General features: G+C 38.6%; 3 protein-coding genes and 1 pseudogene across 11 annotated transcripts in view; 2 read left to right on the top strand and 2 right to left on the bottom strand.

The window, feature by feature from the left end:
* The first annotated feature begins 6,356 nt into the window (after positions 1–6,356).
* LOC114315929 (pentatricopeptide repeat-containing protein At1g56690, mitochondrial) lies at positions 6,357–10,025 on the top strand. 2 transcript variants are annotated; one of them, XM_028262569.2, is made up of 2 exons: positions 6,357–9,368; positions 9,701–10,025. In XM_028262569.2, the coding sequence occupies exon 1, from the start codon at positions 6,539–6,541 to the stop codon at positions 8,648–8,650; it is 2,112 nt and encodes a 703-aa protein (XP_028118370.2). In that variant the 5' UTR covers positions 6,357–6,538; the 3' UTR covers positions 8,651–9,368; positions 9,701–10,025. The 2 variants fall into 2 exon arrangements, with proteins under 2 accessions (XP_028118370.2, XP_082770940.1); XM_082914814.1 differs by having other exon boundaries at positions 6,360–9,368; positions 9,849–10,025.
* Positions 10,026–59,744: 49,719 nt separating this feature from the next.
* LOC114267233 (inactive glucose-6-phosphate 1-dehydrogenase 4, chloroplastic) lies at positions 59,745–279,091 on the bottom strand. Of its 4 annotated transcripts, none has more exons than XM_082914813.1 (13): positions 278,771–279,091; positions 277,415–277,685; positions 274,367–274,695; positions 273,238–273,332; positions 272,681–272,795; positions 272,342–272,547; positions 272,154–272,262; positions 272,032–272,072; positions 271,816–271,936; positions 271,512–271,714; positions 270,250–270,450; positions 269,898–270,134; positions 59,745–59,807 (listed from the first exon to the last, which is right to left on the bottom strand). In XM_082914813.1, coding segments are annotated over exons 1-13 (2,127 nt in total). In that variant the 5' UTR covers positions 278,969–279,091; the 3' UTR covers positions 59,745–59,806. The 4 variants fall into 4 exon arrangements, with proteins under 4 accessions (XP_082770939.1, XP_028064050.2, XP_028064053.2 ...); XM_028208249.2 differs by lacking the exon at positions 59,745–59,807 and adding an exon at positions 268,002–268,252; XM_028208252.2 differs by lacking the exon at positions 59,745–59,807 and adding an exon at positions 268,002–268,252 and having other exon boundaries at positions 274,367–274,569; positions 278,771–279,082.
* On the bottom strand, positions 231,926–235,705 carry LOC114267232 (inactive glucose-6-phosphate 1-dehydrogenase 4, chloroplastic-like; annotated as a pseudogene). The gene is made up of 6 exons (XR_014361100.1): positions 235,507–235,705; positions 235,385–235,425; positions 235,171–235,289; positions 234,924–235,069; positions 232,723–232,772; positions 231,926–232,213 (listed from the first exon to the last, which is right to left on the bottom strand). The product of XR_014361100.1 is annotated as an inactive glucose-6-phosphate 1-dehydrogenase 4, chloroplastic-like (transcript).
* Positions 279,092–283,248: 4,157 nt separating the features above from the next.
* Positions 283,249–283,353, top strand: part of LOC114267236 (uncharacterized) — an 11,504-nt gene continuing 11,399 nt past the window's right edge. Inside the window, exon 1 of one of the 4 annotated variants that reach the window (XM_082914807.1) lies at positions 283,249–283,353. This exon is cut by the window's right edge and continues 74 nt beyond it. The gene's annotated coding sequence lies outside the window, so the exon portion shown is untranslated. The other 3 variants (XM_082914808.1, XM_082914809.1, XM_082914811.1) reach the window with 3 other exon arrangements.

Below are 283,353 nucleotides of genomic sequence, written 5' to 3'. Positions count from 1 at the left end.
CTTATCAATGTGAATATTAACATGTCAATGTGAATATTTGCATTATCAACGGGTCGGGCCGGGCCCGCCCAGGACAGCCCATGAGCCGCAGGCGGGTCTCAGGCCGGCCACAGGCTGCGGGCTAATTTTACACTCCTATCAATGTGAATGTTAACATGTCAATGTGAATATTCACATTGTCAACGGGCTGGGCCGGGCCCGCCCCGACCCGGGCCCGGGCTTCGGGCTGCCCACGGGTCATGGGCCAATTTTACACTCTTGTCAATGTTAATGTTAATGTTAATGTTAATATGTCAATGTGAATATTCATATTGTGAACGGGCCGGCCCGGGCCCGCCCCGGGCGACGGGCTGGTTTCGGGTCGCCTACGGGCCGCAGGCCAATTTTACACTCTTATCATTGTGAATGTTAATTTGTCAATGTGAATATTCATATTATCAACGGGTCGGGTCGAACCTATTTTTTTGGCTTGTGGGCCGGCCCGGCCCGACTCGAATTTTTCTGGGCACCCACGAGGATCGACATGAGCCGAGTCCCTACACATTGACGATATAAACATTTATATTGACGGTGTGAACATTCACATTAAGGGTATTTTGGTAATTTTGTCACCCATAGGACTTATTGAAACATAAGAAAATAATGTGAACTAAATGGAACATAAGTAGATGAAAAGGGTATTTTGGTCTTCTTATCTCAAATTGGACCTAATGGAATAGTCAAAAAGAATATGGGTTGGATGGAATAAAGCCCTTAGAAAATGGATTTATCAAAAAAGCTCCCTAATTAAAATTATAAGTTTTATAATGAATTTGTAATTACTTTTTTTAAATAGACTGAATAGTGATTTTAGGAGAATTTTTTTTTAAATTCTTGATATTAAGGTCAAGTTTGGCATCCTCAAAAAAATTCAAAAAGTCAAAAAGTTATTATCCTATTTAAGTCACATTATCTTATTTAAGTTACATCATCTCTCTATCACATCATTTCAAACCCAACCCATACCCAACCTATATTTCATAAAAAGTCAAAAAGTGCACTTATTTAGGACATCCCAAACAATCCCTTTATAAGATAAAGGACATACAATATTTTCATAGTAATTGGAGTCTTTCAACATTTTCACATAAAAAAATCAACTCAGAAAAATTTTAGTCCCAACACAGAGAAATTTTAATTTTCACAGAAAATTTTTTCTGACTTCACAGAAAAATTTTGAAATTTCTCTTATATGATAAAAAAGAAATTTCATTGAGAGCTATCTTATCTAATAAAAAAAAAAAATCTTGGACTTTTCCTATTATACAAAATTATAGAGAGATGTTTCACTAATTTTTTCTCCTTTTTTCAAAGAAAATTGTTTGAGGGCTCGAAATCCTTGGCTCGAAATTGGCTTGAAACCCAAAACGACGTTGTTTTGGGTTTTTTTTTTTTTTTTTTTTTTTTTCTTTTTCTTCATTTTCTTGGTTCGGAACACAGACCAAACACAGAGGCGAGAGAGAGAAAAGAGAGGAGAAGAGGAAGAGAGAAGAAGGAGAAAAGATGGGGAGAAGGAGGAGGAAGAGAAGAAGACGGTGGCGGTGATGGCGGAGGAGGAAGATCGATGGTGATAGCGGTGATCGGGTTGGAGTTGAATCTGAATCGGATCTGATTTTTTTTTTTAATCTGAATCTTTTTTTTTTTTTGGGTGATGATGATGAAGATGTTGTTGATATATATATATATATATATATTTTTTTTTTTCTACTGGATCTTGGTGAAAATGAAGATGTTGATGATGTTGATGAAGATGTTGGCTGTTGATGATCTGAAGATGTTGATGAAGATTTTGGCTGTTGATGAAGATGTTGGCTACTGGATCTTCTTCTTCTTCTTCTTTTTTTTCTACTTCTACTTCTGTTTTCTTTTCATCTTCGAAAGAAAAAATTCCAAAACGAAAGAAAAAAGAAAAGAAAGAAAAAAAAATTTCCAAAACGACGTCGTTTTGGATTTGGGGCAGATTCGAGCCTGAAGATTTCGAGCCCTGTAGCAGCTCTGTTTTTCAAATGTGACGGACAACTTTTAAAATTGTATCAAATAATTTTGAATTTTATGGTTTAGGAATAGCCAACAAATACTTTTAAAATCAATAAAAAAATAAAATAAAAAATTGGGTTTAAGGTATCCAAACTCACCTCTTAGATGAAAATTTTGGTATAATAGTGTTTGGTAGAACTTAAATCCAGCTTATTTCAATTTTGGGGGATGTACCAATAAATCCCAAATTAATAACTTATACACTGTTTAGTCCTAAAAGTTTTCTTATAGACTGAAAGGTCCCATTACAATGTTTCAAACATCAAATTAATGTTTCAAACATTAGATTTCAAACATCTAATGTTCATCAGATTTCAATAATGTTTGAAATTATAGGATGAATGTTTTAAACATTAGATTTCAAACATCTAATGTTCATCAGATTTTAATAAATTTTGAAATTATAGAATGAAACATCAGATTCATTTACATCATGAACATCATGATGATGTATAAATGGGACTAAATGGAGCATAAGAAAACTTTTAGGACTAAATGGTTCAACTTTTCAGAAACTAGGATTTATGGGTAAATTTTCCTTCAATTTTTAGCTTAAATTAAGTGATTTTTATGTGTTTGGTGAGCTCAAGTGATCAACTTTTAGCTTAAATTAAGTCAAAAAAGTAATTATTTTTTAAGTGGGGGAGGAGGTGGTTTTGGAATTTAGCTTAAGCGCGCAACTGAAATTTGAGGAGCAAAATGACTTCAATGTCCTTCACACTTTCAAGTTATTACAAGTGTGCCATGTATATAAACCAAACTCACTCATTTCTGTCCCTCGCCCAAACCAGAGAGGCGATTTCTGGTGAGGGAGGTGATTTCCGGCGAACCCTAGCTCTGTCTCTCTCTGTCTGTGTTCGGATTTAGATCTATGTAATAAAATCATGACTAATAAGTGATCTATCTTCGCTCCAAATCTGAAGGAAGACAATTCATTAAGAGTGACAATCACCGCCCTAGAGAGGCTCGCGGTGGCGAAGGGTGATGGAAACCTAGCTGTCGACTTGGCGGTGTCGAAATCTGAAGGAAGACAATCAACACCTGCTGGCCTCCGTCGCAACAACCTCAATCAAACCTAGCTTTCGACAACCTCGATCAACGTCGGAGAAGACAAGAAGATAAAGATCTGGCCTAGAAGATGAAGATGAAGATCTTGGCCTTCGTTGTCGTCTCCCCATCGCGATCGGCTGTGCAAGGTGATCTCAAACCCTAGCGCCGCTGTGATTGCCGGAGCTAGGGTTTCAATGTTCATTTTTTTTTGTTGAGGTTTTCAGTGTTTTTTTAATAAATAATAATAATAATAATAATTAAGTATTTTAGCCATTAATAAAATAAATTTTATATTAATTGATGCTAATTAATAATTTGTAATGAAAACAAAAATATTAATTGATACCTAATTCATTTGTAATGAAAAAATGAAAAAAATTGACACCTAATTCATTTGTAATGAAAAAATGAAAAAAATTATACTAATTGATACTATTATTAATTTTAGTATTAATTGATGGTACTTAAGCCATTAGTTGACACCTAATTCATTCATAATGAAAAAATGAAAAAAATTATACTAATTGATACTATTAATAATCTAGTATTAATTGATGGTAATTAAGCCATTACTTGACACCTAATTCATTCATAATGAAAAAATGAAAAAAATTATATTAATTGATACTATTATTAATTTTAGTATTAATTGATGGTAATTAAGCCATTAATTGACACCTAATTCATTCATAATAAAAAAATGAAAAAAATTATACTAATTGATACTATTAATAATTTTAGTATTAATTGATGGTAATTAAGCCATTAATTGACATCTAATTCATTTATAATGAAAAAATGAAAAAAAATTATACTAATTGATAATATTAATAATTTTAGTATTAATTGATGGTAATTAAGCCATTAATTGACACCTAATTCATTCATAATGAAAAAATGAAAAAAATTATACTAATTGATACTATTAATAATTTTAGTATTAATTGATGGTAATTAAGCCATTAATTGACATCTAATTCATTTATAATGAAAAAATGAAAAAAAATTATACTAATTGATAATATTAATAATTTTAGTATTAATTGATGGTAATTAAGCCATTAATTGACACCTAATTCATTCATAATGAAAAAATGAAAAAAATTATACTAATTGATACTATTAATAATTTTAGTATTAATTGATGGTAATTAAGCCATTAATTGACACTAATTAATTTGTGATGAAAAAATGAAAAAAATTATACTAATTGATGCTATTATTAATTTTAGTATTAATTGATACTAATTAAGCCATTAATTGACACCTAATTCATTTATAATGAAAAAATGAAAAAAAATTATACTAATTGATAATATTAAGAACTTTAGTATTAATTGATGGTAATTAAGCCATTAATTAACACTAATTAATTTGTAATGAAAAAATGAAAAAATTTATACTAATTGAAACTATTATTAATTAATGCTAATTATATTAACTTTTGTAATACTAATTATATTAACTTTTATTAATGAAATAATCTTTTTAAAATTAAAATTGAAAAAATGACAAAATAATTATTTTTATATCATATAAGGGCAAAATGGACAATTACACAGTAAAAATTTATTTTACAGCTTATTAACCAAACACTATTCTACTGTTTAAATCCATAATCCTACAGCTGCACCAAACAGGTTAACAGTTTATGTTCACAGTTATAAGCCATAATTGTTAAACTATAATCCATAATCACTTTTCCATAACTCTACAAACGGTCCAATATAGTATAGATAGATTGTAGTTATAAAATTAAATTTCACTAATTCTTTATTATTCATAAATCACAAAATCTCTAAGTGAACAAAAATCTTCAACGCATGATATTGTTTTGGGAGAATTAAAACAGTGTTAACTTTTCAAAAATATTTTCAAATTAGTGGTAAAGTTTATAAATGTTAATAACTAAAATTTGAAAAATTATGCTTTCCTTTTTTTTTTTTTATTTTAATGTTTGGCTATTTTTTTACTTTGGTTCTTAAAATTTATTTTTTCTCATTTTATCTCTTTATGTTTCAAGTTTTTCTTAATTTATTTCAAAAGTTAATTCATATCTATAATTAGACAGAAAATAAAACATTGACAGTTGTGTGATATAAAAATATTTTATTATATATACCTCATACCTCTAACACAAATTCAAATCCCAAATATAATATGTATTTTTATATTATATGATAAATAATGTGATATTTTTGAATAGAAGTTAATTTGAAGAATAAATTGATAATTTAAATATTAAGGGTCAAAGTGGATAAATATAACTTAAAGGGCTCAAAATTAAAAAATGTCCAAACATAAAATGGTCAAAGTGTATTCTATCCATTAAAGTTGTAAACATTTTCGTTCTTTTGGGAAGTTGGTTAAAAATTAGTTTTTTGACCTTAAAAAAAAATATATATGTAAAAAGTAAAGTGGTGATGTGACCTAAAAAATTAAAAAAACTAAATATTTTGGTAGCGTTTGATAACATTTACGTTTTTGGTTTATGTTTACAAAAATTTTATAAATTAGTTTTTGTTTATTTTTAGAAAAACATAAATTACAAACGCGTTTGGTTTGAACAAAATGTTTAAAAAAATTTAAAAACACAAACCAAAAAAACATGTTTGTCCATGTCTAAAATATTTATCAATGGGATCATACACATTATAATTGAAAAAAATTGATTGAAAAAAATTAATTAAAAAAAAATAGTAATTAAAAAAAAATTTGTTAGCCAAAATTTTAAATTTCTGTTTAAAAATCAACGTAAACTCATTTTTAAGTTTACAATTTTTTCTCAAATTTATAAACTGAGATAATCATTTATAAACTAAAAAAATTATCAAAAAAGTTTTTATGATAATTTTATAAATTTTTATAAATATAAACTGAAAATTAAAAACGAAATAATTACCAAACAGACTCTTTGTAAACATTAATTGATGTGTAATTTCTCATATTATTTTCCTGGGTTACTACTTAGATTAATAATTTTTTTTATAGAACTTAGAGTTAGTTTAGAAATTGATTATTTTAATTGTTTTTTTAAACTTTTTATAAATATATGCGTAAATTTTTTTTTTTTAAAATATAATAAAACAAGTAAGTCAAACTAATTATTTAATGAAATGATTAATTAAATTAAATTAAATTAAATTAAATTAAAATGTAAAGATTAAATTATTTAATTTCAAATAATAAAAATTAAAATAAAATGTAAGTCAAACTAATAAATGTGCAATTTACCCAAAAAAAATTTTAAAAAAAAGAAAAAATGAAGATTGTCATTTCACCCTTGTATACTAACAATTTTCCCACTAAATTTGATTGATCGGTGTCTCATAAACAAGTAGGCAAGCTATCCTTGAAAATCCGAGAAATTCGTCACCTTGTTCATCCGGGCGGTTTAGTTTCTTGTGAACCAATGCAGTTTCTGTTAATCCGAAATCGAACCTACTGTTCAAGTGTTCCCATTTCTGCCACTTCTCAGATTTCTTGGTACGCTCGTCTTGGCCAAATCGAGAATGCTCGAAGAGTGTTCGACCAAATTCCCCACAAGGGTCTTGTTTCTTGGAACTCTATAATTGCTGGCTACTTTCAAAACAACCAACCCACTCAAGCTCGGCGCCTGTTTGATAAAATGCCTGAACGAAACACTGTTTCTTGGAATGGGTTAATTTCTGGGTATGTTAAGAACAGAATGGTAAAGGAAGCTCGACAAGTGTTTGATACAATGCCTGAAAGAAATGTTGTTTCTTGGACTGCCATGGTTAGAGGGTATGTAGAGGATGGGTTGATTTCAGAAGCTGAGTCTCTTTTTTGGCAAATGCCGGAGAAGAATGTTATATCGTGGACAGTGATGTTGGGTGGCCTAATTCAGGACCGTCGGATTGATGAGGCTCGCCGGCTTTTTGATATGATGCCAATGAAGGATGTAGTTACTAGGACAAATATGATATCTGGGTATTGTCAGGAAGGTCGTTTGGATGAAGCCCGTGAGCTTTTTGATGAGATGCCGCGCAGGAATGTGATTGCTTGGACTACTATGCTTTCGGGTTATGTCCAGAACCAACAGGTGGACATTGCTAGGAAGCTTTTTGAGGTGATGCCAGAGAAGAATGAGGTCACGTGGACAGCAATGCTTATGGGTTACACTCACTGCGGACGGATTGAAGAAGCCTCGGAGCTTTTTGATGCGATGCCCATTGAGTCAGTTGTTGCTTGCAATGCAATGATTCTAGGACTTGGCCATAATGGGGAGGTTGTTAAAGCAAGGAAAGTATTTGATCAAATGAGGGAGAAGGACGATGGGACGTGGAGTGCAATGATAAAGGTTTATGAACGTAAAGGGTTTGAATTGGAAGCACTTGATTTGTTTGCTCTGATGCAAAGACAAGGAATTCCATCCAATTTTCCTTCTTTGATCAGTATTCTGTCTGTTTGTGCTAGCCTGGCAAGTCTTGATCATGGTAGACAGGTGCATGCCAAGTTGTTGAGATCTTACTTTGATTCTGATGTATATGTTTCCTCAGTGTTAATCACAATGTATATCAAATGTGGTGATCTTGTTAAGGCAAAATGGGTGTTTGATAGGTTTTCTCCTAAGGATATTGTTATGTGGAATTCTATAATTACAGGGTTTGCACAACATGGTTTGGGTGAGGAAGCTTTACAAGTATTCCATGAAATGTGCTCTTCAGGCATTGCAGCAGATGATGTTACTTTTGTTGGAGTTCTCTCAGCTTGTAGCTATACAGGAAAGGTTGAAGAAGGGCTTGAAATTTTTGAGTCCATGAAAACCAAGTATCTAGTGGACCCAAGAACCGAACATTATGCTTGCATGGTTGATCTGCTAGGTCGAGCTGGTCGTTTGAGTGAGGTTATGAATTTAATTGAAAAGATGCCAGTTGAACCAGATGCTATTATTTGGGGTTCCTTAATGGGTGCTTGTAGGACACACATGAACTTGGATTTGGCTGAAGTTGCAGCAAAAAAACTTTTACAACTCGAGCCCAAAAATTCCGGGCCGTATATTTTGCTATCAAACATATATGCATCAAGAGGTAGATGGGCTGATGTTGAAGAGCTGAGGAAAAACATGAGGTCAAGGAAGGTGAGCAAGTCACCCGGTTGTAGCTGGATTGAGGTGGAGAAGAAAGTCCATATGTTTACTGGAGGAGAAAACATGCCTCATCCTGAGCATTCAATGATCATGAGGATGTTAGAAAAACTAGGTGGGCTGTTAAGAGAAGCTGGGTATTCTCCTGATGGTAGCTTTGTGCTTCATGATGTAGACGAAGAAGAGAAGGTGCATAGCTTGGGACATCATAGTGAGAAACTCGCAGTAGCATATGGACTTTTGAAGGTGCCTGAAGGAATGCCTATTCGTGTAATGAAGAACCTTCGAGTTTGTGGAGACTGCCATTCTGCAATTAAATTAATAGCAAAGGTCACAGGGCGAGAGATCATATTGAGGGATGCCAATAGATTCCATCACTTTAAGGATGGGTTATGTTCATGCAAGGACTATTGGTGATTTCAGTTTATGGTCTTGGTGTAATGGACATGCATATGACACCAGTTAGCAAGTGGTAAATCTATTGTTCAAGAGGCCCATGATCATATTATCTGCTCTGGACTGGACTGTTCTTACCTGGAAGGAAGATGCGACAAATTGAGTTTGAACCATCTTTTCAACCATTTTGATTTACCATTCAATCAAATGGTGTGTGGAATACATGGTGCGAAGTTGCACTTCCTATTTAGTGCAACATTTGTTCAGGTAATTGAAAACTCGTGTGTGCCTACTTGAGCAATGAGAAGCCTTCAGGATTGTGGGGACTGCCATGCTGCTATGAAATTAATAACAGAAGTCAGAGGGAGGAAGATTATTTTTGAGGGCGCAGAAGTGCAGATATATGCCATCATTTTAAGGGTCGGGTGTGGTCTTACAGGGACTATTGGTGATTGCACAGTGACTAATCTTGAACAGTTTGACAAAATAATAAAAAGGACATATTAATGTTGTTATGTAAAAAATTGACATGTTCAAAGGATCATCTGCTCCAAACAGATCTTTTGTGTGAGGCGAACAAGGGTGAGATGAAGATTGGGAAAAAGACAGATGATCTTCGTCGATCCCCGATTATAAGTTCTCGTTGACCACCGAACAAGAAAAATTTCAATTATTTCAACTACATTGAATGATCTTTCGAATTGGTCAAGACTATCCAGTTTATAGCTGCCTCTCTATGGTACTAGTTGTTACTTAATTGAATTTGCTTCATTACATTATATAGGCTCACGATTCGACTTAAACAATAGCTTCTGGACATAGAGGTTCATCTCATATGCTAGAAGGACACCAGAACTTTTTATAGCCAAAAAGAAAAGAATGTACGTTGTGTTTACTTGTCTTTTGGCTGCATAGAACTCCCTTGAGTGGACCTTAGATCTATCCTCAACCTAACACCATAGACCAAGAACTTTTTTGTTGTTTCCTTCTCATCAAATACACAACTTTCCATTGTGTTACTTCTTTCTTAGGCTGCTAAAATCTGTGCCAACATGTTTTGTTCTTTTTCAGGTGATATAACAAACTGTATTTGAATATGCAATTATAAAGAGTTGATCATAATAGTTGGCATGCAAATTTTTGAAGCTTGAAGTTCATACAAACTAAGGTAACCTTTATGTGTGACTTTATTAATCCTTCATCATGTTTAATTTTGCAGCTATTGCTGTAACCAAACTGAATTTGTGATTGGGTTTTAAAGACTGAAATCTCTCTCCTATCAACTAAGGCTCTTTTTTTTTTTTTTTTTGGAAAGGAGGCAATTTTGTATTTATCATTTGTTACAATTCTAATTTGGATGCTATTTGATGAAACAATTGAATTCTGTTTCTGTCTGGTTCATTGGTTTAATTCCTTCCAAGAAATCCTCTCTTCCCTCCTTGACCCAGTTTTATTGTTCTTGTAAGGATGGCAACATAGCTTGTTGATTGAATGGTTAAGAACTTAAATATTATTCACTATTTGATGTATTTATTACGGTTTACATGTTTGTGCTTTTTTAATTTTCTTCAGTATAGATAGATTGAATGAGCATGCATTCTTGTTATCATATATAACTTTTCTGTACATAATGTTGTGGTACAATTTTCACCTTTTATGTAAAAATATGGCAGATAAGGCTACTTATTTTAATTAAAGAGAATCAGAAAGTAAAGTAGAAAATTGCTCTGAATTTATTCTTAATTTTTCAACAAGTAAAAGAGTTGGCTGAGATCAGATTGGGTTTGAATCTGAGTTAGAATATAGGTATAAAAAAATTTCCAGAAGTAAAAACATTATTACCTAACAAATCCCTTTATAATTCTGTCTCCTATTCAACTTTTTTGTTGATGGTTAGAGGCATCTCATACCTAACCGCTTTGGACATGAGTTAACGACATACACAAACCTAGTAAACTAATGCTATTGGTGTTGGATTCACAGGAAACATTGCTTCACCCATAAATTGTTAGGTTGTACTTAAATATTTAGGTGGTGTAAAGAGTTCTGTATCCCATTTTTCAACAATTGGTACCATGGAAGGAACCAAGTTCATTTTCATTAAGATGCAGGAAACATTCAAGCATACAGTTTTTCAATGCCTGTTCTTCAAAAATTCTTGACAAACATCATTGAAGAAAGGCAGGACCACACTGAAACAGATTTCCTTGCAGAACCATGTTCCAAAATTACATCCAAATTTGACATTTTGTTACTACATTCATTAATTGCTTCACTAAGCTTGTCCTTTACCTCAGATTACTGTTTGATTTCTTTAGGCATTACAAGGTAAGATTGAGATCTAACCCATTCCCTTCGTCTTCCTTCTTCCCTTCTTCTTCCTGCATGCCCTTTGTCGAAGAGTTTAAGTTGACTATTGCATGGCCTAACACATCTGTTTGAAGTAGGCATTTTTCCTTTTTAAAGCCTTGTTCCAAAAAATCCTCCCATTCAAATGAAGGAACCCAAACAGCTTCTTGGCCTTTGGCCTTCTTCAGCGAACAACTTGCCTCCTTCAATTCATGCAAACCGTTTGTGCTTTTGTGCGCATCCTGGAACCTTTTGATTATCGCAAAGAATTTTTCGATCTTTTCTTCATCGTCTATTTCTTGATTCTCTTCTTCATAGAGGGGCTGCCATTTGCTTTTGCCTCCCTCCATGTTGTTAATCAGTGTTTTCTCATGTGATGTCTAGAAGCTTTGAGGTGGTTCAGCTTATCTATATTGCTGAATGGTGACTTACTTTGATTGCATGTTTGAACCAGTCTTGATCTAGAAGGTTGAAAAAATTTCATGTAAATGGGACATATGTTAGGTTAGTAGTCTATTCAGTTCTTTCGGTGACACTTCTTTAAATGTAGTCCAGTAATAGTGAATCTCTGAAGCCCTCCCCCTTCCTTTTCTTTCTACCAAAGTCCCCTAGAAATAATTGGTGGTGTTGTCATATCATAGCATCACTCCTAAAAATCTCTCTTCTAATCCACCCTATCTGTCTGCTTCATCCATCATTACATGATTACATCACCTGCTGAATTACAACTTGAACTAAAGATGCAACTAAATTTAGTGCATCCCTACCTAACAGCCTTCTAATTAAAATGAATGTGAATTTTTAGAGATTGTTTTTTGGGTTGATATCATCTCTTGTGCAGAAATGTGATAAGAATCCCATTCTCCAATCAAGAGAAGTTGAGGATAAAAGGAAGAGAGAGAGAGAGAGAGAGAGAGAGAGAGAGAGAGAGAGAGAGAGAGAGAGAGAGAGAGAGAGCAATTAAACAAGTATCGACAGCCCCTTTCCTCTGCTTCTGTTGGGAAGAATTAGGCTAGTTATATCAGCAGGACAAAATAGGAGATTTTGAGTATTTTGTTGATCAGGAAACGCCCAGATTTGAATTGGGAAAACAGGATTTCAATCCCCTGCCTTACCAGTCTGTCATGTTGCCAAAAGGATACAAAATAGATGGAAAATCTTCCCCTTTTAGGTTGAGTTATTGTTGGAAAATGGAGATTAATTTACACAAACAAGCTTAGAGAGAGAAGTGGAGCAAGAGAATAGGAACTTTCATTCCACTTGAAACAAAATATCTAGAGTACATGGGTTTATATAGGCCTACAAAAAACATGTATCTAGCTAAGTTCATATACCCCCATTTAATGTGTACATTTCCAAGAAGACCTTTGATCTAATTCATGCATTGACCATATCCAACCATTTATCAAGTGCATCCATGACCTTTCAATTCCTATGCCTTATGTATGTAGAATCCTTGAGAAAAATCATGTTTATTCTCCAACTTTGAGGGCTTAGTGAAAATATCAACTGCTTGATCTTGTAAGTCACACATTCTCTAATGAAATGATATTTTGTGTCAATGTGCTTGTTTCAATCATGGAACACTAGATTTAACCAATGCTAGTGCTGATTCGTTGTCGATAAAAATCTCTGTTGACTCCTCTTGTGGCATATGGAGTTCCTTCATTTTCCTTCTTAACCATCTTGATTGACAAACACATGAAGTAACTGCAACATACTCGATTTCACTGGTAGATAAGAGTAACAATGGATTGTTTCTTTGAAAACCGTGTAAAAACCGCATTTCCCATAAAGAAAACAAATCCGGCAGTGCTCTTCTTATATCATCGAAATCCCAATCGCTATCACAGTAGCCTTCATGCTTAAAATAATCTGAAAATGGATAAAATAACCAAAATCAAGTGTACCTTTGATATATCGAAGAATCCTTCTAGCTACCTTCAATTGTGACATGGTAGGTGCTTCCATGTAACTAACAAGTCCAACTCCAAAAATATTGTCCAGTCTTGTGCAAGTTATGTATTTCAAACTTCCAACAAGACTTTTAAATAATGTTGGGTCCACTTTGTTTTTCAGAAAAGTGCCTTCAAATTTTTGATAACTTTGAAGACCTCCGATTTTCTTAAAGAAAATAAACCCAAGTTTTTCAGCTAAAATTATTAGTGACCAAGAGGAAGAAATTATTCTTACCAGATAAAGATGGTTTGATTGGGCCACAAACATCCATGTGAACAAGCTGTAGTAGCATCATTGCTCTTCAAATAGCCTCATTGAGAACACTTTTTCTGAATTGCTTGTCAAAGAATCATTCATAAAGTTGACTTTGGTGGTCAATGGAGGACAATCCTTTCACCATCTTCTTGGCCAACAACTCAGGTGCTACAAAATTCAAGTGCCCAAGTCTCAAGTGCCAACACCAATTTGAATCATTGAAGCAACCCTTCAAACATTTAGTAGACATTGGTTGGAGAGAAAAGAGAGAAGAGAAGAAGAGAGAATAGGTTATTGGGTCATAATGAAAAACCCTCACCCAGCATATATTTATATTAGAAACATTAATGTTACTATGACAATAATACCTCAATATAAAATAAAATAACATAATAAATCTAACATGCCCCTTCAAGCTGGAGTATAGAGGTCGAACATACCCAGCTTGGTAGACAACCACTGAAATGAAGCATGAGGTATAGAGGTCAAACATATCTAGCTTGGTGAGGATGTCGCCCAACTGGTCGTTAGAGCGAACATAAGGAGTCATCAACTGTTTCCGTAGTAACAAATCGCGAATGAAGTGACAATCAACCTCAATGTGTTTGGTACATTCATGGAACACGGGATCTATGTCACTAGAAAACACTAATACCCTAGTGAATTACGTATTGATACGCATGTTCCGAAACATGGTATACTTTCGTTCCAAAATAGTAAATTTAGTGATCCGAAGCGATCCCGAAATTTTTTCCAATATATTTCCTTAAATGTTACCTTGGGAGACAAAAATTAAATATATGAACTAAAATTTAAGGTGAGTTAAGTTTTGATAAGACAAAGATATCAAAAATGAGTCATAATTTTAATAGAAATGATTTGTTACAAAAAGAAAAAAAAAATTATTGGACACCTAATAGTTAAAAGAAAATTACTTTAGAAGTACTTTAAATTCTTAAGTATAATATATATAATTCTACTCCTATCGTACCGCATTTTGGAATATATGGTGTACCATGTTCCCGTTCCCGTTCCATGTACTGGAACAATTCACGTTCTAGGTAACATAGCACGTGATTATTGGCAATAAAAATAGTAGCTTGATTATTACAACACATGTGCATAGGAGTGGGAACGGAAACACCAAAATCATGGAGAAGGGAGCGAACCCATAACATCTCAAAAACCGTATGTCCCATGGCACGATAGTCAGCCTCGACACTAGAACATTCCACAAATTATGCTTTTTACTCTGCCAAGTAACCAGGTTATCACCAACAAAGGTACAATAGCCAGAAATAGAATAAAGGTCAGTATGACTATCAGCCCAATCAGCGTCACTAAACCCGGTGATAGTCAATGATGTAGAAGGGCAATAAAGTAGACCATGGCCCGATGCACCCTTCAGACAACGTAAAATACGACATATGGCATCAAAGTGAGGATGGCTAAGGGCATGAATAAATTAACTAACCAAACCCACAACATAAGTGATATCAGGATGAATAACAGTAAGATAAATCAACTTCCTAACTAGGCGACAGTAGTGGCCAACATCAAGAAAAAAAAAAAGTCTCCATGCTCACTATTGAAGCTTAACAAAAGAATCCATAGGGGTATCAACCGGACGAGCACCTAAGAGACTGGTCTCAGCGAAAAGATTAAGGACATACTTTCGTTGAGAGAGGAAAATACTCTAGGAGGAGCGAGCAACCTCAATGCCAGAAAATAACGAAGATGACCCAAATTCTTAGTGTGAAAATGCTAACTTAGATAGTGCTTTAAATCAGTAATCTCAGAAGAGTCACTTCCAAATAGGATAATGTTATCCACATAAACAATCAAGACAATAGTGCCAACAAAAGAATGGCGGACAAAGACGTAGTGATCGTAGGTAGAACGCTGAAAACCATAGGCTAAAACAACCGCAATAAAGCGATCAAACCAAGCACAAGGAGATTGTTTGAGACTATATGGAGCCTTCCGCAACCAATGGACAAGATGTTCACTACCAGGAACAACATAGCTAGGGGGTTGATCTATATAGACCTCATCTTGTAGATTCCCATGCAGAAAGGAATTTTTTATATCAAGCTGATAAAGGAGCCAAGAGTGACTAATAACAATAGAGAGAAGGGTCCGAACATAATTAAGATAGGCCATAGGTGAAAAAGTCTTTAGGTAATCAACACCATAAGTTTGTGTGTACCATTTGGCAATGAGACGAGCCTTAAGGTGCTTAACAGAACCATCAGGAAGATACTTAACATTAAAAATCCAACGACAACCAACAGTAGGCTTCCCAAATGGGAGAGACACAAGCTCTCAAGTCTAATTTTACTGAAGTGCACTTATTTCCTCATCCATAGCAAGTTTCCATCCAAATATTAGCAAGTTTCCATCCAAATATAGATAAGGCCTGCTGATAAGAAGATGGAATGAAAATAGAGGACAAACTACGAACAAAGGAATGTAATCAAGGAGAAACTTGAGAATAAGAGACAACGTTTTGAATAGGATGTTGGGTACAAGTGCGTTTACCTCAGCGCAAGGCAATAGACAGATCATCAGAGGATGGAGGTGGAGCTGGAGGAGGAGTAGGGACCTCTAGCGAAGAAGATGAATCAGTCAGGCCATAAGAAACAATATGTCGAGCTTGAGATCATTGATACACCTGTAAAGGAGATGAGGGAGGTGGAGGAAGAGCTACTGGAGAGGAAGAGGAAGTAGGAGAAGAGGTGGATGATGCAAGGGATAATGGAATAGTAGGAGCAAGGCAGGAGAGCACCCCTTCACGAGAAGAGATGAGGTCCGATGAGAGCTGCATACTAGAGGAAGAATAGTAAAGGGTGGACTCATAGAATGTGACATCAACACTAACAAAATAATGACGAGACTCTAGATCATAATTGAATCCTCGCTTAACCAATCATCATAAGCCTTGTTTTTAGCAGAAGGAGGAAGATCGGACAGATATTTCTGTTTCCTTTTGCCACGGAGAAACACTCTCATAGCATGTGCCCAAGCCAAATATTTGAGTCCATTCAGTTTCTTTGTAGTGATTGATTTAGATAAATCATCATCCTTAAGGACCGTAAAAGGTTTTTTCTTCAGTTATAAGAATAAACAAGAGGAACTTAAGCAAAAACAGTAGCAGCCACAAATGGAGAGCCCCAAACAAACGACCACAAAACCTCAAAATAACTTCAAGAAAGACTTTTTGAGAGTCGGCACCCACAGAGGCTAATAGAAGCAAAAAAACAAATGGGTGAACCACCCAACAGGGTGAAAAAACCCACCCAGGAGCCTCAAATCATCAAACAAATCTTAGAGAAGGCTTTCAATAGCCTAATCGGCACCCATAGGATAGATTACAGTAAAGAAAAATCATAGGGAAAGCTTCCAGAAGTAGATTGTAAAATATCGATATTTTTGAAAATACTTCAAAAAAATCAAAATAGACATCAAATGACCCCAAAAAAATTTCACAAGAATCACAAAAATTACCAGGAGGATGAGATGCATCAAACCATGTGTTTGCTTGGTCCTAACATTCGTACAGATGCTGACGTCATGCTGACATCATCGTACAGAAGATGATGTCAACACGCCTAGGTCACCATGTGAAAATTTCAGACTTTAAGAAGACAAGTTATTATAAGATCGAAGCGCTTTGATACCAAGTTAAAGTATGAAGTTCATGAAATTAGGGTTAAGGTTGGAAAGAAATGAGAGAAGAACAGAGAATATAGAGAATAGGTTATTGGGTCATAATGAAAAATCCTCACCCAACACATATTTATATTAAGTGCTCCTATTAGCATCCCATAAATTATTTTGGACCCTCAATTTTTAGCTTTTTTTTTATTTTTTTATTACAATAATAACCTCAAATAAAATTACTACAAAGGACATCATTAATTTTGGGATACCACATCTTACAATTAAACCTACACACCCACTACATCATGAATTAGGGTTTATGAGAGCACCCACCTCTACCACTATCCATTAATCTTCTCCAAATTCCACTTTCAAGACCTACCCACCCTCAAAGCCTTGAAAACCCTTTGGCGGCAGTATTCCAGCAGTAACGGTGGCAACCATTTGATTACCTGCACTTCTCCAGCAATAACAATGAGTGGAGGTTTGTCTAGCAACCACAACACCATAAGATGAGAGGAGTACAACAATAAAAGCTTAGATGAGGTTCATAGCTTTGATGTTGTTCTTAGCTCATAGGAGATTGGCTTTGTAAGAGTAAGTTTCTTAAAAAAAATGACAAAAATGATAAAACCTGTTCGTTATTTTTTCGGGACTGAACTCTCGATCATATGACTGAAATTTGGGAACACAGGCCCAAACATTATTTATTTGTTCGGGAACTGGTAACTGAACATTTATTATTTGTTCGAAAATAGGTAACCAAACATTATTCATAGGTTTGGACCTGTTTTATTGATAAAACTAAACCAATTATTATAATTTTTTTCTACAAGAGAAGAAATTATTATGAGAAAACTAAGAAATTATGTGTATATATATATATATAAAGAGAGAGAGCGAGAGCATATCAACTGTGACAATGGTGGATGAGGTAGCAGAGACAGTAATCACATTGCCTTTTCTTCTTCTTCTTCTTCTTCTTCTTCTTTGTGGGCTTTGTTAGGGTTTTTTTGAAAGTGGGGTTTTTTTGGGGTGTGGGGGGTGTGCATTCAATTGGTGAAATGTTTTCACAAGGATAATTTTGGTATTATTTGGGGAGTGAAAAGAAATTTTAAGGGTTTCAAAATTTATAAGTGGGGGTCCAAAATAATTCATAGGGTGTTAGTAGCACCACTCATTTATATTAGAAACATTAATGTTACTATGACAATAACACCCTCAATATAAAATAACATAATAAATCTAACAATTGGAATTTGAGATGAGTCTCAAAAGTGACTTTGCCACTTCCGATCCATCAAGCTCTACAAACATGCTTTTGTTTCTGCAAATATGATTGCTTGCACCAGTATCAAGATACCAAGTATTTTTTCTTCCCTTTTTCATATGCCAACAATAAAGTGGCCCCACATCTTCATTCCCCTTTTCTACATAATTGACTTTTTCTTCAAAATTGTTAACGACACTTCTTTATTCTAAAGCATAAAGCCCAAATTGTTGACAATTGAAGCATTGAGTTTGAGATTTTCCTTGGAGTGTTTCCTCTTCCACACCCTCTCATTTGAGACGAGCTTTGTCTTTTCATCTCCACTCTCTCGTGATTAAGTTTTGGCTTATTGCATCTTTGTAAGTCATGTAGTGACCACCTCTTTGATCTCCTCTACGTTGGTGTAGTCCATTTCAACGTACGCTCTTTCATTTGTGACGAGCTTTGTCTTTTTCTTCTCCAAGCCCTATCAATTGATGCAAAGTTTTGGATTCTTGTATCTTTGTAAGCTGATTTAGTGACCACCCCTTTGATCTCATATACATCGGCCTCGTCCATTGCCATGTCCTTGACCCCTTTGGGAATCTTCCATGTTTATCTTCCTTCTCCCTCAAAAAGAGCCTTGTTTGCAACACTTGCCCTAAAGGCTTTTGTTTCTTCTTTTGTAACTTTTCTTCATGAACTTGCAATGATCTCATGAGTTGACCAATGGTCATGAAGTCTAAACCTTTTGACTCCTCTATAGCAACAACAATATGATTAAACTCAAGATCTAATGAACGAAGTATTTTCCTTCAATAACCCTTGCAACATTCAAATCTTCCCCATACTTAATTGATTCATGATGGCCAAGAATGTTGAAAAATAATCAAAACTTGATTTGGAATCCTTCATTTTAAAGGCTTCAAACTCACATTGTAAATTTTGGAGATGAACCTTATTGACTTTGTCAATTCCTTTGCTTAGAAGGTTCTCCAATGCTTACTTAAAAGCACTTGCACCGCCAAACCTCTGAAGCGATATATCATCCAAACATGGATGGATGGAAGCAAGAGCCTTTTGATATTCTTTCTTAAAGCCTCTAAGTATCCTTTTGTCCTTGAGTCAAGGAATCTTCATTTTAAGGCTCCTCGTAGTCTTTGACTACAATCTCTCATGAACCTTGTCCTCCTAAATTTACTTTCATACGAATGCATCAATTATCATAGTTACCTTTTGTGAGTTGAGGCATTCGAAATTGGCCCATTCCATTTGCAAGCTTCTTGTCTCACCACAAACAAGCTTAGAGAGAGAAATAGAGATGAAGAGGATACTAGAAACTTTCATTCCTCTTGAAACAAAATGTCTAGAGTACATGGCTTCTGTTAATGCTGTTCTTCCCAGTGAATGGATCAGACAGGTCCAAGCTCCTTCAGCCCGTGTCTAAATGATCAAGCCCACCAGATGACCTGTAGACAAGTTCAACGGGGAACGGGGTAGTCCCCCAGCGAACTCTCCGACGAGCAAGTTAGGAAGAGAAGCAGAGTATATGGAAGAGGATTAGAGATAGAGAACTTAACCTTTTTCTTGTCTACAACATTTGCTTATATCCTTTTGCCATCATTTCGCTGTCCCTTCCGACCTGCTCTCCTTGCTGAAAACCTATGCTGTAGTTTACCTTGCTCAGGGTAAGGGGGTTCTGTTCCGACGGAGAGGTGTTGTCGTAATAAATGCTGTGATGGACTACATTAATGGTGATGTGTAGTGGCAATAACTTTGCAGATCTTTGTCTGCTGATGTGGCTCGTCCTTCACCCGCCGCATGTCTGAATGCTGTTGGTTCTTGGTGCCATATTGGATTCCAGCTGTTCCGGACTCCATCGGCAGGGTTATGCATTGGGCCCTGAATGATGGGCTCGGGTTATTTATAGTGGTTCATGGCCTTTGTGGGCCTGTCCATGTCAGTAGTCCCCTATTCCCGAGTGCAGCTTCAGACCAGTGAAGGGAATATGTATGAGAAAGATGAGTCCGACCGAGACGGGCGGCCGAGTTGGTGAGGCGAGCGTAGGATTGTCCGACCGTGGAGAGGATTGATCGCGCGAAGGCCGAGCGGAGGGCCTACCGGCCAAGTTAAAGGGCTGACCGTGAAGAGGGGCGATCGTGCGAGAAGGCCGACTGTTGAGGGTAGACCGACCCAAGGGGCCGACCGTGGGGACAGGCTGACCGTTGAGGACAGGCCGACCCAAGGGGGGCGACTGTGAGGACAGGCCGATCGCGTGAGAAGGCCGACCGTGAGGGCAGGCCGACCCAAGGGGCCGACCGTGAGGACAGGCCGATTGCGCGAGAAGGCCGACCGTTGAGGACAGGCCGACCCAAGGCGGCCGATTGTGAGGACAGGCCGATCGCGTGAGAAGGCCAACCGTGAGGGCAGGCCGACCGTGGGGAGGACTGATCGTGCGAAGGTCGAGCGGATTGGAGCGGGGCTCAAGGGGCGGCGTGGCAAGTGATGATTAGAAGCAGAAAAGACGGGGTAAGGGGGATGGGCAATGCATCGTGGCTGTACACGTGGCCACATCCCGTAAGGGGGAAGATTAGGCGTTGGATCAGAAATGAAACGTTAGGTCATTGTAGGTGTTGAAGAGACGGTTTGGGCGGATGATTTTGAAAAGTTTTCAAACTGGCGAAAATTAATTGGGACCCTTGGAATACGGGCAAACCGTGGGCTTTTGGCATTATTCGATTCACCTACCTGTGTACGAAAAATCAAAATATTCCAAGTGTGAATTCCTTTGTTGCTCACAATACACCTCTGCAACACCTTTTTAATTTCCTTGTTCCTGCCGCCGAAGCGATTCGTAAACATACCACAGGAATGGCCGAAGAAGGGAGTGCGATTGTCAGGGTGGACCCGCTTGGAGATGATGATGCTATGGAGCTAGCGGCGCAGTATAGGACAGAGAGGGTGGGGGAGCCGGTGGTACGATCCCATAGTTCCACCATGATAGCAGCTCTAAAGCCAATCAGCCAGGCGGAACCAGATCATTGGCACACAAAGGCTGACAAATCCACGATTACTGAGGCGGAGTTGGAGGCTATCCGCAAAAAATACCAGATCCCGGGGGAAGTGGAGTTGTTGCTACCGACATCAACGGAAAGGCCATCTGACGCCAGGCCAGGGGAGTTTTCCCTTTATGAGGAAGCTCTGAAGGGTGGATTGAGGTTGCCACTGCCGCAAGTGGTGGTGGATGTGCTTAACCGTTTGGAGGTAGCACCGGGGCAACTAATGCCTAACGCATGGAAGATCCTGCTGGCCTGTGCCAGTGCGTGGCCGAAGGCAAATAGAGGGGAGGCCATGACAGTAGACGAATTCTTTACGTGTTATAAGGCTTCGAGGCAGCAGGAGACGTGGGTCACTCTGCAGGCTGCAGTGGGGAAGGTGTTGGTGGCGGGTCTGTCGTCGTCAATCAAGGGGTGGCGGCCGCGATGGTTCTACGTGTCTGCCAATGGGGGGCTTGGAGCGTGCACCGTGTGGAAAGTGCCCATCAGGTCTGTGGAGCTGAAACTGGGGGCAGCTGCGGAGGGGAGAGTGAGGAGGGTGAAGGAGTGGAGGGAGAGAGAAAAGGCCAAATGGGACGAGCTCGTTTAACCGTCGGCATTGTTTGAGGCGGGGTTGGGGCCAAAGCCAAGTAGTGGGGACATCGACCGAGCGGAGTTAGAGGCGAGGAGAAGGGTTCAGAAGGCAGAGGATCAGGCCATTCTTGCCAAAGCCCAACAATTCAAAGAGTCCCAGGCCGACCGGCCACCAAAACCGGTTGCGAGGGAGCGAATTCGACCTCGCCCCAAACCCTTGGGAGAGAAAAACTTGGGCGATTTTGTGCCGCGGCCGCCCCCAACAGACCTTTTGAAGGAGAGGTCGTTGAAGGAGATGGAGGCATTGGGCGTGGGAAAGAAGAAGAAGAGAGTGAGTCGGAGTGAGGAAGTGCCCGCCCAGAAAAGGAGGAGGGAGATGAGTGTGAAAGAAACCAGTGCGGCCGTGGGGCCTGAAGGGGGAGAAGTGGAGGGGGCCCCAGGAAGGGTAGGTGGCCCAGAAGTGGTGGATGTTGCCTCAGAGGTCATGGAGGTGGTGCCAGTGGCGGCGGCGATCGCCGCAGGGGTCACAAAGGTCGTTCCCGAAAGGCAAGTGGAGGATGAGGCTGTTGGCCCTGGGCCAAGGAGGGAGGGACAACTCCAGGGGGGTCTTGTACCTCAAGAAGGAGGAGTCGGTGCGACCACGGCGATCTACCATGCTCGTGCGGTGGCGGGGCGGCTGGAGGGAGAAGAAGGCCCAGCCAGGGCAGGGGCAGATCGCCTTGTAGGGATTGTAGAAGAGGCAGCCCTGCGCTCGGCCTCCAGATTCAACGAGGCTGAGCTGCTAAGGGGGTTACACTCCACTCAAATGGAGGTAACCACCTTAGCAGGGGCCCTGCTGAGGAAGGCGGGGGCTGCCAAACTGAAGGCAGATGAGGCCAAGGCCCAGCTTGCAAAGTTAAAGAAGAAGAGTGCAAGTTGGGAGAGTGCCCACACTGAGCTGCAAACGGTTAAGGCGGAGCTGGAGGACATACGCCGCCAAGTTGTGTCGCTCGAGTTCCAACTTGCTGGTGAGCAGAAGAAGTTGGACGAGGCCCAAAGAGCCTGCGCCGTCGCGGTCGAGCGACATGAAGAGGCAATGAGCAATAATGAGGAGCTGGTCAGGCAAAAGGACGAGGCGGATAGCAGAGTGGGCGATCTCCAAAGGGAACTGGAGGGCGAGCGCGCCAAGGCAGAGGAGGAGAAAGGGAGGCTCCAGAGGGAGTTGGAAGCAGAGAGAGTGCAGGTGGCGGCGGAGAAGGAGAGCCTGGAGAAGGAGTTGGAGGCGGAAAAGGCGAAGGCGGCATCGGAAAGGACGGCCCTGCAGAAAGGGCTGGACGAAGAGAGGGCAAAGACAGCTTCTGAAAGGGCGGCTTATCCCGATTTGTGTGTCGCAGCAGTGGAGCAATTCAAAGGGTCTGCCGAATTTCAGACGGCGGTTGATGCCACGGTCGCGAGTAGCCTGGCTAGGCAGGAATCTGGGGGGGCGGGCCCATCGAGGACGATTGCTGGAGGCAGAACTGAAGCAGAAGTTATTGAGAGCTTCCAGTAGTCGGACTTTTATAAGCATGAAATGGCTAAGTATTGGGACAGTGGCTGGAAGATGTTCAAACGTAGAGCTGAAGATCTGTTCCCAGACTTAGACCTTAGTAGTGTAACAATTGGCGAAGACGATGTGGCACAAACCCCCCTGGATGAAGGTATTGAAGAAGAAGACCTCCTCTCCAGTGAAGAGGAGTAACTGGGGAGGAAGGAGAAAAAGATAGTTTGTTGGTTTGTTGTTTTTGTTTTGTGTGTTTTTTTTTTTGTTTTTAATTACTGTAATGAACTTTTGTACATGAATTGCTTATAATGAACTTTTGTGCAAAGTTGTGAACGAATAAAATTTCAGTTGTGTTTGTTATTTGAATATTTCTGCTTATGGATCTTAGATAAATGAGGCCTGGGCAAAGTGTTTGTAGAACTCCTCGTTAATAAGAGTGAAATTGAAGCTTGTAATAAGGACTCAATGTAGAGTGGAATTTAAAGTTTAATAAAATGATAGGCCTAAGAAAGTTAAATGTAATAAAATGATAGTGGAATTTAAAAACTGCGCAATGCAGAGTGGAATTTAAAGTGTAATAAAATGATAAGAACGTCTATGGAATTTGGACTAAGCAAAGAGTGGTGTGAAGACTGAGACCTGGAATTGTGACTAAGTGTGTTAGTGAATTCCACAGGTATGGAGTTTTGCATTGGTGGTTTTGACCGAGCTCTATATGTTAAGTCTGGACGAGTGCTTCACGCTCAGTCTGGATGGAGCATTTAGCGCGCGGTCCGGCAGGGGGTGTGAGCGGTCGGACTGCCCGAGGAGGCTCATGCTCAGTCCGGCTGAGGCTTTAAGTGCTCAGTCTGGCTGAGGCTTTAAGTGCTCAGTCTGGTTGAGGCTTTAAGTGCTCAGTCTGGCTGAGGCTTTAAATGCTCGGTCTGGATGAGGCTTTGAGTGCTGTCTGGTAGAGGCTTTTAGTGCTCAGTTTGGTTGAGGCTTTTAGTGCTCAGTCTGGCTGAGGCTTTAAGTGCTCAGTCTGGCTGAAGCTTTGAGTGCTCTGTCTGGCAGAGGCTTTGAGTGCTCTGTCTGGCAGAGGCTTTGAGTGCTCTGTCTAGCAGAGGCTTTTAGTGCTTAGTCTGGCTGAGGCTTTAAGTGCTCAGTCTGGCAGAGGCTTTTAGTGCTCAGTCTGGCTGAGGCTTTAAGTGCTCAGTCTGGCTGAGGCTTTGAGTGCTCTGTCTGGCAGAGGCTTTTAGTGCTCAGTCTGGCTGAGGCTTTAGGTGCTCAGTCTGGCAGAGGCTTTTAGTGCTCAGTCTGGCTGAGGCTTTGAGTGCTCTATCTGACAGAGGCTTTTAGTGCTCAGTCTGGCTGAGGCTTTAAGTGCTCTGTCTGGCAGAGGCTCTTAATGCTGCAAATAAGAATGTTATCGAGACAACATATAGATAACTGAGATATATAATCAAGAAGTTACATTGCGTGGGGGAATATGAAGAATGTGTGAATTTCCTGAAAAGAAAATGCAATAACTGAGCGATGCAAAAATAGGAGCTTATTGAAAGTAGTGTTTAAGGTGTTTGGCGTTCCATGGGTGGGGGAGGTCTTGACCTTCCATGTCCTGAAGTCGGTAAGTACCTGGTCGGGGTCGGGCTTTCACAATGTAGGGTCCCTCCCACTTGGCTGCCAATTTACCCTCAGTCGGATTTTTGGTAGCGAGAGTTGCTTCTCTCAAGATAAGATCCCCTACAGCGAACTCCCTTGGTCGGACTTTGCGGTTGTAGTGTGTTCTCATTTTCTGTTGGTATGAGGCCAAGCGGACACCAGTGGTCTCTCTGAGTTCTTCAATTAGGTCGAGGTCAGCCCGACGGAGTTCTTCGGTTAGTGCTGGATCTGGATGTGAAACCTTGGGAGTAGGCAAACCGACTTCTACTGGGATAACCGCCTCAGCGCCGTATGTTAAGCGGAAAGGGGTTTCCCCAGTGGGCGTCCGAGCTGTAGTTCGATAAGCCCAGAGTACATTCGGTAACTCCTCAGCCCAAAGTCCCTTAGCAGCTTCTAGCTTAGTTTTGATGATCTTCAGGAGAGAGCGGTTGGTGACCTCGACTTGGCCATTGGCCTGGGGATGACCAGGGGATGAGAAACAGGGTTGAATCCGGAGGTCGGCGCAGAACTTCCTGTACTTGGCGTTGTCAAATTGTTTACCGTTGTCGGAGATGATGGCCTGAGGAATGCCGAACCTGTAAACGATCGACTGCCAGATGAACTTGGTTGTGTTCCGCTCGGTAATGGTGGCGGGGGTTCTACCTCTACCCACTTGGTGAAGTAATCAATGGCGACGATCGCGAACTTGGTCTGGCCTCGGCCAGTAGGGAGTGGTCCGACCAAGTCGATCCCCCATTTGGCGAACGGATAAGGGCTGCAAAGTGTGATCAACTCTGTAGGGGGTGCATGGGGGATGTTGGCAAAACGCTGACACTTATCACATTTGAGCACGAAATCGGTCGCATCTCGATTAAGGGTGGGCCAGAAATAACCGATACGGAGTATCTTGTGGGCTAGAGACTTACCGCCCGAGTGATTGCTGCAGATGCTCTCATGAATTTCTTGCATCACATAAGTTGCTTGAGTCGGATTGAGTCACCGCAGATAGGGGCGTGAGAAACCACGTTTGTACAAGATGCCGTCGACGAGGATGTAATTGGACGATCGTGCCCTGACTTTGGCGGCGTGCTGGTGGTCATCCGGAAGTTCCCCCGCTGTCAGAAATCGAAGGATGTCCGACGCCCAAGGGATGAGCTCATTTTGGAGGAATTGTACTTCATTCTGGTCAGGGAAAATGGCGGGGTGGGACAGGTATTCGGGACGGACACCACTGCTGAGAGCGGATTGGTCTGCGGAAGCCAGCTGGGCCATCTCATCTGCCTTAGAATTCTCCGCCCGAGGATTGTGCTTGATCTGGAAGGTGTTGAAAGGGCGAACCAGGGGAAGTGCAAGATCCCTGTAAGTCCGCATTGTGCCTTTCTTGGCGTCGAATTCACCCGTGATCTGTCCGACGATGAGCTGAGAGTCGCTAAGCACTCGGATGTGGCTAACACCAATGTCCCTGGCTAGGCGAAGGCCTGCTATCAGTGCCTCATATTCAGCCTCGTTGTTACTGGCTTCAAACAAGAAACGGAGCGCACATTTGAAATAACCACCCTCAGGGCTGGTGAGAATGAGGCCAGCCCCGCTACCTTGCCTGCGGGATGATTCGTCGACGTTGAGAGTCCAAGAGTGAGGGTCTTCTGGCTCGATAGGAGCTGGCAGGGGTAGAGGGGCACTGGTTGGGGTAGGATTAGTGAATTCCAAGATGAAGTCGGCGATAGCCTGTCCCTTAATTGTTGTTTGAGGGCAGTAAGAGATGTCAAACTGGCTGAGTTCCACAGACCACTGCATAAGTCTGCCGGAAAGTTTTGGTTGCTGCATGACCTTCTTCAAGGGTTGGTCGGTGAGGACCACTATGGAATGGGCTTGGAAGTAAGGACAGAGTCGTCTAGAAGCGGTGACCAAGGCTAAGGATAATTTTTCTAACAGGGGGTAATTCTGCTCTGCTCCCTTGAGAGCCCGACTGATGTAATAGACTGGTGGTTGGACAGAGTCGTCTTCCCTAATAAGAGCTGCACTGACTGCGGTGCTTGAGACGGCCAAATAGAGGAAGAGGGACTCGCCTGTGATCGCTTGTGAAAGGAGGGGTGGATTGGCCATACACTGTTTTAACTGCTGGAAAGCCTTTTCAGATTCAGTTGTCCATTCAAAAGTTTGCCGAAGAACTTTGAAGAACGGTAGGCACTTATCTGTCGCGCGGGAAATGAAACGGTTGAGGGCTGCAACTCGGCCAGTGAGTCTTTGGACCTCCTTGACCGTCCTGTGAGACTGCATCTCAATCAAGGCCTTGATCTTTTTAGGGTTAGCTTTAATGCTCCGCTGACTGACCATAAAACCCAGGAACTTCCCAGATCCTACGCCGAAGGCGCATTTCTCTGGGTTGAGCTTCATTTGGTACTTGTGTAGCGTGGCGAAGGTCTCCCGTAGGTCGGTCAGGTGATCAGTGGAGAGCTTGCTCTTAACTAGCATGTCGTCGACGTATACTTCCATATTCCGACCTATTTGGTGATGGAAGATAGCATTGACCAACCGTTGGTAGGTGGCCCCAGCGTTCTTCAATCCGAATGGCATTACTTGGTAATGGTAGGTACCTCGGTCAGTGATGAAAGATGTATGTTCCCGATTGGACGGGTGCATGAGAATTTGGTTGTAGCCAGAGAAAGCATCCATGAAGCTGAGCATTTGATGACCGGTCGTGGCATCAACCAGCAGATCTATGCGGGGCAGAGGATAGCTGTCTTTGGGGCAAGCTCGGTTCAGGTCAGTGTAATCAACACAAAGTCGCCATTTGCCATTGTTCTTGCGGACGAGGACCACGTTTGACAGCCATTTAGGGTAGTCGACATTTTTGATGAATTGGGCCTCAAGGAGTTTGTCGACCTCTGCGGCTATAAGAGTATTGCGCTCCGGATGAAAGATGCGCTGCTTTTGGCGGTACGGTCGGAAATGAGGCTCAATGCTGAGGCGATGAGTTATAAAAGAAGGGTCGATGCCTGGCATATCTGAATGAGTCCAGGCGAATACATCATTGTGCTCGGTCAGAAGTGCAGTAAGGTCGGCCTTGGCTTGGGGGGATAGCTGGCTACCGATCTTAGCAGTTTTCATTGGGTTGGTGGGATAGATGGGAATCTCAACGAGCTCCTCCACCGGTTCGCCTCTGACCAGTTCATCCTCATCTCGGGCGTCAAGTCCTTCAATGATCATGGCCTCCTTCAACTTGACTTCCTTGAGTGAGGCGACATAACATTCCCTGGCGATGGTCTGCTCTCCCCGTACTGTCCCGACCCCCTGGTCGGTGGGAAACTTTATGGCGAGGTGATAGGTTGAAGTGATAGCTTGGAAAGCGTTGAGGGCGGTGCGACCGAGGATGATGTTGTAGGCAGAGGGACAGTCGACCACAAGGAATGCGAGTAACTTGGTAGTCTGCCGTGGGTATTCGCCAATAGTGATAGAGAGGTCAATGGAGCCGATGGAGGTCACCCGGTCGCCAGTGAAACCGACCAAGGGGGTTTGGAGAGGGGACAGGCTTTCCTCTCCAATTTTGAGCTGGCGGAAGCAATTGAGGAATATGATGTCAGACGAACTACCGTTGTCGATGAGAACCCGCCTGATCTTATAGTTGGAGAGAAGGGCAGAAATGACGAGGGGGTCATCATGAGGATAACGGATGCCTGTACAATCGGGGTCCGTGAAGGTGATGGGCTCTGTCCACTTCTTGGGCTGCTTGGAAGGTCGGTCTACCGTGTCCACTGCTTTGTCCGAACCTTGCCTTATTTTTCTGAGCTCTGCTTTCTGAGCGGAGCGGGACGGTCTGCCACAAGCAAGGCCACCAGAAATGACTCAGATTTCACCAACTGGCGGAGGGGGGTTACCTGGGGGCCGAGGCTGTTGTGGGAGGCGATCATGGCCTTGGGCGGGTTGGGCTGGCTGCCGAGGTGGGGTACGTTGGCGGTTGTTTCTGAGGGGCTCGGTTTGTTGCCTCTGTTGTGGGCGAGTGTCCGTGAATCGGCTGAGACGCCCTTGACGAATGAGGGTCTCGACCTGATCCTTGAGGTTGATGCAATCATCAGTGTTGTGGTCGTGGTCCTGGTGGAAGCGACAATATTTGGACTGGTCTTTTCGGTTGGAAGGGGTCCGTGAAGGCAGGGGCCATTTGAGGGGGTAATCCCGTTGGATTTGGTGGAGAACTTGTTCCATAGGGGAATTGAGGGGTGTGTATCGCTCAAACCGACCGGGGGGTCGTGCTGGTGCCGACCGGTCAGTGCGAGGAGGTCGGTCGGGATATTGGGGTGTTTGGCTGTTGTACTGGTGTTTCTTGGTTCCGAGTCTTTTCTCTTTTCTCTGGGGGGCGGGTTTTTGGATATTGGATCTTGGCGAGCGGCCAGTGAATCTTCGGCATTCATATATTTCTGAGCTTTGGATAATAGGGCTGCCATAGAGGTCGGGGGGTTTTTGGAGAGGGAGAAGAGGAAATCGGACGATCGCAGCCCGGCCATGAAAGCCGTAAGGATGACCTTATCGTCATTCTCCACTACTTGTAGGGCTTCGGTGTTGAAGCGGGTAACGAAACTACGTAGTGACTCCCCCTCGGTCTGTCGGATGTTGAGGAGTTGGGTTGCAGGACGGTGTTGGCGTTGGGCTCCAATGAAATGGCTGAGGAAGGAGTCGCTGAGATACTGGAAAGTGGAGACAGAGTCCGCTGGTAACTGGCTGAACCACAGTCGGGCTGACCCCTTCAGTGTCACGGGGAAAGCCCGACACATGATCTCGTCGGGGAAGGCATGAAGGATCATGAGTGTACGATAGGTCTCCAGATGGTCGACTGGATCTGTCGTACCATCAAAGGAGTCAATGGTGGGCATCTTGAATTTGGCGGGCAAAGGTTTGTCCTGAATGGAAGCAACAAATGGTGAATTTGCCGTAGTAGAGGGTTTATGCTGAATGTTCTGGATGACTCCTTGGAGTTGGAGCTTCATTGCTTGGAGCTCGGCGTCCCAGAGTGGAACGTGGTCCCCCTGGTCAGTCAGTAGAGGTTGGACGCTGCTGGCCTCCCCTTCAGGGGCTGGTGCTACGACCGACGGGTGTGGGGGTGGTGGTGGTGGATTTATGTGTGGGTGAGGAGGTTGCAAACCTTCCAGGTTGGGTGGATGGAGTTGGGGGGCAGTATGGCTCGGGGTTCTTTCTTGGTTGGGGGGAATATCTGGAGGTGGTGAAGGAGGAATCGGAAGGTTCCTTTGGAGTAAGGCATTTATCAAGGCCTGGTTTTGTTCGGCCATGCGGTTGATGCTGTTGGTAAACTCAATAAAGTACTGTGGTGGGTTGTTTGGATTTGGGGGGTCGTCTTGATGGTCGGTAACATTATTGTGAGAAGCCATGGATCTAGTTGTGACCATGCGCTTTGACGGGTAGGAGAGAGAGGTTGTTGGAACGGGGCCTCCGGCGACAGTGATCACAACTGGCGCGCGGAGCAAAGTGTTTCCACAAACGGCGCCAACTGTTAATGCTGTTCGTCCCAGTGAATGGATCAGACAGGTCCAAGCTCCTCCAGCCCGTGTCCAAATGATCAAGCCCACCAGATAACCTGCAGACAAGTTCAACGGGGAACGGGGTAATCCCCCAGCGAACTCTCCGACGAGCAAGTTAGGAAGAGAAGCAGAGTATATGGGAGAGGATTAGAGATAGAGAACTTAACCTTTTTCTTGTCTACAACATTTGCCTATATCCTTTTGCCATCATTTCGCTGTCCCTTTCGACCTGCTCTCCTTGCCGAAAGCCTATGCTGTAGCTTACCTTGCTCAGGGTAAGGGGGTCCTGTTCCGACGGAGAGGTGTTGTCGTAATAAATGCTGTGATGGACTGCATTAATGGTGATGTGTAGTGGCAATAACTTTGCAGATCTTTGTCTGCTGATGTGGCTCGTCCTCCACCCGCCGCGTGTCTAAATGCTGTTGGTTCTTGGTGCCATATTGGATTCCAACTGTTCCGAACTCCATCGGCAGGATTATGCATTGGGCCCGAATGATAGATTTGAGTTATTTATAGTGGTTCATGACTTCTGTGGGCTTGTCTATGTCAGGTTCATATGTATCTATTAAAGTTCTGCACCCACATTTAATGTGTATATTTCCAAGATGACCTTTGATCTAATATTAATATATTGACCATGTCTAACTATTTATAAAAGGCATGCATATCCTTTCAATTCCTATGTCTTTGTATATAGAATCCTCTAGAAAAATCAAGTTTATTCTCCAACATTTATGTTATAAATTATAATATATCATCATTATTATTACATTAAGTACGGTATAATGCCTGTTGAATGTTATTGATTAAATAATATTTTGCTTAAGTAGATATAACTTTTGGCAAAGTTAGACATGTTGTTGATTAAATAATATTTTGCTTCAGTAGATATAACTTTTGGCAAAGTTAGACCGTCCCAAGTAAAGGCAATCTTGAGCACTCCACACCTAGATGCAAGCACGAAGTTGGAACTTGCTGAAATAGTATCATCCTGAGGAGTTCTTACTATATTTTCTCTCTTATTTTTCTCTTTTTGATTACATGGCATATATATAAATAGGAAGAAGAGAAATTGAAACTCACAAATAGTAGAGAATAGACGAAAAAACGCACACCGCATAGGAAACAATTTGTCTTGACCGTAAAAGCACTTAATAGACATATTGTCTTAGAAAATTTACTTTGATATTATTAATTTCATTTCTAGTTCTTGCAGTGTGGTCTTTTTCTTTGCAATCTCATGTGAGTAAGACTGGGGACATCCTCTTTAGATTGTGAAACACCATAGTTGGTGCTAAGCTTTGTGATCAATGTGATTCACATTTTTATGCAATTCAGTTTGAATGATTTCTATTTCATTCCCGCATTGGTTAATGACTGTCAATTTTGCTACGAATACAAAAATCAATTATAAAATTGAACACAAAATACACATGAATAGATAAAATTTTATAAAATTTATTAGTAAGATCCACTTTTAAATATATTATCCGTTCATTTACATTATGTGTCCTATTTGGTGGCCAGTTTTTGTGTTTGTAAACTCATTTGTAAGCGTTTGTTTTAGCGCGAGCTTGTGAGTGGTGATTATATGATGTGTAAAGTGCAATTATGCAGCCAAAATCAAAGAGAAAGAATAACCCCTCTTTTTATCTCTGCTTTTATGTTGACGATGGGATTGAACCCATGAAACCTATGTGAATTGTGAACAGTTGGATCATTCTGAAAACATGTGAACATGCCCAAAAGTCCAGCGTTGTACATTCTTTGAATTTTGCTATTACAATGAAAGCTTGAGGTCTAACCCATCATTGTCACCTCCTTTATGATCTTGTTCTTGTTCTTTAGCTTCATCTTCTTCTCTTTTAGAAGGACCTGCTATTGCTAGTGCTAGTGCTAGTGCTAGGCTTGCCTGAGGAGGAGGAGATTTAGACGGATCACCACCACCCTCCATGAAATCCTCCGGTTGGAATGACGGGTTCCAAGCCTCCGCTGGCTTCCCTCCCTTCTTTTCTGCCTCCTGTAATTTGTCAGCACCGCTCATAACCCGTTTGCGCGCGTCTCGTGTGCTTCTTATCAAGGCGAAAAACTTCTGCATCTTCTCTTCATCATCATCATCTTCTTCATTCTCCATCTTCCTCTTCCTACTTTCTCCATCCATGGTATATCATAGAGAGAGAGAGAGAGAGAATGAGCTATATCAATTGCTTGGTATGGTGAACTAAAGTGCTCAAATAAGCTTGACTCTTATATGGAGATGGTGAGAGGAGTCATGGGGACTCGTGAAGGATGAATGATATGTATCAAATTGCTGATATGTTGAGTTAAAGTAGGACCAGTTCACGAGATTCCAATGGATAAAGGAAAATGTTTGGCATCTCACCGAGGGCGACCTCCACGACTCTGATTGATATATTGATGATTAATGTATTTAATTTTTTTTTTCTTTTTTGGAGATTGTGTTTATGAATAATTTAGATTATTTTGAGAATTATGGGAATAGTATTTTATAGAAGTCATTATTATTACTGATGAATAAAAATGACCAGTTGGCTTGACTTGCCTTGTAATAAATGATGGGACTTTTGGTAATACAATTCTCATAGCACAAAATATAAAAATATACCGTGCCTTTAGTTTTAATTTTTTGAATTTAATTTTTAAAATTTTAAAATTTTTGTTTTCATATTTTTTTTATTTAGTGAATATTTTTAAAAATTTAAGCAATTTTTTTACTTTTTTAGATGTAGCTTACGTAGATGTATCTAAATGATATATTATTTATGAAAAAATATTTTAAAAAATTAATAAATATACAAAAATACAAAAAAAAAATGTGCTGAATTTTGGTATTTTTTTTAAATTTTGGTATGTAGTGAATTTTTTTAAAATTTTTTTTACAAATATTATATTTTCTAAGTATATTTATGTTAGGGGTGTCTAAAAACTAAAAAAAAAAAAAATTACTTAAAATATTAAAAAAATTTCAGTGAAAACAAAAAAATTAGAAAAAAGAAAAAATAATTTTTTTTGAAAAGTGAAGTCTGAAAATTAAAAACAAACAAAGTGATATAGATTTTTTTTCTTAATTTTTTCTTGAAGTGACCTTATCAATAATTTTTTTAAAATCTGGTCTATTCATTTTTATTTTGTGGTCATTTTTATTTATATTCTTGGGAGAATTGTTTTGGTACAAACTTTGAAAGGACAGACAAAATCAAACAGTAGTTGAGAGAAGAATCTTAAGGATATGTTTGGTTATATTTTTATTTTTCGTGTTCTTAAAAATAAAGTAGCAATTAAACAAAGGCATGCATCAATTTTATTTTTGTATGAAAACAGATTTTAGAATTTTTTTTTTCTTGAGTCACGAGTCTATCACAGACCCACAAGGTAATTTTTTTCCCCTGGCTCTAGAATTACAAGAATTAAGACCTCCTTTTAAAAGTAATAGTTTATTTTAAAAAATCATTTAAAAAATTAATAATTTATAATTTATTTTAAAAAAATTAAAGATTCCTTTTTGTTTTTATTTTTTATCCATCTTTTTGTAAAAAATTAAAAAGTTATTCTAAACATAATTTTTTTTAATTTTATATTTTAGTCAAAAAATTAAAAAATTATTAAAATAATATGTTCCCAAACAAGTTTTAAGTTGATTCAAAATTAAATTATAGACATCATAAGTATTATTTTTTTATTATTATTATACAAAAATAAATAATTATATTTATTTATTTTTTTATTCATCATGAATCTGATGAGTCACGAACCATAACGGACTATTTTGAAAAAATGTTTATAAACAGTTTTTTTATTAAAAAATAATTATAATTAATTTTTTATAAAAGAAAAAAATGAATTATAACTTAGGAATAAAACCCACTTCCCAAAAACTCCAACGTAATGTTGTCCTTCCACCTAACAATATGTGACGACCATATGCTGACGCGACCTCTGTGGCGTCTTCCTCTTGTTGATGGCTTCGCTTTGTTTGGTGGCGAAATTCTTCTCCTCATCAACAAGTGTCCCTCTACCTACTTACCTAAACTCATTATTAAGGGTTATTTTGCGAAATTAAAATTTTAGTCAAAAAAAAAAAAATAAAAATAAAAAGTCATCGCAACGAAAATTAACATTTCTTTCTATTTTTTTTTTTAATCTTTTCATAAGTTAACAAATTAATTTCTAAAACAATCCTAAAGTTAGTTTGTCAATTGACTTTTTTAGACTCCGTTTGAGATACAAATTTGAGCTAAAATAATTATATAGGATAAAATTGACTATTTTAATCAAATAGGACAAAATATCACATCTAACTTATAATCATTTTATTTTTTTCTCACAAAAATCAAAAAAGTTAAATAATCTCCCAAACGAGACTTTTTAATCCCAAATTAAAAGACCCAAAAAGGCAACCTACATTTTAAACGAATTTTTAGTGATTTTTTAAAATTTCATGAAGCTACGTGTAAAAACAAATAAAGAGAATCAATTTTTTTTTTTATATTTAATTTTTTGACTAATTTAGAATTGGTTTGGGAACTTTCACTTTTAGTCAAAAAAATCAAAAAGTTATTATAATATGTGATTACATCATTCTCTCTACTTTTCTGTATATCTTTTTGTAAAAAGTCAAAAAATTACTAAAATAATATATTCCCAAACGAGGCCTTAGTTTGGGTTAACTTATTGACTAATTTAGTTTATTCTCAAAGGAGGTCGTGGGTGTTTTGGAGTTTACTCCTTTTTGTTTTTTGTGATTTTTTTAAAATTTATGAGAAGTATAAAAAAATAGAGAGAATGATTTGATATTTTGTAGTAACTGTTTAGCTAAAAATTCACCTTCCCAAACCGGCCTAAGTTTCACACTGTGGCCATGTTTGGAACTACTTAGAGCATCTACACTAGCCTCTTTAAATTTTTAGTCAAATTAGAGTTTAAAAATCAATTTTGCTATTTTAACTAGTCAACCACTGTATCAAACTCTTTATTCTAACTCAATCCTATTAAAATCTTATTTTGTTATTGTATTTTTTTTCTTTCTTTTTTTATTAAATTGATGAGCAGCAACCAAACAATTCCTAAAAAATGCAAAAAAAAAAAAAAAGTTGTCGTTGACCAGCCGGACATCCGGTAACACACAACCTCGCTTGTTGTAGCGATGAACAGTTGCTCGCTTCATCAGATGAGGTACTGTATCACTGGCAAAATGAATGAAAGGTATAGCGACACTGATGGATTACATATTTACAGCATTAGCTCTTTACAATAGCATCAAAGTAATTGTAGAGAGGATGATGCTGATGCTCCTATAAATTGAAAATTAGCATAAGGCCTCGTTTGACAAGTGGTGATTTTAGCCAAAAAATTAAAAAGTCACTAACAAAAAAATCAAAAAGCCAACAACTTATACCAAAAAGTTAAATATTTCATTTTTTCTCTACTTTTTGCACATTTTCATCCCAAACATACTAGTTTTTTTAAATCATATTTTAGCTAAAAAGTTAAAAAATTACTAAAAAAAAATGTTCCCAAACGAGCCCTAAGTCAAAAATATTCATCTCCTAACTTTTAAATAATTAATTTTTTTTTAAAATTTATTTAAACTAAACAAAAATTATATGACATAATTGGGCACAAAACACATAAAACAGAAAAAATATATATATAAAATAAAATAATGATTTATTGTTGGTAAGTCCACTTTTATGGTTCTATGTATATCAAATTAAGGGCTAGTTTGGCATGTACTAAATAAGCCAAAAAGTCAAAAAGTCACTATCTTATTTAAGTCACATCATCTTATTTAAATCACATCAACTCTCTAACACATCACATCAAACCCAACCCAAACCCACCAATAAGTCAAAAAGTACACTTTTTTAGGACATCCCAAACCAACCCTACTGATTGATCTGTTTTAATTTTCAGAATATGATTAATGAAATATATTGATAAAAAATATAATTTATTGTCTTAAACTTAAGAATATAATTAATAAAATATATTAGTGAAAGCATAAATCATTATTTTGAATGACATTTGTTTTTTCATTTGTATGCGTATAATTTTTTTTATCTCTATTTTCTCTCTATATTCTCACATACTATGCCCATCACTGTCGCTCGAATATTCACTTTTGCTGACAATAGAGGCAGATAGATAGGTGGACACATAGACAGATAGATTAGGATAATATGATCTTATAAATTATTGTTGTCTTTATAAATAAATAAATAAATAAATAAATAATTGGACAAATTCCTCAAAAATTTTAAATTTGGATTGTTGGTCCAATAGTCCCTATGTTTACTTTTAAGATATTATTCAATACTCTTGAAATAAATTAAAAGAGTGCTCTAAATTAATAATTATTACACTCAATATTATTTTTCTGTTACTATTCTATAACATTTTGAAGGGCACTTGGTCGATAAATCCAAACTTAAATTGTCTGGTCAAAAGTTCACGCTATAAAATACTTTGTTTATAATGACATACTTAGAAGGAAAGATCAAAATATCCTTGTGTGCATGTATACTCTTTTAACCACTGTTTGGCCATTTCGTCCATTTCTCTCTCTCTCTCTCTCTCATTCTCTCTTTTCTCATCTGTCGCTGCTATTGCTGCCGATTGACCACCATCACCTTTGTCCCACCAATCACCTCTTTTTCTCTTCTCTTTCATTCTCTCTCTTCTTCTCTTCATCCGTTTGTTTCCCTCAGATTTGAGCGAATCAGATCTGTCATCGCCGCCTTCTTCCTTCATCGGCAGTGTCGTTGTCACTAGTATGGCTCCCAGTTACTACACCGCCGTCGTCTCTCCTCTCTTGCCGGCCAAATTTGTAGATGTTAATTATAAATGAGTTCAAAAAAAAAAAATTTAACTTGATATTATTATTCAAAATTATTTTTTTGAGAATTATGATAATTTTTATTATATTTTTTCTATATTTTCCCTAGACCAAAATATACTAATATATATCATTTTTTGTACAACAAGTGACTTGTGCCCCGAGTTGTCTCGCTTGCTCCACACACCAGTTGCCTGTATATATAAAGTCAGCCATCAGCAAATGAAAAAGGCATCCTTATCACCAATTCACTTAGGCTCCGTTTGGCAAGGAGGTTTGGGGCTATTTTAGCTACGTAAGACAAAATAGGCTATTTTAGTTACAACAAACAAAATATCACATCAAACGCATAATCATTATACTCTTCTGTCACAAAAAAAAGCCAAAAAAAAATCAAAAAGCCAAAAAGCCCTTCCCAAACCAAACTTTTTAGCCCAGGCTAAAATAGCCAAAAAAGTCAAAAAGCTAAAAAGCCAACCCACTTTCCAAACGGAGGCTTACTCTTTCTCTTTGTTCTTTGGCTTTTTTATATATAAAACTTTGAGTTTGGTTTGGAGTGTTTACTGAGTCGCAGTGAACAAAAGGTAAAAGTTGAAATTAACATTAAGATGAGTTATATTATACCTTAAGTCATCATAATATATTTTACATATATTTTGGGTTTCCATAAATTATGTTACGCAATTTGTGTTTTATAAATTTTATTAATTTTTTGATTACGTTAATTATTTTCTAAACTCTATTTGCTTAAATTGAAACCCATGAATATGTTTGTTTAAATTTTATTATTTATTTGATAGTGATTTCATAAGCAATTATTTTCTGTAAGTGCCACCATGGGAGTCCCATACCTTAGGGGACTTAAATAATCATTGGTTCTCTGATTAGTCACTTTGTGACACTCTGTTTGTCATGGATCCACTGACACTCTGATTTTTGGTATGGAGCAAAGTGCTGTACGGAGCTAAGTGCTACACTATTGTGGGAGCTACCTCTAGAATTCGAACGAGCCACCTCTTGAATCATATTTTGGTGTGGAGCAAAGTGTTGTACGGAACTAATTGCTGCACTATTGTGGGAGTTACCTCTAGAGTTCGTACGAGTCACCTCTTGAGTCCATACATTTATTCTGTTATGTACTGTGGTTATCATTATTCTATTTATATGATTTATGTATTATATGTCAAATGATTTTCATATTATATATTATGTATTTTAATATCAAGCTTTGTTTAGTCAATAATTATCCATGGTGAATTTTATGCCCTTATGCTATTAGTATAATATTTTTCACTCTGCCATGTGCTTATTGCTGTTTATCAATTTTCTGGAAACAATGCAATTTAGAAATAGCTTTTGGAGAGTCTTAGACACACACAACACTTTTATAGTATTTATAATTATATTCTTCATATGTAAATATCAGCCTTTTTGATCAATAAATTTTGTTATAAAATAGAAGCTCTAATGATTATTTTGGTACACTCACTTAAATATCTTTTTTCCGCTCGTGTTTAGTAATTTGTTTAAGAATTGGGTGGAGGTAACTTCAGTTACTGGCCATCACGATGTTTAACCCTTAGGTACGGGGAGCGGGTCGTGACATTTCCTTTCAGTCTCTTTACTTGAAGTGCCTTTTCATTGTCTTCCTTGTCATCTTCAGCAACGAAGATTATTTGGGAGAGAATGATGTTGTTGTCGGAGGAAGAAGTGGTAGCAATGAAGAAAGAGTTAGGGCTAGGGTTTTGGCGATGAAGGCAGACGTAGGAGATGTGGAAGAAGGTGGAGAAGATGACGATTTCCCGAGGTGATGTCACCAATGTTCAGACCGAACGATACTTCTCAAAACTCCTTGACAAAGAGGTAATCTCTCTCTCTCTCTCTCTCTATATATATATATATATATATACACACACATATTATTGATGTATAACAAATGCTTTGTTTGTTTTTGGAATGATTTTGATTTCAATTCTGTTGATTTGTAAGCCAGATTTTGCTTGATTCTCAAGTCTCCCTATTACTGTTAGGCCATGTTTGTTTGAGCGGACTGGATTAGCATTCCCATGACTAATAGTCCTATGACTACGAATCCGTTGGATTATGTATCCTATCTTAACTAATAGTCAAATTTAAAATAATTAGTTCGTAATTCAATTGTTTAACCAAATATCAGATTAATAATTTTATTAGACTATTAGTCCAATCCCAAGCTCATGTCCACCCAAACAAACATGGCCTTAGTGTAATTTCATGATCTTCATATGAAATGTCCATAGTCTCCGATGATAGAATCATTATAACCATCACAGGTTCATTTGCCTTCAGATTCGAAGGCCTCAAATCACAATCTTGATTTTTTCTCTATAATACTTGGTTTTTTTTTTTTTTTGTTTTGTTTTGTTTTTTTTTTCCCTTCCATTTTCTAGTTACTATTGTTGATCTGTTCTTCTTGTTGTTTTTATTGATGATAAATGTTGTTGATGATGAAACAAATTTGTAATAACATTGAAATATATCTTTTATTGTTGGATCTGGTTTGTTTGGATTGTTGGATTGTTGAAAATATGACAAATAAGACCTCATGTAATGCAAATTTGTTCAAAAATGGTTCAGATCTGTTCAAAATGACACATATTTCAACAGATATTATTTTTAACAGATTCATAATTTAACAAATAGGTGCTAATTTTGACAAATAACAAAAAAAATTCAACAGATAGGTTGAGATAGGTTCAAAATTTGAACAGATAATGTCTTCAACAACAAAGATTTGGGGAAAAAAATAATAGATAATAGAAATTTGAATTGAAAAGATTAAAAAATTAAACAAATAGGGTAAAAAAATTGAACAGATAGGAAAAAATTTTAATAGATAGAAATTTTTTTGAGTAGATAGGGAAATTTTCTGAACAGATAGGAAATTTTTTTAAACAAATAGTCAACAAATAAAAAAATAACAGATAAATTAGGAGGTAAAATAAAAACAAAATATCCTTTAAAACAAATAAAAAAAACTTTTCACTAAATTATTTCACAATAGATAAATCTTTCCCTAACAAAAAATATCTACTAAACCTAATGACTTAGATAATTACTAAAGTAAACTTTTCAACAATCTTCTCCACTTTAAAATGTTATCAATTATTAATTAGCGCAACACATTCTTGTCCTCTCATAATACCTAATAATTTAACATTATCTAGTGTTTTGGTTAGGATAAACAACGTAGGCTTCGTTTGAGAAGCCATGATTTGGACTTTTTTAACTATTTTAGCTACAAAAATAAAATAGACTATTTTAGTCATAACAAACAAAACATCACATCACATCCAATCCATAATCATTACATTCTTCTCTCACAAAAAAACTCAAAAAAGCCAAAAAGTCCTTCCCAAACTAAGCTTTTAAACCCAGGCTAAAATAACTAAAAAAGTCAAAAAGTCAAAAAGTCAACCCACTTCCCAAACGAAGGCGTAATGGTTTCATTTTGATGATCAATCTTGTCCCCCACTGAAATACTCATTTTTAAATGTCTTGGTTGATGTTAGAGTAATTTTTATGTAATGAGAAAAAATATTTAAAAAAATTTACATCAAACAACAAATTTCAATTTTAAATAAAAACAAAGCATGCATGAAGAAGATAGTAATGTTGGATAAATTAATAAATTTATTTTTTAAAAAAATACTGGTTATGTTATTGTAACACATTTCATTTTAAATATTGAATTTCATGATTAACAGTAAAAATTGTTAATTTGTATAATATTGTTTAAAAATAAATAAAAGTGAGACTCATTGATTGACGAGGATTTTTCTAGATATTTTTTTCATACATATTAAAAGAGCAACGTTGCATAAACTAACAAATTTTATAAATATTTTTTAACTCATTGGTTCTTATTGTATTATTTAAGATAATTATGTTTTCAACTTCAAAATTTCAACCTTGTGTACCACATCATGTAAAAAAAATATTTTTTAAAAAATATAAAAGGATAAATTACACTCACATTCTCTAAAACTTAAAGAAAATATAATTAGTCTCACATTTTTAGCATAATTACACTAGTCTCTCTTATGATTTTAATTCACATAATACTTATATTTATTTTTTATTAGTAATTCGTTATCATATGTTTTCTACTAAAATCTATATTTATTTATTTATTTATATTTGAGTATTCACCCATCATCTGCATTAATTTTAATCACTTTAATTTTACTGAAAAAAGTTAGCATAATTATGTTAAATTTATACGACTAATTATATTTTTATCGTACTTTAAAAAAGGTGAGGGTAATTCATTCAAAATAAAATTATGAATTTATGTAGAATTTTGTTAGGTTGTAAGTGCCTTATGCTGTGTTTTAGGGATGGCAATTTGAAACCGGCCCGACGGGGATCCCCGATCCCGTCCCCGATTTAAGCTGTTTTTTCCCGAAAAATTTCCCTGACGGGGAGGTGACGGTATTTGAAAATTAATCCCTGATCTGTCACGGGCCGGGGACGGTGATCTGTGTTTGATCCCCGGCCCGGCCCGATCCCCGGCCCCGTCCCCGGCCCCGGCCCCATCCCCGAAATTCCCCGAAATGAAATTACTTTTATGCCCCTCATAATAATAATAATAATAATAATAATAATAATAATAATAATAATAATAATAAACCAAACCAGTGTATTTCCCCAAAGCTTCCCCGTGGTACTACCTGTGTATTAAAAAATCAAACCAAACCTCTTTCCTTCGTCTCTCTCACTCTCTCAACTGTCTCTCCTTCTCCCTATTACTCTCTCTCAACTCTCCTCCTCTCTGTCAACTCTCTCACTCTCAACGCCACACCGCCGTCCCTGATCTCTTCTTCTCACCGAACCAGTGTCGATCCCTCACCTCTTCCTCACCTCTAATCTCTCTTTTCCTCACATCTAATCTCTCTCTCTTTCTCACCAAACCAGTGCCGATCTGACAAAGCACCGAACCAGAGCACCGATTTGAGCAGAGCACCGACCAGAGCACCGGATCGATCTCTCTGTGCCGCGATGCCAAAGTCGATTGAGCAGATAAATCTCTCTCTCTCTCTACTTAGATCTGAGCAGATCGATCTCTCAATCTCTCTACTTAGATCTAATATAAATTGTTGTTGATGTTATTTATATAAACTGTTTGTAGATGATGTTGGTAGATGATGTTTGTTTGTTTTTATTTTTATTTTTTGGATCGGATGTTGATGATGTTGAATCTGCCGCTGCTGTTTGTTTTTTTTTTTTTTTGGTCCGGGGAATTTTCGGGATCGGGGAAACCCGATCCCCGATAGGGGGCGGGGATGGGGATGATGATTGGTTCCCCGTCGGGGATCGGGGCCGGGGAGATGTTTACCATCGGGGATCGGGGACGGGGAGTGCGATCCCCGGCCCCGCCCCGCCCCGTTGCCATTCCTACTGTGTTTGGTTGGAAAATTTAGGAATGGATTTGGAAAGAAAAAAAGAAAAGGAAAGTTGTGTGAAACTATGTGAAATATAGATATATTTTATTCACATTTCACCGACCTTTTTCATTTTCCTTTCCAAATTCCTCCTTAAATTTCTCAACCAAACACAATCTTAGAGAGTGCAAGAATTAAGATAGTTGTCGCTTCGAAAAAAAAGGGGCCAACAAAGCTTGGATTGATCCCCACCTCCCAAAAAACAGAAGCTTGGGTTTATTCAAAGAAAGAAATGTAATAATGATATGATTTTACAAAAATAGAGACCTCAAAAATTTTATTAAAAGTTCTACTAAATGTCTTATTTGAGTATGAGACCCACATAAGACTTATTGTAAAGCCCTCAAAATAATTACATTAAAACCCATCAACTTAAACATGCATTGGTATAAAAGATAAATATTCTTCTATTCATCAGAGTAGTTCCTTACAAAAGTATTACATGTTAACAACAAAAAGCAAATGCCCTACGGGCTTACAGCTTTCCAAGTTAACACTTGGTTACAAAAGAAGAGTACTAACTCAATACATATTAAGCCCTTGGCTTGAATTTACATGTAATACATCAAAAGAAAGTAAACAAAACAATCTGTCTGCCTCTAGCCTCCCAAGCTATGTCCTTGGAGGTGGCATGCTACCTGTACCTGAAAATGATGTCCCATAAAGGGTGAGCCATAGCCCAGCAGAAATACACTAAACCAGCCGTGAGCAATGACTAAAAGATTAGCAGTTAATAGATGGTCAACACAGATACATCCACTTATATCACATTCGATTCCATGACATTAAGTCCATGTTACATTTCATTTCCCATGTCCTTTCAAATTTTGATTCTTTTGAAAACAAGGCTCAACGCCTAGCCAAATAACTTAATGAGGTTTAGACTCATCTTTAAAACACTTTCAAAATTCATGAGGGATACACATTTTTATGCTGTATCAATAACACATAGAATCACTTCTATACTTTACAATTGATAACGATATACATTTTAGTGCTATATCAAATCAATTCAAACACTTCCATAAGTTTCAAATAATACACATTGTAGTGCTGTATTAATGAAATAAAAATACTTCTAATTCGCAGCCTGATACACATTGTAGTGCTGTATCACTGTCACACAAAACCCAGTTTAGAGGTCCATCCCCTATCTTCCCCTAAACCGTGGAGTACATCCCACATCTCCTCCCACACAACACATATATATAAACATAGATCATATACAATCAATCAATACACAGAATTTATGTATTATTCCACTTGCTAAATTCAATAGCATACTCAATCGATTAGTTTTAGTTTGCCTAATCATCATGCAGTGTCTACAACAATCAAGACTATCCTCCACCGATAGCCCAAAGCAGTTGTTTCTATACTGAAAATAAATGCACCAAATGGATATATAATCAACATTTCAACTATGTGAGCGATAAACGAATCTAACTACACCCTTTAATCCCATACACTTCCAATTCCAACATTCTCAACTTAATTCCTCTTTTCTTCGAATTAATTACACCAATTAATTCATCAATGTAATTAGAACATTTCTCATAATTAACATCACAACCCTAAGGTGCCATTTCCTTACCAATAGACCAATATTGATCTCATTTCTCTATACCAAACATGCATATACGTTTATATAAACAAAACCCCAACTTTTGTAAAATTACACAAAGGCCCAAACTTTCTCAAAATTACCCAACAATCCCTACTCATCAAAAATACTAAAATTCAAAGACAAAACTCATGAGAAGGAGTAGGATATCCCTACCTCGAAGTTAGAGCTCAAATAGGGAAGGAGAAGAAAGCGAAAATGCTCCAAACACCACGATTCTCGGATCAAAACGAAGCCCTTGACGATCAACACACTTTTTACAAAGGCCGGAGGATGGAGAGACACTCTAACTAGATCAAACCCTAGAGAGAAGAGAGTTTTTAGAGAGAGGAGCTCTCAAAATAACTTTTTAGAAAGTAAGAGAGAGAGAGAATGTAAAAAGTGATTTTAAAATGCCCAACTGCCAACTGATATACGACACTCCCTCTCGAGCGGAGAACACAACGCTCGAGCGTCAAGAACAAAAAACTAGGTACACTCGAGCGCAAGAAGGCCCGCTCGAGCACCAAGACACAAGAATAAAGTACATCCGCTCGAGCGCGAAAACCAGTCCGCTCGAGCGTAGATTTTTCCTTCCCAGAACTTACACCAAAAAGTACTACCCGCTCGAGCGCCAAATCACCTGCTCGAGCTCCACCGCTCGAGCGTAAAGAAACCCGCTCGAGCGTAGAAATCACACCTGCAGAAAAACTGGGAATGTGCAATCTCCGCTCGAGCGCAACAAGGCCCGCTCGAGCGGAACGACCAAAAACCTGGCGACAAGATTTTAGACCAAGGTTCAACCCACCTGTTCGAAACATGCCCAACACATCCTAGAACTCAAATAAATGGAATTAAAGGATGACAACAAGATAGATACAACTACCAACTCCACGGAACCGAGTCCGGAATACAACAGAACAGTAAAGGGACAACCGGGATCGCTATACTTATATTGTGTGGATCCCACATTCGTGTCAAATATTTGATAAAAACTTTAATAAAATTTTTAAAATCTCTAATATTACTCGTGATTTTAGGTCCAAATTTAGAACGTGATACTGATTGGGCTCCAAAAACCTCCTCAATCATTGGTATTCAAAATTAAAATATCTAACTCTTGAGGCTGCCAAACTAAAGTTTAACCCAATTTGAAGATAAAGCACGTATTAAGAGTACCCTCTTTATTTTGAGATTTTTATTGATAAATCCATTTTAGAGGTGTTATAACCCATTAGCTCCACAAAGGAATATTATAACCTCATTAGTCCCATAAACTTTTCTTTTTATTCCATAAGGTCCATTTTTCTAATTTAATATGTTTACCTGGACTATTTTGCCCCCATATATATATCTATACAGTGTTAATACATATTACGTGCCTGTTTCTTCGCTGATTTAGTTTGGCAGTTTCTATTTTACGCTTTTCATCATCATTGCAATTCGGAGGGATACGTTTCTATTTTCCATGCTCGTTCTAAGGCTTAGATGTGCTAGGGTTTCATTCTTGCTGTTGTAGTCTGGTTTTGTGAATTTCGAGTGAAGACGACGAAGAGGAAGATGTTCGGTTGTCACATTTTCTACACTATAACTAGTTCAAATCAGTTGTTTTCGAGTTTCTGGACGATTGTAGGATTGCATGATTAAGGTCAGTATCAATTTGGTTATGAATACATGTTCAGTTTATGGTTTCATTCGTATAATGGATCAGAGGCTCTGTTTTTTGATTGATATGGATCGGATGCTCTGTTTTTTGAATTATATGCATTTTACGTGGTCTTGTGGAGGGGAGTTCATTCGGATTATGTAAAGAATGTGTAGTTATCATTTTACTTTGATGTATCCATAATGAGGCTCTGTGTGGATGATATAATTCAGAATATATGTATCAATGTGAATGTTTACATTTTGTTAATGTGGAATATGTGAAGAATGTGGATGTTCTCATTTTAAATTGATGTTTGCTTAATAATGCTCTATGTATGTGACATAATTCAGAGTATATGTCTCAATGTAAATGTTGACACCTTGTTAATATTGTGTGAAGATTGTTGATGTTCTCATTTTACTTTGATGTTTGCTTAATGAGGCTCTGCGTGGGTGATATAATTCGAAGAATATGTATATGTATCAATGTGAATGTTCACATCTTCTTAATGTGAATTATGGATTTAGCACTTGAACTATACACATAGTCATCTAATTTTTGCACAATGTGAATTTTCATATCGACTTTGATTACTGTTCATTGTTCTGTTTTTGTGTTTTTACAGGAGATGGATACCTTTATGATGTTGGTGTGTACGTATGGTTGCAGTACGACTGTAATAAATGTTGCCCGCGCATTGTGCTATTCTCGTTTGATGGAGTGTTTTTGTGAAAAATAGGATGAGTTGTCTGCTGGTTATATTTTATTGTTCTGTAAACTACCTGGGATTAATAGGTGTGATTTGGGCAATGAGGAAGAATTTCAGAACATGTTACTGCTTGCTAAATCAATAGGGGTACAACATGTAGAAGTTGTGGTTGAGCTGAAAAGTGATATTGGTCAGTCAAGTGGCTTAGGATCGCTGGGTGTGGGGGTTGAGGAAGAAATTGATGCACTACGGAGATTTTGCCACCATAATGAGAAGGTGTTGTTGTCAGCCCCTTGGGCAAATGGTATTACGCATGTGGGATAACGGTTTGTTGGAGGTGCACAAGAATTTTGTGAGGTTTTATGTAAGTATGCCATCCAATGTGGGTTTCAGTTTACGTACGTCAAGAACGAGACAACAAGAGTTATTGCTATATGTGCGCTACGGGAGGAGAGAAGCTGCTTGTGGGCTATATATTGTAGAGCACAACGAGCAAATGGTTTTTTCTACATCAAGAGGTTTAGTGATGTGCATAGTTGTGGTACAGATGTTCGAACATCGAAGAATCCGCGAGTTAGTTCGGGTTTGGTGTCGAGTACCATATCTGAAATTGTGAGGGACAAGCCGTTGACTCGGCCGTGTGATGTGGTGACTATTTTGAAGAGGGATTATGGGCTAGATGTGAGTTACCATGTCGTATGGTTGGGTGTGGAGAAAGCAAAGGCTGGTATTCATGGAGATCACTCATTATCGTTTGACCAACTGCGGTGGTATTCGGATGCTGTGATGCGGTACAATCCGGGGAGTTATGTCAATGTTGACTATGATGCGAGTAGTCAACAGTTTTGTCATTTCTTTGTGTCATTCGCTGCGTGTATTTCTGGGTTCAATTCTTGTCGGCCTTTATTATTCTTGGACGGAACATTCCTCAAAGGAAAGTACAAAGGTTAGCTACTTGCAGCAACGGCGAAAGACGGAAACAATGGTTAGTATTTTTTTTAGCTGTCTATTCATGTCAATATTCACATTGAACAACATAGTCTGGACAAATGAGTGATTGAGAAATTATAAGTAATGTGAACATTGACATTAGTATGCACTGTTGTGAATGTTCACATCTGTGTTTGCTAATGACAGTAATGTGAACATTCACATTATTATACATTGATATGAATGTTCACATTAGTGTATACTACTGCCAGTTGATCCATTAACGAATAGTACTGTGAATGTTCGCATTATCAATGACTCAACAATCAACAATGAATTATTAATGGTCGTTAATGTGAATGTTCAGGTCATTGATGTTTATGAACTTGAATCCAAAAATAACAATAGTAATAGGGCAATGTAGATATAAACATTCACATGACCTGTTTCATTTATATTGTTTTCTATTCACTTCGGAATATTGTGAACAGTTGTATATTGGTGTTGTGTTGTAGGTCTGTTTCCTGTTGCATTTGCGATTGTTGATTCAGAGACCACGGCCAATTGGTCGTGGTTCTTGCATGAACTTGGGAAGGTTGTTGATGGTAAGCGCCAGATTACTTTTATTTCGGATCGTAATCTTGGTCTATTAGAAGCTATGCCAAAGGTGTTCCTATCGGCTCATCACGGTTATTGCTTACAACACTTGAAGAGCAACTTAAGAGACCGGATGAAAGGAATTGATAATGGATTCAGGGATCACCTAGTAAGTAGTTTGGGTGATTGTGCTTACGAGCCAACTGTGGCAGGGTTCCATGAAAAACTTACAAAATTAAAAGAGGAGGGTAAACAACGAGCACATAATTTTTTCAAGGACTTGGCACCTGAGCACTGGGCAAATCCATACTTCATGTAATAATAGTTTCGTAAAGTGTTCCATTTGTCAAGTTTAAAATGGTAGCGATGTGAATTTTCAGTTTAGAATGGTAACAATCTTCTAATTGTGTTTCATGTTCAATGTAAATGATGTGAATGTTCACATCTGCTAATGATGACTGATGTCAATGATGTAAATGTTCACATCTGTTAATTTGTCAAACAGTCATGCAATGTATTACAGATTTGAATGTTCACTTCTGTCATATTTTGTTGTTGTTAACATTCAAATCTATCTATCATTTAAGTTGATGTTAATGTTCACTGCGAATGATGTTAATGTTTACATTTGTCAACGTTAATGTTCAGACCTGTTAAATTCCGTATTGTAAAATGTTTGTGATATTGTGCAGGGGCATGCGTTATAGGGAGATGACATCCAATGCGGCGGAGTCATTTAATAACTGGATTAAAGAAGCACGTAATCTTCTTATCACTCAAATGGTGGACACAATTCGTACTAAGTTGATGCGGCAAATGTTTGCACGGTGTGACCAAGCAAACAAATGGAATGAACTTATTTGTCCTACATTCGAAACAAGGCTTATGGATTCGTTCAATGACAACAGGTCTTGGCAAGTTAGCAAAGCCAATGAGGATGTGTTTGAAGTTCATTCGATACCATTTGTTACAGTTGATGTTGCGAGGCGTACATGTTCTTGCTTTAAATGGCAAATTAACGAATTCCCATGTGACCAACCATGCTGTTATTGCCATTCAGAAGAGCCGTTACAATCTCAATGATTGTATGGAACATTACTTTCATGTAAAGACATATCGTGCAGCCTATTCGGGTGCCATATTTCCTATATCATCGGTGGAGAAGCCGCCTTTTGATCCCACGGACTTCACTATATACTCACCAACTGTGAAAAGACCACCCGGAAGGCCAAAAAAGAATAGGATCCCATCAAGGGGTGAGAAATTGAAGCAAATAAGGTGCGGGAGATGTGAGAAGTTGGGGAGCCATAATCGGAAATCATGCAAGGAGCCGATATAGGATGCACATTTTTCATTTCAACATTGTGTCTTACATTGAATTCTTATATTCATTTTTGAAATAAGATTGTGTTGTGTTGGCAAGCAAAATAATGGTTTGGCAAACTTAGTATTTCATTTGTGTTTTTTTTTTTTTTTTTGGGTACGAAACTGATATTTTGTTAAAGTTGTAATGATGAGTACATGATGTGGACATTCACACTTACGTAAAAGAATCATATTATGTGAAAAGTTGCACATGGGTTGAATTTTTTTACCTTATTGTTGTCAATGTTGTCATGAATATAAGCTGTGATGTGAAGTTTCACATGCATAAAGATTGACATGGTATGAACATTCACAATTGTTATGAATGAAAAGAAATGTGAATATTCACACCTCTGTATGTTATCCGTAATGATGTCATGCAAACAATGTGTACATTCCTGCACAAAGTATGTGTATTACAGAAAAATCGGGTTCCAAAAATCGCATCAATTATGCTCATCACAATACGGCATTATGAATATCATAAGTGAATATGAACGTTCACATTATTATAGTAACTGTGCACATTCACATCTGCAAAACATTAGTGCATATGAATATCATAAGTGAATGTTGACATTTGGCAGAGAAGAATAACATTTACAACTGTTATAAACAAGAACAAATGTGAATATTCACACATGAGTATGTGATCCGTAATGATGTCATATAGACATTCCTGCGGAAAATATGTGTACTATAGAACAATCGGGTTCAAACCATCGCATAAATTATGTTCATCACAACATAGCAGTATGAATATCTGAGTATGAACATTTACATCAGTGTTGCAACTGTGAACATTCACATCTGTAAAACATTAGGCCTTGTTTGGGAATAGGCTAATTTAGTAACTTTTTGGCTATTTGGCTAAAATATGAGCTAAAAAAAACTAGTATGTTTGGGATGATTTTTTAACTTTTTACGAAAAGATGTGCAAAAAGTAGAGACAAAAGAGAATCTTTGACTTTTTGGTATGGGTTGTTGGCTTTTTGGCTAATTTAATAACTTTTTGACTTTTTTACCCAAACAAGGCCTTAGTGCATATGAATATCATAAGTGAATGTTCACATTTGGCAGAATAGAATACCATTCACAACTGTTATGAATAAGAACGAATAAGAATATTCACATGTGTATGTGATCTGTAATGATGTCATGTAGACCACGTGTACACTCCTGCACAAAATCTATGTTTTATAGAACAACCGGGTTCAAACAATCACATAAATTACACTCATAACAACACAGTAGTATGGATATCGTAAGTGAATGTGAACATTCACATCTATAAAACATAACAACACCAGAGGTAGTTCAAAATTCGCAGGTGGCTTTTTCCCATTAATAGATGTTGTATCACTGTTTTACAATCAGTTGTTGTGTCAAAATGTCAAAGCATTCCACATTAACATTCATATCGAGTGTTGTTTAGTTTGTAGGTGGACACCCCCCACCTATAGGTTTTAATGAAGCTCTGATTTCTTATGATTAAAAAAACTATGTACTAACAAATCTCGTAGTCCACACCATTCTGAACTAGTGAGGCTACCCACAATTTCTTCATGGTATATGTGCGCCCGCATGATGTAGCATACTGCAAGTCCGCAGTCCACTCTGTAAAAGCGAAATGGTTTTGATTAGTAGTTGACATGTATGTTTGCATAATGGTTATGAAGGATTTGTAAAAAATGTATGTTTGCATAATGGTTATTGAGGCTTACGAGTCATCGCCTTGCTGAGGATAGACATCAACTGCTGTGATTGGTTGTGATGGATTTTGGCCTGCTAACTTAGTGCATAGCGGTGATGACTCACCAATAACGTGCACAACATGCTCGATGTACTTCCTCTGTGTAGGGAATTTCAAATTAGGCACCAACAAACATATGTGTGTGTACAGTCATTTAATGCATGAGAACAAGTCATATTTGTGTTAAAAAATAGCCACTTACAACTTCCTGTGCTTGGTCGATATGCGGGTCATGTATGCCTGTCCTTGGGCGTAATGAGTTGTAATGCCTCCACAAATTGTCTTTAGTATCATACACAACTATCGTCCAGTGGCACTCATGATGTAATGGGAATAGTAGGTATCTCTCTCCTTGGTAGTTTTTGACATGTGCATCAATGTGTTTACTCCTTTTGCGAGGATGGTACTCTCGTATCACTTTCTGTACACATTAGACAAGTAATTAATGGACTGTGAAGTTTCACATTAACATTAGAAATAATGGAATGATAGATTTTACCAAACACATGCTCGTGAAGATGAATGACGTTTCATCCGAAGTTGGGTTGACCACCTCTTGTTGTTCATGTAATAGTTCGGCATATGCATCTATGAGCTACACAAACATGGGGTCATACTATATTATTTGTGGTGGGTGAAGAATGTATGTCTGTGGCTGTAGGTGTACGTGTGTCTCTGTCCGTATATGCATGAAGAGTGAATCATGTTTGTAATGGCATACATTGCTGTGTATCGATTCCTCCTTGATAAGGTTGACAATGTCATCAAAATACACATGTGTAGCCTTTGAATCTCCTTTCCACACCAGCAGCCTGTGCATTATGAACAAACCAATGTGAATATTTACATTGCACAGATCTGAACAAACCAAAACAAATAAGCACAGTGATGAATATTGACAATTATGGAATGTGAATGTTAACATTAGGTGTTTGTACAACCACTTACTCATCACCTCCACTCTTTTATAAAGCTTGGACCTTTTGCTTGTCTTGTTTGGACATCTTGCTCCAGACTTTGAACTTGTTGGTCAAGGTTAATTTTTTTGGCTGCTTCGCTGGTGGGTGTTTCTCCACATCTTCAACCATTTCGACTGTATGGGGCTGCTTTTGGCCAGGTAAGTCTGGGTACTGGAAGTCAGGCAAGCGATGTTCTTCGATCTTTTTCCTTTATACGCTTCACCCTAGAAGGTGGGCTGATATTGTGTTGCATTGGGCTAGGGGGTTGCTTCTATGCCACAGCCTGTGTGACAATGTGGACTGACTGGTCATCGTAAAGGTCTTCAAGAATTGTTTTCTCGCATTCTAAGTCGATGACCAGCTGCGTTAAGCGTTTTATTTCTTCATCCTTCTACTCCATGCACTTTTTTATTTCGGTATTCATGTTGAGTGGTCTGGACTAGTTGAACAATTTATGTTCAAGATTAGCTATGACTCTTGCCCTTAACTCCCATGAAAATTGAAGGTGTTTGTACTTTGTTTCCCATTGCCTTATGACGCTCCAAGCCTTCCGATTTTCTTTGATAAGCACATCAATGAAATCAGGTTGTTTTGTGTTTGGTATGACAATAGCTCTGTCATCATGTGGGCTGCTGAATGAAATATGAATGTCCTCATCACTGTCCTTTAGCTGCACCCCATCCCCAGAAAAGTGGGAGTTACTGCCATTGTATTGTTCTTCCTTGATGTCAGATAGGTTGGGAGATGTTGTGGCTGGTTCATAAATTTTGGGCTCCACCTTAAATGTTTTACGCTTGAACTTTTGTAATTCTGTTGGGATTGCAAAGAGTTCACCGGCATTAACCTGAAAATTAAAAAATTATGTTACTTAACGTATATATTTGGGTGGTGTCATAATGTGAATGTTTTGATCAGTAGTTGAAGGCCCTACCTCATTAAAACCCAAATCATCCAAAGAAGTGGTTTTCATCTTCTTTTGTAAAGCAGTCAGATCCCACTTCACACAGCAAGGAAAAACATTGGGCTTGTGAGGTTGTAGGATAGTTGTGTGCTCACACAACCAATACTTCAATAAAACAACAAACACATATTGTTATTTACCATTTGCATAGTAATGTCAACATATGTGATCATTAATAACAGTGGCACTGTTGTGAACATTGCAGTAGTATATTATGAGTGAATGTGAACATTCACATCAGTGGTTCAGATGTGAACATTCACATCTGTGAAACATAAGTGCCTATGGACATTCACATCAGTGGCACTGTTGTGAACATTCACAGTAGTATATTATGAGTGAATGTGAACATTCGCATCAGTGGTTCAGACATATTCACATCTGTGAAACATAAGTGCATATGGACATTCACATCAGTGGCACTGTTGTGAACATTCACAGTACTATATTATGAGTGAATGTGAACATTCGCATCAGTGGTTCAGATGTGAACATTCACATCTGTGAAACATAAGTGCCTATGGACATTCACATCAGTGGCACTGCTGTGAATGTTCACAGTTGGCTTAGATGAACAACACTGAAGGACATGTGAATGTTATTATTTGACAACATGGGTACTTACCATCAATAACATGACTCAGCCGGTGACTTTTGCTGGCTTCTTGTCATTTTGGGAAATGGACGATGTCAACGTTGTTCTAATTTGGTTGGCCCAATCATATTCTTGCATACTTTCCAATGGGACCATATGTGCGTAGTAGCCTCATCCTATTGTCTCTCCGCTTGTTGAGAAAAAAAGCTTTTGGCAAGCATACATGCACACTAGTCGGACGACTTCTTCGTTGTCATCTTTCTTTTTGCCTTTCAATGCCTCGGTCAAAATAGTGCGTATCCATTTTGAAGTCAATCGGCTGACTGTTTTGCATCTTTTGTTTATAATGCCAGTCTTTGGTTTCGCACCATATGATATGTCCATCGGCTTGCTGCCATAGTCCACACCAAAAATCAGCTTGATGTCGCTGTTGTGTATGTTCATCTTCTTCTCCCCAATGTAGAAGGTATCTTTTGAAGCTTTGTACATTTGTAGGACATGCAAAACAACATCATCATACTTCATGCATTTGTCAAGGTCGATCTTATTGTTTCTCAATGCATCTAACAAATTCCAAAATGGTGTTTGTTGCAGGCAGCCAAGCTGTGCTCGTGTGAACTTGGTGCTTTTCATTAATTTCACTAGTCCGGTCATGTTAGATCTATAGTTCACATGACGCATGTCGACATTGGTGCTAGTATTTGTTTGTAGGTTTTCTTGCTTGACATGGTACTCATTTCTATTTTTCTTTAAGGTTTTCTTTTGTGCAACATCTGCAAAATGGAGCATTTTAAAAAAATTAAGTCATGGCTCATGTGATTAGCATAGTGGAACAGATGTGAACATTCACAGCATTGCCACTGATGTGCATGTTCACAGTTGTATGCATGGGTGTGAATGACCAGATTTTGTGTGTGGATGTGAACATTCATATCTGTACATTGATGTGTATGTTAACTGTGTCAACACAAACACAATGTACATATTATGTGAGTGTGTGAAAAATAATGTATTTTTATACAACCATGAACACTATTGAAGAACATGTGGATGTTAACACAAACATATAAAATGATGGATCAACTTATTGGATCACCATTAACAATCAATAATACCAACAAGGCAAACATTCACAATAGGGGGAAAAAAATGTAAATATCCCTACTCATTGGCCCAACATTTTCAATCCATGTGAATGTTCACAACATAGAACAACAGTATCAATAATATATGATTTTCAAAAAAATTTCAGTCAATGTGAATGTTCACATATTTCAACAACAAGAACAACAACAGAATTGACCAAACATTTTCAATCCATGTAAATGTTCACAGCATAAAACAACAACACCATTAATACCTGGTTACCCAAACATTTTCACTCAATATGAATGTTCACATCTTTTATCAACAGCAACAAACACAGAATTGGCCAAAACATTTTTCCAACCATGTGAATGTTCACAGCATTGAACAACAACCGAATAACATCTGGAAAAATTTGATTATTCAACCATTTTCAATCAATGTGAATGTTCACAGCTTTCAACAACAACAACTACAACAGAAACATTTTGGGATGTTCATAGTTGTGAACACAATGTAATGGCAACTGTAATGTTTTTGACTGAAAAAATCAATATAATTAGAGATTACGATTGAGGGGTTCAGATTAAATGTTAGGTTATGAACAATATGGACTCCTATATATTGTATGTATAGGGTTTAAATACACGAATGAGTAGAATGCTTACGTTTTTTGTCCATTTCGACGAAGAAGATGATGAGACCATGGGACGATGCGCCGAAGGAACGAAGACAGTCTTATGGGTGTAGGGACGACAAAGAAGATGATGACACGATGCGACGATGGAACGAAGACAGTCTTCGCGGCGTAGGGACGACGGAGAAGATGATGAGACGATGTGACGATGATAGTCTTCTGGGCGTTGAGGCGATGTGGAACATGAATTTTGATTTCTAGACTGTAGAGGTACTGTGCGTGATTTCCTGCGCAAGAATAGAGAGGGAAAGAGAGACGGTTATTACATTCAAAGAGAGAGAGAGCCGCGTGTTTGTTTGAGGGTTTTTATGGTCTTTTTGTATGAAATGGAACTAATGGAATATTATAAAACACTATGGGTTTTATGGGATAACACTCTTAGATAATGGATTTATTGGAAAAACACCCCTTTATTTTGTATAATTAGTTTAATTAGTATGCATTTTAATAATATTCTTTATTTTAGTTAATGGATCAAATTAATTTAACTAATTTTAAAAAAAAAAATTCTTATAAACATAAATAAAAATGTGATTTTTTTTTATGATATGTTGTCTATGCACATAGTGTTGATGTGGTTGATGATGTGGCATTTGTAAATATTTGTTTTTTAAAAATATATTATTAAATTATTTTTTAAAATAATATTTTTATACGAAAGAGAAACAAAGAGAAAGGATAGAGAAATAGAGGCATACATGTGTTCAACGGACTAGAACAGCGAAGCAATAAAGAATAGATGGAAACCTAGGAGACTCTTTACCTAGTAAATAAACACTAGTTACTTGGGAAGAGCCAAAATAAAAATTGACAAAATGCCTCTTGTGATGTAGAGTCTGTTGGAAGAAAATAAATATAATCTCACTAACAAAAATAGCTAATACAACTATTATGCCTCATTTTTTTGGAGTTGCTCTAATATCTTATAATTGTATCATCATAAAAATAAAGTTTCAAAAATTACGTAATGGTTTCACTGTTACTGTTAAGGGTGGACATATAGTAGGTTGAGATTGCACATATAAATGTCTTTCCAAATTCGGTTCGGCGCAGCCCGATATTTGGTCTAATTTGACTATTCCAAACTTAACCTTAAAACAACTTCTAAATTTCAAGCTCAGGCACCTAATCCAATAAATATGGACTATTATTATTGATATTATTATTATTATTTTGTCTTGAAAAATTATTAAGTTATTTGAATTTAAAATATTAAAGGGCGAATTATACTAACAATCCCTGTAGTTTGGGGTTTATCACTTTGGTCTCCGACCTTTCAATTGTGATACATTTAACCTTGAATTTTAAATCTCGTTCCAAATAAAGACAATTGAAGATATTGTTATTCAATTTGAAGGGCAAAATCGTCATACAACTTATTTTGTGTTGGTTAATTTATTTGTTGTTTGAAATATAATAGCTATTTTTTTAATGAATAATGTTGAAACTTTTTTGTTATAAAGTTCTGTTTAGTTTGGTTTTCAGAATCTATTTTTAAATTTTTTTCCTAAGAAACTTAAAATTAAATTGGTGAAAAAAAATTAGAAACACATTATTTTTATATAATTTTATCTTTTGGGAGGGTAGAAATAATTTTTAAAAATAATTTTTTTTGATATTTAAGTTCTTTAAATTAATTTTTATTTTTTCTCAAACATGACAACAACTTTAATATAATTATTAAATCAATCTATTAAATTCAAAAATCCAAAACTAAAAACATTTCATATATTAACATATCGATTATACATTAAAAGCCTAATAACCATTTATTACATGATAACCATAAAAAAAAAAAATCTGTTAACAACAAATACAACCATCTATTGCATGATAATCATCTAAAAATATCAACAAAAACAACCTCTCATTACATGATCATCATCCAAGCACATACAAAAAATTAATTTGGTAAAAAAAATAAAAATATAAAAATATAAAAAACTTATCATTTTTATAAAATTTTATCTTTGGTGAGTAGAAATAATTTTTAAAAATTTAAAAATATTTTTTTAACATTTATTTTTGTCAAATTAGTTTATATTTTATCAAATTGACAACTTTGTCCTTGAAATGGAATAATAATATCTTCAATTGTCCTTATTTGGAATGAGATTCAAAATTCGGGATGAAATGTATCATAATTAAAAAGTCAGTAACCAAAGCCATACAAACTCCAAACTACAAGGACCGTTAATGTAATTCGCCCAATATTAAAAAATTATTTTAATTTAAATCTTAAATCTTAATCTTTTATTAATTATTTAGTTTATTTTGTAATTACATAATATAATATTAATATTAAAACTAATATTTTATGAATGAGTAGACCAGGCCAGATTAAAACTTCTAATCCCAAATTTTGAAAATCAAATAGACTTTCGTTTAGAATATGGGTTGATTTTTTAATTTTTTTTATCTATTTTAACTTGAGACTAAAAAGTTTTGCTTGGGAAAGTTTTTTTGATTTTTTTGACTTTTGTAAGACAAAAAATAAAATAATTATGAATTGAATATGATGTTATATCTTATTTGATTAAAAAATCTATTTTATCTTTTTGTAACTAAAATAATCAAAAATTAAAAAATCTAACATGCCAAACGATGGCTTAAAATCTCAGCCAAATCTATCCGAAACCTTAAAAAGTCATCGAATCCATGATCACCCATTATAGCATCGTTAAAATAAAACATTTTGGCCATGAATATTCCACTTTTGTTTTAACCCCCTCTTTTTTTTCTGTCTTTTTTTGATGACCTAATTAATTTTGTATATAAAATCACTTTTTTTTTTTTTTAATTTTTTTTCCAAGCTATTAAAATCACATAAAAGACATGTATAAGTTATAACTTATACATAAATCTTAAATCTACATGCCACGAGTGTCCAATCTTTAAGTTCTAAAAGATTTGAATTGCTATCAAGGTTAGTTGAGCTTTTTTTTTTTGGATGAATAAGGTTAGTTGAACTTAGTTCTTTCTTTTTCTTCTTCTTCTTTTTCTTTTTCAATCATTCATTATTTTTGTTCTTTGAACAACAAATCTATTTCAATTAAGGTTAAATTTATTATCATGCTATGTACTTTAGTTACATTAGTTGGTTGACATTTTGTATGTTGAATTAATATTAAATAGCTTTTGTGATTTTTTTCCCCATAACATTAGAGAAGTAATCTATACGTAAAATTAATAAAATAAAGAAATCAAATCAACCAAAATTTATATATCCATACTGATTAAGGATTAGTGTAAAAATCACAACATGTATTGGGTCATGTTTAAAATATAAACAAAATCCATCAAAAACTATTTTGAATCTTTTGAAATAAAAACATGTGTATTAATAAGTTTTTTTTTAAAAATTTTTGCCAAGAAATAAAAGATTAACGACTCAACGACTCTAGTTGCTCCAATTGTTATGCTATACAGTTGCGTTAGCGTCGCCGTGACTCATACTTAAAACCTCATATTTTATACAAATGGAGGAAGCCATTAAACTAAAGCATTAATAAAACATCAAATAATATTTTGATACTCAAATTCAATCATGGGATTATTATTGTTTTGAATAGATAAATAGGGATAAATAGCCTAGCATGACCCCCACACAAAAACAACTGCCCTGATGGTCACATATTTTCATACAAATACATCAATATATGCTAAAATCCAATTCAAGTGGAGGCCCTCTATCCTGTGCTTTTAACAATTTTTCTTCTTATCAACTGTCCAATCCAGATACGATGATTACCAAAGTGGATTGCATTGTTCAGAAAGTAACATTAGATATTTAAGCCTTTATGTAAATGTAATATGAACTACTCACAAGCAATGTCTCCCTGCATAATATGAATTCCAAACATTCATAATATAGATGGGAATGAGTCAAATTATTTATCCTTCATAAATTTTAAACTTGAATTTAGATTAATAATTGGTATGACCTCAAAATAACAAGGATCAAGGTTAGACAGTGAGATGGTGGGGGATAAGCTTCATCATTGAAAGGGCAACAATCCGGATCACCAACTAAGGCAGCTAAATGACTGCTTAGTTATAAAGGATGTAAGGGTGTAGATCTGTGTGTTGATCCCAGTGTGACTGATCATCTAATCACTAATGCACATAGACAATATATGGAACCAACCCAGCCCATCCCTAGTTCCTGAAATGAGTAATGTTAGAGATCAAAAATTCAGACACAAAAAAGTACTAAAAAAAAATAATATGGGATCTAAATTCAATTATTACATAATTTTGCTTGATACTTTTTTATGTCTAAATTCTTAGTCTCTAACATTATTGGTTAGAAACAAAGGCAAGGGATAGCACAAACTCGTGTTTTTTTTTTTTTTTTTTTTTTTTGCTTAAAAAGGGGCCACACTAACTACAAGAGGGTGAAAGGAGAGTCGTATAGGTGAAAAAGTTGGCATCACACTGTACTCATTTGATCGACCTGTCTATTGAAAGCGAGAGGAATGGGAGCAGCTCAACCGATGGGAAATGAGGAGTGGCTATGTAGGGCGGCTAATATTTGTGGATAGAGGTACTCTATCATGATTTTTCTGTTTTTGTCACAAAAAAATTTGTCGGTAAAAATACACAATTTAACAATTTAAGTATAAAATTATAATAAAATGAATCAAAATACATTTTTTTTTTTTAAAAAACACAGGACATCATTTTCCTTCAACTTTAAACCTAGACCATTGAATTACAACAAGAAGATCAATACGGAGAGATTATCTCTTAATTTTCGTTATTTATATCTCTCGAATTTCCTCTAAAATACACACACTCCACAACACAAAGCATGCAATGTTATGTCACTTTTGAAACCTTATCAGGCAAATTTGAAATTTTGGTACAAAAGAACATAAGGAAATTGCAAAATGCCAAGTAGAAATGTTTGATTGTTATTTTGTTTTTCTTATTTTACTTCCTAAAAAACACAAACTTGTTTGCAAACTATTTCCAAAAACTTTTTTTGATTTTTCTTAAATAACTCACTTTTTAAGAGACACCAAAAGGTTGTTTCTAAATTTTCTAAAACTACTTTTGCAAAAATTGAAAACAATACGGAAAGGATGAATAATTTTTAACTTTTCAATGTTTTTTTATTATTGTGTTGGGGGATAGAAGGAGAGCACATTTCTAGTTGGATAAGTGGGCAGGTAATGTATGCTTCAAGGAGGAATTTCCAAGGTTGTTCTCCTTATCTACTAATAAGTATGGTGTGGTTAATAGCTTTTTCCAGAGAAGGGGAGTAGCTGGAAGTTGGACAGTGGGTTTTAGAAGAGCAGTGTTGGCTTGGGAGGAGCAGGAGGCTAATAGGCTGTACACCCTACTTAATTCTGCAACTCCACTTTGCAATACAAAAACAGATGAATTGATTTGGGCAGAAGGTACATCAAGGATGTTTAGTGTTTCTTCAAGTGTATAATTGGTGTGAGTCTTTTCTTGGGCCTAAGCTGGACATGGCAGGAACAATCTGGAATAATTGTGCTCCATCTAAAGTGCAGTTTTTTGGGTGGTTAGCCTGCATGGCAAGGTTAAAACTTCTAGCTTTTTGCAAAGAATTGGTATCCTTGATGGAAATGCCAATATTGTTTGTGTGTTTTGTCAAAATGAGATAGAAACCGTGGATCATATCCTTCTCTTTTGCCCTTTTGTATGGAGGCTCTGGTCAAACATTGTAAAATGGTGGGGTCTTCAGTGGGTGTTATCTGGTTCTGTAAATGGATTGTTGCAGTGGTGGTTTGGGTGTAAAATGAAAAAGTTGGAAAAGAAAATTTGGGCAGTCATTCCCTTAGCCATTCTCTGGTCTATTTGGAAGCACAGAAATGACTGTGTGTTCAGTGACATTCAACCAAATTGGGAAGAATTGTGTGATATTGTTAAGGTGAGAGTAGCAATGTGGATCAAGGCTTCTCCAATGGATGCGGTGTTCTCTGTTAATGACCTTGTGTTTAATTTGCAACAAGTACAATACTGCATTAGGAATGGTGGTTGATTATGCTCTGCTGCTACTGGTTCTGTTGGGTGGTATGCCCTGCTGTTGGTATGCTCTACTGCAGGTATTGCTTTGTGGTATATTCGACGATTGGTTTGATATGTTATGTTGTTCTGCTGGGGTGCCCTGTTGATCTGTTACTGAACTGCTGTTGATCTAAACTGCTGATGTTGATCTGTTAGGATACACTCATGCTGCTGCCCTGCTACTAATGCCAGTTGCTGTTCCTAGACATAGTTTTTGTTGATATGTTTTTTGTGCTTGTTGCTCTGTCCATGAGTGGAATGACCTGCTAACTATGGACTGTAGTGGGGTTATGCTGAACTGTCTATATGCTGAACCAATGCTCTAGCAGAGGGGTTATTGCTGAATAATGCTCCTGCTGTTTGCGTGTTTTTTTTTTGGTTTTGTTTTTGCTCTGCATGTTGGTTACTCACCAACTTGGAGCTTGGAGTCGGTGTTGGCAGATGATTTTGGTGGGCATCTAGGTACCAACCTAGTTGGGATCTGGATGTTTCACTGTGATGCTTTTTGCACCCTCCCCTTTATTGATGTACGTTATCATATTATGTATGTTTTCCATCAATAAAGATTCTTTTTTGCTGATAAAAAAAAACAAAAACACAACCAAATAGGTTTTAGTCTTCAAATGAAGGAAAGGCACATGGTCACAACTCACTATCACAAGATAGTAAATTTTATTATTGTTTCATGCAAGAACCATTGGAACTCTAATCACTAATTGTGCATTCAAATCATTCTCAAGAAACAAAACAAAGATGGGGTACAGAGCTTTACTAGTCATCAACCCACCAAACCCCATGTTTTGCCCAGAGATAGAAGGCTCCAACTGGACCCCTACCTCCCAACTCATACAGCTCTGGTGCCATATTTTTGTTATCTATCTCTTGCAGAACTGGAGATAAAATCTTCTAGGCAGCTTCAAGATCATCACTTGTCATAAATTGATGGTTGTCTCCATCAATCACATCAAGAAGAAAATGCTCGTATGAACACAATGACAGACATGTAATGGACATCAATGATAAGGTCTTAGCATTGGTAGAATTATGCATTTGAAGCGAAAGATCTTAAATATAGGAGTGAAATATTATACTTATCCTTGTAGAGCAAATTTAGGTCGGAAGCATCCAAATGCAAACTTAGTCCTGAACCTTGTTGTTAACTCTGACTAGGATGGCTTCGTCAGGCACATCTCGTAAAATCAGTTCATTAGTGGCGAGGTCAATGTTATGGCCCATGCGGTCACGGTAAGGGTTTCCGGGAACGTGACAAAACTGTATGCGTATCTCCACCCTGTGTAATAAAGCTAATATGGGTGAAGAGATTCTATTTGTTAGGAAAATAGATGTTTAAACAAATTTATTAAAATATGGGAATAAAGCAATTGCAAATGCTAGAAAAATAACAAGCTTGCAGTTTGTTCATTGATTTATTTTAGAGTTATAAGTAGGAACTGCTACTATCAGTCACTTGAGCTTTACCATAGCATTAAACAAAATATCATGCACAATTGTAACGTTTATATACATGAACTATTCCATTCCTAAAGAATTCAAATTTCAAATCATCATACAGTGTTTGGTTCATTGGAATGAATCTTTAAATTACAATATATAACAGTTTTAAAGAATAAATGTTTTGATCTTTAAAAGTGAAAATTTTGTTGTAAAAGACATTTAGAAATCAATTTCCATCGTCATGAGGATAGTCGCTAAAAGATCATCTTGAAAAGTAAAAAATAAGGTTTTTAGCAACAAAATTTTAAAAATGTCGCTAATAAATAGACTTTTAGGGACTAAATAATTTAGTCTCAAAATGGTTTAGTTTTTGAGACAAAAAATTTAGTCGAAAAGGATAATAATTCATCACTAATGTCCAATTTTTGTTGCTAAAAATATAATAACGACACTTTTCACAACAAAATTATTTTGTTTGTCGTGACCCAAACCCGCCCCTATAGGTTTAGCGTCGTAACCGGTCAGTAATTCTTAGATTACTAATGGTCTTAGAACAATTTATCACATATTAAGGGGCTGCGAAAGCAAATATATAAACATACATAGTCCATTGAGCTGTACTGAATAGATTTGAAACTTATACATATAATGTCAAACTTCCATACGTCATGCATCACCATACAAATATAGATAGTGTCATAAGGGACTTAGCTTAAAGTATAGATAGACAAAAACAAAACAAAAACATCCTTCACGTGATTCACAAAACTTGACCACATGACTTTTGAAACCTCCTCGGGAGGTACAAGGGTTGGCCGACAAAACAAGCTCCAGGCGATCATCATTGAGCCTGGTCACGCGTCTGATCACCTACATACATAAATAATACAGTGAGCGGAATCCCAATGAATAATAACAAAGTAAAGGTTTCATTGAACGTTGTCCATAACCGTTACAGAAATAGATTCAGAATCATACTCATAATCAGAATTTGCAGTTAATCATACGTGATACATCCATTAGTATTAGCGGAAACAGTTGACCCATAAAGGGACGTCCATTAAAGCATACAGTTGACTCATGAGACGTACATTTGGCCCATATATAGGACGTATACAGAAGGATTCATAATAATTGGCTCATGAGACGTACAGTTGGCCCATAATTGGGACATAACAAAACAGATAACGAATGTCATCTGAAACTAAGGATGCCACAAATACATTTCAAAAACTTAGACAATCATTCATTCATGCAGAAAATAATATTTCAGAAAACAGATCATTTCATATCATTTAGAAAATACTTATAAATTGAACATAGTTTTACAAAGTTATTACTCACAGTTGGCTCCAAAGGCAGGCAGACAGATCAAATAGCTTATGGCGCGTGACCTATATAAACAGATAACGGATGCACACTAAAACACATACTTGAAAACACTTAACTGAATTTGCCTTGCTTTTAGTGTGTTTCTAAGTCTTTGTCCTCATTACTATGTCTTAATTAAGGCCTATGAATGCCTATAATGCAATGAGGATGCCAGAATGCATTTGAAAACACTTGGTCCAATTTGCTGAAAACAGAGTCCTCGCTCGAGCGGAGATTAAAAAATGTGAGTAGTCGCTCGAGTGCAACTTCCTTCGCTCGAGCGGTCTGTCAACTCTACAAAAGTACTGGTTGCTTGATTTTTTCGCTCGACAGTCACTCGAGCGTGAGACTGAGGTACTTGCTCGAGTGCAACTCTTGTCGCTCGAGCGGTTTGCAAAATGTGTCAACTTCTAGGAGCATGCATTTTACATTCAAGCTAACTTTTGGTCACTTGAGCGGAAGTGCACAACTCAGAGTGGTCGCTCGAGTACAAGATCTGTCGCTCGAGCGGAGAGACAGAATTATAAAATTTCTAGATTGCTTTACCAGGCTCAAAACTCAAATTCAATGCTGCAAAACATGCTCTCTTGGGCCAAAAACTCAAGGAAGCTTGTTTAAACTTGGAAAACATCATGAATTCAAAACCATTTCGCAAAATCAAGGCCCAAAAGTAAGTCAATTACGCAAATTCAAGCTTAAAGTTTAAAGAACATAACACAAATATAATTTTTTGACTTCAAAGCTTTCAAAACATGATCAAACAAGGTAAAATGATATGAAACTTGATGACTTTCCAAAACCAAGCTATGATCAAGGCATGCATGTGTGCATTCTTCAAATCCAACTCTAAATGCAAGAGAATTTGAATGCATGTATGGTAATCTTCTTAATTTCCTTTCCTTGCTTAATTCTTGTGTTAATTCCTCTTGAATTCATGTATTATGTCTCAATTACACTAGGAAATGCTTAAATCCTTACCTCACTCTTGATTAAGGCTCTAGCTTGCTATATCTTTAAGCTTCCAAGCCAATTTCCTTAATTCTTTAGCAAATTCCTTCCTAATCTCAAGTGTGATCTCACACCCCTTTTGGTCTCTTCCTTCTCTCTCCCTTACGTTTTGCTTGATTGTGTAAGCTCAAAGATATGATGAAGAAAAGAGATGAGTTGGGGCATATAAGAGTCTTACATAGGCTGGATTAAGGAGTTGAATTCATGCTAATCAAATGGACATTAATTATTCTAATTTATTCGTTCCGAATCGAATTTTAATGAAACCTACCATAAAATTCTAAAAATCTAAAATAACCTAGAAATCAAATCAATTTCATGATCGGATGTCAATAAGGCCTTTAATTCTCAGAACAAAACAAAAACACGAACAGATATTTCTACGACAAATAGATAGAAACACAAATAATGCGACATACATTCAATTAATTTAGAATTTCATCTTAATTACTCATTAGGCATAATTAATCATGATTTATCGACTAATCATAGGTCAGGGTTGTTATAGATCCCTAAAAAATAATTTTGTTCCTAAATTTTGGTATCTAAAACCTTAGTTTTTTGTAGTGGTAGTACATCCATTCTTATGTTTGGTTCTGTAGAAAGAAAGGAATCTACATTAGAAATCGATCACCATCACCAATTTAGGAGAATAGTCATCTCACTAGGAGGCCAAGGAATAGTGATGCCATTTTTGTCTAAAATCATTCCAACGAACCAAACACTACCTATAAAGTTGCCAAATATGTTATAGCATGTTGTGATAAGAAGTTGAATATTAAGTACGGAAAAAAATAAAAATATAAGTCAAATGCAAAGCCAAGATATTTATTACATTATCAAATAAGTATAAACCATTATTGAAGTCAAGAAGATATCACATTTACCAAAACTTCTAAATCACTGGCAGAGTCAACACGTAACATTCTTTCGAGGTGAATTCCAGATTTTTAGAATAAATTACCAACTGATATTTTAACATATAAATGAGAGTTATAAAAAGGAGTCACAAACTTGTAACAAATTTTAGTCATGCATTGAAATCTGCTAATTGAACAGTCTGGAATTTCACTATAGTTTACGACAAACTCATAATAACAAAACTGCGACTAATCCTAGCTATCTGTGTTTGATGAGTCCCTTGCCAGCTTTATATTGACCAAGAATGTGGGGATCAAACTGTCCAAGTAAGCATCAACCTTATCTCCTGAGCTAGCTTTATATTGACCAAGAATGACATCAATAAGTTCCAATTTACGAATTGATCTCAAAACCTTGACCTGAAGAGAAGCTTCTTGTAAAGATTAAAAGATACATCAGTGTGGTGAATCTGTGATGTTTGACTTTGCAATATGTGTGTTGCAAAGAAAGGGCTGTGTACCTTTTCATTTCGTTTATCTTCGCCATCAAGACTTTTTTTATTTTTATTTTTTTTTTTTTTAATCAGCAAAAAAAATTTATTGATAGAAAAACATACAGAGTATGGTAACGTACATCAATAAAGAGGAGGGTGCAAAAAGTATCACAGTGGAACATCCAGATCCCAACTAGGTTGGCACCTAGATGCACACAAAATCATCTGCTAGCACAAATTCCAAGCTCCAAGTTGGTGAGCAACCAACATGCAGAGCAAAAACAAAAACAAAAACAAACAAACAAACAGTAGCAACCATAAAACTACAAACTCAGCAGCCCAGCCTAACAACCCTTGAAGACCATTCATCCATAAACCCCTCTACTGGAGCATTTGTTCAGCATATTAACAGTCCACAGCTAACAGATCATTCCAGTTTGTGACAAGTTGAAGATCCTTTGTACATAGTGCATTGTTGGGATCTACATCCAAAACTCACCATGACAGTTTGTTTTTGTTGACTCAAAAAGTCCATCTGATATAAGTGCAAGCCAATCATCATGCTCATGTGTTAGTGGATTCCCAAGTACGCTTCCTCTGAGCTTAATTAGGGGTTTAACTCCAACTTCCAAGTTGTAACACCAATTGAACACAAATCAGCACCAATTCAACTCAGCAACAAGACTCAGAATAGAACAAATCAGCAACTCAGGACAAAACAAAATCAGAACAGATTTGGGCACCCAGGCATATGCCAACCAGCCCTGCAGCAACACACACAAGAGAACCACCTGGTGTTGCCAAAACAAAACAACTGGACAGATTCATCCGCCATTCCTACAAGCATCTGATGAGCCAACTGGTGAAGACATGCAAAAATCCTTGCAGCATCTCAGTACTTGACACGACCACTGCTTCATCCATACAGCAAACCAATGCACAAGCAGCTCCAAATCATTGAGACTCCAGCAGTAGCATCATACAACAGCAGCATACACCACTGCTGATTAACAGCCACCAAGGCTTGCATTTGATTAGAACCATCATTCCAATATTATCACTATGCAGTAGCTTCAAATTTGATTAAAACCATCAGACCAGTAGCTGACCTGCTATAAAAACCAGCAGCCTGCATACTCATATATCCAGCTGCAGAAACTCCCAGCCAGAATAGAAATCCCACAAAAACATAACCAAAACTGACAGCCACTTCTGAGCATAACATTCTAATAAAACAAATTAACCACAAACAGCCAACAAAGAGTCTTATACATCAGTACACCTAGGTTCTTTTTGCCCAAAACATCATCTCATCCCAAATTCTCACCCAGCCATCAACCTTATAAACAAAAATCTAACCTTAGACACAATCCTTTACCACAAAACATTAACAACATTATCATATTTCAGCAAGCATCACACAACACCAAACTTCCATATCTGATACAAAAACTTCGCCTAAACAGAACAGCAAAAAAACCACCACCATAGCAGGCATCCACACCAGCACCAGAGCATCTGATTCAGCAAAAAACCACCAGCATAGCAGACCAACACCAGCGCCAGAACAACAATTCAATTTCCTTGTATCAAAATCGAACACCAAAAAAAAACCACCAGCACCAACATACTTAGCAGCAATTCAGCATCCTTAGGTCCCATTTTCTACACACAGTTGCAGACCTGCTTCAGGTTATATAACACATCATGCACCGAGTAATTAAACTCTTTCAAGGAGGAAACAGCCCACATAGCAACTCTGGTTTTACTAGATCAGCCAAATCATTCAAAGCTGGTTGTGCTTCTTTAAATATGCACTCATTCCTGAGTTTCCACACTGACCACTTTACTGCCAATGGTATCATCTTCCAGATCTCCTTTACATTTTTCTTCATTTTTGGACCTGACCAGCAGTGAAGTACTGCCTCTACTGAACCAGGAATAACCCAACTCAGGTTCCACCAACTCACAATACTGGCCCATATTCTCCAGATCTTAGGACAGTGAAGGAGGACATGGTTTAAAGACTCCACCTCAGATTTACAAAACACACACAATGCACTAACATTAGAATTCAATACTCCAATCCTATGTCAAAACTTAGAGGACTTAATCCTACCTCTCCAAGCCAACCAACTCAGAAACTGTACTTTGGGAGGGGCTAAATTATTCCAAATGCTTTTAGTGACTGTGATAGTTGGCCCTTTACATGCTACCACCCACTTCCAGATTGATGACACATTAAAGACTCCAGAAGGGTGCGCTAACCAAGAGCAATAGTCTTCAACCCCTTCATTTAGTCTAGGAGCACTCTGTAACAAATCATTAAGTTTCAACACTGCCTCCTCTTCCCAAGCAAGAAGAGGCCTTCTAAAGGCAATATTCCAATCTGTACCCACTCCTCTGCTATGAAAATATTTAAACAGAGTGCCATCCTTTTCAACTGACAAGGAGAATAATCTGGGAAATACCTTATTCAGACTTTGATTATTAATCCACCTATCAATCCAGAACCGCACTCTTCTACCATTTCCAACAATTACCTTAAAATTTTGCAAAAAGAAATCTCGTAAGTCAGGATTTTTTGTAGCCACTGATAGTACACCCTGCCACAAATTTGACATGGGCAGTGACTCTCCTAAAAATGGGCTCCATCTACCACCCAAACCTCCATACTTACTGCATACCACTTGTTTCCACAAAGTTGAATCCTCTTTGCCATATCTCTACTACCATTTAATTAAAAGGCACTCATTAACTTGACTTAGATTTCTCACACCTAGCCCACCTTGATTTTTGCTTAGACAAATCTCCTTCCAGCTAACTAGGTGCATTTTTTTCCAGATTTCAGAGCCTCCCTAAAGAAAATTGGCTTGAATTTTGTCTATTGATTTTGCAATACCTACTGGTAGCTTGAAGATGGATAGGAAATAGACTGGCAAGCTTGTGAAAACAGACTTTAGTAGTGTTAATCTTTCTGCAAAAGACAGATACCTTCTCTTCCATGAAGCTAGCTTGCTCTTGAACTTATCCACTACTAGTTTCCATGAGATCTTTCGTCTTGGATTTGCTCCTAATGGAAGTCCCAGATAGTTCATTAGCTGCTTTTGGCTGAGGCAGTTAAGTTTCTTTGCAAAGACCTTCACTAGGTCATCCTGAATACCCACCCCACGCACTTTGCTTTTATGAAAATTTATTTTGAGTCCTGACATCACCCCAAAGCATCTTAAAATCCTTTTCAAAGCAACAATTTCTTCCCATTCAGCTTCACAAAATATAATAGTATCATCAGCAAATTGCAAGTGTGATAGTTTCAACTCATTTGGCCCTACTGTGACTCCTCTGATCAAACCCTCTTCTTTTGCTCTTTCCACAAGTATATTAAGGCCCTCTGCTACAATGTTAAAAAGGAAAGGTGAAAGTGGGTCGCCTTGCCTAAGGCCTTTCATGGGGGAAAACTCTAAAGTAGGTGATCCATTTACTAGTACAAAAATTCTAGTTGTAGATATGCACGTCTTTATCCAACCCACACATTTCTCACCAAAACCAAAATTGGCCATCATTGAATACAAAAACTCCCAATTTACTGAGTCATATGCCTTTTCAAAGTCCAATTTTAGGATGATTCCTTTCTTTTTTGACCTTCTCCACCAATCCACCACTTCATTGGCAATTAGAACTCCATCTAGAATGTATCTTCCACTTAGAAATGCCGTTTGTACTTCACTAATGATCTTGGGTAAGACCTACCTCAACCTTTTTGATAAGACTTTGGCAATTATTTTATACATGGAGCTAACCAAATTGATTGGCCTATAGCCACTTAGACCCACTGGATTTTCCTTCTTAGGAATTAAGGTAATAAATGAACTATTCACTCCTTTGGCCAACTTACCATTGGAGTGGAACTCATGCATCATCTGCACAATCTCCCCTTTCATGTTGTCCCAGCATTTTTGGATACACTTTAGATTAAAACCATCCGGCCCCGGGGCTTTGTTACCATCGCAGTCTTTGATTGCTACCCAGATTTCATCCTCTAAAAAATCTGCCTCCAATAATTCAATTGAATCTGTTTGACTAACTGAGGCAAAAACACTTGACAACTTTGGTCTACACCTCCATTCTTTAGTGAACAACTGACAGAAATGACTTACCACAGCCTGTTTAATCATTCCAGGTTGATCATGCAGTACTCCATGCTCATTAACTGAGTTCAATAAGTTTTTCCTTTACTTTTTACTTGCCATTATATGAAACAACCTGGTATTTTTATCCCCATTTTCAGCCCAAACCATTCTAGATTTTTAATGCCACAACCATTCCTTTTTCTTGCTCAAATCCCAGGCTAAACTTCTAACTTTTGCCCTTCTTTTAATCTCAGAATCCTGGAGAATCCTTTCTTCAACTTTTAAATCCCATTCATGAATTTCATCCTCTGCTTGTTTCAGCTACTCATCAAGGTTACCAAACACTTCACAGTTCCACCTTCTCAGATGTACTCTCAGATTTCCTAACTTTTTCAATAGCTTATAACTGGCCCACCCACTGACCTGTGTTCCTTCCCAACATTTCTTTACTGCTTCTTTGAATTTAGGATGCAAACACCATGCATTTATGAATCTAAATGGTTTTGGACCCCAATCCCGCTCATCTTCCATGAGGAGTATTGGGCAATGGTCAGAAATGCTTCGAGGCAGCCCCCACTATTTCAACTTTAATCTTTCTAGCCACCTAGGATCTAGTAGAAATCTATCAATCCTACTCCATCTATCTCCATCCATCACATTACACCAAGTGAAATTTCTGCCTAGCATTGGTATATTAATAAGTTCCAACTTATCAATGAATTCATTGAAGTCCTTCATCCCTCTTTCCCTTCTAAAACATCCTTTTCTTTCACTCATGAATCTTATTTCGTTAAAATCTCCACCTATGCACCAGGGACTTAAGAAAGCTGGTTTAAGTTGGGCTAAAGAATATCATAACTGTCTTCTTTTCAACACATCATTGGGTGCATAAATATTTATAATCACACAATTAAAAGTATGAAGACCCATACCTGATAAAAGTATGAAATTTCTGTTGCTGCAACACTCCTTTAGTTCAAAAATTTGTGGATTCCACAAGCACAACAAACCACCAACACTTCTTTCAGCCCCCACCTCCATGCTCTCTAGCTTCTCCCATGGCCATAATGACTTAAGAAACATTTAATCTATTTTACTCCTTTTTGTCTCCTGCAGCAGCAGGACATCAATCTTCCTCTCCCTAACTAAGTTTTTAATTTTTCTTCTCTTTTCAGGTCTTCGCAGACCTTTAACATTTCAGGATAAAATAATCATACAGAAACTGTTCACAGGTACCAAATCCCTCTCTTCTTTTCCCTGACCTGGCCTAAGGAGTAATGCCCTTCCCATCAATTCTCTTCAGGTCCTTCTCTTCAAGTTCAATTAATTTGCTAATTCTCTCCTGCTCCATACCTTCACAATTCAAACCTAGGATTTTGCCAACTTGCATAGTAGCTTGAGCTTCACTTAGGAACTTATTCCTTCTCCTTGAGTTAATACTCTGCTCAACTGACATTGATATTGCAGCTGCTGCTGCTCTAAAGATAATTCTTCTTCGAAAATAGTTGTTGGACACTGCTCCTTTATGCTTGGTCTGCTTGCGACTAAGCTTTGCCATATTTTTCAGGTCAACTCCTTTCTTCTTGCTTCTGCTCATCTCTGATTTTGTAATCTGCCCTTTCCTTGATGTTGTTCCTATTTTTACCCCTTTTTCTACGGCTGGAAGCAGAGCATGAGGTCTAAATTGAGTTTAGGCTATACAGTCACTTAGATTTGAGGGTTCAGTTATGGGCCCAGCTGCCAATACCCCACCCTAAGGAACTTTCAAAATCACCTCTAAGGCCTCGTTTGAGAACCTTTCTTTTTAGTTAAAAAGTCAAAAAGTTACTAAATTGGTCAAAAAGCCAACAACCCATACCAAAAAGTCAAAGATTCTCTTTTCTCTCTACTTTTTGCGCATCATTTCGTAAAAAGCCAAAAAGTCATCCCAAACATACTAGTTTTTTTTAGTTCATATTTTAGCCAAATAGCCAAAAAGTTACTAAATTAGCCTGTTCCCAAACGAGGCCTAAGTTTAGCTTGGGCCTTGGACTCTCAGGCCCACTAGTGCTTCGGATGATCTTAGGGTTGCATATAGGCCCTTCAACAATTTGAGTTTCATTTATTGGAATTTCCATATGCACCTGGTTAGCCTCCCTACCTACATCTCTGACATTTGGATTACCCATGACACCCATAGTTTCTTTTACGGCTGATGCAGACAACCACTCATTACTCTTCTCTTTTGCCCCTGAAACTCTCTCCACCATGTCCTTTCCACTATTTTTTGACAGCTGATCTATTTCCTCTTGACCTATAGATTCAGTGCCCACATTGTCCAAGAAAAAGCTTTTGCAATGACATGGTTGTACTGCTGCTGGGAGTTTTTCACACACTCTAACTGGGAAAATATTTCCATTACATTCAACATTAATCACCTCATTTATGAACTCCAATCGATTGGTGATTATTCTTACCTTCCCACACTGAAAAGAACTCTGATTGTTAAGATCTTCAGCTAATTGAACAACCTCACCCCACACCTTGCCAATGTCTCTTAATGTACTAACACTCCACAAGTTGAATGGAACACCTACACATGTTATCCACACATTTCTTTCTTGTGCAATGGATTTTCCTTTCTCCCAATTTGTAACAAAATTGCTCCAGTGGACCATCCACTCTTCTATCTTTGGCCTTACCTCCTTTTATGTTGTTGTGATTTGAAGGTTAGCACATCTAGCCTTCCTCCCCCAGCTCTAACTCTTACATCCTTTGCACATTTTCTAGCAACCTCCTCCTTAAACTCATTGAATAATAGAAGAGATTTAAGTTTGACTATTATACAGTTATAAAGCCACCCATTTCTAGTTTCATAGGCCTTCACAGTAAGCTGTGCCTTTCCAGTACTACCTCCATTCTATAATACTTCTGCAAAAGATCTTCTGCCTAGACTTTCCATCCTTCGTTGCACGAAACTCCTCTGTTGACGCTACATCATCCTATTGCTTCCTCTGGTTACCATTGTATGTTGCTTAATCTCATATTTTTTGAATTCTACCTTCTTCACTTTCAGTGCCTTGTTGTCACACCACAGGCCATTCGCCTTCAGCACCACCATTTTAATAGCAACCTTGCAATCGTACCTCACAAAACCAAACCTTGATCCCGTTGCTTTCCTTCTTTTTGCTGGGATGAAAGCATCCTTAATTACACCAAAATTATTAAACAGAGTAAACAGGCTCTTAGGACTCATTGAGTCTGGGAGCTCATCCATAAAGATGGCAAACAACCCATTTTCTACTGATCTGTTACCTTGGTTACTGTAGACTTGACTTTCTTCGCGTGCCCCCTTTTCGGAGAGGTGTGAATTGGTCTTCTACAGTTCAGACTCCTGTCACGGTTCCAAATTTAATCTCACAAAGTGCAATGTGAGACCAATAAACACCAAAGAGTCCAATCCGGCAAATAATTTTGGAAAATTGATTTTGAGTCAAATAATGCCAAAAACTGGACTGCTTTGCTAGATTATAGAGTCGCCACCTAAATATTTTATTTTTGGGAAATTTAGGAAACCTTGATTCGTGCCAAAGGCTACGTGTCCGTCATCACCAAAGTTGCCTCGGCTCGAAAACTTGGGTACAAAAGGGGAAGGTCATGACATGAGCACCCCCGCTCGCCCGATCAAAGGATCGGCCTCTACTAAACATGATATGTTGTTTGATAAACACATGTGTTCTTATTCCGATTATTCAGCTAACTTTACTATGTGACGCACACAAGCAAGTGTAGACTAAAATCGCAAGAATTGGAACGAATTCAACTCATGTTTGCTTTTGAAAATGGTTTGAAAGTGCCACTCGCAAGTGGGCTAAAGCGCGGATTTGCCATCAAACATGATGGGCTTAAAACATGATTTGCCACTTCGCAAAGTGGGCTTAAAACTCACATTCGTTGAATTGTTCCAAGTCAGGCAACAAAGCCTTCATCCACAGGCATTCATGTAGTTTAGCATTTAAGGAAATAGCCTCATCGCAAACATGCTATCATGGCAACACTCACACTCATGCAAGTATGCTAAAGCGTAAAACTTACAGTGTACTCCAAGCCAAAACAAAAGGTAGTTAGAAATATGCATGATCCTAACTATGGGAGATGCCTAATGCAACACATGTAATAATGCAATTAATAGGCTCGGCTATCTAAGATGGCATATGAATGTAACAATTTGATACACGTATTCAAGTAAGTATTGAAATATGATGCAGTTTGAATGATGCGCCGAGCCTCGGTGCATACAAGACAAATGAATGATGCAAACATGCAAGCATAAGGTATGCTAATCAAAACATGTCCCTAATCTAACCATCGAAAACGATTAAGTAAAAAGGAGAAAGAAGTGGGTTGGAAGACATGCGCACACACACGCACGCATGCTTATTACGACATTGCGCCCTCTCGAAGGAGGGTCCGAATAAATAAGCTAAGCTAGACTAAGCTAAGCTAATTATTACAAACCATAATTGAATAATTAGCTATGCTAAGCTAATTAAAATATTGCAACACTTGTTGAATGATTAGCTACGCTAACTAATTGAAAAAATTAAATGGCCTCAAGGGCGAGGGACGTATGCATGCTCAGTTGGCTTCGTTTCGAAAATCCACCACCTTGCCTTTGGATGCCTCTGTTTGCACTTTGCTTTGATTTTTGAACATTACACCAATTTCCAGATTGTTTCTGCTCCACCTCAGGAACACTTTGAACAACTTTTCCACTGATGGCCAGTTGACTACCATAGGTGGCTATCGGCCACTACTACTGGCCGGTCGGCCGCCATTTCTCTGGAATTCTCCCTTTTGCTGCAATAGAGAGCAAACATAGGCAAAACAGTGTATTCTCACACAATATATGTACTATTACCCTCCTTATCATTTCTCAAGCTCAAAGGAGTGTAATTCTTGGTTCTCAAGCCATCAACCAAGCATTTTCAATGCATGATGGCCAAAGAGTCAAGCTTGTACAAAGTCAATGAATACACAAATATGACTCAAAGGACCACCGCCTTATCATGCATGATCAGGGGTGATGGAGACAAAGGAGATTGGCTCATTTCATCACTTTGAGTATGAAATGGACCAATCTACTTTGTATTCAATATAACGTCCGATTGAACACACGCAATGCAAATACAACATGTTTATCTAGGTCATATTTTACGTGATTCATTTTGTTTACACATTTTAACATTACCAAGTCATTCTTTATCTTATTAAATCCAAAGTGATTGTCCTCTAATTAGAAAGATGGCCTAAGCCACAAGTGCCTTGAGCATGAAAGAGGCCTCATGTTGTTGGTTAGGAGGAACCCTCAAGAGAAGGTTAAAACCATTAGGCATGAGAACCTCAAGTTCACACTCAAGCCAACAAGGGGCTCAAGACCATTTTCAAAACAAATTGAAAAGTGAAGAATAAAGGGAGGTTACAGAATTTTCAGTGCTGAAACAGCATGAAAAATAGTGCTATAACATGCAAGCAACATATGCACAACATGTTAAGAGCCAAAAGCAATAAACTAGTGAAGAGCACTACACTAGAGGCATGCAATACCAAGCTCAAATGATCAAACCAGCTCAAAACAGAGCTAAGACATGCCAAGAAAGTAGCTAAAACATGCTGAGATTGAAGCATAAAAGGCAAGAAAAACATGCTCGCATGTTAGCCCGCAAACAAGGCTCAAGGCACAACTCTCAAAAGCATTGAAAGAGCGAAATAAGTGAGAGTGTGATAGAGCTATACACACTGAAATCACATGTAAAATGATATTACAACATGCAATCCTCATAAGCAAAACATGTTAGAGGCCTTAAATCACTAAGCTAGTGAAGACATTTGCACTATAGCTATGCAATACAAGGCTCATATGACCAAGATAGCTTAAAACAGAGTTATATCATGCTAAATCAGAGCCTAAAACATGCTGAGATCAAGTCACAAAAAGGTAGAAAAACATGCTCACATGTTAGGCTATCTACACTTGCAAACAAGGCACAAGGAGGGGAGGCCACCCCCTCCTATTTTGGACCTCAAAACCAAGTTTTTTACCACTGAAATTCCCCTGGAATTCAGTGGTTTAAAGGGCCAAAAAGTTTGACTTTAGTATGTTAAAAGATGATGCAAGAAGCTCACAAGCTAAGGAATAAAAAGGGGAGATAATCCCCTAACATAAAATAGGCTCAAACCAACATGTTAAGGCCTAAAAATTAGAGTTTTTTGTAATTGAAAACCAGGCCAGAAATAGTGTAAAAAGATGGCAAAACAAGCAACTAGAACAAAGCTTACAAGGTAAAGTCTTATACCTTTGAAGCACAGCAACAAACAGCAACAATTTTGAGCTAAAACCAGCCTTAAGAACTCAAACAAGGCCTCCAAGAATCTCAGCTCCAAGGTGAAGGTGCTTGGTCAAGGGTTTTAGTGCAAATGTGTAGAGAATTCTCACTTTCAAGCACAAAATAGGAAGAGAGAGAGAGGAAATTTGCTTACAAATTTTTTGTAACCCCCCAAATGGGGGAAAGACCCCCCATTATATAGAAAAACAAGCCAAAGGCTTGCCTTCATCTCTCCATACACGTGTATAGAGATGAGCTTCAGTGATTAAAAGCTGGCACAACTGGCAAATAAATATCTGAACAAGGATAAAAATGGTCGTCAGCTATCATTAGCGGCCAACCGGCCACCAGTGTGGCCGACCGGCCACCACTGATGGCCGGCAGGCACAAGCCATTACCGATGGACAGTGGGGATGGCCGACAAGCCACCATCTCCTCTAGATTCAAAGCAACAAGCTCTTGGTCCACAACCAAGCACAAAACAGACAAGATTAGAGGCTCTAAGGCAAGGCGCTCAGCTGAGACCTTCAGAGACTCAAAATGAACACGAGCGAGCACAATCATCGGGTGTTCAAACGATGATATCCAAGTCTTGAGGACTGTCAAAAATGGGGTGTCTATAGTTGTCCCTCTTTGACAGAACTCGGAAGTCATGAAATGACGGAAGTGAATGTCAAAGCCCAGAGACGACCCATTTTTGACAAGGCCGAAAACTTAGACAAACAAGTAATCGAAACAAAGAACGGCTGCGCCCACAAGCTGCCTACGTATCCCTTTGCAAGGAATCAAACCAACGTAATTCTGAGGCAAGATGCAAATGATATGCACAATGCAGAACATAACTTATGATCATGCAATGAGACTGTAATGAAACATCTAGATGCAAACGCCATGCAAAGAAACGTTACAGCAAACTCGTACATAAGCAAGTTAATAATGAACCAAACCACATTTCATGTAGAAATGATGGAAGAAAATTATACAATCTTAACTGCGCCTCATGCAAAAAAGGTAAAGAATAACAACCGTCGGGCACACCCGAGGTGGCAAACAAGATTCCAACGCGTTGCACACGCGAGGAAAGAAGCAGTGGTGTGAACCTAAGGACACACCCTAAGGCTCACAGCCACAAAGAACAGTAATAACAAGTGAAACACATTCAACCATTATACAATCAAAAAAAGAGCGGTATAGGCATCGGAATCCGTCCAGATGCATTTAACCAAAGTGCCCTAACGCGCCGCGCGTAAGAGGGAAAAGAAAGAGGTGCAAACACCGGAGAGTGGTATAAACATCAGAGCACGTTCCAATGTTTCTAACCAAAACAGAGAGGTATGGGCATCAAAATACGTTCCAAGCACTTCTAACTGGAAGAGAGGTATAAGCGTCGGACACACGATCCAAACGCTTCTAACCAACGGGGTGGTATAAGTGTCGGACACACGTCCCAAACGTTTCTAACCAAAGGGGGTGGTATAAACACCGGGCACATAACCCAATGCTTCTAATCAACGGGGTGGTATAAGCGTCGGACGCACGTTCCAAACGCTTCTAACCAAAGGGGATGGTATAAACACCGGGCACACAATCCAATGCTTCTAACCAAAGTAGAGCGGTGTAAACATCGAGCATACCCGAGTGTTTTTAACCAAAAAAGGGGTGGTGTAAACACTAGGATTACCCGAGTGTTTTTAACCAACAAAAGAATGGTGTAAACACCGGGCGTACCCGAGTGTTTCTAACCAACAAAAGAATAGTGTAAACACCGGGCGTACTTGAGTGTTTCTAACCAACAAAGGAGTGGTGTAAACACCGAGCGTACCCGAATGTTTCTAACCAACAAAGGAATGGTGTAAACATCGGGCATACCCGAGTGTTTCTAACCAACAAAGGAGTGGTGTAAACACTGGGCGTACCCAAGTGTTTCTAACCAAAACAAGGAATGGTGTAAACATCGGGCGTACCCGAATGCTTCTAACCAACAAAGGAGTGGTGTAAACACCGGGCGTACTCGAATGCTTCTAACCAACAAAGGAGTGGTGTAAACACTGGGCATACTCGAGTGTTTCTAACCAAAACGAGGTATTCAAAGGACATGAATGATCTTACCCAGAATTCTTTTGAATGAACCGTACATACAATATCGTCTGGTTGCACCAGCCTTCAATGAACCGTACATACAATATCGTGCTTGCATAAGAAAGAGACTTAACAGATACAGCAGGATAGGAATGCATGTTCCATGCGAATGTGAGAAGCGCATATTCTATGCAAGCGTGGTAAGCGTATGCACAATGCAAAGGTGACAAATGCATGCTCCATGCAAGATTAACAAATGCATATTGTATGCAAATGAGAAACGCATATTCTATGCAACGAAAATTGTGGCATGCTCCGTACAACATCGACATGCATAGTTTATGCCATACTAACAAACTTATGCTTTATACAACAGACACAACCTTTTCATGCGAGTGTGAGAGCATATACGATGTAATGTCATGCGAGCATGCACATTTTATGCAAACATGAGAACATGCGTAATGCAAGGTAACGCAACCTACATATTCTGTACACAATAACAATGCATTTTCAATGCAACATCAATAGCATGTTCGATGCAAAACACCGAATAAAGAAATGCGCGTCTTAACAAGACCGAATCAGTTGTAACCTCCGATTTACCTCTTAGAGGAGTTGCAACAAGTTAAAAGGATACACCTCGTACGTACTGAGCATCACATACTGAAAACACTGTTCGGAGCTTCCACAAAGGCCACTTGAGCTTAAAAAATGTACTTCCCTTGCACTTTCTTGAGGGATCAAGGCACAAAACAGAAAAACAACATCCAAGGAGAGCATCAGAGGCTTGCCGGCCACTCTGGGAAGCCACCGGCCACCCATCGGCCACAAAATAATGCCATCGGCCACAAATGTGGCCGGTCGGCCAACACTGGTGGCCAGCCGACCGGCCACCGATGACAGATTCGGGGCAATTTTGGCATTTCACCACAGGTCTTTAAATATAGGGTTCCAAACCCTATTTTTTCACTTCTCCCTTGCCGAAAAACACTTCCTTTTTGCTCTAGACCATTTTCCCCTTCCGATCCGAGCTTCAAACGCGTTTTCCAACATCCCAAAAATATTCAATTTGATAAACCCTCATAGTTTACAACACTTTGAACCGATTGAAAGTCACGTTAGGTGTTTCTTTATTGACTTCCATCACTCGGGGTTTGTTTCTCCCAAGTTACCCTTGACTTTCGTGCCCTCTTCTGAGCCTTGACCTTTTCTTCCATTTTTTCCCTCCTTGGAGTTTATTTTTCGTTGACTTTTGGCATTTCCACCCATTTTCCACATTTTCAGCTATTCTCTCATCCTTCCTCGAGATGGCGGATGACATCCCACACGACGGAGCTCCTCTGAGGATGGAGATAGATCCCGAGTTCGAGCCATTGCCGGTTAGCATTCGACCATTCGACCCGATGACGTACCATCCTGAGGTACACGTGCTACCTCCTGATAGCATCCGCTAGTTCAGGGGGTTTACGCGAGGTGCACCAGAGGACCTCTTACTACGCGAGCCAGAGTCACATCTATCCCATGGCGCCTCTGAGGTATACACTTTCTCTTTATTTTCCGCAATGTAGGTTGCATTTCTTGTATAGCTCACACTGCTTTTCATCTATTCATCCCAAACACACTTTTGCACTGTATTTTTGACACTGCCTTGCATCTGTTTGTCTTGAACATACCCTTGCACTGTATTTCTTACACTGCCTTGCATCTGCTTGTCCTGAACATACCCTTGCACTGTATTTCTTACACTACCTTGTGTAGACCGCTTGAACTCCACTCCATGCGCGAGGGCGCAAATTGTAGTTCTAGTTACTACAGTTCAGACTCCTATCATGGTTCTGTATCTAATTTCACAAAGTGCAATGTAAGAATGATAAATCACCAAAGAGTCCAAATCCGGCAAATCATTTTGGAAAATTGATTTTAATCAAGAAGTGCCAAACATGGACTGCTTTGTCAGATTACAGAGTCGCTACCTAAATATTTTGTTTTTTGGGAAATTTAGGAAACCCTGACTCGTGCCTAAGGCCACGTGTTCGTCATCACCAAAGTTGCCTCGGCTCGGGAACTTGGGTACGAGAGGGGAAGGTCCTGAAATGAGCACCCCCGCTCGCCTGATCAAAGGATCGGCCTCTACTAACATGATATGTTATTTTTGAAAACACATGTGTTCTTATTCCGATTATTAATCTATCATTACTACGTGATGCGCACAGCACACAAGTATAGACTAAATCACTCGATTTGGAACAAAACATCTCATGTTTGTTTTCGAAAATAGTTTGAAGTTGCTACTCGCAAGTAGGCTAAGTCGCAGATTTGCCACTCTCAAGTGGACTTAAAACATGATGATTTGCCACTTCAAGTAGGCTTAAAACTTACATTTTAATGAATTGTTCCAATTCAAGCAATGAAGCCTTCATCCATAGGCATTCATGCAATTTAACACTTAAGCAGTTAGCCTCATGCAAGCATGCTATCATGGCAGTCACTTACACACATGCAAGGATGCTAATGCATAAACACTCACAGTGTACTCCGAGCCAAAACAGAAGCTATGTCAGAAATCAATGCATGATCCTAGCTATGTTTGAAATGCCTAATGCAACCCATGCAAAATGCAACTAAGTAGGCTTAGCTATCTATGATGACATATGAATGCTACACTTGATACATGTATTCAAATAGGAATTGAAATATAATGTAGTTTGAATGATGCGCCGAGCCCGGTACATGCAAGACAAATGAATGATGCACGTATGCGAGCATAAGGATGCTAATTGAAATATGCCCTAATCTAACCACTGAAAGTGGGCAAATAAAAGGGAGAAAGACGTGAGGTTGGAAGACATTCACACACACACACGCACACTTATTACAACATTTGCCCTCTCGACAGAGTGTCCGAATAATAAGCTAACTAACTAATCTAAGCTAATTAAACTAATTATTACAAAACAAAGCTAGTTAACTAACAAGTTAACTAATTACAAACACAAATGAATAGCTAAGTGCATTAACTAATTAAGTACAGAACCAAATAGTTTACTAGCTAAGCAAAGCAATTAAAAGGAGCCTCGGGGCGAGAAGTGCATGCACACTCGATCGCCTCGTTCGGAAATCCATTACTATGCCCCAACTTGCCTCTGTTTGCATTTGATTTCAGAACACTGTACAAACCTCCAGATAACTTCTACTCTATCATGGAAACCTCCAGGAGGGCTGCCGACCACTTAATGGTGTTGTAGACCACCTGTAGACCACCTAAACATGCTGCAGACCAGAAAAAATGGTCAGCTAGATACTTTTTCTGGTCTGCAACCAGAAAATCCTACCCAACTCCATTTTGCTGCAATAGAGAACAAGAAGGGGCACAACAGTGTATTTGCAAGGTATGTGTGCACAACCACCCTCCCTATCATTTCTTAAGCTCAAGGGAGTGCAGTTCTCGACTATCGAGCCATCAACCGAGCATCGCAATGCACGATGGCCGAGAAGCCAAGTTTGCACAATTCAATGTCAATGAATGTACAAATAACACATAAGGGCCTTAACCTCTATCATGCATGATCAAGAGGGTCAGCAACCGAAAAATAAGGCACATTTCATCACTTCAAGTATGAAACGTCTCTCGTTTCTCGTGTTTGGATTAACACCCTATCCAAACACAATGCAATGCAACATGATCAACTTATCAATGCTAATGGCATGCAAACAAAATGTACTGTAACAAAATGCAAACAACATGCAAACACAATGCAATGCAACATCATCAACTTATCAATGCTAATGGCATGCAAACAAAATGCAATGTAACAAAATGCAAACAACATGCAAACACAATGCAATGCAACAACTTGCAAACACAATGCAATACAACAACATGCAAACAACATGCTATTCTACCAATGCTAGGATGGCATGCACAAGGTTCTAACATATGAACAATGCATGCATGGCATGTTCGGAGGCTAAAGCATCAAAGCAATCAAAGAGCATCATACAAGAGGCATGCAACACAATGCTCAATGCACTTAAACCAAATATGGACAGACCTAAATCATGCCAAAACAGTGGCCAACACACCAAAACTTAAGCACAAAAGGGCCAAGAACATATGCTCATGTGATGGCTCATCAACTAGGCATAAGAGCACAACTCTCAAACCTGGGCAAGAAGTGACAAACATAAAAGTGTGACAATACTATATGCTTTGAAATCAAGTGTTAAATGATGCCAAATCATGCACATGTCACAAATGAAGCATGCTAGAGGCATGAAAACACAAGGCTAGTCAAGCCTATTACATTACAACTATGCAATACATGAACCATATGACAAAGACAACCCAAAACAGTCCTAGAGCATGTCAAAATGATGCTAAAACATGTATGGAGTATAGCCAAAACAAGCTAGCATGAAGGGCATGAAGCATGGAGTATGCAAGGCCAATAAGCGGGGTTACACTACACCTACCAAAACCAAGCATGAGATGATTTCACCAATAAAAATCAGAGTTGTAACTTGGCAAAATAACACCAAAAACATGCTGAGATGGTGGCCCAAAAGCCTAGGCAAGATGGCATACATATTGGCTCATATTTAAGACATAAAGCACCAACCCTCCAAAGCATTGAAAGAGTGAAAGATGTGAGGACATGGCAGTGCAACATGCTCTGAAATCACATATCAAATTATGCCAAATCATGAAAATAGCCCAAGCAATACATGCTAGTGGACTCAAAACACAAAGCTAGTGAGCAAGAATGAATTATGGCTATACAAAGTAAGGCATGCATGACCAAAATAACATAAAACAGAGCTTAAGCATGGTAAAACATGAGTAAAAGCTTGCTGGAGTTGAGCCAAAGTCATGCTAGAATGATGGTCAAAAGCATGATGCATGTTAGGCTAGTGAGTGGAATTGCACTATAAATGTAAGGAACATGCAAGAGGCTATCAAACCAACCCAAAACAGAGCTAAGGCATGCTAAAACAATACCAAAAACATGTTGAAATAGAGCCAAAACATGCTAGAAATGCATGCTACTTTGAAAAGCTTCAAGTAGGATTACATTACACATACAAAAAGCATGCAAGGGGTGACCAAGACAACCAAAAACAAAGTCATGAGAGGTCTAAAAGGACACAAAAAAGTGCTCAAACAAAGCCTCAAGAAGATAGAGCTACATGCTCTTTTGATGAGCCATCAACACAAACAAACAAGAGAAAATGAGGGGGTTTAAGACCTCAAAACACACTTTCCATTCAGTGGTGAAGAGGCCAAGTAAAGGTGATCACAAAGGCTCAAAGTGATGGCTCAAAAGCCTTGCAAATAGGGCATGCAAGGGAGTAGACCACCCCCAACACCAAAGAAGCCTCAAACAAACATGTTAAGCACTTAAAATAAGAACTTTTCACAGTTTAAAGTTAGGCCTAAATCAGCATGCAAAGGAGGTCAAAGTCTTAATCAAAAACAAAGCTTTAAGGGGTTAGAAACTCACCCTTGAAGAACAACTTCAAAGCTGCAACTCCAGCAACTTTTTTGGACCAAAAGTAATCCAAAAACTCCAAAACCAGCTTCAAGGTGCCTCAGCTCCAAAGCAAAGGTGTTTCACTATGTGTTTGTGTGCAAAAGTGTGAAGAAATGGCAATTTCAAGCACAAATATGAAGAGAAAGGAGTAATATAGAGATAGAAATGTATGTATAGCTCCAATGCAAAAATTCTGAACCTAAAGCAAGAGGGAGAAGGCTCCCTTTTATAGAAAACCATGCATCAAGCTTGTGAACAAGCTTGAAGCTTGAATCAATCCCTTCATACACTGTATGGAGGATGTTTTCTGTGCCCAACAGTTGGCACAGCTGGCATGAAAAATATCTGCAGAAAGTGTAGAAAAGCTGCCGACCAGTTAAAGTGGTTGGCCAGCTACTTGCACTGGTCGGCCGACCAGAAAAAGTGGTCTGCAGGAAGAGAAAGTGGTTGGCAAGAGGGATGAGTGGTCTTCAGAAAGAAAACAAGGTGGTAGCATGGCTGCCAACCACTTTTGGTGGTCCACAGACCATCAAGACCAGCTGGCCGACCAGAAAACTGGCTGGCAGGGAAGAAAAGTGATCTTCAGGGAGAGAAACTGGTCTACACCCCTTATTCCACCCTCCAAGCAAGGAAAACAAGGTTTGGTTCAAAACCAAACCAAAAAGGAAGTAAGGCAGAAGTTCGCCGGACAAGGCACGCAGCCGAAAGCCCCGAAAACTAGTCTACGGGCACGACAAGTAGTCTACGACTACAAAAGGTGGTCTACGGCCACAAAAAGTGGTCTACAGACCTTTGTTTCCTTCTAAGCAAGGTCAACAAGGCATGGTCCACAAACCAAGCCAAAACACAAAGAGTTTAGAGGCCCGGAGGCAAGGCACTCAGCTGAAAATTCCAGAAACTCGAAACGAGCACAAACATGCGCGATCATCGAGCGCTCAATCGATGACGTCTGAGTCTTAAGGTCGGTCAAAAATGGGGTGTCTACTCCTTGCATCTGCTTGTCCTGAACATACCCTTGCACTGTATTTCTTACACTGCCTTGCATCTGCTTGTCCTGCTTACAGGGGGATTCACATGCCTTTTGCTGATACGGGACCACCTCCGCGAGAGAGTGGTATATAGAGCTTCCTGACGCCGTTCGTCACATTGTCGACAAGGTTGGCTTTGGCGCATTTGTAGACACCCCATTTTTGACTGTCCTCAAGACTTGGACGTCACCATTGGAACACTTGGTGATTACCCTTGTTTGTGTTCGTCTTGAGTTCCCGGAGGTCTCGGCTGCGCGCCTTGCCTCAGGATCTCTCGACTCGACCGTGTTGTGTCTGGTTTTGCACCAAACACTTGTGTTTTGCCTTGGAGGGGCAGGGAATGCCTTGTGAGGCATCCCCACACATCATCGGCCATGGCTTGAGACCACCGGCCAGTGATTTTATGCCATCGGCAATGTATATTGCTGGTCGGCAGTCTTTGTTGCCGGTCGGCCATTTATTTTGCTAAAATGACAATTTTGAATGGCCGATCACTGTTCATATACTTTTAGTAGATATTTTGTGCCAGCTGTGATAGCTGGCACCCACTTTGTTCCCCTCTATACACGTGTATGGAGGGATTTCCCTCTTGGATGGCTTGTTTTGAAAGCCTTACAAGAGGGAGTTGCCTATAAGAAGAGGGCTCCTCTCTTGGCATTAGGGTTAGAGAAAATTGTTAGAGAAGCTCTGGTTCTAGGTTTAGGGTTTTGTATCTATCCTATATCTATACCTCTCATTCTCTTGTATTGTGTGTGTTTAAGCCTTAGTTTTGTACACAAACACACATTACCACACCTTTCCTTGGAGCTGAGGCCCTTGAGGGTTGTTTTCAGAGTTTTGAAGCTGGTTTGGACCTAAGGAGACAGCTGGTCCACCATTGTTGAAGAGGGTCTACAAGGGTAATACTTTTGTCCCTTTTTACCCCATTTTTGCATAGCTTTTTAGCCTATCTTGAAACTATTTTTGAGCTTTGTATATAACATAAAAAAGTTCTGTTTTTAGGCCCTCTAAATAGTTGTTTAAGGTTGCTTCAAGCTTTGGGGTCGTTTGACCCCTCTTAAGCCTTGTAAGGCTCTATTTTGTGCCATTTTGGGAGAGCTTTGAGACCTTGGTGTTTGGGCCTCCTCACCACTGAAATATTGAGGGATTTCAGAGGTGAGGATGGTGCCTTGAGGTCCCAAGAAGGAGAGGGCCACCCCCTCTCCTTGTTGTCCTTAAAAAGGACCATTTTTCCCTCTTAAGGGAGCACCTAGCTTAAGCTCTTGTTGACCATGCCTTAGCTGTTATTTATGCTTATTTTGCCAAGAAATAGCATTGTTTTAAATTGGTTTTGGTGCACCATGCTTGCTTAGCATACATGCCTTGTAATGCCATGATTTGCCTCAACATGTGCCTAGCATTTAGACTACCATGCTCATGTGTTTTGGCCTAGCTTTGTGAAGCTTTTATGCTTGTTTTAGTATGCTAAAGGACTATTTTTGGTCATTTGAGTCATCCATGCTTTGCTTTGTATAGCTACCATGCAAACTCTCTTGTATGCCTTAAGCTTTGGCCCTTCTAGCATGCCATCCTTGCTTTGTTTCAGTGGTTTGGAACCACTTGACATGTTATTTTAGACCTCATGATGTGCCCATGTGCTTTCATTTGATCCCCCTTCAATGTGTTTAAAGGTTGTTGCCTTATACCCCTTGTTTAAGCCTTGGAGTATGCTTGCATTTTTAGACCACTTAGATGCCATCTAAGTACATCCTTGGCTTTGTTTAGGTCTGCATTAGACCTATTTTAAGTCCCCTTAGCCTTGTGAGGTTTGGTGGACTTGACCTTGGTTTAAGCCTCCTTGGCTTGTCTTAAGCAGTTGGGCCATTGTGGCATGTTTTGCTTGTCTTGTTTAAATTGATTTGACATCATCTTGTAACATGATTTTAGAGCTTAATGCATGCTATATGTCCATGTTTGCATCCTCTTGAGTGTGCTTGAGAATTGCTCTTTAATGCTTGAAGTATTGGAGATCATTTGCATGCATGTTTGTATGTGTATTTGCCCCTGATTCCATAGCATTTTGGCCACTGTTTTAGGTTAGTTTGAGGGCTGCCTAAATTAGTCTAAGTCCATTCTTGCATGTTGTGACATGCTTACCTTGTGTGTTGATTGCATGCTTGGCCTATCACGTGTTGTGGCATGTTCAAGTGACTTTGCATTTGGTATGCATTTCTCTTAGTTGGAATTGCCTAACATGTTGCATGCTTTGCATACTTGCATGCTTGAGTAACTAGCATAGTTGTCACATGCCTTGTATACTTGTTTGCATTACTTGCTTGCATGCCCATATTGTACACTTAGGCTCACATGCTTAGGATTGCATTGCATTAACATGCATGCTATACCTCTTGAGTTGAGCATGATAGAGGTTGAGCCCCTTTGCTTGTTTATGTGCATTGCATCTCATTTGAAATTGAAATGCACATTTGATGCTTTGGGCCATCATGCATGGAAATGCGCAATTGGTGGTCCGAGAACCAAGGACCATGTCCCTTTGAGTCATAAACATGATAAGGAATATGGTTGGTGCATACATTGCTTGAATTGCATTGCCATGCAAAGCTCTATCCCCTGCTGCTGTCAAACAGATTCTGCAGGAGCTTTTTGCCGATCAACTGCACAGAGTGCCGACCGGCAATCCATCGATGGCCGATAGCTTCATTTGTGGCCGATGACCACCAAATCACAGCCGACGATAATTCCCTCCAGCCGGTGGCATTCCTCAATGTCTAGGGAAGCAATTTTGAGACTTTGGCAGTTTTCAGAGGGGCAGAGCAGGGAAAACAGAGGCAGCCTACGCATGGCAGTGGATTTCCGAGCAAGACCCGAGCACGTGTGCATTGAGCCCTCTTCCCGAGGCCCTTTTTTTTGCTTTCTTAAATGAATTAATTTGTTTAATTAATTTAGTTGGTCTGTAATAATTGATTAGCTAGGATAGTTAATTCATTATTCGAATTGTATTATTCTTTTGGTTCTTCCGAGCGAGGGCGAATTTGTAATAAATGTGGGTGAGTGTGTGCATGTCTTTTAACCCCCACTTCTTTCTCCCTTTTACTTACCTGCTTTGATGGTTAGTAATAGGTCATGTTTAATTTAGCATACCTTATGCTATGCATGCGTGCATCATTTATCGGTATTGCATGCACCGGGCTTGGCGCATCATGCTAACTGCATTAGTATTTCAAATCTAACTTGAATACATGCTACTTGTGCATTTTCACATGTCATTCATAGACTAGCCGAGCCTACTCTAGTGACATTCCGTATGCGTTGCATTAGACATTTAAACATGGACTTGGATCATGCATGGATTGCTAACGAGTTCTTTGTTTTGGCACGGAGTACGATGTAAGTATTTATGCTTTAGCATCCTTGCATGCGTGTGAGTGTTGCCATGATAGCATGATTACCATGAGGCTAGCTGCTTATGTGATATAACTGCTTGAATGCCTGTGGGTGAGGGTTGGATTGTCTGAGTTGGAATAGCTCATTGAAATCTGTGTTTTAGCCTACTTGCGAGTAGCAAATTCCAAAATATTTTTCCAAAACAAACGGATATGTAATGCTTATTCCCAAATTAGGCAATCTAGTCTATACTTTTGTGCTGTGCGCATAACATAGTAATTCTAGGCTAATAATCGGGATAAGAACACATAACGTTTTCAAAATTGGATATCACGGTTAGTAGAGGCCGATCTTCGGATCGGGCGAGAGGGGGTGCTCATAGATGACCTTCCCCAATCGTACCCAAGTTCCCGAGCCGAGGCAACTTTGGTGATGAGGGACACGTGGCCTTTGGCACCGAGTTAGGGTTTCCTAAATTTCCCCAAAATAAAATATTTAGGTGGCGACTCTGTATCTGGCAAAGCAGTCCATGTTTGGCACTTCTTTTCAAAAATCTGTTTCTCAAAATGATTTGCTGAATTTGGACTCTTTGGTTCAGATTAAGAACCGTGACACAAATCGAGTCCGAACTGTAGCGGGGTCCCTCGCGGACGTGTTACAGTTTCTGGCGACTCTGCTGGGGAGTTTAGAGAGCTTGACTCGAACTCGTGATATCCTGTTTTGATTTCATTTATGTGTCTCTTTGCATTGCATGTACATTGGTGCGCCTAGGACACCGTGTTTGCCATCTGCCATTCCTGAACGATTTGGCCGAGGCTTGACTTTGTCAAAGCATGCCACAAGGCTGACCGGTTGTGGGCTCTGACAGTATGGGAACACAAACCCCGGTTTTACCGGGGCATCCTTTTTGACCATTCGACCTAGTGCATATTCGGAATCCATAGTGACCATTCCAAACTAGGACAGGTTGCTCACCCGATGTTAGGTTGTTTGAAAACCGCTGTGTGCGTAGTGAAACCCTAGCTCCTGACAAAATAGGACAGGGAAACCCTACCCCTCTATAGGGGTGTTTTGGCTCTCACTTATCTGCTATGTGCTTTAGAGTGTATCTCTACAGGAACGTACATATCAGTTTGCAAGTTTGAGTATCAGGCCCGAGGGCACCAGTATCAGTGTTGTTGAGAAATCAGTCATCTGCGGGTATCAAGTTCAGTTTTGGGAACAGTGATTCTAGGGAACAGTGATCAGTAGTAGAGTGCAGTTGTTCGGCTACACCTGTGATTGATCTGTTTGGGCTGAAATGCTGTTTGTTTTTCCTTTCAGTTCAGAGTGTCCAGAGAATTGATACAGAATAGCTAGTGTTCCCCCTTGCTGAGGTAGGACTTATGATGACGCAAAATTCAGAAGAGATTGTGGTTATGATAGCTACGCTAGATCAAGGGATCACCCTGCGGGATGAAACCAATGTTGATGTATCGCATCCGCCCAGGTCACCTGTCATGCACCCGGTCTGGACCCCCCAGTTGTATCAGGCTCGCGACCCCACTACATTCGAGCTGATGGGAATGATTGGTGACCTCCAGAGATCCGTGGCCGATCTGGCCTATGGAATGTCGGCTTCACCGCCAGCGGCACCGTATGCCTGGAATTTCATGCCGCGGGAGCCCCCGCTACTGGGACGGATTGTGATAGAGCTCAGCCAACCAGAGGTTGCTTCCAGCTACAGCAACGACATGTCAGCAACAACCGAGCTTCGCTCTGATGTAGCAACCTAAACCCTTGATTAGGCCGAGGCCAGAGGCAAGAACAAAATGAAGGCAGATGCCGATCCCATCGAACAACTTCCGCGGGCAGTCGAGGCTTTGAAAGCCGGGGGGATGAACAAGCAATAGATATCCGCAGTTGTGATAAAAACTGTGGAGGATGCTTTCCCCACTCCGCCTGAGGGTAGTTTAAGTCAGTTAGAAAATCGGGATAGGCCCCGTCATACCAGAACAGTTCCTCCTATTCCCAACCCTGCACCTGGGAAATATCAGAAAACCAAGGCAGTGCCTGCCGACCCTTTTGCTAGTGCGCCCAGTAAGAATACTCAGACTTCAAAGTACCTGCCCCGAGGGCGCAGGATCTTTCATGCCCTCTACATGCCTCTGTCTAAGGCACTTCAGATTCTTGCTGAAAGGGGGCACCTCAAACCCCTTGAACCTCGGCCTCTCTCGAAGAATCTCCCTCTCACACATGATGCTGCTTTGTACTGCGCGTACCACCAACAGACCGATCACCCCACCGATAACTGTTTCCGTCTTCGCCATGAAGTGTAGGATCTGATCGATAATGAGGTCATTCTTCCACCCACCTCAGCGAAGTCTGTTACCACCGAGCTGTTGGACTTTGAGGATGCTGCAAGTATGTAATCAGGGGTTGGACCACCTGCGGGCGGCGCTCGGTGTATTTCAAATATGGCGTCTGGTACGCACTTTTTGAGCATTTGTAAATGCAGTTTTGTAGCTTCTGGCTTGGGTTTTGAGTCAGTTCTCTGTTTTGTTTTTGAGTCTGCCTCTTTGCTTTGAGTCAGTCTTTTTGTTTTTGGGTCTGTCTTGTGGTACCGAGTCAGTCCCGTTGTATAGGATGTCGAGTGATTCCGGGATTGTTGCCTCGAACACCATTTTTGTATTTAACCTTTTTGCTTTCTTTTGAGTCTGTCTTTGCTGTGGAGCCAGTTACATCCGAGAAACCTGAATGAAACAGTTGCGGCTATCATGTTTCCGTGCTTATTGTTTGTTTTGGGCTAGTTGTGCTAGAGGTTTTGAATGGAACGGCCCTGCATTCTACCTGCTCTTCTGTGCCTTGAGAATTATTGCATTGACCTAAGTTCTTCAAAACTTTTTCAAAACATTGTGATAAAAACGAAGAGGAAAGAATTCCTCCGGTTTTGCAAAAATTTGATCAATTGAGAGAAAGAGAGGCATGCTAAGCCCTTAATGAATGAAATCATGCTTGTCAGCGTGAGTACTGGGAAGGACCCTGGCTTGATCCAGATTGGATCCACACTCTCTTCGGCGTGAGCGATTTGTCGCTTTCTTAAAAACTTTCAAAAACAAATGTTTTGCGCGGCCCTGTGAAGACCTGTGTAGAATCCCTCTTGAGATTGTGCAGCCTAGGATCGCTCTCAGCCTCAAGATTCGACCTGTTTGTTTTGAACCTCGAACTCATTCGAAACGTTCGACGGACAACTGTCAAAGGAGGCCCGTGTGGCCAGCTTTGAGGTAGCCCTCGAACAAGAGGCACCAAAGTCGAATAAAAAAGATTAGATCTCACCAGAAGAAGCTCGTGGAGCAGCCATAATGGATTCTTCTGCAAATCATTGCAACAGCCGTTCTCCTAGACACAGAGAGGCTTCAACTTCAAAAACCATTTGGCATGGACTTGTTACACTTTTACCCTTTTGAGAGGCTTGCTGGGTTGAAAACCCAGAAGGGCGACCCAGGCAAAAGTTAGAGCAAGAGAAAAATACAAAAAATGCAAAAAAAGAGAAGAAATAAAATCAAAAAAAAGAAAGAAAAAAAAAAGAGAATGAAAAGATACAAAAAATCAAGAAAAAAAATCAAGAGAAAAAAGGAAAATGAAAAGAAGCTCGCAAGGTCGAAAACCCGCATCGGGCACCTTGGCAAAAGTTAGAGCCTAAAAAGTGAAGGTTAAAATACCCAAGTGTACCTTAACCGGAACTACGTAAGGCTTGATTCCCATGTTTGGGATACTTAGGCAACTTCATCCTGAAGTCCAGCCTCCAACGCTTTCATAGTGCCTCAGTCCATGTAATGGTTTTGATCATCCTTGCCTTCTCTGAATCCGATAGTTCGGTTGTGACAACCATAGGCAACTTCGTACTGAAGTCCAGCCCTCAACTCCTTCAAAGTGACTGTGTCCATATATTGGTTTTGACCATCTTCGTCTTCTCTATATCCGAGAGAGTTCGTTTGCAATCATCACTGACGAAGACTGTTTACCAAATGCTACGGCGTCATCCAGACAAGGGGCAACTTTCCGTTACCATGAGTCGCCGTTCAAACCAGGGGCAACTTTCTGTTGCCGTGCAGCGTCCTTCAAACAAGGGGCAATTCTCCATTGTCTCTGATCCGAGGTTGTGCATCTCGAGAGTAAGTTCCGCGCTCGTTGGGCGGCGGCCATTTATAAAAATAGTTTTTGAGAATTTTTACTGAGGTTGACCATTTTCTTGAAAATTGTTTTATTTTTTCAAAATTGGACCATTTTCTGGGACCCAAGAAAGGAAAATTTTCAGTGCTCATGGCATGACTTGCATGATTTCAAATCAAAGATCAAACAAGTGTGTTAATCCGACTTTTATTTTGGTCAAAATTGTTTTAGTAGAAAAACAAAAAAAATGGTCAAAATGATGAACTAGGGGCACAGTTGAGTCAGGCGTTCTGTCTTTCCCCCATCGTCAACATACTTGCCAGGAAGGCACTCTAGCCGCCAGAAGAAATAGCTGTGAGCTAACGGCGTTGGGCATGAACCCGCAACTTCCTATTCATTCATCAATCACCTTGGGGAGGGACGAAAAATGAGAGAATAAAGAATAGAGAGGTGTAAGTTGAGAGAAAAGTAAGAAAAAGGGTTTTGAGAGGAAAAAAAAACCGAGCCTGAGGGCCGAGTGATATGAGAATCACAAATCAGAAAGGGTAGGGAACATACCCGGAGGAACTGGCTCCTCAAGATTTGTTGGTTACCAACCCCCACTTCCAACCCCCACTTCTTTCTCCCTTTTACTTACCTGCTTTGATGGTTAGTAATAGGTCATGTTTAATTTAGCATACCTTATGCTATGCATGCGTGCATCATTCATCGGTATTGCATGCACCGGGCTTGGCGCATCATGCTAACTGCATTAGTATTTCAAATCTAACTTGAATACATGCTACTTGTGCATTTTCACATGTCATTCATAGACTAGCCGAGCCTACTCTAGTGACATTCCGTATGCGTTACATTAGACATTTAAACATGGACTTGGATCACGCATGGATTGCTAACGAGTTCTTTGTTTTGGCACGGAGTACTATGTAAGTATTTATGCTTTAGCATCCTTGCATGCGTGTGAGTGTTGCCATGATAGCATGATTACCATGAGGCTAGCTGCTTATGTGATATAACTGCTTGAATGCCTGTGGGTGAGGGTTGGATTGTCTGAGTTAGAATAGCTCATTGAAATCCGTGTTTTAGCCTACTTGCGAGTAGCAAATTCCAAAATATGTTTCCAAAACAAACGGATATGCAATGCTTATTCCCAAATTAGGCAATCTAGTCTATACTTTTGTGCTGTGCGCATAACATAGTAATTCTAGGCTAATAATCGGGATAAGAACACATAACGTTTTCAAAATTGGATATCACGGTTAGTAGAGGCCGATCTTCGGATCAGGCGAGAGGAGGTGCTCATAGATGACCTTCCCAATCGTACCCAAGTTCCCGAGCCGAGGCAACTTTGGTGATGACGGACACATGGCCTTTGGCATCGAGTCAGGGTTTCCTAAATTCCCCCAAAATAAAATATTTAGGTGGCGACTCTGTATCTGGCAAAGCAGTCCATGTTTGGTACTTCTTTTCAAAAATCTGTTTCTCAAAACGATTTTGGACTCTTTGGTTCAGATTAAGAACCGTGACACAAATCGAGTCCGAACTGTAGTGGGGTCCCTCGCGGACGTGCTACAGCATTTTGCATGGGTCTCTCACATCTCATCGCGAGCCGGCCTCTACTAGGCGCTTTAGTAGAGAGGTGGTGGGATACCACCGATTCCCTCAACTTCTCTACAGCATGGGAGACAACGGTGACTCCTTTTGACTTCTCTATGCTCACCGGCATAGCAGTAGGGGGTCATCCGATTCCTTACGACACAGACATGGGCGAGTAGGAGGCCGCCCAGATCTACCTATTGGGAATTCGCCCACCCATCTCCCGATCAGGGATGGTGCGATATACGTGGTTCGCTGATCATTTCAGAGGGACGATGCTGACGACCCGCGAGGAGACTGAGTACTACGCCTGGGGGTTCCTTATGTTTCTGTTTGGTACTACTCTATTCGCCGACTGGGCGAACACTGTCAGGCTCTACCTCGTGAGTGCTTTGGTAGCCTTGTCTCGCGTCCGATTCTGCTACTGCGGTGGCGCAGACTTGGCCACACTATACGGATACATGAGCTCCACTTCTCTCCGGTGCGGGCATCTGCTAGGAGGCTACTGGAGAGCCTGGGAGGTACACCCTACCCTTCTGTTTTACATTTCTGCTTCGCATTTTCTGTACACCACACACACCGTACACTGCACTGCAAACCATCTACTTTCTGCTTTACACTATCTGTACACTGCACACACTGTACACTTTCTGCACACAATCTACTTTCTGCTTTTCATTATCTGTACACTGCACACACTGTATGTTTTCTGCTTTACATTATCTGTACACTGCACACACTGTATATTTTCTGCACTCATCTGATATATACTCACTGTTATCCTTTTACTTTTTGCAGCTATGGGTGTACGCTTATTTCTAGAGGCTCGCCCCAGAGCCAGAGGTAGAGATACCACCCATGGTGCCATACTCACATAGATATGATGGGAGATACCAGCGGAGGCCCCGAGAGTTATTCTCCTTCTTTCACCGATTCTTCGACATCGTGACCGTAACAGAGGTAACTCAACCTTTTCAGTCATTTCAGCTTTACATCATATTGCATATACAATAGCAGCTAACAGTCTGTGTATTCACTATTTGCAGATCACTTGGTAGCCGTGGGTAGTGATGCCTAACGGGGTCAAAGATCAGTTTGCCGACGCGTGAGAGGCTTCCCGATTTTGGATCTTGCTCAAGGGCCCAGTTTGTCGAGCATGGTTCTTAGAGGAGCGATTCCTGCGATAGAGCCTTGGTTTGCCTGAGCCGGTAGTTCCGATGCTGCCTCCCTCATACATGAGGGTCACAGAGAGGTACACCACGCAGGAGATGATCGACTTCACGAGAGGTTGGGACACCGCCTTCTTCAGGCTTGAGGGTGATTACACTGCCTTTATCCAGACATACCTCATGCCACCCCCAACTGGGGCTCGTGGAGGTGAGAGAGCCAGAGCTCTAGCGGCAGGGGAGAGAGCAGGAGGATCCAGGACATCCCAAGCTCATGATAGGAGAGGGCCCCAGGCGAGGCAGAGGGCGGGGTGGCCAGAGCTGCCCACTACATTGACCTGCTGGGGATGTTCTGGGGAGACCTATCAGATTCCCATTGAGCCCGCACCAGCTGGTCATGAGCTTGTTGGAGTTCGAGGCCTGACCCCGGTATGTACCATGCTTTACATTTTGCATATTCAATTCATTTTAGTTATGCTTTGTAGACCAATGATCATCTCAACACATTTGCAAGCTTCCATAGAGTACACCGGACAGGCTCTCGAGCTGACAACTTCTCTGATGGGGTTGGTTCAGATGAGCCTGAACCTACTTAGTCTCTATAGGATTCCGGTAAGTTTCCTTCAGTTTTCACTTCATGCCACGAAATTTTCTGCTGATACATTAGCATTTCAACTGCAATCTACCCCATACTGATCTGAATACATTACATTGACAACACTGTATTGATACAGTACTCTCATACACTGCATTCAACACTATACTCATCTTTGCATCCCATATATACCATAGCTGACGCATTTGACAAACTGTTCTTTCCAGGTCCCCTTTTCAGATGCCAGCCCCATCGGGCGCCCTAGCGGGAGCTGCAGCAGGACCTTCAGTGCCTCCCTTGACTGCAGGGAGAGAGAGACGAGGGACTCCGATGCACAACCGAGGTAGAGCTAGGCGTACTCATGACGAGAGCAGTCCACCAGAGCTTATCCCTTATGATGATGAGACAGATGAGGGCGAGGAGCCAGAGAGTCCGCAGTCAGAGTCATCTGAGAGAGGAGGCGACGACATCGGCACCGGCTCGGGTTCTGAGGGCGGTGGTGATACTGAAGAGGGCTCTGAGGAGGGGAGCGGAGATGTTGAGGAGGGCTCCGGCTCAGATTCAGATAGTGGTGCTGATGGCGATAGCTTCGAGTCCATGCCCAGGAGGAGGACGAAGAGGGCCTCTCGATCCTGAAGTGGCTAGCGCCAATTCAGATGTTTTTTTGCTTTATTTATTTTCTTTTTGCTAGTTGTTTTAGGACATTGTACAGCCTTAGATAGTTTTATTTTCTTAAAAACTTGTACTCTCTGTAAAAAGAAACTATGATTGGAATGAAAATAGCTTTTTGTTTAAAAAGTGTTGCATTTTATATTCTGAGCATCGCATTGCACCATTTTACACAAAAACGGGCTTGATGGAAATTGAATATCGTATTGGCAATTGCTTAATCAGGTAGTAAACCAACCAACACATAACAAACAGAGTAAAACAACTCAATGAACAAAGCAACGACTCAATAGTCAAAACAAATACAACTCGATAAACAAAACAACAACTTGATAAGCAAAACAACAACTCGATAAGTAATTCGACAAAATTCTTAAAGAGAGACGGAAGAAAAGCACCAAGAGTGGATCATAACATAGGTTCTTGGCATTTTCAACACATGGATAGACCAAAGAGAAATAAGAGGCCACCATCCACAAACAGATGCTACTGGCCATAAAAAATGGTTGTCGGCCACTAATACTGGCCAATCGGCTACAAAAGTGGCCGATCGGCTACCAACACTGGTCGGTCGGTCACCAGTGTAAGGAATCTCCAGATTGTTGCCACCTATTTTCCACTCAGCACCTTCTACAAAAGCTCCAGCTTCGTGGTTTCTTCATTTTAGCTCTGTTTTTGCTTCAAATGGAGCCATTCAGTACCGAAAAACTCTCTACTTGGATTGCGAATTTAGATGGCTCAAAAAAGTTAAATTTTCAGGGTTTCGGGATAAATGCGCTATTTCTGCTGAGTCGCACTCCACTGTGTTTTCCATTCCTCCATGCCACGGCTAGATGTTGGAATCTGATCACGTATGTGTTTAGCTTTGGCGGACAAGAGATATGCCCTACAATCGAAGAATTCCAAGCTTTGATGGAATTCTGGCGTGACGACGAAATCTTGCCCCAGTCTCGTTTTGGCCACATCCAAGCTTTAGGACGGATGTGTGGGCTTACTTTACATGATGCTCGATCTTTGGTTCACAACAGAGAACTTGACATTCCCACTTTCATTCACCGATTTTCTAACGCCGGCAACCGTGGCAACCGGCTTTGGCAAAGTTTTCAGCAACATGCCCTCTACTTGTACATGTTGGCTCATTTTCTACTTGCCCCTGGCTTCGGAGGGTCTAGCATTCGCTTGATCGAAGTTACCCAAGGCTTGAAGATGGGCAAGAGCTGCATTGGCTTGACACTAGCTGAGACTTTGATGGGCTTGGATGCTTTCCATCGCCGGGAGACGACCAGGTTCGCAGGAAGTCCACTACTCTTGCAGGTAATGTTTCCAACCCTTCTCACATGTGTTTCTCACATCACTCGGCCCTCAGGCTCTGTTTTTCTCTCAAATCCCTTGTTCACTTTTCTCCCCACGTACACCTCTCTATTCTTTAATCTCTCTTATTTTTCATCATTTCCCAGGTATGGCTCATGGACAGGTTAAAAGTAGTGGATGCTTGCCCTGCATATTCAGCGCGCGACTATTTCTTTCGCCAACGGCTAGTTGATTTCCCGAACGAAGGATGATGGTGCCAATGGATGTGCAACAAGTCCGCTGTTAACATTACTTGGTGTTGTCCCTAGTTTGATATGCTTGAGATGAGCTACAGCATGTCTCGACAACCTAGCATTCAGTTGATTGGCTTGACACACTATGTCTTTTATTTTCTATTCCGATTCAGGCGTCAGTTCGGACAGGACCAAACTTGCCCAGAAGAGGGGATAGAGTACTCAGTTTCTTTTCCGATCTGAGGCTCACAGCTAGCTCGCTATTCCATCGCGTGGAGAACAAGAGCACTTCTGGCTCCCGCTCCCACTTTCAGTTGCGCCCTTTCTGGCTAATGCATAGCTTGGCTTGAAGATGAGGCACAAACCAGGCCTACTTTGGCATCTGAAGCTTCCACAAGCTCTGGGAGGGGACGCAGGAACACCTGACTCAACTATGCCCCAAGTTTATTGCTTTAATCTGTACTTTCAAGTTTTCCTTTTGAGTGTAATAAAAAAGCAACTTCAATTTGTATCGAGAGTTGAAGAACTCTGTATTAAAATCAATGAAATTAAAGGTTGTGGGTACTAAAAATTTTCCTTTTGGTCCAAAAAATAGTATAAGTTGTAAAAAGATTTATTTGAACAAAATCAACTTTTATTAAAACTTTTCAAAACTATTTTCGATAAGGATCACAACTGGACACACCTGAGATCTATTGCTGAGATGCGCAACCTCGAATCCAATAATTAGAAAGTTGCCTCTTGTCTGAAGAGCACTACACTGTACTATAAACAGCTTTGATAGCAAAGATCACAACCGAACTCTTGAATGTAGAAAAGACAAAGACGACCAAAACAATCACATGGACACAGTTGATTTAGAAGTGTTTATGGCTGGACTTCAGAATGAAGTTGCCTACATATCCTGAAGGTGGGAATCAAGCCTTATGTAGTTCGGTTCGGGTTCACTCGGGTGTTAACACTCTCCTTTTGCGCTCTAACTTTTGCCAAGGCCGCCCTTTCTGGGCTTTCAACCTTGCGAGCTCAGTTTTTCTTATTTCAAATTTTTTGTGCTCTAACTTTTGCCTAGGTCGCCTTTTTAGGTTTTCGGCCTAGCGAGCCTCTCAAGGGTAGTATTTCTTCAACTTGTCCATGTTGATTGGTTGGGAGAATTCGAGGCCATGTAGGTCCATAAGAATGACAGCTCCACCCGACCAAATAGATTTGATGATGTAAAGACCAGTCCAATTAGGTCTGAACTTGCCCTTAGGGTCATGGATGGGAGCTCGGTTGTTTTTGAGCACCAAATCCCCTTCTTTCAAATTCCTAGACTTAATTTTCTTGTTGAAAGCCCTGACAATCCTGTGTCGATAACCTTGGACGTGGTACAGTGCTTTCAGCCTCCTCTCGTCGAACAGCATAAGTTCTTCGAACCTGCTCTGTTGCCAATCTACTTCTGCTATCTGGCACTTAGCCATAACCCGCAGCGACGGAACCTCAACTTCAATCGGCAGAACAGCCTCTAGAGAATACGGAGTTGCCCCAGTAGAAGTCCAAATTGATATTCTGTAACCCCAAAGAGCAAATGGCAGCTTATTTGGCTAGTCCCTATAGGTTTCCACTATCTTCTATAGAATGTGCTTAATGTTTTTGTTGGTGGTCTCAACAGCTCCATTGGTTTGTGGCTGATATGTGGATGACTTATGACAAGCCACGTTGTATTTCTCTAACAAGTCGATCACTTCCTTCTTGAAGTGGGAACCATTGTTCGAAATGATCTCATTCGGGACCCTGTAGCGACAGATGATATTATTCTTGATAAACTTGGCTATATATGATGCTTTCAACACTGCGTAAGATTGGGCCTTGACCCACTTTGTAAAGTAGTCTATTGCCACTAGGATATACTCATGCCCATTTGACCCCTTTGGAATAACTGCCCCAATAACATCAATTCCCCAGACTGAAAACGACTATGGTGAAGTCATGTTGTACAGCTTCGACGGCGGGATGTTCATGCGATTTGCAAGGATCTGGCATTTGTGGCATTGCCGAACAAAACCGATACAATCCACCTCCATGGTTGACCAGTAGTAACCCTGTCTGAGAATCTTCCGAGCTAGCATCACTCCACTCATGTGCGCTCCGCACTCTCCTCCATGGATGGCCTCCATTAAGCACTTCGACTCTTCAACATCAACACACAGTTTATGCATTCCCAGATGGCCCCATTTGTATAATTTACCCCCGCAGATGATAAACTGAGCAACCATTCGCCGTATTGCCCTTTTATCTTTGGCATTTGCCCTTAGTGGATAAACCTCCTTTTCCAAGAAGTTCCAGATGCCATGATTCCAAGGGTTCTGATCTTGTACTTCATTTATCGCAGCGATTAACTCCTAAGCCGGCACATACCTCTGTTCAATAAAGATTGGATGCATCTGGACTCTCAAAGGGATGTCTATCATGGAAGATAGAGTTGATAAAGCGTCAACGAACCTGTTGCTCTCTCTTAACAGATGCGTGAAGGTTAGTTTCTCAAACCTAGGAATCAAAACATCCAGGGTTTGGTGATAGATTTTCATCCTCTCTTCTTTAACCTTCCAGTCTTCTTTCGCTTGAAACACAACCAGGTTCGAGTCCCCAATGATGTCTAACTGTTTTGCCCCTAGTTCTAGGGCGGCTTCCAAGCTAGCGATACATACCTCATACTATGCTTCGTTGTTTGATACCTTGAACCGGAGTTTGAAAACTAAAGGTATGTGGGAATTGTCGGGCGCTATTAGCAACACCCCTATCCCATACCCGTACTAGTTAGACACTCCGTCAAAGTACATAGCCCAAATCTCTTTTTCAACCTGCAGAATAGCCTCATCTAGGAACTGATACTCTATTGCTTTGTCTCCCTCCACTAGGTGATCGGCTAGGAACTCCGCTACCGCTCTCCTTTTCATAGACTTGCGAGTCATGTACTTCAAATCAAATTAGGAGAAAAGAAGTAACCAACGGGCTAGCCTACCCGTAAGCATTGGTTTCTCGAAGAGATATTTGACGGGATCCAATCTTGAAACCAGAATTACAGAGCGAGCTAACAGGTAGTGCCTCAACTTCCTAGTAGCCCATACTAAGGCCAAACAAGCCTTCTCCAGTGGAGTGTAATGGGTCTCATATTCCAACATCTTCTTGCTCAGGTAATAGATAGCCTTCTTTACTTTATCCTCAAATTCCTGTGCAAGCATGCAACTCATAGTCGTGTCGGTTACTGACAAATACAAAATCAACGGCTTCCTCGGCTTTGGCGGTGACAACACGGGTGAGTTCTGTAAATACTGCTTGATCTGCTCAAAAGCAACTTGGCATTGGTCATCCCATTGGAATTTCTTTCTTTTCTTCAGGAGACCAAATAGTGGTTCACAAGTCAAGGTTAATTTTGCAATAAATCGTCTTATGAATTGCACTTTACCCAGAAAGCCTCGCACCTCCTTTTTAGTCCTTTATGGTGGCATTTCTAAGATGGCTTTGATTTTGTAAGGATCGACTTCAATGCCCCTTTGTATAATCAAGAACCCCTGCATTTTTCCTGCTGTAACACCAAAAGTACATTTTTGAGGATTCAGTCGCAAATGATACTCTCTGATTCGTTGGAAAATTTTTTTCAAGGCGGTGTAGTGGCCCTCTCTTTCCTTGGACTTGACAATCATGTCGTCCACATACACCTCTACCTCTTTGTGGATCATATCATGCAAGATCGTGATTGCAGCCCGTTGATAAGTAGCCCCAGCATTCTTTAGACCGAACGACATCACCCTATAGCAGTGGGTTCCCCACGGCGTGGTGAAGGCAATCTTCTCCCTATCCTCGGGTGCCATCAAGATCTGGTTGTACCTAGAAAACTCATCCATAAAGGAGAGCAGCGCATGCCCTGCGGTGAAGTCCACCAATTCGTCGATGTGCGGTAGAGAAAAGTCATCCTTCAGACTAGCTTTGTTCAGATCTCTGAAATCCACACACACCCGAATTCTTCCATCTTTCTTCGGCACCGAAACAATGTTGGCCAACCAAGTAGGGTACTTAGATACTAACAGGAACCCTGCATCTATCTGCTTGGTAACCTCTTCCTTAATTTTCAGAGCCCAGTCCAGACGTATTCTCCGACGCTTCTACTTGACGAGTCAGGCCTTAGGGTCAAGGGGGATCTGGTGCTGTACAATCTCAGGATCGATTCCAAGCATGTCTTCATAGGACCACGCGAAAACATCTTTGAAATCTTTTAATAAAGCGACTAAGCGCTCGCGTTCCTCCGAAGACAACGTGGACCCGATCTAGACCAGACGCGGATCCTTCTTAGTACCAACATTAATTGAAGTGATTTCATCGACCAAAGGTTTTACAAATCTCTCATCCTCTCGATCAATCAAATGTTTCAAAACCAGAAGAATTTCTTCATCGTTGTTTTTATCAAAGTTTTGAAAGTCCTGATTAATGCAATAAACGAGTGGCATAGAAAAGTACTCAGAAACAGCAATGGTACCATTCTCATTCACAACTTCTAGATCGTCCAATTCCTTGGTTACAACCGACTCAAAATAAAAGGAAAAAGATGACTTGGACAAAACAACGACATCCGAGTTATCAACCCCAGGAATACCGGACTCTGACTCAGAAGAATTAGAATCTGATTTCGACTCCACAGACTCTATGGAATTAGATTTCGGTTCACTACCTAACTCAGAACTGCTGGACAAAAAGCCTTCCTCATACTACCAAACGAGGGATGGTGTGATAGATGTATCCAGAATGCCAAAAGAAGGGTTCACAGCTGATTGATCTCTAATCATGGAAACAGAGAAGTCATCCCCCAAGCACTCCTGTGTGATCTGAGGATCTGAGAGGAGACAAGCCAGCGCTGCTCCTATCTCAAGTTCTGTGCCATCGGACTCATCCTCTTTGCACTGTTCAGCCACAGCTGGTAGGTCAGTCTGCTCTTCTGCAACTTCATCCCTTTGTAACTGTAGGTCGAAAAAGATCTCGAAGCCGGGCAAATGCCGCTTCTCAGAATTCAGCCATGGCTCAAGAAAGCCACAAAATGGGAAATCCTTCCCCTCTTGGACAAAACGGCCGTTCAGGGTTCCTTGAATAGGTCTATGCACCAACTCATAGTGCTTCCCAGCTTGTTTAGCCTTGGCTTTTCCTGCCATTTCATTTCCCTTTCTTACCCGATCCTCTTTGGTAGGCATGTAACCTAGACCAAAGGTATAAGGGTTGTGTGGCACTTCGGCTAACGTAGCGACGCCCTTCCGGCCGCTTCTTCCCAATCCCATTCCTGGTACATGTTGAAGCTTATTCATGAGGTAAATGGATTGCGCACTAACATACAATCCTTCATGAACAGCCAGAATATCCTGCATTACCCAGGCCTCAGCCAAGGTGAACCCAAACAAAAAGACATCCTCCTCACCGTGTACAATTTCCAAGACCGGTGTAGTAACCTCTGGCGGTGGATGTATCGAAGAATTTCCAAAAACAATAGCTACCCCATTTCCATGGGGGTACTTTAGCATCTGATGTAGAGTGGAAGAGACAGCTCTTACCTGACATACAAGGAGTAAATTAAAGGTGGTTGGAACGTCCAGAGCATGGAACTCGATGTCCTGTTGTGCCGGGCCAACTTGAGTTTTGATCCACACTATCCCCATCACTTCCCGACTTGTATTTTCATAAGGCCGAATCACCAGGGTTGTTGGTGCGAAATCTGCGGGTTTCAAACCGATAGCATAGGCCGTGCGCGATGGACACACATTAATTGCAGACCTGGTATCGACCAAGACAACTGGTATCCACTTCTCTTTACATTCCACAGAGATGTATAGTGGCTTGTTGTGCTCAGAGCCCTTAGGCGGCAATTCTTTATCTGTGAAAGTCAAAGTCGGTGAAGTGCCACCCGGGAACACCAGTCCCACTAACTGCTCGGGGGTTGTGTCAATAGAGAGCTTAGCCTTATCCATTGCTGATAGGACGGCTTGTCTATGCACTTGTCAGGCCATGAGCAATCCCCAAATGGAGATGTCTGCTTAAATCTTTTTCAACTGCTTCAGTGCAGCTTCCTCCTATAACAGTTTGTCTTTCTACTTCTCTGGCTCCTTATCTTTCCCTGATGCTTCTGGTTGGTCTAGGTGTGGAGGCTTAAAGTACCGCCCCCTCCGAGTCATGTGACCGACTTCTTCGGCATACCACGTATCATCTGGCAAATTCTGTCCCCAGTCCTCATCAGTATGGGTAAGACGCAAATCATCGTCTTCCTACCACATTCCCTCGGTAACCGACAAACAACTGTCTGGTTCCGCTGTAATTGTTCCCGTGTTCACAACACATTCAGTCCCTACAGGGCCTTTGGCTTTTCTAGCCCTCTGATCAGTCTCAGTTCTTTCCTGCTCGAATCGCTTCAGTGCGGTCTCCTGTTCTGTATCAACTGTACACAAGCTACCCAATTCTTGAGCAAAATTCTATGTACCGATGCTCTCCAGCAATTTCCCTTTGTTGTCGACCGTTCCGGCCGTTGCAGACGTTCCCACTTTGGTTGAGACCCCTCATCAATATCCGGCTCATCACTAAGCCACCTTGTATTATTCGTTGATCCATTCACATCAAACCAGTCGATCTGTACATTCCCCAGATCCTGTTCATCAAAGAACTGCAGATTACTGATGTCCTCCTCAAGCTCAGTTATATCATCTAGTCCATGGCTTGGCCCGTCCTCCCGGACTACATTAACCTCCATCCTCATCGGCAACTCCACCTCTGACCTGGCTTGACTTGTTGGCACAATGTAATGGCAGGGGTTGTACTCCTCTTCTGTTAAGCTCACGGAGCCTTCAGGCATGCCTTCTTCAATCACAGCCACCACCACGGGTTTAGGTTGGGATAGGGACACGCTCATCATGCACAAGTCTGTGCTTTTTAGGATGAACAGCGCTGACTTAGGCAGGTGGGAAGGAGTGATGTATATGTTAGGGTAGTATAGGTCGGCCATTGTTTGGATAAGGTTTACTTGCCTGGGTGGAGGGGGTTGGTTATGTAGTGGGAGAGGATTTGTGGTGACGTTAGGCTTCTCAGTAGGCGCTATCACTTTGTTGTCAATGAGATCCTGAATCTCATGACAGAGTCTAAAGCATAAGTCGGTGTCATGACCATGTTGCTGATGGAAAGCGCAATACTTTGTCGGGTTATATGTAGGAGGGAGGGGATTAGGCAATGGGCGTGGCTCTAGGGGCTTCAGATGCCCTTTTCTAATCAGGACCCTCAAGGCCGCAGACAAAGACATGTGGAGTGGGGTGAAAACCCTCTGGCCTCAGGGTGGGTACTTTGCAAGTTGTAAGGTGGCTCCAGATGTGCCGATAAAGGGTGTGGCTGTTTTCAGTATGGTGGTGACCATACCAACATCAGGGGTCCTCGCAGCTGCGTTGCTACTCGTAGCTGCATTTGAACTGTGTGTAAACGCCCTCTTGGGCTACTCCTTTTCATGGCCAATCAAACCTTATTTCATCGCATCCTCTATCTGTACCCCTATCTCATGAAGATCAGCAAATGTAGGTAGGGGTAAGACAATCATCTTCTACAGCAGCTTCGGTTGCAGATTATGAACAACCATTCTTATCTGGTCTTTCTCACCTGGCCTAGTGGTCATCATGGAGGCCTTGTCCCTCCACCGAGTGACGAAGTCGGAGAAGCCCTCCTTCAGCTCTTGACGTGTCGCCTTGAGATCATGAGTTGTGACCTCGATTTGAGTGTTATAAGAATATTAGGCGACAAAGACATCAACCATCTTTTCCCAACTCCTCTTCATAGAATCCTCTAGTTTAGCATACCAGATAACTGCAATACCCGACAAGGTCCAGCCAAAGAGGGATAGTTTCTGCAGTCTAGTCAGGCCTATCGGTCGCAGAATATCTGAAAATAGCCTCAAATGGACCATGAGATCACCCAAACCGTCGAAGCAGTCTATGTGAGGCATTTTAAATCTATTCGACAATGTCACCGCCGAATCTGTGTAGCCGTCCTTTATGTCTGGGATCGAGTTGACTCCCTGAGCTCGTTTGAAAAGCTTCTCAAGCTTGCTCACTTTCAAAGCAGTAGAATCGACCTCAAACTCGAACGGTGTGTCTATTGGGTAGGCCGGTGCTTTGGAAATCTGAGGTGGGACTAGCCCTGCTGGAATGTCCATATTCTCCTAGACATTAGTAGTATCCCTGGGTATCGGAACCCTAGGTGGGGGTGGGTGCGAAGCAGAAGCTGCTGCTTGTTGTGGTTGTTGTTGTTATTGTTACTGTTGAAGCCTAGCAATCACTTCAGCCTGCTGGGTTACAACCTCTGTTTGGCGAGCGAAAATTTTCGCTTGGCGAGCAGCGTCCCGCTGCATGGCCTCGATAGTCTGTTGAAGTTGACGCATCATATCCTTCATACTGACTGAGGGGTGCTGATCTATCAGAACCGGTGTATACTCTCTTTCTGAGGTAGAAGCAGAAAACTGGGCCCGACTATGAACAGGTGAAGCAGAGAGTGACCGCTGAATTGGCAACTGTTGAATCGGTGATCTACGCCTGACTGTCCTCCGTCTCATAACCGGGGGTAGTGAAGCAAACACTGGTTGTCCTCCAATAAGATCCTCAGATCGGTAAATCCTCCTAACTCTGGTCCAAAGTGCTCGGGGGGTATCTGCCTCGTCGAAAACAATTATGAAACACTACCTTACAAAAAGAAAAATAAAGCAAAAAGGAAACAATAATCAGCAAACGCACAACACCTCGGCTTAGATAGAGACAACACATAATTGAAGTCATAAGCTAGACAATTTGTACTCAAACACTAATTTCTGCCCCCAAGATTTCTGCCTCAAAACTGATTCCCTTAGACTGATACCCAGACTTGCAACTGATACATACATTCCTGTAGAGACACACCCTAACAGCACATATCAAGCAAGTGAGAGCCAAAACACCCCTATGGTGGGGTAGGGTTTCCCTGTCCTAGTTTCGTCAGGAACTAGGGGTTCACTACGCACGCATGCAGTTTCAAACAATCCTGCATTCGGGTGAGCAACTTGTCCTAGTTTGGAATAGTCTCTATGGCTTCCGATATGCAACTAGGTCAATTGGTCCAAAAACGGTGCCTCAGCAAGACCACCTAATATACCTCTCGCTCCTAACACCGAGAAGTGAAAGGAAGATCAAACGGTACAGCGATAGTCCAGATCCAAGGTTTGTGTTCCCATCGTGGCAGAGCCCGTAACCGGTCAGACTTATGGCAAGCTTTTCCAAGCGAGCCTCCGGCAAACCGTTCAGGAATAGCAGATGGAAAACACTATGACTTAGGCGCACCTATGCAAATGCAATGCAAAGAAACACATAAATGTAGATAAAACAACATATCATGATTTCGAGTCAAGTTCTCTAAATCCCCAGCAGAGTCGCTAGAAACTGTAGACTGGACTTTCTTTGCGCGCCCCCCTTTCTGAGAGGCGCGAATTGGTCTCTTACAGTTCGGACTCTTGTCATGATTCCGAATCTAATCTCACAAAGTGCAATGTGAGACCGATAAACACGAAGAGTCCAATCCGGCAAATCATTTTAGAAAATTGATTTTGAGTCATAATGCCCAAACTGGACTGCTTTACCAATTTACAGAGTCGCCACCTAAATATTTTATTTTTGAAAATTTTAAGAAACCTTGACTCGTGCCTGTAACAAGCCCGCGGGGGACCTCGCTACAGCTCGGACTCGACTTTCGCAGTCACGGTTCTAAATCTGAACCAAAGAGTCCAAATCCGGCAAATCGTTTTAGGAAAACTGATTTTTGAAAGAAGTGCCAAACATGGACTGCTTTGCTAGATACAGAGTCGCCACCTAAATATTTTATTTTGGGAAATTTAGGAAACCCTGACTCGGTGCCAAAAGGCCACGTGTCCGTCATCACCAAAGTTGCCTCGGCTCGGGAACTTGGGTACGATTGGGGAAGGTCACTTCGTGAGCACCCTCGCTCGCCCGGTCATAGATCGGCCTCTACTAACCATGATATCAATTTTTGAAAACATTGTGTGTCCTTATTCCGGTTATTAGCCTAGGTTACTATGTGATGCTCACAACATACAAGTATAGACCGAGTCGCCCAAATTGGAACAAAACATTTCATGCTTGTTTTTTGAAAAGGGTTTGCTACCCGCAGGTAGACTTTAAAACATTTGATGATTTATTCCAATTCAGATAACTCAACCTTCACCCACAGGCATTCAGGCAGTTATATCAAATAAGCATATAGCCTCATGGTAAACATGCTATCATGGCAGCACTCACACGCATGCAAGGATGCTAAAGCATAAAAACTTACCGAGTACTCCAAGTCAAAATAGACACTTATTAGAAATCATGCATGAATCCTAAGTATACAGAAATGTCTAATGCAACACATGCAAAATGCAACTATAGCAGGCTCGGCTATTCTAAGATGGTATATGAAATGCTACAACTACCATGTATTCAACTTGGAATTGAAATACAAATGCAGTTAGTATGATGCGCCAAGCCCGGTGCATGCAATACAGATGAATGATGCAAACATGCTGTCATACTGTATGCTAATTTAAATATGCCCTAATCTAACCATCATAAGCGGATAAATAAAAGGGAGAAAGACGTGGGGTTGGAAGACATACATCACACTCACGCACACTTATTACAGTTATGCCCTCACTCGGAGGGTCCGAATAAATAATACAGTCCGAATATTACAGTCCCGAATATTACAGTCCGAATAATATACAAATTCCTAATTAATTAATGAATTAACTAAGAAAGCAAATAAAACTGGCATGCAAGCCAGGGACTGTCTTGCTTCTGATGGATGATGCATGTCCGGGTTGTCTTGCGCGGAAATCCACCGGAATGCCCCAATTAGCCTCTGTTTACACCTGTTCTTGAAATGCGTGCCAAGTCCCGAAAAGTCGCTGATTCTTCATTTTGCTGCAACAGAGAGCAGGAAAGGGGCATAGCAATGTATTTGCACAAATATATGCATGTCTCGATCCTCGTGCCACCAATCACGCATACCGAGGCATGATGGCCGAGGAATCGAAATGCACAACTCAATATAGGATGAATGCACATGAAACTACAGCTAAAACCTAACTCCATCATGGATAATCCGGAGTGTCGGTGACTGGGGAATTGAGACATATTCCGTCACTCGGAGTACGAAATGTACCTCCTTTCCCGTGCCCGGGCTAACTCCTATTCCGGACACGATGCAATATGCATGATATGCATGAAATGTAACTAAGATACAATCCTAACATACACAATGCTATGGAAATGAAATGCCTCGAAATACGTGCACACGGGCACGCAAACCGAGAAAATGACAGAATGCTGTCTAAGATACAACCTAGTATGCACTATGCTATGAAAATGAGATGCCTCGAAATGCGTGCACACGGGCACGCAAATAGAGATGTCTCAAAATGCGTGCACACAGGCACGCAAACCAAGAAAATGCAGAATATGATGAAAATGAGATGCCTCGAAATGCGTACACACGGGCACGTAAACCGAGAAAATGACATGTCTCGAAATACGTGCACGCGGGCACGCAAACCGAGGCGATGATAGGTGCAATGAAAACGAGATATCTCGAAATGCGTGCACACGGGCACGCAAACCGAGGCGATGCCAGATACAATGAAAATGAGATGCCTCGAAGTACGTGCACACGGGCACGCAAACCGAGGCAATGACAGATACAATGAAAATGAGATGCCTCGAAATACGTGCACACGGGCACGCAAACCGAGGCGATGCCAGATACAATGAAAATGAGATGCCTCGAAGTACGTGCACACGGGCACGCAAACCGAGGCGATGACAGATACAATGAAAATGAGAAATGGGCTTATACCAACATAAGTGAGCCTCAGCCACACTCACATCGGATGCCGTCGGATGAAAATGGAGTGCCTCGAAATGCGTGCACACGGGCACGCAAACCGAGGCGATGCTAAAATGACATGGAAATGACAAATGGGCTTATATTAACATAAGTGAGCCTCAGCCACACTCACGTCGGATGCCGTCGGATGAAAATGGAGTGCCTCGAAATGCGTGCACACGGGCACGCAAACCGAGGCGATGCTAAAATGACATGGAAATGACAAATGGGCTTATACCAACATAAGTGAGCCTCAGCCACACTCACATCGGATGCCGTCGGATGAAAATGGAGTGCCTCGAAATGCGTGCACACGGGCACGCAAACCGAGGCGATGCTAAAATGACATGGAAAGATGGCAAAAATGATATGCAAGCATGCTAATGAAATTTCAGCAACAAAATATGGGGAAAACGATCCCGAAATGAAGCGAAATGATATGAAATGCAAGGAAATGTCCCGAAATGCAACATTAGGCACCCGAAATGGCCTATAGCCATACTAAACATGCACAACATGGACATGCAATGCAAAGACAGAAGCTAGACAGCCCCAAAATAAGCACTTTTCCAGTTATAAATATGGCCAAACAACAAATATAGGTATGGCAAAAATGGCATACAAGAATAGGGACCAAGATAGGGGTAATGAAGCAAGTGGTATAGGCTAAACCCAAACTGAAAAATTTCCTTCTACAACACTGAAGATGGACCAAAAATATGAAATGCAAGGAAATGTCCCGAAATGCAACATTAGGCACCCGAAATGGCCTATAGCCATACTAAACATGCACAACATGGACATGCAATGCAAAGACAGAAGCTAGACAGCCCCAAAATAAGCACTTTTCCAGTTATAAATATGGCCAAACAGCAAATATAGGTATGGCAAAAATGGCATACAAGAATAGGGACCAAGATAGGGGTAATGAAGCAAGTGGTATAGGCTAAACCCAAACTGAAAAATTTCCTTCTACAACACTGAAGATGGACCAAAAATATGAACATTTACAGTATATGGCAGCCTCAAAAACAGTATACAAATGTGCTAAACATATGATGCAAAATAAGGCTCAAAAGGTGCTAAAACATGAAGTATATAAAATAATCACCAAACAGAAAAAAAGTGTGAATGAAACATGAATTATAGGCCAAAAAAAAGCCACTTTTAGTTCGGACCAAGGTCCAAAAACAGAAACCAAGAGGGCTATCAACTTATGCAAAAATGGGGTCAAATAGGGGATTGAACTACAAGTGATATATGGAGACACCAAACAATGTTGAGCCCTTCTCCAATGTTGAAGAGGGGCTCAAAATAAGCCCTATATCAGTTTACAACATGCTCGAAAATAAATTGCTCATGGGTCAAAAATAGCATGCAAAACTATGACATACAAGATGGTCAATGAAGCAAGTGTATTATGGAGGGCTCAAACAAGGTTGAGCCCTTAATGAGAAGTGAAGATGAGCTCAAAATATGGCCCTTTTCAGTTAGGGCCGAAGCTTGAAACCAAAAAGAAATGAGGCTTAGAAATAGATAAAGGAAAAGGGTCAAAAGGATCAAAGTGTAACTTACCCTTGAAGATCCAAGCTTTTGTTGCTTCTTGGGTTGATTTGTAGCTTTTTTAGCCTTCAAGAATCCTCCCTTGCTGCTGGAAATGAGATGGTGGTGGTAGAACTTGGTGGTGTAGAAGGAATGAAGGTTAAGAAGTTAGGGTTTTTTGGAGAATTGAGAAGGATGACAATGGAATTTAGGGTTTGTGCTTGGAGAGGAATTTTTCTAACCCTCAAGAAGAAGACCCTCAGCTGGTTATAAGGTCAAGAAAGGGGTGTAAAAGGGGGGTGAATTGGAGAGCATAACTCTCTCCCAAAATATCCCCCGGATACAGAAAATATCTGGGGGATATTGCCCCACAGCTGGAAAGGGTACAGTGAGAAGAACACGGCCGGCCTCTCACTTTGGCTGGAGGTGGCCGGCCGGCCACACCCCCTAGCCGGCCGGCTAGGGGTCAAAAGGGTCAACCATATTTTCTGGCCGGCCAGGTATTGGAGAGGTACCCCTATGTGTGTACAACACAACCATGTGGTTAAAATTCCAAGAAAGTTGGTCTAAGGGGTTCAACATTGGCCCGGAAAGAGGGGGTCAAAAGGGTCAAGTGACCTTAATGGCCGGCCATGAACTTTTAGGGGCCTCCCAGTTGTGTACATCACAGATATGTGGTTGAAAGTTGGCAACACTACCCCTAAGGTATTCAACATTAGCCCGGAAGTTGCAAAAACGGGCGCCGGGAGGCTCCGGAAGAGAGATAACTGGTTGCTGCAACAATTGCTGGCCTCCCACCCTTCAGTGACCTTCCTTGTGATAAAACAGAGGTACCCGCCAAAAATGAACGAAAACCGTTGCAAAACGAAAGTTCGGGGGCCAAAACACGCAGTTCGGGGCCTTGGAAACTGCCCGTTAAACACCGAAAGTGGCGTTCGGCCACGAAGTGGGTTTCTCAGACCCCAGTGTCCCTCAAAAGGGAGAAAATAAGATGTATGCCAAAAAACAGAGCAAACGGAGATGGTTAGGCGGTCCCGAACCGAGGCACACGGCCTGACGGCTCCGAAAACTGGGAACCGGACTCTGAAATGGGCAAAATGGCCTACGGCCACCAAATGTAGCCTACGGACATTGAGAGATGGTCTACAGGACCTCTCCCTCCCCTCAGGAAAAGAAACAGAGAAAACCGAGTCTGGTTCGCAAACCGAGACAAGGCACAGGAGAGAGTTCGGAAGTCCGGAGGCAGGGCTCACGGCCGCGACTCTGAAACTTCTGAACGAGCACAACATGCAATACCACCGAGTGCTCAATCTGGTGACGTCTGAGTCTCGAGGTCGGTCAAAAATGGGGTGTCTACAGTGCCAAAGGCCACGTGTCCATCATCACCAAAGTTGCATCGGCTCAGGAAATCGGGTACGAGAAGGGAAGGTCATGACATGAGCACCCCCACTCGCCCAATCAAAAGATCGGCCTCTGCTAAACATGATATATTGTTTGATAAACACATGTGTTCTTATTCCGATTATTCAACTAACTTTATTATGTGACGCACACAAGCAAGTATAGACTAAAATCGCGAGAACTGGAATGAATTTGACTCATGTTTTCTTTCGAAAATGGTTTGAAAGTGCCACTCGTAAGTGGGCTAAAGCGCGGATTTGCCATCAAACATGATGGGCTTAAAACATGATTTGCCACTTCACAAAGTGGGCTTAAAACTCACATTTGTTGAATTGTTCCAATTCATGCAACAAAGCCTTCATCTGCAGGCATTCATGCAGTTTAGCATTTAAGCAAATAGCCTCCTGGCAAGCATGCTATCATAGCAACACTCACACTCATGCAAGTATGCTAAAGCGTAAAACTTATAGTGTACTCTAAGCCAAAACAAAAGCTAGTTAGAAATATGCATGATCCTAACTATGTGAGATGCCTAATGCAACATATGCAATAATGCAATTAATAGGCTCGGCTATCTAAGATAACATATGAATGCAACAATTTGATACACGTATTCAAGTAAGTATTGAAATATGATGTAGTTTGAATGATGCGTTGAGCCTCGGTGCATACAAGACAAATGAATGATGCGAGCATAAGGTATGCTAATCAAAACATATCTGTAATCTAACCATCGAAAGCGGTTAAGTAAAAGAGAGAAAGAAGTGGGGTTAGAAGACATGCACACACACACACACGCTTATTACGACATTGCGCCCTCTTGAAGGGGGGTCCGAATAAATAAGCTAAGCTAGACTAAGTTAAGCTAATTATTACAAAACAACTAATTAACTATTCTAGCTAATTAATTATTACAAACCATAATTGAATAACTAGCTATGCTAAGCTAATTAAAATATTACAACACTAGCTACGCTAACTAATTGAAACAATTAAATGGCCTCGAGGGCGAGGGACGCATGCATGCTCGGTTGGCTTCGTTTCGAAAATCCATTACCTTGCCTTTGAATGCCTCTGTTTGTCCTTTGCTTTGATTTTTGAACATTACACCAATTTCCAGACTGCTTCTGCTCCATCTCAGGAACACTTTGAACAACGTTTCCACTGATGGCCGGTCGACTTCCATAGGTGGCTGTCGGCCACTACTACTGGCCGGTCGGCCACTGTTTGTCTGGAATTCTCCCTTTTGCTGCAATAGAGAGCAAATAGAGGCAAAGCAGTGTATTCTCACACAATATATGTACTATTACCCTCCTTATCATTTCTCAAGTTCAAAGGAGTGTAATTCTTGGCTCTCAAGCCATCAACCAAGCATTTTCAATGCATGATGGCTAAAGAGTCAAGCTTGTACAAAGTCAATGAATGCACAAATATGACTCAAAGGACCACCACCCTATCATGCATGATCAAGGGTGATGGAGACAAAGAAGATTGGCTTATTTCATCACTTTGAGTATGAAATGGACCAATCTACCTTGTGTTCAATATAACGTCCGATTGAACACATGCAATGCAAATACAACATGCTTATCTTGGTCATATTTTACTTGATTCATTTTGTTTACACATTTTAACATTACCAAGTCATTCTTTAATCGGTTAAATCCAAAGTGATTGTCCTCTAATTGGAAAGATGGCCTAAGCCACAAGTGCCTTGAGCATGAAAGAGGCCTCATGTTGTTAGTTAGGAGGAACCCTTAAGAGAAAGTTAAAACCATTAGGCATGAAAGCCTCAAGTTCACACTCAAGATAACAAGGGGCTCATGACCATTTTCAAAACAAATTGAAAAGTGAAGAATAGAGGGAGGTTGCAGAATTTTCAGTGTTGAAATGGCATGAAAAATAGTGCTACAACATGTAAGCAACACATGCACAACATGTTAAGAGCTAAAAACAATAAACTAATGAAGAGCACTACACTAGAGGCATGCAATACCAAGCTCAAATGATCAAACCAGCTCAAAACAGAGCTAAGACATGCCAAAAAAGTAGCTAAAATATGTTGAGATTGAAGCACAAAAGGCAAGGAAAACATGCTCGCATGTTAGCCCGCAAACAAGGCTTAAGGCACAACTCTCAAAAGTAAGAAAAGAGTGAAATAAGTGAGAGTGTGACAGAGCTATACACACTGAAATCACATGTAAAATGATACTACAACATGTAATCCTCACAAGCAAAACATGTTAGAGGCCTTAAATCACTAAGCTAGTGAAGGCATTTGCACTATAGTTATGCAATACAAGGCTCATATGGCCAAGACAGCTCAAAACAGAGTTATATTATGCTAAATCAGAGCCTAAAACATGCTGAGATCAAGTCACAAAAAGGTAGAAAAATATGCTCATAGGTTAGGCTATTTACACTTGCAAACAAGGCACAAGGAGGGGAGGCCACCCCCTCCTATTTTGGACCTCAAAATCAAGTTTTACCACTGAACTTCCCCTGGAATTCAGTGGTTTAAAGGGCCAAAAAGTTTGACTTTAGTATGTTAAAAGATGATGCAAGAAACTCACAAGCTAAGGAATAAAAGGGTGAGATAATCCCTTAACACAAAATAGGCTCAAACCAAGATTTTAAGGCCTAAAAATTAGAGTTTTTTGTAGTTGAAAACCAGGCCAAAAATAGTGTAAAAAGATGGCAAAGCAAGCAACTAGAACAAAGCTTACAAGGTAAAGTCTTATACCTTTGAAGCACAGCAACAAACAACAATAATTCTGAGCTAAAACCAGCCTTAAGAACTCAAACAAGGCCTCCAAGAACCTCAGCTCCAAGGTGAAGGTGTTTGGTCAAGGGTCTTAGTGCAAATGTGTAGAGAATTCTCACTTTCAAGCACAAAATAGGAAGAGAGAGAGAGAAAGAGAGAGAGAGAGAAAATTTGCTTACAATTTTTTTGTAACCCCTCAAATGGAGGAGAGACCCCCCATTATATAGAAAAACAAGCCAAAGGCTTGCCTTCATCTCTCCATACACGTGTATGGAGATAAGTATCAGTCATCAACAGCTGGCACAGCTGGCAAATAAATATCTGAAAAAAGAAAAAAATGGCCATTGGCCATCATTAGCAGCCGATCGGTCATCAGTGTGGCCGACTGGCCACCACTGATAGTCGGCAGGCACAAGCCACCCTCTCCTCCAGGTTCAAAGCAACAAGCCCTTGGTCCACAACCAAGCACAAAACAGACAAGATTAGAGGCTCCAAGGCAAGGCGCTCAGCCGAAACCTTCAAAGACTCAAAACGAACACGAGCGAGCACAATCATCGGGTGTTCAAATGATGACGTCCAAGTCTTGAGGACGGTCAAAAGTGGGGTGTCTATAGTTACCCAGCCGTCTTCTTCTCAAAATTGGGTTCCAGCCTCTAGCCTCCATTGACGCAGTTATTGTTGGCTCCATAGCAAGTGATGCAATTGTCTGGAGTATATGACTGTGTACAATATCACGAATGATTCCATATTCATCAAAATATCTGGGCAAAACAACAAATCAAAATTACAAGTATATTATGTTTTACATATAAATGACAGATTGCTATACCGAAGTCCAAACAACTATTATGATTTCCTTCCTTGCATCGGCACACCCTAGTCTTCTGATAAAATGACCTGAAAATAAGCCAATGGGATAGTAAAGATGCAAATATAAACCTAAGCCAAAAATGTTTGAGACCACTAATTAGTGGTGGCACTAATGATGTGACATGGGTCCCACTCACTGCCATAGTGTTGCTGTGTCTTGTTTTTTTTTTAATTTTTTTAATTTTTGATTTTTTACCTCATTAGTGGTGATTTAGTGGTACCAATCACTACTGAAACCTAAACCATATGCGTACATATGTTTGGTTCCTTTCCAGAAGATGATCTATCCTGAAACAAAAATAATTTTAATAAGCAGAAAAAATTTTGTGTGCGCGCGAGTATAACATACAAATAATGTGCATCGCACCTATATAATTGCCCCTCTTGGAATTTGGAAATAAGAGATTGGGTCGACGATTCTTTATTTTAAGGCTCCAAAGTATCCTTTTGTCCTTGAGTCAAGGAATCTTCATTTAAGGCTCCTCATAGTCTTTGACTACAATCTCTCATGAACCTTGTCCTCCTAAATTTACTTTCGTACGAATGCATCAATTATCATAGTTACCTTTTGTGAGTTGAGGCATTCGAAATTGGCCCATTCCATTTGCAGGCTTCTTGTCTCACCACAAACAAGCTTAGAGAGAGAAATAGAGATGAAGAGGATGCTAGAAACTTTCATTCCACTTGAAACAAAATGTCTAGAGTACATGGGTTTATATGCATCTATTTTAAGTTATGTACCCACATTTAATCTGTATATTTCCAACATCACCTTTGATCTAATATTAATATATTGACCATGTCTAACTATTTATAAAAGGCATGCATATCCTTTCAATTCCTATGTCTTGTGTATATAGAATCCTCTAGAAAAATCAAGTTTATTCTCCAACATTTATGTTATAAATTATAATATATCATCATTATTATTACACTAAGTACAGTATAAAGCCTGCTGAATGTTATTGATTAAATAATATTTTGCTTAAGTAGATATAACTTTTGGCAAAGTTAGACCATCCCAAGTAAAGGCAATCTTGAGCACTCCACACCTAGATGAAAGCATGAAACTAGAATTTGTTGAAATAGTATCATCCTGAGGAGTTCTTACTATATTTTCCCTCATATTTTTCTCTTTTTGATTGCATAACATATATATAAATAGGAAGAAGAGAAATTGAAACGTACAAATAGTAGAGAATAGACGAAAAAACGCACACCACATAGGAAACAATTTATCTTGACCATAAAAGCATTTATGGACATATTGTCTTAAAAATTTTACTTTAATATTAATAATTTCATTTCTTTGCAATCTCATGTGAGTAAAGGTATTAGACTAGGGACATCCTCTTTAGATTGTGAAACACCATAGTTGGTGCTAAGCTTTGTGACCAATGTGATTCACATTTTTATGCAATCCAGTTTGAATGATTTCTATTTCATCCCTGCATTGGTAAATGACTGTCAGTTCTGCTACAAGCACAAAAACCAATCATAAAATTGAACACAAAATACACATGAATAGATAGAATTTTGCATGATTTGTTATTGAGATCCACTTTTAAATATATTATCCGTTCATATACGTTATGTGTCCTATTTTGTGGCCAGTTTTTGTGTTTGTGAACTCATTCGTAAGCATTTGTTTTAGTGCAGGCTTGCGAGTGGTGATTATATAATGTGTAAGTGCAATTATGCAGCGAAAATCAAGGAGAAAGATTAACCCCTCTTTGTATCTCTGCTTTTATGTTGACGATATGGGTGAACCCATGAAACCTATGTGAATTGTGAACAGCTAGATCATTCTGAAAACATGTCAACATGCCCAAAAGTCCAGCCTTGTACATTCTTTGACTTTTGCTATTACAATGAAAGCTTGAGGTCTAACCCATCATTGTCACCTCCTTTATGATCTTCTTCTTGTTCTTGTTCTTGTTCTTGTTCTTTAGCTTCATCTTCTTCTCTTTTAGAAGGACCTGCTATTGCTAGTGTTAGTGCTAGGCTTGCCTGAGGAGGAGGAGGAGCTTTAGACTGATCACCACCACCCTCCATGAAATCCTCCGGTTGGAACGACGGGTTCCAAGCCTCCGCTGGCTTCCCTTTCTTCTTTTCTTCCTCCTGTAATTTTTCAGCACCGCTCATAACCCGTTCGCGAGCGTCTCGTGTGCTTCTTATCAAGGCGAAAAACTTCTGCATCTTCTCTTCATCATCATCTTCTTCTTCATTCTCCATCTTCCTCTTCCTACTTTCTGCATCCATGGTATATCATATAGAGAGAGAGAGAGAGAGAGAGAGAGAGAGAGAGAGAGAGAGAGAGAGAGAGTGAGCTACATCAATTGCTTGGTATGGTGAACCAAAGTGCTCAAATAAGCTTGACTCTTATATGGAGATGGTGAGAGGAGCCATGGGGACTCATGAAGGATGAACGATCCTTATCAAATTGCTGATATGTTGAGTTAAAGGAGGACCAGTTCACGAGATTCCAATGGATAAAAAAATGGCCAGTTGACTTGACTTGCCCTACCATAAATGGTGGTATTTTTGGTAATACAATTCTCATAACACAAAATATAAAAATATACAGATGGGTTGGTTTCAATTTTTTAAATTTAATTTTTTAAAAATTAAATTTTTGTTTTTATATATATTTTTGTTTTTAGTAAATATTTTTAAAATTTTAAGTAACTTTTCTATTTTTTTAGATGTAACTTATTTAGATGTATCTAAATGGTAAATTATTCATGAAAAAATATTTTAAAAAATTAATAAATTGGTGAATTATATTAATAGTCCCTATAGTTTGCGGTTTGTGTCACTTTGGTCCCTGACTTTTCAATTGTGTCACATTTGATCATAAATTTTGAATCTTGTTCCAAATAAGAACAATTGAAGATATCATTAGATTTTTCAAGGGTAAAATTGTCAATATGATAAAATATAAACTAATTTGAAAAAACAAATGTCAAACAAATATTTTTGAATTTTTAAAAATTATTTCTATCCACTAAAAATAAAGTTATGTAAAATTAATAAATCTTTTAGACATTTATTTATTTATTTTATCAAATTAATTTTTATTATGTGTTTAGATAATGATCATGTAAAATTAATTTTTAAAAATTAATTATGCAATTTTTATTAATTTTTATCAATTTTACATAATTTTATCATTGGTGGATAAAAATAATTTTTATAAAATTAAAAATATTTTTTTGATATTTATTTTTGTCAAATTAGTTTATATTTTATTAAATTGACGATTTTACCCTTGAAATTAAATAATGATATCTTCAATTGTCCTTATTTGGAATAAGATTCAAAATTCAAGGTCAAATGTATCTAAATTGAAAAGTCAGGGATTAAATTGAAAAGTTAGCGATCAAAAGTGACACGAGTCCCAGACTATAGGGACTGTTGGTGTAATTTGCCCTTAATAAATACACAAAAATATTTTAAAAAATGTATTGAATTTTTGTTTTTTTTTTGTATATTTGATATGTAGTGAATTTTTTAAAGATTTTTTCACAAATATTTTAATTTTTAAGTATATTTATGTTAGGGGTGTTTAAAAAAAAATTACTTAAAATATTAAAAAAATTGAGTGAAAACAAAAAAATAAGAAAAATAAAAAAGTAAAATTTTCTGAAAAGTAAAGTCTAAAAATTGAAAACAAACAAAGTGATATGGATTTTTTTTTCTTAATTTTTTCTTGAAGTGACCTTATCAATAATTTTTTTAAAATCTGGTCTATTCAATGCCGTTTTGGGAACCCTGATAAAAAGCAGCGTTTTCAGCCTAGGGAAAAAATGTTGAAGTGTGAAAAAACGCAGTTTACACCATTTGGGAAGATCTAAAAACGCAATTCGGCCATTTGCCAAGCTACCCTCATCTTATGTAAATTGGGGCCTAGGGCAAAACGAGGTCACATTTGCCTTCTCCCACCTTTGGTGGCGATTTCTTCGTCCTCCTTGAAGCTGCGCCGTTTAACTCCTCGGAACAACCTACGACCTTGTCGTCCCCCGCCGAAGCTGCCGCCGGATTCGTCGTCCATGTCCTCACCTTCGCCGGATCTACACCATCAGGTAAGTCGAAAACCGTCTTCCATTGTTGTTCTCTCGCAAGTAGTAACGGACCCAAAACCATGGCAGCAATTGTTTACGATTGATGGACGACCTGTTGTATGATATATAACATTGATAACGGTTGCTCCATATTGGTTTGCACTTGTGATTTCGGATGTCAAAAAATGTTTGTATTTCCGATCTTCAATGGCAAGGTGTTTTGTGTACTCATCCCTTTCGATCTACTTTCCTTCTTTCACAAATTTGTGTTTTACGGAATGAATGATACCAGGTTGTTATGTGCGTGCATCATTTGAAGTTGCAAGTTTTGTGTAATCTGTTGAAACAAAAATTTTCTTCTTCTTTTCCCGTCTTGGCACGATCGACAAGCTCTGTTTTTTTGTTTTTTTACCTTAACCATTAAGCTAACACACATGAACAAATGGGAAGCAACTATTATCATTTACCTACTTACTAGTTACCATCAACATGATAAAAGATAAAAATACATATTTCTGTCTTCCAATTTTAAGTCAATCAACATTCCAAAGAACAAAACTGTAGTGGCCACTCACATCTAGTTAATTGCAAATCCATTGGCCTAATCTCTAATGTGGTATACAAATTACACGAACATGTTTAATTTATATATATATATATATATATATATATATAAGATATCAAAAATTAAGAGGAAGAAAATTCATATCAGTATGCAGATTTAAAAGAACAAATACAAACAATCTACCGAACACGGTTACTATACTCCAAATTCATATTAGTATGCAGATTTATATGAGCAGGAAGAAAATTCGTATTAGTATTCACAACGGTTACTGTACTCCAAATAAAGCCCAAACAAGGCCAACCCAAGTGTGCCACTGTAACCCTATAATCAACTATTCAGTTCCGTAAAAAAAATTCCGGACAAGTAATGCAGAACATTTTGCTTTTTTGAGGCAACTTCAACAAAACCCAAACTACTGAACACTGTGCGAGTAAAATTACCACTCACATTGCCCCAAGGGTTGAGGCTTTCCTTTGTTATTTTCTCTTTCACATTGACAAAAATGCAAAACAATATATAACAAAAAAAAAATTATAATTAATGTTTAGAACAGAAAATTTAGAACATGAATTTAAAAAAGCCTTCAATGTTTGAATGGACATTTATAAAACTCCAACCAAAATTGTTTATCAGTGCTGATGCTATACATATAGATTCATAAAATAATTGTGATATGTAGCATTTTTGGAGCTATAGATTCAAAGAATATTAGTATTGTGGATTTGGAAAATGGCTCCAAAGAATTAGTACTGTGGATTGTGCATTGTATTGTTGGGATGGGGGGGATTGTGTATAGTACTGTGGAGGTGGTCATTTTCATGTTAATTTGTTGATTTAGTTTACTTCTAAAAAAGAAAATAGCTAATCAGGACACACCAGTAAAGTAGCATTTTCAATAGTTAACCTAAATTCAACATGAACTTCTTTCAGTTACTGTCTTCCATTCCGCACACTAGATGATATTAGTTCAATTTATAACATAAACAAAAAAATTAAAGGAGTATACAAATGGCGTCCTTCACATCAACTGCCACTTCATCATGGCCACCGAGGATGTGTGATTGTGGCTTTGGACATTGCGTTGTAAGGATATCAAGATCCGCCAAAAACCCTGGTCGTGCGTACTATGTTTGCCCTAGAACTACGGTGCGTTTGTGTTGCCACTCTCTTATGCACTTAGTCATGTCGTTATTCATTTGTGGTTGTGTCGTATAGTATACATGCTAGCTATCTACTGCAATTTTGTCCAGCAAAGATGTGTTGAGTGGGTTGGTTGGTGTGACGAGTTTCGCAGCACCAGTTTTGGTACTGACCAGCCACATAATGATGTCGATCTGGGTTTACGAGCGGACGTTGCGCGCATAGATCAAAGCCTACGTACGCTTAGGACGGTCGTTGATTTTTTGTGCGTCGTTGTTTTAGTGTTGTTGTTTTGGATGTGATGCCTTGTCATGGATATTGCTGCGTAATTACTTTTTGTATCACATATGTACTTTGTTGTCAGTTACGTGTTTGTCCTGTTACATAAGATTTCCCTAACATGTAATACAAATCGACTTTGTCTTTTGCAAAGTGTTATACTATTTGTTGTTATTACTGCAATAATTGTGTTTACACTTTTATTTCACTTTTGGGCATGCAAAAAATATCTACTCTACTTTATTTGCCACTGATATTGCATTAATTTTACAAGCAGGACAACACTACTCATGGCAACTAACCGATCATCACCCCGTACCCCTTCAAAGTATCGAGGTAACGCTGTCATATCAACCCAACCCCAGCCAGTCCACAAATGCCAATTCGACAGCAACAATACAAAATTGTTTCTTCAACTCGTCATTGCTGAAATGAAAGGTGGTAATCGACAACCGTGCGGATTGTCTATGGCAGGGTATAAGAACGTAGCAAACAAATTTGTAGAGAAAACCGGCCTGCTACATTCGGCCAAACAAATAAAAAATAAGTTTGACAACTTGAAGAAAGATTGGGTAGCATGGAAGAAGTTGGAGAATGCCAGCCACGGCTTGAGAGGGCTTGGGTACGACCATGAGACGGGCTTGTTCACTGCACTTGACCATTGGTGGGCCAAAATGCAAGCGGTATGTTTTAACAAAACATTTATTTATTTATTACTATTGTACTAGTATTGCTGATTTGTGGTGCCATATTTTGTTCACATAACTACTTTTGTAAATCAAAGCACTTGTTGAACATACTACTTTCACATATGTTGGGCAACCCACAGTGTGCCATTTGTACACTTAATTCAAGAGTTACATTTATTGTTTTGTAATTACAACACTGAATCCCTTCATGTGTTTTGCCTCTGTTACTGTCATTGGTGGTACACTTTAAGGGAAGCAAATACATTTCAAGCTTTACTTACATAGGTGTTTTCTCTTGTCTTAAATCAACAATCGATGTACTAAATTCAAGAGTAAGCCTCTAGAGCACATGGACCACATGGAGCGGGTGTACTCTGGCGCAGCAACGACTGGGAAACATGCATGAACTCCAACAGAAGTGCGCGATGTTGATGCTGCTGCGACCAATGCCAACGAGGATAGCGGGATAGGACCTCTCAGTGCAGGCACACCACCACAGCCAGGCCATGACACTATCTAGGAGAATGTGGTTGATAATAGCCTCTTTGACGATGCTCCCCCCCAGTCAGCCGTGGATGGATTAGCTAATGCAAAACGTCGCAAGCGGGCAATGCCTGGTACTGTCACTAGTAGCATGGACAATCTCGTGGAAGTAGTGAGCAAACAAAGTAGGGAGCTGAAAATTACGCAATATGTTGTCACTGGTAAAGGTGACGACACTGTTGGGGATTGAGCACGCCTGGATTAGAGTCTGGCGGTAGGTTGTTCTCATTCGCATGCAGCATAATGGATTCACCCGATAATCGGGACATCATCATGGCCCTCCCCCAGAATTACATTGTTAACTGGTTGACAGAAAAGCGTGCCTGCACGGCAGCCAATGTTGGCAGGGATCTTGAAGGGGGGACACAGCTGTTTGGGAGTAGTGGTGCTGTTGACTTGGACTAGGATTTTGTGGTTGGATTGTCATTTTAGTATTTGGTTATCATGAGATTGTAGTATATTTTGTGTGTTTGTTTTAGCTTTTTTTTTTTTTTTTGGGATGGTGCACATGCGAGACTATTCGCATTCTTTTTATTTTGGTGTGGACATGTATGTATGATTCTGCTTGTCATGGCCATTGAATCTACACACATGTCTTTGCAGGCTCTTTTTTGTTTGTTGTGTAATTATTTATTTTAGGTGCTCCTTGTCACAGGCAGATGGTGAGTTGTGGGGCAGACATTAATTTGATGGGAAAATTGGAGTAGTATATTTTATAGTCTATTTGGATTGAATTTGTTAAATCTATTTTATAATTGACAAAATGAAAATTGAAGTTACAAAAGCAAACACTAATTTGCTAGAAAATTAAAAAGTCGATAATGTAGTCCCCAGGAAGGTTAAAAAAACACAGAAAATGATGGGTTTTTTTAACTATGTTGAAATTAACTTTTGTTAAGGAAAAAAAAAAAAGGGATGCAAAGTAGTTACATTTCTTTATTTTATTTATTTCTTTTTATTAATTTTATTTATTTTATTTTATATAGGATGCAAAGTAGTTACATTTCTTTATTTTTAAAAAAATATTTATTTATTGTGTGCTTTTTATTTATTTTATGCAAAAATATTTTTGTGTTCCATTATTTTATTTATTTACATTTCTTTATTTACTTTATTTTACATAAAAAAAATTCACGTCAAATATTGAAAAATTTTGATGTGCCTTATGTCAATCAGAAGCACATGAAACTTTGTGCTTATATGGAAGCATGCAAAGTAGAAATTGTACAAACCTGGAAATGTACTACCATTCACATGGTAGTGTCATGGTCATAAGCTTTGGACAATCACATGGCCACAATAACAAAAGTGTTATATATCATGGAGTTGAGCAACTCATTTCGCCAATTAATCACTACAACTTGTAGTTTTTATTTCATATAATTTGCAACGTCTATGGATGCACAAGAGGGTAGTAGCTCGGGAGTCGTATGCAATGGCCAAATAAATGCTTGGATACAAGAGACGATCGGAAAAATGGAATCGACGACATCAATGATTTTGGTGAAAATTGCTCGCGTTGCCAACGAGTACGCGTATGTTAACAGGACTCTGCTTCACACATCCACATTGACTGGTAGCATGTGGATGCAGGAGATGTTTCGAGGAAGGAATGAAGCATTTCAGCGAAATTTTCGGATGTCACAAGATGTGTTCTTGATGTTGTGCAAGACATTAGTTGAGGATTGCGGCCTCCCAGTACCACAGCGTCCCCATGGTGTAGACGTAGTTGAGAGTGTCGGCATGTTCATATTCATGTTACAAGGCTTCACGAGTTGGGACATAGAAGACCGTTTTCAACACTCGGGGGAAATAGTATGGCGTCATGTAATGCGAGTTCTTAAAGGGATGAAGTTGTTCACGATAACACAATGCCGACCGACAAGGTCACAACACCGTAGACATCCGTACTTAGAGTCCCGGCGGAAATATTTCCCATTCAAAGTGAGTGTATTTATTTGTCGCACATTAAATTATGAATAGTAGCCACTTTCAGAAAGTAAGGGCGAACTTTTTTTTCGGGTAGTAGCATTTCTCTTTTATATTTTTTGTGTGCTTCTCCAGGACTGTATTGGCGTGCTTGACGGCACACATATGGAGGCACATCTCCCGCCTCAGGAGGCAGCGCCATATTTTGGCCGTAAAGGACGGCACACGCAAAACATACTCCCAGCATGTGATTTTGATTTGTGTTTTACTTTTATATCTTACGGATGGGAATGCAGTATGCATGACAGTAGAGTTTTTAACGAAGTAACACAGGACCCAGCCAAACAATTCCCCATGCTAGAGGAAGGTTAGATGAATAATGTAGACACCCCATTTCTGACCGTCCTTAAGACTTGGACGTCATCGTTTGAACACTCGATGATTACCGTTGTTTGTGTTCGTCTTGAGTTCTCGGAGGTTTCGGCTATGCGCCTTACCTCAAGACCTCTCGACTTGTTTGTTTTGTGTTTGGTTTTGTATCAAACACTTGCTTCTGAGGGTGGAAAGTAGCTTGTAGGCCATCCCCATACCTCACCGGCCATGGCTTGAGGCCACCAGCCTTGTTTCCTTGCCACCGGCCATTGGTGATGGCCGATCGGCACTATTGATGGTCGGTCGGCATTGTGTTTGGTCGGCCGGCCACTGTTTCTGATCAATCGGCCACTTTCCTGGCCGAGACCTTTTCTTGAGGGAGCTTGACCCTTTTGAACCTTTTTTTTAGCTTCTTGAGGAAGCTTGACCCTTTTGAACCTCTTTTTAGCTTCTTGAGGAAGCTTGAACCTTTTTAGCTTCTCCAAGAAGCTTGACCCTTTTGAACCTTTTTTTAGCTTCTTGGGGAAGCTTGAACCTTTTTAGCTTCTCCAAGAAGCTTGACCCTTTTGAACCTTTTTTTAGCTTCTTGAGGAAGCTTAAACCTTTTTAGCTTCTCCAAGAAGCTTGACCCTTTTTTAGCTTCTCCAAGAAGCTTGAACTCTTCTAAGCTTCCAAGAGAAGCTTGCACCTTTTGCACCCTTGTTCTAGCTTCTCCAAGAAGCTTGAACTCTTTGCTCCAAGCTTCTAAGAGAAGCTTGAACCCTTGTCTAGCTTCTCCAAGAAGCTTGGCCCTTTTGTCTAGCTTCTCCAAGAAGCTTGGCCTTCTTAGCCCTTTTGCTCCAAGCTTCTAAGGGAAGCTTGACCCCCTTGACCCCTTTTTTTTGTTAGCTTCTCTAAGAAGCTTGGCACCTTGTCTTGCTCTATAAATATAGAGCCTATCCTTCCATTCAAGAGGTTCCAAGAATTGGTCTAAGGCTCCATACATATATCTCTCTCCATATCTCCTCCATTTTGGCTCTAAATTGCTTGGTTCTTGGCTCCTTTGCACACCAACCCCTAGCCTAACACCTCTATCATCAACCTAAGGAGCTTGGAGGCCATTTTCAGAGGCTAAGGGACTGGTTTTTTGTCCAAGAAGCTGCTAGTTTCGTTGGTCTACAATGGTGAGCCTTTAACCCTCTTTTATCCCCCATTTTTGCACACACTTTTAGCCTGTCTTGCTTTCTGTTTTGAGCTTAGTGTATAACTGAAAAAAGTCTTGTTTTTAGCTCATTTTCAAGTTTGTTTAAGAACACTTTTGTGTTTGGGGTTGTCTACCCCCTCTTAGGCCTTGTTTGGCCTCATTTTTATGCATTTTTTGTGAGCTCCGGGACCACCTTGTTTAGGCCTCATCACCATTGAAATCTTAAGGGATTTCAGTGGTGGGGAGGGTGTCTTAAGGTCCTAAGAAGGAGAGGGCCATCCCCTCTCCTTATTGTCTTCATTACTTGCATTTTTGGCCTTACAAGGGGCCTATGTTTGCACACATCTTGAGCTCGGTTCAGGCATTTTTCAGTGGGTTTTAGGACCCTCAGAACTCATTTTTAGAGTTGATTTGGTCTTGCTAAATGTCTATCTTGCATGTGCTTAATAACTCCTTGCATGGTCCTCTAAAGTAACTCATCATTTTTGCATGCCATGGTTGCATATCAGTGGTTATTTGGGCTTATTTTCACATGATTTATTCACTGATTTTTGATGGTTTGGTGAGATTCCATGTGCATCATATACGTGCCATACAACCCATGTTTGCTAGTCAAAGTTGCATGCTATTTTAGCCCATCTTGCTAACATTTTTTGGCCATGCCTTGAACTGATTTCATGCATGTTTTGGACTGCCTTAGCACTTTTTTCATGCCTCATGGTCGAATAATGCTTGTTATGCATGCTTGTAGTGCAATGCCCATGCCTAACTTTGAGTTTTGAAGCTTCTTGCATGCTTAAATGGTAGTGTTTTCATGTTTTGGGGTCATTTTGGAGTCATTTGGTATGCCATTTCAGATTTGGAACATGCACCATTGTATGCCATATTTCCTCCTTGCCATGCTTTGGTAGAGTTGCATTTTTGTGCCTTAAGCTTGGTTAATGCATTGTGCATGCATTCCATGTATTTCATTGCCTCACTTGCATCATTGTGGCCACTATTTTGGACCTAGTAGAGAGCTGTCCAAATTAGTTTAAGACCATCCCTTTGGCATGTTGTTGCATGCTATACATGTTTGTATTTTTAGGTACTTAGCCTATTAACATGTTGCATGTTTAAGTGTCATTGCATTTGGCATGCTTCTTGTGTTAAGTCGCTTTGCATATTTACATGTGTTATGCCTTTCATATTGTTGCATGTGTGTCATTAACATTGATGTTATATGCCTTGCACGCTTACTTGTTTAGTTCATGTGCCTATTGCACATGGTTTTGTTGTTTGCATGATCATGTTGCACACTTAGCTCACATGCCTAGGTTGCATTACATTAGCATGCATCTCTTGCCTCTTGAATTGATTATGATGGAGGTTGGGGCCCATTGTTTGTTTTGTGCATTTCATTCCATATTGAAGTTGCACACTTGGCTTTTGGACCATCACGCATTGAAATGCGCGATTGGTGGTCCGAGAATCGAGCACCATACCCCTTTGAGTCACAAACATGATAAGGGATGTGGTGGTGCACACATTGCTTTGAAAATGCATTGCCATGCCTTGTCTGCCCTCTGCTGCTGTCAAACAGGTTTCTGCAAGAAGTTTTGGCCGGCCGGCCATATATACTGTCGACCGGCAAAACATGTTTGGCCGATAGCTTATTCAGTGGCCGGTGATCATCCCCTCCGGCCGGTGGCGTTTCTACTTGGTCGGTGGTACCCCCCAGCATCCAAAGAGCATACCCTTGGACTTTGGCAGTCCTCAGAGGAGCAGAGCAGGGAAAAGAGAGGCAAACTTGTGCATGGCGTTGGATTTCCGAGCAAACCCGAGCACACGCACATTGGATCCTCTTCCCGAGGCCTTTACTGCTTTCCTTAGCTTAGTTAATTTGTTAATTAATTAGGTGATTTGTAATAATTAATTAGCTTGCGAGTTAGTTAATTTGTATTATTCTTTCGGTCCCTCCGAACGAGGGCGAATTTGTAATAAGTATGGATAAGTGTGTGTATGTCTTTCAATCCCACGTCTTTCTTCCCTTTTATTTACCCGCTTATGATGGTACACTAGGGTATATTTAAATTAGCATACCTTATGCTATGCATGCGTGCATTCATACATTTGTCTTGCATGCACCGGGCTCGGCGCATCATTCTAACTGCATTTGTATTTCAATTCCAAATTGAATACGTGTTAGTTGTAGCATTTCACATGTCATTGTAGATTATCCAAGCCTATCTTAGTCGCATTTTGTATGTGTTGCATTAGCCATTTTAACATGAACTAGGATCATGTGTATGATTACTAACTAGTTTTTGTTTTGGCTCGGAGTACTAGGTGAGCTTTTATGCTTTAGCATGCCGCATGCGTGTGAGTGTTGCCATAATTGCATGATTACCATGAGGCTAGCTGCTTATGTGATATAACTACTTGAATGCTTGTGGATGGAGGTTGAATTACCTAAATTGGAATAATGCATTAAAACTGTGAGTTTTAAGCCCATTAGATAGTGGCAAAACTATCTTTTCCAAAGCCCACTTGAGGGTGGCAAAACTTGCATTTTAAGCCTACTTGCGAGTAGCAAACCATTTTCAAAACAAACGTGCAATGTTTTGTTCCAATTTAGGCGATTTGGTCTATACTCGTTTGCTGTGCGCACAACATAGTAATTCTAAGCTAATAACCGGAATAAGAACACATAATGCTTTCAAAACAAGATATCACGGTTAGTAGAGGCTGATCTTCGGATCGGGCGAGAGGGGGTGCTCATAGCTGACCTTCCCCAATCGTACCCAAGTTCCCGAGCCGATGCAACTTTGGTGATGACGGACACGTGACCTTTGGCACCGAGTCAGGGTTTCCTAAATTCCCCCAAAATAAAATATTTAGGTGGCGACTCTGTATCTGGCAAAGCAGTCCATGTTTGGCACTTCTTTCAAAAAATCTGTTTTCTCAAAACGATTTGCCAGATTTGGACTCTTTAGTTCAGATTAAGAACCGTGACACGAATCGAGTCCGAACTGTAGTGGGGCCCCACGCGGGCGTGTCTACAAATAACGGCTGGTTTTTTTGTTTGTATTAGTTGTGTGCATTTTATATTTGTAATGATCCTACGTACTAATGCAAAATTACCAAAATACATGCAGGAAAATATTACCTTGTTGATGCGGGGTACAAGAACCAAAAAGAGTTTTTGGCGCCATTTAAGGGATGCCGTTACCACCAGGAAGAGTTTCGTGTAACTGGACGGCCAAAAAATGCAAACGAAAATTTTAATACGGTGCACTCCTCCTTACGGAGTGCAATTGAACGTACGTTCGGAGTATGGAAAGCGCGATGGGGATTCCTACATAACATGCGCGATATGATTTCAGAAAAGTGCAGGTACTATTGGTTGGGGCTTCAATGGCAATACATAATTTTATACGCCGCAACTCGAGCGACGATAAAGCATTCAATAAGGTTGCGAATACAGAGAATTTTATGTTCAACGACATGCCAAATGTTGACGGTCTTGGTGACGATGATGATGGTGAATGGGAGGGTGGCGATGACGTACATATGAACAAAGTGAGGAAATTAATACGGAATGAATTAGTGCGACATCAACGTCAACTTGGGTTCTAATCCTGTTTGGTCTGTACGAGTTGATGGCAAACGAAATGAATGTATGAAACTGTATAAAGTGTCAAAAAAATGTACGGTTGTGTTTCTAACTTGCAGGTTGTGAAGGGCGTTTACCAGTTTGTAATAACAAAATTATTTAATGTAATAGCGCAATTTGTTGGCAAAAATTAAGAAAATAAATATGCCATTCAATTATAATAATAAAAATAATTAACAAAACTGTAATAATAATAAAAAAAAATTTGCTAAGGGTTTTTTGGTCATTTGCAATAATTGTTTGGAAAATTTGCTAATTGTAATAATAATAAAAAAATACATTTACTAATAAATTTGTAATAATAAAAAAAATAAATTCGTAAAAATGAAAATAATAAATTTGTAATCATAAAAAATATTTGGTATAATTTGCAAATTGTAATAATAACAAAAATAAAATAAAATTTGTTGGAAAATTGTAATTACATTCAAAAAAGTGTTCAAATACACAAGGGCAAAATCATAAAATTTTTCAATTGCCTAAGGGTATTTTGGTCATTTTATAGTGATGCGACACTGTAAAAAAATATTAAACCAGAATGCAAAAAAGTCACATTTTTACCAACTTCTCAAATCACCTACCAAAAAGCCAAAAAACTTGATAAATAGTTAAAAATTAACTTTTTACTAACTTTCCAAAATACTTTTTATTTTTATTTTGTGTTCATTTTTATATTCATGGGAGAATTGTTTTGGTACAAACTTTGAAAGGGCAGACAAAAATCAGATGGTAGTTGAGAGAAGAATCTTAAGGATATGTATGGTTATATTTTTATTTTTCGCGTTCTTAAAAATAAAGTAGCGATTAAACAAAGATATGCATCAATTTTATTTTTGTATGAAAACAAATTTTAGAATGTTTTTTTTCTCGAAAATGCCTGAGGCCTCGAATCTGCCTGGAATCCCAATTTTTTTTTTTTTTTTTTTTGTTCTTTTCTTTTAACTTGAGACAGTTAGTTTGGTATTTTTTTTTTCTTTTCTTTTTGCAAGGATAGTTTATGTATAGAGATGTGCTAAAAAATTAGATATTTTGTAAGTGAGTTGGGTTAGACTGATTGAATGATAAAATTGACTGATAAATTTTTTTATTTTATTTTATTTTATTTATTGGGCTGTGTTATTTATTTTTATTTTTTTTAAAGGTAGTCATATGTAGGGATGTGCCAAAAAATTAGACATCCCGAACCAACTCATCATATAAAATTATATGAAATTAATAAATTTTAACCAGCAGTGATCAATCAATTAGGTTGGACTGGTTGAGTGATAAAATTGACTGATCTAAAATTGACTGATCAATTTATTAATTTTATATATTTTTATACGATGAACTGGTACGAAATATTTAATTTTTTGGTACATCCCTACATATAACTACCCCAAAAAAAAAAAAAAACAAAAAAAATAATACACAAAGTCAAAAAAAAAAAAAAAAAAAAACACTTTCGAGACAAATTCGAGACCTCTATCAGTGCTCTTTTTTTCTTGAGTCACGAGTCTATGACAGACCCACAAGGTAATTTTTTTCACCTAGCTCTAGAATTACGAGAATTAAGACCTCATTTGAAAAGGGTGTTCAGTTTGAGTTTTCTGAATTAAATTTTTAGATAATTGAATTTTTTATTTTTCATATTTTTTTGTTTTTAGTGAATATTTTTTAAATTTTAAGTAATTTTTTATTTTTTTAGATGTACCTTACTTAGATGTATTTAAAAAGTAAAAAAATTGTAAAAAAATATTTTAAAAAATTAATAAATACATAAAAATACAAAAAGTAATGAATTCTCGTATTTTTTTTGTACTTTTAGTATTTAGTGGATTTTTAAAAGGTTTTTTTCACAATTTTTTTACTTTTTAGGTATATTTATGTTAGGTATATCTAAAAAATAAAAAAAATAATTAAAATATTAAAAAAATTCAATAAAAAAATACAAAAAATAAGAAAGTAGAATTTTCTGAAACTGTTTTCAGAAAAACCAAACCAAATTTAATTTAAAAATCAAAAAAATATTAAAAAAATTAAAAATCTATAATTTATATTAAAAAATCAAAAATTCCTTTTTGTTTTTATTTTTTATCCATCTTTTTGTTAAAATTAAAAAGTTATTTTTATACAAGTTTTTTATTTCATATTTTAGTCAAAAAAATCAAAAAATTATTAAAATAATATGTTCCCAAACAAGTCTTAAGTTGATACCCAATTAAATTATAGACATCATGAGTATAATTTTTTTATTATTATTATTATACAAAAATAAATAAATAATTTATTTTTTGTTTTTGTTTTTGTTTTTTTTTTTTTATGCATTACGAATCTGATGAGTCATGAACCATAACGTAATGTTGTCCTTCCACCTAACAATATGTGACGACCATATGCTGACGTGACCCCTGTGGCGTCTTCTTCTTGTTGATGGCTTCGCTTTGTTTGGTGGCGAAATTCTTCTTCTCATCAACAAGTGTCCCTCTACCTAATTACCTAAACTCATTATTAAGGGTTATTTTGCGAAATTTAAATTTTAATAAAAAAAAATAAAAATAAAAAGTCATGGCAACGAAAATTAACTTTTCTTTCTATTTTTTTTTTTTATCTTTTCATAAGTTAAAAAATATTTCAAAAATTAATTTCTAAAACAATCCTAAAGGTAGTTTGTCAATTGACTTTTTAAAACTCCGTTTGAGATATAAATTTGGACTAAAAGAATTATATAGGACAAAATTGACTATTTTAATCAAATAAGGCGAAATATCAAAAATTCTATCCCAAACGAGACTTTTTAGCCCCAGACTAAAAGAACCAAAAAACCAACCTACATCCCAAATGAATTTTTACTGATTTTTTAAAATTTTATGAAGAGATGTGTAAAAAAAATAAAGAGAATGGGTTTTTTTTGTTATTTTAATTTTTTGACTAATTTAGGATTGGTTTGGAACTTTTACTTTTAGTCAAAAAAGTCAAAAAGTTATTATAATATGTTGTTACATCATTCTTTCTATTTTTTTACACATATTTTTGTAAAAAGTCAAAAAATTATTAAAATAATATATTCACAAACGAGGCCTTAGTTTGAGTTGACTTATTGACTAATTTAGCCTATTTTCAAAGAAAGTCATGGGTGTTTTGGAGTTTACTCCTTTTTCTTTTCTTTTTTTTTTGTGATTTTTTTATTTATTTATGAGAGTACGTATAAAAAAATAGAGAGAATGATTTGATATTTTGTAATAATTGTTTAGCTAAAAATTCACCTTCCCAAACAGGCCTAAGTTTCACACTATGGCCATGTTTGGAACAACTTAGAGCATTCACACCAGCCTCTTCTAATTTTTAGTTAAATTAGAGCTAAAAACCAATTTTGCTATTTTAGCACCCACTGCATCAAACTTTTTATTCTAACTCAATCATGTTAAAATCTTATTTTGTTATTGTATTTTTTATTCTTTCTTTTTTTATTAAATTGATGAGCAGCAGCCAAACAATTCCTAAAAAAAGCAACCAAAAAAAAAAAAAAATTGCCGTTGACTAGCCGGACATCTGTAACACACAACCCCGCTTGTTGTAGCGATGAACAGTTGCTCACTTTATTAGAGGAGGTACTGTAGCACTAGCAAAATGAATGAAGGGTATAACGACACTGATGGATCATATATTTACAGCGTTGGCTCTCTACAATAGCATCAAAGCCATTATAGAGAGGCTAATGCTGATGCTCTTATAAGTTGAAAATTAGCACAAGGCCGAGTGATGATTTTAGTCAAAAAACTAAAAAGTCACTAAAAAAAAAATTAAAAAGCCAACAACTTATACTAAAAAGTCAAATATTCAATTTTCTTTTCACTTTTTGCATATCTTCATCTTAAGCATACTAGTTTTTTTAAATCATATTTTAGCTAAAACACTAAAAAATTACTAAAAAAACTTGTTTCCAAACGAGACCTAAATAAAAAATAGTCATCTCCTAACTTTTAAATAATTAATTTTTTTTAAAAAAATTATTTAAACTATTGTCATCTAATAAACTGTAAACAAAAATTATATTACATAATTGGGCACAGGACTCATAAAACAAAACAAAAAAAACAAAACAAAAAAATAATGATTTATTGGTGATAAGTCCACTTTTATGGTTCTATGTATATCAAATTTAATGAATGATCTGTTCTAATTTTCAGAATATGATTAATGAAATATACTGATAAAAAAATAATTTATTGTCTTAAATTTAAGAATATAATTAATAAAATATATTAGTGAAAGCATAAATCATTATTTTAAAAGACATTTTGTTTTTTCATTTGTACGCTTGCAATTTTTTTTATCTTTATTTTCCTCTCTATTCTCACATACTATGCCCATCACTGTCGCTCGAATATTCACTTTTGCCGATGATAGAGGCAGATAGATAGGTGGACACATTGACAGATAGGTTAGGATAATATAATCTTTCAAATTATTGTTGTCTTTATAAATAAATAAATAAATAAATAAATAATTGAACAAATTCCTCAAAAATTTTAAATTTGGATTGTTGGTCCAAGTAAACTGTAAGCAATTCAAATAAATAATAGTCCCTATGTTTACTTTTAATATATTATTCAATACTCTTGAATTAAATTAAAAGAGTGCTCTAAATTAATAATTATTACTCTCAATATTATTTTTGTGTTACTATTCTATAACATTTTAAAGGGCACTTGGTCGATAAATCAAAACTTAAATTTTGTCTGGTCAAAAGTTCACACTATGAAATACTTTGTTTATAAGGACATACTTAGAAGGAAAGACCAAAATACCCTTGCGTGCATATATACTCTTTTAACCACGATTTGGCCATCCCGTCCCCCCCTCCCCCTCTCTCTCTCTCTCTCTCTCTCTCTCTCTCTCTCTCTCTCTTTCGTTCTCTCTTTTCACATCCGTCGTCGCTATTGCCGCCGATTAACCACTATCAACTATGTCCCACTAATCGCCTCTTTTTCTCTTCTCTCTCATTCTCTCTCTTCTTCTCTTTATCCGTTTGTTTCTCTAAGATCTGAGCGAATCAAATCTGTCGTCGTCACTAGTATGGCTCCCAGTTCCTACACCGCCGCCGTCTCTCCTCTCTTGCAGGCCAGATTTGTAGATGTTTGAAGTTATAAGTGAGCTTCCCTGTAACAATCTGAAAATTTAAGAGTCCGAAAATTTATGTTGTCTCTTAAATTTTTTATTAATATTATTTAATTATAAATGAGTTCAAAAAAAAATAATTTTAACTTTATATTATTATTCAAAATTATTTTTTTAAATATTATGATATTTTTATTATATTTTTTTTTTCTATATTTGTCCTAGACCAAGATACACTAATATATATCATTTTCTATACAACTGACTTGCACCCCAAGTTGTCTCACTTGTTCCGCAGGCCACTTGCCTCTATATATAAAGTCATCCATTATCAAATGGAAAAGGCATCTTTAAACGAAAGTTAAAAGTTAAATTTAACATTAAGGGGAGTTTTATTATACCTTAACTTACCATAATATATTTTACGCATGTTTTGGGTTACCATAAATTATTTTACGCAATTTTTGTTTTATAAATTTCGTTAATATTTTGATTACGTTAATTATTTTCTAAACTTTATTTGGTTAAATTGAAACCCATGGATATATTTGTTTAAATTTTATTATTTATTTGACAGTGATTTCATAAGCAATTATTTTCTGTAAGTACCACCATGGGAGTCCCATGTCTTGAGGAGCTTAAATAACTATTGGTCCTTTGATTAGTCACTTTGTGACCCTCTATTTGTCACGGATCAACTAACATTCTAATTTCAGATATGGAACAAAGTGCTGTACAGAGCAAAGTACTGTACGGAGCTAACTGCTACACTATTGTTGGAGTCACCTCTAAAATTCGCACGAGTCACCTCTTGAATCCTATTCTGGTGTGGAGCAAAATGTTGTACAGACCTAAGTACTACACTATTGTGAGAGTTACCTCTAGAGTTCGTATGAGCTACCTCTTAAGTCCATACATCTGTTCTGTTATGTACTGTGATTATCATTATTCTGTTTATATGATTTCTGTATTATATGTCAAATGATTTCCGTATTATATATTATGTATTTTAATATCAAGCTTTGTTTAGTCAATAATTATCCAATCTGAATTTTATGCCCTTATGCTCTTAGTATAATATTTCTCACTCTACCATATGTTTATAGTTGTTTATCGATTTTCAAGAAACAATGCAATTCAGAAATAGGTTTTGGAGAGTCTTAGACACACAGAACACTATTATAGTATTTATAATTCTATTCTTCATATGAAAATATCAGCATTTTTTATCAATAAATTTTGTTATAAAAAGAAGCTCTAATAATTATTTTGGTACCCTCACTTAAATTTTTTTTTTTTGGGCTCGCATTTAGTAATTTGTTTAAGAATTGGCCAAGGGTAACTTCAATTACTGGCCATCACGATATTTAACCCTTAAGTACGGGGAGCGGATCGTGACATTTCCTTTCAGTCCCTTCACTTGAAGTGCCTTTTCATTGTATTTTTTATCGTCTTTAGCGACGAAGATTATTTGGGAGAGAATGATGTCATCGTCGGAGGAAGAAGTGGTAGCAATGGAGAAGGAGTTAGGGTAAAAGTGAGATGCATTGATTGACGAATATTTTTCTAGATATTTTCTTCATACATGTTAAAAGAGTAACGTTGCACAAACTAACAAATTTTATAAATATTTTTTAACTCATTTAAGTGGTTCTTATTGTATTATTTAAGATAATTATGTTTTCAATTTCAAAATTTCAACCTTGTATACCACATCATGTCAAAAAAATATTTTTTAAAAAATATAAAAGGATAAATTACACTCACCTTCTCTAAAATTTAAAGAAAATATAATTAGTCTCACATTTTTAGCATAATCACACCAGACTCTCTTATGATTTTTGAGAGGGGAGATTTGCACCGGACAGTACGGCCAAGCTACGGTAACGCAGGTGTGGCAAGCTTCTCAGTGCCGAGCTATCTCCTCAATCGGCACGGCCCTCCGGCCTGTTTTACACGGTCGAGCTAGGTTTGCCGACCAGGCGTGCTCTAAGGCCTGGCCGAGCTGTGGCTGTTAGGCGTTCGGCAGTAGGCGCGCGTTAGCACGGCGCGACCGAGCAGATGACAGTCTGAAAAGAGTCTAGGCCGGGAAGAGGTCGGCGTGCGCCCTACCGGATAGCTCGGAAGCTTGGTCGTGTTCTTTGTGGTTGTGATTTTCTCCCAAGGAATAGGCCGGTCTTGGTATGCCGGTTAGGTGTGTCACTTGAGCCAATGGCGTAAGGGAGAGGATATCTGCTCCAAGTACGCGTCAGTACCGTTTGGCAGTTTTGCATGTACTGGATGGAGGATTTGGCCTTTACACGTGTAAGGTGATGGGAGGCGAGCACAGCCAACTGTCCAGGGAAGGACAGCAGAGGTAGTTTGCGTATAATCCTGAGGCTGCATGGCCAGCCTAGAAAAAGGAAGGGAGGATGAACGTTAGAGGTAAGCAACTTACGCTATCGGAAACACCCTCTCTCTCTCTCGAATAGCCTCCTTCTTCCTCAAGTGATCTGACTTGATCGTCAGAGGGTCTATCCGGCACACCATCGCCGGGCAGCTCACCGTTCTTTGTGTTGTCAGGTTAGACACCGTCACGTGAAGCTTGAACTCCAAGGAGTACGGAAAGTAAAGGATATTTTGCCCCTGTACAATTGGCACCGTCTGTGGGAACCTTTTTGATACTCAAACCTTGTTTTTCAAGCTTCTTCAACCATCTCCATGGCCAACAACGACGAAACTCCACTGTCCGTCGTCGATGATGTCACACCAGAGTCTGTCCGACGGAGAGAAGGCCCCCCGAATGTTCCAGCCATGGCGGGCCTAGAAACTTCTTCGCGAGGCACGCGAGACAAACGCGGAAGGAGTACTAATCGCTCGAAGAGTCCAGAGGGCCGACGGCGGCGAGGGGAGTCCCGTGCGCAATACCTTGAGCACAAACTCAAAGACCAAGACGCCCTCATTCGCAGGATGGCGGCGGAGATGGAGATGCTGAAACGTCAGATTAAAGGGAAGGGTGTTGCTGGAGAGGGCAACCTCAGTGAGCGCACCCCGTCTCCCCGTTCTAGCAGTCGCCGCCAGGAGAGGACCCACTCTCTCTCCATCACCAGGAACTATGGTGTTGGAGATTACGACCGAAGGGGGGCAGATCCCTCACTCGAGACAGCACATACCGTCCCTCACGCCATTCTCTGACGTCACGATACTCTTTGTCCACCCGTTCCAGAGACCTGAGAGATGTATTGGAGGAGAGGACGCGCCGTCGAGAGGCTTAGAGAGTACCGGCGTGGCAGAGGTTGAGCGCCCCAGTTCACTGTAGCAAAGAAGTGGCGATGCCAGCGCCCAGAGTGATGGCCCATGCGCCAGTGGATAAAGGGCTGGCGAGACTTACAGCCACGCCGTTATCTGCGGAGATCGAGAGTACATTACTCCCTGCCGAATTCCACCAGCCTAAGTTCACCTTGTACAACGGCAAAACGGATCCGTACATGCACGTGAGTCATTACCGGCAAGTAATGGCTGGCCACCGGCGCAATGACGCCTTGATGTGCCTCATATTCCCAGCAAGCTTGGGAGAACTGGGCCTGACGTGGTTCGAAAGGCTTCCAGGGGGGAGTATAGAGAGGTGGCAGCAACTAGTGGAAGCCTTCGTCACCAGATTCAAAACCAACACTCGAACGCCGAAGGAGGTCGATCATCTTTTGGGCGTCAAGATGGAGTCAGGGGGATCATTGAAGGCATACAATGCAAAGTACTGGAAAACTTACAACGAAATCCTCGACTGCCCTACCAATCTGGCGATCACTCAATACAAGCGAGGTCTCCTAGTCGGGCATAGGCTGCGGGACTCGCTCACAATGCACCAACCCATAACCATGGAGTCCTTGATGTAGCGGATCAATGAGCACATTCGTGTGGAGGATGATACCGCCTCCGCGACCGAGAAGGTTAATCCGGTTGCAGCGGACAGGAGGGTAGCAGGGAAAGTTCACTCGGTCGGACAGGAGGATAACCGCCCAAGCGACCAGCCAAGAGATCAACGACGTGGCCCAAACCGCGATGACAGAAACAAGGGTCGCAGAAACGACCGAGCTGACGCTCCCCGTGATGCAGCGGAGAATGCTAAGAGAAAATTGAAGGCGCGGACTGGAATCACCACGGTCTTCAAAATCCCTATCTACTGCATCTTGAGTGAGATCAGAGGCGAGCCTTTTGTTCGCTGGCCGGCCAAGTTGGGAAATGCACAGAGAGGCTTCAACTCAAGGTATCGCTGCACCTTCCATGAGGAATGGAGACACCGAACGGAGGACTGCTTGCCGCTCAAACAACATTTGGAAGAGCTAGTGGCCGCAGGACATCTTGACCAATACATAGATGGGGGTATAAAAGCCGCGCCAATGGGGCAAACCGAGCCAAACGGCCTAGCCGCCCTAGAGGCAACACCCCAAGGCGTAATCAACGTCATCCGTGGCATCGTTGAACCAGCAAGGGTCTGCGAGCTTAGAGGGATGATTAAGAAAGCCGAGCACATGAGGGAAGTGCTCTCCGTTCGGCCCACTGTGAAGAAAGGGAAGATCGAGGAGAGGGACATTCTTACCTTTTCGAGCAGGGACTTGGAGCGGATCCAGATGCCCCATAATGACGCCCTAGTGGTAACTCTTCGCGTCAAAGACTTTGACATCAAGAGGATCTTGATCGACCAGGGGAGTTCGGTCGAAATTATGTACTATGACGCGTTCAAACAAATGAAGTTGGAGGACAAGGACTTGGCCCCTGCGACGTCCCTTTTGGTTGGCTTTAACTCTCAGCCAGAATGGCCGGTAGGGAAGATCATACTGCCAGTCAAAGCGGGTTCAGTCACAAAGCAAGTAGAGTTCTGGGTGCTCAAAGTCCCATCCACCTACAACTTAATTTTAGGCAGGGGCTGGTTGCACGCCATGCAAGCAATTGCGTTGACTTACCATCAGGTCTTGCGCTTCCCGGTGCCAAACGGACAAATAGAGGAAGTTTGAGGAGACCAGGTGATGGCGAAACAATGCTTGGTTGCGGTAAATGGCAGCCGAGCAGCAAAAGGATTTGTCCAAATGATTGAGGGACCCGAGGGAAAGGAGGTCCTTGAAGACGTAGGAAGAAAGGCCGAGGAAAAATCGGTCGAGGATTTGGTGGAAGTGCGCATCGACAAGAATGACCCAACTAAGTTCTTCCTCTTGGGATCATCTTTGTCTAGCGCCGAGCGGATAGATTATGTCAACTTCTTGATTTCCAAAGTGGAGGCTTTTGCGTGGACGCCTTACGATATGCCTGGCGTCGACCCTAACTTCATTTGCCATCAGTTGAATGTCTTTCCAAATGCGCGGCCGGTCATTCAGAGGACTCGCCGCTCGGCTCTGTACCATGCCGAGGTAGTGGCAGAGGAGGTCAAAAATCTGTTGGAAACAGGAGCGATAGAAGAAGTGCAATACCCTCGTTGGATATCCCACACGGTGGTAGTCCCGAAAAAGAATGGCAAGTGGTGAGTCTGCGTTGACTACAAGATAGTTAACCGTGCATGCCCAAAGGATAGCTTCCCCCTCCCTCGAATTGACCAGCTGGTGGACTTGACCGTTGGCCATCAGAGGTTTAGCTTCCTGGATGCATATCGCAGCTACCACCAGATAACCATGTACGAACCGGACCGAGAGATCACGTCGTTCACTACTCCTAGAGGCCTGTATTGTTATAAAGTCATGCCGTTCGGACTGAAGAACGCGGGGTAACTTTTCAGAGGATAGTGACAAAGATGTTCGCTTCTCTTTTGGGCCGAACAACGGAGGCCTACATCGACGATATGGTGGTAAAGAGTAAGGAGAAGTTTCAACACCTCACCGACCTAGCAGAAATGTTTGCCATACTGAAGCGCCACAAACTTCGTTTGAATACCTCCAAGTGCGCCTTCGGAGTCGGCACCGGGAAGTTTATGTGGTTTTTGGTCACAAATCGAGGGATTGAAGCCGACCCATCACAGATCAAGGCTATACAAGAGTTGGAGCGCCCAAACTCCACGAAGGACGTACAACATCTTGCTGGGATGGCAGCCGCGCTGAACAGATTTATCAGCCGATCTTTAGATCGTTGCAGGCCCTTCTTTAAAACTTTGAAGGCCAAGTTCTTTTGGGATGACGAATGTGACCGTGCACTGGCAGACTTAAAAATATACCTTTCCTCAGCCCCTATCTTAGTCACACCTCGGCCGGGCAAAGAGTTGTATCTCTACTTGGCAGTCTCTCAACATGCTGTGAGCGCCGTCCTAGTCTGCGCTGAGGGCATCCAATACTTGCCCATCTTCTATGTAAGCAAGACTTTGCTCCCGGCCGAGACGAGGTATCTTCCGTTGGAAAAATTAGCGCTGGCCCTGATGATGACATCAAGAAAGCTGGTGCACTATTTTCATGCCCATACAATAGTTGTGTTAACCGAGTTCCCACTTAAGGTGCTTTTTGAAAAGGTAGACTTCACCGGAAGAATTTTGAAATGGGCCGTGGAGTTGGGGCAGTACGATATCAAGTTCCGCCCACGCACCGCAATCAAGGCTCAAGCTCTTGCAGACTTTGTGGCGGAATTCGCCTCTGGAACGCATCCAGTTTGCCCGGTTGATTTGGCTGGTGCGGATTTAGCGCAGCCCATGGTTCTGGCAATAGAGACGAGTGTTGGCTCAAAAATGGGTAAAGGCCGAAGAGCGACCGAACTAGAGGAGCCGGGTGACTTCTTGGAAGACGTGCTCAATCAAGACAAGGAAAGAGACCAGAATGAACCAATCGGAGATTTGGAATTGAGAAGCTCTCAGAACCCCTCTGATTGCTGGAAGCTGTTTATTAGCGAGATGTGGAAGTTCTTCGTCGATGGGGCATCCAACAGGCATGGGGCTGGGCTGGGTATCGTACTGACTTCACCAGATGGACTGATTATCGAGCAGGCAATTGCGTTCGGCTTCCCAGCATCCAACAACGAAGCGGAGTACGAGGCCCCCCTTGCCGGACTAAGAAGCGCATTGAGAATGAAGGCGTCAGCCCTGATGGTATTCTGCAATTCCAAGTTGGTGGTCAATCAGGTCTCAGGGGAATATGAGGCAAGGGACGAAAGAATGGCCAAGTATCAGGCGTTGGCACGCGCAGAGATCAAGAAGTTCACTGCAATAAGGATGGAACAAATCAACCGCGAGGAAAACAACGCGGCTGATGAATTGGCCGGACTTGCTTCTGCTCAGACAGCTTTTCCTAACCCCTTGATGATAGAATTTTTACCTCAGCCAAGCATTGAGGAACCGAAAATGACCGAGGTGCTCTACACCGACTTGGGTCCTTCCTAGATGGACCCCATCATCGTCTTCCTGAAAGATAGAGTTCTACCAGAAGAAAAGAAGGCGGCCAACAAGATCCGGGCCAAGTCTGAGCGGTTTTGGCTCTCCCCGTCCGGAGCCTTGTATAAAAAGTCTTTTACCGGGCCGCATCTGAAGTGCATTCACCCCGCTAAGGTGGAAGCCTTCCTTTATGAGATCCATGAAGGCATCTGCGGCAGCCATGCTGGGGGTAGGTCATTGGCTTACAGAGCAATTTTCCAAGGTTATTGGTGGCCGTGTATGCAGGCAGACGCACAGAAATACGTTCGCCGATACGAAAAGTGCTAGAAATTTGCTCACCAGATCCACCAGCCAGCGAGAGAATTGCTCCCCCTTACAAGTCCTTGGCCGTTCGCACTCTGGAGATTGGATATAGTGGGGCCACTCCCAGTAGCCTCGGGCAATCGCAAATTCTTCATCGCCACCACCGACTACTTCACAAAGTGGGTTGAGGCTGAGCCACTGGCGACCATAAAGGAAAAGGATGTGAAGAAGTTTGTTTGGCAAAATGTTATCACTCGCTTCGGTATACCCAAGGCCCTCATCTCAGATAATGGCATTCAATTCAATGGGAAACTCTTTCGCGGATTTTATGAAGAGCTGAAGATCAAATTCTACAATTCAACACCGGTCTATCCTCAGTCAAATGGTCAAGCAGAGGCCTCAAACAAGACCATCTTGGACGGGCTAAAGAAGCGGCTTGAGAAGGCCAAGGGGAAGTGGGCTGAAGAACTCCCTAATGTACTCTGGGCGTACCGCACTACGCCAAGATGGTCGACCGGAGAGACTCCGTTTGATTTGGCCTATGGCATGGAAGCCGTTATCCCGCTGGAAATTGGCATGCCAACCATCCGGTCCGAAAGCTTCTAGCCAGATTTGAACAATGAAGCAGTGGCATTGGAGCTAGACCTTGCCGAGGAGAGGAGGGAGCGGGCACTAATCCACATAGCGGCCTATCAGCAAGAACTCTCCAAAAAATACAACAAGACTGTGCACCCCAGGTTGTTCAAGATCGGGGACTGGATCTTAAGAAAAGTGCTGGGCAACACGATGGTCCTTGGCGAAGGAAAGCTCGGTGCAAATTGGGAAGGACCATACAAGGTGATTGGTCTCGCTGGCAAAAGGGCATACCATCTGGAAGATTTAGATGGCAAAGTTGTCCCCAGACCGTGGAATGCAGCCAACCTTAAGATCTTTTACTTTTAAAATGTAATTGCTTTTTGGCATTTGATGTAAGGATAGCACTACTTTTTGTAATGAAAAATAGCCCTCTTGTTGTTTTGTATCACATCTTTCTATGCAATGACACCGCAAGGATACACGGCCACTGTGGATGCCAGGGAAAAAGGGACCGACCTGAATGAGACCGGACTAATCTTCTCTCGCCGATATAGAAGCGGACCGTACCAACAGTTGGTATATTATTGTCCAACGAAATGATTGGTGTATGGAACAATTCACGTAAGGGCCAAGCTAGTTTTTCGCTCGCCTAATTGGGATGTTGGCGTCATGACCAACCTAAATGAAATATTGGTGTTTTACCCAATGTTAAGGCCGAGCTGATTCTGCTCGGCCAAAACGAAATGTTGGTGTTGTCCAACAAATAATAGCCGAGCTGACTTTGCTCGGCCAAGCGCTATGTTGGTGCCTTGTCTAACTTACAAGAGGCCGAGTTGACTTCGCTCGGACAAAGGAAATGTTGGCGTTCTATCCAAATCCATGTCGGAATATTGGTGTTTTGTCCAATTTAATGGCTGAGCTGGTTTGGCTCGGCCGAAGTGAAATAACTGAGATTTGTCCAACTTCCTTTAGGGCCGAGCTGATTTTTGCCCGCCCAAATACAAGACTTGAAGTGTTGTCAAAGCCAGAACGGCAGTGGTAATTTTTGCTCGGCTGAATGAAAATTTTTGGGTTCGTTCAAAAAAAAAAAAAAAAACCGAGCTGAGAGTAGCCGCGAACATTTAAATTGAGGAAATTCTAATTTTAGCTTGGCATGTTGCGCGGCCAGCCGGCCTATCAGTTATGGTACATTAAAGTTTGAATCAAGACATTTTGCACGTTGCAACCGAACAAAAAGAGAAGATCAGCAGGCCAAAAGTTCAAATTTCATTGATTGAGGAAATTGAATTACAATTGTGGGGCCTTAGCCCGGTTACATTAAACAAAGAAAGAAAAGAAACGAAAACAAAGCAGAAAATAGGAGGGGGCATTTCAATCCAATTCCAGGTCAACCGTTTGCTCGGCGACCTCCACAGTCTGCTCGGCAACCTCCGCAGTGTGCTCGGGCAAGCCTTCTTCCGACTCATCATCCGCGTCCTCCACCGCGACAACCTCCCGATCGGCTACTTGATCTTTGGCATACTGAGATGCTTCAGGAGAAGTTTGCTCGATTTGTTGCGCAGCGGCGGCTTCTTCCGCGGCTTCCTTTTTGGCCTCCTCTGTGAGCCTCTTTTGCGCGGCGCTCGCATAGGACTGCATATAGTGCAGTATGAAGGCCGCAGGCGGATGTAAGAACATGTCAGCATCTTGGCCAAGGCCAACTTTCTCCACGGCAGCTTTCCAACCGCACTGGAAAAAGATGTCCTTGGTCGCCTGCACCTGCCGTTCATACGTTTTTTCGCCTTGAGCATAACCCCTGTCTTTGGCGTTGCTAACTGCCTTATCTTTCTCCTCTTTATGGGCATCATGCAGCTTCCTCAGCTCGGCGAGATACCGAGCTTTGGTCGACTTCACGGCCAGCTATTTTTTCGCTTCAGCTCAGTCAACCTTTTGGCTCAGGTTATCTCGCTCGGCCACAACTGCTTCCTGCACGGCTTTCAGCTTCGCTATCTCGGCCTTTTGGGCCTTGTTCTCAGCTATGGCATCTCGCAGTCTCTTCCGCACTGCGATCATTCGGTCGTGCGCTAAATAGTTCTTTTGCGCGGCCTGAAAACAAATGAAAGATTGTCAACGCTCAGAAAACCGAGCAAAAACTGGTCAACAACTTGCAGAAAAAAGAGTAGAACTTACCAAAACGATCGATTTTGCTGCCGAGCGAAGCACCTTCAGGTCAGACAGCTCGTCGTGCTTCTTCATGTCAGCGGGAAGGATCAGCCCCTTGGTCATGTTGAAACCGAGGGAGTAATCCTTGTCCGCGTACACTGAATCGGCCTCAGAGACAGCCCGACCTTTGTACTTAATCTCGAGCGCCCAGACCGGGGGGGTCGTTGGGGCTTTGGATGGCCCGCTTAGTTGTTCGGTCTGGTCACCTAACTCGGTGGATGCGTACTCGGTTGAATCTTCGTCGACCAGTTGTTGCCCGATTTGGTCTTTTCTCGGTCGCTTCTTCGACCAGCCTGTTAGATGTTCGCTTGCAAGAGCCAGCACAGCCCCCTCCCTTTGCACGGCTGGAGTGGAGGAAGTCCCCCCAAGTACCTCTGGTGGCTGGGAGTCGCTCGGTTCTCCGGTGATCATTGATTTGATTGCCTGGATTTTTGCCATTTCTTGTCCGGCGGTGAGGGGAACAAGTTTGATCGCTGGGAGATTTGGATCTGGTTCTGGAGAGGGCGCACGAAGAAAGTCAGTCACCCTGCTCTTGCGCAGTGCTATGTAGTGGTAGGTCGATTCGAAGCTGAGGAGTTTTGGAGACTCCCTTTCTTCGGCCGCATGACGAAGCAGAACTCTGATGGCCTCTTGATTAGTTCGGGAGTAGTCGTCGGCCAAGAGCTTGTAATTTGCAAAAAGGAAGACAAGTGTTAGATCGGCAAGAAAGAAATCAGTGCAAAAAGAAAGTAGTGCAGTTTGCCGAGCTACTCACCAGTACTGCCAAAATCTTTCCTAATATACCAACCCGATATGGGCGCCTCGGTGTCCTCATAACGACCGGACACCCACAAGAAGTCATCGTCGTTTGTTTCCTTATCTGGGTTGCCCTCTATGAATTTTGCTCGGCCCTTCTTGACCTTCAGGTACCAGCAAAACCCACCCTTATTTTTGCTAAGGCTGTATTGATGTAATGTCTCGGCGAGACCGAGCCTCCTATTCAGCTCGACCACACCATTTATTATCTTGTGTGTGTTGTTCGAGACTTGGGTCGGACAAAGCCTTGTCTACCTCAAAAATTCGCAGATCAAGGATTGGACCGGGAAGCGAAGCCCTCCTTCCACGATGGATACGACTGTAAAGGGGCACCGATCTAGGTCACCCCATGGGGTATCTCCCTTTTTGGCCAGCTCTAAATGGACATCGTCTGGAATGTTGTACTCCCTACGAAACTTAGCAAGTGCACCGGGCGAGCTCACCATGAACTGGTACTTCCCCATCTACCTCGGTTTTACTTATTTGGTGGTTTAATTTGTATCTCGGCGGAAAATTCTGGTGTATTTGCTCGGATTTTGAGCTCCACCAGTGGTAATGCTGTAGGGGCCTGGTCGGTCCTAATTCTGCATTGTTAAAAAATAAGCCCAAGGGTTAGCGCGGCATAAATTGCACGGCTCCTATTGGTTCTCCTAGCTCGGTCAAAATCCCCCGTTATATGTGGCCGGTCTACCCCCTATCTCGGCTCGTCTATCCGGCCGATATGGCCTTCCTAGTTCGGTTCTGACTCCCTATATCCAGCACGGTCGCGGCCTTAACGGGAAGCCGCAAACTGATCTTTGCTCAGCTGAAGTTTGTTTATAGATCCAAGTTACCTATTTAGCTCGGTCCTACCCAGATTCAAGTTGTTCATCCTAGATTCAAAGTTGGTACGTTTTACTCGAAGAAATAAGGGGCATGGGAGCCCCATCTGCTTTTCTGATTCCAGTTCCAGTTCTTCCTAGGGTATGCAACTATTGCCCTAAGGTGTGCCAATACTACCCCATGGAGGAGGTATTGGTAGGTGCCTAGCATTTCCAAGCAAGAACACGAAGAACACGAGATGGAAAACATGAAGAACATGGACAGAAAATAGGGTGGATTGGTGAAGAAACTTACTAGCGACGGACGCCAAAGAGATCAATCGACCAAGAGCTAGATTATAGCCTCAGAAGGAATGAAAACGGGTGTAGAGGAATCGGAAATGCAGTAATGGCAGTAATGGTAGAGGTTCGAGGGTTTTGAGAGCAAGGGTTCTGGGGCTTGAGAGAAGAGATGAGCAGTAAGGGTTGAAGTGACCCTTCGTTTGTGCATAAAAGAGGGGGGGAAAAACCAAACGGCTGCGTCGTTTGAATTTCGCGCATGAAAAGACAGCTTTGGGGCCGCACGGGGCCAATGGGATAAAGCCACGTGGCATCGAAAGGACGACTGTCAGTACGGTTGTACGGCCCTCGATAAGACTGCTGAAGCAGTGACCGACCAAATGGGATAGCTCGGTAACGGCTCCGAAACCAATCACGCTCGGTTTGGTACTAGCGCAGCTCAGGAACTGTTAGCTCGGTCATGGTGGTAACCCCAATCACGATTAGCTCGGATGGGATTAAGGGGCAATTGAGAGGGGAGATTTGCACTGGACAGTACGGCCGAGCTACGGTAACGCAAGTGTGGCAAGCTTCTCGGTGCCGAGCTATCTCCTCAATCGGCATGGCCCTCCGGCCTGTTTTACATGGTCGAGCTAGGTTTGCCAACCAGGCGTGGTCTAAGGCCTGGCCGAGCTGTGGCTGTTAGGCGTTCGGCAGTAGGCGCGCGTTAGCACGGCGCGATCGAGCAGATGACAGTCCGGAAAGAGTCTAGGCTGGGAAGAGGTCGGCGTGCGCCCGACCGGATAGCTCGGAAGCTCGGTCGTGTTCTTTGTGGTTGCGATTTTCTTCCAAGGAATAGGCCGGTCTTGGTATGCCAGTCAGGTGTGTCACTTGAGCCAATGGCGTGAGGGAGAGGATATCTGCTCCAGGCACGCGTCAGTACCGTTTGGCAGTTTTGCATGTACTGGATGGAGGATTTGGCCTTTACACGTGTAAGGTGGTGGGAGGCGAGCACAGCCAACTGTCCAGGGAAGGAAAGCAAAGATAGTGCGTGCACAATCCTGAGGCTGCATGGCCAGTCTAGAAAAAGGAAGGGAGGATGAACGTTAGAGGTAAGCAACTTGCGCTATCGGAAACACCCTCTCTTTCTCGAATAGCCTCCTTCTTCCTCAAGTGATCTGACTTGATCGTCGGAGGGTTTATTCGGCACACCATCGCCGGGCAGCTCACCGTTCTCTGTGTTGTCAGGTTAGACGTCGTCACGTGAAGCTTGAACTCCAAGGAGTACGGAAAGCAGAGAATATTTCGCCCCCGTACAATTTTAACTCACATAATATTTGTATTATTTTTTTATTTGTAATTCGTTAATTGTATGGATAAAAAGATAATGCTATCATATATTTTCTACTAAAATCTATATTTATTTATTTATATTTGAGTATTCATCCATCATCTGCATTAATTTTAGGATTGGTTTGGGAAGTGGGTTGGCTTTTTAACTTTTTAGTTTTTTTGGCTATTTTAGTCTAGGCTAAAAAGCTTAGTTTTGGAAGGATTTTTTGGCTTTTTGACTTTTTTGACTTTTTTTGTGAGAGAAGAGTGTAATGATTATGCATTGGATGTGATGTTTTGTTTGTTATGGTTAAAATAGCCTATTTTGTCTTTTATGACTAAAATAGCCAAAAAAGCCCACAACCTATCTTCCCAAACGGAGCCATATCACTTTAGGGCTGGTTTGGCAAGTTTTAAAAAAGTCAAAAAATCACTATCCTATTTAAGTCACATCATCTTATTTAAGTCACATCACCTCTCTAACACATTACTTCAAACCCAATCCAAATCTAACTCATATTTCATAAAAAGTCAAAAAATGCACTTATTTAGATCATCCCAAACAAATCTTACTAAAAAAAGTTACTATAATTATGTTAAATTTATAGGACTAATTATATTCTTTTCGTACTTTAAAAAAGTAAGGGTAATTCATTCAAAATAAAATTATGAATTTACGTTGAATTTTGTTAGGTTGTGAGTGACTTATGTTGTGTTTGGTTGAGAAATTTAAAAAGAAATTTGGAAAGGAAAAATGAAAAAGTGTGTGAAACTATGTGAAATATAGATATATTTTATTCATATTTTACTTATATTTTTCATTTTCTTTTTAAATCCCTTCTCAAATTCTCTAATTAAAGACAATCTTAGAGAATGCAAGAATTAGGATAGTTGTCGCTTCAAAAAAGAAGGGGCCAACAAAGCTTGGACTGATCCCCCAAAATAAAGCTTGGGTTTATTCAAAGAAAGAAATGTGATAATGATGTGATTTTATACAAATGGAGAACTCAAAAATTTTATTAAAAATTTTACTAAATGTTTCGTATGAGTATGAAATTTACATAAGACTCATATTTTGTAAAATCCATACCATATAAAATATTGGGCAAATTACATATACACCCCTTCAGGTTTGACAAAATTACAGATACCCCCCTGAGGTTTGAGAAATTACGAATTCCCCCCTGAATGCTATATTTGCATAAGAAATTAGAGGGTAATTTGTTATGAAATATAAACCTCAGGGGGTAAATTGTTATGAAAATACAAACTTCAGGGGGCGGGATGTAATTTTCGAAACTTCAGGGGGGTATCTGTAATTTAACCAAACCTGGAGGGGTGTATATGTAATTTGCCCTAAAATATTTAATAAATATTTTAATAAATTTTTTAAAATCTCTAATATCACTCTTGATTTTAGGACCAAATTTAGAACATACTGATTGAGCTCCAAAAACCTCCTCAATCATTGGTATTCAAACTTAAATATCTAACTCTTGAGGCTGTCAAACTAAAGTTTAACCCAATTTCAAGATAAAGTACATATTAAGGTTAAGTTTGGCTAAACTAAAAAAGTACACTTATTTTATCTTTTTATCTTTTTTGGATCACATCAATCAACATCTCCTCTTTAATTTTTTTACACATAATACAAGAAAAGTCAAAAAATACACTTATTTAGTCTTCCCAAACTTGGCCTAAGAGTACTCTTTTTATTTTGTATAATTAGTTTAATTAGTATGCATTTTAATAATATTCTTTATTTTAGGTAATGGATCAAATTAATTTAACTAATTTAAAAAAAAAAATCTTATAAACATAAATAAAAAACGTAATTTTTTTTTATGATATGCTGTCTATGCACATAGTGTTGATGTGGTTGATGATGTGACATTTGTAAATATTTATTTTTTAAAAATTTATTATTAAATTATTTTTTAAAATAATATTTTTATACGAAAGAGAAACAAAGAGGAAGGATAGAGAAATAGAGGCATATATGTGATCAACAGACTGGAATAGCGAAGCAATAAAGAATACGACAATGCTATGTAGTTCAAATTTTGTGATTCAAAAGTTGCTTAAATGGCCAAAACGACGTCGTTTTGAGTACAGAACAACATAAAAATGGCCAAAACGACGTCGTTTTGGCCATTTGAGTCACTTTTAAGTCATAAAATTTGAGTTACGAGACATTTTCTTAAAAAATAATAGATAGAAACCTAAACAGTGGCAAGGAGACTTTTTACCTAGTAATAAACTCTAGTTACTTGTGAAGAGTCATAATAAAAATTGACAAAATGCCTAGTGTGATGTAGAGTCCATTGGAAGAAGATAAATACAATCTCGGCTGATACAACTATTATGCCTCATTTTTTGGAGTTGCTCTAATATGTTATACTGTAATGGTTGAGGATCATAATTTTTGTGATTTAAATGGTTTAAAATTGTTAAAATGACGTCATTTTGAATACAAAATAATTTTAAAATTGTCACAACGACACCGTTTTGACAATTTCAAACTATTTAAACCACAAAAATTATGACCCTCAAAAATTGTGGTTTCACTGTTACTGCTAGGGGTGGACAAATAGTAAGTTGAGATTGCACATATATATGTCATTCCCAAGTTTGGTTTGGGACAGCTCGATATTTGGTATAATTGAACTATCTCAAATTTAACCTTAAAACAACTTTTAAATTTCAAGCTCCCGCATCTAACCCAATAAATATGGACTATTATTATTATTATTATTATTATTATTATTATTATTATTATTTTGTCTTGAAGAATTATTAAATTATCTAGACCCTTTTAATAATGATTTGAATTGAATATATTAAAAGGCGAATTATACTAACAATTCCTATCGTTTGGGACTTATCACTTTAGTTCCCGACCTTTCAATTGTGATATATTTGATATTGAATTTTAAATCTCATTCTAAATAAAGACAATTGAAGACATTATTGTTCTATTTGAAGGGCAAAGTCGACATACAACTTATTTTGTATTGGTTAACTTATTTGTTCTTTGAAATATAATAGCCTTTTTTTAATGAATAATGTTGAAACTTTTTTGTTATAAAGTTCTGTTTGGTTTGATTTTCAGAATCTATTTTTTAATTTTTTTTCTAAAAAACTTAAAATTAAATTGGTGAAAAAAAATTAAAAATACATCATTTTTATATAATTTTATCTTTTGGGAGGGTAGAAATATTTTTTTAAAATATTTAAGTTCGTTAAATTAATTTTTATTTTTTCAAAAGCCAAACATGGCGATAACTTTAATGTCATTATTAAACCAATCTATTAAATCCAAAAATCCAAAATTAAAAACATTTATATATTAAACATATCGATTATACATTAAAAGCCTAATAATCATTCATTACATGATAATCATAAAAAAATATTTATTAACAACAAATACAATCATCTATTACATAATAACCATCTAAAAATATCAACAAAAACAACCTCCCATTTCATGATTATCATCTAAACACATATTAAAAATTAATTTGGTAAAAAAATAAAATATAAAATATAAAAAACTTATCATTTTTATATAACTTTATTTTTGGTGAGTAGAAATAATTTTTAAAAATTTAAAAATAATTTTTTGATATTTATTTTTGTCAAACTAATTTATATTTTATCAAATTGACAACTTTGTCATTAAAATAGAGCAACAATATCTTCAATTGTCTTTATTTGAAATAAGATTCAAAATTCAGCGTAAAATGTATCATAATTCAAAAATTAGGGATCAAAGTGATACAAACTCCAAACTACAAGGACCGTTAATGTAATTCGCCCAATATTAAAAAAAAATTAATTTAAATCTTATATCTTAATCTTTTATTAATTATTTAGTTTATTTTGTAATTAAATAATATAGTATTAATATTAAAACTAATATTTTATAAATGAGTAGACCAAGCCAGATTAAAACTCCTTATCTCAAATTTAGTTTGAAAATTAAATGGACCTTTGTTTGGGATGTGGGTTAGTTTTTTGGTTTTTGTTTGGGATAGATTTTTTTAATTTTTTTGACTTTTGTAAGAGAAAAAATAAAATTATTATGAATTGAATGTAATGTTTTATCTTATTAGATTAAAAAATCTATTTTATTTTTTTATAATTAAAATAATCAAAAAATTAAAAAATCTGACATGCCAAATGAAAACTTAAAACCTCAACCGAATCCATCCCTATGAGTTAAATCTTTTTTCCTATGCCTTAAAAACATCATGCTGAGCTAGGTCAAACAAGTCATCGAATCCACGATCACCTAGTTACTAGCACCTTTTATTGTTGTTACAATGGTGCTATTAAAATATATAATGGTAGTGACCACCACTATTAAGTCCCGTTTGGTGATCTTTAATTTTAATTAAAAAAAAAAAAGTCAAAAAGTCATTATAAATTATCACGTTACTCTCTCTACTTTTCTATATATCTTTTCGTAAAAAGTCAAAAAATTATTAAAATAACCCGTTCCTAAATGAGGCCTACATAAAACATTTTGGCCGTTATGACTATTCCACTTTTGTTTTAACCTTTTTTTTTTTTTTTTGATGACCTAATTAATTTTTATATAAAATCACTTTTTTGTTTTAATTTTTTATTTTCCAAGCTCTTACAATCACGGAAAAGGCATATATTAGTTGTACATAAATCTTAAATCTACATGCTACGAGTATCCAATCTTTTAAGTTCTAAAAGATTTGAATTGCTATCAAGGTTAGTTGAGCCTTTTTTTGAATAAGGTTAGTTGAGCTTAGTCTCTCTTCTTTTTCTTTTTTCTTTTTCTTTTTTGATCATTCATGATTTTTGTTCTTTGAATGACAAATCTATTTCGATTAAGGTTAAATTTATTATCATGCTATGTACTTTTAGTTACATTAGTTGGTTGACATTTTGTATTTTAAATTAATATTAAATAGTTTTTATGATTTTTTTACCCCATAGAAGTAATGTATAATTAAAATTAATAAAATAAAGAAATTAAATACACCAAAATTTATATATCCATACTGATTAAGGATTAGTGTAAAAATCACATGTATTGGGTCATGTTTAAAATATAAACAAAATCCATCAAAAACTATTTTGAACCTTCTAAAATAAAAACATGTGTATTAATAAATTTTTTTTAATTTTTGTCAAGAAATAAAGGATTAACAACTCAGCGACTCTAGTTGTTCCAATTGTTATGCTACACAACTATCTTAGCGTCACCGTTACTCATACTTAAAGCCTCATATTTTATACAAAAGGAGGAGGCCATTAAACTAAAGCATTAAAAAACATCAAATAATAATTTGATACTCAAATTCGATCACGGATTATTATTGTTTTGGGTTTGGTTATGGTGTGCAACTTACACCTTACACCTTATACCTTACACTTATACCTTACACTTACACCTTTTGTAAAAAATTAAACCTTATACTTACACCTTTTTTGAGGTTGCACACCATGTGCAACCCACTTACACCTTACACCTTACACTTACACCTTACACTTACACCTTATACTTATACTTACACCTTACACTTACACTTTTTATGTAAGTGGCACATGATGTACACTTGCACACTTAAGAAAACTCCTGTTTGTGAATAGATAAATAGGAATAAATAGCCTAGCATGACCCACACACAAAAACAATAAACAGTATCATCATATGATGACAGTACACCTGCCTGATGGTCACATATTTTCATACAAATACATGGCTATGTGCTAAAATCCAATTCAAGTGGAGGCCCTCTATCCTGTGCTTTTTAACAACTTTTCTTCTTATCAACTGTCCAATCCAGATACATGATTGCCAAAGTGGAATGCATTGTTCAAAAAGTAACATTAGATACTTAGCCTTTATGAAAATGTAGTATGAACTACTCACGAGCAATGTCTCCTGCATAATATGAATTCTAAACATTCATGATATGAAAGGAAATAAGTTAAATTATTTATCCCTTATAAATTTTAAACTTGAATTTAGATTAATAATTAGTATGACTTCAAAATAACAAGGATCAAGATCGACTAGTGAGACGGTGGAAGATAAGCTTCATCGTTGAAAGGGAAACAACCCGGATCACCAATTAAGGCCCCTAAATTACCACTCAGTGATAAAGGACATAAGGGTGTAGGTCTATGTGTTGATCCCAGTGTAACGTGTGGAACCAAGCCAACTCTTTCCTAGTTCCTAGTTGGAAATGAGTAATGTTAGAGATCAAGAAATCTGACAAAAAAAAGTATTAAGAAAAAATAATATGTGATCTAGATTCAATTATTACATAATTTTTCTTGATACTTTTTTATGTCTAAATTCTTAGTCTTTAACATTACTGGTTAGAAATAAAGGCAAGAGATAGCACAAACTTGTGTTTTTTTTTTTTGCTTGAAAAGTGGCCACACTAACTACAGGAGGGTGGAAGGAGAGTCATATAGGTGAAAAAGTTGGCATCACATTGTACTCATTTAATCGACCTGTCTATTGAAATGGAGAGAAATAGGAGTGGCTCAACCGATGGGAAATGAGGGGTGGCTATAAAGTCGCAAAAGCTATCAAAAGTGGCTAATATTTGTGGATAAAGATACTCTATCATGATTTTTCTGCTTTTGTCACAACAAAATTCGTCGATAGAAATACACAATTCAACGATTCTATTTGCACCATAAATAAAATTTCTATCAATTATAACTAGGTTTAAACTTTATATTATTTATTATTATTATTGATATTATCATTATGATTATGCAGGAAAATCTTGAAAGTTAAGAGAAGTTAAGTCAAGTTTTGAAGATTTAAGGGATTAAAGACAAGTGGCAATGTAAAAAGGTGGAAGTTATATGTGTGGTTAGATGAAGATTAATAGAAATTTTTTCCTACATTTTTTTTTGGCTCTATTGTAAAGATCACCAACAAATCAAAACATGACTTGATTTTTATTTCTTTTCTATCCTAGAAGTAGATCTAATCTACATAGAAGTACTTTAAACTTAGACATGAATAGTCTTAATGTACTTTACTTGTACTTGATTGCTCATTCAATCATTTACATCATCATCATTATCATCATCATCATCATCTTCTTCTTCTTCTTCTTCTTCTTCTTCTCTCTCTCTCTCTCTCTCTCTTTCTCTCTCTTTTCTTGTTTGTTTTGTTATTATTTGTACTCTAAAGAAGTCCTTGAAACTTTCAAGGCATAGAATCTCAACATAATTGCTTGATCATTTTGTTGTTTGGTGAGATTTTGGTTAAGGCTCTGTCGATTTAAGCCTAACAAAAATTTTACTAACAATTTTTTGGCACGCCCAGTGGGACACTGTCTAATTTGGAGTAATGGCTAAGAAGAAACAAACTGATTAGTCCCTAGAGATGCATGGCACTATCTTAGGAGAAGGTTATGATGAAGAAGTCAGAGACAATGTTGATGATAGCCATTTAATGGCTGGTCAGGATGATGGCCAAAGATATGGCCACAATGTACTCATGGAAGGCCAGACAAGTGGCTCTCCAGTGGATGTTAGGAAAGCACTGGTTTTGCATGTGAGTAAAGTTCTCGCAAGTTTGCATCCACCTGAAAATCAGGCTTCAATTGATGAAGTCTTGCTGAATTTGCGAAGCATAACATCAGGCCAAGTCAATCAAGGCATCTCAGAGATGAAGCTCAAAGGAGTAAGGTAAACCTTGGTCCTTCTTTGACTCCACAAAATTACACATCAAGGCCTACAAAGGCCTTTCCTACAAATGAGCATGTATTATTTTACAGAACTCCTACACTCCAAGAGGAATATGAGGAGAGAATTAATTCAAATCTTGTCTTTGTGTTCAATGGGATGAAAGGATACCCACCAAACTTAGTTTTCAATTTTAATAACAATGACATAGGACCAGGACCTAGACTTGGGGGCAAAAAAGGCCTCCAATGTATGCATAGCAGGCATGTGAAGACCCTAGAAATGGTAACCATAATCTAATGGACCAAAGGGTGAGGCAACTAGAGATGGTAAGACCTCAGCATGTGCAAGAACCTGTACACCAACAACCTTATCAAGAGTTGATGAGACTTAGGCCTCCGCTATTTCAACAAGAATTGCGACAGCCGCCTTATCAGCAACCCCCACATCCACAACCACACCAACAATCGCCATATCAACCACTACTACTATACCAACCCCCATATCAGGCACATTATCAGGAACCTAATGTTGTTGAACCAAGGCCTAGAGGGCCTGGACCTTCTCCTTTTAAACAAGACTTTTATGAAGGGGGCCAACAACACGTGCAAATGAGTCATGACCCTATGCCAAACAGACAACAGATCATAAACATTATACAATAATTGTATGGCCCAGGCCTGAGAAGGCTAGATAGACCAATGTTAAGGAGTCCCTACCCTTCATTGGTAGAAATAATCCCCATTCCAAGGAACTATGGGATTCTTGAGTTTACCTTGTTTACAGGGAAAGAGAGGCAATCAACCATAGAGCATGTAGGCAAGTTCATACTCCAATGTGGTGAACCTAGTTATGATGACAATTTAAAACTAAAACTCTTTCCTCATTCTCTATCTAAAGTGGCATTTACATGGTTTATTAACTTGCTAGAAAATTTTGTCCATACTTGGCAAGAGATGAAGAGTTAGTTTCATGCCCAGCTCTTTGGAACTGAGCTTGAGGTGACAATAGTAGACTTGTCAAAATTTAACAAAGATAAGAAGAAAATGCAGAATAGTACATTGACGGCTTTAAGAAAGCAAAAAAAAGATGTCATGTGTACATGCCTAAAATAGAAGTCATAAGACTAGCTCAAAATGGTTTAGATTTTGAGCTTAGGAAAAAGTTTGAAGGCATAATGTTTAGATACTTATTTGAGTTGTCCTCAAGGGCAACCAGCTATGAGGCCATTCTCTAGGAAGAGCAACAGAGAAATGCAGCCTCATTAGGGACTTATTACCAAGAGGTTGAGTTTGACATGGAAGTTGACATAGATGTTGCACAAGTAATAGGAAAAAAACCTATGGTTTGTGAAACATTAAAAAAGGCTGACAAGCCTGTGAGTATGTTAGCAACATAGCCAGTCAAAAAGAATATGGCTGTGTCGAACAGATAGTATTCTTTTAACTTATCAAAAGAAGATGCATTGTTTGATGAGTTATTAGCAAACAAATTTTTAACTTTGACTCTTGGCCACAATATTCCTGGAGAGAATGATAGGGTTGGCAATGAATATTGTAAGTGGCATAACTCTATTAGGCATTCTACTAATAATTGTGTCACATTTCAAAATTGTGTGCATGATTTAATCCAGAAAGGGATGTTGAAGTACGCTGAAAAAGATAAGGGGGTCTTGACAGTTGATAGCGACCCATTTCCAAACAAGGTGGAGATCAACATGGTAGCAATTGACCTCCAGTCGACTGATCAAAAGAAGAAGGGGAAGAACCCAGAGTTCTCTTGGTGGAACTAAAGAAGCTCCACAAAGAAAAGATGGAGAAGATTGCCAAGGAGTCAAAAGGAAAGAAAGTTCAAGAAAAGCCTAGTGAGAGGTTCATTTGTTTTAGATGTGGCACTGAAAAAGAAAGAGCCAAGGCCATTGTGATAGATGGAATTAAAAAAATTGGAAAAGATGTTGGCCTCAGGTTTAATACCATGGGAAGTGGTGACTTGCAGATATTTGATAATAATTGCATGTTCTATGATGGGTCAGATCTAGGGATATTTGGTCTTGCAGAGAATTATGGTAAGGATGATGCCCCATTCTGTTCCAAGGAGCTCCTGTTCATCCATGCTTTGGGGGGTCAAGTAATATAAAGGCCATGCTGAAACAGCAAAAGGGCTCTAGGCCATATAGAAACCCAAAGATACTAAAAAGGCCATATAGTGGCTAGCAGTAGCAATTTGTGACCTCACATAGTGGCTAGCAACAAATTGGCAAGTCATATGGGGAACAACAATAGTTTGTGAGATCATTTGGGAGACTTTAACAGTAGTATCGTGACCCAAGAATGAGGCCAGATATGCAGCCAGTTCAACTAAGGATGGTAAAGTCTCCAATACCACCCCATTTATGGTGGCAAGAGGTAGTTCATCCAAATTTCCTATGGGTGGTTGGAGACCAATGGGAGAGACTAGAACTCAAAAAATGAGGGAACAAAGGAAGTTTCATGCCATGATGTCTAGGGCTATAAGAGATAAGCCAACTAGGAGGCAGGACTTAGTTTGGACTAGAAATGGGTTGGTTTCTACTTCTTCAAGAAAAGAAGTGAGGGGGTCAACTCCTAGGGACCATTCAATGTAGCCAGTTTGGATTTTGAAAAGGAAAAAAAGACAAAAAAAAAATCAACTTAAAATCTAGGAGTAGTCTAACGTATCTAGGAGTAGTAGTTCTTGCAATTATGAGTAGCAGTAGCAGTAACAGTTAGCAGTTCTTGTAATTAAGTTCTGTCGATTGTAGTGTCAAAGGACTTGTAATTTGGTCCTTGTGGTTGAAAAACAAGCTTTATTTTTGTCAATCAAAATTTAGTTGTATTTGTTGTGTTTCTTTAAGAAGTAAACCTCCAAATAAGTCCTTGAACATATCAAGGCATTAAGACACACAACCATATTGTTTGATCCTGCTGTTTGTGAAAATTGTTTTACTGTTGACCGTCAATATTGCACCCAAACTAGATATTTGCTAACATATTTTGGCACGCCCAATGGGACATCATCCTACCTTGGAGGAAAAAAAAAATGATACAAACAAAATGTCAAGAATTATGCCATCGAGTGGCATGTTTGCATGGCAATGTTCCAAAAAGTATGAATTATTATTGGAATAGCTCCTCTTCTATGTATAATGATTGTCAATATTATGACAATGATTCTACGGAATTTTGCTAACGTAATGGCACGACAAATGATATGGAAAGAATAATTTAGTGTTGTGAGGATAAAATTTATTGGCGCAAGAGTGAAATTTTGGCTCTACAAGAAGAAATTAATTCTCTTGATTGGAAAAAATTTCAAATAATTTCATCACTGTCATATTATTTGATGCAAAAAGATATAAATTACTTTGATGAAAAAATTCGTCAACTTAGTTGTCAGTTTTATCAAGTTGATGGAGAAATTCAACTAGAGTAAAAAATTAGAGAATCTTAAAAAGCACAAATTTTGTGTGTTTCTACGAGGTTTTTCCAAGCAAAACTTTCTCTCCACAAAAATCATAGCCAAGGAAAAATTAAGTGTTAAAAATGGCATGCCTGGGAGATAACTTTTTAAGCCATTAATTGAAAAAGAAGACTAACTTCTTTTGCCAAAAGCCATTGAGCATTTTAATCCAATTGGAGGATATAGTTTTAAGTCAAATATGACAAAGAATGTTAAACAACCAGTACAAAATGATGGTGAACATTCAATTGGAGAGTATAATTTTAAGCCACACATGGCTAAAATTGACGAACAACGATCACAAAATGATGATGAAAATCCAATTGGAGGGCATGGTTTTAAGCCAAATATGGCTAAATTTGATGAAAAAATCACAAAATGATGGTGAAAATCTAATTAAGGGGTATGATTTTAAGCCAAACATGGCTAAAAATTATGAACAACCCACATTTGATGAATTTGAATTTTTTGACATTGTTAATTTTGTCAAAAAAATTAATTTTCTAAAGTCAATTGATATTATGATTTTTGTCATCCGACAACTATAATGGTTTTGTGGTTCACATCAAAAATTAATTTTGATAAAGTGGTTTACAAAAAGAAATTTTGAATTTTATTTCTATTTTTTATATAAGAGTAATGAGGGAGCATTTCGCTGTGGCCACAACAACAAAAAATTATATATATATATGGCCAATCGATTATAACTTTCATAATTTCTATTACATATTTATGTTCATACAACTCTTAAAGAATTCAAATACTTATTCTTAAAGAGTTGGGCATGCATTGTTTGCACCATAAATAAAATTTATATCGATTATAATTAAGTTTAAACTTTCTATTACTTATCATTATTATGATTATGTAGGAAAATCTTAAAAATTAAGAGAAGTTAAGTAATGATTATGCAGGAAAATCTTAAAAATTAAGAGAAGTTAAGTCAAGCTTTGAAGATTTAAGGGATGGAAGACAAGTGACAATGTAAGAATGTGGAAGTTATATGGGTAGTTAGATGATGGTTAATAGAAGTTATTATTATTATTATTATTATTTTTTGTATAAATTGCCATTGACGGCTCTATTATAAAGATCGCTAACAAATCAATACATGACTTGATTTTCATTTCTTTTCTATCTTAGGAGTAGATCTAATCTACATAGGAAGTAGTTTAAACTTAGATAGGAGTAGTCTTAATGTATTTCACTTGTATTTGATTATTCATTCAATTGTTTGCATCATTATCTTCTTCTTCTTTCTCTCTTTTTTCTTGTTTGTTTTGTCATTATTTTTACTCCAAGAAAGTCCTTGAAACTTTCAAGGCATAGAATCTCAACACAATTGCTTGATCATTCTATAGCCTAACAAAGTTTTTACTAACAATCAAGTATAAAATTACAGTAAAATGAATCAAAATACATTTTGTTTTTAAAAAACACAGGGCATTATTTTCCGTTAACTTTAAACCTAGACCATTGAATTACAACAAGAAGATCAATGCGAAGAGATTACCTCTTAATTTTAGTTATTTATATCTCTCGAATTTCCTCTAAAATACACACCCTCCACAACACAGAGCATGCAATGTTATGTCACTTTTGAAACCTTATCAGGTAAATTTGAAATTTTGGTACAAAAGAACATAAGAAAATTTCAAAATGCCAAGTAGAAATGTTTGATTGTGATTTTGTTTTTCTTATTTTACTTCCTAAAAAATGCGAACTTGTTTGCAAACTGTTTCCAAATTTTTTTTTTAAACTTTTCATTGTTTTTTATTTTGAAAACAAAAACACAACCAAACAGGTTTTAGTCTTCAAATGAAGGAAAGACACATGGTCACAACTCATTATCACAAGACAGTAAATTTTACTATTGTTTCATGCAGGAACCAATGGAACTCTAATCACTAATTGTGCATTCAAATCATTCTCAAGAAACAAAACAAAGATAGGGTAGAGAGCCTTACTAGTCATCAACTCATTGAACCCCATGTTTTGCCCAGAGATAGAAGGCTCTAACTGGACCCCTACCTCCCAACTCATACAGCTTTGGTGCCATACTTTTGCTGTCTATCTCTTGCAGAATTGGAGATAAAACTTTCCATGCAGCTTCAAGCTCATCATTTCTCATGAATAGATGGTTGTCTCCATCAGTCACATCGAGAAGAAGATGCTCGTACGAATCAAGTACCTCTGCGTTATACCTAAAGAATGAACACAATGACAGACATGTAATGTGTTAGAAAAAATTATGGAAGAAACACTCTAGAATTTATTGAATTTGCAGTGTTTACAAATGGCTGCTGACCCACCTAAAACAAACATTCAAAAGAGTTTAAATAGACTATTTTGTTAGCTACACAATGTACCATTTCCTTATTTTTTGCTACCACAGATAATAAAACACCTAAAAACTCTCAACCACTAGGCAACTAATCCTAAAGACTTTCAACCACTGAGTCCACTATCATATATTTGTAGAACAACAATCAATAGGTGTCCCACAATCAGATCTGCTAGAGTTGTCCCTTTAGCCTACGTCTGGATTATGTTCTAACATTTCCTCCCATAATTCAATGAGGGCTTGCACTCCCATCATGGACCGAAATTTCTTGAATTTATCTTCTGCCAAAGCCTTTGTGAGAATATCAGCTGGTTGTTCCTCTGTGTTGCAATGCCGCAACTCTATTTTACCTTTAGAAACCAACTCTCGAATGAAATTGTATCGAATCTCAATGTGTTTTGAATTTCGTTGCTGGACTGGATTCTTGGTCAATGCAATTGTGGATTTGTTGTCACAAAATATCACAATAGGACCATGTTGCCTTTCCTTTAGATCTTCCAAAATTCTCCTAAACCAACTAGCATGACATGTTGTGGTTGTGGCTACTCTGTACTCTGCTTTTGTGCTTGGCAAAGCTATACTTTGCCGCTTCTTTGATGCCTATGAAATGATTCCTGAACTAAGGCTGAATATATAACCTGTTGTACTCCTCTTATCATTTGCACAACCAGCCCAATCACTAATAGTAAAAGCAACAAGATTATTGGGTTTGCCTTTCATATACCTGATGCCATAATTTGAACTGCCCCGAACATATCTCAAGATTCTCTTAGCTGCCTGTAGCTCGGCTTTTTCGCGCCCCCTTTTGGAAGTTCAAAAGAAGCCCTACAGTTCAGACTCCCGCAGTTCTAAATCTAATCTCACAAGTGCAATGTGAAATTAATAAACACCAAAGAGTCCAAATCCAGCAAATCTTTTGAAAAATTGATTTTGAATCAAATTGCCAAAAATAGACTACTTTTCAAGATACAGAGTCGCTACCTAAATATTTTATTTTGAAAAAATTTAGGAAACCCAGGACTCATGCCAAAGGCCACGTGTCCATCATCACCAAAATTGTCTCGGCTTGGGAACTTAGGTACGATAAGGAAAGGTCATGAATTGAGCACCCTTGCTCAACCGATCAAAGATCGGCCTCTACTAATCATGATATGAATCTTATGTACATTATATGCTCTTGTTCCAGTTTATTAGGCTAGCATTTACTATGTGATGTGCACACACAAATACAGACTAACTTGCAAGAATTGGAACAATTCAATGTCATGTTTGTTTTTCGAAAAGGGTTTGATTTTGCCACTTAACAAAATGGGCTTAAAGCTTTTGAATTTGCCACTTGACAAAGTGGGCTTAAACATACATTCATTGAATCATTCCAATTCAAGCAACAAACCTTCATCCACACGCATTCAAATAGTTTATAACAATTAAGCACTTAGCCTCATGGCAAACATGCTAGTCATGGCACTCACTTACACTCATGCAAGTATGCTAAAGCACTAAAAACTCACCTAGTACTCCAAGCTAAGATAAAACAAAAGAGTTAGAAAAGCACATGATTCCTAACTATACAATATGACTAATGCAACACATGTAATAATGCAACTAAAATAGTCTTGGCTATTTAACATGTTATTTGCAACCATTTCATAGCATCCATTTAAACATGTATTCAACAAGGTATTAAAAACAACAATGCAAGTTAGAATGATGAACCGAGCCTCAATGCATGCAATACAAATGAATGGATGCAAACATGAGACATGCTAATTGAAATATGATGCCCCTAACCTAACCATCAAAAGTGGATAAATAAAAGAGAAAAAGACGTGGGGTTGGAAGACATACACATTATTACATTACGCTCTCACGAAGGAGAGTCCGAATGAATAAACTAGCTAAGCTAAACTACTTAACTAATTATTACAAAACTTAAATAAATAAATTAGCTAACTTCTAAGCTAATTAATTAAGAATTTAAATAGGCTAAGCTAATTAAATATTACAACACAAACTAATTTAATTAATCAATCTAAACTAAGTAAATAAGTACAAAACAAACTAATTAGTTATAACTAATTAATGACAACAAATAAATGATTAATTGCTAATTAAGCTAATTAACTAGTCCCAGGAAGCGAATGAGGCCTATGCATGCTTGGTTTCCACCTGAAGAACGTCCACTGTTTGCTCCCGAAAAATTCTGTTGCACAACCCTTGCACTGTTTTTCTCTTCCAGATCAACTCTGTTATGCTTCATAAACACACTGCTCAAAATTCATTGCTGGCCAGTTGGCCACCATTGGCGGGTTGCCGTCCAACACTGATGGCCTCCTAGCCAGACACAGTGGCCGACCGGCCACTGATGATGCACCATTTCTTACTACAACAGAGAGCAAACAGAGTAAAATGAGGGTATTCTCACAGGTTGTTTGTACTGTGTATCCCTCCTTATCATCAAAACATCTCAAAGGATTGATACACTTGGTCCTCAAACCATCAATTCAAGCACTTTCATTGCATGACGGCTAAGGAACCAAGATGTACAAGTTTAATAAATGTAAAAATAAGACCAAAAACCATCACCCCATCATGTATGATCAAGGGAAATAGAGACCTAGGAAACTTGACACATTTCATCACTTTGAGTATGAAATGCCCCAATTTTTCTTGTGTTCAATTAACGTCTGATTGAACACATCAAAACACAGTCAAATTCTTATCTTTGCACAATTTTAGTTTCAACTTTTATTTACTCATTTTAGATTACCAGCCATTCTTTAACCAATTAAGTCCATTGGTGAGAAGTCCTCTAAAGAGAAGGAAGTGTCAAACAAGGGATGGTTTAAGGCAAGAGAGAAGTGTCATACCGTTGATAATGAACCCTCAAAAGAGGATTAAACCATTAAGCATGGACCTCAATCTCAAGCTTAAACAATCCTACGGTTCAAAAAACCCTCAAAGTAAACAAAAAAAAGTCAAGAAATGAGGGAGGTTGCAGAGATTAATGAGTGTTGAAGTTAAGTGAAAAGAGCACTAAAACATGCAATCAACTCAAACAAGTGGCTTCTAAAGGCCTAAAACACCAAGCTTGTGAGGACACTTACACTAGAAGCATGCAAAACAAGACTCAAATGCAATAACCAGCCAAAAATAGAGGTAAAACAGTCAAAAATCAAGCCTAAAACATGCTAGAATTAAGTTATAAAAGGCTAGAAAATTAAGCTAACATATAGAGCTATCTAGGCTAACAAACAAAACACAAGGAGGGGAGGCTAACCCCTCCAAATTAGACCTCAAAATGTGATTTTTATCACTGAAAACACTCTGAAATTCAGTGTTTAAAAACCAAAAAAAAAATGGTTGGAAAGTGGGAAACAAATGTGGAAAGGCCTTACAAACAAGGAATAAAGAAGGGTGAGTCACCCCTTAACCTTAAATGGCCTAAAACCACCAATTTTTGCCCACAAAAATAGAGTTTTTTACAGCCCAAAAACAGCCCAAAATCAGTAGAAAAAAGATTAAAAAAAAAAGTATGCAAAACAAGTTAAAAGATCAAGTGTTATACCTCTTGAAGCAAAGATCAATTTTAGGCAACAATTCAAGCCAAAACCACCTTCTAGAGCTCCAAGAAGGCTTCAATGAACCTCAGCTCAAAGGTGATCAACTTTGGTTAAGGAGGTGTAGGCAAAAGTGTAGTGTATGTAAGCTAAGGTGCACAAACTTGCGAGAGACAGAGAAATGTAGAGAGAGAAAGAGAGATAATTTTTGCTCCAAAAATTCTAACTCTCAAAAATAGGGGGAGGAGACCGCATATATATAGAAAAACATGCATTTGGCTGAGATAAATCCCTCCATAACGTGTAGGGAGATGCAGCCAATTGTGGTAACAGCTGGAACAACCGTCAACAAAATATCTAAAACAAGACACTGATGGCTGGCAGGGCACAATTGGTGGCTAGCAGTCCACCAAAGAGGGGCCTGCAGGTCCCAGGGTCTTGAGGCTTGAAGCACTAAGGTTTTGGTCTAAAACAAGGCATAAAATGGACAGGGTTTTAAGGCTTAAAGACAAGGCATTCCGCCGAGGACTTCGAGCACTAAAACGAACACATGCAATCATAATCATTAAGTGCACAAGTGATGATGTCCAAGTCTTAAGGATGGTCAAAAATGGGGTGTCTACAGTTGCCCCTCTTTGACAAAACTCAGAAGTCATGAAATGACATGAGTGAATGTCAAAGCCCGAAGACGACCTATTTTGACAAGGCCAAAAGACTTGGACAAACAAACAAGATAGAAAATAAATGGTTGCGCCTGCAGGCTGCCTACGTATCCCTTTGCAAGGATCAAACCAGCGTAGTTCTGGGGCGATGCAAATGATATGCATGCAAAGTAGTTTGAAGGTTGGACTTGCATGCTTCGCGAAGCCGACCATGTTGAAAACATATCATCATGCGCGATGACACATTTGGCAATAACAGGACAATAAGTAAGATAACGAGATAATAACATATGAATAAACAGCTTCAAGCTAAGATCAACATAAGGTCTACGCAAGAAGAACTAAAACATATTCTAACCACTCCAAAACAAGAGACAAGGAAAGAAAACACTGCTCAGGGGTTGCGTTTCACGTATCCTGAGAAACTGAAAAAACCACTTGGGGTCATGTTTCACTCGTTCCGAGATACAACACACCCAGGGTTGCGTTTCACGGGTCTTGAGAAACAACCACTAGAGCGCATACTTCGTACGTCCCGAGGTACAACCTGCCCAGGGCCGCGTTTCACGCGTCCTAAGAAACAACCACTCGGGCGCATACTTCGTACGTCCCGAGGTAAAACTCGCCCAGGGCTGCGTTTCACGTGTCCTGAGAAGCAACCACTCAGGTGCGTACTTCGTACATCTCAAGGTAAAACAACAGAAGGGTGTGTGATAGATGCACGAAAGTGAACAAGTGCAATAGATGCACAAAGTCTTCAACTAGAACTCCTCTAAATGAACCATACATACAATATCGTTTGCTTGTGTAAGAAAGAAACTTAACAAGTGCGATAGAGTAAGAATGCATGTTCTATGCAAAACAAACAATCGAGATACAATGTTAATTAAAAGCATGTTCTATACGTGAAACAAAAGCATATAAAATATGAACGAAAGCATATTCTATTCATGATTCATAACGAATGCAAGACGCGCATGCAACATATATGTGAAATGCATATCTTACGCAACAACGTATATGAAATGCATAACCTATGCAACAAAGTGACATGCATGTTTTACGCAAGGTATAAAAGCATAATTTGACAAAAACAAATCCAGTAGTAACTTCTGATTTACCTCTCGGAAGAGTTACAATATGTTTAAAGGATACACCTCATCCATGTTGACAAGTAACGAACATTGTGCGCCAAAAAAATAGTTCTGAGCTTCCGTAGGGACAATCTAGTCCCAATAGTGAACCAACCCTATACTTCTTGGAAAACAAGGACACAAAATAGCATCAAAACCCCAAGGGAGGCCACCGACCACCTACTGGCCACTGGAGGAGGTTGCTGGCCACCAGCCGGCCTTGAAATACTGTTGCCGGCCACCCGTGATAGATTCGGGCATTTTGGTCTTCTCACCCATGGGTCTTTAAGTATAAGACTTAGGGTCTCATTTCCTTATTACCCCACATTCGAAATTCTTCCCTCTCTTTCTAGGTGCTCATTCTCTCTAAATCCCTGCTTTCTACGCGTTTTTCAACACCCTATGCGAAGTTTATTTGCTAAACTCTCTTTGTTTCCTCCGTTTTGAATCAATTGAAATTGGATTTCGTTGCTTTTTCTTGGAGTTTCAACACTTAAGGCTTGTTCCCCTCAAGTTTCTCTAGGATTTTGTGCCTTTTCCTGAGCTTTGACTTTTTCTCCTATTTTCTCTCTCCTAGGGTTGACTTTTTCAAAGTTTGCCCATTTTCCTCAATTTTTCTTTATTTTTCAACCACTTTCTCATCTTATTTCCGGATGGTAGATGACATTCCACATAACGAAGCTCCTTTCGAGATTCCAACCCAGTTATCACCTCCGGCAGAGATGGAGGCTGAGCCTGAGCCCGAGATATTACTGCCGGGAGTATGCCCCTTCGATCCGGTGACATACCATCTTTCGACACACGTACTGCCACCCGGGGGTATTAGGCATTTCAGAGAGTTCGCGCGACGCGCGTTGGAAGACCTCTTACTGCAGGACCCGGACTCCCATTTATCCTACGGTGCCACCGAGGTATACACTGTATTCTAATGCTTTCTTCACTTTATGTTGCATTGCATTTCTTGCTTTAACTATATTCCTTGCTTCAACTATATGCTTACACTGCATTTCTTGCCTCTTGCTGCATTTATTGCCTTAATCATACTCTTGTATTGTATTTCTGACATTGTCTTTCATCTGTCTGTTCTCATACACTATATATCACTGTTCTGATCACAGGAGGACTCTCGCTCCATTAGGGGCTATGGAGCCACAATAGTGAGGGACTGGCACATGGAGCTACCTGCCGGTGTATTCTACACTATCAATGAGGCTGGCTTCGGCCTGTTCTGCACTGGGCTATCACGCCATATCGTGAGTCGACCACTTCTTGGCGCATTGGTAGAGTGGTGGTGGGATACTGCCAACTCTTTCCCCTTCTCCACCGCCGGGGAGATGACAATGACTCCCTATGACTTCTCCATGTTCATAGGTGTAGGAGTAAAGAGTGATCCGATCCTTTACGACATGGATATGGGCGAGTAGGAGGCCACCTGGCTACACTTGCTAGGAGCACGCCCACTTCTCTTCTGACTGACTATGGTCTAATATAGGTGGTTCGCTGAGCACTTCCACGGGAGAAAGCCAGAGAGCCCAGAGGAGATTGAGCATTATGCTCGAGGCTTTTTGATGTTCCTTTTCAGTACCACCTTGTTTGCAAACAGGTGGAACACTGTAGGGTTGTATCTACTAAGCGCTCTGGTGACCCTACCTTAGGTCCAACTCTATGACTGGGGAGGAGCTGGCCTCACCACACTATATGGCTATATGAGCTTGACATCCCGCAGGAGGGGAGACAGGGTTGGAGGCTATTGGAAAGCCTGGGAGGTGTGCTTTACATCACTGGTTTATATTTTCTATCTTTTATTTCTGTGCTTTTTGCTTTTCGATTTTTTACACTGTATACTGCATTCTTTACATCTATACACTGAGCACATCCTGCATCATCTGCATTTATACACTATATGTTCACTGTTGCCTTCTGCATTCTACATTTTCGAAATCTGTACTTTGTATATTCACTGTTGCCTTTTCCTTGAAGCTTTGGATATGTGCATATTTCCCGACCCTTGCTCTGGAGCCGGAGGTGGAGATGTCCCTCATTGTAATGTACTCCCATCGGTATGATGGCAAATACCTGCGGAGGACTCGAGAGACCTTCTCATTCTTCTGCCAATACTTCAACGCAGTGATTGTGTTGGAGGTAACCAAAAATTCATAGTTAGTTTTGCTTTATCAACAACTGACGACGACTAACAATCTGTATTCTCCCTGTTTATAGATCGCTTGGTAGCCTTAGGCATCGATGCTAGCTGGAGCTAGAGACTAGTACACCGAAGCCTGGGGGGCCTCCCATTTTCGGCTTCTGCTGGAGGGCCCAGTTTGCCGAACCTGGTTTCTAGGCGAGCGGTTCTTGCGCCAGACTATTGGTTTGCCTGAGCCGGTAGTTCCCATGACGCCTCTTGCATTTATGGGGACTACAGAGAGCCTCTCTTTCCAGGAGATGATTCTGTTCACAGGGGGCTTGGATGCTAACTATTTCCTCGGGAAGAGAGAGCATTCAACATTCATCCAGACACACCTCATGTCTCCCTTGACGGTTGCTCATGTAGGCAATGTAGCAGGTGCTTTCATGGCAAGTAGGACTCGGGCGATGAAGGCCAGGACTGAAGGAGCCCCTCCCGCAGAACAGATTACCAATTGGCCAGAGATCCCGACCATGCTGACATGCTGAAGGCCGGCCGGGACGTCCTGCAAGATTTCGATAAAGCCGGCAGAGGCCAGGCATAGATACGTCTGAGCTTGCGACGCACCTCCGGTATGTACCACATTTTCTCCAGCTTTTCATTTTACACACCTCCGGTATTTACCACATTTTCTCCAGCTTTTCATTTTCTTTATGATATTTGTTCCTTCTGGATATTGATCATTCCCGATACATTTACAGGCACCCCTGGAGTACACTAAGGGACTGCTCAAGCTTAGTGGCTTCGTTCGAGAGCATGATACTGAGGAGGGAGGCACCACTCAGTCTCCATGGCATTTAGGTATTCTCCCATATTTTATGCCCATATTTCAGCATTTTCTACACTGTTGTGCACATTATTCTCACTGAAGCACTGATACTCATACATTTTGCCCCTTGTCACATCAAACTGATATGTCGTACTGACACACTGTACTAAATTTGTACTATATCTGGCTCATTGCGTTCCATTACTTTCATCATACTGCATTTGCAACTATACATTATATCTGATATGTCAATACTGTATCTTTTCAGGTTCCAACTGTACCAAGAGCACTAGCGGCGACGACTGCGCCTGCACCATCACCACCTCCTCCAGTAGCAGAGAGGAGGGAAAGATGAGCCCCAGTACACAGCCGAAAGGAACGTCGTGGTCAAGGCCGAAGGAGCCCTTCGGAGCCAGTGTTGAGTGACGACGACGATACTGAGACCAGTGGCTTCAAGGAGGTAGTGAGTCCGTAGTCTGAGTCCTCTGAGAGTGGAGATGATGGTGACTCGAGATCTAGAGGTGATGCTGAATCAGGCTCTGGAGCAGAGAGCGGTGATGATTTCGGTTCGAAATCGGCATCTGAGTCAGACAGCGGCGTTGGTGATGATAACTTTGAGCCTCCACCCACGAAAAGGACGAAGAGGGCCTCTCGAGCCTGAGATGACTAGCGCTGGTTTATTTGTACTTTTGCTTAGTTTCTTTTTGTTGGTAGCAGTAGCACATGTATAGATTTAGACAAGTTTATTTTGCTTTAAAACTCTGTACTCTTTTTTTGTAAAAAGCCATGATCGGAATAAAAACCTCGCAGTTTTCATGAAAAATGTGTTGTCATTTTTGCATCATGAGTACCATATATGCATGAAATGGACAGGGAATTTGAAACCAAGAAAGCTTGATTAAAATAAGATGCTTAATTGGGTAATGAATCGACCAACAACCAAAACATGAAATGCAACGTACAACTCGATAATCAACACAACAGTAACTTGATAAACAAAACAACTCAAATACAACTCAACAAACTTGCTAAAACCAAAAGGACTCAAAACAAGACCTTAAAACACACAAAGAGCAGAACAAAACACATGCTTCTAACACTTTTCAGCACAAAGATGGACAGCAGATCTGAGATGAAAGGTGCTGGCCAGAATAGGAATTTGCAGGCCACCTGCTGGCCATCAGCAGTGGCCTGCTGGCCACCAATGTGCCGAACCTCCTGATTTTTGACAGTTAGTATCCATTTATTGCCTTATCTTCTATCGGAGATTCACCTTCATCATTTCTTCTCCAAAACTCATTCTAGCTACTGTTTTTGCCACAAATGGAACCATTTCTTGCCCAAAACCTCACGGATTAGATTGCGTCTTTGGACGGCTCAGAAAAGGTGAATTTTTTGGATTTCAACATAAATGCACTTTTTCCGTTGAGTCGGACTCCACTTTGTTTTTCGTTCCTTCATGCTGCAGCTAGATGCTGGAACCCGATTGCACACGTCTTTAGCTTCGAGGGAAAAGAAATATGCCCGACAATTGAAGAATTTCAGGTGTTAATGGAATCCTGGCGCGATGAGAAAATTATGCCTTAGCCCCGTTTTGGCCACGCCCAAACTCTGAAATGGATGTGCGGACTCACTATGCACGAGGCTCGATCTCTGATCCACAATGGAGAACTGGATATTCTTAGTCTAATTCATCGATTTTCTGACATCGGTGACTGAGGAACCTTATTTGGTAGGGTTTTAGGCAGCATGACCTCTACTTATGCATGTTGGCCCATTTACTTCTTGCCCCTAGTTTCGGCGGGTCTAGCATTCGACTAGTCGAAGTGGCCCAAGGTTTGAAAGAAGGTAAGAGTTGAATTGGCTTGACATTGGCCGAGACTCTGATGGGCTTAGACGCCTTCCATCGACGCGAGACTACCAAATTCGCAAGAAGTCCACTACTTCCACAAGTATTGTTTCCCGCTCTTTCTCATATGTATTTCTCACATCTCTCGGCACTTATGCTCTGTTTTTCTCTCAAAGCCCTTTTTCTCACTTTTCTCTCAACATATATCTCTCTATTCTTAATTGCTCTTTTCTTTCATCCCTTCCCAGGTATGGCTAATGGACAAACTGAAGGTAGTGGACTCTTGCCCTGCATACTAGTGGATTTCCTAAATGAGGGATAGTAGTGGCACTGGATGTGCAACAGGTCTACTATTGACATTGCTTGGCGTCGTCCTTGGCTTAATCTAACCGAAATGAGCTACAGCATGACTCGGCAACCTGCCATTCAGCTGATTAACCTTACACACTATGTATTCTACTTTCCGTTCAGATTCATACATCAGTTTGGACATGATCGGTTTGCCCAGAGGAAGGGGTAAGGTACCCAGTTTCATTCCCTATCCAAGGTTCACATTTGGCTAGGTACCCTACTGCTTGGAGAACGAGAGAGCTTCTGGCCCTTGCCCCTAGTTTCAGTTGCGCCCTTTCTGGGGGACACAGGAGCACCTGACTCATCTATGCCCCTAGTTTATTACTTTGATCTTTCTTTTCAAGTTTTTTCAATGTAATAAAAGCAACTTTGATTTGTATCGAGAGTTAAGAGAACTTTGTATTGAAATCAATGAAATTAAAGTTGTGAGCATTGAAAATTTTCCTTTTGGTCCAAAAATGGTCTAAGTTGTGAAAGGCAACATTTGAGCAAAAATCAACTTTTATTAAAACTTTTCAAAACCACTTTTGAAAAGGATCACCACTGGACACGCACGGAATCTATCCTCGAGATGTACAACCCCGAATCCAAAGATCAGAAATTGCCCCTTGACTGAATAACACTGCTCAGTACTGTAACCAGCTCTTCTCTCAAAATAATGATCATAACCGAACCCTCAGGTGAAGAACAGACAAAGATGACATGATCAAACACATGGACAGGACAGTTGATTTGGAGGTGTTTATGGCTGAACTTCATGATGAAGTTGCCTACGTATCCCGAAGATAGGAATCAGGCCTTACGTAGTTCGGTTCGAGTTCACTCAAGTATTAACATTCTCTTTTTGCGCTTTAACTATTGCCAAGGCCACCCCTTAGGGTTTTCAACCTTGTGAGCTCAGTTTTTCCTTATTTCTAATTTTTTGTGCTCTAACTTTTGCCTAGGTCGCCCTTCCGGGTTTTCAGCCTAGCGAGCCTTTCAGGAATAGTATTTCTTTAACTTGTCCATGTTGATTTGTTGGGAAAATTCTAGGCCATCCCGATCCATGAGAATAACAGCTCTACCCGACCAGATAGTTTTGATAATGTAAGGATCAATCCAATTGGGTCTAAACTTGCTCCTAGGGTCATGGATGGGAGCTTGGTTGTCTTTCAGCACCAAATCCCCCTCTTTGAGATTCCAAGACTTAATCTTCTTGTTAAAAGCCCTAGTAATCCTGTGTTAATAACCCTAAACATGGTACAATGCTTTCAGTCTTCTCTCATCAAACAACATCAGTTTTTCGAACCTACTCTGTTGCCAGTCCGCCTCTGCTATTTGACACTCAGCCATAACTCGTAGCGACAGGACTTCTATTTCGATTGGCAGAACAACTTCCATCCCATAGACAAGAGAATAAGAAGTTGCCCTGCAGATGTCTGGATTGAAGTTCTATAGCCCCAGAGTGCAAACAACAATTTATCTGGCCAGTCCTTGTAGGTCTCAACCATCTTCTGCAAAATGTGCTTGATGTTCTTGTTAGCGGCCTCAACAGCTCCATTGGTTTGCGGCCTATATATAGATGACTTATGAAAAGCCACATTGTATTTCTTCAACAAGTCTATCGCTTCTTTCTTGAAATGGGAGCCATGATCTGAAATGATCTCGTTTGGGACTCCATAACGGCAAATGATGTTGTTTCAAATGAACTTAGCCACATGAGCTACTTTCAACACTGTGTAGGACTGAGCTTCCACCCACTTTGTGAAGTAATCAATTGCCACCAGAATGTACTCACGTTCGTTCGACCTTTTCGGTGTGATTGCGCCGATGATGTCAATTTCCCAGACTGAGAAAGGTCATAGTGAAGTCATGTTATACAGCTTCGACGGCGGGATATTCATATGGTTGGCATGAATTTGGCATTTGTGGCATCGCCGAACAAAACCGATACAATCCTCCTCCATAGTAGACCAGTAGCAACCTTGCCTAAGAATCTTCCGAGCTAACATTACTTCGTTCATGTGTGCTCCGCACTCTCCTCCATGGATGGCCTCCATCAGGCACTTTGATTCCTCTGCTTCGACACACAACTTGTGCATTCTCGATGACCTCTCTTGTATAGTTTACCTCCGCAGATGATAAATTGAATGGCCATTCGCCGTATTACCCTCTTGTCTTTGGCATTTGCCCCTGGTGGAAAAACCTCATTTTCCAAGAAGTTCCAAATATCATAGTACCAAGGGTTTTGATCTTGCGCTTCATCTATTTCGGCAATAGTCTCATAGGCTGGTGTGTACCTCTACTCAATGATAATCGGACGCATCCGGACTTTAAGCGGGATGTCTATCATAGAAGATAGAGTTGATAAGATGTCATCGAACCTGTTGTTCTCTCTTAGTAGATGCGTGAAAGTCAGCATTTCAAACCTAGGAATCAGAACATTCAGGATCTGGTGATAAATCTTTATCTTTTCTTCTTTAACCTTCCAGCCTCCATTGGCTTGAGAAACAACTAGGTTCGAGTCCCCAGTAACATCCAATATCTTTGCCCTAGTTCTAGGGGCTTCCAAACCAGCGATACACGTCTCGTATTCTGCTTCGTTATTGGATACCTTGAACTAGAGTTTGAAAGCTAAAGGTATATGGGAATTGTCAGGTGCTATCAGCAACACACCTATCCCATAACCATACTGATTAGACACTCCGTCAAAGTACATTGTCCAAATCTTTTCCTCAACTTGCAGAATGGCTTCATCTGGGAATAGGTATTCTACCGTTTCATCCCCCTCCACTGGGTGATCTGTCAGGAACTCCGTTACTGCTCTCCCCTTGATCGACTTGCAAGTAACATACTTCAGATCAAATTCGGAGAGAAGAAGCAACCAACGAGCTAGCCTACCCGTAAGTGCTGGTTTTTCAAAGAGATATTTGATGGGATCTAATCTCGAAACCAGAATTACGGAGTGAGCTAACAAGTAGTGCCTCAACTTCCTAGTAGACCATGCCAAGGCTAAGCAAGCTTTCTCCAACGGAGTGTAGCGGGTCTCATAATCTAGCATTTTCTTGCTCAAATAATAGATGGTTTTCTCCAACCCATTCTCGGATTCCTGAGCAAGCATGCATCCCATTATGGTGTCCGTTAAAATCAAAGGCTTCCCCGGCTCTGGCGGCGACAACACAGGTGGATTCCGAAGGTACTGCTTGATCTGCTCAAAAGCGAATTGACATTGATCATTGTAGACGACCCCGAACGCCCCGGGAGGGTGAGTCCCGTTCTGTTCATTTGTGGGGTCACTACAGCTCGGACTCTCAAATTGTCACGGTTCTTAATCTGAACCAAAGAGTCCAAATCCGGCAAATCATTTTGAGAAACAGATTTTTGAAAAGAAGTGCCAAACATGGACTGCTTTGCTAGATACAGAGTCGCCACCTAAATATTTTTTATGGGGGAATTTAGGAAACCCTGACTCGGTGCCGAAGGCCACATGTCCGTCATCACCGGAGTTTCTCGGCTCAGGAGCTAGGGTACGATTTGGGAAGGTCAGCTATGAGCACCCCCTCTCGCCCGATCCGAAGATCGGCATCTACTAACCGTGATATCCGTTTTTGAAAACATTATGTGTTCTTATTCCAATTGTTAGCCTAGAATTACTATGTTATGCGCACAGCAAACAAGTATAGACTAGATTGCCTAATTTGGAAAGAAACATTGCATATCTGTTTGTCTTTAAAAAAAAGTACTTTGGAATTTGCTACTCGCAAGTAGGCTAAAATACGGATTTCAACGAATTTTTCCAACTCAAACAATCCAACCTTCACCCACAGGCATTCAAACAATTTATAACACATAAGCATCTAGCCACATGGTAAGCATGCTATCAGGTTAACATTCACACGCATGCGAGATGCTAAAGCATAAATACTTACATCGTACTCCGTGCCAAAACAATAAACTAGTTAGCAAACATGCGTGATCCTAGTTCATGTCAAGTTGACTAATGCAGCACATGCAAGATGCAATTAGAGTAAGCTCGGCTAACCTAAACATGGCATGTGAAATGCAACCAATTAATGCACGTATTCAATTTGGGATTGAAATACAAATGCAGTTAGAATGATCTATCGAGCCCAGTGCATGCAAGACAAATGTATGGATGTACGCATGCATAGCATAAGGTATGCTAATTTTAAATATGCCCTAGTCTACCATCATAAGCAGGTAAATAAAAGGGAAGAAAGAAGTGGGGATTGGAAGACATACACACCACCCACACACACTTATTATAGATTTGCCCTCGCCCGGAGGGACCATATAAATAATACAAATTAATTAACTACGCAAGCTAATTAAATATTACAAATTGCCTAATTAGTTAGCAAACTAACTAAGCTAGGAAAAGCAGTAAACCGCCTCGGGAGGAAAGCCAGATGCAGCGCACGCTCGGGTCCCGCTCGGAAGTGCGCGGCCATGCATAGTCTGCCTCTGTTTTCCCTGCTCTGCCTCTTTGAAGACTGCCAAAGTCTCAAGGATGCCTCTCTGGATACTGGGAATCACCACCGGCTGAGTAGAATTACCACCGGCAGTGGTATGTGGTCACCGGCACAAAATGAATCCATCGGCTGGTGATTTACTGCCGGTCAGCAATTTATACTGCCGGCCGGCAAAGAATGCCTGCAGAACCTGCAACTCACAGCAGCAGAGGACAGAACTTGCATGGCAATACAATTCAAGCAATGTATGCACCAATCATGTCCCCTATCATGTTTGTGACTCAAAAGGACATATGTCTCGATTCTCGGACCGCCAATCACGCATTTCCATGCATGACGGCCCAAAGAATCAAGTGTGCAACTTTCATGTCAAATGAAGTGCAAACCAAACAAACAAACCAAGACCCAATTCCTATCACCAAGTCAAGAAATAAGGCATGCATGCAAGATGCAATGCAACCTAGGCATGCGAGCTAAGGATGCAACATGGCATGGCAAGACACTTATGCAAGCATACAAGCAAACATGAGGCAATGCAAATTGATGGAAAGGTGGACTTATACATGATTTAGGCAACTCTAAATAGGCCTAAAACAGTGGCCAAAGTGACCAAAATAAAGGACTAGACACATACACACATGCATATGTTAAAGGAGCCAACACTTAGACACAAATGGGACAACTCTCAAACACATTTGAAAGAAGGTAATCATGGACATATAACATGCAAGGTACGCATTGAAAATCATGTTACTGTGATGCCAAACTAACCTACCAATGCAAGCTATGCATGCAACAAATGGCCCAAGCATTCAAAGTAAACCAATGGAGTATTGAACTACACTTAACAAGACCAAACATGGCATGAACTTATTGACCAAAAACAGAGTTTTAGCACATTAAGACAAGGCCTAAAGATCACTTAGATGGCATCCAAATGACCTAAATTCAAAGGCATGCATAAATGCCAAAACAAGGAGCATGCTACACAAGCTTATAAGGCATCAAAGAGACATCCAAGGCAAGCATATAGGCATGCAAAGGGGACTGAAATGACATGGTGGATAGTTCCAAACCACTAAATCAATGCAAGAATGTCATGCTATACATTCATACACTTAAGGCCAACAAGCCGGAATGCAAAGGAGCTATACTAAGCATGCCAAATCCGACCCAAATAACCTAGGACAGACCTTAAACATGGCAAAATGAGCACAAAACCTTCACAAGGCTAAGCCTAAAACATGCTAGAACAAAGGCTAACAACCTAAGGCATATTAAGGCAATAACATGGCATTACATGGTAGGTATGCTAAGCATGCATGGTGTACCAAAACCAACACACAACAAGGTTATATCATGGCATAATAAGCATGGAAAACAGCCAAGACATGATCAATACACACTCTAACATGATGCTCTCTCAAGAGGCCAAAAAGGGTCCCTTTCAAGGACAATAAGGAGAGGGGGTGGCCCTCCCCTTTTGGAGACTTCAAGGCACCATCTCCGCCACTGAAATCCCTCAAGATTTCAGTGGTGAAGAGGCCCAAATACCAAAGTCTCGAAACTTGCACAAAATAGCACAAAATGGGGCCTTTCAAGGCCTAAGAGGGGTCAAACACCTCCAAACCACAAAACACTCTAAACAAACAATTTAGAGGGCCTAAAAACAGAACTTTTTTGTATTATACACTAAGCTCAAAAATGATTTTAAGATAGGTAAAAATACAATGCAAGAATGGGGAATAAAAAGGGAAGTTTCTCACCCTTGTAGACCACCTTCACAAATGATGCTCCAACAGCCCCTTTTAGGTTGAAAACAGCTCCAAAACTTCAAAACCAACCTCTTAGAACCTCAGTAGCTAAGTGAAGGTGAAATACTATGTGTTTGTGTGCAATAGTAAGACACAAACACACTTAAGCACACACAAGAGGGAGATATAGAGATAGAAAGTGTATGGATTCTAACCCTAGAACTCAAAACCCTAAAAATGGCTGTCTAAAAATATCTAAAGTGTCTCAAGTGTCTAACCTCTAAGGCCAAGAGAGAAGACTCTCTCTTATAGAGCCTTTTGTCTTGTAAAGCTTACAAGACAAGCTTCTAAAGAGAGAGATCCCTCCATACACGTGTATGGAGGGGAGCCAAAAGCAAGACAGCTGTGATAAAATATCTGCAAAAGCAGATGCACAGTAGTCGGCCGGCCAAAGATGCCATTTTGGCAAAAGGGAGTGCCGACCGGCAACAAAATGTGCCGACCGGCAAAATAGATTGCCGATGGAAACAAAAACCAACCGGTGGCCTCTGGCCATGGCCGGTGGTGTGTGGGGATGCCTCACAAGGCATTCCCTGCCCCTCCAAGGCAAAACACAAGTGTTTTGTGCAAAACCAGACACTAAACAGTCAAGTTCGAAGATCCTGAGGCAGGGCGTGTAGCCGAGACCTCCGGGAACTCCAAACGAACACAAACATGGATGATCACCGAGTGTTCAAACGGTGACGTTCAAGTCTTGAGGACGGTCAAAAATGGGGTGTCTACAATCATCCCATCAAAATTTCTTTCCTTTCTTCAGGAGACCAAATAGTGGTTCACAAGTCAAGGTTAATTTAGAAATAAACCGTCTTATGAATTGCACTTTATCCAGAAAGCCTCGCACATCCTTTTTAGTCCTCGGTGGTGGCATTTCTAAGATGACCTTGATTTTGGAAAGATCTACCTCGATTCCCCTCTGTGTGATCAAGAAACCCATCATTTTCCCTACTGTTAAGCCGAAAGTACACTTCTGTGGATTCAACCTCAGTCTGTATTCTTTGATCTGTTGAAAGAATTTCTTCAAGATGGTGTAGTGGCCCTCTCTTTCTTTGGACTTGACAATCATGTTGTCCACGTACATCTCAACCTCTTTATGGATCATATCACACAAAATTGTGGTTGCAGCCCTTTGATAGGTAGCCCTGGCATTCTTCAGCCCAAATGGCATCACCCGATAGTGGTAGATTCCCTACGGCGTAGTGAATGCAGTTTTCTCTCTGTCCTCAGGCGCCATCAGAATCTGGTTATACCCAGAAAATCCATCCACGAAGGAGAGCAATGCATGGCCCGAACTGAAATCCACTAATTCATTAATGTGCGACAGAGGAAAGTCACCCTTCGGACTGGCCTTATTCAGATTTCTAAAGTCGACACAGACACTGATTCTGCCATCCTTCTTTGGGACTAGAACAATGTTGGCCAACCACATCGGATCCTCAGACACTAGCAAGAACCCTGCATTGATCTGCTTGGTAACTTCTTCCTTAATCGTCAAAGCCCAATCCATATGTATTCTTCGCAATTTCTGCTTGACGGGTCGGGTCTCGGGGTCAAGAGGGATCCGATACTGTACAATCTCAGGATCGATTCCAGGCATGTCTTCGTAAAACCATGCAAAAACATCTTTGAAAGCTTTTAATAAAGCGACCAAGCGCTCGCGCTCCTCCGAAGACAACGTGGACCCAATCTAGACTAGACGTCTTCTCAGTACCCATATTAAAAGCAATGATTTCATCAGTGTGGGGTTTTGCAAACCTCTCCTCTTCTCGATTAATCAAAATTTTCAAAACTAGAGGAATTCCTTCCTCATTGTTTTCATTAAAATTTTGAAAATCCTGATCAATGCAATAAACAAGCGGCACAGAGAAATACTCAGAATCTGCAGTGGCATTCTCATTTATAAGGTCTAGCTCATCTAGCCCTTCGGTTACAACCAACTCAAAAGCAAAAGAAAAGGAAGACCTGGACAAGACCTTGGCATCTGGGTTATCACCTCCAGGAATACCGGACTCGGATTTAGACTCAAAATAATCGGAATTTGATTCCGACTCCACAGACTCTGTGGAATCAGATTCTGGCTCACTACCCGACTCAGAACTACTAGACATGTATCCCCTCTCCAATTGCCAAATGAGGGATGGTGCGTCAGATGCATCCAAAATGCTGCTAGAAGGGTTCATACTTGATTGGTCCCCGATCATGGAGATGGTCAGGTTATCCTCCAAGCTCTCTGAGTTGGCCGGAAGATTTGAAAGGAGACATGCCAGTGCTGCCGCTACTTCAAGTTCGCTACTGCCTAAGTCATTTTCCACGCTCTGTCCAGCTTCAATAGTCAATTCAGCCTTTTCCTCTGTATCACTGTCTTGCAGCTGCAACTGCAAGTCAAAGAAAATTTTAAAGCCAAGAACACGCTGCTTCTCAGAATTCAACCAGGGCTTGGGAAAGCCACAAAATAGAAAGTCTTCACCCTCCCGAACTGTAGCGATCCCGATTTTGACCCGTCTCTTTGTGGTGTTACAGGCTCAGGTTAGTATGGTTTTGAACGGTGTTACGTATCTCAGTTCCCTGTCTTCCCCTTATTTTGGTTATTGAGTTGTGGCGGTGTGTTTGGAACAAGTAATGTCTCATGTTTGTATCGGGTTGTAGCGTATCTTTCCTGTTTTGCCACTTTGCTGACTATGTCAGGGATTGAGCTGCTCGGTCAGCTCGCGTGGGTCGAGGGGGCAGCGCCCTCGAAGCAAAAATGCAAAATGCATTCAAAGTTGCTTGTCCGCTCGAGTGGCCGTTAATGCGCTCGAGCGGAGAATGTTTGGTTCCAGAAGTTTGACCTGTCCGTAAAAGTACTGGGAAAGTGTATTCAACGCTCGAGCGGACCATGTTATATCAGTTCGTGCATCTGATATTTTAGATCACTTTTGTATATATCTCTCTCTAAAAACATTTCCTCTCCCTTCTCTCTACATTTCTACACACAAACTAGATTAAAAACCTTGATTTCTCAAGATCCATTTAAGTTTTTCCATTGCTTCTTCATCAAAGTGGGTTATCATCTCGAGGGCTTCATTGTGTGCGGTGAAGATAAAGTTTAGGCATCGTTGATTTTGGAGTTTCATCTCTATTCTTGTTCAAACTTGAGGTAGGGATTTTCTTTGAGTTATATATATATTTTTGCAAGATCTAGATGATTTTCGAAATCATCCTTTGATAGCTTTTGAAAATTGATTGTTGATTCAAGAAGTTGAGCAATTTTGAAAGTGGGTTTGTCTCTTGTTCTTTTAAAATGATCTTGTGGATCTTGATCTTTGTTGATTGAAGAAAACATGATTTTGGAAAGTTTTCTTTCAAAAGATTTGGGTTGCATAGTTTTGGTGAGAAAACTTAGAAATTGGGAATTTTTAAAAGAGATTGAAAATCCATGAATGATATTATTATATTTATTTTGTGTGTCAAAATAAATGGATGTTTGGAAATTTTCTTATTTATATTTATATAAATTATGAATTTCATGGAATATGAGAATTGTTGTTCATTTTGGAAATTATTGTTTAAAACGTTGAAATAGCCTTGAAATGACTAATTGTTAAGGATACTTGAGAAGAAGGAATTGTGTTATTCATTGGATGATGAATTGGAATAAAAGTATTTATATTCATCTTGTGAAATTGGCATATCAATTCATTTGATTCCATTAAACTTTGAAAGTTGATTTGAAAACTTACATTGAGAAAAGAATGTTGAGAAACAAGTTTTCATAGAATGGTTTTGGGGTAAATACGTTGGTAAGTCTTGATAGGTGGTGTAGATGATATTGAATAAATTGGCTTGAGAGTCTGGGGTGAAAGACCGAAAATCCGCACGGATAGGTGTCGAGCCTTCCGGTTAATATCGGTAAAAATGACAATTTGGTAGTACTTGTATAGTCTACTTGCAGACACCGACCTAGGGATTACCAAAGTTGTATTTACCGCCCTTGAAATAAATTGTTAAGTTTTGAACAATTGAAATTGCATGACATCATTAAACATGATGGTTTTTAAAAGATGAAAATGTGATTTATCTTCAAAAATGGCATAGCATGGCATATGCATTTCATCTCTTGAGACTTGTATAAAATGTATATACTTCGTTAAGAATTTCCTACTGGGCTTTATGCTCACCCTACAAGATTTTTGTGTAGAAAAAGATGTGGTGATACCACCCAACTAGGGACGTGAAAGTATGTATGTTGGGAGTGCAATGCTCTCATTTTGCGTAACTCTGTTTTGTAAGCCAAGGGCTGTATTTGTGTGGGTTTGAATAACCATTTTGTGTAACCGGGCCTAAGTCTTGGAAACTTGTAAACCCTTAGGGGCATCTATTTGTTTATTTATTTGGTTTTGGATTAAACGTATAATCGCATTGAGGAATTAATTGTATCATGTAATGCGAGTGTGGAGAATTATCTCTGTTTTCCTTTAAGGAGCCATGATGGTTGTGTTATCATTTGGGCATAGGAAATTGAGGCTTTACATGAAAAAAATGGTCGTTTAGTGTTCCCCAGATCGGCTTGTGAACAAGCTCATAGCGCTTCTCGATCTGCTTAGCTCTGGCTCTGCCTACCATCTCTTCCATTTTCCTGACCTAATCCTTTTTGGTGGGCATATAGCCAAGACCAAAGGCATATGAAATATACGGCACATCGGCCAATGCTGTGACGCCTTTCCAGCCACTTATTCCCAATCCCATTCCTGGCATGTGTTGGAGTTTGTTCATGAAATAGACTGATTGGACGCTAACATACAAGCCTTCATCAACTATAAAGATGGTTTGCACTGCTCGGGCTATAGCTAGAGTAAAACCTGAAAGGAATACATCCTTGTAGACCGCCCGGAACTCCGCTCCGCGCGCAAGGGCGCGAATCGTTATTCTTAGCTACCACAGTTTGGACTCATGTCACGGTTCTGAATCTAATCTCACAAAGTGCAATATGAGACTGATAAATCACCAAAGAGTCCAAATCCAGCAAATCGTTTTGAAAAATCAATTTTAATCAAAAAGCGCCAAACATGGACTGCTTTGCCAGATTTCAGAGTCGCCACCTAAATATTTTGTTTTTGGAAAATTTAGGAAACCCTGACTCGTGCCTAAGGCCACGTGTCCGTCATCACCAAAGTTGCCTCGGCTCGGGAACTTGGGTACGAGAGGGGAAGGTCATGCAATGAGCACCCCCGCTAGCCCAATCAAAGGATCGGCCTCTACTAACATGATATGTTGTTTTTGAAAACACATGCGTTCTTTTTTTGGTTTATTAGCTAATCGTACTACGTGATGTGCACAGCATACAAGTATAAACTAAATCACTCAAATTGGAACAAAATATCTCATGTTTGTTTGTTTGAAAATGGTTTGAAGTTGCTACTAGCAAGTAGACTAAGACGCGGATTTGCCACCCAAGTGGGCTTGGAAAACATGATTTTGCCACTCCGCAAAGTGGGCTTAAAATGCACATTCCGATAAATTGTCCCAATTCAAGCAATCCAACCTTCATCCACAGGCATTCATGTAGTTATATCAGTTAAGCAAATAGCCTCATGGCAAGCATGCTAACATGGCAGTCACTTACACGTATGCAAGGATGCTAAAGCGTAAACACTCACAGTGTACTCCGAGCCAAAATAGAAGCTAGTTAGTAATCAATGCATGATCCTAGCTATGTCAACAATGCCTTATGCAACACATGCAAAAATACAGCTAAAATAGGCTCGGCTATCCTAAGATGTCATGTGAAATGCAACAATTGATACATGTATTCAAATTGGAATTGAAATACAATGCAGTTTGTATGATGCGCCGAGCCCGGTGCATGCAAAATAGATGAATGGATGCAAACATGCGAGCATAAGTATGCTAATTGAAAAATACCCTAAAACTAACCATCGAATGCTGGTAAATAAAAGGGAGAAAGAAATGGGGGTTGGAAGACATTCATCGCACACACGCACACTTATTATAACAGTTGTGCCCTCTCGACGGAGGGTCCGAATAATAAGCTAACTAGCTAATCTAAGCTAATTAAACTAATTATTGCAAGTAAACTAATTAACTAATCCTAGTTAAATAGTTAGGTATTACAACACAAATGAATTAGCTAAACGCATTAACTAATTAAGTACAAAACCAAAGCATTAGCTAGCTAAGCAAAGAAGCTAAGTAAAGCAGTAAAAGAAGAGATCCTCAGGGCGAGAAGTGCATGCATGCTCGGTCGCCTCGTTCGGAAATCCATCGCGATGCACCAACTTGCCTCTGTTTGCAATTGTTCTCAGAACACTGTACAAAGCTCCAGATAACTTCTACTCTATCATGGGCACCTTTAGAAGCATTGCCGACCACTTATTGGTGTTACCAACCACCTGCAGACCACTTACCTTTGCTGCAGACCAGAAAAAGTGATCGGCTAGCCACTTTTACTGGTCTGCCGACCAAAAAATTCTGCACACTTCCAATTTGCTGCAACAGAGAACAAAAAGGGGCACGGCAATGCATTTGCAAGACATGTGTGCACAACCACCCTCCCTATCATTTCTTAAGCTCAAGGGAGTGCGGTTCTCGACTCTCGGGCCACCAACCGAGCATCGCAATGCACGATGGCTAAGAAGCCAAGATTGCATGATTCAATATCAATGAATGCACAAATAACACATAAGGGCCTTAAACTCTATCATGCATGATCAAGAGCGTCGGCGACCGAGAAATGAGGCACATTTTATCACTTCAAGTATGAAACGTCCCTCGTTCCTCGTGTTTGGATTGACGCTCAACCCAAACACATACAATACAACATGATCAACTTAGCAAAGCTAATGGCATGTAAACTAAATGCAATGCATGCACACGCAAACAACATGCAATGTAACAAGTTGCAAACACAATGCAATGTAACAACATGCAAACAACATGCTCAATGGACTTAAACCGAACATGGATAGATCTCAATCATGCCCAAAACAGTGGCTATAATGCTGAAATGATGGCATGAAATGCAAGAAATGCATGCACATGCAATGGCTCATCAACTAAGCATAAGAGCACAACTCTTAAACCTGATCCAGAAGTGACAAATGTGAGAGTGTAGCTACACTATATGCACTGAAATCAAATGTGAAATGATGTCAAATCATTCAAACAACACAGGTATAGCATGCAAGAGGGCCTAAGGCATAAGGCCACCAAGAGGGACCATACAAGAGGCATGCAACACATGGCATAACTGATTGAACTAACCATGGACAGAGCTCTGTTAGGTCAAAACAAAGACCAAAATATGCTGAGATGGGAGCTCACAAGTCTAGACATGCATGCATACACATTAGTCCACAAACAAGGCAATAATGCACAACCTTTAAAAGCACTCAAAGAGTGAAAGAAGTGAGAATATGACAATGCTATATGCTCTGAAATAATATGGTAGATGATGCCAAATCACGCACATGTCACAAATGAAGCATGCTAGAAGGCTCAAAGCTTGAAACTAGCATAGGCACTTGCACTATAGCTATGCAATACATGAACCAAAAGGCCAAGACAATCCAAAATAGTCCTAGAGCATACCAAAACAATGCTAAAACATGTATGGAGCAAAGCCAAAACAAGCTAGCATGAAGGGTCAAAACATCAAGTAAGCTAGGCCAATGAGAATGATTACACTACGCCTACCAAAACCAAGCATGAGATGACTTCACCAACAAAAATCAGAGTTGTATTATGGCAAAATAACACCAAAAACTTCCTGATATGGCAGCCCAAAAGCTTAGGCAAGATGGCATATGCAATGGCTCATTTTTAAAGCATATAGAACCAACCCTCCAAAGCATTGAATGAGTGACACATGTGAGTGTATGGCCATGAAACATGCTCTGAAATCATGTACCAAATGATGCTAAACCATGCAAATAACCCAAGCAATGCATGCTAGTGACTTGAAAATTAAATGCTAGTGAGCTAGAATGCACTATGGCTATACAAAGCAAGGCATGCATGACCAAAAAAACATAGAAAAGAGCTAGAGAATGCTAAGACATGAACAAAAGCTTCTTTGTGTAGAGCCAAAAGCATGCTAGAATGATGGTCCAAAGCATGATGCATGTTAGGCTAGTGAATGAAAATGCATTACAAGTGCAAGGAGCATGCAAGATGCTATCAAACCAACCTAAAACAAAGTTAAGGTATGCCAAAACAACACCAAAAACTTGCTGAGATAGGACCAAAACATGCTAGAAAGATGAGCTATCAATATAAGTATATAAGGCTAGTTTGTGAGGATTACACTATAAGTGTAAATAGCATGCAAAGGGTGACTCTACCAAGACAAAATAGAGGTATGCCATACTGAAATAAGGCCAAAAATATGCTAAGATAGGGCCAAAATATGCTAGATAAACATGCTCAAACATGAGGCCAACAAGGCAAGCAACCAAGATACAAGGAGAGGGGATGACCCCCTCCTATTTGGGACCTCAAAACACACTTTTTCACCACTGAAATTCCTCTGAGTTTCAGTGGTGAGAAGGCCAAAAGGAGTTGGTCCCAATAGCTTAAAAGGACGGCACAAAACAAAGCCAAACAAGGCACAAGAGGGGGTAGACCACCCCCAACACCAACAAAGCCTTAAATAAACATGTTAAGCACTTAAAATTAGAGCTTTTTGCAGTAGAAAGTCAAGCCAAAATAAGCATGCAAATAGGTCCAAAAGCTTAATCAAAATAAAACTTTAAAGGGCTAGTTGACTCACCCTTGAAGAACAACTTCAAAGTTGCAACTCCAGCAGCTTTTCTGAGCTCAAACCAATCCAAAAACACCAAAACCAGCTTCTAGGTGCCTTAGCTCCAAGAGTATGGTGTTTCACTATGTGGTTGTGTGAAAAAGTGTGAAGAAACTACACTTTTGAGCACAAATATGAAACAAATGAGCAATATAGAGATAGAAGTGTATGTATATTTTCCTCAGCAATTTTCTAAACCTAGATAAGGGAGAGAGGGCCTCCCTTTTATAGAAAAACAAGCCTCAAGCTTGTTGAACAAGCTTGAAGCTAGATGTGTTGGAAATCAAGCTATTGTTAATATAATAATACCAGCTGCATGCTTATATCATTAATATATATTTAATATATATATTAGTTAGTGCTTCTCCATCAGATGATTTGTTGTAGTGCTTTGCTTAGTTGTATAGGTAGTGCCTTCCACTTTCGGCTGCTTTTTTATTTCTATATGTTTTCTTTCATGCTGTAGTATCATAATGATGTTGTATTAGCTCTCCTATATAATGGAGCCTTCTCTTCATGTTTAATACACAATTGAATCACAGAGTGTATTAGCTCTTTCAATCACTCTCTCAATATTTCTTTCATGGTATCAGAGCAGGTGTAATCATGTCTCATCATTTTTCGCCTCTTCAGTCAGTATTCGAGTTTTCTGTTTTAATTTTTTTTTTGTCTCTCTTCTACTCAAATCTATTCTTCTATTTCATGCCTAAATACGGTCCAGCTTTTGGAATGGCTATCGACTCATCCTCCTCTTCTTCTGATATTATCATCTCATCATCTTTATCCTCTCATCAAATGGAAACCTCTCATCTTCCGATCACCGCCCATAAACTGAATGGGAAAAATTATTTGCAATGGTCTCAATCCATAGTAATATTTATACGGGGAAAGGAGAAAGACGACTACATCACCGGGGCCTCAGCACTACCAGAAACCACAGCATCAACCTACAAAAGGTGGATAGCTGAAAATAACATGGTCATGTCGTGGCTCGTCAACTCTATGACCACTGACATTGGCGAAAATTTTCTGTCATTTGATACTGCCAAAGAGATCTGGGACATGGCAAAAGAAACGTTTTCAGACAAGGAAAACACATCTGAAATCATCCAGCTTGAAAGCTCCCTCCACGATATACGTCAAGACAATCTTACGTGTGTTGCTGATGGTTTGTTGTATAAAAAGATTGTCGAAGGGAAGCGTGTGTTTACATTCTTGTTAGGATTGAACACAAATCTTGATGAAATCAGAGGAAGAATTATGGGAGTAAAACCGCTACCTAGCCTTAGAGAGGCATTCTCTGAAGTCCGTCGCGAAGAAAGCCGGAAAAAACTCATGATGGGATCCCATCAATAACTGAATATGGCAGAAAGCTCGGCTCTTAAGACTCAATTCGCTCCTATTGACAACCGTCAGAAAAATAAAGGAGGTAGGCCTTGGTGTGATCATTGTAGAAAGCCGAGTCACTCGAGAGAAACTTGCTGGAAGATTCATGGAAAGCCAGCAGATTGGAAGCCACGTCAACCTCTTGAGAAAGAAGGACGAGGTAATCATGTAGGTACAAATGAACTATCACCACAACCTGAAGCAAGCCCTTTCACCAAGGAGCAAATGGAGATGCTCCAGAAACTACTACAGTCACAATCTGGTTCGTCTTCTAACCACATCATTGGATCCGGAACCTTGGCTCACAAAGGTAATTCTTTGAACGCCTTTACTGTTGGTAAGAAACGTAAAAAACCTTGGATTGTGGACTCAGGAGCATCTGATCATATGACGGGAGATGCAACAATTTTTGATACATATAGCTCATGTCAAAATAATTTAACGGTCCGAATAGCAGATGGTTCACTATCAAAGGTTGCTGGTATAGGTTCAGTTGTGCTGTCTAGGAATCTTATTCTCAACTCTGTTCTCCTTGTTCCTGACTTGGACTGTAATTTATTGTCAATTAGTAAACTCACTAAGGAAAAGAGGTGTGTTACTAATTTTTTCTCCACTCATTGTGAATTTCAGGATTTGGATTCGGGGAAGACGATTGGCAATGCTGAGGAATGCTCTGGACTCTACATCCTTAAGGAACGCCACTATCCACAGGAACAACCTCAAACGGCAATTCGTGGTAGTTCTTTTTCGGTTTCGTGTCAAAATAACGATAGAGCAATTATGTTGTGGCACTATCGCTTAGGTCATCCTAATGTTATGTATCTCAAGCATTTATTTCCTTCATTATTTAAAACTCCAAAACCTTTTGATTGTGAAATCTGTCAATTGTCTAAGCATGTACGGTCCCATTTTCCCATTCAATCCTATAAAGCGTCTCGTCCATTCTCACTAATTCATAGTGATATCTGGGGTCCATCAAGAATAAAAAATGTAACTGGTACTAGGTGGTTTGTCTCATTCATAGATGATCATACTAGATTAACCTGGGTCTTCCTCATGAAAGACAAATCTGAAACAAGCCAAATCTTCAAAAAATTTCAAATTATGATTCAGACACAATTCCAGTCAAAAATCCAAATTCTAAAATCTGATAATGCTCGGGACTATTTCAACTCCATTCTAGGAGAATTTTTAGCCAAAGAAGGGATAGTTCACTTAAGTTCATGTGTTGACACCCCACAACAAAATGGTATCGCTGAACGGAAAAATAGACATTTGTTAGATGTTGCTAGATCGCTAATGTTTTCCACAAATGTTCCACAATTCTTCTGGGGGGAAGCTGTTCTTACAGCAGCCTACCTTATCAATAGGATGCCATCTAGGGTACTACAATTCCAAACTCCTTGTCAACTTCTCCTAAAATCCTTTCCAACTACTCGCCTCATCTCCACTATCCCACCAAAAATTTTCGGGTGCTCTGTCTTTGTTCATATCCATCAACAGTATCGAAGTAAACTTGATCCCAGGTCACTCAAGTGTATCTCCATTGGGTATTCGTCACATCAAAAAGGGTATAAGTGTTACTCTCCGGTCACAAGGAAATTCTACAATTCTATGGATGTCACATTTTTTGAAACCCAGTCTTACTACCCTAAAATCGTTATTCAGCGGGAGACTCCAACCCAGGAATATCAATTTTGGACCCTTGAGTCATTTAGTGAGCCATCCATCACCACCAAAAATCCCACACCTCCTGAGTCATTGAATCAATCTTTACCTGCCGAAAATTCTGAGTTCATTGTTGACTTGCGGGATAATGAGCACATCCAAGAGGAAACGGAGGAAGGAGCAATTTCTCAACAATCCCATGAGGCTGAACCGGGTTCTAATCCAAGCAACATTCCAGGTGACAATCTTCCTCCCACAGATAGTACTGATAATTTTGAGTTAGAAAATAGTATTCTTAATATGCCCATAGCTTGGAGAAAAGGAGTTAGATCATGTACTCAGCATCCCATTGGGAACTTTATTTCTTATGATAAGCTATCACCTTCGTTTCGTGCCTTCACTTCTAGCATCACGGAGATACCCATTCCTCGGAATATTCAGGAAGCTTTCAAGTATCCGAAGTGGAAGGCGGCAGTCAATGAGGAAGTTCGGGCTCTGGAAAAGAATGGTACTTGGGCAATTACTGATCTTCCAAGAGGTAAGAAACCAGTTGGGTGTAAGTGGATTTTCACAGTAAAACACAAGGCAGATGGTAATGTAGAACGTTATAAAGCTCGGTTGGTCGCCAAAGGATTCTCCCAATCCTATGGCATTGACTATCAAGAAACCTTTGCTCCAGTTGCCAAGCTCAACACTGTTCGTGTACTTTTATCCTTGGCAGCTAATCTCGATTGGTCACTTCACCAACTTGATGTGAAAAATGCCTTTCTTAATGGTGACTTAGAGGAAGAAGTTTACATGGACATTCCTGCTGGACTTGAGACAACATTAAATTTCAACAAAGTTTGCAGACTCCGAAAATCCTTGTATGGTCTCAAACAATCTCCCAGGGCCTGGTTTGAACGGTTCACTAAGGTAGTGAAAGGGTACGGTTTTGTTCAATGTCAATCCGATCATACATTATTTGTGAAGCACTCCCTAGGAGGGAAATTGGCAATTATCATTGTTTATGTGGATGACATAATTCTAACAGGTGATCATGAAGAGGAAATTGGCTTACTTAAAAAATTCCTAACAAAGGAATTTGAGATTAAAGATCTTGGAAACCTTAAGTACTTTCTTGGAATGGAGATTGCTAGGTCAAAGAAAGGTATAGCAGTCTCACAACGTAAATACGTTCTAGACTTACTGAATGAAACAGGGATGCTAGGATGCAAGCTGGCAAAAACACCTATGGACACAACTATCAAACTGGAAGAAAGTGACGGTAGTGCACCAAGTGATAAAGGGAGATATCAACGTCTTGTGGGAAAACTCATTTATCTTTCTCATACAAGGCCAGACATCGGCTTCTCTGTTAGTGTGGTCAGTCAATTCATGAATAATCCAACCGAAAAACACATGACTGCTGTGATCAGAATATTGAGGTACCTAAAAAGGACACCGGGAAAGGGTCTCTTCTTCCAAAGAACAACAAATAGAAAAATTGAGATTTTTTCAGATGCAGATTGGGTAGGTTCATTGACTGATCGAAGATCAACTTCTGGCTATTGTTCGTTTGTTTGGGGGAACACGGTTACATGGCGAAGCAAGAAACAGTCAGTGGTAGCCCGTAGTAGTGCTGAGGCAGAATTTCGTGCTATGGCACTAGGTATCTGTGAGGGAATCTGGTTGAACAGGCTGTTAGAAGAATTACGGGTTCCATCTGAGCATCCCATGGTTTTATACTGCGACAACCAAGCCGCCATCAGTATAGCTAAGAATCCGGTTCATCATGATCGAACTAAACACGTGGAGATAGATCGACACTTTATCAAGGAAAAGATTGAAGAAGGAGTTTTTCAAGTCAGCTACACTCCAACAAACTATCAAAAGGCTGACATTCTCACAAAAGCTCTTGCTCGCGTTAACTTTGAAGATCTGACGGAAAAATTGGGATTGATTAACATCTACAACGTAGCTTGAGGGGAAGTGTTGGAAATCAAGCTATTGTTAATATAATAATACCAGCTGCATGCTTATATCATTAATATATATTTAATATATATATTAGTTAGTGCTTCTCCATCAGATGATTTGTTGTAGTGCTTTGCTTAGTTGTATAGGTAGTGCCTTCCACTTTCGGCTGCTTTTTTATTTCTATATGTTTTCTTTCATGCTGTAGTATCATAATGATGTTGTATTAGCTCTCCTATATAATGGAGCCTTCTCTTCATGTTTAATACACAATTGAATCACAGAGTGTATTAGCTCTTTCAATCACTCTCTCAATATTTCTTTCAAGATGCAATCCCTCCATGATGGTTTCTGTGCTCACCAGCTGTCACAGCTGGCACCAAAATATCTGCAGGAAACTACAGGAAAGCTGTCGTCCACTCAGCTACATTCATTGGTCAGTCGACCACTTAAAGTGGTCTGCAAGAAGACCAAGTGGTCGGCAGGGGGGGAGAGGTGGTCTACACCAAGAAAGCAAAGTGGTGGCATGGCTGCCGACCACTTTTGGTGGTCCAAAGGCCACCAAGACCAATTGGCCGACCAGAAAAGTGGTTTTCAGGGAGAGAAACTGGTCTCCAACCCTCATTCACCCTCCAAGCAAGGAAAACAAGGTTTGTGCCAAAAATAAACCAAAAAGAATGCAAGACAAGAGTCCGGGGATCGAGGCGCGCAGCCGGAAGCCTCGAAAACTACTCTACGGGCACCAAAAGTGGTCTACGAGGGAAAAGTGGTCTACGACCACAAAAAGTGGTCTCCAAGACCTCTGTGTCCCTCTAGACCAAGGCAACAAGGCATGGTTCGAAAACCAGGCCAAGAAGAGAACGTTAAGCGGTCCCGAGACAAGGCGCGCTGCCGAAGGCTCCGGAAACTAGAAACTAGCCTACAAGAGGGAAAAGTGGTCTACGACCACAAAAAGCGTTCTACATACCTCTCTCTCCCTCCAGGCAAGGGAAAACACGGCCTGGCCTACAAACCAAGCCAAAACACAAAGAGTTCAAAGGTCCGGAGGCAAGGCACTTAGTCGAAAACCCTAGAAACTCGAAACAAGCACAAACATGCGCAATCATCGAGTGCTCAATCGATGACATTTGAGTCTTAAGGTCGGTCAAAAATGGGGTGTCTACAATCATCCTTGCCATGAATAATTTCTAGCTCAGGTGTAATTACCTTTGGTGGAGGATGTATGAAGGAATTCCTGAACACAATAGCCACCCCCTTCCCATGAGGGTATTTCAGCATTTGGTGGAGGGTAGAAGAAACAGCTTTCACCTGGTGCAACCTAGGTCTTCCTAGCAGTAGATTGAAATTGGCCAGCACATCCAGGACATGGAACTCAATATCCTATTGAGCTGGGCCCACTTGAACTCTGATTTGTACTGTGCCCATAACCTCTCTGCTCGTATTGTCGTTCGCCCCGAATTACCCGGGCTGTAGGCACGAAATCTGCTGGTTTCAGGCCGATGACATAAGCTATACGAGATGGACAGATGTTGATAGCTGACCCAGTATCGACTAACACCACTGGTACCCACTTTTCTCTACACACCACTGATATGTACAGAGGTTTGTTGTGTGGAAGCCAATCTCCTCAGTGCGGTGACCTGAAGTACCGTCCACTTCTTGTCATGTGGTCAATCTCCTTAGTGTACCAGGTATTGTCTAACAGGTCTTCACCCCAATCTTTATTGGTGTGAGCCAAAAGTAGATCATCATACTTCCACCATGCACCTCTAGCAACCGACAAACAATTGTCTTGCTCCGTTCTGATCATTTTTACATCAAAAATCTCCTCTGCAAGGTGTTGGGCTTTTCTAGCTTCCTATTTGTTTTTCTTGCACAAACCGCTTCAACGCAGCTTCCTGTTCTATATCCAGTTCCTGAGCTAACTTCTTGATGCCGGTGCTCTCCAGTAGTTTCCTCTTTTCCTCGGCCATTCCGACCACTACAACCATTCTTGCTTCATTTTCTTCAGGTTTTGGTTTAGTTCCTTCCTCCTTGTCAGGCTTGTCACTAAGCCACCCAAAGTTGTCTGTCGACCCATTCAGATCAAACCAGTCAATCTGCACGTCCCCCTGATCTTGTTCGTCACAGAACTGTAGATTGTCTAAGTCCTCCTCCAGCTCCACTAGATCATCCAGTCCTTGACTTGGGTTATCCTCTCTAACCACATTGACCTCCACTACGGTTGGCAATACCATTTCGGGCTTGGCTTGATCAACTGGCACAATGTAACAGCACGGGTCATACACTCTCTCAGATAAGTCCACAAAGCTCTCAGGCAATAGACTGACATTTTCCTCCAAGGCCAACTTCCCTCCTTCAGCCATTGTCACCACCACAGGTTTAAGTTGAAGTGTGGACGTGTCCATCATGCACAAGTCCATGCTTTCAGGGATGAACAACATCAGTCTAGGTAGGTAAGAAGGGTTGATATATAAGATGGAGTCATAGGGGATGGCCAGTGTATGTATTAGGTTTAGGTTTCGAGGTGGGGGAACTTGGTTGTGGGCCGAGACAGGGTTAGTGGTTACATTTGGCTTTTGGGGTGGTGTTATCACCTGGTTGTCAATTAGATCTTGAATCTCATGACGTAGCCTAAGCATTGGTCGATGTCAAGTCCGTGCTGCTGGTGAAAAGCACAATATTTGGTTGGGTTATGTTTAGGTGGGAGAGGATCGGGTAATGGGCGAGACTCTAACTACTTGAGGTGCCCCTTTTTGATCAACACCCTCAAGGCTTGTGATAAAGGCATATAAAGTGGGGTAAAGGTCCTCTGGGATCGGGCCTGGTTGTTTGAAGTTTGTGGAGTTGTATTGGCGAAAGGATTAGTGGTCTTAGCTGTGGTGGTGACAACACTCACATCAAATGGCCACACAGCTGTGCTTCCACTTGTGGTTGCATTGGAACTACACGCAAAAGGCCTCTTGGCCTACTCCTTCTCATCGGTTATCAACCCCCATTTCATTACATCTTTAATCTGAACCCCTATCTCATGAAGCTCAGTGAATATGAACAATGGTAAGACGATCATCTTCTGCAATAATTTCCCTTGCAGATTGTGGACCACTATCCTGATTTGATCCTTCTCGGATGGCCTAGTAATCATCATCGAAGCCTTGGCCCTCCACCTCGTTACAAAGTCTGAGAAGCCTTCCTTTAGCTCCTGATGGGCTGCCTCAAGATCACGGGTTGTGACCTCGATCTGCGTATTGTATGAGTATTGTGTGATGAAGGCCTCGGCCATTTCCTCCCAGTTCCGCTCCATAGAGTCCTCCACCTTCGCATACTAAATAGCTGTTATACCCGACAGGGTCCAGCCGAAAAGTGACAGCTTTTGAAGTCTAGTGAGGCCCATCGGCCGCAAGATATCGGAGAACAACCGCAGATGAACCATGGGATCTCCAGAGCCATCAAACCGATCTATGTGTGGCATTTTAAACCAGTCTAGCAAAGTTACCACAGAGTCAGTATATCCATCTTCGATGTCAGAGATAGAGTTCACACCCTGTGCCCACTTGAAAAGCTTCTCTAGCTTGTTAACCTTAAGTACAGTCGGGTAAACTTCGAATTCAAACGGAGGCTCGGTTTGGTACACTGGTGCCTTAGAGGCTTGCGGTGGGATGGGGTCCACTGGATTGCCCAGATTCTCTTGAACATTGGTTGTGATTATGGGTGTTAGGATACTCGCATGGGAAGCAGAAGCCGCTGCCAACTGTGGTTACTGTTGCTACAGCCTATTTATCACTTTCGCTTGATGAGCTGTAACTTCAGCTTTGCGGGCAACATCTTACTGCATGGTTTCCACTGTTTGTTGGAGATGACGAATCAAGTCCTCTATACTAGTTGCAGGGTACTGAGTCATTTGAATAAGCGAGTGATCTCTTGCTGGCCTAGATGTGAAAGATTGAGCCTGACTAGATGCAGGTGATTGTTGAACTGGTGAATTATGCCTAACTCTCCTCTGTCTGGTAACCGGTGGGAGCGAAGCAAACATAGGTTATCGCCTAACAAGATCCCCAGATCTATAAAGTCTCCTTACATGGGTCCAGAGTACTTGGGGAGTATCCGCACTGTCCAAAGCAATTGTGATAAACTACTTAGCAAAAACAAATAAAGCAAAAGGAAAGCAAAAATCAAAAACCGCACAGCACCTCAGTTTAGATGTTAACCATACACAGATGTAATCAAAGCCGATAAGAATGTACTCAACATTGAATTCTGCTCCCCAAATTTGATACCCAAACTTGCAACTGATACGCACATTCTTGTAGAGTTTCACTCTAAAAGCACATACCAGTTATGTGAGGCCAAAACACCCCTATGAGGGGATAGGGTTACCCTGTCCTAGTTTCGTCAGGAACTAGGGTTCACTATTCAAGCAAAGTGGTTTCACACAATACTGTACTGGGGTGAGCATCATGTCCTAGTTTGGAACAGTCCCTACGGCTTTCAATATACAACTAGGCCAAATGGTCAAAAAGGGTACCTCAGCAAGACTACCTAATATACATCTCACACCTAACACCGAGAAGTGAAAGAAGGATCAAACGGTACAGCGGTAGTCCAGATCCAAGGGTTGTGATCCCATCGTAGCAGAGCCTACGACCGATGTCACGACCCCAAACCGCCCCTAGTAGTTTGGTGTCGTGATGGCCAGTAATCCGAGATTACCGAAGGCCAACTTTCAAAATTCACATACAATCAGAGTATAGATATATAGGGCTCACTAGTGCGGAAGCAATAATCTAAAATACAAGTGGTCCATAAGAGAGGTGCATAAGTCAAATGAAATGGCATACATCTTTACATAGCTTTACAACTTAGTACAAATGAAGTAAAGTACACGTTACATCTTAACAAAAGGCTTCTCAAGCCGACATAAACAAAATACATGAAATACAAGTCAAGAAACATAATCTTCAAAATTGCCGACATCCTCACTGCCGACATAACATGCATACAAAACACACATCTCGGCGTAGCCGACTTCTTGCTTGTTACCTACATACATACATAGGGAGGGTGAGCTTGGATACTCAGTGAATGGTACAAGTAATAAAGGGGTTAAATGAATGATACCCGAGATCTTTTCAAAACAATACATAGTATATCCTTGTCAAAACCATACATAACAAAGCTTTACTTGGCTTGAAACAAAACATCAAACGAACCTTGGTCTTTCAAAACTTACTTACTTACTTAACATACATCAAATCTTAAAACATGGGGTGATGACATTCCGACAAAACAAAAGCATAACCTCGGCATCGAGCACACCCGTTCATAGCCCGTCGGTGGCCGATATCTTAACAAGGGTGCTACTTAGGCTTAACGTCCCCTAGCACAAAAGGACGGTGCTACCTAGGCTTAAAGTTCCCCAGCATGGAAGGACAGTGCTACCTAGGCTTAAAGTCCCCTAGCACGGAAGAACTATCTTACATAGGCTTAACGTCCCCACCCGTTCATAGACTGTCGGTGGCAAAGCAAGACAAAGCAAGGGAGATATCTCAAACAAGGGTGCTACAAAAGTTTAGAGTCCTCTAGCACAAGGGACCTATGTTACAAAGGCCCGTAGCCCTTTAACACGAGAGTACTGCGAAAGTTTAGAGTCCTCCAGCACAAGGGACTTTCAAAACAGGATGTGCTGTGAAAGTTTAGAGTCCTCCAGCACAAGGAACTTTCAAAACAAGATGTGCTGTGAAAGTTTAGAGTCCTCCAGCACAAGGGACTTTCAAAACAGGATGTGCTGCGAAAGTTTAGAGTCCTCCAACACAAGGGACTTTCCGAGAATGTCATCACAACAAAGCTTACTTGATACATAAAAATAGGGGTAATCATTCATGCTTAACAAGTACTTTCAAAACAAAGCAAAGCAAAGTCTTTATCAAAACGTATAACATAGCTTTATTAAAAATACCACTCACATTAGTTCTTGGGACGTCGGGATCAAGGCAAGGGTCCAAGTCCTACAAACACATGGCAAGTATACTGAACATTCTTCTCAAAACAAGTCTTACATACATGCAAATAATCTCGGGAAAACATGCTGGAAGTCAAAACACTGTTTTACATGTCAGGAAGACATGCTGGGTACCAACCAGGTCTTTGCCGAGGTCCCACACCTCCTGGCCGAGGTGTGGCTACCTAGGCTTCAGCATGCGGCTGCATGCCGAGGTGCGCACAAAACAAACTAAAGGTGTAAGTGATCATGCAAGGTAGGCCAAGGTGAGATACGATGCTTGTCCTACGTGTGAGGTCTAGGTAAGAGTGATCTCGGCGACTACACCTCGGGAAGTGAAGTCTGGAGACCTGGGTTTCCACCCATGAAGAACAGGAAGAACATGAACATGAAGATCATGAAGAACATGAATGCTAAAATCATAACTTCTTTATTACGAAAATCTGGGATTTCATGCTATGAGTTCGAAAACATGGACCTGGGTACCCATACTTGAAGATCATGTGGAAACAAACACAAAAACAGGGATCTAGGCATGAGCCTTCAGATCAAAACATGACTTTTCTTGAAGAACACATGAATGCTATTTTCTCTTTCTAAAACCGAACTTCAAAGAAATGCATAGCTTACAAATCATATTCAATCATGCAATGCAATAACATAAACATGAAGAACGACAAGAGTAGATCAAGAATCTAACCTTAGAATACGAATCCAACGGTTCGATCTCTAGGGATCAAGCTTGGAAATCTACTCCCCCCTCAAGAACTCCTCTCCCTCTTCTAGAGATTCTCTCTCCTCTTCAAAACAAAGATATAGAAATGATAGGTTTTCTCTCTCTATCGGCTGACTTAACACTCAGCTCGGACACGTGGCAACAGCTGGTTGGCTCTCCTCAAAAAGGTGATAGATTGACAAGACAAGACTATGACAAAGTATATCTAACAAGCTACCCGGTAAGGCACTCTGGCAAGGGGTGCCATCGGTTAAGGACAAAGCTTCGTCGACTAAGGTGACAATGACCTCGGCTAGGAAGGACAACACTTGACTAAGCTGTGCCACACCTTGGTCTAGATGTGCCACACCTCGGTCTAGGTCATACCACTCCAAGACAAGATCGCTTAGGTGCAAAGGTAACATCTCGGCCTAGATAATGCACATCTCGGGCTTGGTGATGAACACCTCGGCCTAGATAATGACATCTCGGCCAATATGTCAGGGTGAAGATGGAGGTCAAACAAAGTGGTTCCAAGATAATTCTAGACTGAAGATGACCTCGGCTTGGAACGATCTAGGCTTAACATAACCTAGGCTTGGCATGACTTAGGCTCGACATAACTTAGGCTTGAGACACCAAGGAAGGAACAAAGCATGCACACAACACTTAGGCAAATCACATAAACACAAAACAAGGCATGGACCTTACTTAGGCAAAACAAGTCATAAACATACATATGCAAGCTCAACGAGTCATAATCATACAAATGCTCATGAGCATGACTAAGGCATAAATGCGGGTTGTTACAACCGATCAGCCTTTTGGCATGCTTTTGGGCAAGCCTCCGGCAAACCGTCCAAGAATAGCAAATGGAAAACACAGTGACTTAGGCACACCAATGCAAATGCAATGTCAAGAAACATATAAGTGCAGATAAAATTTCATATCATGAGTTCGAGTCAAGTCCTCTAAATCCCCAGTAGAGTCGCCAGAAACTGTAGCTCGGCTTTTTCGCACCCCCTTTCAGAAGCTCGAAAGAAGCCCTATAGTTTGAACTCCCGCAGTTCTGAATCTAATCTCACAAGTGCAATGTGAAATTGATAAATACCAAAGAGTCCAAATCCGGCAAATCTTTTGAAAAATCAATTTTGAATCAAATTGCCAAAAATAGACTGCTTTTCCAGATATAGAGTCGCCACCTAAATATTTTATTTTAGGAAAATTTAGGAAACCCATGACTCGTGCCAAAGGCCATGTGTCCGTCATCACCAAGATTGTCTCGGCTCGGGAACTTAGGTACGAGAGGGGAAGGTCATGAATTAAGCACCCCCGCTCGCCCGATCAAAGATTGTCCTCTACTAATCATGATATGAATCTTATGTACATTATAGGCTCTTGTTCTGGTTTATTAGGTTAGCATTTACTATGTGATGTGCGCACACAAATACAAACTAACTTGCAAAAATTGGAACAATTCAATGTCATGTTTGTTTTTCGAAAAGGGTTTGATTTTGCCACTTAACAAAGTGGGCTTAAAGCTTTTGAATTTGTCACTTGACAAAGTGGGCTTAAACGTACATTCATTGAATCATTCTAATTCAAACAACAAGCCTTCATCCACAGGCATTCAAACAGTTTATAGCAATTAAGCACTTAGCATCATGGCAAACATGCTAGTCATGGCAGTCACTCACACTCATGCAAGTATGCTATAGCACTAAAAGCTCACCTAGTACTCCAAGCTAATAAAACAAAAGAGTTAGAAAAATACATGATTCCTAACTATGCAATATGACCAATGTAACACATGCAATAATACAACTAAAATAGGCTCGGCTACTTAACATGTTATTTGCAACGATTTCATAGCATGCATTTAAACACGTATTCAATGAGGTATTAAAAACAACAAGGCAAGTTAGAATGATGAACCGAGCCTCGGTACATGTAATACAAATGAATGGATGCAAACATGTGATATGCTAATTAAAATATGATGCCCCTAATCTAACCATCAAAAGCGAATAAATAAAAGGGAGAAAGACGTGCGGTTAGAAGCCATACACATTATTACATTAGACTCTCATGAAGGAGAGTTCGAATGAATAAACTAGCTAAGCTAAACTACTTAACTAATTATTACAAAACTTAAATAAATAAATTAACAAACTTTTAAGCTAATTAATTAAGAATTTAACTAGGCTAAGCTAATTAAATATTACAACACAAATTAATTTAATTAATTAATATAAACTAAGTAAATAAATACAAAACAAACTAACTAGTTACAACTAATTAATTGCAACAAATTAATGATTAACTGCTAATTAAACTAATTAACTAGTCTCGGGAAGTGAAGGAGGCCTATGCATGCTCGATTTCCACTCGAAGAACGTCCACTGTTTACTCCCGAAAACTTCTGTTGCACAACCCTTGCACTGTTTTCCTCTTCCAGATCAACTCTGCTATGCTTCACAACCACACTGCTCAAAATTCACTGGTGGCCGGCCGGCCACCATTGGGGGGTTGCTGTCCAACACTGATGGCCTATCGGCCAGAAACAGTGGCCAGCCGGCCACTGATGATGCACCATTTTTTGCTGTAACAGAGAGCAAACAGAACAAAAAGAGGGTATTCTCACAGGTTGTTTGTACTGTGTATCCCTCCTTATCATCAAAACATGTCAAAGGATTGATACACTTGGTCCTCAAACCATCAATTCAAGCACTTTTATTGCATGACGGCTAAGGAACCAAGATGTACAAGTTTAATAAATGTAAAAACAAGACCAAAAACCATCACCCCATCATGCATGACCAAAAACCATCACCCCAAAAACCATCATGTATTCTCACAGGTTGTTTGTACTATGTATCCCTCCTTATCATCAAAACATGTCAAAGGATTGATACACTTGGTCCTCAAACCATCAATTCAAGCACTTTTATTGCATGACGGCTAAGGAACCAAGATGTACACATTTAATAAATGTAAAAACAAGACCAAAAACCATCACCCCATCATGCATGATCAAGGGCAATGGAGACCTAGGAAACTTGACACATTTCATCACTTTGAGTATGAAATGCCCAATTTTCCTTCTGTTCAATTAATGTCCGATTGAACATATCAAAACAGAAGCAAATTCTTATCTTTGCACAATTTCAGTTTCAATTTTGATTTACTCATTTTAGATTACCAACCATTCTTTAACCAATTAAGTCCATTAGTGAGAAGTCCTCTAAAGAGAAGGAAGTGTCAAACAAGGGATGGTTTAATGTAAGAGAGAAGTGTTATGCCGTTGATAATGAACCCTCAAAAGAGGACTAAACCATTAAGTATGGACCTCAATTTCAAGTTTAAACAATCCTAAGGTTGAAATAACCCTCAAAGCAAACAAAAAAAAGTCAAAAAATGAGGGAGGTTGCAGAGATTAATGAGTGTTGAAGTTAAGTGAAAAGAGTACTAAAACATACAATCAACTCAAACAAGTGATGTTTAAAGGCCTAAAACACCAAGCTTGTGAGGATACTTACATGAGAAGCACGCAAAACAAGACTCAAATGCAATAACCAGCCAAAAGCAGAGGCAAAATAGTCCAAAATAGAGCCTAAACCATGCTGGAAGTAAGCTATAAAAGGCTAAAAAATTAAACTAACATATAGAGCTATCTAGGCTAGCAAATAAAACACAAGGAGTAGAGGCTAATCCCTCCATATTTAGACCTCAAAACATGATTTTTATCACTGAAGATACTTTGAAATTCAGTGTTTAAAAGCCCAAAAAAAGATGGTTTGAAAATGGAAAACAAATGTGGAAAGGCTTTACAAACAAGGAATAAAAAAGGGTGCGCCTGTAGATACCCCATTTTTGACGGCCCTTCAAGTCTTAGATTCTTGCAAGTACATCCGATGATGAGTCTGTTTGCTTGCCGAGCGCTTGAAGTCCTTAGCGGAACACCACAGCTTTGAGCCTTTCAAACCCTATATCCATTTTGTCTCATTTTTGGACCATTCCTTGGTCTTTCCCTCCTGCAGTCTCTGGTGGCCTGCCAGCTATCCTTGGAGGCTGCCGGCCAGCACTTTTGTCTGTCGGCCATTGATATGCCTTGCCGTCCATCAATGATGCCTTGTTGACCACCACTGATGGCCGGCCGGCCACCAGTGTTTTCTGCAGATATTTTATGCCAACTATGCTAGCTGTTTTCACAGATGCTTGCATCTGTCCACACGTGGAGGGCTGGATCTCCTTGTATAGATTTCATGTTTTTTATATATAGGGACCCCCTCTCTCATGTTTTGGGGTTGGAAGATTCAAACTCAAAATTTTCTCTCTTTTTCTCTCTCTCTCTCTTCCAATTTTGTGCACACTTGCCTGGTTATATCACTCTTTTGCATACACAACCGTAACCAAAATTGATCACCTTTGAGCTGAGATCCCTTAAGGTCTTGGTGGAGCTCTTGAAGGTGGTTTTGACTTGTATTTGTGCCTAAAGTTGTGCTTGGCTTCAAGAGGTATAACACTTGTCTTTTAAATTTGTTTTAATACACTTGTTTCTCTATCTTTTCCCACTATTTTTAGGCCATTTTTGAGCTATAAAAATCTCTATTTTAATGGGCTAAAATTGGTGTTTTAAGCCATTTAAGGTTATGGGGGTGTCTCACCCTTCTTTATTCCTTGTTTCAAAGGCTTTTGCACCTTTGTTTTCCATTTTCAAACCATCCTTTTTTTAGCCTTTAACCACTGAATTTCAGAGTATTTTCAGTGAAAAAAAACATGTTTTGAAGTCCAAAATTAAAGGGGGTAGACTCCCCTCCTTGTGTCTTGTTTGCTAGCCTAGTTAATTCTATATGTTAGCATGTTTTTCTAGCTTTTTGTAGCTATATTCCAGCATGTTTTTGCCTTTGTTTTAGACTGCTTTAGCTCTATTTTGGGTTGTTTGGGTTACTTGAGTCTTGTTTTGCATGGTTGTAGTGTAAAGGTCCTCGCAAGCTCGGTGTTTTAGGCCATGAGACACCCCGTGTTTGAGTTGATTGCATGTTTTTGGTACTTTGCACACTTAATTTCGGCACTAATAACCTCTGTAACCTCCCTCCTTTCTTGGTTTTTCTTTTTTCTTTGAAAATAGATTCAAGTCATTTGTTTGCCTATGTGACACCTCGTATTTTATTACTCGGATAACCTTACCAATATTCATTAATTAAGTCCATTTACAAATAACATTTCATCATTGGATGAAATGATGAATAATTAAATATACATATTTCCTCTCGTTATACAACAATGATATTTACATATAAATAAAAGAAATGCCATGAGACTTACAATAAAAGAGAGGACACTACTCTTTACAAAAAAAATAGCACTTAGCCAAACAACAAATGACGTAGTACAATCTATCACTATATTACACTTATGAAATGGTAAAAACCATTATTTGATCTTCAAATCCGAAAAGCATTCCCTGTACACATGTACAGACAAGGGGTGAGCAACCACTAGCTCACCAAACAATCTCATATTAAAATATTAGAAGATACGCGGGTACCAAAATACTCATACATATATGTGAAATCATATCATGTCAAAACCATATGATTTTGTTACATAACCTCTTAAATCCAATTTATTTAATTAACCACAATAAGTTAACTTAAATAAATAAACATGTTTCAATAGCAATAGGACATCATTTTCAATTCACTCAACTATCTCATTATCAATTGAATCAAATAATTAAACAATTCATCAAATCCATTTTATACAATCTTATGAGATGAATGCATATGTCATGTCATACTCAAAATATTTTTCTCATCTTTTGAAAATCTTACGCACAATGCCAATTTGAAAATACATTAATCCAACAATTTCAATAAAATTCCAAGATGGTAAATACGACTCAGGTAATCCCTAGTTGGTGTCTGCAAGTAGACTATACAAGTACTACTAATTTGTCATTTTTACTAATATTAACTGGAAGGCTCGACACCTGTAATCTATCATTTTTACCAGTATTAACTGAAAGGCTCGACACCCATCCACGCGGTTTCTAGTCTTTCACCATGGACACTCAGGTCAACTTAACTAATATCAAACTACACCCCCTAGCTGAACTTACCAACGTATTTACCCAAAACAATTCAAAATAATCTTGATTCACCAAAAATAATTCCTTTCTTAAAACAATAGTTTTCAATTGCAATTTGAAATCCATGATAACAATGAAATGGAATGGCAATGCAATATGTAACAATGCATTAGAATAGTTCCAATTTCAATTCCATCACACAATGCTCCATTGTGATCAAATTCCATATCTCTATCAATGTAATATCATAATACAATTCCAAGAGATAATCCAACAATATCCACATTCATATAGTCCCCACAAGTTAATCAACATTCCCAATTTAGTCATTTCAAGACAATTCTATAACAAACTATATATCAAACTTCCCATTGTTTGAACTCACACAAAACCTTCAATCAATTTTTGTTTCACCTCAACCAAGATAACTAAAATGATTTTCACCAAATCACATACTTACTAAATGTTATCATTTCTATCCTACTATATTAAAAGTTATGATATAATCTCAATAACACACTTTTAATCATAAAGGATACAAAATATTAACCAAACTAATTTAATCCATCAAATTAGTAAGTTCATTATATTCACAATTTTTGAAAATAAATTATATCAAATTGAGAGGGTAATTTTTGGTAAAAATTAGGCCGAGCTAGGAGATGGTCATAGTGGCCCACAATACAAAAGGCTGAGTAAAAAAGGCCGTAAAAGTTACTCCGGCCCAAAAGAGGTATGGAATTACTCTGGCCCAAGATACGTATAAAAGTTACTTCGGTCCGGAAGCAACTTGAAGTTAGACCGGTCTTGGAATTATACCGGTCACGAATCGTTAGTTCGGTCTAAACACACCATGGTTCATACAAGCAAGAACCGAGATAAGGTGTAATGAAAGGAAGAACCGAACTAAGGATAGTTCGGCCTACTCTGTGGCTCAGCATAGCCAGGTTTATCTCGGTCGTATGGTAGTTCGGCCATGGCAAAAACCATCCTACTTGGTTTAAGCAGTGAGGGGGATGTAAAAGGATAAGCATTATCCTTTAGGAGTATGAATCCTAGGAGGACTCTGCATGGAGAAATAAAAGTCCTACTAGGATTGTGCCATTCGAAACCTATAAAAGCTCACAAACATCACCTTGGAGGAGGCAACACAACACACAATTTTGTTTTCTGAATACATTGAGCTTTGTCTATTTGTCAAGTTTGCTGACTTAGGCATCAGAGAGGTTTCCGGCACACACCCGCCGGCTAGCTCACGTTTGTGTTTTCAGGTGACAAAGCGACGTCGTACGGAGGAGCGCGGACTTAGTCAACAGGATTATACGAGGAGAATTATTTCCTTCCCGTACAATTGGCGCCGTCTGTGGGAATAACAGACAGAACAAAACCTCTTGATTAAAGCTTCTCCCCTTTACGATCAATGGCACACATTGAAGAATTGTCGCAGTCCGCCGTTGACGGGCTAACTCCAGATGGGGGCGCAAGGCGTGAAGGATTACCCTCTGTCCCTCCCATGGCAGACTTGGAGCCCCAACGACATAACACCAGGAGGGATACTAGGGGGAGACGAACTAACAGCCCCCGTCACTCTCGTTCTCAAAGTCCTGACAGGCAAAGGCGGAGGATTGACCCTCAAGCCCTGGAAGATTGCGTGAAAGAGCAAGATGAATTGATAAGAAAGATGGCGGCGGACATGGAGGCCTTGAAACGCCAGATGAAGAAAAAAGAAGTGGCGACAGGAGAAGGGCGCAAAAACAAGACGCCCCCTCGCCACTCCGAAAATCGTAGTAGGAATACTACACCCTCGCAAGGAGAGAGCAGAAGCCTCAGGACAGGCGACACTCAATCCTGGTCTTCCAGAACTCGTCACTCCAGGTCTGAGAGAACGAGATCTGAAAGATCATACACTGAAGGAAGCACGTATTGGCCCTCGCATTCGCACCAAACCAGATCTAGACAGACGGAATTACCCAGATCATCCGACTTACAAACCGTGCTCGAAGAGAAAGCACGATGCAAGGAGGATGCCAGGGCGCGGGATCCGCACAAAGTTTCTGCCTTACAGTGGTTGGCTCCTCGGACGCATGGAAGCGTCGAGATTGGAATGCCAATACCGCGCCCTGCCTACGAACCAACAGACAAGGCATTAGCAAGGCTACAGACTTCACCGTTTGTTCCGGCGATTGAAAACGCGCCGCTACCATCAGGCTTCCTTCAGCCAAAATTCACTACATATGAAGGGAAGACGGATCCCTACTCACACTTGAGCCACTTTCGCCAAGTCATGGCTGTGTACAGGCGAAACGAGGCCTTAATGTGCATACTCTTCCCATCAAGTCTTGGCGACCTAGGCTTGACGTGGTTCGAGAAGCTACCAGAAGGCAACATAGCCTCTTGGGCATAATTGGCAGAAGCCTTCGTGACAAGGTTCCGAACAAACACTAAAACCCCGGTGCAGATCGACCAGCTACTCTCCATCGACATGGGCGATAAAGAGACCCTAAGATCCTACAACAATCGCTACTGGGAGACATTCAATCAGATTGGGGACTACCCCACCAATCTCGCCATCGCACAGTATAAAAGAGGCCTTCCAGTTGGGAACAGACTAAGGGACTCGATCACCATGACGCCACCCCTCACTATGGAAGCCCTGATGGAAAGAGTGCATCAGCACATCAGGGTAGAAGAGGATAGCGCACGTGCCAAAGCAAAATCTAGTACGACCGCAGTACCAGAAAAGAAAACCTCAGCGAAGGTCAATACAGTAAATCGTCAGAACAGAAACGGACGTGGCAGACGAGATAACGGAGAAGACCCGGATAAAAGATGGTTGAGAATCTGCACTGCCATAACCACGGTGTTCAAGAAACCGATATATCGGATTCTGAGCGAAATAAGAGATGTGCCTTTCGTCAAGTGGCTAGCCAAGCTAGGAGAAGCCCAGAAGGACTATGACGAAAGATCACGGTGCACCTTCCATAAAGAAAAGGGACACCGCACGGAGAATTACACACCATTGAGACAACACCTGGAAGAATTGGTGGCAGCAGGCCACTTGGACAAATACATTGAAGGTGGGACGCAACCAGGCCCCCAGGATCACAATAACCCCAACGGGATGCCAGTCGACGCCCCACCTCAAGACATTATCAATGTGATACACGGAGTCTTTGAACCTGAGCGTGTATGCGAGCTCAGGGGATCAATCAAAAAGGCTGAGCACTTTAGAGAGGTGCTAAGTGCCCAACCTGCCATCAAGAAGGGGAAAATAGAGGCGACAAACGTCATGTCTTTTTCGGATAAAGACTTGGACCGAATATACTGTCCATACAATGATGCCCTAGTTATCACTCTCCGAGTCAAGGATTTTGACGTCAAGCGGATTTTGATTGACCAGGGTAGTTCATGTGAAATCCTGTACTACGAAACATTTAAATAGCTGAAGCTACAAGACAAAGACTTGGCGCCTGCTGTATCACCCCTAATTGGATTCAACTCCATGCCAGAATGGCCCGTCGGCAAAATAATTCTCCCAGTTAAAGCAGGAAGCGTGACGAAACAAGTGGAGTTCTGGGTATTGAAGGTTCCCTCCACTTACAACATCATCTTGGGCAGAACATGGCTGCATGCCATGCAATCGGTGGCATCATCTTACCACCAAGTAATGCGGTTTCCCAACGACACCGGAATAATTGAAGAAGTCTATGGAGATCAGATCATGTCAAAACAATGTTTCGCCACGGTGAATGGCAGCCGCGCAGCCAAAGGATACGTTCATTCGGTGGAAGAACCTGAAAGCAATGAACTATTCACAAATGTCGGCAAAGAGGCTGATCAGAAAGCGGTGGAGGACTTGGTGGAGGTAAAAATAGATGAAAAGAACCCGAATAAGTTCTTCTTGCTCGGCTCGTCGTTGTCCAGCACTGAGAGATTAGAGGTCTTGGAATTCTTGACCTCTAACATCGAAGTGTTCGCCTGGACACCCTACGACATGCCAAGCATTGATCCAAACTTCATCAGTCACCAACTCAATGTCCACCCATCTGCCAGGCCAGTCATTCAGCGCACACGCAGATCGGCACTTCACCATGCCGAAATAATGGCAGAGGAAGTAGGAAACCTGCTGGAGGCAGGAGCAATTAGAGAAGTGCACTACCCAAGATAGATCTCCAACACGGTCGTAGTGCCAAAAAAGAATGGCAAATGGCGTGTCTGCGTCGACTACAAAATAGTCAACAAGGCATGCCCAAAAGACAGCTTTCCTCTACCACGGATAGATCAACTGGTGGACCTAACGGCGGGGCACAACCGACTTAGCTTTATGGATGCATACAGAGGCTACCACCAAATCGCCATGCATGAGCCAGACCAGGAGGTCACATCTTTTACAACTCCAAGAGGACTATACTGTTACAAGGTCATGCCCTTTGGCCTGAAGAACGCAGGGGCAACATTCCAACGGATGGTCACCAAGATGTTTGAACCATTGTTAGGCAGAACAATGGAGGCATACATCGACAACATGGTGGTCAAAAGCATGGATGAGAATGACCATCTCAAGGACTTAGGGGAGATGTTTGAAATCTTGAAGAAACACAAGTTGCGCCTCAACGCTTCCAAGTGCGCATTCGGAGTAGGATCTGGCAAATTTTTGGGCTTCCTGGTGACCAACCGAGGTATAGAAGCAGACCCCTCCCAGATCAAAGCAATCCAAGATTTGGAGAGACCCAACTCTGTAAAAGAAGTGCAGCATCTCACCGGCATGGCGGCTGCACTCAACCGATTTATCAGCCGGTCGTCAGACAGACTACGACCATTTTTTCATGCCTTAAAAGCCAAGTTTGAGTGGGATGAAGAATGCAACCAAGCTCTGGAAAGCTTGAAGGAATATATGTCTTCCCCACCACTGCTTGTTACCCCAGTACTTGGTGAAGAACTCTTCTTATACCTGGCGGTCTCTCAGCACGCAGTTAGCGCAGTGTTGGTTCGTGCAGAAGGAATCCAACACTTGCCCATCTATTATGTCAGCAAGACGTTGCTGGGAGTCGAAACAAGGTATTTGCCACTGGAAAAACTGGCATTAGCCTTGATGATGGCCTCCAGGAAATTGGCACACTATTTTCACGCCCACACCATAGTCGTCCTCGCAGCTTTCCCACTAAAAGCTTTGTTTGAGAGGGCGAACTTTTTTGGGCGAATTTTGAAGTGGGCAGTAGAGTTGGGACAATTCGACATCAAGTTCCAACCCAGGACCGCAATAAAAGCCCAATCTTTGGCAGACTTTGTCACAGAATTTACTCCTGGAAGTCATCATATCTGCCCAGTCGACCTAACTGACACAACCGAACTAGGGATGGAAGTTGACGCCGGAATAGCACAACCCCTAGTAGAAGGTACTCAGTCAGACCCCAAGGCAGACCAGACTAAAGATAACAAGGAAGAAACAAACCAAGGTTCACCAACAGTACAATCAGATGGCGAGGGGCAGACAGCAAGCATGGACCCTGAAGAAAACACCATTCTTGACCCCACGACATCATCTGACCCCTCCACTTGCTGGAAGTTATTCGTTGGTGAGATGTGGAAGCTCTTTGTGGATGGAGCATCCAACCGGCATGGTGCAGGACTCGGCATAGTCCTCATCTCACCAGACGGCCTGGTTATAGAGCAAGCAATCAACCTTGGCTTCCCAGCATCAAACAATGAAGCGGAGTATGAAGCGCTTCTCGCAGGACTCAAATCAGCATATTACATGAAGGCCACCGAACTAATGGTCTACAGCGACTCACAGCTGGTGGTAAATCAAATTTCTGGCGACCATGAAGCGAAGGATGATAGGATGGCCAAGTACCAAGAGTTGGTCAGAACAGAGATCAAGAAATTTGAAGTAGTAAGGATAGAACAAATTGGCAGAGAGGAAAACATCAGAACAGACGAACTAGCAGGCTTCGCCTCAATGGCAGATTCCTCCATACCTCATCCACTACTAATCGACTACCTACCTAGACCAAGTATTGAAGAACCAGAAGCAGAAGAGGTATGTTGTGCAGAACTAGGCCCCTCTTGGATGGATCCCATCATCCTGTTCTTAAAAGACGGCATCCTACCAAAAGAGAAAAAAGAAGCCAACAGAATAAGAGCGAAGTCGCAGCAATTTTGGCTCTCCCCATCCTTGGCATTATACAAGAAGTCATTCTCAGGACCTTACCTAAAGTGTGTTCACCCCAGCAAAGTGGAAGCATTCTTGTTTGAAATACACGAAGGGGTGTGCAGAAGCCATCAAGGAGGAAGATCGCTAGCTTACAGGGCCATTTCACAAGGATACTGGTGGCCATACATGCAGGCAGACTCAGAGAAATATGTGAAGAAGTGTGAGAAATGCCAAAAATTCGCACACCAAATACATAAACCAGCAAGAGAACTTTTACCATTAACTAGCCCATGGTCTTTCGCAATGTGGGGCTTGGACATAGTAGGACCACTTCCAACAGCACCCGACAACAGGAAGTTCTTTCTCGCAGCAACTAACTACTTCACAAAGTGGGTGGAAGCAGAAGCATTGGCATCAATCAAAGAAAAAGATGTGAAGAAATTCGTTTGGCAGAATATCATCACTCGGTTTGGCATACCAAAAGCCCTAATCTCAGACAATGGCACTCAGTTCGACGACAGAATCTTCAGAAGCTTTTGTGAAGAGTACAAGATAGAGTTCTACAATTCTACACCGGCATATCCTCAAGCAAATGGCCAAGCGGAAGCATCAAATAAAGTCGTCTTGGATGGACTGAAGAAAAGGTTAGAAAAGGCAAAAGGCAAATGGGCGGATGAACTTCCTCATGTTTTACGGGCTTACCGCACCACACCTCGGCGATCGACAGGAGAAACACCATTCTCTTTAACCTACGGAATGAAAGCAGTAATCCCACTAGAAGTTGGCCTCCCCACAATTCGAAGCTAAAATTTTGATCTAGACTTGAATGGAGAAGCCATAGCATTAGAACTTGACCTTGCGAAAGAAAGAAGGGAAAGAGCACTGGTTCACATTGCCTCCTACCAACGAGAGTTGATCAGAAAATACAACAAAACGGTGCATCCAAGACAATTCAAGATCGGAGATTGGGTACTGCGCAAAGTGATGGGAAACACCTTGATACCAGGAGACGGCAAGTTAGGGCCAAACTGGGAAGGTCCTTACAAAGTGGTTGGGTTAGCAGGCAAAGGGGCATACCACCTAGAAGACAAGGACGGCAAAGCAATCCCTAGGCCATGGAACACGGCCAATCTCAAGTTATTTTATTTTTAGCTTTTTTCCTTTCAAACATGTGTAATTTCTTCTTCAATAAAACAATCAATTCTTTTCAGCATGAGTTGTTCTTTGTGAAAGTTAGCTTTAGTGAAGTTAGGAATATTGCAAACATTATTATTCTAAGTTGGCTAAAAAAAAAAAAAAAACTAACTTAGAGGTTGGCTGGAATAAACCAACACCCTTCCTAAGCCCAGGATAAGGATCCAGGCTGCAGGACGTTTGGTTGGAATAACCAAACATTATTCTAAGTTGGCTGGAAAAACTAACTTAGAGGTTGGCTGGAATAAACCAACACCCTTCCTAAGCCCAGGATAAGGATCCAGGCTGCAGGACATTTGGTCGGAATAACCAAACATTATTCTAAGTTGGCTGGAAAAACTAACTTAGAGGTTGGCTGGAATAAACCAACACCCTTCCTAAGCCCGGGATAAGGATCCAGGCTGCAGGACGTTTGGTCGGAATAACCAAACATTATTCTAAGTTGGCTGGAAAAACTAACTTAGAGGTTGGCCGGATTAAACCAACTCTTTGGACTCTTCAGCCAAAGTATGGGCATGGCTGAAGATTGGTTGGCTGGATTAAACCAACTCTTTGGACTCTTCAGCCGAAGTATGGGCATGGCTGAAGAGTGGTTGGCTGGATTAAACCAACTCTTTGGACTCTTCAGCCAAAGTATGGGCATGGCTGAAGATTGGTTGGCTGGATTAAACCAACTCTTTGGACTCTTCAGCCGAAGTATGGGCATGGCTGAAGAGTGGTTGGCTGGATTAAACCAACTCTTTGGACTCTTCAGCCGAAGTATGGGCATGGCTGAAGAATGGATGGCTGGATTAAACAAACTCTTTATACTCATCAGCCGAAGTAAGGGTATGGCTGAAGAATGGTTGGCTAGAATAAACCAAGTCTTTTGTACTCTTCAACCGAAGTAAGGGCATGGCTGAAGAGTGGTTGGCTGGATTAAACCAACTCTTTGTACTCTTCAGCCGAAGTAAGGGCATGGCTGAAGAATGGTTGGCTGGATTAAACCAACTCTTTGTACTCTTCAGCCGAAGTAAGGGCATGGCTGAAGAGTGGTTGGCTGGATTAAACCAACTCTTTATACTCTTCAGCCGGAGTAAGGGCATGGCTGAAGAGTGGTGGGCTGGATTAAACAACTCTGTGTACTCCTCAGCCGAAGTAATTATGTCGGCTAAGGAGTGGTTGGCTGGTAAGCATAGTTAGTTTAACTATCTAAAATCGGAATAGCAGTTGGAGTAATAGAAGACATTACAAGTGTAAGCATACACATCAAAATCGGAATAAGAGTTCAAGCAAAATTTTCATTCATTGAAAAGCAATTACAGAAGGGCATAGCCCGGTTACAAAGACAAAAGGTAACAAAAAAGAGAAAAAATACAAAATCAAGAGAAAAGGTCTTCAATTTCGGCATCAAAAGCTGCATCGGCATCATCACGAAGACCGGTTTCAGTCGGGAGCTCGCTCACGGTCGCAAGGGTGGTTTCGGTTGGAACCACGGTTTCCCCTGGACGTTCAATAGTCAGGTCTTCCACCATGGGCTCCAACCGAACTGTCTGATCCACATTGACAACCGGAGTATCCTCAGAGGATGAGCCTTCATCAGAGTCTGAGCCTTCAAGAAACTGCTGTTGCATGGCATTAGCATACTCCACAAGGGAATTCAGTATGAAGTAGGCTGGAGGGTTGAAAACCTCGGTCTGTGGATCATGACCGAGCTTCTCAATGGCTGCCCTCCAGCCGCACTTAAAGAACAGTTCCTTGGCGGCTTCACACTGCTTGACATATACATCATTTGCCTTCTTGAAGCCTTTCTTTTCGACTCCTTTTGCACTCTCTTTCAGCTGGTTTATCTCGGTATCTTTTTTCTTTTCAAGATTCACCAGCTCGCGCAAGTACTTGTCCTTTAGAGCAATGGCAGCCTTCTGCTTTTCTGCCTCGGCCGAACTAACCAATCCGGCCAATCAGCCGTTCTCAGCTCGGAGCTCGGCCATTTGCTTTCTGGCCTCCTCTAGCTCGGTCGCCTTCGCTTCAGCTTCTGCCACGGCTTGCCTCGTTGTTTTCCTGAGCTCTGCCACCTTCCTGTAAGTAATGTTGTTTTTCTGAATGGCCTGACAAAACAAAGACTTCACTTGAGCCGAAGTGAAACATGGAAAAATTAGACAGAAAAACGGACAGAGCTACTTACCAAGATCATGGATTTTGTGGAAGACCGGATGGCCTTCAGTTCGGTGTTCAATTGCTTTTGGTGGTGCTCCATATCTTTGGGGAGGCACACACTCTTGGCCAGGTTGAAGGCCAACTGGTGATCCTTCTCAGCAACAACCGAGTCTGAGTCTTGGATATCTCGGTTGTTGAAGGAAAGTTTTGGCACCCAGCTAGTGGTAGTTCGGTCGGAAGGCTCCGGTTGGGGGCTCGGTGGCAGGCTTGGTGAAAGAGCAGTTTCTTCTTCATCAACCAAACTTGGTTCGGTTTCGGCGGTCCGGGCGCGCTTGGTTCGGCGGGATGAGGACGGTTGTTGAATAGGAAGGGCCACTACCGTTTCTTGGGTTTGACTTTCTGGTGGTACTTCGGCCCTGTTGGTTCGGTCAGGAGAGCCCTTACTCTGTTCTTTTTGGCCATCTCCTCTTCAGCAGTGAGTGGAATGAGTCTGATTTGGGGTAAGGTGGGGTCCGGTTCTGGGGCGTCTTCAAGCAGAAAATCAGTGACTCTGGCTTTTCGGCGACCACTATATCTGTATGTCGGCTCGAACTTCAGCAATTTGGCCCAACTACGTTCTGGATACCGTAGTGCGGCTCGCAAAGTGGCTAGGTTTGGGTAGCTGTATAAGGAGTGAAGGTGGGCAGAATCTGCGAAAGAAGACCAACTGTTAGTCCGGCTGGAAAATTAAAAAACCGAAATACAAAAAAAATGCAAGCAAGAAAACCGAAGTAAATTTACCGGGCTCTCCTTTTTTCCAATTTATAGGTCGGCCAGGAATCTGGGCTTGATAATCCTCAAAGTTCCCAGAGACCCAAAAAAAATCGTCGTCGTTTAGGTCTTTGTCCGGTGTATATTTTATTATCTTCTCTCGGCGGCGACGTATTCTAAGATAATAGACCCACCCATCTTCTTTTGAGCCAATGGAATATTGGTGGAAGATTTCGGCCAGGCCAAGGTTTAGTCCGGCTTGACGGTTCAGTTCAGCTATTCCCATAATGATACGGTATGAATTGGTGGATAGTTGGATAGGGCATAATCTAGTCTGCTTAAGAAACTCACAGATTAAAGGTTGGACTGGAAATCGCAGTCCGGTTTCAATAATTGACAGGAGGGTAAAGGAGACAAAGCCTTCGTTATCCCAAGGAATGACATCTTTTTCGGCTAAAGACAGGTGGACGTCATCAGGTATGTTATAGTCCTTTCTGCATTCGGCTAGGCCGCCTGGAGTGTCTACAAGATACCTATACTTACCCATTTGTTGTATAATTTACGAATAAGTTATATCGGTGCAAAAATTGTGCTCAGTAGCTCGGTTGAGCGCACGAAGGAGTGCCTGGGCAACCTAAGTCTGCAAAGTAGAAAACAAAGGGGTTAAGCACAGATCATAGGACCGTGCTACAAATTAAAAGTAAGGTAAAAGAGCCCTACTTCGGTTTTGTGGAGAGGTTCTATCTCGGTTCGACAAACTGCTTGGTAGCTCGGTTTGAGCAGGGTTCTTATTAAGCCAGATCTGGGCAAGCATCTCGGCACACTGGCTTTGGAAACAATTTTGTTAGACCGGTTCATCGTCTAGGGGTAGCTTTCTGAGTTCGGTCTAAAGAACTCAGAGAGCTGGTTTAGCCGCAAAGGCCTAAATCGGTTGAACTATGAGTTTTGTTACTTCGGTTTAGCCTCTAGGGGCAGCTTTCTGAGTTTGGTTCAGAAACTAGGAAAGCTGGCTTAGCCCCAAAGGCTTAGCTCGGTTGAAGACGAGGTTCCTAGTTTAATGAGTTCAAACTTTGTTCGGTAAGTTTATCTCGGCTAGAGTGATTCAGGAGTTGGTAACCTACTGAAACTACTGTTATTTCTACGAGTTCTAGTTCGATTATCGTCTGAATTAATCTACATATGTAGCAAAAACAGTATCCTAGCTCGGTTGCTACATGATTTTGGATCCAAGACTAGTTTTCTACAGAATAGTTTATACACGCATGAGTTCTGATTAAAGTTTTTCCGTGAAAGTACAGAAGCGAAACAGAAATGGAAGAAAATGTTTTGCAAAATTACAGTAAACAAAATGCATAGAACAAATACGAAAGCAAAAACAGGGGAAGGAAAATGGATTTGCTTACCAGATTGAAGAAAAGGGGACTGGAGATGGAAACCGTAGCAGCAAATGAAGAGCACGAGCTTGGTAATTGAAGAAGTAGAGGCACAGAGAGAGAAGACGAAGAATAGTGTAGATGAATGATTCAAAGATGAAAGGGTTGTTTTGTGAAAAAGACGAAAGGCAAAAAGGGCGGGACTGTTCAAATTTTTCGTAGTACGAGGGCGGCGTGACAGCTGCCCATAGCCTATCACAGCCTGCCGCGTGTCATTGGAAAGGGAAGCATTACAGTCACTGTGATTGAAGAGACGTTTTGACCGAACAAGCAGAGCACGGAGTGAAATAAGCTCGGCCGGAAGGCTAAAGAGTTTTTTAGCTCGGCTGGAGAAGCTAAAGGGTTTTTTTATCTCGGCTGGAAAGGCTAAACGGTTTTTTTAGCTCGGCTGGAAAGGCTTAGAAAACTTCAGCTCGGCTGATAGACGGGTAATCCCAATCATGCTGTGCAGATGGAATTAAGGGGCAATTGAGAGGGTAATTTTTGGTAAAAATTAGGCTGAGCTAGGAGATGGTCATAGTGGCCCACAATACAAAGGGCTGAGTAAAAAAGGCCGTAAAAGTTACTCCGGCCCAAAAGAGGTATGGAATTACTCTGGCCCAAGATACGTATAAAAGTTACTTCGGTCCGGAAGCAACTTGAAGTTAGACCGGTCTTGGAGTTATACCGGTCTTGGAATTATACCGGTCGCGAATCGTTAGTTCGATCTAAACACACCATGGTTCATACAAGGAAGAACTGAGATAAGGTGTGATGAAAGGAAGAACCGAACTAAGGATAGTTCGGCCTACTCTGTGGCTCAGCATAGCCAGGTTTATCTCGGTCGTATGGTAGTTCGGCCATGGCAAAAACCATCCCACTTGGTTTAAGCAGTGGGGGGGTGTAAAAGGATAAGCATTATCCTTTAAGAGTATGAATCCTAGGAGGACTCTGCATGGAGAAATAAAAGTCCTGCTAGGATTGTGCCATTCGAATCGTATAAAAGCTCACAAACATCACCTTGGAGGAGGTAACACAACACACAATTTTGTTTTCTGAATACATTGAGCTTTGTCTATTTGTCAAGTTTGCTGACTTAGGCATCGGAGAGGTTTCCGGCACACACCCGCCGGCTAGCTCACGTTTGTGTTTTCAGGTGACAAAGTGACGTCGTACGAAGGAGCGCGGACTTAGTCAACAGGATTATACGAGGAGAATTATTTCCTTCCCGTACACAAACCTAACTTAACATGTCTCATCTTTTAATCATAATCATATTTCGTGCCAAGCTACTTAAATAGTTTATTTTTCTCTCAAATCTCTACAAATAACAATTTCCACAACTTTTCTAAAATTAACTAATTAACATGATATTTACATCAAAAATTATAAAATATGCCCAAGAGTCACATTTTCAAGGTTACGAGTTCAAAAGTCCATATTTCACATTTTTCATTTTCACAAAAAAAAAAAATGAACACAACTTAATCATCAACATATCATCTTCCATAAAGTTTCATGAATATAATACTTTTAAAGTTTTTAATCCCAAAACAACTCTATAATCCCAACTTAACAATCTATATAATATTCCTCAATATCAATTTATTTTTCTCAAAAATAAATTCCAAATCAAAGATAAGAAAAAATATTTCAACTTTATATTTCTCAAAATAAATCATCTAATCATAATATGATGTAAATACAATCATACAACCTTTAAATTTTATTTTTGGATTTTTTTTTACAAAATTAACAACATAAAATGATTTTCCCAAAATCAATCTCAAAATGCTAACATTCTTAACATTTCATCATAATTTTTCTTCCAAAAATTACCAAACAAAAATCTGAAAATTATATAAATATATATGCAATACCTCTTAAAATGACATATTCTCTGAAAATAACCCTAACTTTAATGTCAAAATATAAAGAAAGTCCCTACCTCAAATAATGAAGAAGAGCATATCTGGAAGGCAAATCTTGCCCGATCATGAATCCGAGACTACCATTGCGAAGATCATGATGAGCTCTCCAACTTTCATTTACAATACTTTTGCAAAATCTCACTCTAAAGACTCCCACTCTAAGCTCAAAGCTTGAGCAACCATGGAAAATAAAGAAAGAGGGAGAGAGAGAGAGAGAGAGAGAGAGACGTACACTCTGCCAACCCAACCAAAGAAAAACGAAATGAAATGGAAAGGAAAGGAAGATGAAATGATGGCCACTACAAAAAGGGAGGCAACCCCATGTGGGTTTGGCTTTCCAAAAGAAAAAAATTGGTTTCTCCAAAATATATTTTGTAATAATATCTTCAAATTTTATAATATAAATTATAAAATGATATAATTTTTCTCACCACAAAATATATACTCATTTTATTTACTACGAAAATATATAATTTTTCACCATATGGTACACACCATAAAATCAAATATCAAATATTTATTATAATCCTATATAATAAATAATAACAACTCCCAAGGTGGTTACTACCAATCACATAATTAAAAAAGACCAAACAGTTAAACATAAGTCATTAAACAAACTCAAATTAAATTAAATCTAAGCCATGGGTCTTGATTAAATTCTCATCCATAAGCCAAACATGGCCCAATTATATACCAAAATAGACCCAACAAATTTATCTCAAATCCTGATCTGAACATCTAAAACTCAATTTCAAATTCTGTTATAAATTAAACTAAACACCAATCAGTCTGTGAATTTTCATAAAATAAATACTCATCATTAAATTCTGAAATTTTTATCCAACGTGATAGACTCATATGGGAACAACATATAAAAATTTCATAATTTTTTGAGATCGGGAACTATTGTTAAAAAATACAAAACCGAACTGTTTTCGCATAGAATTTACACAACAATCAAATTCGAAAATTTGCTCAATTAAATTATGCACTGGCTATTTTAAAAAAAATAAAAAATTGGGTCATTACAGCCTAAGTGTGGAATTGAGGTTTCATACTTAATGGTTTAATCCCTTAGGGGGTTCATTACCAACGGTATGAGACTTCTTTCATATCCAAAGCAACTTGTGTTTTGAGCCTTCTTTCCATTAGAGGACTTTAACTCACTTTTTGGACTTAATTGGATTAAGGAATGATTGGTAAAGTTAAAATGAGTAACTAACAACTTGGGACTAAAATTGAGCAAGATAATAACTTGTGTGTTGTGCGTTCAATAGGACGTTAATTAAACACAAGGAAAATTGGGACATTTCATACTCAAAGTGATGAAATGTCTCAAGTTTCCTAGGTCTCCATTGCCCTTGATCATGCATGATAGGGTAATGGTTATTGAGTGTCTTGTTTTGTATTTATTGAGCTTGCACATCTTGAATCACAAGCCATTGTGCAATGAAATTGTTTGGAGTGGTGGTTTGTGGCTTAAGTTCACAACTCCTTGGATTTATTCATGAAAAGAAGGGGTGAATTGTGCAGATAAACCTTAGAAATACCCTTTCTTTGCTCTATATGTCCTTTGTTGCAGGATGATGATCCAATGCATCAGTGGCCGGCAGACCATCATCCATGGCCAGTAGGTGGCCGACAGGGCACATAGATGGTCGACAAGCCACTTCCATAGCTGACATGTGGCCGCCAATCTTTACCAGTGGCCGACAGGCCACTGATGCAAACCTCAGCAGAATGTTGGTAAGGTGGAGAAAAATGGTTCTGGAAGTGTTCAATTCTGTAAACAGAGGCTTTCGAGAGCAAAATGAAGGTCTTTTCGGGTAGTATCCGAGCATGTGCATCTTCCATTTCTCGAAGCGGAGTAGTGGCAGTGTAGTTCTAGATTTTAATTACTTAGCTTATTTGCATTTGTGTTGTAACATAATTAGTTAGGTTACTAGTTAGTTAAAAGTGTTGTAATAATTAGTTAATTAGTTTAGCTATTTATTTCATTTTGTTTTGTAATAATTAGCTTAATTAGCTTAGCTTAGTTGCTAGTTAGTTTTGCTTTATTCATTCGGACTCTCCTTCGTGAGAGCAAAATGTAATAACGTGTATGTCTTCTAACCCCACGTCTTTCTTTTTTTTATTTAATCACTTACGATGGTTAGATTAGGGACATGTTTCAATTAGCATACCTTATGCTTGCATCCATTCATTTGTATTGCATGCACCGAGGCTCGGCGCATCATTCAAACTGCAATTGTCATTTCAATAATTCTTTGAATACGTGTTTAACCGCATGTCTTAAATTAATTCATATGCCATATTAGTAGCCGAGCCTATTAATTACATATTGCATGTATTGCATTAGACATCTTGTATAGTTAGGAATCATGCATATTTTTTTTTTCTAACTCATATCTTCTTAGCTTGGAGTACTAGGTGAGTTTTTAATGTTTTAGCATACTTGCATGAGTGTAAGTGATTACCATGACTAGCATGCTTGCCATGAGGTTAAATGCTTACTTGTTAAACTGCTTGAATGCCTGTGGATGGAGACTTGTTGCTTGAATTGGAATAATTCAATGAACGTATGTTTAAGGCCACTTTGTTGAGTGGCAAATTCGCAAACTTTAAGCCCACTTGAGGTGGCAAATTCAACCCATTTTCACAAAGCAAACATGAAATTGAATTGTTCTAATTTGAGCAAACTAGCCTATACTTGCTTGTGCGCATCACATAGTAAAGCTAGCCTATACATAATGTTGATAAAAATCATATCATCATTAGTAGAGACCGATCTTTGATCGGGCGAGCGGGGGTGCTCAATTCATAACCTTCTCCTCTCGTACCCAAGTTCCCGAGCTAAGGCAACTTTAGTGATGACGGACACGTGCCCTTTGGCACGAGTCATGGGTTTCCTAAATTTTTCCAAAATAAAAAAAAATAATAATAATAATAATAAAACATTTAGGTGGTAACTCTATATCTGGAAAAACAGTCCAATTTTGGCATTTTTGATTCAAAATTGATTTTTCAAAATGATTTGCCCGATTTGGACTCTTTGGCGTTTATCAATTTCACATTGCACTTGTGAGGTTAGATTTAGAACCATGGGAGTCTGAACTATAGGGCTTTTTTTTGAGTTTCCGAAAGGGGGCGCGAAAAAGCCGAGCTACAAAGCCACCTCCTAACCTTAAATGGCCTAAAGCCACCAATTTCAGCCCACAAAAACAGAGTTTTTTACAGTCCAAAAACGGCCCAAAATCAGTAGGAAAAGATAGAAAAACAAGTATGCAAAACAAGTTAAAAGATCAAGTGCTATACCTCTTGAAGCAAAGATCAATTTTAGACAACAATTCAAGCCAAAACCACCTTCTAGAGCTCCAAGAAGGCTTCAAGGAACCTCAGCTCAAAGGTGACAAACTTTGGTTAAGGAGGTGTAGGCAAACGTGTAGTGTATGTAGGCTAAGGTACACAAACTTGCAAAAGAGAAAGAGAGAGAAATGTAGAGAGAGATAATTTTTGCTTTAAAAATTGTAACCCTAAAAAATGGGGGAGGAGACCCCCCATATATAGAAAAACATACATTTGGCTAAGATAAATCCCTCCATACACGTATAGGGAGATGCAGCCAATTGTGGTAACAACTGGAACAGCTGTCAACAAAATATTTGAAAAAAGACACTGATGGCCGGCAAGCCACACCATTGGCCGACAAGGCACAAGGGTGTCCGGCAGGGCACAATTGGTGGCTGGCAGTCCACTAAAGGGGGCCTGCAAGCCCCAGGGTCTTGAGGCTTGAAGCACTAAGGTTTTGGTCCAAAACAAGGCATAAAATGGACAGGATTTTAAGGCTTAAAGACAAGGCATTCCGCCGAGGACTTCAGGCACTAAAATGAACACATGCAATCATAATCATCGAGTGCACAAGCGATGACGTCCAAGTCTTAAGAACAATCAAAAATGGGGTGTCTACACTGCCCCAAAATGATGTTTGCTTAGGCTGTGCATAAATTTGGATATGAGACTTACAGAAAATGCTATATCTGGTCTTGTATGAGTAAGATACATGAGTCCTCCCACAATACTTCTGAAATATTTCTCATTAACCTTTTCAACCCCATCATTCAAAGAAAGCTTTTCATTTACATTTAATGGTGTCTTGGCTAGCTTGTAATTCATCATTCTAATTTTTTTTTTTAACAAATCATTTGCATACTCCATTTGACAAATAAAAATACCGTCTGAACCTTGCACAACTTCAATACCCAAAAATTAATGCAAAACACCCCGAGTCAGACATTTCAAAAGTTTGCATCATCAACTTTTTAAATGCTTCTATCATTTGAGAAAAACTTCCAGTATATATCATATCATCAACATACAAATGCACAACCAAGAATTCACTGTTATGACTTTTAACATACAAGGTTGGTTCACTAGCACTCTTTTGAAATTGGTTATCAGCAAAATAAGTGTCAATCTTGCTATACCAAGCTCTTGGTGCTTGTTTGAGCCCATAAAGTGCTTTGTGCAATTTGTAAACTTTGTGCTCTAACTCTTTCACTGTGTAACCTTGGGGTTGCTCAACATAAACATCTTCCAAAAGCTCACCATTAAGGAATGCATATTTTATGTCTAATTGATGAACTATCCAACCATTATGGGAGGCCAAAGCCAAGAGAGTTCTAACTGTATCAAAATAAGCAACCGGAGCATAAGTTTATGTGAAGTCAATACCTGGAGTTTGAGTATACCCCTTAGCTACCAATCGAGCTTTATAACTTTACAATGTACCATCTACATTGAACTTGGACTTGTAAATCCATTTGACTCCCAATTGGTAATCCAGCAAGGTCCATATCTTGTTCTTCTCAATGGCATCAATTTCTTCTTTCATTGCTTCACACCATTCCTTTTTGTTCTCTGCATCTTTAAAACAAGTAGGTTCTAAAGCAAGGCAAGCATATTTACATACAGCATAAATATCAGAAAAACTTCTTACCCCTCTTGGTGTGGAATCTGGAGATGAAACAGGGGACACTTGTTGGCTGGAGGATTCAAGATCAACATTTTTTTCTTCCATCAAAGTGGGCTTTAATTTACTAGAGCTCCAATTCCAAATATCACTTTCATTAAACACCACATCACGACTAATAATTAATTTCCTAGATTTAGGATCATACAACCTATAACCTTTGGTTTCTTCACTATAGCCAACAAAACTGCACTTGGTGCTCTTATCTTCTAATTTCCTCCTCAACTCAGAAGGCACAAATACATATGCAATGGAACCAAATACCTTTAAGTGACTTACATTAGGCTTTCTTCCATACCAGGATTTATAAGGAGTCTTCCTTATGATTGCTTGAGTTGGAAACCGATTGAGTAGATAAATAGCACATGCCACAGCTTCTGCCTAAAACTTCTTGGGAAGATCTTTGTCTGTAAACATGATTTTCGTTACCTCTATTATAGTTCTATTCTTGAGCTCCGCGATGCCATTCTGTTGAGGAGTATACCTTGCTGTGAGTTGTCTTTGGATGCCATGATTGCTGCAAAACATTTTGAATTCTGTGGATGTAAACTCATTACCACGGTCAGTATGCAATGTTACTATAGAGCAACCACTTTGTTTTTCCACTATAACTTTAAATTGTTGAAACACTCAAAAACTTTAGATTTCTCTTTCAGAAAATATGCCCAAGTCATTCTTGAAAAATCATCAACAAAGATCAAGAAATACTTATTTTTGTTCGAAGAGAGTGTTTGCATTAGACCACATATATCAGCATGCACCAGCATTAGATGCTTTGTAGCTCTCCAAGATTTACCCACTGGAAACTTTTCACGATGTTGCTTTCCAAAAATACATGGTTCACATATTTCCCTATCATCTGTAATCATTGGAAAGCCAGAAACCATATTCTTTTTGTGCAATAAATTTAGCCCACAAAAGTTAAAATGACCATATCTTCTATGCCAAAGCATAGAATCGTTACTTGATGCACTAAAAGCATTGACAGAAACCTTTGAAAACAAAAGAGGAAACATCTTGTTTTCTGTCATTTTGACTGAGTAAATTAAGTTCATGCTCCTCTTATCATATATCATGCATTCATCATTGTCAAAGGTAACACAATAACCTTTTCTCATCAATTGGCCTAAACTCAGCAGATTTTGAGCTAACCCAAGAACATACATAACACCATGAATGAGTTTTCTTCCAGATTTTAAAATCATAGTAATAGTACCCAAACCGCATACCTGAACATGGTTGTTGTCTCCCATCTTTACTTATGTATTCACTGATTCATCAATTTCCACAAAGAAATTTCTATTACCAGTCATGTGATTACTACAACCACTATCAAGATACCAAATATTTTCAGACATATCAATATGAGCAGCCAAACAAGTAAGAAATAAATTCTCTTCAGATGCATCTTTTACTTCATTAAAATTGGCCTACTCCTTGACCTTGTGAAAACAATTTTTCTTAACATGACCAAACTCCTTACAATTATAACAGTGTGGAGCATTTTTATTTTGGCTAGATTTGGTTTTAAACCAACAATCCTTATCTTCATGAGTTGTCTTTCCACAATGTGAACATGGAGTAAGAGTAGCATTTGTAACAGCCTGGAAATTCAAGCTATAATGAACAATAATAACATGATGTCATTAAATCCCAAGAGATCATCTTTCTCATTGAACTAATAATCAATTGATTACAATTTAATAAATACATTCCCACAAAGTTTCAATTTCGCTTTTCAGTTCAATGAACTAGATGACTTAACAAAATATAAGCCCCTTAGGCGTACAACATCACAAAATACATACAGTAATTCTGTTACAAAATCCCAAATTTAAAGGAAACAACCAAAATGCTCATGACTTCAACTTTTTTCCAAAAAAAAAAATAGAGCTAATGCTTGAACCAATCCTTCAATGAGGCTGAACTTTATCAATTCTTGAAAAAAGAATTAGGGTTGAGTTATATGCCCAGTAGGAATAAATTTATCCAGGTATCTAATCCTTTGAACAAATTTATGGTATTTATGTGATGAAATGATACAATAAAATTTGTTTTCACAGATAATCATCAGCAATTCCCAATGAACCGTAATAATATAACCCAGGCAATCACAATTCATGTCTTTATGTAAAACAATTAAACATCCACAACCATGGAAATCATATCACACATTCAACTACATGAGTCCAATGGAGAACAACCCTTAATTTCACTTTTAGCAAACAACCCCCACATTTGCCAGCTATCATACAGCGGGAGGTGGGCGCCCGAACGAAAACCATCCGTTTTTTCACTTTCGCCAACTATTATACGGCGGGACTGTGTGGACACCCCGAAACATTTTCCCACATTCGTCCAGCGATAAGCCTAGACAGGACATTTGGGCAACCTTTTAAACTCCTCACGCAGGTACCAACACAACACCACGTTTACCCAAAATCGACTCACACATTGGACTCATGCATGCTTAACAATTAATTCGCATTTCAATCCCAAAATCAAACATCAAACATTGCCATGTTTGAACATCACATAAGACTCAAAGAACAATAGCATACAAGCCACAATTCCTTTAATTACATCAAGATCTACATTTCCCATCTCTCCATTGTTCTCAAAGTTTTATGAATCAAAAGAAATTCCATTGAGTTTAGTATTTTCTACTCAATTTGAGAACTTAGGGTTTCTCCTAATTATGGGGTTTCTATTCTTTATCACCAATCTAGATTTTAACCACATTTACATTCATGTTTTAAAGAAGGTATTGAGAGATTTCAAATAAAATATTAAGCAAATGAGTAAACATGTGAAATGAGGGTTTAATCCAACAAAATCTTCAATTAGTTCACAAATCACACACAATACCATGAAATCTCTTAAAAAATGAAGACATACAAGGAAAAAAGTACCCCTACCTCAACTATCAAGCCCAAAATCCAAGCTTCTTCATGAATCTATTGCAAACCCATAATCCAATCGGTAGATAATGATAATCTTCCAGTGTTCGTCGCCTCTAACAAGTGATTTTGGGTGGATTTCAAAGGTGCAAAAGGTATTGGAAGGTAGAAACCTAGGGTTTCATAGAAAGAGGAAGAGGAGATGGAAGATGGAACAAAAGAGATGAGAGAATGATCTAGAATCACCATATTTAAAAAGCTGATATCGCGCTCCCCGCTCGAGCATCCAGACACAATCAAGAGAGTCCGCTCGAGCGACAACTTCTTCGCTGGAGCGGAGAAATAGAAACTCCAGAAGTTTTACAGTGCTACAGTGAAACTATTGGAAGCTAACATTTCATGCTCAAGCAGGGCTTTTCCCGCTCAAGCGGACATGCCTGAAATGCAACAAAATGCTGGGAGCAACAATTCTATGCTCGAGCGGCAATTTCCCCGCTCGAGCGACCCTGAAAAAAAAAATGTCACAACATTGTTACCTCTAATAAAGTTTCTCTACTGGCCATCGAATTTGTCTCTTCCTCTTCCATGAAATGAATTTCTATGACCCCTTGCCTTGTTTCCTCGTCCCAAGCCATCTGACATTTTCTTCAAATCAAGCCTTGATTGGAAAGGCATGTTTCTGTTATTTTGTTCAGCCGCTACTCATGTGCTTGTAAAGAACCCATCAATTCATAGAGAGAATAATCAAAGAAGTCCTTTGACTCTTCTATCGCTATAACAACATAATCAAATTTGAGAGGAAGGCTTTGTAAAACCTTTTCAACAATTTTTTGATTTGTCAATTCCTCTCCAAGTGATCTAATTTGATTCACTATAGAAGTAACTCTTGAGAAAAATTCCTGAGTTGAATTTGAGGACTTCATAGATAAATTTTTGAATTCCCGACATAGAGTTTGCAACTTCACTGTAACAACTCTACTCGAGCCTTGATACTCTTCTTGAAGCAAATCCCATTCTTCCTTTGATATGGAGACAGCCATAACCCTTGGAAATATGGCTTTATCCAAAGCTTGCTGAATTAGAAATAAAGCTTCGGCATCCTTCCGCTGTTTTTCTCCCAGCTCATTGCGTTGAACTATTGTCAGCCTTGTAGCTTACTTAGGATCCACAAGATCTACAAAGCCATTCTCCACCAAGTCCCACAAATCATAGGACTTGAATAACGTCTTCATCTTGATGCCCCAAAATTGATAATTAAGACCAGTAAAGATGGGAACATTTTGAGAGGAGCTTCCTACAATGTTGTTTCCAGCCATAACTTGAAGTGACCAGAACATTGATATGCTAACAAAGCACTCAAACTTGGCTTTGATACCAAAATGTTAGAAAAAAATATGAAAGAAACACTCTAGAATTTATTGAATTTGCAGTGCTTACAAATGGCTGCTGACCAACCTAAAATAAACATTCAAAAGAGTTTAAATAGACTCTTCTGTTAGCTACACAATGCACCACTTCCTTTTTTTTTTTGCTACCAGATTACATTGACAGATAATAAAACACCTAAAAACTCTCAACCATTAGGAAACTAATCCTAAAGACTCTCAACCACTAAGTCCACTATCACATATTTGTAGAACAGTAATCAACAGGTGTCCTACAATCAGATCTGCTACATCTGTCCCTTTAGCCCACGTTTGAATTATGTTCTAACATAATGGGCATCAATGATAAGGTCTTAGCATCGATAGAATTATGCATTTGAAGCGAAAGACCTTAAATATAGGACTGAAATGTTATACTTATCCTTGTAGAGCAAATTCAGTTTGGAAGCATCCAAATGCAAACTTAGTCCTGGAACCTTGCTGTTAACTCTGACTAGGATGGCTTCATCAGGCACATCTCATAAAATCAGTTCATTAGTGGCAAGGTCAATGTTATGGCCCATACGGTCACGGTAAAGGTTTCCGGGAACGTGAGTAATAAAGCTAATATGGGTGAAGAGATTCTATTTGTTAGGAAAATAGATGTTTAAACAAATTTATTAAAATATGAGAATAAAGCAATTGCAAATGCTAGAAAAATAACCAACCTGCAATTTGTTAATTGATTTATTTTAGAGTTATAAGTAGGAGCTACTACTATCAGTCACTTGAGCTTTACTATAGCATTAAAGAAAATATCATGCACAATTGTAACTTCTATATACACGAACTATTCCATTCCTAAAGAATTCAAATTTCAAATCATCATGCAGTGTTTGGTTAATTGGATCTGTACATTACAACATTTAAGAGTTTTAAAAACTAAATGTTTTGATCTTTAAAAGTGAAAATTTTGTTGTAAAAGACATTTAGGAACCAATTTCCATTGTCATGAGGACAGTCGCTAAAAGATCATCCCAAAAAGTAAAAACAAGACTTTTAGCGACAAAATTTTGAAAATGTCATTAATAAATAGATTTTTAGGAACAAAATAATTTGATCTCAAAATGATTTATTTTTTGAAACAAAAAATTTGGTCCCAAAAGGATAATAATTCATTACTAGTGTCCAATTTTTGTTGTTGAAAATATAATGGCGACACTTTTCACAACAAAATTATTTAGTCATGTCACGACCCAAACCCGCCCCTATAGGTTTAACGTCATAACCAGTCAGTAATTCTTGGATTACCAAAGGTCTCAGAACAATTTATCATATATTAAGGGGTTACGGAAGCAGATATATAAACATACATAATCCATTGAGCTGTATTGACGTACATGGGACAGAATAGATCTAAAACTTATACATATAATGTCAAACTTCCATACATCATGTATCACCATATAGATACAGATAGTGTCATAAGGGACGTAGCCCAAAGTATAGATAAACAAAAACAAAACAAAAACATCCTTCACATGATTCACAAAACTTGACCACATGACTTTCAGAACCACCTCAGGAGGTATAAGGGTTGGCCGACAAAACAAGCTCCAGGCGATCATCATTAAGCCTGGTCACGCGCCTGATCACCAATATACATAAATAATACAGTGAGTGGAAGCCCGGTGAATAATAACAAAGTAAAGGTTTTATTAAACGTTGTCCATAACCGTTACAGAAACAGGTTCAGAATCATACTCATAATCGGAATTTGTAGTTAATCATACGTGGTACATCCATTAGCACTAACGAAAACAATTGACCCATAAAGGGACGGCCATTGAGGCATATAGTTGACTCACGTGCACGGAGACGGTACAGTTGACTCATAAGACATACAGTTGGCCCATAAATAGGACGTATATAGAAAGATCCATAACAATTGGCTTATGAGACGTACAACTGGCCCATAATTGGGACATAACAGAACAAATAACAAATGTCATTTGAAACTAAGGATGCCACAATACATTTCAGAAACTTGGATAATCATTCATTCATATAGAAAATAATATTTCAGAAAACAGATCATCTCATATCATTCAGAAAATACTTATAAATTGAACATAGTTTTACAAAGTTATTACTCACTGTTGGCTCCAAACGCAGACAGACAGATCAAACAGTTTATGGCGTGTGACCTACAAAAACAGATAACGGATGCACACTAAAACACATACTCGGAAAACACTTAACTTAATTTGCCTTATTTTTAGTGTGTTTCTAAGTCTTTGTCCTCATTACTATGTCTTAATTAAGGCCTATGAATGCCTAGGATGTAATGAGAATGCTAGAATGCACTTGAAAACACTTGATCTGATTTGGTGAAAACAGAGTCCTCGATCGAGCACAACTTCCTTCGTTCGAACGAAGGTTCAAAAATGTGAGTGGCCGCTCGAGCGCAACATCATTCGCTCAAGTGATCTGTAAACTCTGCAAAAGTACTAGTTGCTTAATTTTTTTGCTCGATGGTCGCTTGACGGTTGCTCGAGCGTGAGACTGAGGTCCTCGCTCGAGCTCAACTCTTGTCGCTCACGCGATCTACAAAATGTGTCAACTTCTAGGAGCATGCATTTTATACTCGAGCTAACTTTTGATCACTCGAGCAGAAGTGCACAACTCAGAGTGGTCATTCGAGCGCAAGAACTGTCGCTCGAGCGAAGAGACAAAATTCTGGAATTTTCATATTGCTCAACCAGGCTCAAAACTCAAATTCAATGCTGCAAAACATGCTCTCTTGGGCCAAAAACTCAAGGAAGCTTGTTTATACTTGGAAAACATCATGAATTCAAAACCATTTCGCAAAATCAAGGCCCAAGAGTAAGTCAATTATGCAAATTCAAGCTTAAAGTTTAAAGAACATAACATGCATATAATTACTTGACTTCAAAGCTTTCAAAACATGATCAAACAAGGTAAAATGGTATGAAACTTGATGACTTTCCAAAACCAAGCTATGATTAATGCATGCATGTGTGAACTCTTCAAGTTCAACTCTAAATGCAAGAGAATTTGCACGCATGTATGGTAATCTTTTTAATTATCCTTCCCTAGCTTAATTCTTGTGTTAATTCCTCTTGAATTCATGTATTATGTCTCAATTACAAGGAAAGGCTTAAATCCTTACCTCACTCTTGATTAAGGCTCTAGCTTGCTATATCTTTAAGCTTCCAAGCCAATTTCCTTAATTCTCTAGCAAATTCATTCCCAATCTCAAGTTTGATCTCACACCCCTCTCGGTCTCTTCATCCTCTCTCTCTCTCTCTCTCATGTTTTGCTTGATTGTGTAGGCTCAAGATATGATGAAGAAAAGAGATGAGTTGGGCCATATAAGAGTCTTATATAAGCTTGATTAGAAAGTTGAATTAAAACTAATTAAATGGACATTAATTATTCTAATTTATTCGTTCCAAATTTAATGAAACTTATCATAAAATTCTAAAAATCTCAAATAACATAGAAATCAAATTAATTTCAAGATCGGATGTCGATAATGCCTTCAATTCGCAGAACAAAACAAAAACACAAACAGATATTTCTACGATAAACAGATAGAAACACAAATAATGTAACACACATGCAATTAATCTAGAATTTCATCTTAATTATTCATTAGGCATAATTAATCATGATTTATCGGCTAATCATAAGTCAGGATTGTTACAAGTCTCTAAAAAATAATTTTATCCCTAAAGTTTAGAATCTAAAACCTTAATTTTTTGTAGTGACAGTACATCCATTCTTATGTTTGGTTCTATAGAAAGAAAGGAATCTACATCAGAAATCGATTACCATCACTAATTTAGGAGAATAGTCATCTCACTAAGAGGCCAAGGAATACTGATGTCATTTTTATCTAAAATCATTTCAGTGAACTAAACACCACCTATAAAATTGCAAAATGTGTTATAACATGGTGTGATAAGAAGTTGAATATTAAGTACGGAAAAAAAAATAAAAAAATAAAAAGTCAAATGCAAAGCCAAGATATTTATTATATTATCAAATAAGTATAAACCATTATTGAAGTCAAGAAGATATCACATTTACCAAAAATTCTAAGTCACTGGCAGATTCAACACGTAACATTCTTTCGAGGTGAATTCCAAATTTTTAGAATAAATTACCAACTGATATTTTTACATATAAATGAGAGTTATAAAAAGGAGTTACAAACTAGTGACAAATTTTAGTCATGCATTGAAATCTGATAATTGAGCAATCATGCAGTGGAATTTCACTGTTGTTTACAACAAACTCATAATAACAAAACTGCGACCGATCCTAGCTACCTGTGTTTGATGAGTCCCTTGCCAGCAAAGAATGTGGGGATCAAACTGTCCGAGTAAGGATCAACCTTATCTCCTGAGCTAGCTTTATATTGACCAAGAATGACATCACTAAGTTCCAATTTACGGATTGATCTCAAAACCTTGACCTGAAGAGAAGCTTCTTGTAAAGATCAAAAGATACATCAATGTGGTGAATCTGTGATATTTGACTTTGCAATATGTGTGTTGCGAAGAAGGGGCTGTGTACCTTTTCATTTCGTGTATCTTCGCCATCAAGACTTATTGGTGGCTCCATAGCAAGTAATGCAATTGTCTGGAGTATATGACTCTACAATATCACGGATGATTCCATATTCATCAAAATACCTGTGCAAAACAACAAATCAAAATTACAAGTATATTATGTTTTACATGTAAATGACAGATTTCTATACCGAAGTCCAAACGACTATTATGATTACCTTCCTTGGATCGGCACACCCAAGTCTTCTGACAAAATGACCTGAAAATAAGCCAATGGGACAGTAAAGATGCAGATATAAACCTAAGCCATATGCGAGGGTCATTTTTCAAAATGATCTACCTGTATATTGCGTACATATGTTCGGTTCCATAGTGGCTGAAAAACAAGATTAGAAATTTTCATATGCCAACAATAAAGTGGCCCCACATCTTCATTTCCCTTTTCTACATAATTGACTTTTTCTTCAAAATTGTTAACTGCAGTCCTTTATTCTGAAGCATAAAGCCCAAATTGTTGACAATTGAAGCATTGAATTTGAGATTTTCCTTGGAGTGTTTCCTCTTTCACACCCTCTCATTTGAGACGAGCTTTGTCTTCTTTCTTCTCCACTCCCTCGTGATTAAATTTTGGCTTCTTGCATCTTTGCAAATCATGTAGTGACCACCTCTTTGATCTCCTCTACATTAGTGTAGTCCATTTCAACGTACGCTGTTTCATTTATGAACAACTTTTTTTTTTTTCTTCTCCAAGCCCTATCAATTAATGCAAAGTTTTGGATTCTTGCATCTTTGTAACCGATGTAGTGATCACCTCTACATCGGCCTCGTCCATTGCCATGTCCTTGACCCCTTTGGGAATCTTCCACGTTTCTCTTCCTTCTCCTTAAAAAAAGAGCCTTGTTTGCTACACTTGCTCTAAAGGCTTTTGTTTCTTCTTTTGTAACTTTTCTTCATGAACTTGCAATGATCCCATGAGTTGACCAATGGTCATGAAGTTTAAATCTTTTGACTCCTCTATAGAAACACCGATATAATTAAACTCAAGATCTAATGAACAAAGTATTTTCTTTCAATAACCCTTGCAACATTCAAATCTTCCCCATACTTAGTTGATTCATGATGGCCAAGAATGTTGAAAAATAATCAGAACTTGATTTGGAATCCTTCATTTTTAAGGCTTCAAACTCACATTGTAAATTTTGAAGACGAACCTTATTGACTTAGTCAATTCCTTTGCTTAGAAGGTTCTCCAATGCTTACTTAAAAGCACTTGCACTGCCAAACCTCTAAAGCGATATATCATCCAAACATGGATCGATGGAAGCAAGAGCCTTTTGATCTTCTTTCTTAAAGCCTCCAAAGTATCCTTTTGTCCTTGCGTCAAGGAATCTTCATTTTAAGGCTCCTCATAGTCTTTGACTACAATCTCTCATGAACCTTGTCCTCCTAAATTTACTTTCATACGAATGCATCAATTATCATAGTTAACTTTTGTGAGTTGAAGCATTTGACATTGGCCCATTCCATTTGCAAGCTTCTTGTCTCACCACAAACGAGCTTAGGAAGAGAAATAGAGATGAAGAGGATACTAGAAACTTACATTCCACTCGAAACAAAATGTCTAGAGTGCATGGGTTTATATGTATCTATTTAGGTTCCGTACCCACATTTAATGTGTATATTTCCAAGATGACCTTTAATCTAATATTAATATATTGACCATGTCTAACTATTTATAAAAGGCATGCATATCCTTTCAATTCCTATGTCTCGTGTGTATAGAATCCTCTAGAAAAATTAAGTTTATTCTCCAACATTTATGTTATAAATTACAATATATCATCATTATTATTACATTAAGCATGGTATAAAGCCTGTTGAATGTTATTGATTAAATAATATTTTGCTTAAGTAGATATAACTTTTGGCAAAGTTAGACCATCCCAAGTAAAGGCAATCTTGAGCACTCCACACCTAGATGAAAGCATGAAATTAGAACTTGTTGAAATAGTATCATCCTGAGGAGTTCTTACTATATTTTCTCTCTTATTTTGATCTTTTTGATTACATAACATATATATAAATAGGAGGAAGAGAAATTGAAAGTTACATTTTTTATTACATAACATATATATATAAATGGGAAGAAGAGAAATTGAAACTTAGAAATAGTAGAGAATAGACTGAAAAAACGGACACCACATAGGAAACAATTTATCTTTACCACAACAGCACTTATAGACATATTGTCTTAGAAAATTTACTTTGATATTATTAATTTCATTTCTAGTTCTTGCAGTGTGGTCTTTTTCTTTGCAATCTCGTGTGAGTAAAGGTATCAGGCTAAGGACATCCTCTTTAGATTGTGAAACACCATAGTTGGTGCTAAGCTTTGTGACCAATGTGATTCACATTTTTATGCGAATCAGTTTGAATGATTTCTATTTCATTCCTGCATTGGTTAATGGCTATCAGTTCTGCTACGAACACAAAAATCAGTCATAAAATTGAACACAAAATACACATGAATAGATAGAATTTTATAAGATTTGTTAGTGAGATTCACTTTTAAATATATTATCCCTTCATATACATTATGTGTCCTATTTGGTGGCCAGTTTTTATGTTTGCAAACTCATTCGTAAGCATTTACTTTAGCGCGGGCTTGTGAGTGGCGATTATTTAATGTGTAAGTACAATTATGCAGCCAAAATCAAAGAGAAAGATTAACCCCTCTTTTTATCTCTGCTTTTATGTTGACGATGGGGGTGAACCCATGAAACCTATGTGAATTGTGAACAGTTGGATCATTCTGAAAACATGTCGACATGCCCAAAAGACCAGCCTTGTACATTCTTTGACTTTTGCTATTACAATGAAAGCTTGAGGTCTAACCCATCACTGTCACCTCTTTTATGATCTTCTTCTTGTTCTTGTTCTTTAGCTTCATCTTCTCTTTTAGAAGGACCTGCTACTGCTAGTGCTAGTGCTAGGCTTGCCTGAGGAGGAGGAGGAGGAGCTTTAGACTGATCACCACCACCCTCCATGAAATCCTCCGGTTGGAACGACGGGTTCCAAGCCTCCGCTGGCTTCCCTTTCGTCTTTTCTTCCTCCTGTAATTTGTCAGCACCGCTCATAACCCGTTTGCGCGCGTCTCGTGTGCTTCTTATCAAGGCGAAAAACTTCTGCATCTTCTCTTCATCATCATCTTCTTCTTCATTCTCCATCTTCCTCTTCCTACTTTCTCCATCCATTGTATATCATAGAGAGAGAGAGAGAGAGAGAGAGAATGAGCTATATCAATTGCTTGGTAGGGTGAACTAAAGTGCTCGAATAAGCTTGACTCTTATATGGAGATGGTGAGAGGAGTCAATGGGGCTCATTATATGGAGATGGTGGGAGAAGTTATGGGGACTCATGAAGGATGAATGATATTTTATCAAATTGATGATATGTTCGAGGTAAAGTAGGACCAGTTCACGAGATTCCAATGGATAAAAATGGCCAGTTGACTTGACTTGCCGTACAATAAATGGTGGTATTTTTGGTAATACAATTCTCATAACACAAAAATATAAGAATGTACCGTCGTTTAGGACTCGTTTAGAAAGAGATTATTTTAGTAATTTTTTAATTTTTTAATTAAAATATGAAGTAAAAGAATTAATATGTCTATGATGATTTTTAAAATTTTTACGAAAAATGTGTAAAAAATATAGAGAAAAGAAAATTTTTGATTTTTTTGTATAAGTTATTAATTTTTTGATTTTTTTAGTAACTTTTTAGCTTTTAGGCTAAAACAGCCATTTGCCAAACAAGGCCTTAGTTTTAGTTTTTTGAAAATTAAATTTTTTATTTTTTGAATTTTTTTATTTTTAATGAATATTTTTAAAATATTAAGCAATTTTTCTATTTTTTAGATGTATGTTACTTAGATGTATCTAAATGATAAATTATTTGTGAAAAAATATTTTAAAAATTAATAAATATACAAAGATATAAAAAAATGTACTGAATTTTTATATTTTTATATTTTTTATATTTAGTAAATTTTTTAAAGATTTTTTTCACAAATATTATATTTTCTAAGTATGTTTATGTTAGGTGTGTTTAAAAATATATTAAAAAAAAGGCTTAAAATATTAAAAAAATCTAGTGAAAATAAAATAAAATAAAAATAATGAAAAATAGAATTTTTTAAAAAGTTAATTCTATATAGAATTTTTTTTTCCTTAATTTTTTCTTGAAGTGGCCTCATCAATAATTTTTTAAAAATCTGGTCTATTCATTTTTATTTTGTGTTCATTTTTATATTCTTGGGAGAATTGTTTTGGTACAAACTTTGAAAGGCAAACAAAATGGTGTTCTGAAAAGTTGGTAAAAAGTTGATTTTTTTATTTTTTTGACTTTTTTAATGATTTTTTTGCCAAAAAATTTAATTTTTTTGATGACTTTTTGTAACTTTTTTAAGAGAACTTGATAAAAAGTTAAAAATTTGATTTTTTATCAAGTTCTCAACCCCGTTTGGGAACAGGTTAATTTTGTAATTTTTTGACTATTTGACTAAAATATGAGCTAAAAAAAACTAGTATGTTTGGAATAACTTTTTGACTTTTTACAAAAAGATGTACAAAAAGTAGAGAGAAAAGAGAATGTTTGACTTTTTGGTATGGGTTGTTGGCTTTTTGACTAATTTAATAACTTTTTGACTAAAAATGAGGGTTCCCAAATAAGGCCGTCCAAAATCAAACAGTAGTTGAGAGAGAATCTTAAGGATATGTTTGGTTGTATTTTTATTTTTCATGTATGCATCAATTTTTTTTTGTATGAAAACAAATTTAGAATTTTTTTTTTTCTCGAGTCACGAATCTATGACAGACCCACAAGGTAATTTTTTTCACCTAGCTCTAGAATTACAAGAATTAAGACCTTATTTGAAAAGTAATCAGTGTGTTTGGTTTAAATTTTTTAAATTAAATTTTTTAAAAATTGAGTTTTTTTATTTTTATATTTTTTTATTTTTAGTGAATATTTTTAAAATTTTAAACATTTTTTTTACTTTTTTAGATGTACCTAAAAGGTAAAAAATTTGTGAAAAAATATTTTAAAAAATTAGTAAATACATAAAAATACAAAATATGTACTGAATTGTTGTATTTTTGATATTTAGTGAATTTTTAAAATATTTTTTTTATAATTTTTTTACTTTTTAGGTGTATTTATATTAGATGTGTCTAAAAAGTAAAAAAAAAAATTGCTTAAAATATTAAAAAAATTCAGTAAAAATAAAAAAACACGAAAAATAAGAAAGTAGAATTTTTTGAAAAGTGTTTTTTAAAAAATGGAAACAAGCAAGGTTATTAAAAAAATGTTAGCTTAAAAAATAAAATGTTATTAAAAAAATATAAAAAATTATAACTTATACTAAAAAGTTAAAATTTTTCTTTTCTCTTTATTTTTTACATATCTTTTCATAAAAAATTAAAAAGTTATTCTAAATATACAAAAAAATTTACCTTATATTTTAATCAAAAATCTAAAAAATTAATAAAATAATATGTTCCTAAATGAGCCCTAAGTTGATACAAAATTAAATTATAGACATCATGAGTATAATTATAATTATTATTATTAGTATTATACAAAAATAAATAATTAATTATTATTTTTATTTTTATTTAAATTTTTTTTATGCGTCATGAGTGTGATGAGTCATGAACCATAACGTAATGTTGTCCTTCCACTTAACAACATGTGACGACAATATGCTGACGTGACCTCTGTGGCGTCTTCTTCTTGTTGATGGCTTCGCTTTGTTTGGTGGTGAAATTCTTCTTCTCATCAAGTGTCCTTACTTAGCTAAACTCATTATTAAGGGTTATTTTGGAAAATTAAAATTTTAGTCCCAAAAAAAAAAATTAAAAAGTCATTTCAACGAAAATTATACTTTTCTTTCTATTTTTTTTTTTTTATCTTTTCATAAGTTAAAAAATATTAAAAAAATTAATTTCTAAAACAATCCTAAAATTAGTTTGTCAGTTGACTTTTTTAGGCTCCGTTTGGGATATACATTTGGGCTAAAATAATTATATAGGACAAAATTGACTATTTTAGTCAAATAAGATAAAATGTCATATCCAACCTATAATTATTTTATTTTTTTTCTCACAAAAGTCAAAAAAGCCAAAATATCTATCCCAAATGAGACTTTTTAATCTCAGACTAAAAGAGTCAAAAAGCCAACTTACATCCCAAACGAACTCTGCCTCCGTTTGGGAAGTGAGTTGGTTTTTTGGCTTTTTGGCTTTTTTGGCTATTTTAGCCTGGGCTTAAAAGCTTGGTTTGGGAAGGGTTTTTTGGCTTTTTGGCTTTTTTGAGTTTTTTTGTGAGAGAAGAATGTAATGATTATGGATTGGATGTGATATTTTGTTTGTTATGGCTAAAATAGCCTATTTTGTCTTTTGTGGCTAAAATAGCCAAAAAAGCCCAAGAACCAACTTGCCAAACAGAGGCTCTATGATTTTTTAAAATATCATGAAGATACGTGTAAAAAAATAAAGAGAATAAGTTATTCTTTGATCAAAAAGTCAAAAAATTATTTTAATATATTATTATATCATTCTTTCTATTTTTTTGCACATCTTTTTTGTAAAAAATCAAAAAATTACTAAAATAATATGTTTCCAAATGAGGCATTGGCTTGGGTTGATTGACGAATTTAGTTTATTCTCAAAGAAGGTCGTGTGTGTTTTGGAGTTTACTCTTCTTATTCTTTTCTCCTTTTTTTTTTTGTGAATTTTTTTTATGAAAAGATGTAAAAAAAATAAAGAGAATGATTTGATAATTTATAGTAACTGTTTAGCTAAAAATTCACCTTCCCAAACAGGCCTAAGTTTCACACTGCGGCCATGGTTGGAACAACTTATAAGTTGAAAATTAGCATAAGTCAAAAATATTCATCTCCTAACTTTTAAATAATTAATTTTTTTTTAAATTTATTTAAACTATTTCAATCAAATAAACTATAAACAAAAATTATATTACATAATTGGGCACAAGACTCATAAAACAGAAAAATAAATAAATAATGATTTATTGGTGATAAGTCCACTTTTATGGTTCTATGTATATCAAATTAATGATTGATTTGTTTTAATTTTAAGAATATGATTAATGAAATATATTGATAAAAAGTATAATTTATTGTCTTAAATTTAAGAATATAATTAATAAAATATATTAGTGAAAGCATGAATCATTATTTTGAAAGACATTTTATTTTTTCATTTGTACGCTTACAATTTTTTTATCTTTATTTTCTCTCTCCATTCTCACATACTACGTCCATCACTGTCTCGAATATTCACTTTGTCGACGATAGAGGCAAATAGATAGGTGGACACATTGACAAATAGGTTAGGATAATATGATCTTTCAAATTATTGTTGTCCTTATAAATAAATAAATAATTAGGCAAATTCCTCGAAAGTTTTAAATTTAGATTGTTGGTCCGAGTGAACTATAAGCAATTCAAATAAATTACACTAAATAGTCCCTATGTTTACTTTTAAGATATTATTCAATGCTCTTGAAATAAATTAAAAGAGTGCTCTAAATTAATAATTATTAGTCTCAATATTATTTTTGTGTTACTATTCTATGACATTTTAAATGGCACTTGGTCAATAAATCCAAACTTAAATTTTGTTTGGTCAAAGGTTCACACTCTAAAATATTTTATTTATGAGGACATACTTAAAAGAAAAGACCAAAATACCCTTGTGTGCATATATAATCTTTTAACCACGGTTTAGCCATCTCGTCCCTCTCTCTCTCTCTCTCTCTCTCTCTCTCTCTCTCTCTTCTCTTCTTTTCACCTTCGTCGCCGCTTTTGCTATCGATTGACCACCATCACCTTTGTCTCACCAATCGCCTATTTTTCTCTTCTGTCTCATTTTCTCTCTTCTTCTCTTTATCTATTTGTTTCCCTTAGATTTGAGCGAATCAGATCTATCATCGTCGCCTTCTTCCTTCACCAGTTGTTACACTGCCGCCGTCCCTCCTCTCCTGCCGGCTAGATTCCTAGATACTTGAAGTTACGAGTGAGCTTCCCTCTCAGTCCCTTCACTTGAAATGCATTCTCATTATCTTCTTTTTTGTCTTCAGCGACAAATACTATATGGAAGAGAATGGTGTCATTGTCAGAGGAGGCAATGGTAGCGATGGAGAAGAAGTTAGGGTTAGGGTTTTGGCGATGAAGGCAGACGTAGAAGATGTGGAGGAAGGTAGAGAAGATGACGATTTCCTAAGGTGATGTCACCAATGTTCAAGTCGAGTCTCAAAACTCATCGGCAAAGAGGTAATCTCTCTCTCTCTCTCTCTCTCTCTCTCTCTCTCTCTCTCTCTCTCTCTCTCTACACACATTATTGATGTATAACAAATGCTTTGTTTGTTTTTAGAATGATTTTGATTCCAATTATGTTGATTTGTAAGCCAGATTTTGCTTGATTCTTAAGTCTCTCTATTACTTTCGGTGTAATTTCATGATCTTCATCTGAGATATCTATGGTCTCCGATGCCAGAATCATTATCACCATCACAGGTCTGTTTGCCTTCAGATCCGAAGACCTCAGACCACACTCTTACTCACTGATTTTTTCTCATCCTTCTCTGTACAATACTTGGTTCAGTTTTTTTCTCTCTCCCCTTTTTCTAGTTATTATTGTTGATCTGTTTTTCTTGTTGTTGTTTTTATTGATGATGAATGTTGTTGATGATGAAATAGATTTGTAATAACATTGAATTAGATCTATTATTGTTGGATCTGGTTTGTTTGGACTGCCGGATTGTTGAAAATATGACAGATAAGACCTCATGTAATGCAAACTTGTTCAAAAATGGTTCAGACCTATTCAAAATGACACATATTTCAACAGATATTATTTTTAACAGATTCATAATTTAATAAATAGGTACTAATTTTGACAAATAACAAAAAAAAAATTCAACAGATAGGTTGAGATAAGTTCAAAATTTGAACAGATAATGTCTTCAATAACAAAGATTAAGGGGGGAAATTTAATAGGTAAGGGAAATTTGAATTGAAAAGATTAAAAAATTAAACAGATAAGGTAAAAAAAATTGAACAGATAGGAAAATTTTTGAATAGATAGACAAAAATTTGAGTAGATAGGAAAAAAAATTCAACAGATAGGAAAATTTTTTGAACAAATAGTCAACAAATAAATTAGGTGTGGGAGCCGAATAATCTTGGATCGACAGGAGTGGACCAGTCTGGTCCAGAACATAACCTCTATTCGGCATTGACCCTATTCAATTAAAGGGCCGAATAAAATAGACGGCATTCCTACCAGTGAAACAAGGGTCGTGTAGAAGTTCATGTAAAGGACTAGGGTTAGGCCAGGCCCCAAGGCCCAAAGAGAATACTATAAATACAAGATCTTCAGTTCTAGAAAGGTATGTGAGAACTATTAAACTTAACTTAGAATACAAGTAATCCTGAGTGCAGAGACCAACTTGCCCATCGGAGTGCTAATTTTGGCACCCCCGATCGAAGTGTTTGTTCATTTTCAGGTGACTAGCAGAGGATCACGAGCATCCTCCAGGATCAGAAGAGTATTTCCAAATCACATCCCCACAATTGGCGCCGTCTATGGGAATACTCAAACACATCCATGGCTGGCGTAACGGAAGACCCTCCGAAAGTCACTGATGAAACCACGCAGAGAGACGACCTCACTCCAACAAACATGCTTAGACCGGAGACTATCCCTACAAAACGCGCTTTGAGCTTTGCCTCACCCTCGACTCCAGAGCATGAGGCAATGTAGGCGATCGTGGAACAAGCAAAGCAAAACGAACAAAGGTTGGAGAACATGATCGCTGAGAACGAACGTCTCCGTCAGGATTTGGCCTTGAAAGTGGCAAAGTCCAAACAAGCTGTACGCTAAGATCCAGAACGAACTGTGAGGGCAGGTGGTTGACGATCTCAAGCCTGACAACATGACACTGATAGCGACTCCGACTGATTATCCCCGGAGCCCAAGAAGAAGGGATGATCTGAAACTTCTAGTTCTTCTGAAGAGAGTCCCCGTATAAGACATAAGCGAAAAAAAAACAGTTCGAATGAAGATCAACACGATCCTTTTGTATGACAGATTGCAAAGGCAGTGTTACCCAAGAAATTCAAAGCACCATCATTCACCTTGTACGACGGTAAATCAGACCCCACCGATCACATTCGCTATTACAAGCAAGCCATGACACTGCATGCAGATGACGAGGCTTTGATGTACAGAATATTTCCGAGCAGTTTGGGACCACTAGCTGTCAGGTGGTATTACAAACTGGAGCCGGCTTCGATTAAAAGCTTCCACTAACTCCAAAAATCCTTCAGGGCAAGATTTATCACTTATGAGGTCCAACCAAAGTAAGTCGATTCCCTCTAGGCAATGCAGATTCAATCGGGGAAAACCCTTCGTGCATATTCAGCGCGGTACTGGGAATGTTTTAATCTGGTAAACAATGCTTGCAATGACTCCATGGCCATCACTGCCTTCAAGATGGGGTTGCATCCGGACAGTGCCCTCCGCAGCTCTTTGACCAGACGGCCCCCCAAAACAATCTGGTCATTGATGAAGAAAGTTGAAGAATACTGCAACGTGGAAGATGATGCCTTGCGGGTTAAAGCCGGAAACAAGACGACTCCTGCTGAAATTGCTTAGCCATTAAATTCTGTAGCACCTCAGAGCCCTGAACCACGGCATCGGGCAAAATGAGATAAGAGACGAGATTCCCGCCGATCAAACGACCACTGCTCACATCGAGAAAGTGAACAACTACAAGTTGACAGCAGGCGCACGAGGCGCGCCGACAAAAAATATACGGAGTTGACAGAGCCGATCAGTGTGGTTATGTCCAAAACCCAACACCTTCCGTTCTTCAAGTAGGCGTCAAAAATGGTAGGACCTCCCGACACGAGAAGACGGGATAAACGTTATGAGTATCACAAGGACCATGGCCATGATACCGAAAGTTGTTATGCACTGAAGGGCCACCTGGAGGAATTGGTACAAGATGGCTGCCTACAACAGTACGTCCGAAAAAGCAACCCAACCAAAGCAATAGCCTTAAGACAGGATTCACCTTTGCTTGGCGTGATCCACATGATATACAGCCTGCCAATGTCATCCGCGGTGCATACGATTCAGTCGAATCCCGACCCTCAAAATCGACTCACTCCGGCTGAACGGCCCCATGAAGCCGCAGGCATTACTTTTGATGATTCAGATTTGGCCGGAGTGACGCTGCCCCAAATTGATCCCTTAGTAATTGAGTTACGCGTAAACCAATTCACAGTTGAGCGCGTACTCATTGATCCGGGGAGCACATCGGAGGCCATGTATTACAAGATATTCACAAAACTCGGCTTCTCCAAATCAGATCTCTCTCCGGCTCCTTATCCACTATTCGGCTTCAACTCCAATCCAGAGTACCCGTTGGGAAAAATCACCTTACCTGTTCGAACGGGCTCCCGAATAGTGGATGTAGAATTCTTGGTCGTCAAGCTGCCATCGCCATACAATCTCATTATGGGGCGAACTTGGTTGCACACCATGCAAGCCGTGCCGAGTACATATCATCAGCTGCTACGCTTCCCGACGGAGCGCGGCATTGAACAAATCCATGGCTCCTAGAAATCGGCACAAGCATGTTATCTCCTTGCTGAAAAAATACCAAAGGAACTGCAGGTGAATTCTATTGAGGTGCCAGATCGAGAGAGCCTCGACGATGTTGGGCGGCTCCGAAATGAAAAGGCCATGAAAGGCTTAGACCGAGTTGGAATCGCTGGTAGCCCAGACAAATTCTTCATGGTCGACGCATCCCTAAATCAGGCCGACAGACAGCAGCTAATCTCTTTCCTTCTCAGCAACCTCGTTATCTTTGCGTGGACTCCGTATGAGATGCCGGGTATAGATCCGTGTATTTCGCAGCACCATTTGAATATTGATCCTAAGTGCAAGTCGATCATTCAGAAAAGTCGGCAGTCAGCCGCAGAGCACACTACCGCCGTCGTTAAGGAGGTTGACAGGCTGCTTGAAGCCGAGGCAATCAGGGAAGTGACCTACCCTGCATGGCTCTCTAATACAGTGGTTGTGAAGAAGAAAAATGGGACTTGGCGAGTGTGCGTCGATTTCACGGATCTAAACAAAGCCTACCCCAATGATTATTTTCTCCTACCCAGAATTGACCAACTTGTAGATACGACGACACACCATCAGCGTATGAGCTTCCTCAATGCTTACAGAGGCTACCATCAAATCGCCATGCATCCTGAGGACCAAGAAAAAACTACATTCCTCACCCCAAGAGGAACCTACTACTATAAGGTTATGCCTTTTGGGCTGAAGAATGCAGGGGCAACTTACTAAAGACTGGTCACGGCTATGTTCAATGAGCAACTCGGCTACACTATGGAAGTGTACATTAATGACATGGTGGTCAAGTCCAGAGAAGAGCAAACCCATCTAGCCGATCTCGAAGAGACGTTCGACATCTTACGCAAATATAAAATGAAGCTGAATGCTTCCAAATGTGCGTTTAGGATTGGCTCCGGCAAGTTCTTGGGTTACATTGTCAACCACCGGGGAATCAAGGCCAACCCGAGGCAAATCACAGCAATCTTGGAACTCAGCTCCCCTTGTTCAGTAAAAGAGGTTCAAAAGTTGATGGGGATGGCCGCCGCACTCAACAAGTTCATCAGTCGGTCTACAGATCGCTGCCAACAATTCTTCCATACTCTACGGCAGGGCAAGGCTTTTGAATGGTCCGCCGAATGCAAAGCCGCTTTCAATGGCCTCAAGACTTACCTCCGCTCAGTACCACTCTTAACAACACCTGCTGCTGGTGACCCAATCATTCTGTATCTAGTAGTTTCTGACAGCGCCATACTGATAAAGGAAGAGCTGGGAGAGCAACGGCCAATGTATTATGTGAGCAAGGCAATGGTTGACACCAAAACACACTACCTTCCGCTGGAAAAACTTATCCTAGCCCTAGTCATGGTGGCAAGAAAACTGATGCATTACTTCCAAGGACAAAGCATTGGGGTGCTAACAGATTATCCCTTCCGATCAGTACTATGAAGTGCAGAAGTATCAGGACGTGTTTCAAAGTGGGCTCTTGAACTCAGCCAGTACGACATTCAGTTTCTACCTAGAACCTCAATCAAGGGACAGGTGCTAGCCGACTTTGTTGCCGAATTCACAAGGGGTCTTGCCGATTTCAAGTCCGATGAAATTCAACCGGAGCCGAACTGGAGAATTTATGTTGGGGACATCTGGTAGTTGTACTGTGATGGATCATCCAATCAGGGGGGCAGCAGAGCTGAAGTTGTGATCATGGCCCCCGACGGCGCAATAATTGAGCAGGCTGTCAAGCTCGGCTTCGACGTGTCAAATAACGAAGTCGAATATAAAGCCCTTCTAGCTGGTTTGCGGAATGCACATCTTTTGGGTGCTCGGCGTTTGGTTGTATTTTACGATTCAAAACTGGTGATCAACCAGCTAAAGGGGAAGTACGCAGCAAGAAACGACCGTATGGCGGCTTACATGAAAACGGCTAACTCCTTGCTAGAAAAATTTGACCATCATGAATTGAACTAGATAACACGTGATTAGAACACACATGCAGATGCCCTTGCCTGCCTAGCCTCTGCCATTAACTCAGAGATTAAATAGACCATCAAAGTAGGTTTCATCCCGGAGCCAAGCATCAGCCCTTCGAAGGAAGTCCAGGTCAATGTTATAGAATCTGGACCAAGTTAGATGGATCCCATTGCTGCATTCTTGTCTTCCGAACAGCTCCCAGATGACAAGATAGAAGTGCACAAGCTGCAAAACAAAGCCCTGCGATACTACTTGGATCCGCAAGGAAGGATTTATAAAAAATCCCTCTCTGGTCCATATTTGGAATGCGTGCACCCTGAAAAAGTCGAAGAACTTTTGACTGAAATACATAAAGGCAGCTGTGGTGCCCATTCTGGCGGGCGATCTTTGGCCCATCGAGCTATAACACAGGGGTATTACTGCCCGACAATGAGAGCTGACGTTGAATGCTATGTGAAGAAATGTGAACAATGTCAGAAGTTCTCGCCGCTAACCCACCTACCCGCCGAAGAGTTGAGCTCTATTATCAGTCCCTGGCCGTTCGCCCAGTGGGGGCTTGACATCGTAGGACCACTGCCGAGGGCCCCAGGGAACAAGCAGTACTTGATCGCCGCGACAGATTACTTCACAAAATGGGTCGAAATAGAGGCATTAACACACATTCGAGATACTGATGTTAAGCGCTTTGTATGGAGAAATATCATAACACGATTTGGCATTCCAAGAGCTCTTATCTCAGACAACAGCACCCAGTTTGATTGTGGCGTCTACCGAGAGCTATTCAGCAAATATGGTATCCGGCCTTACTTTTCTACGCCGGCTTACCCACAAAACAATGATCAAGCCAAAGCCTCTAATAAATCCATCTTGGATGGCATCAAGAAGAGGCTGGAGAAAGCTAAAGGCAAATGGGTCGAAGAATTGCCGAGTGTATTATGGGCTCATCAAACTACACCAAGGCGATCTACTGGAGAAATGCCGTTTGCTCTATGCTTTGGAACCCAGGCGATCATACCCTTAGAGATCGGCCACCCAACCCTAAAATCTCAAGTTTTTGATATGGGTCGAAACGACATGATGTTGGCATTGGATTTGATTCTAATCGAAGAACGAAGAGACCGTGCCCTTACGTCGATGGCGCGGTACCAGCAGCAGCTTGCCAAGTCATATAATCAACGTGTTCAGCTGCGCCGCTACACACCAGGAGAGTTGGTCCTGAAGAAGGTACTTCCAGTTGCCAAGAAGTCGGCTGATGGAAAATTGGGTCCTAACTGGGATGGCCCCTATCAGATTGATTCAATCGCAGAAGTAAGGGCATATCGGCTCAAAGACATATCAGGGAGAAGTCTGCCACGACCTTGGAATTCGATGCATTTATGCAAATTTTATCATTGACCCGACTTGTGGAGCATAATACTTGTTCTGAATGGTTCGCCATGAACATCTCATTTTCTGTAATGCAAAGATCCCTATTTATTCTTAACATCCAATTCAAAGGTGTTCCGAAAAAGCCTCCGGATTCAGAGCGCCCTTCGTGAATATCACGATTGGCCAATTAAAGACTCCGAATTCGGAGCCCCATCGGTGCAGGACGTCTTGAGGTCGAAAAAGCCTCCGGATTCAGAGTGCCCGTCGTGGATATCACGATTGGCCAATTAAAGACTCTAGATTCGGAGCCCCATCGGCGCAAGACGTCTTTGGGCCAAAAAAACCTCCGGATTCGAAGCGCCCTTCATGGATATCACAATTGGCCAATTAAAGACTCCGGCTTCGAAGCCCCATCGGCGCAGGACATCCTTGGGCCGCAAAAGACTCTGGATTCGGAGTCCCATCGGCGCATGACATCTCTGGGCCGAAAAAGCCTCCGGATTCAAAGCGCCTTTCGTGGATATCACAATTGGCCAATTAAAGACTCCGGATTCGGAGCCCCATCGGCGCAGGACGTCTTTGGGCCGAAAAAGCCTCCGGATTCGGAGTGCCCTTCGTGGATATCACGATTGGCCAATTAAAGACTCCGGATTTGGAGCCCTATCGACGCACGACATCTTTGGGCTGCAAAAGACTCCAGATTCGGAGCGCCCTTCGTGGATATCACGATTGGCCAATTAAAGATTCTGGATTCGGTGCCCCATCGACGCATGGCGTCTCTAGGCCGAAAAAGCTTCCGGATTCGGAGCGCCCTTCGTGGATATCATGATTGGCCAATTAAAGACTTCAGATTCGGAGCCCCATCGACGCATGACGTCTCTAGGCCGAAAAAGCCTCCCGATTTGGAGCGCCCTTCGTGAATATCACGATTGGCCAATTAAAGACTCCGGATTCGAAACCCCATCGGCGCATGACGTCTGTGGGCCGAAAAAGCCTCCGGATTCGGAGCGCCCTTCGTGGATATCACGATTGGGCAATTAAAGACTTTGGATTCAGAGCCTCATCGGCGCATGACATCTTTGGGCCGAAAAAGCCTCCGGATTCGGAGCGCCCTTCATGGATATCACGATTGGCTAATTAAAGACTCCGGATTCGGAGCCCCATCAGCGCACAACGTCTTTGGGCCGAAAAAACCTCCGGATTAGGAGCGTCCTTCATGGATATCACGATTGGCCAATTAAAGACTCCGGATTCGAATCCCCATCGGCGCATGACGTCTTTGGGCCGAAAAAGACTCTGGATTCGAAGTCCCATCGGCACGTGACGTCTTTGGGCCGAAAAAACATGCAAACACGCGTGTGCCAAATAAAAATTACAACGAAACAAAGTTGAAATAGACAATGTACTATTATCCAAATTAAAGCCTCCGTAAACGAAGGCCGGAAAATGCAAATATTCAAATAAGATTGTTCAAGCCGCATAAACGTAATCTAAAACGTGCGCACATTCGAAATAAAATGTGTACTAATATAAATAACAAGTATGCTGCAAATTAAGAACTAAGCATTTTATTAAAATCAGCCAATAAATACATAATTTCACTTTCAATCTACGTAATCATTACAAGGTTTTCTTCGGTTCAACGGCTTCTTCATCATCGCTCTTCTCAATTTTGAAAGCGGAGAAGGAGAAATCATTCTGTTGGTACAACGGAAACGCCGAATCCAACCCTGCTGCCTGGAGACTCCCAGCTTGCTGAAGTGCCTTGATCTAACCGTGCCTAAATCCACGATTTTCACATCGGCGAACTTCTTTAGCGAGTTTCTCCTTGGTCTTCTGAATTCCGACCTTTCGGTCGTTGTGGAAGCATTTTTCATAGGCCGCAGCCCTCGTAGTCTCGATCGCGAACATGCTAGCTGTGTTCCGATCGGCGATCGCATCACTAATCAACCTTTGAGTAACCTTCTCTTCCATAATTGGGTTTGGGTGGCTGGCCGATTAAGGCTTGGTGGACTTGATTTTCCTGAGCTCACGCTCAGCCTTCTCAATGCGAGCTTCTAACTTCCGAATGCGTTCATCTCTATGTTTTATATCGCGACGAGTGGCTCGGAGACGCATGCCGATCCCATAAGCGGTTTACAGTCCCTTCACCGCCCTGTGAACGCCTTCACGAAACACTTCGAAGTCCTGCCGACCTACCATCGATTGCTGAACTTCAGGTGGAAAAATCTTTCGAGCGAACTCGACTGCCACATTTGAATCTCGAACGATCGAATCCGCCTCTGTCATTGGTCTATTACCCACGAAGATCGCAAAACTTAATGGGCGAGGAGTCGCGTCTGATTCCCTTCCAGGACGAGGCTGAGGAGACTTGCGCTGTGGCTACTTGTCCCTCCTAGGCAACCTACTTCGACGACGGGGAGATTGGTGTCTCTCCCGATCCCTCGAAGTCCTACTGCCCGTGCGTGAAGGTTCACCATTTCGATTCATGTTTGCTCCTAGCTCAGCTAGCGTCTTTGCTTCGCCTCTATTGTTGAAGAAAAGTCTATTAGACATTCGTACTTGTTTAAGTTTCCACTAAGAACTAGACTGAGTTGCTGTCAAAACACATAAATAAGACCTTCGTTCACGAAGTACACACCCATTTACTCCCTACGAAGGCAGCACTTCCGAGGCAATCTCATTAATATCGAAACCTCAGCAGCCCGACGCCGATTGAGTCACGTGCCCCAATCGCCCCCTCTATTATTCAATGTTTAATGTTCATGAAACAGCTAGGGCAAGGGCAGATTCATCAATCTATTCGGCTCGAGTGCCCCAGCCGTCCCACGAATCGACTCATCAGAACAATATTCATAAGTTCGTATTATTCGGCGTTTAATGTTCATGAAACAGCTGGAGCAAGGGCAGATTCATCAATCTATTCGGCTGGAGTGCCCCAGCCATCCCACGAATCGACTCATTAGAATAATACTCATAAGGTCGTATTATTCGGCGATTAATGTTCATGAACTAGCTGGAGCAAGGGCAAATTCATCAATCTATTCGGCTGGAGTGCCCCAGCCGTCCCACGAATCGACTCATCAGAATAATACTCATAAGTTCGTGTTGTTCGGCGTCTAATGTTCATAAACCAACTGGGGCAAGGACAGATTCATCAATCTATTCGACTTGTGTGCCCCAGCCGCCCCATGAACCGATTTACTCATACATTACCCTTGAACTAATCTTATTCGGTACCAAGGGCATAAGACAGCGCCGAATGGATTTACTTATTCGGATTTACACCGTTATCTAATCGGCAACTATGCAATGGAATATTTAATTTATCCAAAGTAGCAAGCACAACATACAGTGATCATTTTATCCAAAGTAGTGAAAAGCAAAAGCAAAACTCTTCGATAATATCAAAAACTGCGTACAATGAATTATGAAATGAAAAGGAAATTTTCGTTAATAAATTAAGCGCAGATAGTATCTAATTTATACATGAAAATTACCTTGAACTAACAGAAATTTACTAAACAAAAACATACATTGAAATTGAGAAAAACCTAACAAAACTAAAATGTCTCCCAAATCAAGTCTCAGGGTCAGACTCAAGCGGCTCAACGTCCACTTGCTCGTATGGAATTGGCGTGGCCAATGTAACTCCAGCGGCAGCAAGGGCCTTGAGCCAGCCATGTTTGAATTCCCGATTCTTGAATTTAGGGACTTCTTTTACATAGTCATTGAGGGCGGAGCTCTTCCCAGCCTCGAACGCCGCCGAAGCCTTAAAGTTGGCTTTCTTTTTAGCCTGCTTCAACTCTCCCAACTCGGCCTCCAGCTTGGCAAGCGCCTCCTTGGCTAACTTGAGCAATTCCACACTCGCATTTGCCCTCGCTTCAGCATCAGATTTGAGTTGATCAACAGTCCTGGCCCTTTCCTTCTCAGTCTCGGCCCATGCACTTTCCATCGCGGCTCTCATTGCTTCAAACTCCGCCCTGCTCCTTTGACCCTCGACTTCAGATTGCAAACGGCCAATCCTTTTAACAGCGTTATGCTGGCGGCGACCCAATTCGGCGATCCTTCCAACCGTCTGCAAAACAAAGGATCGTCATATGCCAAGAAACATCGAATGCAAAACCAAACCAAAGAGTTAGTCACATACCAGAAGAGCCGACTGGGCGGCTAATGCCATTGTCACCAAATCCGGCTCGGTATAAAAGGTCGCCTTGTCAGCCGACAAGGAGACCGTGGCAGCCAAGCTCAGTGCCACAGCTGGATCTTTCAAAGCCGACGCTTCGGAGGAGATCGGCATGTTTTTCATCTTTGGCTCAATAACAAAAGGAGCAACCACAGCCGAATCCTCTAAGCGTGGCCGTTTTTCAATGGGGCCCTCTTCGGAGCTGTACTCGCCCTCAGCGCTTCATTTTTTGCCCTGATCCTTCGAAATCGGCCGACCTTCTGTAATCGGGCGCTCAACCTCCTTTTTCCGTCTCGGCCACGACAACGTGAGCCGTTTCTTCTACATTAGTAAGGGCAACAGATTCAGTCGGGACAAGTCTGGAACAGATGGCTACGACCTTTTGTCAGGCAGCCATGTGTTTGGCATTTCTTTTTCGTGTCATCTGCGTAAGATTTTTCCCAGCCATATCCTCAGAAAAATCGCCAAGAAGGTCTCCCAAGTTTGTAAAAATATCTTCGAAGGCGTCCCCTCGGCCTGATGTAGACGAAGGGTCAGAAGAGTTCAATCTGGCTTCCTCGAAGGCCGAATTAATAGCTTCGTTAACTTCAGCGGCCAACCAGTCCGGGTCCTTGGCGATTGGTTCGGCCACTTGTTCTTCCACATGTTCAGAATCAGGTGATTCTAAGCCGATCTGTCTCAAATTTTTTAAGCTGGGGAAGATAAGGGTTGTAAGATGGTTGTCGCCTCGTGCAATCGGAATATTGTCTGCCGCCGAGAACGTCGTGTAAGTTGGCTCGTACCGCAGGAGAATGTGGGCTGCCCTCCCTTGTTTTTGAAGGTCTGAACGGCCGACGAACTATAACACGGTTTTAATTTCTGCGAGCACAACGTCGTCGTCTGAAACCAACACTCTCTTCAAGTCGCTGCCTGCACAAACAAAACGATTAGATGAGCTCAGTGCCGAATACATACATATGTAAATAACAGAAACAAAGCGATCTGATCGGCCACCTGGTTCGCCTTTTCGCCTTGGCACAAGGTCTAGGCGATCTTCACCTTTGCCAAATTCCCAATTACCGCGGACAACGACCATCACGTCATCGACACGCTTGCCAGAGCTGACAAGCATGGTCACTAAGTGATGACCAGTATCCTTAGCTCTAAGAAAGTAGCGTCCTAGCCAGCTAGTAGATTTGGCTAGGACATAACAGTACTGAATGGCGGGAATACCTAAATTAATTCTAAGACGCCGATTTATCTCTACAATCCCCATTATGATGTGAAAGAAGTTCACATTGGGCTAGGAAGGGATGAGACCCCAGTACCGAAGAACGACCCTCAAAAGTGGGTGAAGAGGAAAACGGACGCCGCCCTCAGCAATTGATAAGAGAGGAAAGACGATTGTGTTCTCATCTTCCCTCATCATATCAGTGGTGCTTTCTGCCAAAAGTGACAAATGGACGTCGTCAGGGATGGAGAAATGGCGTCGAAAGCCGGAGATTCGATCCGCAGAAAGGAGCTCTTTCAGATATTTTGCCATTTTGGCCAACCCAAGGATTATGGAAAACTAAAAGCACATAAAGAAGGGGGATCAAAAATGAAGAAGAAGAAAACTTACAGGAGACGAAGGAAAGAGCGAGAAACAAAGGGTTGCAGAAGCCGCGGAATGTAGGAGTTGCACTAGAAGGCGAGCCAGATATCTTTGAGTATTCAGAACATACATTCGAAGAGACAAATTTAAATCGCATTAAATGGAGGTAGTGTACAAAGGGGTAGGAAAGTGTTACAATAACCAAAAAGCATGTACGCGTTTTGACACGCATCGGGAAGAGGAGTAATCGCCGAATTTTTAATCTCCAGACTAGAAGCCAAACACGCCGACTAACTGATGCTAGTGAGGTGTTTGGGGGGCAATTGTGGGAGCCCAATAATCTTGGATCGACAGGAGTGGATCAGTCCGGTCCAGAACATAACCTCTATTCGGCATTGACCCTATTCAATTAAAGGGCCGAATAAAATAGACAGCATTCCTACCAACAAGGGCCGTGTAGAAGTACATGTAAAGGACTAGGGTTGGGCCAGGCCCAAGGAGAATACTATAAATACAAGATCTTCAGTTCTAGAAAGGTATGTGAAAACTATTAAGCTTAACTTAGAATACAAGTAACTTTTAGTGTAGAGACTAACTTGCTCGTCGGAGTGCTAATTTTGGCACCCCTGACCAGAGTATTTGTTCTTTTTGAGGTGACTAGTAGAGGATCACGAGCGTCCCCCAGGATCAGAAGAGTATTTCCAAATCACATCCCCACATTGGAAGATAAAATTGAAAACAAAATATCATTCAAAACAAATAAATAAACTCCTCACCAAAGATTTCATAATGAATGGATCTTTCACTAATAAATCAAATGACTTGGACAATTGCTAGAGTAAACTTTTTAACAATTTTCTCCACCTTAAAATGTTATCAATTATTAATTAGCGCAACACATTGTTGTCCTCCCATAATACCTAATAATTTAACATTATCTAGTGCTTTGGTTGGGATCAAAACGTGGTGGTTTGGTTATGATGATCAATCTTGTCTCACTGAAATAACCATTTTTAAATGTCTTGGTTGAAGTCAGAGTAATTTTTATGTATTGAGAAAAAATATTTTTTTAAAATTTACATTAAACAACAAATTTCAATTTTAAATAAAAATAAAGCATGTATGAAGAAGATAATAACGTTGGATAAATTAATAAATTTATTTTTTAAAAATTACTGATTATATTATCGTAACAGATTTCATTTTAAATATTAAATTTCATAATTAACAGTAAAAATTGTTAATTTGTATAATATTGTTTAAAAATAAATAAAAGTGAGACTCATTGATTGACGAAGATTTTTCTAGATATTTTTTTCATACATGTTAAAAGAGTAACGTTGCATAAACTAACAAATTTTATAAATATTTTTTAACTCATTTAAGTGGTTCTTGTTGTATTATTTAAGATAATTACGTTTTCAATTTCAAAATTTCAACCTTGTGTAGCACATCATGTGAAAAAATATTTTTAAAAAAATATAAAAGGATAAATTACACTCACTTTCTCTAAAATTTAAAGAAAATATAATTAGTCTCACATTTTTAGCATAATTACACCCGTCTCTCTTACGATTTTAATTCACATAATACTTGTGTTCTTTTTTTATTAGTAATTCGTTAATTGTATGGATAAAAAGATAATGTTGTCATATGTTTTCTACTAAAATCTATATTTATTTATTTATATTTAAGTATTCACCCATCGTCTGCATTAATTTTAATCACTTCAATCTTACTGGAAAAACAATTAATGTAATTATGTTAAATTTATATGATTAATTATATTTTTTATCGTACTTAAAAAAGGTGAGGATAATTCATTCAAAATAAAATTATGAATATATGTAAAATTTTGTTAGGTTGTGAGTGACTTAGAGAATGCAAAGCTTGGAAGGGGCCAACAAAGCTTGGATTTATGCAAAATTTATGTAGAATTTTGTTAGTTGTCGCTGCAAAAAAGAAGGGGCCAACAAAGCTTGGATTTATTCAAAGAAAGAAATGTAGCCCTCCTTTGGCATCTTGCTTGGTTGGGTTTAGGACTATTTTAATAAGACAAAATATTATATTTAATTAATAATTATTGCTTTTTTTTTTCATAAAAAGTCAATAAAATTAAAAATTTATTCTAAATAAAAATTTTTAATTTTAAATTAAAAAAATTAAAAAGTCAAAAGTCAATTCACTTCCTAAACGAACTCATAATAATGATGCCATTTTAGGGCCAAATTTAGAACATGATACTGATTGGGCTCCAAAAACCTCCTCAATCATTGGTATTCAAAATTAAAATATCTAACTCTTGAGGCTGCCAAACTAAAGTTTAACCCAATTTGAAGATAAAGTACGTATTAAGAGTGCTCTCTTTATTTTGTATAATTAGTTTAATTAGTATGCACTTTAATAATATTCTTTATTTTAGTTAATGGATCAAATTAATTTAACTAATTTTTTTTAAAAAAATTCTTATAAACATAAATAAAAAATGTAATTTTTTTTTATGATATGATGTCTATGCACATAGTGTTGATGTGGTTGATGATGTAGCATTTGTAAATATTAATTTTTTAAAAATATATTATTAAATTATTTTTTAAAATAATATTTTTATACAAAAGAGAAACAAAGAGAAAGAATAGAGAAATAGAGGCACACATGTGATCAATAGACTGGAACAGCGAAGCAACATAGAAGAGATGGAGACCTAAACAGTGGCGAGGAGACTCTTTACCTAATAATAAACGTTAGTTACTTGTGAAGAGCCAAAATAAAAATTGATAAAATGTCTCTTGTAATATAGAGTCTGTTGGAAGAAGATAAATACAATCTCCCTTACAAAAATGGCTAATACAACTATTTTGCTTCATTTCTTGGAGTTGTTCTAATATGTTATAATTGTATTATCATAAAAATAAAGTTTCAAAAGTTGCGTAATGGTTTCACTAGTACTGTTAGGGGAGATGTTTGATTGGATAGACTAGATAAGGAGAGATTAAAATCTATCGAACTTGTCCCTAGACTACTTGGTTGGATTAGATATGTATCGCTGTTTATTTTCTCGTGAGATTAAATGTCTAGAAATGACTATTTTTAGTTAATCCAATATTTAGTTGGACGGACTGGATAAGAATAAATGATCAAAAGACTATTTTATCCTTTTTTAATTGTTTACTAAGTAATAGCAATATTAAATTTGTCTTTAAACTTAATCTTTATTTATAATTGATTAGTGGACAACAATTAATTGTTTAATTTTTTCAATGTTTCAAACAAATATTTTTTCAATAGTTATATTTTTCGATGGTCACATTCTTTCAATTTAAATAAGACCATTTCCCTTCTAATTTTCATCCAACACAAAAATTTTTTTTTTTTTTTTTCGATCAGTAAAGAGCACACACCCAAAAATCAAAAGAACAAAAAACAAAAGTGGAAGAGATTTCAACAAAAAGCACCCACCTATTAAAAGCAACATACCAACTATTTTTCAAGGCTACCCAGAAAAAAAAAAAAAAAAAAAGCATCACACCACAAACAACCACCAGCAACAGCATCTATTAAAAAAAAACAGCCAGCTATGTTTTTTCAAGGCTCAAAAAAAATAAATAAATAAATAAAAATACAGACACAATACCCACCAACAACAGAGGAAGCAAATGATATATGATAAGGGTAAAATAGACTTTTTACAGTTTAATCCCATGAGATTGTTATCTCATGAAAATTGTCCCACCCCCTCCCTTCCCGAACAATGTAATCCCACATATGGGGGATAAGGAGTCTAGCAAAACTTTATGTCCGGTGGACTAAAAAAAACAAACGCCAAATAAGGAGCTTCTAATGAATTTCAATCCAATCCCACACCTTAATCCTTCCAATCAAATATCTCCTTACGGGTGGACAAATACTAAGTTGAGATTGCACATATATTGTCATCCCAAGTTCACTTTGGCGCAACTCGACATTTGATCTAATCTAACTATCCCAAACTTAACCTTAAAACAACTTTTAAATTTCAACAGGCAACTAACCCAATAAATATGGACGATTATTATTGTTATTATTATTATTTTGTCTTGAAGAATTATTAAATTATTTAAATTCTTTTAATAATTATTTGAATTTGAAATATTAAAGGGTGAATTATACTAACAATCTCTGTAATTTAGAGATTGTCACTTTGACCTCCGACCTTTCAATTGTGATACATTTAATCTTAATTTTTAAATCTCATTCCAAATAAAGACAATTGAAAACATTGTTGTTTCATTTGAAGGGTAAAGTTGTCATACAACTTATTTTGTGTTGGTAAACTTATTTGTTGTTTGAAATATAATAGCTTTTTTTTTAATAAATAATGTTGGAACTTTTTTGTTTTAAAGTTCTATTTGGTTTAGTTTTCATAATCTATTTTCAATTTTTTTTTTCTACGAAACTTAAAATTAAATTGGTGAAAAAAAAATATTAAAAACACATCATTTTTATATAATTTTATCTTTTGGGATGGCAAAAATAATTTTTTTTGATATTTAAGTTTGTTAAATTAATTTTTATTTTTTCAAAAACCAAACATGGCGACAACTTTAATGTCATTATTAAACCAATTTATTAAATCAAAAAATTCAAATTAAAAACATTTCATATATTAAACATATTGATTATACATTAAAAACCTAATAACCACTCATTACATGATAACCTTCAAAAATATCTGTTAATAACAAATACAATCATCTATTACATAATAACCATCTAAAACTATCAACAAAAGCAACATCTTATTACATGATCATCATCCAAACACACACTAAAAATTAATTTGATAAACTAAAAATAAAAATATAGAAATATAAAAAACTTATCATTTTTATATAACTTTATCTTTGGTGAAATAATTTTTTAACATTTATTTTTGTCAAACTAGCTTATATTTTATCAAATTGATAACTTTGTCCTTGAAATGGAGAAACAATATTTTCAATTATCCTTATTTGAAACGAGATTTAAAATTCAGAATAAAATGTATCATAATTAAAAAGTCAAAGTGACACAAACCCAAACTATAAAGATCGTTAATATAATCCGCCCAACATTAAAATTATTTTGATTTAAATCTTAAATCTTAATCTTTTATTAATTATTTAGTTTATTTTGTAACCAAATAATATAATATTAATATTAAATCTACATATATAAAAGAATGAAAGCTGCTTAATCTAACACAAAACAAGTCGTTTCTTACTATCACCGTGCATTTTTTTTTTTTAATTATTATTTTTTATTTATAAGACCATCTCCAACCCTGAACCAAACCTGTCATCAAATTTAAAATTTGGTGAAAAAATTACTTTTTCATGCTCCAACGGTTTCACCAAACCGGTATCAAATTCAGAATTCATCAAACAAATCATCAAAGTGAGTACAGACTCCGCATTTCACCAAAACACTGTACATGACCGTTGGGGAAGACGAACCGGTCGACTAGCCGGTCGACCAGCCAGTTGACCAACCGGTTGACCATAAAAGGGTTCAAACAGTTCCAAAAAAAGTTTAAATAGTTAAAAAAAAATATATATATATATATATATTTTCCCTTACCGGTCGACCACCACAGGGTTCAAACAGTTCAAAAAAATTGGTTCAAACAGTTCAAAAAAAATAAATTCCTCTTACCGGTTGACCAACCGGTTGTCCCCGGAGCAAATTTGATAAAAAGTAAAGGGTTGGAGCCAGTGGTATCAAATTGAGGAAAGCATCCTTTTTTTCATCAGATTTGATGATAAAAGAAGTTCAGGGTTGGAGATACTCTAAGGAGATTGTATTATAGCTATATCTATCTATCTATGACTCCGTTTCGGAGGAGCTAAGGTGGGTTTTTTTAGATTATTTTAGTCATAAAAAATAAAATAGATCATTTTAGTCACAAAAAATAAGATATCACATCTAACCCATAATTATTTCACTCTTCTCTCACAAAAAAAATCAAAAAGTTAAAAAATCTTTCCCAAATCAAATTTTTTAACTTAGGCTAAAATAGCCAAAAAATCAACCCACTTCCCCGACGAAAGCTATAACACATATAAAAGAAGGAAACCAGCTTCAATCTAACACAAAATGCCAAACGTGTCTAAAGCCCAACTGCCGTTAATATTGTGGTTTATTACCCTTCCCTGCCATTTTGTTGGTTGCTCATTATTTATTATTTACTTACAGATAAATTATACTAACGGTATTTATAGTTTGATTCTTATGTCACTTTGATCTTTAATTTTTTAATTGTAACACATTTGATACTAAATTTTAAATTTTGTTTTTAATAAGGATAGTTAAAGATATTATTACTCAATTTTAAGGGTAAAATCGTTAATGTAATAAAATATAAACTAATTTGATAAAAATAAATGTCAAAAAATATTTTTGAATTTTTAAAAGTTATTTATATCCACTAAAGATAAAATTATCTAAAATTGATAAATTTTTTAGACATTTATTTATTTATTTGTTTTACCAAATTAATGTTTATTATGTGTTTGGATGATAATCACGTATTAGGTAATTGTTTTATTTTCATTAAATTAGTTTCTATTTTTTCAAAGGTCAAATATGGTTACAACTTTGATATCATTATTAAACTAATTTATTGAATTAAAAATTTAAAACTAAAAACATTTTTTAAATAAGGACAATTGAAGATATCATTGCTCAATTTCAATACTAAAGTCGTCAAAGTAATAAAATATAAACTAATTTGAATAAAATAAATGTCAAAAAATATTTTTGAATTTTCAAAAATTATTTCTATCCACTAAAGATTAAATTATGTAAAATTGATAATTTTTTTAGACATTTATTTATTTATTTATTTTACCAAATTAATGTTTATTATGTGTTTAGATGATGATCATGTAATAGGTAGTTGTTTTTATTTTCATTAAATTAGTTTTTATTTTCCCAAAAGTTAAATATGACGACAATTTTGATATCATTATTAAATCAATCTATTAAATTAAACAACCATAATCCATACCCCCAGTTAGGGGTGTGAGCGGTGCGGTTCGGGCGGTTTAAGAGTAAAATTACAAACCAAATGGCCGGTTGGCGGATAAGCGGATTGACAATTTGCGGTTTGGGCGATTTTTGGCGGATTAGCGGATTAAAAAATATTCTAACTAATTATCACACATTTGCATAATATATAATACTAATTTGTATAATATTTTTAGATATATAACAAAATGTATTTTTAAATAATATGTTTCATATATATAACCATTAATTTATAATAAATTTTATGTCTTAAATATCTCTCACACTCATTTTTACATTAATATTTCATTGGAGGTTAAAAAATATATATGTATTAACTATAGCGGAGCGGTGCAGTTCGGTTGGCGGGTTATAAATTTTAAAGTTTAAACTGCGGTTAGCGGTTAGAGCGGTGCGGATAGATGTGGATCGATGCAGTTTTAGCGGATTGGATGGTATTTTGCACAGCTCTACCCCCAGTGGGGGTTGACCCCAGCACCCCTACATACACATGGGGGCTGCAAGAGGAGAATACGAAATATATATATATATATGGACCAATCAAAAATCACTGGGGTGGTGGGAGTCTTACTCATTCTTCTAAATTAAAAATTCAAACTAAAAACATTTCATATATTAAATATATCGATTACACATTAAAAATCTAACAACCACTCATTACATGATTATCATTTAAACACATAATAAATACTAATTTAGTAAAAATAAAATAAAATAAAAGTCTAAAAGATATATCAATTTTACATAATTTAATGTTTGGTGGATAAAAAATATTTTTAAAAATTCAAAAATATTTTTTTGATTTGTCAAATTAGTTTATATTTTATCAAATTGACAACTTTGTCCTTGAAATTGAGCAATGGCATCTTTAGTTGTCCTTATTTAGAACAAAATTCAAAATTCAAGGTCAAATGTGTCACAATTGCAAAGTCAGAGATCAAAGTAACACGAGTCTTAAACTATAGAGACTGTTAGTGTAATTCGTCCTTTATTTATTTTTAACTGATTGATTGATCATCATGGCTTTTGAATAATTTGTCTTTGCTGGTGGAGGAAGGCTGATGGAGCTCACAACGAGAGGTTAATATGGTCTGGTTGGGATCAATTTAGGATGAAATCAAAATTAATTTACAGGCTACAATTCTAAAAAAATTAAAATAAAATTAACTTTTTAAAGTTATAAATTGATCTAATCCAAACTATTTAAATACAATTTGGTTTAATTTGAAACCATGGTTTTACCTAATCTATTCATAAAAAAAAAAATCATTTAACATTTGCATAAAAATTTAATTTATTATAAATTTTAAAAATAATAATAACATGCCCATTAAACAAACTACTTTTTATTGAGTATTTTTTTAATACAAGAGGTATATGTCATTTTTTTATAAAATTTTAAAAATTAACTGTTATATATATTTTGAAAAAATAAAATATACTTGCTAGATTAATTTATTTTTCTTGTAAAATAATTTTTTCACAATGTTTATAGGTGAAATTATGTTTAATTATTAATGTATTCAAATTAACTCAATATTTTTATACTCGTACTTTCATTCCATCAATAAAATTTTAAATTCTATCTTTAGTTACAAGACCCCCACGTGTTTCCAACTAACATGTATAAATAGTGCAAAACATTAAGTTGAGTCTCAAGCTCTAATTAGAAAAAAATGTCATTTCTACAAATAATATTACAGCTTACCATTGTGATGGGCCATTTGGTATAGAAATGATGACGTATAGCTTTGCTACATATCAAGCCACGTAGCCTCGACATAGAGGTGGTCACTTCAATTTTTCTACAAAATATTTCATAACAAGATACTTATAAACCAAGAATTTATCCATAAAAAAATTGATGGACAAATCATGGATTCATAAATTTAGATTTATAGTATTTTTGTTCCTATAATGTATAATAAATTTTTCAAAAATGTTAGAGATCTGTAGTTTGGTATAATGATATAATAAGAGTTGGACTTTTTATTATTGGATGTGTAATAAATTAAAAGTTGACACTTATTCTATCATTATACCATCATTGTCAGTAAGAGTTTGGACGACAATGTTGGTTTCTAATTTCCTCTTTCAAACAATGTTCACTATCAAAATGGTCTTGTTCGGGTGAGTAAAAAATTATATATTGTGATTAGCTCCATTTCTATTGCCTATGAAGTTGAAGAAGAGCCTTAGACAACGTTAATTAACAATTAAACAATAATTGTATGATTTTTTTGTGTCTAAGATTGCATGTCTTTCATTTGTTTGCTTTATAGTGTGTTTGTTGTGATTTATATATGGGTTATAGATTTATAGCAATTGAATATGCTTGTGTTTGTAAATACATTTATATGAGAAATTATAAGCATGTTTGGTTTATCTCTCAAAATATGTTATTGGAGAAAAAAAATTCAATATGTTTAGTTGAAAATTTTAGAGAAAAGAATTTCAAAATCACTTTTCTCTCTACTACACATCAATCAATCACTTTTTCTCTCTATTCTTTCATTTTCAATCACTTATTATCTCATACCCATCTATTCAACTATAAAAAAAAATATCAAATCATCCAAAATTCTAAAACTCCAAAACTATTTTCAAAATATACAACCAAACAAATTTTTAAACTCTCTCCAAAAAATTATTTTTGAAATAATATCTCCTTTGAAACTTAGCCACCTATGTTGAGTATACATGTTGGCTCAGCCAACCAAAAGCCACCATGTTTTTCTACTAAAGTTACCATTGTTCGGTCTACATATTTGGTTTTTAATTGATATATTTTGTAAAAAACAAGTGGTAGTTTGGCTTGTTTTCAAGGGGAAAAAAATTATAAAAAAATTTGAAATTAATTTGATAAAAATAAATATCAAAAAAAATATTTTTAAAAAATGAATTTTGATCTCCCAAAAGATAAAATTATATAAAAGTGAGAAATATTTTTAATTTTTTATTTATTTCACCAAATTAATTTTTAGTTTAAAAAAATTGAAACAAGCTTTTAAAAATCAAATCAAACATAGACAAAGTGAATATGCATGGGTCAGATTTATTTGGTTCTAATATTTTTTTGATTGGTTAACACAATGAAGAAATTAGTAATTGCCTTGGTTATACTCATTCAATCTAATCACTCAAGCAAGCAACTAATGAACAACAACACTCAAACAAGATTATATATTTTTATGGTTAAACCATCTGTCAAATAAGACAATCTAATATGTGATTTTCTGATTTGTAATTTTTTTAAGGATAAATTACCAATAAGTCTTATTTTTGGGACTTATTATTCATTAAGTCACATTGATAAATTTATCAATCTCTTTATTTTTTATGAATAAATTTACTGTGATAAATTTGTCAAAAAGAAAAAAAAAAAGGTAAATAAGTCCAGTTAATAGGTTTGATTGGTAAGTGTCCTTTTTTATTTTATTTTTTTATATAGAGATGATACTTAATTTGAATTTAATGCTTCCAAACTCAATTTTTTTTGTATCTAATCAAGTCTATTTGTATATTGATATTACGACTTTAAAATTATCTAAAAACACCTTAATAATACTATATATTATGGTGCATCTTATTCTTAGTCAACAATAACGCGAACTAGTATTTAATAAATGAGTAGACCGAGTTAGATTAAAACTCCTTCTCTCAAATTTAGTTTGAAAATTAAATAGGCTTAAAATCTCAACCCAATCTATTCCTATGAGTTAAATCTTTTTCTTAAGCCTTAAAAATATCATGCTAAGTTAGGTTGTTAAACAAGTCATCGAATTCATAATCACCCCTACTTACTAGCACTTTTTATTGTTGTTATAATGGTGTGATTAAAATATATAATGCTAATGACCACCACTATTACGTAGAAGGTGTAATGTCCATTATTGCATCGTTAAAATAAAACATTTTGGCCGTTATGATCATTCCACTATTGCTTTTAACCCCTTTTTTTTTCTTTTTTTTCTTTTTTTTTGATGACCTAATTAATTTTGTATATAAAATCACCTCTTTTTTTTTTCTTTTTTCTTTTTTTTTTTTTCCCCAAGCTATTGCAATCACATAAAAGACATATACAAGTTATAACTTATACATAAATCTTAAATCTACGTGCTAGGAGTATCCAATCGTTAAGTTCTAAAAGATTTAAATTGTCATCAAGTTTAGTTGAGCTTTTTTTTCGGATAAATAAAGTTAGTTGAACTTAGCCTCTGTTTGGAAAGTGAGTTGACTTTTTGACTTTTTGAGCATGAGCTCAAAAGTTTGGTTTTAGAAAGATTTTTTGACTTTTTGACTTTTTTAACTTTTTTTAACTTTTTTTTGTGAGAGAAGAGTATAATAATTATGAGTTGGATGTGATGTTTTGTCTGTTGTGGCTCAAATAACCTATTCTGTCTTTTGTGACTCAACGAGCCAAAAGAGCCCAAATGAGCTCTTCCCAAACGACACCTTAGTTCTCTCTTCTTTTTCTTTTTCGATCATTCATTATTTTTGTTCTTTGATAAATAAATCTATTTCAAGACAGGTTAAATTTATTATCATGCTATGTACTTTTAGTTACGTTATTTGGTTGACATTTTGCATTTTAAATTAATATTAAATAGTTTTTATGATTTTTTTTTCCCATAACATTTGAGAAGTAATCCATAAGTAAAATTAATAAAATAAAGAAATTAAATACAGCAAAATTTATATATCCATACTGATTAAGGACTAGTGTAAAAACCACATGTATTGGGTCATGTGTAAAATATAAACAAAATCCATCAAAAACTATTTTGAACCTTTGAAATAAAAACATGTGTATTAATAAGTTTTTTAAAATTTTCACCAAGAAATAAAATATTAACAACTCAACGACTCTAGTTGCTCCAATTGTTATGTTATACAACTGCGTTCGCGTCATCGTTATTAATACTTAAAACCTCATATTTTATACAAAAGGAGGAGGCCATTAAACAAAAGCATTAATAAAACAACAAATAATATTTTGATACTCAAATTCGATCACGGGATTATTATTGTTTTGAATAGATAAATAGGGATAAATATCCTAGCATGACTCACACACAAAAACAACAAACAGCATCATCATATGACGAAAGTACAACTGCCCTGATGGTCACATATTTTCATACAAATACATGGATATGTGCTAAAATCCAATTCAAGTGGAGGCCCTCTATCATGTGCTTTTAACAACTTTTCTTCTTATCAACTGTCCAATCCAGATACATGATTACCAAAGTGGATTGCATTGTTCAAAAAGTAACATTAGATAATTAAGCCTTTATGTAAATGTAATATGAATTACTCACAAGCAATGTCTCCTGCATAATATGAATTCCAAACATTCATGATATGGATGTGAATGAGTCGAATTATTTATCCCTCATAAGTTTTGAACTTGAATTTAGATTAATAATTGGTATGACCTCAAAATAACAAGGATCAAGGTCGGCTAGTGAGACAATGAGGGATAAGCTTCATCGTTGAAAGGGAAACAACCCGGATCACCAACTAAGGCCCCTAAATGACTGCTCAGTGAAAAATGATGTAAGGGTGCAGGTCTGTGTGTCGATCCTAGTGTGACTGATCATCTAATCACTAACGTACATAGACAATGTGTGGAACCAACCCAGCCCATCCCTAATTCTTGAAATAAGTAATGTTAGAGATCAAAAATTCAGACCCAAAAAAGTACTAGAAAATAATAAAAATAATAATATGGGATCTAAATTCAATTATTACACAATTTTGCTTGATACTTTTTTATGTCTAAATTTCTCTAGCATTATTGGCTAGAAACAAAGGCATGAGATAGCACAAACTTATGTGTTTTTTTTTTTGCTTAAAAACGGGCCACACTAACTACAGGAGGGTGAAAGGAGAGTCATCCAGGTGAAAAAGTTGGCATCACACCAACTACAGGAGGGTGAAAGGAGAGTTGTACAGGTGAAAAAGTTGGCATCACACCGTACTCATTTGATCGACCTGTCTATTGAAAGCGAGAGGAATGGGAGCAGCTCAACCAATGGGAAATGAGGAGCAGCTATAAAGTAAAAAACGCTATGAAGGGTGGCTAATATTTGTGGATAGAGGTACTCTTATCATGATTTTTCTGTTTTTGTCACAACAAAATTTGTCTGTAAAAATACACAATTCAACGATTCAAGTATAAAATTACAGTAAAATGAATCAAAATACATTTTGTTTTCAAAAAACACAGGACATCATTTCCCTTTAACTTTAAACCTAGACCATTGAATTACAACAAGAAGATCAATGCAGAGAGGTTAACTCTTAATTTTAGTTATTTATATCTCTTGAATTTCCTCTAAATTACACACACTCCACAACACAGAGCATGCAATCTTATGTCACTTTGAAACCTTATCAGGTAAAATTCAAATTTTGGTACAAAAGAACATAAGAAAATTGCAAAATGCCAGGTAGAAATGTTTGATTGTGATTTTGTTTTTCTTATTTTACTTCCTAGAAAACACAAACTTGTTTGCAAACTGTTTCCAAAAACTTTTTTTGATTTTTTTTAAATAACTCACTTTTTAAGAGACACCAAAAGGTTGTTTCTAAATTTTCTAAAACTACTTTTGCAAAAACTGAAAACAATACGGAAAGGATGAATGATTTTTAACTTCTCATTGTTTTTTATTCCGAAAACAAAAACACAACCAAACAGGTTTTAGTCTTCAAATGAAGGAAAGGCACATGGTCACAACTCATTATCACAAGACAGTAAATTTTATTATTGTTTCATGCAAGAACCATTGGAACTCTAATCATTAATTGTGCATTCAAATCATTCTCAAGAAACAAAACAAAGATGGGGTAGAGAGCCTTACTAGTCATCAACCCACTGAACCCCATGTTTTGCCCAGAGATAGAAGGCTCCAACAGGACCCCTACCTCCCAACTCATACAGCTCTGGTACCATATTTTTCTTGTCTATCTCTTGCAGAACTGGAGATAAAATCTTCCATGCAGCTTCAAGCTCATCACTTCTCATGAATAGATGGTTGTCTCCGTCAATCACATCAAGAAGAAGATGCTCGTACGAATCAGGTACCTCCGCGTTATACCTAAAGAATGAACACAATTACAGACATGTAATGGACATCAATGATAAGGTCTTAGCATTGGTAGAATTATGAATTTGAAGTGAAAGATCTTAAATATAGGAGTGAAATGTTATACTTATCCTTGTAGAGCAAATTCAGTTCGGAAGCGTCCAAATGCAAACTTAGTCCTGGAACCTTGTTGTTAACTCTGACTAGGATGGCTTCGTCAGGCACATCTCGTAAAATCAGTTCATTAGTGGTGAGGTTAATGTTATGGCCCATGCGGTCACGGTAAAGGTTTCCGGGAACATGACAGAACTGTATGCGTATCTCCACCCTGTGTAATAAAGCTAATATGGGTGAAGAGATTCTATTTGTTAGGAAAATAGATGTTTAAACAAATTAATTAAAATATGGGAATAAAGCAATTGCAAATGCTAGAAAAATAATCAGCTTGCATGTTGCTCATTGATTTATCTTAGAAGTTATAAGTAGGAACTACTACCATCAGTCACTTGAGCTTTACCAAAGCATTAAAGAAAATATCATGCACAATTGTAACTTCTATATACACGAACTATTCCATTCCTAAAGAATTCAAATTTCAAATCATCATGCAGTGTTTGGTTCATTAAAATGAATCTATAGTATATCCATTCTTATGTTTGGTTCTGTAGAAAGAAAGGAATCTACATTAGAAATCGATCACCATCACCAATTTAGGAGAATAGTCATCTCACTAGGAGACCAAGGAATAGTGATGCCATTTTTGTCTAAAATCATTCCAGCAAACCAAACAATACCTATAGGCCATGTTTGTTTGGGTGGACATGAGTTTGGGATTGGACTAATAGTCCAATAAAATTATTAATCCGATGTTTGGTTAAACAATTGAAATATGGACTAATTATTTTAAACTTGACTATTAGTTAAGATAGGATACATAATCCAACGGATTCGTAATCCTAGGACTATTAGTTATGGGAATGCTAATCCAGTCCGCCCAAACAAACATGGCCATAAAGTTGCCAAATGTGTCATAGCATGGTGTGATAAGAAGTTGAATATTAAGTACGGAAAAAAGTAAAAATAAAAGTCAAATGCAAAGTCAAGATATTTATTACATTATCAAATAAGTATGAACCATTATTGAAGTCAAGAAGATATCACATTTACCAAAAATTCTAAATCACTGCCAGAGTCAACAGGCAACATTGTTTCTAGGTGAATTCCAGATTTTTAGAATAAATTACCAACCGATATCATAAAAAGGAGTTACAAACTAGTAACAAATTTTAGTCATGCATTGAAATCTTATAATTGAGCAGTCATGTAGTGGAATCTCACTATAGTTTATGACAAACTCATAATAACAAAACTGCGACTGATCCTAGATACCTGTGTTTGATGAGTCCCTTGCCAGCTTTGATCAAAAAAGGCACGCCATCCCACCGTGCATTGTCAATGAACAAAGCCGCAGCAAAGAATGTGGGGATCAAACTGTCCAAGTAAGCATCAACCTTATCTCCTGAACTAGCTTTATATTGACCAAGAATGACATCACTAAGTTCCAATTTACGGATTGATCTCAAAACCTTGACCTGAAGAGAAGCTTCTTGTAAAGATCAAAAGATACATCAATGTGGTGAATTTGTGATATTTGACTTTGCAATATGTGTGTTGCGAAGAAGGGGCTGTGTACCTTTTCATTTCGTATATCTTCGCCATCAAGACTTATTGGTGGCTCCATAGCAAGTAATGCAATTGTCTGGAGTATATGACTGTGTACAATATCACGGATGATTCCATATTCATCAAAATACCTGTGCAAAACAACAAATCAAAATTACAAGTATATTATGTTTTACATGTAAATGACAGATTGCTATACTGAAGTCCAAACAAATATTATGATTACCTTCCTTGCATCGGCACACCCAAGTCTTCTGATAAAATGACCTGAAAATAAGCCAACGGGACAGTAAAGATGCGGATATAAACCTAAGCCACATGTGAGGGTCATTTTTCAAAAAGATCTACCTGTATATTGCGCACATATGTTCGGTTCCATAGTGGCTGAAAAACAAGATTAGAGAATCTCATAACAGTAAGGTTTTCAATGATGTTCCTTCCCAGAAGATGATCTATCCTGAAACAAAAATAATTTCAATAAACAGAAAAATTCTTGTGTGGGTGCGAGTATAACATACAAATAATGTGCATCCCACCTATATAATTGCCCCTCTTGGAATTTGGAAATAAGAGATTGGGTCAACTGATGAGAAGACAGCGGATCAAAACCAAACGGTTTCTCAATTATTATACGATTCCAACCCTTCTTGGTTTGGGCATTATCAGCAAGAGAGGTCGCAACATCTAGAAGTGCTTCTTGTGGCACAGAAAGGTAAAATATTCTGTTTGCTTCAGACTCACCCTGAGGCAGGTAAGCTGTTAAAGAACCAACTACCAAAAGCATCAAACTAGTGCATTTAACAGAATAATGATAGAATGAGTAAGCAGCAAATAGTTCCCGACTATCAAACTAATCTCTTTGAGAATCAACTTACCTCAATCTGTTCCATTCGGGCATGGAGCTTTGACATCCCTTCTTTGTTGTCATATCCTCCATTAAGGTGGTACGTTTTACTAAGAAAAGTATCCATTTTATCCCCACAATTTTCCCTGCACAGTTCCATTCATGGGAACTATTCAGAGTTTAAGAAGTCTCTAAGGGCATGTTTGATTGGGTGGATTAGAGCATGGGATTAGGATTATTAATCCGTGGGCCCAATTATCTCATGTTTGTTTTAACATTTTGGTTTAGGATTATTAATCCAATGGATAATTAATCCAACAAATTTATAGGATTATTAGTAATGGGGTAGGGGTGGGATTATTAATCCAATGGATATTAATCCAATTGGATAGTGAATCCTACACTAATTTAATAGGATTATTAATACTTCACTATTAGTCTTTTGAATCAAACATGACCTAATAGTATAAACTACCAATGCACAAAATATGCTATTCTATAAGCTTTTTGAATACAATGACAATTTGGCTAACTAGGGCTGAATAGCCAATCATGACAACCGACAGAAATTTGATAGGAGGACCATACTGATGATCAATGCGGCAAGTAAGAGTTGATGCTATCATGGATCTGAGATCTTCATCCGTCAAAGTCTTCCTTGAATATCCAAAAATATAGACATTCTGCAGCCATGGAAAAACAAGCTAAGACTTGGAAAGCTTGCAATGGAAATGTCAAATACTGATACTTGAAAAAACAGAATGTTGATTCAATTCATTGATGTTCAATGTCACAAGGGCTAACCAACTGCCTAAAAAAGACAATAAAATCTATTCATTCTTAGTGCCATTTTACACCTAACATCCGACAGTCAACTTATTTCACTGTTATTGCAAGTCCGGAAATTATTTTCCAGTGAATCATGCTGATCATCTAGTTGCTTGAGAGATTTGTTTAAGATTTAGAATAAGCTAAATGTTGCACGTAGAACAGAGTAATTAACTGAAATGGAAGCATGCTCGTCATAACTTTATTCAATAAGATAATATGTTAACAACAAAAACCTCAAAGTCCCCCTTGCACTGAACCAGCATAAAATATTGAAGGATTCTTCTATTTTATTTTTATTTTCCCCCCATTTTTGCCACAATATCACCTAACACTATACACTACCTTAAAATTATCAGATCTTCTCCACATAAATAATTAATAGTACTGTTCCGTTGCAGCCAATCTAACCCCTCCCAAACACCCATTAATGGGTACTAATTGGGTGTTGTTTTTTTCACTATTCCGTCACGGCTAATTCATTTTTAGGGTAAAACAAGGTCTTCCCCCAGCCCCCCAAAAAATCAATAATTAAATAAAGAGAAAAAAAGGAAACAATATGAAAAGAAGAGGAAGGAAGCATAGTAACATAAAAGATCCAGCACAAAAATCTAAGATGAACCAATTTCTTTTTAGTGGTGGTAAACACAAATAAATTTACTGTTCCACACAATGAGCTTAAAACAAATAAAAAAAATATAAAAAAAAAAAAGTAAATAAAACATACATAACAAAAGTACAACAGGGGTCTGATAGTGAAATACTCGTCCAAAAGCGTTTAAAATGTCAAAATATATTCACAGATAATCACCATCCTTCATGCAAGTTAAAAATGTAACTGAAGTTTAATGCATAGAAATCCCTATGAGAAAACATTTCGAACATCTACCTCAGGAAGAAAGCCACTGTAGTACAGTGCAAACAGTGCAGGAAAAATCTTTCCCCTTGCCAGTTCACCGGTAGCGCCAATGACAGCAATACCAAGAGAGGGTGAAGAAGATTCCATGGAAGCAGCCGTTCTTGTGGAAACATCAAGTTGAAAATTAGGGTCAGAACGTTTTCCATGAAGGGAAGCTGATTTTGTTGTGCCTGCTATGGGAAAAGATAAAGGAGATTCCATGGAAGAGGCTACTTTAGTAGAAACAGCAGGTTCAACATTTGGAATAGAAATTTCTCCATGCCGTGAAGTTGTGTCTGTCAGTTCCTCTATGGAGGCTTCTGTTTAACCATTTAAAGATTGTAAAGTTCTATATCATAATAAATGGAGAAAGAATGAACTTAATCTACGTTACATGGAGGGTGCGGGTGCGGGTGCGGGTGCGGGTGCGGGTGCGGGTATCAGGTGTGGGTGCATATCTGGGAGTCAGACACTTCAAAACTAAAAATTGAGGATACGTGGATATGGATCCAAATGTGGATATGGGTATGGGAATACGTTAAATAGCTATTTTTAAAACATATTTTTTTATTTTTAATCTTATGTATTATTTTTATTGATAATATTTTTAATGATTAATCTATATAATTTATTTTTTTATTTTTAATTGACATATATATTATGAATAAAAAATTATAATAACTAAGGAATAATAAATTATGTAAAAAAAAATTAAAAAAAATAGAAATTAGATATTTTATTTTATAATTTTTTTTAGATTTTTTTTTTATTATATACGATTTAAATTTCTTTTAAACAATTAGATGATTTATTTTATTTATTATATGTTAAAAAGTTAAGAAATAATAAATTCTATTAAAAAATTAAAAAAAAAAAAGAAATAACAAATAAAAATTATAAAAATTATATTAGCCATAAAATAAATTATATTATATATGATAAAATATATAATTTTTTATTTTAGGTATAAAAATTATATTATTTACGATAAATTGTATTATGTATATATATTATATAAATTATATCATATAAAACAAATTATATAAATAGAGAGAGAGAGAGAGAGAGAGAGAGCAGAACAGAGAACAAAGATAGATGAAGAGAGAGAGAGAGAGAGATGACGATGATCGAGATCGACAATGAGAGAAGAGAGTGATGAAGACGATCAAAGCCCTGAGAGACGAAGAAGATGGAGATCAACAGTGAAAGAAGAGACTGACGAAGACAATCTCAGCCTTAATCGCCGCCTCGCAGGTATGCCACCGTATTCACTTTCTTCATGCCGTATCCCAGCCGAATTCCACACCCGTACCTGTGTCGTGTCATGTCGACATGGGTATTTCGCCAAATTTGGCGAGTCCATGTAACATAGAACTTAATTTTGAAAGTAAAGTGAATAAATGTGTATATACAATACTTGTATACAGATAAAGAAATTACTCAAAAAATATGATTGCTAAGGAAACCAAAAATTTTAAAAATATATAGGGGAAATTACAAAAAAAAAAAAAAAAAAAAACTAGAGTTTTGAGACTTGTAACAAAATAAACCCTAAGTTTTAATTTTGTCAATTTAAATCCTAAATTTTTGATTTGTTTTCAATCTAAACCATTTGCCTATTTTTATTTTATTAAGTAAAATCAATGAAAAATCAGTATTTTAATCATTAAACTTAATAAAAAGTATATTTTTAGATATTTTATGAATATCTACGTCGAGTTTAATGATTAAAATACTCTTTTTCCGTCAATTTTACTTAACAAAAATAAACAAAGGGTTTAACTTGAAAAGAAATCAAAAGATTATGGTTTAATTGACAAAATTAAAAACTCAAGGTTTATTTTGTTACAAGGTTCAAACTTTGGGATTTTTTATGTAATTGTCCCAAATATATATAAGAACAACTAAAATAATAATAATTTGAGCTTTACGGTTTGCTTTTAAGTTGGGGCAAATTACGAAGAAAACAAAAACTATGCCGTTTGACCTCAGTAACAAATCAAACCCTAACTTTTTTTTCTTTTTTTTGGATAAATAAATTTATTGAAAAAGAGCATCAAGAAGATGCTAATGAATACAAAAAATGACCCCCAAACAAAGAACACTAACCAATTACATCGTCAACGAAATTTAAAAAGGTAAACAAATCAGGATCCACACGACCCGACACCCAACCACACAAGACTCAACAAATCAAACCTTAACTTTTTAATTGTTTAAATTCAAACCCTCAACTTTTAAAATGCTATCAATTATAACCATTCGTTTGAATTAACCAATGAAGAAGGGGAAATTTATATAGTTTAACCAATTTTCGTTGATGGTGTTGGACGGTGAAGGAAATGGGACATGGAGGTGGCTATGGACTAGGAAATGGGAGGGTGGTAGTGAGTTGGGAAGGGGAGGAGTAGCGATGGACGGGGGAAATTGATGGAGGTGTTGCAGTGGGTTGGGAAAAATTAGGGCTGATAGCGGACAAAGGTAAGGGTAGGAGGTGGTGATCAACAATGATGAAGGGGAAAAAAGTGATTAAATTGTCCAAATTGACCCTTTTCCATTATTTATATTAATGGATACAAACTGATGATTAGAATTGATACCATTTTAAAAGTTCATGGTTTAACTTGAAACTATTAAAAAGTTAAGGTTTTTTTTAGGTGAATAAAAAGTTAAGGTTTAATTGGCCAAATCTCTCTTCTTTTTTTCTTTATTTTTTATTTTTTTTTATTTTTTTTGGTAATTTCCTCTTTAAGTTATAGTTTCCCAAAGTTGTTTCATTTTCCAAATAAAATGTAAAGAAAAAAATCAACAAAGCTTTGTGGTTAACTTCTAAAGAGATTTCTTGCGCACCAAAATAGTAAATGAGAAAAATAAATAAATAAATAATCTAAAATTGAGTTCTACTTTCTAGTCCTCTCCCACATCTACTTGACTAACAAAGCATATTGTTTTTTTAAAAATTTATTTATTTATTTTTATTTTGGGGTCTAAAACAGAGCATTATGTTCAATACAATGAAAATACGAGGCCAATACTAACCATTTGGAAAACTAATTGCTGATGCTCCTTCAGAAACATGTCCTCCATGTGATAAAGTTGTCTCCATATGCTCCGTAAATTGATCTTTATCTTGAATTTGTAAACTCTTAAACTCAATTCCCCGCTCATGTTTTCTTTTGGCCCACTGAGGGTTTAGGTTTTGAAGTATCCATAATTTTAGGCCACAAAACATACGACAGACCTTGGAGGCATCCCCATAGAACACATGACAGCCATCTATTGCCAAAGGCAAATGGTTTGCTGCTGCTACCTATGCAGATCAAACATCAAATGCATGAATTGTTTGGAAATTTGCAGATCATCCCCATAAAATTTTAAATTGTATTCAGTAAGATTTTTATCACTATATTTTCCACAAATATCAAATTAAAACCATTACCAAGTGTTAATTGAAGTCCAAACGAGTACAGAACATGTAAGAAGTAGAACAACAGTTCCAAAGTGAAAGAAACTCAAGTGCAGCTGCTAATGTTAAAGAATTTATATACAATTTTTTTTTTTTTAATCACATTTAAATTCATGATCCATATTATATTTTGCAAACTGCAAGGTAGGGATTCAATAGTCATCACAAGAAAACCTTACCTACCAAGGTCAAAACAAAACCAAGTCAGCTCTGTTGAGCACCAGTTTAATGGGACGAAAAATCCACCAAAAATTGGGTATACACAAACTTTCAATAGCCAACTTAACATTCCCTCATTAAGCAAGCATTTTTCGAATCTATACAGTGGACAGAAATACCCACAATGCAAATTAGAAAAGCAAATGACTGTTCCACTGTGATGGTATCTCAATAAGGTTGTGTTTGGATCTTGGATTTTAGGAGAAATTTGTGGAGGGAAAAGAAATGGAGAGGGATTTGTGAATGAATATAAGCTACTTTATTTTCTTCAAATTTCGCTTCACATTTCCTTTCCCTCCACAAATCGATGATCCAAAAAACAACATAATTTTTGAAAAAGCAAATAGCAATAGAAGGATTAAAGTTGAATTATTAAGCAAATTAAAAGTATCAAGTTAAGTCAATTACATGCTTATGATCAAAACAATGAAACAAAAGAAGTTGCCAATTCTTAACAAAACCTGCAAGTGAAAAGCCGAGCTCTTAAAATTCCAGTTCAATACACTGAAAATTGAGCTATAAATAACATAAAATAAACAAATCAACCTAAAATGGGCATAATTAAATGCAATTCTAACCATTTACAGTGATTTCGATCAAATAGAACAATAACCATATAACTCCAATTTGAAGTTTATTTTCTTTTCCTAATAGTTTTCTGGGGAACCAAACAGTAAGGTTTGGAAAAGCAAACACTTTAAACTACTTACTGGGTTAGCCGAAAGGGAGATTCTCGAACCATTCAGACGACAAGCATTACTAACCCAGATGGGTCGTCCTCCGACTGAGATTCCCGAAAGGGGTATCGACAAAGACGAGGTTTTCGTGTAAGGATCAAAACCCTTTAGAACACGGTTGTTTAGGGGTTTTGAAGTCCTGATTGAGGATGTTAATAATGTGATTTCCATGACTATGAGTGTGAGAAAATATTGATGCAAGAGCAACCCATTAAAGCAGTGATCAAATCAACCAGCTAATGCCCATTGGTAGGTAGGAGTGAGAAACACAGATAAAAAATATTTGGGTTATTTACACCAAGATCCTCATAGTTATCACTAAATATCATTTTATCCCTTTTTTTAATGAGTTCTTACATTTTGACCTCTTCAACACCGACCGAGTGACTGAGCGAGTTTGGATTTGCTAAAATTGAAAACCTCAACTTCACGGTGAAGTTGACCTATTGGCAGATTAATCCGTGCTCATACCAATTATTTAAACTGTTCATCTTATATGACAATATAAGAAGAATATGTCTGTAAAAAATTGGGTTGATCAGACATAAATAATCATATGATATAATTAAATCACATATATATTATAACATATGGATGGTCTATTCTTGAAAACATGTAACTCGTGTATGGATAAAAAAAATAATCTAGTAATATGACATTCAATATTGGATCAATTTGATTTTTTGTATAGATAATTTTCTTAGTTAGGTGTATAAAATGAATGGTTTAGATCATCAAAGTGAGTCCAAATTAGTCCAATAATGGGTCAATTTCATCGTGAAGTTGAGATCTTTAACTTTAACAAATTCAGACTCCTCCATGTCACCTATAAAATGACTGTATTTATATGATTTTTATAATTGATGGGGTTAATATGTACATGTTAAAAAATGAAGAATTCAAGTAATAGTTACTAATAGTTAAGGGGGTTTTAGTATAATTAATTCAAAATATTGTTCAAATATAAAATTGATAATTACTAAATCAAAAACTAAGTGGGTATTTTTATCAATTTTCCTTTCACAAGTTTGTTAACAAGCTAAAATATGTGAAAAAAAATGGATTCAAATCACAAATAACGCATGGTTTTTATGTAAAGGACAAGTAGCGATTCTAATTGTGGAGACAAATGTTTGTGCCTAAAATATGGATTTGAGTAAAGAAGTGCCATGAGTAGCAATTGGTCCTTGCAATTATTAATCGATAGCCCAAATTGCTACGAAATGATGGATGAAGATAAGAAAAAGACTTTTTGCCATATTTTATCTCATTGTAACATAGAAAATTATCAATAAAATTTCCTTTTGTTCCATCATTTCTTTCGTTTGCAATTTCTAATTGTTTTTGTTGTTGCAAAGAATTGCTTGAACCTGTCAAAGCAGTACAACCATACACACAATCACTTGGTCATTGTTTGATTAGTGAAATTTGTGTTAAGGCTAGTCGATACATTACCTAACAGATATTTCACTAACAATGGGGAAATTCTCTTATTCTCTAAATTTACAATGAGACTTCTTGTTAGCTAATATTGTTAAATACAGTACTAAAATGGCTATAATCTCTTGACTTGTCAAATTTCATCTAAATCAAAAAAAGAGACATTAAAAGAATATTGAAAAGAGACAAGATGGAGAGGAACAAAGTTGTCAACCCTATTACCAACCTTCACTACCATTGAACTAGTGCCATTGAAAGAGGAAGTAGGTATAGAAAAATGAATTTGTACTTTGATAGAAGTAGAAAGGCAAAATGCATATTTCAAAAAATGTATTTGTTAAGATTAACAATTTTTGTTAGTGAACAAACGGTTAGCTCATGAATGGTTGAGATTGATAATCTAAAATAAATTATATTTTTTATTTATTTTTTTAGAATTGTATTTCAAAGAATAAGAGGAGGTGTAAATGTAATTTTAGAATACTACGAAAGATGTTAGTGTAATTTATCTAAAATAAGTCATAAATCCAGTAACAATGTGGATAATGACTGGGACAAACTATTGTTTTTTGGTCTGTGAGAATAACATGCTTTTCAATTTTTAAGGCAATAAAACAAGTGGCCTTAGGCCTTTGTTTTAACATTGTTTTGCTTTTTTTATTTCTTTGTGAATTTTTTATTTAAGTTTTAAAATGTTAGAACTTTAATTACATCTATGTCTTAGATTTTTGTTTAAAATATATTAAATGTGAAATTTTAACAAAAAATCAAAACTTTAAAAGTTCATATAATAATTAAATTTAACTATTTCAAATAATTAAATTTTAATTTATAATAGCACATAATAATATGCATTTTTAAAGTTTGTTGTAAGTTGGTTTGATGTGACTAATCCTAAAGATACAAATAGAGACTCTACTCATATTTATTTTACAGTATATTTTCTTGTTTTGTTTTCGTCACAGTATCAAACTCGACGCATCTATACTTTGTAATAGGTATGTTGTGCATCAAAATGACACAATTTTGATCCTTTTAAAGTTGACTCGTTTTTTCGTTTTTTTGTTTACAATTGAAAATTTATTTTTATTTTATTTTGTGCACAAGATCCCTCTTTTAACATCTTACTAGAGGCAATTGATTGATTAAACACTAATTTTTGCATGGTATGGTACACGCACAATCTTCATTTGTTAAGATAATTTTTATTTTTTTTTAGCCCATTTCTTTCATTTGTATCTGTTATCATTGCCTGTGATTCAATGTGATAATGTTCATTGCCTTTTAAATTTTATTGGTCAACATAATTATGCATATTTAATTATTTTATAGAATCCGATTTATTAAAGAAGAGGGAATCTATTAACTAATAGAATTACACGCAATATTATAATTTTAAACAATTAAAATTTACTATTAAAATTGAATGAACAATTTAAATATAAATAAAGGGTAAATACCATGTTTAATGATATCCAAACGTAAATATCTTACCAATATTGAGGTTTTGTTTGTTGCAATTTAAAAATTAATTCATTAACCAAATAAGTTAATTTTGTTAAAAGAATTTGAATAATCCATTTTGCAAACTTATTTTCCGTCCAAAAACTCATGGAAAATGCTCCATAGAAATATTTTTTTTCAACGAATAGAGAAATTATCAAATTTGAATTTAATGAAAATTTAAAAAGATAAAGTAGTGGAGATAATTTTTTTACCAAATTTTATCATATAAATAAAAAAAATTTACTAAGATTTAGAATCAAATTAAATGAAAAAAAGAATAGTCAAGACTTGAAGATGTTTTTTTTTTTTTTTTTTAGTATATATAAACTAAAGGGTAATAACAAATGCATCTTTTGAAATTTATTTAAAATATGAATTATTTTTTGTAATTTTAGAAATTACAAATACCTCACTTGTCAAAAAAATTTATTTAACAGAATTAATAAAAATAAATAAAATTTATGACTACTCTCATCTACAATAACAAAATTATCAGAATTGTTAATTGAAATATATTTATAACATTATTAAAAATTATTAGTTGAATTAATTATCTATTAATAAAATAAATTATTTGTTATGCAATTAGAAAGTTGAAAGAACGGGATATAATGTTTAGAATCACAAAAAATAATTCTTATTTCAAGCAAATCTTAAAAGATATATTTGTAATTTTTTTTTATTTTCTTAGTTATGACTCCCATAAGATTAGGTTATAATATTCACGCATCGTTTGTTTAGGCAAAAAATATTTTTTAAAAAATATTTTTTGTATTTTTTGTTATTTGCTACAACAAAAAAAAAAAACAAAAGTCAACAAAAAAAATATTTTTTATACTCAATAAAAAAACAAACTTATTTAAGTAAAAAATACTTTTCACCTTTAAAAAGTAAAAAATATTTTTCAAATTAAAATTTTACTAATATCACCACACTGCCACTCTTACCTTCACCATTACGACCATCGTCACTATTGCCGTTCTCATCCCCGCCGTCATCACTCCACCACCATGTCACCGCCACCACTCTCATCTCCCCCTTCCCTTTCCCTTTCCCCTTCCCCTTTACATTCACATTTGCCTTTGGTCCATCCTTACCAATTTTTTGTATTCCGTCCGAAAAACAAAGCGAGTGTATTATTTAGCGGATAGCTTCCTGTTGGGCTCGTGGGAGTCCACTGCGGATCCTGTTTTGATAATCTGAATCGTTAATGTGTAGAAATCGTTAAGTATTATATGTTTGTAAAAAATCATATTAATCGAATATTGATAGTTACTTGATCAAATCAGTTTGTATATATAAAAAAATAGACGTTGAAAAAATAAACGATTAACAGAAATCTAATTCGATGAGATAACTATCGATATCCAATCAATATAATTTTTTATAAACATATAGTACTTAATAAATTTTATACATTAAATAATTCAAATTATTAAAATAAAACTTATAATAAACCTCTCCAAACTCAATAATACCCTTCAATCTGAATGGAAAGAAAACCCAGCCCATTTACCTAAACTTAAAAGAAAGGCCAAATCATTGGATAAATAGCTTTTATTGTACATTGTTGCGCCATTGAGAATGTAAAAGTCAGATCAAATACAGAG

The sequence above is a fragment of the Camellia sinensis genome, chromosome 2 (genome assembly GCF_055761805.1).
Source record: "Camellia sinensis isolate YWXY chromosome 2, ASM5576180v1, whole genome shotgun sequence".
Taxonomy (NCBI): Eukaryota; Viridiplantae; Streptophyta; class Magnoliopsida; order Ericales; family Theaceae; genus Camellia; species Camellia sinensis.
This window is presented reverse-complemented; position numbering and strand designations above follow the sequence as displayed.

Bases quoted from the DNA above. Each gene is read 5' to 3' on its own strand.
- LOC114267233 (XM_028208249.2), bottom strand. From the start codon at position 278,968: ATGGAAATCACATTATTAACATCCTCAATCAGGACTTCAAAACCCCTA. The intron at 272,548-272,680 runs GTAAGTTGATTC...TACCTGCCTCAG, and splicing joins CCCGAATGGAACAGATTGAG to GGTGAGTCTGAAGCAAACAG. The intron at 272,073-272,153 runs GTAGATCTTTTT...GCTTATTTTCAG, and splicing joins CATATGTGCGCAATATACAG to GTCATTTTATCAGAAGACTT.
- LOC114315929 (XM_028262569.2), top strand. From the start codon at position 6,539: ATGCAGTTTCTGTTAATCCGAAATCGAACCTACTGTTCAAGTGTTCCC.